Genomic DNA, 261,471 nt, shown 5'->3' with positions numbered 1-261,471 from the left:
GCCTGCTGTAGCTCACATGGAGGGTAGGATAACCTGAGCAGACAGCAAATACCCGAGCTAGGTCCCCAGCACGAACATGCCTTAGTTACTGAGCAGATGCCACCACGTGTCTGCAGCTGAGCCCACCTTTTAACAAGCAAGAAAGGCAAATTTTTGAGCTGAGTCTCTTCAAAGAGATGTGGCAAACTGCCTATGAGACAACACCACCTATCTGTGTTTTTTTTTCCAGCTCTATCAGCTTGCCTAAAGACACATTTTGCCTCTCCATACGCAATGCTCTTGCTCTATCCTTGGGTGATACCAGCCACAGCAGACTGGCTCCTGCAGTATTGTCACCCCTCTGCAATCTCAGGCACTGTGACTTGATTTTATATCACAGGTGACGGGATATAAAGGCAGATCCCAAAAGGAGGGAGAACATCGGCTCTCCTCAGGTGGCAGTGGGACATGCTGGGCATTGCTGGAGCTGGGGATGTGGTATGGAGGTCTGTGTTCATCCTTGGTGTCGCTGCTTTGCTAGACCACATCTGCTCTTAATCTTCTGCTACTATGCACTGTTAAATATTTCACAGCACTTTTATTAGCCAGCTCTCAGCTGGGACTGGGAGCTGCTTATTCTGAGGAATTTCCTGCTTCTAAATTAGACTATCCCAGAGCAGAAAGGGCTCATCTTCGATGGCATCTTCAGAGCATGAGGACTCCCTCTGTATCTCACCATATGGAAAACTGATTTTAAAAGGCCAATCCCCTTTTTAGCAATGATGTAAACCAGCAGTCCTTTGTAGGAGGATGTTCAGGTAACAAACAAAACACTGAGCTTTGAGCAGAATAAAGAATGTGGATTTAGACAGTGGGACCAAAATTTGGACTATTACCTGTGCAGGAAAGGTACTTTCCAAAAAAAATTTAAAAACCTGAAGTGCTTGTTCTCCGCTGTCTCACATCTCATCAGTGCCAGTCAGTCCAATCCAAATAGAACAAATTTATGCCATTGAGGTAAACAGATTGCAAAAGGGCCTTGGCTGATTGGGGGGACTTCTAATGGGGGGAGAAGTGTGGGTCGTCTTGGGCAGCTGTTTGGAGTCACTCGTATGATGATGCAATGATGTGGGGGTCTCTCAATCCTTCGAGGAAGTGGGGAAGCTCTGGCTCAAGCAGGTCGATGGGTGAAGGATGGTTCCTTCCTCCATCCTCTTCCTCCTTTCTCCAAAGCAGAAGAAGGGGAGTATCATGCCCCAGAAAGTCTAAGTCAACTAGACTATCAACTAGATAACGAGTGGAGTAATTACCCAATTGCAATGAGTGCTTTACTGAAAAAAAACAGCTATTTGGAATTCCTTGTCTTCTGCGTATGCAGTAATGTCAGGAAGGAGGTTGAATTCTTACCACTTTTTGACTACCTCAGCTTGGAAAATCCTAGCTTCTGTTCAATGTTTTGGTGTCGATGCTACTGTTTTAATGTGGTTACATAACTCAGAGCAATTTAAACATTTCATTAAACTTGTTTCGCAGGTTATATATCAGCTCGCACTTCTCAAGTGCCCTCCATCAAATCATCTTTGTTCTCTTTGCGAGCATTCATTACATCTCGTGCCTCTTCAGTGAGATTAGACAGCTGTGTCACAGCCCTGTTAGCAGACCAAAGTGAAGAGATTCAACTAGTTGTAGGAGCCGGAAGAGACTGGAAGCTCAAAACTGCACAATTCAGACCTTTAGTCATGCCCCAAACCAGCACAGAGTTGTGACACTAAGATGTTAGGCACTGACCTTCAAAAACCTCGTGCATTCAGGTTTCAGAGCAAGGCACTCCCCAGACATGGATGACTAGAAGGACAGGAGTAAGGCTTCCTCAGAGGTAAGCAATGGAAAAGCTGGGAGTGAGAGTTGTTTTGCTTGACTGCAACAGGTCAAAAGACCATGGCTCAACCCTCCCCTCTCCTCCCTGGAGGAGTCTTAAACTCATGGCAACCCACTGCTGTCAGACAGATGTTTTGCTAGGAAAAGAGAGAAGTGAGTTATCAGCAGCTGGACATGGCTGCGGTCGAGGAGGCCTGGGTTCGCTTTCTTGGTCCGGCTTTATGTTTTTCTTCATATTGGAATGATAAAAAATGCTTCTGGCAAGGGAAAGATGTGCGTTTCCTTGTGCTCATGGTGCAGGCAGGGTCAGACCCAGCCTTGCTTTCCCCTTGCTAAGGATGCTGCCGGCTCCTCCTTGAGCTGCGGTGTTCTGCACTCATTCAAGTGCTGAGGAAGCTGCTGATGCTCTGGTGTGGTTTCTCTGGACTGTCTCCTGGCCTTACTGCCTCATGTTAAGCCTGCTGGTAAATAACCAAGCCCTTGAGCTGTCCTTGGCTTGAGATGAGGCTAACTAAGCAGGACAAGGGAAACCACAGGACATGACATGAGGAACTGTTGAAGATAACAAACAACAGTGTAAGAAGCTGTGAAAAGGTAGAGACAGCGTCATGAGAGATGGCTGCATCTCACAGGCGGTTAAGGGATGGTTGTGTGAGAAAAGTCTGGACTCCACAGGTAGCTGAAGGGGACCACTGGGGACCTCCTGGAGAGCACAGTCTGCCCAAGCAGGCCTAGAGCACGTAGGTAGCCATACCCATAATCCATATAAATTTCCCTGACTGGCAAGGGAACAGGCAGGTGGACAGGTAGAGCATCCCAGTATCACCATCTTGGTGCTGGTGCCATCAGTGACTCTTTTATCATAATCTGAGCACCTTACTCCTGGGCCCAGGTTCCTGTCACCTAACTTTTGGCACCAGGTGGAGGTGCCCGAGGTTGGAGCACAGCCAGATTTGTTTCCTCAGGGAGGCATGAGGGGAGAAGAAAACTGTCTAAACCCCTTTGGGCCTCATATTACTGATATAATACTATTAATTGACCCTGCAGGAGTAGCATGAGGCTTAATTAATTGCTGTTTGCAAAGATAATTTGATGGAGGGCACTATAGAAGTGCAAGTTGATCTATTAACCTGAAGAACTAGTCTAATTAAATGCTTGAAATTGTTATTAGATATCTAACCTTATTAGAGCAGAGGCTTTATATCAGTATTTTAATGCAAGTGTAGTTAAAGTTTGATCATCTGTTTGGAAAAAAATTACCATGAAGTTAATTATGGGCTGGTTAATTATCTTACGCCCATTAATTTAAAAAAAGTCCTATGTAAAAAAAAAAAAGAAAGAAAAAGAAAAAGAAAAAAAAAAGTTAATTTCTCTGTATCTTGCATACAAACACGACTAACAATGGTCTTTATTTCTAAGATATGAATGTCTGAGCTGAAAACACAGGAAAAGATACGTCACTTTCTCAAAATCAACTTTTAGAAGAATAGAAGCTAGAAGAATAACCCCAAAAATTAGGAATAATTTCTGGGGGATTGATTCTCTGAACCAGTTTACCATGGAGTCAGGTAAGTGCCAGGGCAGGTGAGAGGTGGGGACAGACTGTGCAGACAAGGATGGAAGAGAGAGCAAACCAGGAGCAATATTTTCAATATCAGCTACTCCCCAAACTGGTTTACTCGTAACAGGAAGCCTAGCTGTCAGAGACAGGGAGGAGTCAGCATGCACCATGGCACAACAGAGTCAAGCAAAGAGAAAGTAATTAATGGCAACAAAAACTGGTTGTGATCAGAAATGCAGCCAATATCAGTGACCTGCCGTGATACTGATTTGCCATGGACAGGACACAACAAGAGCTCCACCAAAAGCTCCGTGTTCTTTCAAGTTGTTCTGTTCATGCAGTACTATAAAGAAGTTGGCCAGCAGCCCATGTTCGATTGTGTAGAATGGCCAAAGCCATGCAAGTGTGCACCTACACCACATGAGAATAGAAAAAGTTTGTGCCAGATCCAACCAAAAGCCCAGCTAGCTCTTTCTTCGTAATTTTACGGACGTGTATCTCAAAGCCCTCAGCTGAGGCACACATGGGTCTTCCTCATGTTGTAACCATCCTCTCCTTCCAATTGTCTCTGCTGGCATTCTTGGGTGTTCCCCTTCTGTGGGATGGAGGGCCTGAGTCTTTACCAAATGTGAAATGTGACATTTTCTGCAGCACGTAAGATGAGAAGCATGACATAGAAAGAGAAAAGCCAGTATCATAAAAATATTAGGCACTAAACTCCTAGAGCAGGTGCAAGTGAGAAATCTGAGGATCCTATGCATGTTCCTTTTCTGTATCAAGGACTATTGGTGAGCTATACTTCAATCTTCTGTTTGCTTTTTCCTTTTATAAGACTATTTCAGGAAAACTTTACTGTTTATTTTACTAGTTAAATGTTTTAAAGACCTTCCATACAGTCATGGTTAGTCACTACTGACACATCCCATTTACAATGCTCTTAGAGCTGCGCTCCATGTCCACTGCATGACCTCTGAAGCAATACTTTCAAAAATGCTCAGGTAAACTACAAATGAAGTCCTTTTTTAGAAGTGCCACACATACTGAAGTTTGGATGGTTTAGGCACCTAAAGGTGCAGGTAGGGTCTTACCAGAATCTGAATTTACAGGGATGTGTGTCACATGCCGAAGTGCAATGGAGAACTACACTAGAGCTGAAACACCCTTGAATATGGGATCAGGCCCCTAAAAGATTGTGGAGCTTTTGGAAACTACAGTCTACAACTTATAAGTGTTTGTATTTTTAGTTCTCTTGCCATCTTCTTACTGTTTCCATCCCATAACAAAAAGTGAGAACACATGTAGGGCATTTAAGAGAGAGAAATGGGACACATTGGGTGAAGCATTTCCAGCAAAAATAAGGAAATATCAGTACCGTTATGCAAAGCTTTGATGAGACCTCATTTGGTCATTCTAAGGTCAGGAAAGGGGAATTCAGACTGGAACAAGAATAGCTTGACTGGTTGGAAGAACAGGCAGTCTATTAGACATGGAGAAAACAAAACACCGTGGCTCTTTACTGTTCACATCAAAGACTCTGTTGTATAATATGGCTGTTATACAACACAGGAGTACATGCCTGGGATGGAAAAGGCTGTTTAAGAAAAAGGAAAATGATGGTGCAGCAAAGCAGTTATAAACTAGCCATGAATAAGTTTGGGCTGAAAATTGGAAGGTTTCTTCCTTCCAGAGGAATGAGATTCTATGAGCCTTTCCCAGGAAAACAAAACAACCCAGTCACTTTTAAGCTTGAACAGTTCGTGAAAAGGATTATATCATACGGTTACCTGATTATCTCACAGCAAGTCTCTGCCAGTCCCACTTGCCAACATGCTTATACCCAGATAGGAATGAGCCAGACAAAAACACCTTACATGAATGGGGAACTTGGCACGAGGACCAGACTTTGTAACTTCCTTGTAAAACTGCAATCCAAATCCTCCTCGGTTTTGGGGAGTTCCACAGAAGAAAGTGAAAACATTCAATAAATACTTCTGTACTGGCAAGAGAATGGTAGATTTCTCTAGCGTCTCAGTCTGTTAACAGCACATTGGCTAACACAGTTGAGAATCAGCAGGTCCAGGTAACTTGAACTTAGGAGCCGTAAAGGAGTTAGGGGAGGGAAACTTGGCTCTCTGATGATAAGCGCTGGAAAAGCTGGGAAGTTCAAGAGGGATGGAAATGGGCCCATGTGAAGGCAGTCACACATGGCAGTCAAGATTATTTGAGGAACTACAGGCCAGCTGCCCTGCCGCTCTCAGACAAGATAATGGGAATGCTTCCATTAGCAAGATTCAATTAGCAAGGTAAGAAATGAAAAGAAGATAATTAATGGCAGACACATGGTTCACTGTCTTTTTCAACCTAGTTTGATTTCATTACTGGAGGGACTGCAGAGTTTTGTGGTGGTAAACAGGGCTTTTTAAAGCTTGGTACTCCTGTAGCATTGCAATTAAAAAGAACTCCCTACCATGTCAATAAAGCACACATTAATTGGGTCAAGAACAAGCTAACTGACAGGTCTCAAAAAGTGACTGTCAACAGGGAATCATCTAACGATGAAGTGCCAGGATCAGTACATACTCAGTGCTGTTCAACATTTCTGCAGTGTACCGGTAGCAAATATAAGAAACACTGCTGAGCTAATTTACTGTAGATGACACAAAGATTGACAGAATGATAAATAAGGATGAAGATAAGGTTGTCATCTAGAATCATTTGGAGAGAGAGGTAAATTGAGATGATTCAAACAACCTGTGTTTTAAATCAGAGAGATGGAAAATTGCAAAATTCATAGCAAAGAAAGCTGACCATTTGCAGAGCAAGGCTGTCTCTGAAAAGCAGTAACTCTGCAAGGATTTAGGGGTGCTATGTAGCATGAGCTCCCAAGGTGACAGAATTGGATAAAACAATTTCTGTTTGCACAAGCAAGGAAGTTGTTTAGTAGGAAGACAGAAGATATTTTGCCTCTCTAATTGGTCTAAAGCTGATTCTGGAAAAATTCTTACAATTCTGGTGTCCTCTTTAAAATATACTGGCAAACTGGAGGAGTCAAGAAATGTGTCATAGAAATGGGTTAAGCACTTCCAATGGGGAATACAAGCTCAATCTCTTGTCAAAACCAAGACTGAAATGAATCTGATTACAGTGTACACATTTGCCATGCAAAAATGGGGTACAAGAGGCTAGAGAGCAGCCCCATGGGAAGAGATCTGGGGGTTTTGCTCAACCGCAAGTTGAACATGAGTCAACAGTGTGCCCTAGCAGCCCAAAGGGTCAATCATATCCTAGGGTGCATCAGGCATGTAATTGCTAGCTGGCCAAGGAAAGTGATTGTCCTGCTTGACTCTGCACTCATGTGGCCTTACCTAGAGTACTGTGTGCAGTTTTGGGTGCCACAATATAAGAAACACATAAAACTATTAGAGAGTGTCCAAAGGAGGGCTACAAAGATCGTGAAGAGTCTGGAGGGCGAAACGTATGAGGAGCGGCTGAGGTCCCTTGGTTTGTTCAGCCCAGAGCAGAGCAGGCCGAGGGGATGCCTCATGGCGGCCTGCAGCTCCCTCACGAGGGGAGCGGAGGGGCAGGCGCTGAGCTCTGCTCTCTGGGGACAGGGACAGGGCCCGAGGGAACGGCATGGAGCTGGGACAGGGGAGGGTCAGGCTGGGTGTGAGGGAAAGGTTCTGCACCCAGAGGGTGGTCGGGCACTGGGACAGGCTCCCCAGGGCAGTGGTCATGGCACTGAGCCTGCCGGAGCTCAGCAAGCATTTGGACAACACTGTCAGACACATGGCCTGATATTTGGGTGGTCCTGTGCAGAGACAGTAGTTGGACTTGATCCTTGTGGGTCCCTTCCAACTCAGGATATGCTATGATTCTATGAAAATGCGATGTGCAAAATGCCATGGTGTGCATGGCTGGGATGTGCATGGCGCCTGCGAGCATGGAGCCTTTGTGCGCTCACAAAACCTGATTGATCTCCAGCCCCAGCTCACTGCAGGATGGGATGAAACAATTTGTGAGCGAGGGCAAAGAGCAGCACAATGTGTAACAGTAATAATTGAGTCTGACAGCGTGGCACACTCCAAATGTTGATGAATTCAAGCTCTTCATAGCACGGGCCATTATCCTCATTACATCTGCAGCTCGGAGCTGATTGAATTCTGGCGTGTTCAGCTCAGTGAGAACTGAGGGCTGTGGGCCCAGCCACTGCCATGGGGGTGCAAAGACCGTCCAGCCCCGTCCTGGCCCAGTCCCATCGTGAGAGGCTTGTGTCCAATCTGCCTCTTGTGTGAGAGGTCTTGATCTCCTTTCAGCCCCCCAAAGCTAGCTCTTGTAAGAAACCAGGAACCTGAAAAGCACTGAGAGAGGCACTGATAAAATAAGAAGTTGATAGATCCCAGTGAAGAAATTGTTCTGGGGATCATTTTGACTTCATGTGTGTAAACAGAGCAAGGGATGAACCCCAGGCTGAGCAGCAGACCAGGCCAGGGGCCCACCAGCAAGGCAGGAGGACAGCCAGAGGAACCACGGCCATGTGCTGTGGGCACCATAGCTGACCTGGGAAAAGCTCAGACAGTTTGGGAGCTGTGAGTAAAATAAATCATTAACCTACTGCTTCCGTGCTCAGGGAAGCAGGCTTTGCACTTTCTTGCAGCAAACCAATCAGTTTAAAAAAGGGTTGAACCCGTCTTTAGTTTCTCTCTGTAACTGAAATATCCTACAAGATCCTGAATTTTGGTGAGCTTCTTAAAGGGTCAGTGCATGTTTCAGAGTTGTAAGTCTGTGTGCATGTACAAATGTGGGTTTAGGCACCTTGAATTAGGTGTCATCTTCCAACAGTAACTTCCCCTGCAGTGTCAGTGGCCTGACTGGAAGAGCATGTTTCTAATGAGAGAAATGCAAAGTATAGCCAGAGAGAATTTAGGAGACACACTAGAAAAAGACAACTTCAAAATATTGTTAGAAGTGAGCTCATTAAATATGCTTGTTTTGATCTCTGCATCCCATGCAGTACAAAGGGTCCACTGGCTGCATATTAAGGGGGATGGAAAGATCACTTCATATCAAGGACACTGGCAGAACTACGCGAGGATATGGGTGTCTTGTTTCACTTGCATTTTTTAATCTCTCACTTGTGACTACATTTCATTTTAAACTTTGAACACAAGAGCAAAGGTGCACTGAGCGGCAGATGAAAGAGAAAGATGCAAGCAGGCAGCAGGTCTTGAATGTCACAGGGCGTAAATATGGGCCATGGAACAGAAACAGGGGAGAGCGGCAGGGTCACGGGCAGTACACACAGCTGTGCAAGGAGATCCTGTGTGAACACACAGCGTGTAGCAGGAAGAGACACAGTGAATGCAGGAGTTCCACAGGACTGCACAAATCGCAAGACACAGGAGCTGGAGTGCAGCAGGGCCATGAGCTACCAGCATGGAGGGGATGGGGTCAGGAGGATGCTCATATTGTGGGGGATAGAACAGGCTGGGGCGTGAGACAGCAGCAGAACTGCAGAAGGCAAAGATTTGTGAAAACGGCAGCCCCTGATTATAAACATGGTAGTGCTTGCTGCGTTGCAGTTGTGGTGTGCAATGTGGCACAGGGAGGAGGCTTCAGCCCTCAGATCCAGCAAGTGGAGAAAGGTTGTGCAAAGCAGAAGTTCCTTCTTAAGGGAGTGTGTATTACTGAGTGTTTAAAGCAGCACAAGACATGAATGTTGTGGGAAAGGATGTGTTGAGGACATAAAGATCATCTTCTGTAGGCAACTTTGTTTAGTGGAGAAAACTGAATACAGAGATAATCCTGCTGTTAACTTAGCATCCTGTGGTTTTCTGGTAAAACTGGGCTGGGCCTCATGTACTCCTGCTCCTGATGTCATTGTGTCACTGGATTTCACTGGGCTGAGCATGGGAATCTCACGTTTGCTGCCATGCCCATGAAGACTATCCATACCATGAGGGTGACCCTCATGTGCCTTTGTTCGGGTCACCACATTTACAGCGAAACTCTTCTTGTATCACAGATGTAGGGAGTGACATGGGAAAAACTGGGAGGAGAATTATGTTAAACAGTGGTTACAGGAGAACTCCCATCCTCTCCTGTCCCCTCACACATGACACAAACCCACGAGATCTGTGGATGTGGCTCACCAACACCCTGTCCATGGAAACTGCTGAGTAAGAGTCTATGGGAGCCAGTTGGTGTTAAGTTAGGTCAGAGCTGCTAACGGAGCACAAAAACATCGTGGTAATTTCACCTGTGAAAGACTGCAGTATATATATTTCTATTTATATAATCAGAAAAAAAAGCTATTAAACAAGATTCCAGCTGCAGACATACCCATTTGAAACAACATTGCTGTCATAACAAAGGTCATTGACATGTAGCTGAATCAAGGGAAGATGACCAAGAATTTAAGAAATCCAGGCATGTATTATTTATGGGAAAGAGAGGCTCAGCAAGGAGCTGTGTGGCAATTTCTGGGGGTGGAAAGACTCATGGTGTCTGGGTAACAGCTTGTGCAATCTGTCTAGGAAGGGAGAAGTCATCAGATTCAAGGAGAAAAGTATACAGTTAACCAAAACAACCCCAGGAGGCTGCTTTGCACAGGCTCCCAGGGAGGTGCAGAATGGATATGAGGATATATTTCATTAAACACGAAAGCTCTGCAAAGCACTGAGCACACAGATGGGAGTGGAGTTTCTTTTAGAGACTGTGCACACCATGGAGGAGGGCAAAGCCCAGTAAAATGTGAGATGTCATCAAAAATCCAGTCAACCAGCATGAAAAAAAATGCAGATATTGTGCAACGGATAGAAGTAGTCTCTGATGTGGCCTAAAGGATCCTGGAATGGCAATAGTTTACAATATCTTGGTGGGAAAAGTGTATGTGGGCTCCTAACTGGTTTACAGCGAGGCTCAGAGAGCAAGATATCTTCTGTGTGTCTTGGGTAGCAGTCCCAGAGAGCAGGAAGTTAGCAATGCTGTTTTCTTCTATGCCTTCCTGTGATTAGTGTAGAAACCTCATTCTGCAGGCTCTGGTTTCTCTCTCGCTCTTTCAGTGTCCTCCAGGTCCTCGGTGCTTCCCTCTGCCTTCAGCCTGCCATTGTCTAAGCCACCAGCAAGTGCTCAGTGCCAACATAAACCCAGACTGAATTTGGTGGTTAAGCCCAGCCTGCCCTTCACAGTGCTTTCCTTTGAACAGGCATATCAATTTTATAAGAAATTTGAATAGAAACTTAAAATATGAACCTTTTGGAAGAGACCTGGTTCAGAACAAGAGTGTGAGTCTGAACATATTATTTTATGACTGAAATGTGAGTGCCTTTGAGGGGGGAAAATACAGCCAATGAAAGAACGAGATACTGTAATGGAAATAGTGGCTCACTGTCCAGGACAGTCGGCCTGAGCCCTCGCTGCATTCACAGACGTGCTGGCTTCACAGGAGCTGCCTGCTAGGTGAGGATCAGGCCCCATAGTCACATTTTATTGAAACATGGATGGAGTTCAAATAAAGCAGAGCTGAAACTGTGGCTGCTACAGGCAAGAGAAGAGGAAATGAGCCAAGTATGATGTCTTCTTCATACAGTTACAGGTTATAGGAATGTACTCTGCTGGCCTTGTGGTAATCCGGACTTTGAACTCCTGTTCATTCCCATTCTCTCTCCCATGACTTAAAATAATTCCTCATGACTGTCTGTAAGCTCCAAACTCCTTGGATCTTGTTCTGTGCAATGTTACACCACTGGGGCTCCTGAAACTATTGTGTAATGGAGTGAGATCACAAGCCAGCTCCGTCCATGCGGCTTGCGCTATCTTGCCTGCCTGATGGTTAGCTGCAGTTAAAACACTGCAAAACAACTCATGTAGGATTACAGTCATAATTCCCAACAGCAGTAGGAAATCCAGACATATACATGGTCTTACATAAGCAAGAAATCCACTGATGTGGAGATGTTTTCCACTGGTGTTTGTAAGTTCATTGACTCCACTGTGGCTGCAGCTTGGGACATCCAGCCCTTGTTTGTCTTACGTGCTGCACAAACACATTTGGATGTAGGCTGGGAAAGGAGCAAGGACAACAGCAGAGCCATGTTTTCAGATGTGACATGTGGCCTTTGTTAAATAGAAAACTGGACAGTATTCCTGTATTTAACCTTTCAGCAGATGCACCGTGATGCTCAGATTAAAGCACCCCTGACAATCAGGAGCTCCCATCCCATCCTGGAGTTTTCCTTTGAAGTAAGTCATAGGCCTTTTCAAAAATCTCTTATTAGAAGGCTACTTGCATGTGAGGCATAGAGAACAAGCAGTCTGGCTTCCTGGGGTTTGCCTTCATGAAAGCACTGGGGAGAGTCAGGGGTCTTTCACAGTCTGTTTATTTACAAAATCTCCTGGGAAATGCAACGTGAAAATGAGCCCAGCTTGTTTTGCTGCACTGAATCCTGACCAGCAGGTATGAGAAACCAGGATGGGACTTAAAGCTGTAGCTTTGGTGATTCATTTAGGTTTCTAAGCACTGCAAAACTCATAGTGCAGCATGATGTAAACCATGAGCGTGCTTGGTCAATAACAAGGTTATTTGGGAGCTTCTGGACAGATGACCATGTTTTACTGAGTAAAATTTAAAGAACTGAAAGTAAAAGAGCCTTTCACATGGTCACATGAGCATGTTCACACAGGGCAAGCAAGTGAGAAGACACAGTACAGTTGCTGAAAACAAACTAAAGAGCAGTGTGGCCAGAAGGTTAACAGAGGTGATTGTCTCTCTCTGCTCTGCCTTCGTGATGCCCACCTGGAGCGCTGCGTCCACGTCTGGTGTCCCCAGCACAAGAAGGATGTGGGGCTGTTAGAGGACATCTAGAGCAAGGCCACAAGAATGGTCAGAGGGCTGGAGAACCTCTCGTACAAAAAAAAGGCTGAGAGAGTTGGGGTTGTTTAGCCTGGAGAAGGCTTCAGGAAGACCTCGTTGTGGCCTTTTGATCCATAAAGAGAGCTTAAAAGACAGGTGGAAAAAAAACATTTTACAATGGCTTTTAGTGACAGGACAAGAGGCAATGATTTTAAACTGAAAGAGGGTAGATTTAGTTAAATATAAGGAAGAAATTTTTTACAGTGAGGTTGGTGAGGCACTGGCACAGGCTGCCCAGAGAAGCTGTGGATGCTCCATCTCTGGAAGTGCTCAAGGCCAGGTTAGATGGGGCTTTGCGCAACTGGTCTGGTGGGAGGTGTCCCTGCCCATGGCAGGGGGGGGGTTGGACTTGATGGTCTCTAAAGGTCCTGTCCAACCCAAACCATTCAATGATTCTGATTTAGTTCCTCTGAAGAGTGTGACATCTGCCCTGGGTGAAGGTGGAGGAGCACCAGGCTCCCCAAAGCAGCCTGGCAGCACATGGGGCATTTCAGTCTCCTCTGGTGCCCAGGCACTATTTCACCCGTGCCACTGCTGCTTCCCCAATCTCTATACCTTCAGCTTTGTCTCCTTCATGATGTGTCCTTGAAGTATTCTTGCTGTTGACTATATAGAGTTATTAGAGCCTGAAAATATGCTTTGAGAGAGATCATTATGATCGTGCTTTATCAGCAGGTCATTTTCTGTTGGCCTGTGTGGCTGCAAGCTACAGGGAGTAGATGATGCCTTTAAAATAAGTCAAAGGGGCTGAGCTGTGGTTGCAAACTGTCATGTTCTGTGTAGGATGGGCTGAAAGAAGAAGGTTGCAAATACTCAAGAGCCACCGACTTAAACATTTACACTTGAAGGTAAACTATGACATGCAGCCACTCTGCAGCCTTGTGCTGGTATTTGTGGCTTGCCCCTAGATTATTCCCTGGGCTGTTTTTCTGTAGCGATGCCATCCCAGACGGATTAGAGACCAACCCCAAACCAGACAGAGGATGGGACTGTGCCTGTGGGTCTAACCCAAGGGCCAAAAAAAATGAAGACTTCATGAGAAACTAGTTTCCTGTTTGTTTGATTAAATATAACTATAAAATTAAGATAAAGCCTATGCACAGCCCCCTGGAGCCTGTAAAGTGATTTGGAAGTGGGAAGTGCTGCAATAACGCAAAGCCCTGTCCTCTTGCAAGAAAGCTGATTGCTTCTTTTATAAGATAACAACGTCCAGAAAAAAGGAGTGAAAATCAGCACCAGATCCCTGGCAGCAGTCCTATCCCTCGCTAATGTCAGTGGCCACAGCTGTTATAACACGGTGCTGCAATTTTCTGGAAAGAGAGAAGAAAAAAGCTTTCTAGGACTCTCTGGCTTCAGGATGCCCACAGAATCACCGTTTCTTGTAGAGGGGAGTGCTGCTGCACCCCCCAAAACAGAGGTTCAGGTCTGAACCTGGCTGCTATTGCAGCAACTGGCACAGCCCAAGAAGAATCTCACCGTTCCTTCACCAGCATTTCCGACTCAAAGCACATGAAGGAATGCTTCCTCCAAAGAGGAGGTACTCAGAGACCCGTGCAGTTTGAAAACTGGCAGAACTGAGTGTGGAACAAGAGCTACTCTTGTCTTCTTAGAAACATTTTTGCTTTGAGGATCAACATATGCATGAATTTGTGAACCTACGGGAAAATCTTGGAGAGGCAAGACTATACAAAGTGCTTGTCAGCAGTTCTGTTAAAAAAGGCAAAAACCTTAGTTTTATTGAAAGGCCTCTGCAGGACATGTTGCCTGGGGACTGGTAACAAACACAGCGTGGACAGTTGACAGCTCCCCCTTGGAGATCAGTACCGAGAAAGCTTGCTATGCAATGAGGTGAAAAATCATAGAATCACAGAACCATTAAGGTTGGAAAAGCCCTCCAAGACCATCTGGTCCAACCATCCCCCTACCACCACTGTCACCCACTAAACCACGTCCCCAGGCACCACGTCCAACCTTTCCTTGAACACCCCAAGGGACGGTGACTCCACCACCTCCCTGGGCAACCCGTCCCAATGCCTGACTGCTCTTTCTGAGAAGAAATGTCTCCTAATTTCCAACCTGAACCTCCCCTGGTGCAACTTGAGGCCATTCCCTCTAGTCCTATCACTAGTTACCTGTGAGAAGAGGCCGACCCCCAGCTCCGCACACCTTCCCTTCAGGTAGCTGTAGAGAGCAATAAGGTCTGCCCTGAGCCTCCTCTTCCCCAGACCAAACACCCCCAGCTCCCTCAGCCGCTCCTTACAGGACTTGTATTCCAGGCCCTTCACCAGCTTTGTAGCCCTTCTCTGGACATGCTCCAGGGTGCCCAGCGCAGCATTTGAAACATCTTTCCTGACTGAAGGGCTATTGCAGGGGTCTGCTGTAACTGCAGTGAGCAGCTACATGCTGCTCGTTGGGCTTCAGGAGGACCTTTGTGTGCATCTCACCAGTTTGCTCTCACCGTCGGTAGCAGTTCACCACCCCCTCAGCTGTGCTGGTGCAAAGAGGCTGGTTTTATTATGGAGGGAAATGCTTTCGGTGACACCGTGGATAAGGACAGCCTGTCAGCTGGATAATGGTCCTCCCATTCCCAAAGCCTTCCCCCTGTCTCTTAAATGCTTTACAACTCATCCATGTATAAAGCTGGGGCAGCAGTACTGACCCACCTCCACGGGTGTTGGTTTCAGAGAGGAAATTGGCCCCAGTTCCAGATTCAAACTTGTACTTCACATTCGTCCCCAACCCATGTGGAACAAAATGCCCCTCATCTCTATTCCCTCCCATCCCGTCAATAAGAGGCCGAATGACTCTTTAGGAAAACTGTGTAATTCCTGCCCCAAATTCTCTGGTGTGCTGGTTCCTTCAAGATTTTTTTTTTTTTACAGTTTCTTAAGCTACAGATGGGAAAAAGAAAAAAAAAAAAAAAAAGCACAACAAAAATCCACTTAAGGAAAAGCCTTGGGAAAGAGAAAGTGTGTGTTGTTTAAACGTGAGCTGCAAAGGGAGCCAGGAAGGTGAGTTACATGCAGAGAGCCTAAATATCCAGCAACTGTAATTGTTATCTGAGCCTCCGTGCCATTAGCGATGCAGCAATACTGGTTTGGGTTTTCCCCTCTGTTCTCCGTGTAAGCAGGTCTCCACAAGCTCCTTGCGTATTGGTTTGATATCATGAAAAATAAAACCCTGTTGGGAAAAAATAATAATAAAAGTATGAGGAGGCAAAGAAGTAGTCTCAGAGCTCTGGAAAAAAAAAAAATCTTGGCTCTGATTTAGTCTACATGGGGGCAAATTTATCTGCTCCAAAGGGGGGAAAAAAAAAAAAAAAAACACACACCAGCCTGGTTTTGATTTCCATCCACTCCAGCTGATCACTAGTCTGCAGGCTGGGCCTGTTCTTTTAATGAGAGCTTCTTATTCAGTGAGCCACAAGCAGTGACTGCTGGGGAAAGTGCAGTCTGGTTTTGTTTAGGTAGTTTCAGCTGTAAGTAAAACGACACTTCCTTCCGTGAATGTCACAAAAACAGGACCAAAATATATCCTAAGTGATATATATTGCAACAGGATTTCCTTGTACTCTGCTAGACACAGGAGACCTGAGACCCACTCACCCCATTTGACCACAGAAAAGGAAATGAGATGAAGGAGGAGAAGAAAGAGCAAGAGGATGAGCGTGAAAGCTGAAGACACCTCTCCTTCCTCGCCTGTTTGGTGCCCCACACTCTCTGTCTGGCTCTTGGACCTGTATCTGAAGGGCTCCAACCTTCCTCATCTGGCTAGCCTTGGTGGAGGGAAAAATTCTGCTTTGGTGCATTTAAACCAGCTTGTAGTAGGCTTGTTTTTCTCAGCTGCCTGCCCAGATGCTGAAGGCCACAGACTGAGCACTGCTGACCTGCCAGGTAAAACACAGCACTGGTGTTATGGAAAGGAGGGGATCTTTGTGCTGGTTATTGACTGGATCTGCGACTAGGAAAGACCAAAATAAAAAAGCCAGCTCGCTCTGCAGACTAAATTCTGCCAGTGACACAAAAGGAGGGCATGGCTGTACTAAGGGCAGCACTGGGTTCTGTGCGGATATTTGCTTAATTAGAGATTTTTCCTTCTTCTGCTGGAAGCTATGAGGCACTGACAACTCTGTTCAAACTGAAGCAGCCCAGGTATATGCAGGGATGCAGGTATTTGCAGTGTGTATGTACTATGCATATAAGTATGCGTGTAGACACGTACAAAACATGCACATACAGCTGAGCATTCACAGCGATATATTTTGATATGGACTCATTGATCCCAAGTGGCAAGCAAGGAGCAGTCCCTGGAAAAACTTTCTGCTGGAAGGACTCTGATCAAGAGTGACCTCCTGTTGGCCATTTAACAAGTGGTGGTGTCAGATTGAGATCTCTGAGGCTTTGAACACTCAGCCTTCTCCTTTCTCTAGCCAATTTGCCTTTCCTTCTCAGATTATGCAAGAGATGGGATCTGATAAAAACAGACTGTGGGAGAATATTACTTAATTTTCAGAAGTGGAGACTCCACCAAACATAGCCAGCATCCCTCCAAAAACAAACAAAAACAACAACAACAAAAAACAACCAACCAAACAAAAACAACAAAAAAAAAAACAGGACTCACAAATAAACATATAACCAAAATAAAATCAGAAGTGGAGGTAGGAGAGAAGCAGCATCAGGGGGGTAAAGTGGAGGAGGAAGTCATAAACTTCCCCTTGTATTATCTGCACCCAGCTCCTACAGCCTCTGAATCACAACAGTGTGCAGAAATAGCTCACAGTCATCTGCAGGAAATCACTGCATTCATAATCGCTGTCCATTTTACCCGAGAATTTGCAGGGTCAAGTTATTAGTGGTGCAATATTTTTGTATACATACAAATTGTACCTCTACCATGTGGGGTGTAATTCCTCTAATCCAATTTAACATTGCTCGAATGTAGCCAGGGAGAAAATCTAACGCAACAAACCAGACCTTTATCCACCAAGGGAGATGAAAAATCATCATTGCTTCAGCCCTGAGTCTGAATATACCTAATTCGACCACAAATTGCTGGGCTGAGCAGAGTTCACTGCACAGCCAGGAAGACTAATTTCTTCCCTTGCAGGAATTACCATGTTAAACTCCCTGACCTGGGTTACATAGGAGGTCAGATTAGATTATCACTGTCCCAAATTCTGGTCTCAGAAACCACTTTTCTGTGCCAATCTGGCCGAAATCCCAGGTAAACATCACGAAAAAAAATGCAATCGCGTGGTTAGGATATCTGGTTTCTGTGTGCTGCGGTGGAAGAAGCAGCTGGCTGCTGTCGGTAAGAAGGCAGCAGACCTTCCTGAAAACAGGAAAATCTTCAGCAGATGTCAGCAGGGCTGCTTATGGCCCACGTTAGACAACGCCGGCCCCAAAGTGTGGCACGTGTATGCAGGCTGGCAGCTCCTGCTGCTGAGGAGGGGTTCCCAAATGCCCCGGATCTGGCTAAATACTCAGAAAGTCCCCCGTGGCACAAGGAGTTCACTGCCACATGCACCTAGCAGAGCGTGTTCCCCCAGCGTGCTGGTGCTCACACTTCTCCCCAGAGCTCAGGACCCGTTTGGAGCACGTCATGTTTGAGACGCTAAGGCAGATGTTACCAGCGGGGCCAAGGTGCCAAGAAATCGCACGGTGATTAATTCCTCCCAGACCTGCCCGCCCCCGATTGCCAAATGCTCCGTGTCACCCAGAGGAGGCCAAGTCCTCTGCCTCCAGCCACTCGTCCCTTCCCCACCCCTGGAAAGGCGGCGAGTTAACAGCGGGGCTGTGACTAACGGCAGCAAGAAGCCATCAGCCGCCTAAATCAGGCACTGAATCAGAAGGAGAAGGGGAAAAAAATTTTTAAAAAGGCACCTGAACCAGGTACAAGCCACAGCAGGAGCAGCCGGGCACGTCACTGGCTCACAGGTGAAACGTGTGACATTTTGTGAGCAGTGGCACGGGCTCGGCACCCGGGCAGCAGGAGGGGAGGCTGTGCAGGGAGGCACTGGGAGCTTCCCACGCGTATTCCTCTGTCAGCCCATGATGAAATTTGGTCAGAAGATAGAGCGTGGAAGCAGAAGGAAATTCCTAAGAGGAACACGAAGAAGGAAAACAAAATAGCGCGGTAATTTCTTGCTTGCAAAGAGTGGTGTTTCCATGTGCGGGCTTGCTCCACCTGCAATTTTACATGTGTGTAGTGATTGCTGATAGAATGCCGCTGGTAAGAAGCTTGATCTGAGCCCCGGGAAAATCCCTCCCTTATTAATCCATTATTTGATATATATGTAAAGCAGCATCCAACGTAGCCTCAATCCACGGGGACTCGTGCCTTCAGGGCTGCAGGTATTTGAGGGATGGAGGAGGGAGAGAGAGAAAGAAGCTAGGAGCCAAGTGCCCTGGTTTTGGGGCTGTCACTGGTGTTATTTCTGCCATGGCTGCCAGCACGGTGGTAGTGCCAAGGGGCACGGCTGTGCACGGTGCTGTACCAACACCCAGCAGGTACCCGGGCATTCTGCTGTGATGCTGCCCTGCTGCTGCATAAACACACGGAAATCCAGCCTAGGGATTTGCAGAGAGGGTGACAGGAGCCGGGCTCTGAATGGGGTCAGCCTCTCTGCGAATCCTCCTCTCTGGACCCTTTTCAGCAGAAAAACATTTCCAAAGGAGCCTTGTCCGCCCAATGGCCTGTGCCCTCCGGACCTCACCTTGATGAGCTGTGTGTGTGATGGATAACCAGCTAAAAATACACAACTCCATGATGTGGAAGCTCTTGCTGGTGAGCGGTGAGCACAGAGCCCGCCGTGCACGCCGTGCCATTGCATCAGTGGGGCACTGGCCTGCAGGTGCCCCGTGCCACCAGCCCCGTGCCCGGCGCTGGGGGAAACAGAGCAAAGAGGTTGCGGGTGAAGCAAAGAGGCAAAATGAGACTGCAGAAGCACCAGGAGGTGCAAACGAACCATGAAATCATACGGTAGCATTGCAAACAGAGCACCCTCAGCCTCATGACAGCCAAAAAATCACTGGAAGCAGGAGCTTGGAGGAGACCATCCCAATCAGGGCCTGCAGTGCTGCGCAGCCCTGCTGTGCCCGACGAGCTTTGCACAGAGCCGGCTGCCCTTCTGCTTGCACACCGATGACTCGCAGTGTTTCACAGTTGAGCAAACAGTTAAGTGATTTGCAGAATCAGGTCCTAACTTGAGACACGATGAAAAGTATAGCGGAGGAAGTGAAGGAGGTGGGAGGAGACGGGGAACGGCACTTTGGCTGTGCTGTAAAACAGACCAGCAGAGTGTCCGCCTCAATGGTTACCAATCCGGGTGTTTTTTCAGACATACCAGATAGAGGAGGTAAATGCCATAAGCCCCGGGATGCCGAGAGCCCACCGCAAGCCCACAGGATGACAAATCTGCTGTCTGGTTCTCAGGCAGCTGAAACCTCTTTTGTATTTCATTGTGTTGTATCCAGGGATGCTTGGTGGCATCAGGACCTCTTTTTTTTTTTGTTTGTGTTCTTTTGTTTGTTTGTTTGTTTTTATTATCTATCTATCTATTTATTTATTTATTTTTGTGTTACATTGCATTGCATCCATGCAACCCACCGTGTTGTGTGTACCATGCTGTCCCTGTGCAGACACTGCCAAGACAAGCACAGGGTGCCTGCGGCCCCCCGCTTGCTGCCTGCCTGTGGTATTTTCCAGCAGTTCAGCACATCTTCTGTTGTTTATCCTGCTGACTTTTTTTGTACAAAAAATGACCTCTGTCTTTTGCAGGGAACAGGGAGCTCGCTCAGATCGTCGTCGGCCAGGAACCTCCCCAGCTCCCGCAGTGGGGCCGTTTTTGTGGATGTGTGAGTTTTACCCCTCGCTATCTCACATGGATGCCCCGGAGGGGTGGTGAAGGATGTGCAGCAGCCCTTCACAGGCCCTTTCGTTATGTGTTAATGAGTTACCGTGACCCTGGTTTCCAGGTCTCTGCTCAGCCCATGCCAGTTCCTCTCAGGGAGTGTAATTTGTGCTCCTCCACCATTAGTACCAGCACCTCCTCCACCCCAAATATATTCTCCTTTTCACAGCAAGGAGTCCCAGCCTTCTTCCATCCCGGTACGCACAAAGTACCCACTGTCCTCCTCTTCTGAGTCCTCTCCACCATCATCATAAAGCAAGAGGAACCCCTCCTGTAGCTCCAACTCCTCTGAAATGTCTTTTTTCTCCCAAGCCCTTCCTCCCCCCACCCTGAAACATTTTCCTTTGCTCTTTAAGGGAAGGGCACGAGGCTCTTCTCTCCCTCACAGTAATTTCCATGGGGCATATGACAGCTACAGGCCTGGCCCAGCCCTAGCTAACTGCAAAAACAAGATGGGGGGAGATAGCTTTGCCAAACCTGCTGCCACCCCGCAGTGTCTGGCAGACATCAGGGTGGCTTGGGAGGAGGAGAGACACAAAACTGCCCAGCACCCTCTCCGTGATGTAATGCGGGGTTGAAAAGTCTTATCACAAGTCAGGCTGCAGCTAATGCAAGCCGTATCTCAGGAAAAACTGCACCCCGCACAGAGCTCCTGGTGCCACTGAAGCTCTCCGTCCTCCCCAGACTTCCTGGGAAGTGTTTTGAACTTTATTTTTTAAAGTGCAATTAATCACAGAGCAGAGCTTGAAACTGGTCCAAGCGCAATAAAAGCGCCCGAGCAGAGCCTGCTCAGCCCAGCGAGCATTGTTTGCCACGGCCTGACTTCAGGCACCGGGAAACTTCTCAGATGTGTTAACTTTGCAGCTCCTGGCTCCTGCAGGAATCTTAACTGCTACCAGCTGGACGGGGGAGCAGCTTCGGGGGAGCAGCTCTCCCCCTGCCTTTATGTGCGCTCCTCTGAGCGCCGACAGCTAGCACCCTCCGCAATTTTTCACCCCCGTTGGCTGCAGGCTGCGCCCTACGAAGGTGCCCTTTCCTTCTCTTTCCATTCTGTGGCGGGGATGGGGGCATCTTGGTGGAGCCCCTCCGTCGTGCCCCTCCATCTGCTGCTGGTCTCCATGTGGTTTACAGTACGCCACAGGAAGGCATTTTCTCACGCTATTAAGTTTTCACTAGATGTGGAGGGGGATCAGGAATGCCTCGGACGGCATAAAAAATCCCTTCCCAGCTCGGTTATTAGGCTCTAGCAGCGTCAGCAGGCAAAATTATAGCCTCCATGAAATGTGAGCCTGCTGCTTCACCACGGGCAAGGGGTGCTCTTTCAGGTACGCTCTCCTTCCCTTGGCCTACCTGTCCTTTCAGAGCACAGGGTGTCTTCTGCTGTGTGTTCATCAGGTGCTGTGGGTCCCTGGTTTTGTTCTGCTGCTCCCGGAGCAATACCAGCAGTAACACCTCATACAAAGAAAAGCTTTCAGACCACAGCTGTACCCCACAGGCTGAGCACCCAGCATCTGCCTGCGTGCTCTAGGAGGTACGCAGCTCCTAGGGAGCTCGCTTGGGTTTCCTCACCTTTTTTTTTCCCCCGTATCTTTCATGAGACAACCTCATGCACAGGCTCCATAAGAGGGTCCTAATCATGCTAACCACACTTGGCGCTCTGCATATCAAAAGCTCCTTGCAAACATAAATTAATCAGCCCTTTCAGCACCCACACAGAGGTGAGCAGGAGCTACAGCCCAGTTTTACAGCTGGGGATGCTGACACACCACAAGGTTCACCCAGGGCCACACAAGGGGTTAGTAGCACAGCTGGGATCAGACATCTCTGGCTTTTAAATTGTGCTCAAACCACCAAACCTCACTGCAGAGGCACACTGGAGGGACTGCATCCAAACCAAAAGTGAGCAGTGTCCAGGACTATAAATAATTTCTCCTGACGCTGCTGTCACGAAGCTTGGGCAGAGTACAGAAAAGGCTGGTGTCATCCTGGGTTTGTGACTGTGCTTCCTTCAGAAACCCCACAGATTGCTCAGTCCCCTGGTACCCAAATGAGTTCTAGAAATGAAAAATTGGTGAAGCAGCTTATGACATCAGAGACCTTGTCTATGGCCAGGACTGTCTGTGTCGTTGTATCACAACAATAAAGAAGAGCAGCACTCCTAAGCAAGCCTATGTGCAAGGCCTTGGAATAGCAGAGCAGCTAATGAAAAAGCAAGAAGAGCAGGGAGAGAGGAAAGGAGAAGCCCAACAGGAACGACTTTGGTAATCCAGTCTTCTCTGGTGGAAGCTGAAAGGAGGGACTGCCAGACACAGCAGCATGACTAGATACATTTGCATCCAAAACCAAAGCTGAACCCATGTGTTCAGGATGTAGCTTTGCCTGCCTCACGCTCCTGGCCAGAACTAAGCCACCCATCGTTGGGCTGTATGATTGTAAGAGATCACCACGCTTCCCCATTTTTCTCTTTTGATGTAATACTCTACCCTGCAGCTCCAAAATGCTTTGCCTTTTGTGGGTTCAGTTTCTTGCCCCTGCACCTTGGAGGAAGGGGAGTGTGACTCAGCCCCACTCACACCGAGGAGCTACGGTTATCCTGCTAGCAAGCCAGCCCTGATGCCCCCAGGCTGCACGAACCCCAGGCGATGTCTTCTGGGAGGAGAGCTGTTTTGATAAACACTGTGCCAAAGGAGAGGTAGGATGCAGAGACACCTGAGTTACTCATCCTGGCTTCAACCCCACAGGATGTCTCAAGTGACTGAAATGTAGGTGGAAAGACAGGCTTAAACTCCAAGTTTGGGGATTTCAGTGTGAGGTGACCAGCCACACAGAGGCCCAACACAAGGTGACCAAGTAGAAAACCCCAAATGACAGCAGGACGACTGCCAGATGGAGTTGTTAGCTCCTAAGTGGCTTTGGCATCACTGGTGGCAGCCAACGATGGCTTTATTATAGGCTTTATTATGTCAATGACAGAGCAGAGAAATCATGGTCAAAAGGGGAAAAAAAAAAGTCTTGAGGGTGAGATTTTCTGAATGTGCAACACTCCTCTTGCACTACCCACATCTCACGACTCTTCTGGACTCCAGAGGAAGGAAGCCTGCTGAAAAGTCAACCAAATTCCTGTCCCCTGGGTATCAGCTTCATCAGACAGCCCAGAGCCTGCCTGGAGAAGGAGTCAGCAGAGAGAGGACAGGATGAAGCACGGTCTGGTTTAGGGGAGAGAGATTTGCAGAAAGCATGAGGAAAACTTGTGACTGCATTTTTAGTGGCAGGAAGTGATAGAGAACTCCGACAAAAATCCTTACTTTTTGTTCGTCTGTGTTGTTTTCCAGATGTTTATGAAATTTTGAAATTAGAAAGACGTTTCTGTCTTCTCCATTTTTCTGCCAGTACAGATTCTGTGTCTGAGAACTGTCCCCAAATGGGGACTACTGGAAATAAGATGTGAAATGAGAATTCACATTTCACATTAGAATTAGAAATGGTGAAGGACTGCCAGCTCACCCTCTCCAATTTCCATGCAGGACAAATTCACTCACTCCCATTTTCAGTGCTTTCAGTGCTGTTTGCTTAATCTGATGGAACCGACCTTTCACTTGGAGATTAAAATGTTGCAGTGTGATTTAGCAAGAAAGAGATAAAATATATCTAAGGAACATAAATGTGTCGAAATGTGGTAAATAAAGCAAGGATTTTAGTATCTGATCTGCACAGAAGATTGCAAGAGATTTATCTGTGCAGCCTTCCTAATGCATGTTAATCGTGGGTCTAATAAGGGAAACGAAAGGCGAACTGGAAGACAACACCTGTGACAGTTGTGACATACTGGAAGTAATTCAGCATCACTCATTAAGACCAAGCAAAGGGAAAGGAAACAAAATAGAGAAGTCAGGAAAAAGATGACAGAGCAGAAGAGGAGAAGGAGCTGCCATTGCTTCACAGTCAGGCATAGTTTCTCTCTATGCCATTTCTCAGCTCATTACCCCTAAAACAGGCTCCAGCTGTATTTTATCGACCTAACGGAGTCAGCCATTGCCATTTCACAAGGACCTTCTCATTAAGTCTTTCACTGGAAATAAAATCAAGACCATTGGTTGAACTAACTTCTTATGATAGCTCTGTAAAATGACAGCGATCTGATGTCCGGATTTGGAAGCCATCACCCTCAAACATCTTCCCAGTTAGGTTTTTCTCACTCGTCTGCCCCTTTGCTTGCATTCTTGCTCCCTTTTACATCTAGCAGCATCACAGACACCAGCTCCTCCACAGTTTCATGGACTGCTGTCCCAGGCAGCCTCCTTAATATCTGCATAAGTTAGGCAGAGTCACTATGCTTTGAATGCTTTCTAGGGGTAGTTTTACTGCAATGCTCCTCATTTCGGGGAATCCTTGTGATTCCTCGTGGCTGGTGGTGCTACAGATGGTGCACTACAGCCGTGCTGGCAGCTGGAGCGTACAACGTGAGAACTGCAACTCTGCTCAAAGCATCTGCTGAAACCTAGGAAAGTAAGAGCAATTCTTACCCTGTCCCATTCAAAAGCCAGAATACACACACGTGGACCAGATGGCAGCCTTTGCAACACTTATTTCTGCAGCTATTCAACGTGCTGCAGAGGAGATTTTCTTTAGGATCCACATCAGATAGTGTTTGCCAGCCTGGACTTGCTTGGCTGGCCTGACTCACTCTGATCAGGTGTGGAAGGGTTTGTTTCAATCTTCTACTCATGAGAAAAAGCAAATAAAAGAGAAAAGTACGTCCTAGCTTAGGGCTGCACTCTGTAGGGGCAGCACAGCCGGCGCTCTGCACCACGATTTGTTTTGGCAGACCAGAGTGTGCCATCCACAGATCTGGCTGTGGGTGTCACTTCCAAACCTGTTAGCTGTTAAAATGATCAGCATTTGATCCGTTCCTATACAGATGCCTGGTTTTTGGAGGTAGGAGTGAGACAAAAGTAAGATCCAAGCATTGTGGTGCCCTGTGTAAATCTGGCACTATGGACAAGCTTCAGGACCTGTCTCTGCCTGCGTGGGGTCAAACCAAATGGCATGTGTAAAAAATCCAGACCACACTCTCTCAGCAGAAGGCTGCATACCAAACACCCAGGACCAAACTTAAAAATACTTTAGTTATCTATATTGCAGAGATTCCTGTGGACTAGTGAGCTAGTGGCTCAGGCACTCGGACTGTGGCATCCTTCCCCAATAAACGCTAGTAATGGATGCTGGTGCAAGAGGGAAGAGAAAGAGAAGGTGCCCCTTTGCTTACAGAACTTGGGAGACCTAAATATATCTAGGATGACAAGTTTTGAAGATCCAGATAGGAATAAACATGAGAGCCTTTTTTTTTTCTTTTTCTTTACTTAAGTCCTCTACTGCTCTGCCTAGGTTGTCTCCTTCCTCTTTCACCAAAAATGTGGTTTCTCAAGGACTTCCATAAATATATCTGATGTTGGCTCTTTCCCAAACAATTCTCTTCACCAGTATTTAATCTATCAAGCAAATGTGATTATGTTATATCTTAGGAGGAGAATTTGATCCTCAACATTTTCAAGTAAGTGAATTAGCCTTTTTTTGAGAGAGAGACATTAAAAAATAGTCCATCTTATGTTTCCTTTTTCTCTTTCTTTCTGGAAAATTGACACAATTTTTATCAGCAATATCATTCAAAAACAACCAAAATGTTGTTTCCAAGTGGTTTTCTAGTTGAACTGGGGAAAAAAAAAAAGTAAAAAAAAAAAAAAAAGTAAAGAAGTGAAACAAATGGGGAGAAAAGTGAAAAAGTGAGTGGAAAAATTAACCACTGGGGAAAGAAACACCCCATGTTTGGTGTTTGTCATGTTTTCTGCTCTGATACGTCAGCTTTGAGCCGGTGTAACCTTGCAATTGTCATGTGAAGCATTGCTGCTAGGGATCACATTGATTCATCCTTTCTACTTGGAAATGGCCAGCTACACCACCTACCTGTGTGCTCATCCCTTATCTCAGTGATGGATAAGATCTGGGATGAGAATCACACAGCTGAGAATGGAATTTAGAGCAGAGAATAGTGTGCTTCAGCAGATGATTTATTGGGATTTAGGTGAAAGAAATTCCCATTTAGGAGTACGGGCATCAAAACTTTTATTCTGATCCCATCTATTTTCTTCCTAGGCTTCTAAAACATCATATTTTTCAGAGTCCTAGAAACACAATTCTCAACAAGATAAAGCTTCCTTCTTTGGTTGTTTTTGTGTTTTGTTGTTGTTATTGCTCGTTTGGTTGTGTTTTTTTGTTTGTTTGTTTGTTTGTTTGTTTTGTTATTCCAAAGGCCTCAGGGCTTGATTTACTTCTACTTGAATCCATGGGAAAAAACAAAACAAAACAAAACATATTGATTTCAACAACAGTGAACAATTGATTTAGGCTGGTGCTTGGAAAATTCCTTTAGGTAGCTTGTAGTGAATAATGAATGTAGTTAATAATAATTGTTTTGCTACTTTGGGGCAGTGACGTAGTCAGGAAAAATGGTTGCTACTTATTGTCCTACCAGTGACAACAGAGGCGTGCTCAGTGCTAGGTCAAGTGGCACTGGCTCAGTACCTGCATGTTTGTATGCCTGCATCCCAAAATCTCTTGAGCCCATCAAACTCCCAGCAGCACTAGTACACGCCTTTGCAAGATATTATTATTATTGTCCTTTCTGTCTTCTGTGCTGTCCTTTTTCAGGTTTCCTCACTGCAGCTTAAGTTCCTCTGTACATTGCAGATCTTATTCAGATAAAATACTCCGATGCAGGTATCTTAGTTATGTTTTATGGTGCTTAGCCCCGTAGGATCTCCTGGTGAGGCAAATCAAGTCACTTGCCTTAATGGTTTGTCTTATCCCTATCACAAACCTTAAGCCTAGCAAGACGTGTGTGTTTGAGGACACACAGAGTGGGAGAGAGGTGCCACTGCTCAGAATATTTCATCCACTGTTCTTGGAAAAAAGGGTCATTGCAAGTGAGCCACAAAGTGCCCAGGCAAGACATACAGACACCAGAGGTCATACATTAAATATCTCTGGTCTGAACAGGCAACACAATTCACCCTGAAAGCTCTCTGCATATGCAGAGGCAGCTCGGAGAGACGGGGTGCAGCACTTCTTGTCTGATGGGTCTGCCCTAGCAGGCTTGGTACAACCTGTGTGCCAGGACAGATTTGCTTTCTATGGTAAGGTGTATTTCCAGGCAGAAGGGTAGCATGGAAAAAGGAGGGGAGTAGCAGGGTGTGATGCATACAGGACACTAGCTTTGGTGGCAGAATAAAACTGAGGTGTAGGAGAGAGGGAGTACAGGGAAATGGGAACCCAAATGAGGATATAGATGTACATGTAGAGAGCCCTAGAAGGTAGAAGAGAAAGGCTAAGTTTTGGAGAGAATGAGAGCTATGAGGTGCTCCAAAGAAAGGAGCAATATACCCTTTGTAGCAGGTAAGGAAAATATAAATATATGTATTTTTTCTCTTTTCCTTCTAAACGCAATGTGTATACAACTATGTGCAAGTTCATATACATCTATATGTCTATGTCTGTACATGTATATGTAAATAAAACACTCTTTTTATGGAACTCATTTAATGGGGGGTGCTGTATATCCTAAATTTTATTTTTCTTCTGACACAGGAAAATTCCCTTAGGCTACCAACATCAGCTGCTTTCTGTTATGCTGCCATCTGTTATGTGAAATAACTAGAATTCCTTTTTTCTCTTTCCCCAGTGGCTTTCCTGTTTTTCAGCTATGGTCAGCTCTGGTTAGTTTTGCCTTTTTAGCCTTCTTTTATGATGTAAAATAGCCTTTTAGTTGTTATATAAATCAAATATTGCAAAATAGGATAAAAGGATTTATCTCTACATATAAAAATATCCTATTTATCTCTGTCAGTTTTTCAAAAAATACCTTTTGCTTTGCTTTCTAGTTGCTGATTTAAATCACGGTATATTCCAAAGTGTATGTGGCATTTACAATGGGAATTGTAGGAAGTCCAGTCTGGCAGTATGGTGGTATAGTTCAGATCTGAACTCAGATTCAGATTTTAAAATGTCTTTGAAACACGAATGTAATTGACTTAAGGATTTTGATTTAGAACTGTCATTCATTCAAGATCCCATACCCAAATTATTGTGCCAGGAACTAAATGCCCATTATATATATATATATATATGTATTTATATATATATATATTTATGTATATATACATACGTTGTCAGTACTTAACATGGTACACCATAGATGGCTCTGAAATCTTTGAAGACTTGTTGACAAGGACTTTGAATATATGAGAAATGCATGGTAAAACAGACTGCACAGTTGTATTGTTACTTCAATGTTTTTCTTAAAACTAGAACTTTTCCCTATTTTGGTGATCCTCCGACAAGTTTTTAGGGTAAAGCTTTCTCTGCACATCTTCCTGTGCAGCCTATACATTCACAGATTCTTTAAACTGAAGGAATATTCAGTATACATGTGCGAAATTCAATTTATATCTGACCAAAGATATATCATTTCTTAAAGAAAAGATTACTTTTCTCCAGGTTTTCAGATGACTGTATTAAAGCCAGGATTCGATAGTCTATTTTACCCTCAGAAGGCACTGTGACGTGATGTCAATTCCCCCAGCTCACCTTTCTCCTGGGGGTTCTGGGCAGATCCCTCTGGTCCCTCAGCTGCTGGAAATTACCTTGGAGTCTACAAACTTCACCACAAATGTCACCCTGTAAATGTAAGTGGGGGGAGGCCTTTGCTATTTTTTTAGCCTCAATTTTAAGCTAGATTTCTAGGAGGAGGGAAAATGTGATGGCATGGAACCAGCCACAGAGGGTTGCTGAACCTCTGTGGTTTTAAAACAATGGCAGAAAAGATGTTTACTGCCTGGTGCAAACTAGCTTTTCAGATGTGAACTTCCGTGGGGGAAGCGGGAAGGAAGGGTCTGTGGTAACTGGCCAGGGAGAAGCAGAGAGGGAAGGCCAGAATGACAGGAACTGCTCTAATCTGGGACTGTTGTTTCTGCTGGCCTCCAGTAGGTGAGATGGTGGAAATACGACAGCATTCATAAAGGTTATTGTTTTCTAAACAATGTGAATCTCCCTTTTTTTAATCTTTGAGAGGAAAAGTAGGGCTATTCAGAAACCCAGGATGAAATCTACCTATAATGATGTATGAGTGCTGGGCTTGCCATGTGCGCCTACGAATGTACAGTGTGGCTCCACAAACTGCCCACCTTCCCTAGATAGCTCTCGGTGTATTTAAATGATCAAGATGTGCTACCTGGGAGCTGTGACAGGTTTGTGGCCTCTGCTTCAGTGAAGGGCTAAGAGACAGAGATAGGTCTCACCCTGCTTAAATTCAGGTATGTAAAATTCATCACCAGCTGTTTTTCTGGGCATTCTTTATAATCTTTAGAGGGAAAATAGGAACCCGCAGGAAACTTTTCTTCTTATCTACCTTTGACGTTTACCTTTCAATGAGAAAAATACCCCCTCGGAGTGTTCCTTTGACACCACAGACGACAGAGAGAGACTAAAACCAGCTTTGAAATTCAGATGAAGATGATTCCACCTGCAGTCTGTGCCTGATGAGCCCCAGCTGGGAGTCCCAGTGAGACCAGTAAAGCTGAAAGCTGGTAAGCAATGGGCTGAGACCCAGAACAGCGGGCAAGGGATGTGGACCGCATGGGTGGCAACACCACAGATCCAACCCAACGTGCCTAAATTCACTGTCATATGCTTGTCACAGATTTAATCAAACACACCACAGAGATGTTCACTGTCCATCAGGAAGGTTCCCTGGAGCAAATAAGCAGTGTGTGTTAGAGTCTCCTCTGCGCGAGAACTCAGCTTGGGGGCGTGCTTGCCGTGTGGGGAATTACCTGGACTTCAGTCTTGTAGCAACGCGATGGTAGACTGACGAGGTTTCCCTCTCGTGGAAGAAATGGTGCTTCCTTGGATAACCTGGGAGTTTAAAGAGAACTGTATATTAGGAAATTTGAGCCCAGGCAGGAAGAGAAGCTTTTCTGTTCTATGACAGACACGCTTAGCACGATGATGAGTTGCTCAGTCTCCTGAGTCATGACAGCGCGTTCAGTATCCCAAAGAGAAACAAGGATTTATCAGTGGAGAAAACCAATAGCTCATCCCGTCTGTCACTTTTGAGTGATATATACTTGGATTGTTTCCTCCTCCACCGACTTGCAGCCACCTTCAGGGATGGGACAAGTGCAGCTGTTCAAACAGCGTGCAGCAACCCTAAACCACGCAAGGAAGTGGGGAGATTTTTCATTACTCTCCATCTGCAAAGGAATTCTAGAAAGACAGTTGAAATTACTTTGCATCCCCACAATACTGTCTCGCTTGTGAGAGAGAATAAGCTAGAAAATATGCCAAGGTATCTTCAGTGTCCAAGCATATTTGACTTGTTTGTTTTATGACCGCCAAAGCAAAGGCCCACAACTGCAAGCTTCATAGAACGAGCAATATTTATTTTTCATCTCAGTTTTTAGAAATTGAGAATAACCAACTGTTTTGAATGAGAAGTCTTCATTTAATGGGAGGTCTGAAAAAAGAACATATCCTGAATTTTATCCTTTTAGTAGTCTAACAAATGCAGAGAAGGGCAAAAGACTTTCTGTGGAGAAAAATCAGGGCAAAACTCCTTTTGTTTATGGCCATTTATGACTCTTCTGTCAACATATGACTTGATCACCTTTTCTACAACCTTTTTTTCTCCCAAAAGAAAGTGGGATAGTCATTCCCACAGGATTATTTTTAAGTCAATATTTCCAACTTGAAGATACCTTAGGAGTATTTATCTAATCATGGAAAGGTACTGTTCTTCTAGTTGTGTAAAAGAGCCAGAACTATAGTGGGTGGTACACTACAAAGGAAATCTAGATAATTACACAGATAGCACATCTAATATTGTACTGGAGATATTTGCGATTAATGTAGTTGAAGCTTAGATACTGGCCTGGGCTGGCAGGACTTCACTGATTTGCTCAGGGTGAAGGATCAGAGGCCTCATATCATGAAGAAAATCACAAGCAGGCTGGCCCTTTGCTCCGTCTGTTTGACCCAGACATGTTGTACTAGTGACATTTATTGTATGTATTACACGAGTAGAGGGTATGATCCTTCAGCTGGCCTTTGGATCTCTCACACGGGATCTCCAACACCAAAGCAGGGCCACTGAAACTGAAAAGCTGTCTGAGGTTTCATTCATCTTTAATTTTTGTCAATGAATTTGGTTGACAGATTCAGTGTTGCTCCTGGCATGGATTTAAGCAGCTGTAATGTCAAGGTTTTACAAAAATTCAATAAGTGGAGTATAGCCCAGGGCTCCGGCAAGCACAGTTTAAGAGGTATAATTGGGCATTTACAGAGATGTTTCTTTCTGCAAATTATATGACCTGTTCTTCACACATACTTACAGCCTTTGTTAGCAGAGGCATAAGATACAATTATAAGCCCTATTGAAATACTCAGATCTATGTTTAAGGTGCTGGATTAGTAAAGCCTGCAATTCAGGCACTTATTAGAAATGTAATTTTCAGACCTTTACTTGCAACCAGGAGTTGTTTTTTTTACTAATTAGGTCCACTGGATCTCGCATGTGCTTCAGGCATGGCCTACGAAGATCAGCCTAGAAGTGGAGAAGAGAGGGGTTTTCCTGGCTGACCACACTGCACAGTCTTGTCTTCCTTTTCTTTCCTTCTCACCCTGACCTTGGCAAGGCTCTAAAATTTCTAGATACGACATTCTTAGCCATGTCGAACCTTACTGTCTGAGACACAGAACTGTGGGTACTCTTCCTCTGTTGCTTTGGAAGTGTGACTTGCAGCAGAAATACATGTCCCAGGAGGTCTAACCCTCCAGATTAATTCTTCCTAATTCTTCCAGTTCTTGACATCATATATGGCATCATTGGTCCATCAAGGAATTGTGTAACACAAATAAAACATGCTTTAGAGGGGAAAGCTAGATCGAACAAATATCTTTCCTGCTGTGCTTTCTTTACTGGCCTGATTATTCTCCTAAAAATACTAGTTCACCTAAAGCCTTACAAAAGCTGCTGAGTCGTAACCAGGTAGGAAATGGCTGCTGTAGAAATGTGCCCTGAGATTTTTAAAATTATTGCTGGGAGATATTTTTACAAAGAGCTGCAGATATGATGGAGGTTAATGTAAAGGAAGCCACACTGAGGATCAGAAGCGTTTTCAATTCTGTCATTGGAGATACAAAAAGTAGATGCCCTTGGCTTCTAGTTATAATATTTACCAGTAACCTGGCACTTATACCTATAAAACTGGGTGCTTACAGTAGCACATTGCTTTCATTTTCCTCAGTAATGCTTTCAGGCGAGCTTGGGAAGCCCGTGCTGCAGCCTGCCCAGGATGCCAGCACCGTTTATCACTTACAACAAGCCCACCCCAGCTTCCCACCTCTGTGCAGCGTGTGCTGCCCGCCCAGCTGCAGAATGCATAGTCCAGAATAACTCGGGCTTGGTTACTGGGGCAGCTGGAAGACTCTCGAAAGGAAACCTAAGTTGTTTCAATTCTTTCTGTGCAATTTGTTCAGCTTCAGAAAGGAGAGCAACATGCAGCGGCAAGTCTAACTGTGAATGGTTTTAGGGAGGGTGAATCTGTGGGTGTAACTATGTCATCCAGTGTACCCAAGTTCACAAAACAGGCCTGAGAGCCTGAGAAAGAGGAGCTGGGAGACAGACAGGAAAAGAGAAGAAAAGAGGAAGGAGGGGGGAGGAATGACACAGAAAGGAAAAGAAAGAAAGAAAGAAAGAAAGAAAGAAAGAAAGAAAGAAAGAAAGAAAGAAAGAAAGAAAGAAAGAAAGAAAGAAAGAAAGAAAGAAAGAAAGAAAGAAAGAAAGAAAGAAAGAAAGAAAAAGAAAGAAAGAAAGAAAAAGAAAGAAAGAAAGAAAGAAAGAAAGAAAGAAAGAAAGAAAGAAAGAAAGAAAGAAAGAAAGAAAGAAAGAAAAAAAAAAAAGAGAGGGAAATTTCTACATGTTGTTTATAAATTATGACTTTCCACATAGCCTCATTTTCACCTCAGAATCAAAATACGATATTTAACCTTAAAAAAATGTGATTAGGAAGTGAAACACTGCAAATACCATAATGATGGAAACATAATCACAGCAGCAGTAAACTGAAATGGCTCAAGGGCAGGCAGAGCAGCTCTGCAGACAAGCACCAACCAACACTCCATCCCAAACACTGAGAGAAAACTTCAAGCCTAATGAATACCTCTGGACAACTTTTGCTCTCAGAGAGTTCAAAACCATATCTGACCTCTGCTGGCCAGTTTTTACCCAGTCTCTTCAAGTGATCCATTTGCAGAATAACCCACATGGGCTTCCCAGGCAAGTCTGAGGCTGGTAGATGATATTTTGCAGACGGCTGCTTTGGTTCCTCTCTCCGTGGAGGAATTACACCGAATTTTTAAGCAACTGAGGAATCCGATCACTGTCTTCCAAAGCCTGAGCAGACACCAATACTTTAGAAGATAACATTTTGCAGAGTGAGTCTTATGACCAGACTCCCTGCAGATACCCAGGCAGTGTGGCCTCATTTTGCTCCCCTGCCTGGGAACACCCCGGGTCAGGTTTCCCACGGGCTAACACACCTTATTGCCACCCAGCCACCAGAATGGCTATGACTGCGTTGACAGAAGAAAATCCACCCTTTGCTTATGGTGTACTTTGTGGCCAGGCTATTATTAACAGAGATTTTCATGTTTATGTCCCTGCTGCGTTTATTTAAACCAGAATCGACATTACTTGGTTGTTTAAAACTTTTAGCGAAAGTAGAGAGAACATATCCACATGGGAACATGTTGAGCTGGCCATCAATGAGGGATGACTTCTCCTTTTTGACTACAAAACTGAGTCAGAAATGCACGTGACAGGTAGTTAGTTAGTTTAGTACATTACTGAGAGTCATCCACATCCCACAGTGATGAGTGTGCTAGGGGGACAGCACAAATAAACCACGGTGAAATGCGTATTGCACAGGTAAAATTTCCACAAACATCCTAATGCGCTGAGCTCTCACCAAGATCCATCACCTGGGCAAACATCCCTCTTCCTGAGTGCTGTGAGGTGTCTCCCTGCTCTTTGGAAATTATAACCACACAATTTAATGTAAACACCTGACAATGACAGCTACACCATCACTCATCACAGGTAGTCTCCAATTGTAGTTTCAGACACAAATTTTAGAATTCCTCAGAATTACCAAGCCCTGTTTTAATGGCAGAGTTCATGAGCTCTTGGGTATAATATAAAGTGTGTTGTGCAGAGCTTCACATAAACTTCAATGTACTTTATTTTTTTCAAGCATATATATGTATTAGTTGGCTTTTCACTATAATCCTTGGCTAGCCACAAATGCCTGTAGACTTTTAGATGCCTGTCCCCTGTTAATTAGCCCACAACACTGATTTCTCAGTGTTATAACATCAGTGCAACCTCCTATTTACATGGAAAATATCACCAGTGCAAAATATGGGCGCAAGTCTAATCGTGAAATCCTTTCCTGAGCAGACGCTCTCATCAAAATCAGCAGGACAAAAGATGTAAAAATCCCTCACATAAACATTTCAGGTCTGTTCTTTCAATCTACACATCTAAAAAAAAAACTGTTAAAAATGTGTTAGATCAGTTTGCTTTGTGTCTTTTCTTGCCAGCATGAAGAATGCCTTGATGATTGCACAATCAAATCCTTCAAAGAGTAACTATGATTTTTTGGCTTAAAAAAAAAACCTTCATAATGCTGGCTTAGCCACGTAGACTACACTTGCCTTTGGGACGAATGAGATACTTTCTGCCTATCAAGCTGAAATCCTTGCAGTAGTTCTCAGATTTTAATGAGCAGAAAATCTTTGTTGGAAAGACAGGTTAGACTTGATTTATTTTTTTTTAAAGATGAGAAAATACCATCAGCAGCAGTAGGAAGGAGGCAACGTGTGTTCACTGGTTACAGCAGTTGCAAGATCTTGTGTATGAGAAAAGGATTAGAGCAGCATGGATTTTACCTTTTGTAGACATGGAAAATCTAGTTATAGGTTCATATTGGCGGAACAAATGTTACAAGCTGATCCCACTCCTATTAGCATTAGAGGCAGTTTTGTCATTCATTCTACAGGATTATTCTATTTTTTCATTCCATGCCCAAGAATCTCACCTGAGCAGCTCAAGGATTAAACTTTGCAACACGCTCCCAGGACATTATAACACAGGCAGTGCAGAAAACCTGATTTTTAAGATGGGTCTTAATACAGCCAGCCCTGTAGGATGAGGGAATGGAGCCTGCTTTGTAGCTAGCATGTCGCCCTGGAAATCAAGGACTGCAGACTGGATTTAAGGGCGGCAACATGAGCTCGTAGTGTAAAGCGAAAGGGGATAATGTGATTCATGGATGTATAAACAAGGAAGCAGTGAGTAGGAGTGGGGAGCTGATCTTATCTCTCCCCACTGCTCTGGTAAGCCTAATATTGGCATAGTGCAAAAAGTTCTGGTGCCTGTATTTTAAATGGGGAAAGTTGGAGACAGGTCAGAGAGAGGATGAGAGAAAATGTCTCTCTCTAGTGAAAGCCTGGAAGGGATCTCTCTGCTTAGCTTATCAAAAAGACGGAGACGTGACTTGATTAAAGTGTACAAGTACCACCACAACAAGATAATACCGTATGCAAAAGATCTCCTTCATCTGGTGGAGAAAGCATAGCAGGAATCAACGGCTAGAAGCTGAAGCCAAACAAATTCATACAAAGAAACCCAGGCATGCATTATTAATAGTAAGAGCAATTAATCCTGGGAACTACTTACCAAAAGAAGGGTTGGATTCTCTGTCTCTTGATGTTTTCAGATCAAGATTGGATGCCTTCCTAGTAGAGATGCTCTAGGCAAACCCCTATGAAAGGGAAGCAAGGTGAGACATAATAACCCACGATATACCATCAGATCAGTTGACTCGATGATCCTCTTGTTACTACTCACTGACTCTAGCTCTGCAGTAAATTAGTGTCAGGAACCAGGCCCAGACTCCAGAACGTGATCACCTACACTTAAATTCATAGGGTAGTCCCTCACATGCTGCTTTCCTGGGTCAGCTAGCCCTCTCCCAGACACTTAGCACAGCTTGGGAATGAGCATAGTCCAGGGCTACAGGCACTTTGGGCATGGGCACCCTGTTTTGGAGAGGAAGGGGATGTAAAGTATGTGCCAACCAGACAATGGCAGAAGGCCTCAAGGTCCAAGAAGGCCTCAAGGCCTCAAGGCTCTGGCACTGTTTTGGTCTTCGAAGCGAAGTAGCCTTTCAGCCTCTGGATATGCTAAAATGGCCTCCATGTTTCACGTCTCCTCCCAGAGTTGGCAGAGCTCTCTGGCACTGAATGTTGTACTGTGCTCAGCAGGATGTGAAAGGCAGCAAAACAGTCTGGGCCTTGTTACTTGCATAGACTACGGCAAGGTCTGGAGGGGGTTCTGGCTGCTCCTGTCAGATATGGATTTGGGTGGTCACTACTGAAAGCAGCAGCAGCAGCAATCGCCGCCTCTAACCCTGTGTCCCAGTGGGAGACACGCTCCTTCTTCCACTGCCAGGCCTGGCTGCTCACCCTTTGGTTGGCAAAATCCATTTTTGCTTGAATTACTTGCAAAAGCCCCAGTCAGCTTTGGCTGCACAAGGTTCAATGCCAAGCAAGCGAAACGCCTGTGAATCAGATATTCCTGAGCACCTCCGAGTAGGTGGAATGATGTTGACACACTCACACCTTTGATGAGCCCTAAAAGGGAAAAGGGAAGAATGTTTTGACATATTTTGAATATTCAGAAAGGATAATTGTTTCCTCCAGTAACTGACATTCCACAGGGGTAGTGTATTCCTGCTGGTCGTGTCCGTACTAGATAGAGACACAGTGCTTCCCACACAGCCCTCGCAATTAGGCAACACGGAGCCTAATAACTGGGATCTTTCAAATGTCAACATTGCTTCCTACTCCAGTGCTCGCTCGGTGCTTATTAGCAACATGGAGTTAATCAGTTTTGTTGCTGATGGTGGTGATGTACAGGGACCCAACTGCTACCCTCAATGTCTGCTGCAACAGGAAAATGAGGAGTGCAGGTCCATCGCAAGATTTAGTATCTCATCTCAGGTATCCCAAAAGGGTGCTCTTTGCTGTTTCCAAGTGCTGGAAGCATTTCTTGCCTCCTGAATGTTAAACAGACACTAGCCCTCAGGCTCTTTATATCAGGAAAAAATCCAATATACTCTGACTAAGGCTTTAGCATTCTCTGAACAATTTCTACAGTGAAACTGCATCTACACTGTGTGTTTTCCAGCACAGTTGAACCTGGGAGCACAATAAATATTGTATGGGTCATAAAGACAGATGGGAGCTGGACTACCACTATGTGCATCAGATGTCCCTAATGCATAATCATGTTTCTTGGGAGACGTGGGACAGGAGACTGACATGAGAGGAAGCCTCTACCTAAACACTTCCAGACTTCATCACCGTTAATAAATCAACCAACACAGAGTCCCCAAGAGAAAATGAAATAATATTATCTTTTTTTCTAGTTGAAGAAATCAACACAGAAAGGCTAAGTGCTTTTGCTTCATGAGATGTCCAAAGAAAACGGAGAGCCAAAGGGCAGGTCTCTGTTGCTGATCGCCATGGACAGACACCATGTAGCTTTACGAGCTCTGCATACTTCAGAAGTAGATATTTTCCTCCACGCTGAGTACCATAGTGTCAGGATTAATTTAGCAAAAGGATCTGGACTGGGGAGTTTAATATAAATTCACATATCTCCACAAAACACCCAACATAGCCTTGTACTCTAAATTGTATATCACAAAACTCTTTTGCCCAAGAAAACTGAGGGATTCCCAGAGTCTTGCAAAAGAGCACTACAGCTGCAGCAAGGCAATGCAAAAAGACCCTTTCCAGTCCTCTTCCACAAGCCTAAAGATCATCCTCTGACAACAAGGTCATCTATCTCAGATTAAGGTTTATTATTTTTGTGAAACTCAGATCACTCAACACCTGGAGGCAATTTCCTAAGCATCTGCATTTTTACAATGTGAAGCCAAGGTGGGATGAAAGGGCAAAACCTAGTCAGCTCTCAGAAAACCTGGCACTCCTGGGCTTTGCAAGTTTGCTTTAGCAGAGTAATGTAATGTTGTCCTTTGCGCGATATCCATGAAAAATTTCTCATTTAAATGAAGCAACACTGGGGTTGTGATTTTCTCTTCACTACCCAGAACACATATATTTTAGAAATTTTCAGTCACACTTTATCCTGGCCTTTGAAATTCCTGTTGTCATAAAAAGTGGATGTAATACCGAGAAGCAGCACTATGAACAGTGGATGCAATTATAATAGCAAAGTGTACAGAGCCCCACAGGCTGGCCATCGCTCATTCCTGACCTGGGCCCGCTTGCAGTTTTTTTCCTTTAAATTCTACAAGTAACATGTAATTGGATTTTCCTTCCTCCCTACCACGTCCCCACAGGTTACAGCGAGTTAAATGTCCTTGAAGAAATAAAAGCATTTCCTGAATTTAAATTTGCATTTCACAAATGTTTTAAATTAAAAAAGACAGACAAAGAAAATGACACCCTATAAAATGATATATTGGTCTTAATTAAGATGATTATAAAGAAACAATTAGAATACTGCTCTGATGTGTCCTATTCAAAGCAGACAGAGGTACCAATATCAAGGGCTGCCAGTGCTGATTTCCATGCTTTGTATTACTCTTCATTGTATCATTCTGGATGCTGAGACTGTGTCACTGTGAGATGGTATGGCATTTTTAGAGATGGCCGTGGATGGCTTGTGTCTGCAAAGAGGGACAGTGCTGGTCTCTATTTGTTTTTATTGTTTTTATAGCGTATAGAAAGCAAAGGTGGTAACAAAGCCCTGGGTCATATCTGCCCTGTTACCAGCCCCTGCAGAGCAGTGACCGTGAGATGGACGTGCCATGATGTGAGCACTTCCAGCAGAAGAAACGAAAGGGCAGTAGTGAGAAGAGACAAAGGCTTGGCAAACGACTGGGGATGAGTCTTGACTGGGCGTATTCAGCTTGCCAAACTGAGCCCAAACACCTCACCTGGCATCTGCCAGGATGTGTCCGTGTCCACTCCGTGCTCAGTCTCTCAAGGGACGTGTCAGGCAGAGGAGCCTGACTCAGAGACCTCTCCTCTACCCCACTGTTGACCACCTGCCTGGTTCTGGGACCACCCATCACCACTTTGAACCTCTGCTGGCCTTCATCCTCATCTGCTTGCCTTTGTATCGCTTTTGACGTGTGCTGCTAAGCTGTGTCCAGTTTTGAGCCATGCCTCCTGAAGACGGGAGCAGCCCAGGCTCAGCCTCCCATTCAGAACCTGGGAAGTTACATGGCACTCTGCATGCTCCGCTTTGAGCATTGCTTTCCTGGTCGCAGCAGCAAGCTTTAACAAAGTGCTTTGGATGAGCAGAACTTTATTAGAGGGAAGGGCGTGAAACTGACGGAAGCATTGGCCTGGGAAAGCTGAATTAACAGCCAGCGAGCCCCATCTGTGCTCCTAGGCACGGTTATTAAGGAATTACCTTGGACCCAGCCCTCTGCCCGCAGCAGTGACGGTGCCAAAGAGGCGGCTGCCACCCTCCTCCCAGGTCATGCTCCCCTTGTGGCGTGCCCACACTCAGGGCATTTCCTTGGGGTGGCCAGTTAGGCCACTTCCAGGGCTGTGACTATCCCATGGACAACAATCCCAGCTTCATTCCTAGCAAAGGAGGTCCCCACGGAGTCCCCAGGCTAGGCAGATGCTCCCGGTTGCCCCAGAACAGTGTCCAGCAGCCTTCTCGTGTGCGTCAGTTGTCTCATATTACGTGCTTCCACTTGAGCAGGACATAAAAAATGTAAAGCTTCTAGCTGTTACTGCTGTAATTAACAATGATGATGGCTTCAATACAATGCTGCATGGTTCCTGCCCCAGGGGACTGTACCTCTACCAAATGGCCAAAAGTGAATGGTGTGCAAACAGGAGGGTGAGCTAAACAAATCCTGTAGGTAGTGAACCCCCATGAAGGTGATGGAAAGGGGTGGCGGTGCAGCCCAAACCAGATGTTTAGATGTCTGAAATGTGGGCAGAACTGCTCCCGTGAGTGCCTCTCCTGACTGTCGAGGAATGTCCACCAGCAGTTCAGGTGCAGGAGCCCACCCTGCAGGCATCAGCACTTCAGTGTGTCTCTGATGCCCAAGAAAAGGGATATGTGCTCAGATATAGGGGGGATCACAATACAGAGGAAGGAAAGGAAACACAAGGAACACGTGTGAAAAAGATGAGGAAAGCACATGGCATGAGATGTCAGGTGCATTGCATTCAGGATGATGATTTTTAAAAACCAAAACAATGCAAACACAAAAATCCTGCCCTGGGTGTGTGGGTGACAAGGCCTCCCTCCTCCCTCAGGTGGAAATGAGGTTTTGGGACTTCGCAGTATCAGGCTGGGAGTTTCATTGGAGCTTTGTGTAGGTTCATCATGAAGTCCTCCTATTTAAATCTGTTTCTTTATCACCAGAAGAGCCATTCTGGGCAAATCCTCTGCTACTTCCTTGTGTAAATGAGTGTGATGAGCTCACTCATGTGCATGGGTCCTGTATTGCTTAAAGACGGACAATGTAGGGGAATAAAAGTAGTACTACAGCCATATCTTTCTCAGATTCTCATTTCCTGATTTCTCTTTGCTATCTACGTGGGAGGAAAGCAAGTGAGATCTTCGTCCTTTCTGGCTGTGAGGCAACTAGTTTCTCCTTTTAATTGTGATGTTTTTTTTTTGTTTGTTTGTTTTTTCCATGAATGGTTTAACCTCTACCCAGGTTGTCCTCAGCATCTCCCATGGCTTCTCAAAATTTTTGAGAAATGCAATGTGTTATCCCTGCAGGGGCTCCCGATCTCCCACATTGTGCTACCTCTGGAGAATACTCCCATGGAGATAACTGTGATATCAAGTGGTTTTGTAAATCATAGAGGCTCTAAGCAAGCATGCTCACTGCCAGTCCCCATTGCATCGCCATGAGGACGGACAGACAGACAGCCCGTTGCCCCTGCCGAAACTCTCCCAAGGGATAAAGGTGTCGGTCCCCACTGCCCCAGCATGGCAGCTTTGTGGGGAGCAGCTGATTCATTCACCGCCTCTGGGGCTGCTTCTTTCCTTCGTGGAATGTGAAAGGAAAAAGAAATCACCCCACACACCCTCACAGCAATTAGGGAAGGTAAAACGTTTCCCCCCAAAATCTTCTTTAACTGAAGATTTCAGTTAATCTGCACCAAAATGACTTGCTAGAACATGTATATCCCCTTTGGCGGGGAAAAATGGGGGAGATTTTTGCTTAATTCAGGAAATATTTATTCTGCCAAGGTAGCTTAGTAGGTCAGGGACAGGGACCTTGGACTAGAACAGAATTCACATAACATTTCCACAAAGAGCTGGACATTAGGACAGAGGCTCGACCTTTAGTCTGCCTTGTGGTGCTGAGTATACAAAAAAACATTTCCTGTTAGTGTGTGGTTGAATGAATAATTAGAGGGAAACTTTTTGGCTTGGGTTGAACCAGAAAAGAGAAATTTGGGGTTTTCTGGAGAAATACTTTTATCACCATCTAAAATATATTTGCTCTAAACCAAAATATTTTAAGACTCTTGCAGGAGATAGAGCTTAACTATCTAAAAAGCTTTCTTTTGTAAGTTTAGGACAATTTCAAAATTCAAGATGCCTTCTTGTAATGAAAATAGAAAAGTTATGTTTGGCAAATGCCAGGAAGAAATACCGAAGTAAAATTAAAAAATAAAAATATCCTCCAATTTGAGGGTCAATACTTTTGGCCAAACTCAACTCAGATCTGTAAATAGATTTTTTTTTTCCCCAAAGCATATTTTTTCCCCTAGAACAAAAAGGTAAAATGCTGCTATAGGGAAAAAAAAAAATAAAAGTGCTATTTACAAAATTAACAGTGAAATGCTCTCCACATCTGGATTTGGGACCTGGACTCTTTGGCTATTCCAGAGTAGGTGAGGGGATTCTCCCTCACTTTTTTTTCCATCTCTAAAATTTGTGGTTCCCTCCTGTGATGAAAGAAGAAATCAGTTTTTCAGTCAGAGCTCTTGCCAGCTGTGCCCTGTCTCCCAGGAGGAGTGAACTCGATTGCAAACCTGATTTGCCACTAAATTAATCTGACCAAGGTGAAGGAGCAGTTTATGAACAGGAACACTGCCAGCAAACCCACGAGCACTTCCCAGTCCTCTGGCATCTCACCAGGCTGCTGAAAGTGCCAATCTAAGACATGTGGCACGGTCTCTTGTGGACTAATTCCTGGGGAATTAAAGCCAAAATTATCTTCCAGATTTCAGTTTCTTGCTGTCCAAGTGAGAGAAAGAAAGAAAAAAAAACACAATAATAAAGAAAAGACTTCGGGTGAGCTAAACACCAGGGGAGGTACCTGTAGGTAAACATGTCTTTAATTTCTTGAGCTGGAGATCAGTTACACTATCGTGAGTAATATCAGCAGGTTTATTGCTGTTTCACCACTTCTGCAGACTCAGGACAGCAAGCCAAAATCGTTGCCTTTATCTGTTCTGCCTGTTTGCTCTTGTGAAAAGCGAGGGACAGGTTTTCAAGTGGGACAGGTTTTTGAGGGCTCGTTGTCAACAGCTGCAACTGCTTTCGGCACAGCTCACACCCAAAGGCAGGTCAGCGAACATTATTCTCACCTCCCTTGGAAATGTACTGAGAAGCGATGGAGATGGGATTTTATGTAATGCGGAGATCTGGTACAGCTTTCTGTGGGCAATTTACTGGGCCTTGTGATTTAGACCTGCATGAAGAAGCAAGGTTACTTTATTAAACGCATACTCCTGCCTCTGCAGAATCACTGAAACAAAAAGTTTTGCCTGACCTCTGCATCAGACGTGCTGTTTTCAGTGGCAGCACGATGCACTGATGCACATGGGAACGCAAGTTTCACAGCCAGTGCATGTGTCATAAATTTAGACAAAAATCAGCTTTCCCTATGCTTACGGCTCTTACCATGCATAAGGTCATATTTTCAGGTTTTCTAATAATTCCCTTCTGTGGGCAGAAGCTTTATTGCCCACAGAATAAATACTATGAAACTGAAATAAATGTCAAGGGAACGCTGGCCTCAATACAAACTACCTACGTTCTGGCTCCTTAGCTGGTACCTTGCTTGTATAATGACGGCTGAGTCAGAGTGTGACCCCGAATGCTCGGTCATTACCTCCCGGGTGTCGTGGGGGAAGCTGAGGCTCATCTCCCCAGCCGCTAATTCTCCCAAGCGCGTAGCGAAGTATAGCACACAAAAGGGCAGGACTAAGCTTTACATCATTTTTTTTAATTCAACGACTCATTCATTCAAATAAGATTTACGAAGACATTATGCAACTTGGCTGCACGCAGTCATCAGGGGTGTGTAACAAATATCTGATTTGCAGGCGGGGAGATGTAATTGGATGTAGATCATCTTATGACCATAGCCAGAAAGCAAACAGGGACTGTGCACCAAATGAGCTCGTAACAAAATGCGTTGAAGTTTCTGACTCAGTTGTTGTCTTATATAAAAGAGAAATGCTAGAGAATTATGAAACCTTGTGAATTATGCAACCAGAGATTTTAATTACTTTTATTGAATTTATAGATTTATTTTTTTTTGCACTGCTAGTAGCTTCTAATTACTCATTATATTTTGAACACTTGAAAATCAGAAATAAGAACTGCAGGTAAATTTGACCTTGATACTGCTTTAAGAATAATGGAAAATTATACCTATGTATACAGCTTATTTTACAGTGCTATTTTAATTCATATATAACATAATAAAGGAGAAAACCAGAAAAAATAGATAATTTCATTCTCTCATTTCTCCCTGAAAACTTGCCAAAAAGGTTAAATCTACGTTTCTCAGCAATCACATAGCAGCATTTCTACTTTCACGGGAAAGGATCTCCTATTTTGAGAACCCCTAAAAGCATGTATTTATGTTAATAAAGAGCATTTCAGAAAGTTGTAACACACAGACAAACACTATTTTCCAGTCTGCAGTTTACTGAAAATGTGACATAGTTTATTGCAAATAAAGGACGGGGAAAAGAATGTATAAAAATCTAATAATGAAATTGACACATGGATTAAGAAAGAATCCATGAAAGAAAACAAAACAAAACAAAACTATTTTTTCACATTTAAGAATTCTAAATGTATCATCAAGAGGGAAAAACAGAAACTTAAGTATGCCTCATTATCTTCCGAAGCTGTTGAGTGCTAATGGAGTGAAAGGCATGGTGATTTGAATTTTTCTACATGGGCATCTGCAGCCATTCATTTTATGGAAAATACCAGAAGAAAAACAAGTGAAAATGCAATTGATAATGACTCACACTTCCATTTGTAAACATAGCATAAACACTTGTCACAAGGAAATGAAAGTCAGATCTGGAGAGTTACAGGACGAAGCACAATGTGTTTTAGCTCATAAAATTGCTGATTGTCATTTCTGGTAACGCTGACCCCAGTCTACCAAGTTCCTTAATACAGTCACCTTGCTCATGGCAAAGACAGGCACTGGACTTAAGTGAATTCTTAATTACATTTGTGTTGCTCTAATTGGTTTTAATCTATTTATTTGGTTTATTAGTTAATTAGTCAGGTGAAACTAAGAGTAGAATTCAGGCACCTGTGATTATCTGTAACGGTATTGTGCAATGCTTGGGATTGCATCTCCATTGATTTTATTGATCAGCAGGGAACAAAGTTGGAATTGTTGTAACGGGGAAAAACATATCATATTTGTGCTCCTGTATTGTCAGTGTTACCAATTTCCTCTTAATCTGCACGCTGCATATCCTTTTGGTTGCGGCAGTTCTGGCAGATCACAGCTTTCAATCTAGTAATTTTATTTCTCCAGTTCTCATACAGCCACATACAAACAACGCATGTCAATTTGATTTGAGTATTTTGACATCTCCTCTAACAGCTTTACAGCATAAACACAACAATAAAAAATCACTATCCTTATTTATTATTTCCTCCCAAAAGCCTTGGCCATGATCAGGAGATGACTGTAGTAACTTCTTTCTGCATAAAAGGGATGGTTGGGTCTCTGCCTCAAAGGTGCAAGATGACTGAAAACATAATTAGAGAAACTTCAAGGCTCACTCCTTTATACGTATACAATTACTTACACCGAGAATCTTCTTTCATTAAAAAAAGAAGGAAATTAATATATACGTGAACATATTAAAGATCACTTAGTTTCGCTGAAAGCTGATGAAACAGTAATTAGTGCAGCTCTGCTCACCCATTTTAGCTGCTTTAATTGCACGTACCACAACACATTCTTGCACTGCTTTAATTTCTGAGCTCAAGCTTGCCCTGGAATGGAGAAGACAAGGAAATGAAGAGTGAGAGCCTCCACACCTGAGGAGGCCAAGCTTTCCGCTCCAGGTACCCACCCCTGGTAGTTTACAGACGAAAGCCCGAATAACGCAAAGCTCGCTCATCCCACTGCCACATATTTATGCAGTCTGGACACTCTTGAGCAAAGTTTTCAGCTGGGAAGACTTTGATGCTAAACACTGAAGCAAAAGGGAAAAAAAAAAAAGGGTACGTGCCAGTGGTGAAGAGCCACAAACCCATGCAGTCTGCTGGGCCTCCTGCTCATCTGCCCCCGGTTTTGGGTTGCACCGTGGGTGACTCAGCCAGGGAGAGCGAGCACCAGGAGGGACCAGAAACAAATATGTTGGGGGGAAGGAGCCTGATGGAAGAAAAGTGTTTCCTGTAGTGGAATAGGCAGTTATTTAGGGCTGCACGGTGGAAATCTGATGTGAGCCTTGTGAAAGCCTAACTGCTGTGATCTGTAAAGACTGATTGCTCATTCCTTGAGGCTTCAGCCAAGCCCAGCATCTAAGTTTGGGCTTTATTTTATGCTGTCGTTAAGCGTTTTGCTGAACTTTGCTTATAGCATCAAGCTCGTGGCATGAGATTTATCCCACCTGATTTTAGGCGTTTGCAGTGCAGGTATCTACACCACAGCCAGTGATCCCAGGCTGCCCTTGTTACCAGTGGGGAGACACAAGGTGCTGTTCATTGGGGCTATTCTACATTAGGATAAGAAACAACACGCAGTACAAGTGTTAGAAAGCAGAACTAAAAACAGATGAATCAGAAGTAAACATCTACAATCCACATACCTACCTCCATATACCCAAACCACGACAGCCTCTGATGACAGATAAGTAGGAAAAAATCACCAGTTGGAAGGTATCAGGCCAATGCAAACTGCATTTGTACAGAGTCAGATGGGCAAATGAAGACATGAAATTGTCTTGAAGACATGGGAAATTGCTTTCTATGTGAGAAAGTTGCAGTTTTAATTGTTTTAAGACAAACAGTGGAAGGAAAGAATGGGCCATTATGATTCCTGTGTTGAAGGCATTGTTTCTTTCATACGTTCCTCGTCTGAAATTGCCTCTCTGCCTCCGTCGGGTTCAAGATGTTTTTTCAGTGCTAGTCAACTGAGAACTGGGGTTTCTCTGGGCATCGTAGACCCCTGCTCTTCCCGTGCAGGGAGCTGGGAAGTAAAGTTCTGGGAATTACTGCAAATATGGGAATGCCTGGAATCCCTGTGGAAAATAACTGCAAGACCTTTAATCCTTGTTATCTCTGAGCACACATATTTTTGTTTGGTTGATTAGCAGTGGGGGAGGATGACAGATGAGCCAGACAGTCGAGCATCACACTGGCTCTCTGCAGGCCCTGGTCTGCCCCTGGGAAGGTGCTGGCTCCTGCAGAACCACCGCCGAACAGAGGAGCAACAGCAGTCCTTGGTATGAGGTGGTGGCAGGGTCAGGGAACGTGTGGCAACTGCAAAAACATCAGCAGCAAATGTGGTTTTTGAAAGCACAACACAGTGCAAACACACTCTTGTTATACTTAATGAGTTGGTGCTTAATGGGGTCTAACACCTAGGGCAGGAGTCACGGATGGAGAGGAGCAATGTGGGAGCCTGGCATTGATTCATCCTCCCCATTCAGGCACCGAACTGGAGCAATACAATGAGATTTACATGTCTTGACATTTCCTTTTACGAACAGCGGGGACAGATAGGCAGCTCCAGAAAACTATTCACCCTATCCCAAGAAAAAGATTTCAAGTCAGTAATTTAAATTGCCCCCTGAATGCAGCAGCCTTCTTTAACTGCAAGAAACTCATCCAGATTCTTGGCCAAGGTGGATAGTCCAGACCTTAAATGTTACTGATATAAATGCTCTGCTTCTCAGCACTGCAAAAGTCTTTTTCTTTGCATTTCTACAAAGCCTACCAAAAGGTGGACCATGCTGAGATGGCTGCTTCTATGGGCTGCCACAGGGTAACTGGTAGCAGAGTTCTGGACTCTGTGAAACCCACAGAGGGACAGAATTCACGTACAGGACCACAACCCATCTCTCTCTGTCGATGTTTAAAGCTCTCCAGTTCTAACACAGATTAGAGTTTCTACTGCAAGCAGGAGCCTGGGAGATGCATGGGGATTGAACCTGGTAAAGGGTTTATTTTACTTGGGGACAGATTCTGTCTGGGTGTTTTGTGGGACCTGCAGAAGAGGAAATGATTCACTGGCAAAGTGGGGAACAGATGCCTTGACTCATAGTTTCCTGATCTAACCACTAGACAGTTCCTCTAGCAATTCCTCAGCGTATCACAAAAATGGATTAGCTTCTTCTTAAATCCTTAAACCTCAAGAAATGATTGTCCTGAATTACACATCCAGACTTCCCATACTGCCAATTAAGGGAAGATCTCTAGGTTTTATTCCACAAGTTTGTAGGATAAGTGCCAAAATAAGAGCAGTTGCCTAACAATCTTGGTGATGCTAACGGAACCAAAATGCCAAGTCTGCTGCACTCGTATGTACAGGGCTAGGGGCTCGGGGGCTGATATACTCCATTCTCACTTAGGTCCTAAAATCCAAACATAAGAAACATTTCGTTCATGCCTAATTCTATAAGATGCTGGATGATGGCTAAGAAACACAAAAGGATTAGCTCTGCACAGAAGCGAATTAAGTGTTCAATTAAATAGTCCTGGAGTTTCACTTCCCTTCCATTAAATTGAATTTCTTTGTATCTACAGCCACTATAAATAGTTTCTACATCATATAATGACAATTAAAAGAGTGTCTTATGGGGCATGGATGCACTTTTTTTTTTTTAACTGTAATTACATTCGAACTGACAGCTATACTTGAAAGTCTTAAAATAAACTCAGCTTCTACTAAGTTGTCTCAAAAATGCAACTTCTTTTATAAATTATTTCCCTTAGAGAGAAAATACACTATTTTCAGAATCCATTTGCTTACACTGACAAATCAGTAAACTTACTCGGTAGGATCCTTTCCAGGAGCTTTCAGATTTGTAGCTCAGGCAACGTTTCCCCATGGCTGCACTGGAGGCTGATTTTAGTTTTAGGACTGTGCCATCTGCTGTTGGAAATGCAAATTTCCCTGAGTCTGCACTATGTGCAAGCCCTGGCTCTGACAGTCTGGCTGAGTAGTGACTGCAATTTGTTCCCAAGTGAGAGACGGATGCTGTAGGGTGACTGTGCCTGCCATTCGCATTGGAGGCTCGAACCTTCCCAGGACCATTTAGTCCACTGTTTTAAAGGGTTCCACTTTGTCACAGACATTTAACGGCCTCCATTTGTCCATCTTACTCAGAACTAATTTTATCAAAAGCAGTATGACACATAACATGCGGGACTGTGTTCTTCATTATCAATTTTTGTCGGGAGATTGCTCTTCGTGCATTCACAGGAGATCATGCCTTGAATGCATCATGTGCCCGATCCCTAAGGCCCATGCACTGTACGGTCAGCTGGTGGCTTCACATAGCACAAGGTACCTCTTCGGGCTGTCCAGTGCAGAGACCTCCATGCCAGCACCAAACAAACCATGTCTCGATCTGGAAACAGCACAGGCACATCATCACAGTACTACGGCCAACCTCATTAGTCCTGCTGGGAGGCAGTCAGTCAGCACGTGCAGAGCTGGTGCAGTCACACTACGGAGCAGCAGTGCACCATCCCTGGGCAGCATTTTGTCCTGCTGCATAGACACCACATTTGTGCATCCAGAGCAAGCTGTGATAGCTTTATCACGGCAATTAATCACGTGGCAGGGACATAAACTGAATGCTCTCCACTGGGAACTGGCGTTTTTTATCAGGGCTGGGACACAGTCAGCACACAGCAGGACGGGACCATCAGGGCAGGTTGAATTCCTAGTCAAAAAGCATTAACGAAGTTCAAAATGCCATCGGCTTTCTGAAAAATTAGTTCTTGGGATAAACACCCTGCTGGGGTGAGTATTACCTGAATTGGGGCTTAGGTGGTGCCATCACCACCGCATCCAAGTGTCCTCCCCTAAGTGCTAACGTGGCATGGTGCTTTGGTCAGCAGCATGAAAAACAAGCCTAAAAATTAGATGCTGGTGATTGAAATAAATAAAGTACTAGTTTCTGTTCCTGGAGCCTGATGCAGACTTGTGTCATTCATAGATCAGTGTCTTAGAGGGGCTGCCTGTGTGTGAGAACAAGAGGATTGAGAACAAACTCCCTCCACTGGTTTATATTGTACTTCACTTCCCATTCTTCATAAGCTACTGGGACTACAGAGCTACAAAAATTAGTCTGAACAATAGGGATATTTATTATTGAAAACACGTTACACTCAACCACAAACCTCTCTTATCTGACAACATGAAAGCCATGCCACTTCATCGGGGAAACTGAAAATGACTGTGCAGCTGGGTAGCTGGCTTCCTCACAGGGTAACCCACAGCGTCCGCAGGAGCACTTCTGAGCTCAGAAGGAGGACTGGTCGGGGAAATCATCCCACACATACTTTCAATTTTAAAATTTCAACGAAAGAACAGAACAGAAGTGCTGCAGGCAGCTCAGGAAGTCAGGGGGCTGGTATACAGCCGAGCTCTTCAGGGGGCCAAAGTCATATTTCAAGAGAAACAACTGACCTGAAGCTTTTAAATCCCACCTTTGGTTCCTATTGTAATTACCTCTGAGTGCCTCACATCACTAGCATATTTATCTGCTGACACTATTGGGAAATGAAACGTCTCGCATCTTACTCAGGCACAGAATTATGTTAATAGTTAGTTAATATGAGGATTTAGTTACTGAGAGTTGTAGGACCTGGCATCTAGACTGTGTAAGGAGGAGGTATATGCCTAGGCATCAAACCAAGAAAGGCCAGCACACTGTGCAAAAAGCTGTTTAAACAATCTGGTTAAAAATACTAAGAGACATATGCCTTCAGCCCTGGCCTGCGTCAGGATTTAGGCAGTTTTTAAGGCATGTTTTTCCCTCCACAGCATGAAGAGCTCCCAGAACAATAAGCATCATTAATACTCACTGTTGGCACGACACCCAAGCTCATTCAAGTACCAGGACCCAAGGTTTTATGTACCAATCCTCACATCAACACCTCCTGCAATGGTGCGTCACCTTGCTGGGCACACTGTCCCGTGGCTCATTAGACTGAACAGTAGAGACATCTATTATTATAAATACTAATGATAATTACTATTGGGAGCTTACTCCGATGCTACTCACAGGCACACTAAGTTCAGAAATTAATACTGAAGCTCAAAGGAAGAACAAAGCTGGGTGCTGCCTGGAAAACTTGTTGTCTCTTGTAGCCCATGGGCTGGTGGGGCTGGGGGAATGGTGACCTGAGGAGATGAGCAGATGAAGGGTGTGAAAGCAAAACTATTAACTCCTGAGCCAAAATGGCTTGGCTGGAGTTGTCTGCCAGAGCCAGAAGCACAGCCCTTGAGTGGCACATAAACCCAAAAGTCATGTTGTCTAGTTGGGAAGTAAATGGAAAATATGAAGAACACACACATACACACAAAAAAATCCTTGCACAGGCTGAAAATGTGTCCAATACTGCTGTCCCTACCCTGCTTCGTTTAACCATTCTAGGACTTGCTTGTAACAACAAATGATTCATTTTCAGATATAAACATGGTCGTGTGCCAGCAGAGACCTGTGACACAATGATAGCCAGCATTTCCTCCAGTATCTTTGCTTTTCCCACAGGATAAAGCATCCGCTCCAGCCCCTTTTTCTATGTGATATGCCTTCTTCCATGCTGCCTGCAACCTGAGCCTAATTAGAAGAGATCTGGTAAGAGATTATGTGATGCTGAAGATCTTTCCCAATTTCCCTGGCTTCAGGAGTCTTCGTAGCAGGCCTTGGATCAATGATGGGCCTACAAATGAAAGAGGAGAGTTGAAAATAAGAGGCAGAATTGGCTGTGACTTTTCGATTGTAAGGGCACCAGCGAGAGCAAGCTGTGAGGGGAGGTGGGCTCCTGCTGGAGAGGGACCCCCAGGCCAAGCCTCACGTTGGGGTCACCCCGAGTCTTCTGCACCCCTCCTGCCTTACCCCCAGTGAAGGGTAAAGGGTAAAGGTGCTTAGAGACCAAGCCAAACTGGGGAATAGATTTTATTTTCCTGTTTTGCATGCATTGAATTGCATGTTTTGCATGGTGTCTAATGACCAGAGTAAGGTATGGGCAACACAGTTATTGATGGGTGAGAAAAGAGCCTTCCCATCTCTGGAGATGCCTTGTACAGTGAATTGAAGCTAAATATCCTAAGTTTAGGAAAATGTTAAGTGAGAGGAACCTGGGGTGTAGGGAACATCTAAAGGACTTAGGCTTGGCTTGAACACACTCTCCTGCAGAGCTCAGAAAATTACATATTATTTCCTCCTGAAAAATACCCTCCAGACTCAGCCCTGCCTTTTAAAATGCTCCATTATCACGAATGGGAACAAAGGAGGAGGAACAAGTAACTCCACGCAGAGGAGACTCCAATAGTGCAGCAGCAACAACACGTTGTTGTGTGGTGGCTGACAGGGTGGCACGAGAATCGGGTGGTGGGATGGCTTTGGATGCTAAATGCTAAATTCTGTCATGTTTGAAGACGGACAAGCCCTGAAATTAAATGTTGCCAGTCAAAGTTACAATATAGTTGCCATGGCAATTAGAAAATGAGAAGCCATTGCTGTCATTGCTTGCATTGTCACATGCCTTATGGTGAAGTCATGGCTCCCCGGGTTATGGGAGAAGACAAAAAATGTTGGGCTTCATCCCAAGAGGCTTGCCTTGCTTTCCTGGGCAGGGCAAGCAGAGGAGCAGCAACCCCAGGCCCGAGGTGGGTGTGCTGGAGAAGGGTAGGCCGGGAAAGCAGCAGGGTCAGAGCCTGCCCCAGTGGATGAATCCTGCAGGTCACATCCTTACGGCACAGCTCGAGACTCAGGAACATAAGCTTGGATCTACACAAGACAGCAGACTGCAAACCCTGAGGGCTTAAGTGAATGGGGATGAAGTGCAGTCATTCATTGAGGCTTCTTCTGCAGAGCCAGATCCAGAAACTTCTCCATGATGACTCCAGGTCTTCAAGCTGGCTGTTCACAAAGCAGAGCCTGCTGTAAAACAAGCCTGCGTGCTACCACAGCCCACACAGGCAATTGCAGAGCACAGAGGGCACTCGTTCCTTTGCTGTGACGTTTCCCCTGAAGGAACCAGGTCACACATTTTGTCTTACACAAAGGCCACCAGGCTACCTGGGCATGCAGGGTTTGGTTATCAGACACTTAGGAACTTGACACTCATTTCCAGGGCCCAGGAGAACACAGCTGTCTGTAACATCTGAATTTTTAGGGCTTGTCTTAACAGTCAGGCCCACAAAGAATGATCTCTGTCAGGTATAAGTAGGCCTGAGATAAAAGGGTGGAAAGACAAAGCAATAAGCCATCTATGGCCACATTACATGGCCACGAACTTGCCATGAAGAAGGAATTGTGCCCACTTTTTAATTCTTGCTGGCTTCCAGCTCTGTCATGGGCAGCAGCTCCTTCACTGCCCTCACGTGGCTCCTATCCCTGGCCTGGGATTTAACCTCATGGAAAGTCAGCACAGAGAGACCACAGGGTTTATAATTTATGAAACCAGCAAGATCTGTGAGCTTTCAAGTAGAAAAATCACAAGTGTTTGGGTAATGATGCTGAGCTCTCCTGGGGACAACCCAGACTGCTGCCTACTATGCTGCTGATGGTCCAGCTCTGGGTACTTTGCTATGGTTTTTATTTTATTTATTTTTTTTTTCAGGCAAACTCATGATTTCTTTCCCTCCAATGTGAAAATACTGAACATAAGCCAGGTCTGCTCAACCAGCTGCAGGTAGAACAAATAGGCATGTACCTACGGAGCACCGTGCAAAGGCGGCCTCCATAAGCCACTTTTATTCTCAGGAGGTATGCCAAGAACACAAGAACTCAAATACATTTATAATAATTCTTTTCACTGAATCTTTCATTACTGCTAATAGTACAGAAGCAAATTTTAACCTAGTGGCCACACCTGATATATACACATACAATAGGACAGAACACCTGGAAGCAATGCTAGCAGATCACTGATTTTTCTGCTAATGTCACACTGACCCATGCCACCAGTCTATGCAACAACCATAAATCTCCTCAGCATCCTGGGAAAGATGATCAGTGATCCAGATCCTCTGTTAATCATGAAAATATTAAATAACAACTTATTTCCAATGTTGTGATGAGATTTGTCCAAAGTGACTGGACAAAGGGCTGCAGAAACATCAATTCTTTGCAGAGGAAGGCAGCATGTCCTGCTGGGTGTGTATGTCATTTACTTCAGCAACCCAACAATTACTGAATTGAAATTAGTAAACTGACTAGGAAGCAGGAAAAACATGCGCTGGCAGCTCCGCTGGAGCTTCTAACGTGTTGATGTGGAAAAGGGAGCTGATATGATCCCAGAATGTGTATGCTAGGAACAAGTAAATAGGTTCAAGAAGCTGAGTATAGATCTCCATATGATGATGTAGAAAAGGATGTCTGGGGGTTGTGCAAAATAAGAGCTTCCAAAACCAGCATGAGACCTGGTGGAAAGGCCTTTTGGGGAGCACATTCTCAAGAAGAGTACAGCAGCTACAAGAAGGGTATCTAATCTGCCAGTGAAAGTCACAGAAATTGTCAATAGGGAACTGAAATGAGGTAACATTAAGTTAGCAACAAGATGCTGGGTTTTTCACGTCAAGGGTGACTAAACACGAGGACAAACTACAAAGATACGGTTGATGTGGTGCCTTTTTCAGACCTGCATGTTTTCAGATCTAAAGAGCACTGTGGAAGATCCTCTTCAGATGCAGAGGTTACGTGAGCAGATCTAGATAAAACTTGGTGGCATCTGCTACCCAAATCACACAAGAATATGATTGCATTGTCTGAACACCGAAATGTAAGCAACACACTTAGCAGTGGCCATTAATTCATACATTTTTGACACTAAAGCCTTAGCAGTGGCCATTAATTCATACATTTTTGACACTAAAGCCTTCCCGAGGATAACAGTTGCTTCCCTCCAGTGTACCAGTCACATCTCTCCAAGTGCTACGTGTGATAGCAGTAAACTGTATGTCATCACTAATTTACTGTGCTCACTGTGTCATATGCCAGTTTGGAATAAAGCAGGGACTGACACTTATCTTGATTTTAGGAGACTCCCTTGTCGTCACCATTATCTTGAAGAAACTCATACATGCTGCTGATCTCAGATTAAGGGATTTAGGAAGTTCCTAAAGCAAGAGCTTGAACTGCCCATCAAAGAAACAGAAAATTACCAGCTGGTTTCTCAGACAGCTGGATCAGAGACACAGACGGAACAGCAGTGAGACCAAAAATGCATGCAAAGAACATAATAACAGTCCTGTCTTCTGCTGCTAAACAAATCCATTTTTTTTAATTGTATAAAATATGTATAATGATATGCGGTAGGTTGCACTCAGTTTCTTCTTCTTTTTTTTTTTGTTTTGTTTTTTTTTTAAGGGGAAGGGAATAAATTCTACTGCCCAATTCTCCGATCTCCTCCACTGATGGGATGCAGAGGAAAGCCACCAGTGCTGCTGCACACTGCTGCAGGCTTTCAGCCAGGGGAAAAGTGGATGCTAAGGGGGCAAGAGTGACCTGGGTCATGCAGCAGCTTCTTTCTGCATCGTTTCACAGGGATGCAAACCTCCTCGCCCTCAGGAAAGCCAGCCATGCATGTTTTTATGTCTACTTCTGCTTTGCTCTCAAGGCCTTTGATTTTATCTTTAAACCAGCAGTGTTTATAGTTCTCAAGATGATCGTGTTCTGCTAAACAAGTTCCTTTGTCCCATACTGTTGCTGACAAATCAACTAGTGAAACAATTTTATTATTCAGTAATTTCAGTTTTGCCTCCGAGTTTTTCACTGTACCCTTTGAACTGAAATTGTTGCATTAATCCTACTCTGATTTTGTCTGCCACACATGTCATTGCTACATCCTATTAAAAGCAGTTGCAGCCGTGCTTGCTGCTGGCTTCCTTCTCCCTTTTGAAGCCGTTTTCTTTGACTGGTCTTAATTAACGCATAAGCTGGGAAAATGCCTTCTTTCCGCCTTTTAAGATGTTTTTGTTTCTTTGTTTCAATTTCACTTGTATGGCTAAAGAGATGTTTCCAGTGTGTTCCTTATGAAACTGAAAGGGAAATGGAAGGTTATGCAATTTTTTATTGGTGAAAGAAACCCAGGTCGCGGTTCTGCTTTGACTGCATTACTACCGCGTGCTTATTCGACTCCATTTCTTCTCTGTATTCCGTATAGTAATATGATGAAAGTCCTCTTCCAACTCAAAGACTTTGACAGCCAACAAATATGGATCACTTACCAGCTGAGGGAATCATGTAGAGGAAACCAAGGCGAGCGTTGAACAAATTTACCTGGGGAATCAGCTAAGAACAATATGCTGAAGACCTGTAACTAATTAACACCAGTTCCACGTACTGAAACAAGAGGTTGAAAACCTATTAGATAATTAGTAAAAATCTAAAAAGCTGCAATCCTTCAAACAGCCTCAGATATCAAGAGGAAACACCGGCCTGCTAGGCTAGATAGCAACTTGTCAAGGAATTAATCATTGTATTTAATGGCTGTGTGGGCAGCACGCAAAGGGCAGCAGCTGGTGGGGAGCACTTTGGCCATGTGCAGCCAGCACGTGCCTCAGTTTCCTCACCTACAAGCTCAGCAAGCTTGGTGGTTCTTCAGCTTCACACGTGTCCATGGCAAGCTGCTAGTGCACCATGCCTTCAGAGAGGTGACAAAATGGGGAAAAGTTGGTGATTCTGCTGGAAAACACAAAAATGTTCTGAATTTGTCTCCTGCACGTTGGCAGGTGAACCTTGCAATTTGGAGACCCTTTAAGCCTGTAAATAAGCCACAGGGTGCAAAATCATCTCAGCCTGTAAGTGAGCTTCATTACAGCAGATCAAGAGATCTCTCAAGATCAAGAGACAGCACAGATTGCTGCTTGCATGAGTTGCTGCCCAGGGACACATCCTCGCTCTGCGCTACATTACCCAAAAATGCCTGAAACGCAGACCTGAGCTTTGATCTCGGCCACATCTCAACGTCACCGAGGAAAACCTCCTGGCATGGAACTCAGAAAACAGCTACAGAAAGGAGAGCTGCTCCATGATGCTCAATGTTGGTGCCAAACCCACTGTTGTCCATGAAGTTACTCGACATCCCCCCAGTCTCAGAGCAGGGAGGATGTGGAGGACAACTTTATGAGAACAGTCTGTTTTGAACAACCCAGCCACTGCTGGGGCTTTCTAACAATGAGGGAAAAACTCATTCTCTCCCTTTACTCAAGGCCTTCAGAGCAGCTGTTACAAATAAAACTTGCCTGTCTCGCCACAGCTGCAGTTTTCTAAACTGTCAGCTCAGGGAAGCTGATAAAAATGTATTAAGTACAGCAAAGAGGTCTTCTTGCTGCCCCTCAGAAGGTGTTTTTGCTGAGTCAGTTTAAAAGCTTCCTCTCTACATCTCTGCCTCGTTTGAAATCACTCATTTTTCCATCTCATCTGGTGCTGTTGATTAAACATGAGCAAGGCTGCAGATGTTCAGGGCACTTCTCTTAGCTACAGTGGGCGAATCCTTAAGTCTATTGCAAATATACTAAACCAACATCTTATAATTAGTGAGAAATGCTATTAAAATATTTTCTCCTGTTTTTTCATAAATTTTCATTTTTTTTCAATATTCAATATAAAATTAAAAATAGAAATAAATGTATATGCTGTAATTTCAGCTAGAAAACTCTGCTTTGCTGGCAGAATGAACTCTTGCTCGAAACAACATTTTTGCTTCTTTTTTTTTTTTATTGCAATCTCTTTTATTAAAATCAAACTGCTTTCATCAAACATTTAAACACCACAAGACTAGATAAACCCAGAAAAAATCCCAAAGCCTGCCTTCATCATTTCAACACTGCAAAAGACTAACTCCACATGCACAACCAGGCAGATTCAAATATGGTCCACCAGGTCCACTGAGGAATGCATCTATTTTACCAGTGTACGGAAGTGCTGTTTGATTTGTGATGAATAGGTGGTTCCAGCTCCTGATTATTGGGCTGCCTTTCAGAGCCTGAGTGGAGAACAACTTCCCATGAGAATTTTTCCATTAGTTTCTGTCATGCCTAAATAGAAAAATATTTTCTCGAGCTTGCAATAGAATTTCAGGCTTTCCATATAACGTGGCATCACGATAACTTGTGCTATTTTCATAGACCAACGCTGTAGGGAGATGCTGTCAAATAAGCCCATATTAATATTAGAAAAAGATCTAATATGGTGATGCTTTTCTTTGAGGATAAATGCAATTGCAGGCCAGCCACAGTAATTGTCTTTATTTTGTGGGGAGAAAAAATAGAAAGAAATAGTGCAAGGCAGTAATCTCACAGTCAATTAAGCAATGCTGAGTCCTGAAATGGTCTTTCAGCTTACGTTTCCCTGCCAAAAAGAAAAAATAATTACTTTACATGCACTGAAAGTAATGATATTTATTTATGATTTGAAGTATAGATTGTATGCTTTGTAATGGTTCAGATCTGAAGAGATACAGATTCATTTTAGGAACAGAGGGATCAAGACAGGAAAAAGTTAAGAAACAAATATAAAATTAAAATGTCATAAAAGCAATCATTTAACTCGCAGCTTTTCACTTCAGAGGAAGCCCCAGTCTCGGGAGGCTTTGCACAGGACTGCTCAGTCATCATTTTATGGCTCCAGACAGGTACAAGATAGATATATTCCTGTAAGAAATCAGTACTGGGGCTAGGAATAGAAAAACTGACATTTTGGAGGCTTCAGACTGCAAGATCAGTCAGTGCTGAACACCAGACTTGAGATCAGCAGGACGAGAGAGGCAGACAGAGGACAGATAATCCGTGGGATCCATGTTTAAACAGGACCTTCCAATCCCAACAATAGTGCTCCAAGTACCACCATACCCCTGTGGTCCTTTCCTGTGTATTTAGTATTTCTCCTTTCTTCCCAAAGCCTTCTTCTTCGCATAAAGCCTTCTCCACCGTCTAGTGGGAGGTGTCCCTGCCCGTGGCAGGGGGGTTGAAACTGGAAGATCTTTAAGGTCCCTTCCAACCCAAAGCATTCTATGATGCACTTTTAGAACCTAAACCTGCTCAGAACCAACAAGAATTAGACCCAGGACGTGCAAATATTTAGACTTTCTTCCCTGAAGCATCTATAACTCAATGGAAGGACCATAAATGAGCCTTCCATTATTGCTCCCTTGCACAGGTACACATTGGGCTGTGCAGTGGGTTTACATGGCAAGGTTTTGGTAGCAGGGGGCCATAGGGGTGGCTTCTGTAAGAAGAATCTAGAAGCTGCCCCATGTTAGGTAAGGGCCCCACTGCTGACCAGAGCTGAGCCAATAAGCGATGTTGTTTTGTGCCTCTGTGAGAGCATATTTAAGACAAGGAAAAAAAAAAACGCTGCGCCACACACAGCAGCTGGGAGAGTGAGAGGAGTGAGGAACAGCCTTGCAGGCGCCAAGGTCAGTGAAGAAGGAGAGGGAGAGGTGCTCCAGGCGCTGGAGCAGAAGTCCCCTGTGGCCTGTGGTGAGGACCATGGTGAAGCAGGCTGTCCCCCTGCAGCCCGTGGAGTACCACGGTGGAGCAGGGTTTCACCCTGCAGCCCATGGAGGAGACCACGGTGGAGCAGGTGGACCTGCACCGACGGAGACTGCGGCCTGTGGAAGACCCCTGCCGGAGCAGATTCCAGGCCGGACCTGTAGCCCGTGGAGAGGAGACCACGCAGGAGCAGGTGACCTGGCAGGAGCTGCTGCCCGTGGGGGATCCAGGTTGGAGCAGTTTGCTCCTGAGGGATGGACCCCGTGGTACGGACCCGTATCTGGAGCAGTTCTTGAAGAGCTGCTGCCTGTGGGCAGCCCACGCCGGATCAGTTCAGCAAGGACTGCATCCCGTGGGAGGGACCCCACAGCACGGGACGAGAGTGACCGAGAAGGAGCGGCAGAGAAGAAGCGCTATAGACTGACCATAGCACCCCTGTTCCCCTTCCCTGCTCGGGGGGAGGTGGTGGAAGAGGGTGGATGGTGGGGAAGGTGCTTTTGGTTTATTTCCTTTGCTTCTCACTTCTCTAGCTTGTTAGTAATAGGCAATAAATCTTACTATCTCCCTACGCTGAGTCTGTTTTGCCCGTCACGATAATTACTGTGCAATCTCCTCATCCTTATCTCAACCCTTGAGCCCTTTTCATCGTATTTTCTCCCTGTTCCTCTTTGAGGAGGGGGAGTGAGAGAGCGGTTGTGGTGGAGCTCGGCCGCCCACCACCACAGGCTGAGCATTTGCCAGGGTCTGAGTGAGCATCGAGCAGCACTCAGGAGACAGAAATCTGTGGAAAAAAAACAGCTGTGAAATAAAGCTATGACAGATAAAAGCCATTCCCTTTTCAACTTCTTCTCTGTGCTGGATGCTACAAATGCAGTTTTTTATGCTGTTCTAGGTAAATAAGATTTAACTACTGTCTTCTTGTACTGTAGTGTAGGCCAGGCTCAGAGACATGCTTCAAGGTAGGGGCTCATCGTGTTCCTCCGGTGCTGTTCACTTCTTAGCCCTCAGGAGCCGTCCCTTTAGGTTGGCCAAGACAAAATACAATTTGTCACTTTAAAAGAAGCTCTGCCACCTTGAAAAACGTGACTTTCTCAGACTATTGCCGGCATTTACTCATCAGGCGTGTGGAGAAATTTTCCTCGGAGCAAAGCAGAGAGGCATGTGGTTTGAGGCACTCTGCATAGCCGTAATAAACGTTTATTTCTCTGAGGATAGCTGCTAGATGAGAACTCATCATCTCTTATAACCATCACGGGGACGCTGCTTGATAACGAGACCAAGAGACACATCTGCCGGGACCGTCGCCTGCCATTTATTTACCTCAGACGAGATTAATTCCGCGCAGCGACCTCCTTCCCCCACCCACCACCACCACAACCCCTCCAACACACACTCCCCGGCTTCCAGGCCCTTCCACCGCGGCCAGGGGCCGCAGCCCGGCTCCCCCTCAGCGAGCTGGGCTCCGGCTGCCCGGCGAGGAGCCGTGCCGGGGGCCATGCTGGGGCCGGCGCTGGGCGCCGAGGAGCCGGGGCTGGCGGAGGGCCGGGGCGCCATGCCCGCCCTGCCCGCCCTGCTCTGGCCGCTGCTGGCCCTGGGGGCGGCGGCGGCGGCGCTGCTGGTCCGCAGGGGGCTGCGCCGAGGCCCAGCCACCGAGGAGGAGGAGGAGGAAGCGGAGGAGGAGGAGGAGGAAGAGCCCAGGCAGCAGCGGGAGGAGGCGAGGAGCTCGGCGCAGGTAAGGGCGGTGGAGGGGGGCGTGAAGTGTGCTGCCCGGAGGGCCCCGTCTCCGGCACCCTTCCCTCCCGGCTCATCCCTTTGGGGGCTGGGGGTCACCCAGCGAGCCCCCCAGGGCAGGGGAAGTTCCCCTGGGGAAAGAGAAGCCCCCTTGGGCCAGGAGAAGCTCCCCTGGGGGGGGGGGGGTACCGAGCTCCTCACCGAGCCCCTCCCTCAGCTCCGGGTGCAGCACCCCGGGGGGCTGCCCGCCTGTCCAGCTCCACCCGGGCTTCATCCCTCCTGCAAAGAATTAAGAAAACTCCGGATAATGCTCGCCACAGCACGACGGAGGACCTGGGCAGAGTCCCTCTGCCCTGCTCTTAATAAAGAACACGAATTATTTGCCTTTATTCTAAGTCAAAGCTTCATTACGACTGCATTAATACGTGGTAGTAGCCGTGAGGTGCGTTAATGACCGCTGGCCATTGATGACCACAGCCACCTTGCTGAGTGTATGTTTAGGGTTCGATGCGATGTGCTGTGATGAAGTTTCCATATGATATTGTCACGGTTGGTTGTGTCTCTCTGACTTGCTGCAAGCTGTCTGCAGCAGAAAATCTCAGCAAAAATTACAAAAAAAATCACACATGGGGATATTGCAGTATGGAAAGCAAAGTAAGCTCTCAGGAGAACACACTGAACAGAAGTAAGTCTGTATTTAAAATGAATACATCAAGCATTTCTAACACTTGTACCTGTTGCTGTATCTTCTTTTTCTTCTGAGATAGGCAAAACAAAATGAATTTGCAAGGGTTTTTTTTAGGTGGGCTATAAAATAAGTGGTTTTGTTCTTCATGACTTCAAATGTGTCAGGCTTCCCATCATAACACCGGTTTTCAGGGTTTTATTGCTTTGCCATGGAAATTCAATTTTTTATTTTTATTTTTTTGGTCTTTCATCACTGTGAGCAGAACCTTGGCCTGACAGCATATACATCCTTGAATTAGCAAAGAGCAATTGAACGAAACACCAATCCTCATAGACCTTCCTGTGTCAAGGGATGAAGAGAAATTTCAGAAACAATTTAATTATGGTTTTATAATCATTGATACTACATAAATTGGCTGTAGGACAAGTTAAGATTTTGCAGAGCCAGCCATTATCGGGGGCAGTAGGGGACAGAAGGGGTGGACACCCACGTTAGTGTCAGACGCAGGCCAGATGCTGCAACGGTGGCAGGATTGATAGTTCAAGCAGAAGACATTGGTTCCAATATATATTTTCTGATCAGAAATGCTGCACCTTGCAGGCCTGAATAGCGTAAACCAAAGCAGAGGAGGAAGAGACAAGCTAAGGGGATACATTTGTTTACACTCACTGAAATTTTTATCATTAACCTCAACTTTTGCTGCACTGAGCTGATTCCTGCTCTTTAGGGGACAGACTTTAGCAAGTCCCATCTACACTGAGTATGACCACCCTTGTATGAGACCTACCAGTTGTGACGTAAGTGCAGAGGTGGCAAAATATGGTCCTAAGGAGGTATGATCAAAGAAAATAAGTTCCTAAAGAAAGATAACCTGGGTAAAACATGTCCCATGCTGAAATGAAAAAGGCAGGCTTGTCCTCCCGTGACAGTACCCTGCCCATTCTTTCTCTTCTCTATTTTTTACTGTTTCCTTTTCCTCACCCCTCATCTCCACTGCTCCTTGTCATTTCCCATCACGTTATCTCTGTCTTTGGAACATCATGTCCTCGAGGCAAAAACTTTATCTCCTTATGGAAGTGTAAAACACTGCGTGCTGCTTTGGCACTTAGCTGATGCAAGAATGCCAGAAGAGCAGAACACCTTTCAGATGCCAGAATTTGCATCTGAAAATCTCTACTGACACAGCATCAGAAAGGGTATTAATAGCAAAGTATTCCATTCAGAGATGTGGCCAATACCAAAAACCGGGGTGTGCAGGTATTGCAGGGTGGGAGCCCCTCGCTGCTGAGGTACGAAGCCAAGAGACAGATCGCCTCCAGTGCTCAGGTGTGTTGATACATCCCAGCAGCCAAACATCTGCGTATCCTGGAGTGGTGGATAAGTCAAGATCTTAATTAAAAGAAACTAGGTGGTTAATTATTTTTTCAGTTTGGGAATGTGTTTTTGCTGGTGATTCCCAGCCGCTGCCCCATGGGTGGGCTGTGAGATTGCCTCTGCGGGGCACCTGCTCTTACAGGGCTGCAGGTCCCTCCGATGGTGGTGGTGGGCTGATCTCCGCTCTTCTGCAGGCAGAGGGCATCCCCACGGCAATGGGCAACCAACGCTGGCCCAGGGTGCCTCTGCTGGAAGCTGCAGCCCTGCCCTCTGCAGGGCTCCTTCCCAGCCCAGCCTCCCAGCCACCTCTGAACCCTTCCCAGGTCCCAGTCACCAAAAAGCAGAAATGCTGGCAGAGTACAGGACTGCACCAGCCTCTCCCAGCATCAGTGCTGGTGGAAGGCAGCTTTGTTTCATCGCGCTGTGTATAGCAGAGCAACACGGTGGAACGATCACAGGTCTCGGAGCAAGCTGTGCACTTCAAGACACAGTCTGGATTTGTTTCACAGCCCATGTGAAATAAGTATGGTGAACAAAGTTTGTTCAAACGTATGCATGGCCTCCACGCAGTCATACAAGCAGATTTTGAATATAATGTATGATACATCACTCATACCGGTTTACATTCTGACTATTGTCAGACACACAAAAAAGCGTCTAGAAATGATGCTAGAGGCTTTAGTCCTTTTCAGCATGGTCTTTTCCCTAATAAAGAGCCTTTTAGGAAATTGTTGACAAGGTTTGACAGAAGACATCTGTTTGAACTGAATTGCCATTGGGTTTTTGGGGTTGTATTTATTCAAAGTTTTGGGGGTTGTTTTTCACATCAGACAGTTCAAAAGAAGAGCTTTTTGCACAGATGTAGTGATATCATCTTCTTTAGGTGATGTGTAAAAATGTGTATTACCAGATACATCCCAAAAGAAAGCTTTCTACTTTTCCCAAGTGTTTTTGTAAACTGGAGATATTTTTTGCCTCTTGCAGGAGTGGCTTAACAGCAGCAGAAATACAAATCAGTTCCTTCAGCTCCAGAGGTGTGCAAACAGACCTTTTACTACTGCCTTTCGTCTTAGATGGTACCCTTCGTGCCAATGAAACACCACTGCACGATTATTTTCATATAGCTGACCTGTACGAGAATTGATTTCGTAGGTTTCCTGGAAGGTGCTGGAGTTTGGTAACTGCCGCCTTAAACCGGCGTCCTGATCCCTTGTTGCGATGTTGCTCTAATTAATTAGAATAGCTAATCTCAGGAAACTGGTTTCTTCATCCCCAGACATCCCATCAGGCGCTGAGAGCAGCCGAGCCGAGGCAGGTACGTGTCAGCTCCCTGGGTTCGTGGCTGCTGCCTGTGGCCTCTCCTGCGCCCTGGGAAGGCTGGCCAGCAGGACGATACTAATGTATGCCTCATTATGTCAGGGCTTCTTCTCAGATTTTTCATTTGCCTTTGGATGTGAAAGGAGACAACCCCAGTTCTGGCTTCCTCTGTCTTCGGTCTGCTTTTGTTACCCGTTATTCCTCAGGGGGTTCCTACAGGTAAATTCATCCTTGGGAATATGTACAGAGGAACAGATTTTCCGTGCTGATGGCCCAGCTCCTTTCCCTGAGGTTCTTGGAGCACGCGTGATGGGAGCACCACCTCTTCCTTTCCTCTGCCAGCCTCCCTAACAGAAGTGAAAAAATTCACCATTGCCAGCACCTATTTCCCATATAATTCAGTGTATTCATCGTGTGTGTTTCCCATGTAACTTTCCCTTCCAGACAATTTTCTTTCCTACTGGGAACACGTGTCTGAAGTCATTTTGTTAGGGAAAACTTTGTATTAATGCACATTAATACTAAGATGATTTATATTTGTGCTACAGCTCACAGACCAGGCTCCAGCCCTCTGTTCAGATCTGTAGGTATGTGCGTGTAGTGCTGCGACAGCCCGGCCCAAAGAAGTGTCTTTGTGTTCTGTCATGCGTGAAGAGCCTCTCTGTTTCCTTTGCTAATGAGCACAGTATGTTTTTGTGGCTTCCCATTGTCACCTTAGTGGAAATTGCCGTTGTGTTGCCCTTTCTCTAGCTACTAAGGGCAACTGAGTAATTTTTTTTTGACGCTGGTACCTTGCTGTTTCTCTGGTGGACTCTTGCTTTGCCCCAAACCCCATCCTTTCTCTTCTCAGAAACGCAGTTTCTCCTTCACCCAGTTCCCACTGATTTAGGAAACGTCTCCCACATTGCAGCCTGTCACTGGGACAGGACCACGTGGCAAAGCCAGACCGGCCAGGATGTCTGCTTCCATTTATGAAAATCTGATTCGGAGTTAATGAAACTCAGGGCTGCTTATTTCCCAACGCATTTGTCATGCGGATTGCTCATTGTCTGCTGGTGGAGCAATGCAAGCTGCTGGCTGGCTGCAGCACAGCTCCGGTTTGCTTACCCCGAGGTGGAGCCTCTGCTCCTGTGCACCGGAGAGGAGCTCCCAGAGCAAATGCTGGACATCAAGTGGCGTGGTCGACATCCTGACCAGAGTGCCTGGTGCCAGCAGCAACGCTACATCTCCCGGAGGATGCTGAGGGAAACAAAGCTGTCCTACTCGGTTTTCATCCCATTGAAGGTTTACTGAGAAAGCTGAAGAGCACAGTGATATCTCGTTCAGCAGTAACAGCATGTTTCAGGGAGGTTCTTCAGAAAGTGCTTTTCTGTTTGCTCTTTTTCTTTTTTTTTTCCTTTTTTTTTTTTTCAGTGCATGTTGGTGTTTCTTTTGCTGGCCGAAAGCCCCCACATTTATCTTGTTCGTAACATAAGGTGAGAAAAAACTAGTTTAGCTTTCGCACTGGGAACGAGCACTAGGAAACAATTTAATTGAATTATTTCTTAAATCTGGAAACGTTTTTCTGTTCACAGACTCCCTTGCCAGCATGGGGTAATTTTGCTTTCTTTTATTTCCAGTGTCCAACCCACTTAATTCAAGTGTTCGGAAAGTGGTAGCCTATAACAATTTTCTGAATCTTTATTCATGTTCTTTAATGAATTCCCCGATTCCCAGTGTGCGAAGCATATAATAGCTCCCCTTGGGTTCCCTACACTGAGTTTATTTTGTCCCGGTATCCCTCTGCTGGGGAAGGCTTTGCGTGCCTTCCTGGGGCAGGCAATGTTCAGCACTTCCCCGAGTGGGACGAAGTGCACGAAGCTGCAGATAACATTCATGCCATTTTTAATTAAGCCTGTGGCCAGCTGGTGGCACTGAGAGTTGAAAGCAGACTTCCTGATTTGATAAGACACTTACAAAAAGGTGCTTGGCTTTGTAAAAAAGAGTGTCTTTCTTATGAAATGATTGAAATGTGTAAAGGTAAGCATATTGGGGTATGGTTTTATGGCTTTGAACACACAGTTTATATTTTCGTGACTAAAGCTGGTATTTTTTAACAGTTGAACCTACGTCTGTGCCTTCTTTCTTTGTGACTTTATGTCGAGCTACATGAAGAGCATCACATAAATTAAACACAAAAGCGTGAAGGTTTCAGAGCAATCGTCAGAAATACAACCTTAGGTTATGTCAAAAGGGAAAAAAAAGGCAGGGTGTGTGGGGGGAAATCCTGTTCCACTGGGTCACAAACCAAACGGCCATGAACTAAAAATAATCTTTCTATTGTTCCGCAGAATGCGAGCACAAATTAATACGCTGTCTGATACTACCAAAAGTCCTGATCACATTTCTCTGCATATACTTAATGTGTTTGGATTTGCACTGTTGACTTTATCTGGTCACTAAATTCAGCGGGCATAGATGTGTTCTCCCCGTACAAAAACTTCATTTTTCTGAAAGGAAAAGTTACCCCGAGAAAATTCATTTCTCCGTAATGAGTCCATTAAGTTAAGTGAAATAAATAATGAAAATTCCTTTTTTTTTTTCTTTTCAGAATGGCCGAACGCCCGTGGTAAAGAGGCGTGACTAATTCAGTATCCTAAGGGCTTCCAAAGGGAAGAATAGGGCGGGGTGGGGCTCCTCAGCCCTACAGCCATCTTACAGCAAGAAAAGGGGCTGGATAAAGGCAGGATTTAATACAACGGTCAGGCTGAAATAATACCTTTCCACTGAAAGGAAGCTGAACCTGGTAGAAGTCCTTGGTGATGAAAGGAAGGGAGGTGCTGTTACTACCGAAGGACGGTGGAGGAGCAGCAGATATCACAGGCCTGGGAGAAGATCATCACCAGAGTGGTGGGCTATTTGGGGATCTTCCGTCAGTGGTCAGGTTTGGTGTTTTCCTTGCGCTCAGCAGCCCCTGAGGAAGGATGTAATTAGGTTCTGGAGTGCTGCGTGGGTATTTGGGGCCGAGGAGCCAGTCAGTGTGAAGACTCCTGGGGTGCAGTAAATGAGTGTCAGCAGCGTATTTTTAACCTCTTAGTCATGGATGGAGAGGAAGAGGGATCCTTGGCTAGCAGATGAAATATCATTTAAGTAGGAAATGTTGTGCTCGTCTGGTAAAAGCATACAGCAGTCAGACTGGCAAAGCATTAAAAGAAAGTCCTGTATTTTTTCCAGCTTATTGCTTGCTCTCATTTATGTGGAGAAAAGAGCCAGGAACGTGATCCTGCCCCAGCTGAGACTACGCTGTCAGAGCAAGTAGAGGTTGCATCTTCCCTAATTCTCTCTTGCACTCAAAATTTTCCCTCTGGAGTTTTCCCTGCCTCTGCCAGGGCTCTGTACAGCCTCGGGCTGTGCTGGCTTATGGCAGTCTGGGGGAGGGAGATGGTGCAGTTCCTTCATCTTGACACCTCCTCGTCTCTCTGTGTGTACTCTCTCAGGCTTGCAGAAGTGTCTTGATGTGAAGAGAGGTTAGAAGGAGGTGGGATGTCTCCTATCATCTGCGTTTGTCTGAAAAGTGGCAAAAAAGCCTCCTTCTTCTTGCCTCCTAAGTTGGTACTGCAGTTTCTGTTGTTGATGGTGGCAGTGTTGCTGAAAGCAGCTTTATTTGGGAGGTTCTTTGGCAAAGCCTTTACAAAACGGTGAATGTTTTGTTAGGAGTGCTGGGAAATCATCAGGGTTTGTTGAGATACCTGGAGCCCTGCATTCAGATCTGGGGGCCCCAGCACAAGAGGGGCATGGATCTATTAGAGTGAGTCCGGAGGAGGGCCATGGAGATGATCAGGGGCCTGGAGCACCTCTCCTATGAAGCCAGGCTGAGGGAGTTGGGGTTGTTCAGCCTGGAGAAAAGAAGGCTCTGGGGACACCTTACAGCGGCCTTCCAGTGCCTAAAGGGGGCTACAGGAAAGCTGGGGAGGGACTCCTTGTCAGGGGGTGGAGTGATAGGACAAAAGGTAATGGCTTTTAACTAAAAGAGGGTAGGTTTAGATTAGATATAAGGACGAAATTCTTTACTGTGAGGGTGGTGAGGCACTGGCACGGGTTGCCCAGAGAAGCTGTGGATGCCCCATCCCTGGCAGTGCCCAAGGCCAGGCTGGATGGGGCTTTGGGCAACCTGGTGTGGTGGGATGTGTCCCTGCCTATGGCGGGGTGGGGTGGGGTGGAACTGGGTGGTCAAGCATTCTGTGATTATATGATTCTATGAAGTTGGAAAGGGATATTGTATTTACATGTTCTGTAGCTTCCCTCAGTTGTTCGTTTCTGTACCCATCCTATAAAACTCAGTTTCCCTGAAGTTCTGTGTCGTGTAGTAGGTTTTCACATCAGAGACTCCCCCACCCCCCAAAAAAAATATATTGCACAGGAATTGCTTACAAAGACGTGATCTATTTGTATTTTCACACATTTCACTGGACAGATGCATATGCTCAAAAAGGAGTAGTATAAGCTCAAGATCTTCCATATTTAAATCCATTTTTTTCACCAAAATTCTCCTGAATATACATTTTATGTTCCCCATCCTGTGTGAGAACCTAATTCCCTCCCTGCTGCAGGCAGAGCGGGATTTTTTCCTTGAGTGGAGCAGGATATGGAAGGTGGTCTGTTTTGTGGTAGGGTTTGTGGAACACCTCTAGGAGATGAATACGAGGGTCTCAGAAGAGAGATGACTGCTCATGGGGATAAAAATAAGGATGGCCTTGCTAACTATTACGAAACATAGTAGGGTTTTAATGCAGAGGTCGTTATTTCGCTCGTGACTGTTCAGAAGAATATAACTATAAACCTACCAAATGATAGCTCAGGGAGACAAAAGAGATGTGCACCACTTGCTTTAAGCTTGTAATTTGAAAGCTGGTGGAATTGGTGATGCAACGGGGCAGGTATTTTGGCTCCAGTTACTGTGATGTTTTCCCAGAAGACCCAGAAATATGCCCGTGTGTTCAGAGAGTGGCAGGTTGTAAAGCACACAATTTGGGGGAGTTTATTTCATGAATTTGGCATAGAAGAAATAATGCTGGTTCATCTCTCAGAATAATTAGCTTTAAGTCCTAATGACGTTGCAGAGCGCCTTTGGGAGAGCGTATGAAAACTTGTTGCTCAGTGGAAGGAGTTTCGGTACATCGCGTGGCCATGCAGGAGCTGTAACCTTGTCCGTCGCAAGGTGGCTCCGAGTCGTTGCCTGTCACATCTGGGGTTGTGTCCCTGTAGCTCAAAGGGACGCGGCCACCCAGTGAACCTTTCTCTTTTCTTAGGAACAAATTTTAGCTTTCCTGGCTCACCATGCAGTGTTCTGCAGAGTGTGCTGGGTTCCCTCTCTCTCTCATGAGCTGCAAGCATCATTCTTCGGTCCTGCAATCACATCCGCGACAGCACAGCGCGCGTACCGCTCCTCTGTGGCTCAGTCTGCCAGCTGGCACCGGCGCTCTGAAAAGGAAACAAGTTTCCCTGTTACTTGGGAGCGCACATCTCCCGAGTAATGCTTTCTGACCAGGGAAACCTGGGCCAGGGAGGGGGTTGCTGTGCAGTGAGCTCCTGTTAATTAAAAAGAATCAAAATAAGCCTTCTCCTGTCTGTGCTGCTTTTTTTAAGGCAGGCTTACCCTATCTGAAAAACAACTTTGATCCTAGACAAATCTTAGGATAAACCACAAATATGTCTGCTTTGGAATAAACCTACCTGGTGTTTCTGGATTTACATTCATAAAGGCTTAGCTAACGCTAATTAATTTGGAATAAATTAACTCAAGTTGGAACAAGGCCATAAATTCTAGTCCAGATTTGTACTGGGTGTTATTTGGCTATGTCTTTCAGCACATCATACGTATTAACATAATTTTATGCACGTACATATTTATACATACACACACAGGCACATACGTATTCCATAATGCCTTTTTTGCTGTCCGTCTTGTAGGTTCCAGTGAATGGGCAGCTTGTAACGTCAGCCAACATCAGAGAGAAAAAGCTTCTCAAGGTACCAGTAACAGCTTTAGAGTTTATGTAACATCTTTCAAGAGAAACTTGTTTTAAGAATGTTGCTTATTTGATAGTCCTTTTTAAAGACAATTTATTGTTCCAGTTGATGGAGAAGTTAAGAGGTGAGTGAGGAACATAACACCGAGTAACCCTCTGGCAGGGTCACACTGTGGTGCTTGTTACTACAACCACAGGTGGGATGATCTCATGGTCTGCACCCCAAACCAGGAGCTAGAATCTCCTGTATTTCAGTTCCAGCTCCAATATGGGACATTTCCTTGTGTCTGGGCAAGGGTCTTATCTGGGCATTGTGCACTTGGAGTGGTAGGAAAGAAAGTATTTGTGCTTTGCAGCCACTGCCCTTCCAAGCAAGGAGCAGCCCTCAGCCTGGGCAGGAGGCATGTTCATGGCAGGGAGTATCCCACCTTACAAAAGTCAAGAACCAGTGTGTTACATCTAAAACATTCAAATTTGAAGACTTAAAGGTAGCTCTACTGTTTCATCAAGCCATATGAAAATGGCCTAAGCCACTGCTGTGTCCTTCTGGATCAGTGATCACTACAGATACCTTCATTAAAAAATAGATTATTGTATGCCTTTTGTTTTGTTAATCATAAGCAGGGTCTTAATGTTGATTTCAGAGTTACTGAAAATGTGCTCAGGACCACTCTTGTACCCACTTCGAGAATCCAGCAACCTCATGCTCTCTCTCAGAGTAGCACTGTGTGTTCTCCATTTTAAAACTATTGCCCTGACTCCTTTTCTTCATGATGAAATGTAACAAATACCTGTTTGATCTTTCTGCTGCACATCTCCTGGATGCTGTAGCCTAAGAAGAAGAAGAAAGCCCAGTGTTCAGACAAGGAGGCGTTGAAAGATCTGCTTTCTGTGGAAAAAGACAAGCTGCAAGAGGAGGAAGGTAAGAAAAGTTGTGGTTGTTCTGTTATCTGATTGTTATTACCAGAAAATAACATGGGATCAAATATTTTTAAAGGGAGGCATTCTACACTGTTTTTGTGCTCTGTGTCATTGGGAAAAACAGCCAGTTTGAGAAAGTCTTTTATCATCTGCTCATTTCTACATGTAACTACAGATGGGGGCCGTGTGCTTTCCTGCCGCACTTCTCAGGTCCTTTCTGCATTCACAGAGATGGCAAATCTGTGGATGAGAAAGAATATCTGACGTCGCCAGAGGTCCACTCGGGAGCAGGGTCCTGTCTTTCTGCTCTTGCTCCAGTCCTGTGGCTTTTGCCGTGCTGATCCACAGCTGGAGCTGTGGTCTTTCCAGGCAGCTTTTTGTTGGGCCCGCGGACGAGGCTGGAAAAGGCGCATGGATAGTACACAGCCAATTCCTTACACCCATGAACAGAGCCAAGATCTTTGGTAACAAGCAAAGCTGCAAAGAAACCTGGCAGAGGCTACCATGGGTCAGGCAGCTATAATTTCACTGGAAAATACATGACACTCCATTCTTGCCTGTCTGTCTCCCCCCCCCCCCCCCCCCCCCCCCCAGGGGTCATATTGAAAACAACCAAATCTAAGCTTTTCTGAGCTTAAAAGATTATAATGTGATTAGTGTGCTGGTGAGAGCAGGAGAAGCCCTCGCTGCTGCTGGGCTGGAGTCCTCCCTGCGGGCGCTTGCATCAGGAGCAATGAGTGCCTGCAAGGGCACAGGAGAACGATGGGAAACAGCAGAGGCTTTCTTCAAAGGGCTGTTTAGTTTTTTTTGGACAGATGAACCAGCTGAACTGTTTCATGTGTTCAGGGATGTTTAGAGAAAGAAGATGTTTGTCTCAGTGAAATCAGGGGACAGTGTTTTTTCTTTGTTAACCATTTCTGGCAGTCCCTCCTGTCATGTCGTAGACTGGAGAGCAGAGATGAAGGCAGAGCGTGGCCTGACTGGTATGAATGAGTGCATGTGGAAGTCAGCTGGATGGCAGCGGGTCTTCACATCACACACCAGGTCTGAGGATATGCTCAGGGCTAGAGAAGGTCAGGAAATCAAAGCCGTGTTTGATGGTTAAGCTTTTCATGAACTTCCCTGTGCTGTCAGACGTACAAGGCTGTGGATGCTCTGTTGTGACATCTCCCCCGAGGGAAAGGGGTGTCACATTATCAGGCTGACACAAAGGACAGAAGAATATGTGCAGTTACATGAGTCAGGACACATGACAGACAGGTTTGCGATGGGGATTTCTTATGTAACGTGGCCTGCGTTTCTGCAGAGACAGCAAGCACTGTGCAGGGGAGATGCTGCATGCGACCGGGCAGCACCGCTGCAGGGGCACTTTTACAGCCAGCATGGAAAACAAGCAGAGAGCACTTTACCCTGTAAGTGGTACAGGCAGTAGAGGAAGTTTCTTGTTAACTTAAGATGAGTCACCATGACCTTTGCTCTGTGTTGTAGGTGTCTGGCAGACCAAGATCAGCAGCCGAGAAAAGAGACATTTAAGGAAGGAAAGGCTGAAACAAAAAGGTAAATTTACAGGCTACGGAGAGTTTGCACACCTTGATCTGACTGGGCTTCTTACTCCTCCTAACTTCCCAGAGTCTTTCTGTTTGCTCCGTTCATCATTAGAGAGCAAAATCTTTGCACACATTTAGACTGCTTACTTATAATCATAGAACAGAATCATTCAGGTTGGAAAAGACCTCTAAGATCATCTAGTCCAACCTTTAACCTGGCACTGACAAGCCCACCACTAAACCACGCTACTAAGTTCTACATCTACACGTTTCTTGCAGTCCTCCAGGGATGGTGACTCAGCCACTTCCCTGGGCAGCGTGTTCCAACACTGCACAACCCTTTCAGTAAAGAAATTTCTCCTAATATCCAACCTAAACCACCCCTGGCACAACTTGAGGCTATTTCCCCTCATCACTTGGTGCCTGGGAGAAGAGCCTGATCCCCACCTCGCTACAACCTCCTTTAAGGTAACTGTAAAGTACAAGAAGATCTCCCCTGAGCCTTCTCCTTCTACTTAGGAAAAAACAGGTTGGCGAGCCTTGTGTTTTATTCCAGGCTTTCATCAGAACACATACTATTAACCACAAAACGTTGAAAACAAATGTCCATTAGATCTGAGATCTGCTAAAGGTCTGGTGTGATGGGATTAGTTCATTCTGTGCTACTTGACAAAAGATGTTTTCTAACAGTGAATGTATAGAAACCTGCATTATATGCCCAGTTCCAAACAGCTTCTTTAATTCGGGCCTGCCCAGAATAAACAGCTATAAAAGGGAAATGTACTGTTATCTTAATGAGATAAAATAGAGCAGCATTATGTACTCACACCACACTTTTCCTATGGGGATTTCAAAGTGTCCGCCATGCACTTATGCCTATATATATTTCTGCTGATTATGTTATTATAACTGCTGTATAAAAGCAGGTCATGGAATTAACATGTTTGGAAATGTCTTGATAATTTAATTATCTTTGTTAAAACCATTAGTGTAATGGAGAAACCTATGAAGTTAAACATATTAGAGCAATTTAGAAGCTAAGAAATTTGGAATTGGGACACACAGCTGGGTAAATGGGGATGTTTGTGCACTGTCAGCAAGAAGACGTTATCTTAAAGTACCTCAGAAGCCCTACTAAAATTCAAGATCGGGGCAAGTAAATGGCAAATTTTGATCTAAAAATACACAGACATTTTGGGACTACTTTATCATCTAGATTATAGAAGTCAAGGGTTAGATATCTGCATGACAGTCTTAAGGGCTTAAAGTGCTGAGGTCTCTACATGGTCTCCAGCAAATCGTATGGGCTCACATTTGGCTTTGTTCATGTCAGTTGGCCTGTTGGCACCAGCGATGCTGGCTGCCTGTGCAGAAGGAAGTGTGCGTTAACCCTAAACCCACGCAGGTTTTGGTGCTTTGCTGGCCCGGGGCGAGGGAGCTCAGAGGACCAAGCTGCAGTCGAAGTCACTGGTGAAGTGCAGGAGCCTGCGTTGTGCAATGGATTGAATCAGCTGATGGTGCTGGGCCTTCTTCCTGATGACATTTACAGAGCAATGAAATGCGCTCTTCCCACTTCCAGAGAGAAGCCCTAACCCTGCTGAGTGCTGATGGCTGTTTCCCAGCAGGGAATAAGCAGCAGCAGCAGCAGCTTTAAGCTGTGTGAAGGTGGGGTTGATGTTAGCACTGGTCCCCTGCCCACCAGAGCATCAGGAAAAGGCTTTGCTATTCTGAAGGCTGGAGTTGTAAAGTGCTTTGTGAGCCCTTTGGAACAAAAGATGTTGGAGATAATTATCATAATTTCTACCGTGTGTATGCCTAGCACTGATTTCTCAGCAGCAGCCTTGGACTACCGACATCCAAGAGGTTTGCTTTCCTTTCCCTTGGAAATCTTGCTGTTCTGTTTCTCTCCCTTTACTGTTCTGGGTCCCAGCTGGACCCTTGAGGCCTTGAGCCACCCTTGCAGTCAGGGAGCGATGCCCAAGGTCTCTGTGCTGCTGCGTCATCTGCTGCAGGGCTTATAGTCTTCCTTCTCACACGGCCTTCGTGTTTGCTGCTTCAGCGTTCCTTTCCCAGGGGCATGCTTTACTGCCACTGTACCTGTAAATAATTTTGTCGTGAATCTGGACATTATGTCTGATGAGTTTGGATCAGGCTTTCTTTCCCCTGTATAAACTCTGTTGTAATTAAAAATGCTCATAACCCTGTGATAATGTTTATTCCCGAGAAGACGCCAGCAGAGCATCTCAGGGCAGCTCGGTGGTGGAGCCGGCCGTTGACTGGGATGAGAAGGGAACGGGGTGGCCACTCGCAGAGGACACTGGTGGCCGTGGAAAAGGTGCTCTCATCACCAGGGCAGAGTGTGGGACTGTGCTAAAGGCCTCAGAAGCTACAAGAGAGGAATCTGTGCCCTCCCAGTCAGAAGAGGATGTGTTTTCCAATATAGGTGAGTGCCTGTGTTCCTAGAGGGAGCATTGTAGAGGGAAAGTTTCATGAATTATGGTGTCCTGCAGCATACATTGCCTCAGAGAGTCCTGCCTGCTGGCATTCATCCTGCACGCATGGTGTTGTCCACTTGCATTGAACCCTGTTAGCTGTCCTTTATTCTCTAGCATGATGGCAACATGAAAAGAGAAGTGTTTGGCACAAGAATTTCTCCTGTATTGCATACTACCTAGTGGGTGTATGCTGCTTTCTAGCCACAGGTATTTAGTGTTTGGTTCCTTAGCAAAGTCCAAGGTTGCACACACATGATCAGAGTTAGGCTTTGGGTATATCCATGTGTTACAAAGAAGTATGGGGCAAGGTATTCCTAAACTAGCTTGGGTATTTGACAGTTGGCAGCAGTGTGTTCATGGCAGCGCTGCATTGTACTGACACAGTTTGCTCAGCTTCCCAGCTGATTAACCCACTGTTGGTATCCAAACAAAATCACTTACAGCTACTGCGAGTCTCTTGGTTGTGCTGCTGGGACATTCTCTCTATAATCTAAGCTGAAGGTGGAAACTGCGCTTCTAAATATTCAGACTCCTTTAAGGCACTGAAGGGATGGATTGCCAGCCCATTAGGCTAAAGATCAAGAGATAACATCAGCTTTCTCACTAGTATTTGATGACTTTTCTTTTCCATCATGGCTTAGTTTTTATGGCAAAGCCGTGTCTCACATTTTATTTTTACTGTGGGTGATACTGCAGACTCTAGAGCAACGCTAATAATTAATAACTGGGTGGAAATTGGACCTTTGTATCTTTTAGACTCTCTTCCTAACTTCTTGGGGGCAGAGGGTTACAATAGTTAATACTGCTTTTTGGTTAATTTCCAAAAGCATTTGGTTTTCATTAAGATCTCACTGATCGATCAAGCTTAATGACTGGATTGATTGGTGTATAAGGCCACATGACAACTCACCTTCAGTAGCAGTAATCCAGGACTCTGGCGGTTCAGAAAGCGGTCTTAGCTTGCCCTTATATTGCTTGCTTTCTTTGCTGGAGTCCTTTCTTTTCCAGAGTACGGGGTCAATGTCAGAAGGTCATTGGTACCATTTTTCACTCTCTTGCCTTCAGAAGGCCAAACTCCAGGCCGATGTATGACAACAACCTCTGCCAGTTGTGCACAAAGGGCAAAACAGTCCAAGAGAGTGAGGAATTTGACTAAGTCCAAAGAAATGTGCTGGTGTGACACACACTTTGAAGTGATGAGAAGGTGTAAATAGCAACTGTGCAGGACTCTTTGTCCCTGGAAGATAATTTCTCCTTGATTCTTTAGCAACAGAAGTGGCTGCAGGCTTGGGATGGTGAGAACATGGAAAGAGATGGGCAGTGTCAGGCCGAAACTGCAGTTGCCAGCTGTGAACATGACACCACATTTTGTGTTACTGTTTGTTTGCTTTTTGAAATGCAGGAACATGGGATATTGCAGAAGTAAAATCCTGTCCTGTGACCTTTGGGACATTAATAGAGCTGTCAAAGGAGTTAGGTGAGTGGTCTCTCTTTGTTTTTTTTTTATTGCTTCCTTCAGAGTTCTTGTGCTCTGTTAGATGCTCGGCTTAAAAGTACTCTTGTTGGTCTTATATGGGTCTTTTCCCTTACAGCCACGTTTTATTAGTCACTCTCCCTTTTAGAGCTTGCTCACATCTGCAGCCCAGTGCACCAGCCTTTTGGGGAGTGACGTCAGAATGTATTACTGAATGCTTTCCAAACCGTTGTTTATTGGAATAAATAAAAAAAAATTGCCTCCCCTTTACTTCTTCCCCCCCCCCCCAGCAAATTCCTTCTTGGTTAGATTTACTCACACAGAAGATTTCCAATAAGTTTTGATGACCAGCAAATTCAGAGAATTTCAAACCGAGGGAGGGAGCAAATGCTGAGGCCAGAGGGGCCCTGTGAGAGGTTGCTTAGCCAGCAGTTTCCTCTCCTGTGCAGCAAGAGATTTTCAGCTTGAGCCTCTCTGTGCATGGTCTGGAGAAGGAAGAAGTGTCTCCTGGGCTTTGCATTAATCTTGGGCCCTGTTTTTAGTTTTCCCTTTGCCTCTTTGTAACTGTCGGTACCTCTCATGGCCCAGCTTCAAGTGCTCCTGTTGTGATGTGATGCGCACACCTGTTCTGTACACTCTGATGGCTATTTCTGAAAGATTCCTTCATATGCCGTCAGCCTGCCTGAAACCCCAATTCATCTGGAGGTCTGAGTGGCTGATGAGTGCAGAATCTGATCCTGAATGGTTCTGAGATGCTAAGTGCAAGCATAGATACACAGAGACGGACATCCATGCACAAAACTTAGTTGGTGTGAAGTAAGCCAGAGCAATGGAATTCAATTTTAAAGCCATGCGTTACAGTTAATGTAATACTTGTCATATTTGATCATCTGTTTTCCAACACTGCATCAGCAGAATGAAGCAGTTCCTAATGTAACAAGTACAAGTATTTACTCACATCTGCATTTATGCAGCAAGAAATCAAGCTGGTGCTTGAGAAAAACTGCATAAACAACGACATTCTTTAGGTGAATATAAGAAAAAAAAAATCACAAAGATGTAGAGAAAAAATTGGTTGTGTATGAAAGAAATGAAGAAGATGCTAGTCTGTTATGTACTGGTGTTAGAATGGGACTAAAGGAATTCATTCAGGGAAACGTGTGAATCCTAGTGGTTGCTTTAGTTGCTGAAAATAATTATCCAAAAAATGTTTAACTCTTTTTTTTTCCTCCACCAGCTCTCTCTTATCTGTGCTCTTTCTCTGAGTAATTCATTTGGTATTTATGGCTTTATCTGAATTACTGTTAAGAGTGAGCAGAAGTTTTCTCACTAAAGTCTGTGGGAGTTGGAGCTGGCTTCACTTCATGTGGCTTTTGTGCTGTTGGAACTGTAACTCCCTTTTCACATGCTCAACAAAGATTTGTTGGAATTTATATCTCTGAATAGTATTAGTGTAGCCACTCCTGAGCGGGTTGTTTTTAATAACTTGTGTGTAGTGTCCTCGTCCAGCCTTCTTTAATAAATCCACTGTGATGAGCAGCACAGATTAATGTATGGATTAAATTACATAACATCCAGGCATCGTGGCATAACTTACAGATAAAGAGATGATTAATTGGTTTTAATAACAGGAATATAGCTATGTGATTATCTTTTAGGTTTTTTTTTCTTCTTTTTTTCTTTATTTTTTAAAAAGCACACTTTTCCTGCATGCAGATAATGTAAAGAGTAAATCATCTGAGGACAGTCCTTCAAGATGCTGCTGGAGCACCAGCTTGACTTTCCTCCCAGCAGATGATGTCTGGCAGGAGCAGGGGATGTCTGCCTGCTCATTTTCCATTGAAAGAGGGGGACACTAATGCTGATGCCCTTTTCGGGCTGTTTTGTAAGCTGCAAAAATCAGGGCCCACTTTCCACAGTGGCTCGTTCACATGAGGCTGGCAGAGGTGAGGGTGAAACTCAGGTTGGGTCTGGTTATGGGCAGGTGCCCAGAACTGCTCTGAGCTCAGACAGAGCTGCAGGCACCCTGTGTGGCACCCTTGAGAGTGGTGAGAACGTGCACTTTATTTGTGTGTTTACTTAGATAAAGACAAAAAAGGGAGAAAGTAGGTACAGTCTTGTTTTGTGTATGCATTCTTTGCTGTGCAAAGTGTAATTAGAGCTTCTGGGCAGCAAGACCAGCTGCAGTGAGACTGCGGGCTCCCATAGACTGGTGTCCTCGCTCCTGCAGTTGTACGTAGCAGCTGCTGGCAGACAGGCTCAGGAACAGGTCAAGCATAGAGCAGTCACTCCCTGTGTCCCTCTCCACACCCAGCAGAGAATGGTTCAGGGACAACCTGAGCCAGAGGCAACAATATGGGCTCTGCATTTCAAAAAAAAATTCAAAACACGTGTTAGCAATCATCTCAGATTACTAAATTTTCAAAACAAATTCAGAGTTAGGTTTGGTTCTCATAACTGAAGCATTGCGTCTCGCCCTCTCCCATGGTCCAGCTGGGAAGGTGGAGCTGAGCAGCCTCCATCCAGGCAGCTGCCAGCCCAGTGGGGTTGCTGGTGTTGTGCTGTGCGTGGGGCACGTCCCTGGGGAGAACAGGGAACTGCTGGAGCACAGGGTGCTTTTGTCAAAACGTAAATCTCCCTCCCAGAGCCCACATGGGGCATCTTGAAGCACAGGACAAAACACCAGTGTACGGTGGCAGCTGGGATTTCAGTCTTTTTATGACTGGTAATTTTTCATTTATTTTTTTTAACTTTTCCCTCTGTTGGAAAGGCCAGGGTAGGTCCTGAGTGCTGGAATGATTTGGCATGAACAGTATGAGCATTAGGTGCCCTTTTCTGTTGACCTTTTGGTCAGGATCGAGTGCGGTATCTATTTATACCCCTGTTGTTGGGAGACCTTACCCTGCTCTTGCAGGAATGGTGCCTGCTGAGTGCAGTAGACCCCTTCTTGATCTTGCAGCCCTGATTAGCTTAATTAAAGGAGCACCCAAAGCAGCTGAATGCAGAGAGGAGACAAAACTGCAGTCTTCTTGCTTCTCTGCCCAGCAGTAACTGAGATCCTTCAGCAGACACGTGAGCTTGGCCATCAGAGGGTTTTATAAATAACATTAATTGCTTTAAAATAAATAAATAAAAACCAGTATTCTCCTCCCTTGGTGCAGTGTTTGTTGACCCCTGTGAGGCTGCTGGGGAGTGCCAGGCTCTTTGTAACTCCTGAACCCAGGCTTGCTGGCACAGGCAGGAGGGAGGCAATGCCGGCAGCTCTTCAGCAGCGTGTCCTTGGATTGCGTTTGGCACACATCACCCCTGGCGTGCCCTGGGTTTGCTCTGCAGAGCTGTGCAGAGCTCCTCTTCTTCAGCAGAGCGATGCCACGTCTCTCCGAGAGCAGAACGCACAGGAGCAAATTCAGCAGCTTGCTCCTGCAAACGTCTAAGCAGATGCATTTTGATTGAAAGCAGGACTGGGAGGTTTTCTGCCTGCTTTACAGCTTTCTCCTAAGTAGTAGGAGGTTTTTTCCTTTGAATCATCAGCCTTGATACTGATGTGGAGGGGAGTGTCGCAAACGTGTATTCCCTGAATTTGGATGAGGTAATGGTTGGCAGTAAGGCCTGTGCTGCAGGCAAAATGAGCTCTTTGACAGTCAAACAAGGCCTGTTAGCTCTTGCAGGCCTGTGAACTAAAAAAAAAAAAATGCCATTCATAACCTGAATATGTGCCGGGGTCGTTTTATCAAACCCAGATCAGAACATTTAATGAGTCTCTTTGTTCGGTGGCAGGGCCGAGCAGAGCAGGGGGAGCGGGAGGCCGGGCGCCATCTTGTGAAGTGCCAGTGACAGCAACGGCCTGACTCTCTCATGGGGGCTCTGGGGCTTACCACTCGCTGCAATTCAAAACATATAGACAGAGAGGGCTGCGATTCAACGTATATACACCTAGAGGGAGAGGGGGAGAGAGGTAGCTGATGGGGGAGTACAGAAGGTGGAGCCAAGCTCTTCTTGTTAGTGCCCGGTAAGACAAGAGGCAATGGGCACAAAGGGAAGTATGGGAAATTCCAGAATTTTTATTTTTTTTTTTTTATGGTGAGAGTGATCAGGCTGCAGAATGGATTGCCCAGAGAGGCTGTGGAGGCTTCATCCTTGGAGGTATTCAAAACCTGCCTGAATAAGGCCCCGAGCAGCCTGCCTAGCTGACCTGGCTGTGAGCAGCAGGGTAGGACTAGACGACCTCCACAGGTCCCTTCCGAACTCAGTGGTTCTGTAATTCTCATTCTGTCATCAGTCATCAGCTCTACATACTCAAACAATTAGTCCCTAGCAACCTTACCCTTAATTAGCTAGAGGAATTCAGTATCTCGGAGCTGGAGCCACCTGGTTAACACTGATGGCTCCAGTCCCTGGTGGTCACAAATGTTGAGGTGGCCAGGCTCACAGGCTCTTTGATGAGGGAACAGGGCGCTGAAAGGACAACTTATTTCTTCCTCATTTTTTCCTTGCTCATCACTAGTGTTTGCATGTTTTTCATCTGTGCGTGTGAAAGAGGAGAAAGGGGGTGAACATCTCTAGCGCCCTTGGCATAGTTCACTTTGTTTCCAGGCCCAGGAGTTGTTCCAGTTTTGCCAGGCATCTTTCCTGCTTGCTCTGCAGGGTTGTCCTGGTTCCACCAGACATCTCTTTTGCCTGCCCTGCCTCCTCCCCTTTACTTCATGGGCTTTACTGCTTGCATGTCTTTCCCAATACTGTCTCTACCACCAGTTTCCCTCTGCCCCTTTGGTGACGTATTTTGTACTTCTGCTTAGTTGTCTCTCAAAACACATATGTTGTGGCTGGTGATGCTGTTACAAAATGTATAAGTTGCACAATGCTGCTGGCGGGGTTGTGTTAGAGCTCTGATGTCTGGTTTCAAGGCAAAAAAAATATGAATTTTATTGCGTATTTCTGCTACCAAGTGCAGAGGACTTGTGCTTTGGTGACAGCCTGAATGGCTACTGGTCTGTCAGGGCAGTTTCTGAGAACTGGCATCCTTCTTCAGAAATGGAGCATGTCCATCTCATTACCACGAGGGCTGGCTTTTTACCTATGACTTGGCATTTTCCCAACAAATGTGTCTTGTTTGCTGAGGCGCATTTTCCCTGGGATCTTCAGATAGCTTCTGCGTCTCATGACTTCCTTCCTTCTGTCCTGGGGTTAAACTGAATTTTAATACCTTGGTTTCATGCGAATAAGCAGCTTCTTCGGATTAAAAGTCTCCAGTCTGGGATTCACTTGATACTTTTGCATCTTCTGAATTATACTAGAGGAAGGTGCCAAATGAGGAACTCTACGCCCAGCTGGTAGTAGCAATAATTTCTACCTGTAAAATTTCCACCATAAATGTAACCTTTCAACCGGAAATTGCCTATCCGTGTGCACTGAATGGTTTCCATGCGCAAGGGCTCAGCAAAAATTTGGGTAAGGACCATGCACATTACGCAGCCACCTGCCCTTTGCAATACCAGCCACAGAAGAAGTCAGCACCATAAACAGTAAACAGGCCCTTGAGGATTTTGCTCTGCCAGATGAAGAACTGCTCTCCCTTAGGTTTCTGCTGGCCCTACTAGAGTGGAGAATACCCAAGAGAGATCCTGACAGCATATAGTCCAACGCTACAACTCTGGACTAAAAAAATTTTAATCCTCTTCTTTGTGACACAAACTGGTTTTTGCAGAAGTACTTTCTAGCTTTATTTTCCAGGCCAGATAATAAGGTTCAGCCTGTAGGATGTGCTACTCAACCCTCTCTATCCATTGGCACAGGGAACCTGCTGACTCTTCCCTTTGACCAGAACCCACTGCTGGAAGGGAAATACACTACAGAACGGGAGAGATTTTAAAACAGAGCTCTGGGATAAACACATTTAATCCTATTTTCCCACCAAATTAAACAAATTGTAAAGAGTCTTATATTGTATTTAATTTTACTCTGAGTTGAATTTAAACACCTCCGGGACATAATGCTTTGGGAAGAGCAATTCTGAGACAAGACAGAGTCACCGCTGAGCTTCGTGCCTACCCACATGGTGAGGGCAAAGCATGAATGCAAGGCCATTGCGGGAAGTTGGCCATTAAAACTATTTCATGCTTAAAAATAAGTACGTAAACAGACTGAAAGATCACAACTTAAATAAGCAATAGTGCCAGCTGTGGCCTCCAGCGTGTGTTCCTCTAGTTACAGCCCGTTTTACTTGCCCGCCCACGAGAGCATCGCTGGCAGAGCTGCTGCCAGCAGCTTGGGAGGGACTGTGATTCCTGAAGACTCTGTGCCATTGTGCTGGTCTGTGTGTAACGCCGTGCACCTCCCTGTTAGCCAGAATTTGCCTCCTCTCTGGCAGTAGCAGCATGATTTTGCCTGTTGTTTTGCTGCCACAGCTCGCAAGTGGTATATTAGTTCAGAGGCAGAGCGTGCGCAGCACAGAGTCTGCAGAGCTGGGACTTGCTGTGTCCTCACCCCCACTCACTGTTGGGGCTGGAGATGTTGGGCGAAGCGTGCTCGCTGGTATTGCCTTCAACCACCGCAGATAAATCCTCCAGAATTTGAGCCCAAATCTCATGTAACCTGGATAGAAGGAGCAGAAGCTTTCTGGTGGTGGTATCCTCTACTACAGCTTGCACAAAGTGTTCTTCATATGCACAACTTATTCATGTATGTTGAGTCTCTCTCTAATGTAGATGCATTCATTTGCCTAAAATACTGGTATTTTATTGGGAAATAAATTAGAAAGTACTTGCTCCCCTCCCTTTTGAAGGAGGAGGGAAATGCTGTCTATGTATAGGGGATGGCTTTTAAACTGAGAAGCTTGAGCAATGTTTATAATCATGTTTATAAAATTTGGCAGCAAACTGGACAGAGCAGCATTTTGGAAACAGTTGTCTTTTATCATCCCCAGCATGCTTTTGGTTTTGGCCCTGCTTCAACTAGAAGTTTTTCCATCCAGCTTGGGATTTTTTTATATTTGTTTTTATTTTAAGAGACGTGATCAGCTAAGAGTTATTATTATATGTTGTGTTCTCAAAGTCTTTCTCCCTGTTAGGATAAGACTTAAGATTGTTAGACATGACCCATTAAAAAATAATCAAGTGGTCCTTTCAACATCTCATGCTGATTTATCTGCTTTTTTGCAACTCATTCAGTTTGGGTAAAGAAGTTAGACTGCTCTGTTGTGCTTTCTTGTCTGAGAATCATTTGCCAGTGCCTTGTGGAGAGGCAGCTGAAGGCTTGAGGCCAATTTTTTAAAGTAACAGATGCCTGCAGATACAGAAACCTAAAAGGTTTTCAAACGTTTTCTGCCTGCCCCCCCTGAAATGATCAAAATCAAAGCAGAGTAGGTGTTATCTACTTAGTGCATGCTCAGAGTTGCATGTCAGGGAGCTCTGGAAATCTATACCATGATGGTGCCTTTCTGGCTTACATTCGGGAAAAAAAATGGAAAAGGAAGCTGAGGTCAAGAATGCACTTGGTACTATTTTTTATAGGAAAGAAAACACCAACAAGAGCATTAACAAATGCACAAATCCTTTACTAATAGTACTCTTCCATAGAAGTAATTGCCCTGAGGACAGTGTGTTGCAGCCAGTGGAAGAGGAGATGGCCTGAGAAACAGTCCTGCTAATAAAATGTAGCACTGAGCCTGCAGTCTCTGCCAGCGTTTCTGGATATGCCTGAATCCTTCTTCCTGAAATTGAAAGAAAATGTTTGACAAGCCATGCTACTATCATTTTGGTAAAGCTTGTTTTACTGAAGCACAGGTCGAAAGGGCTTTTGTTGTTGCTAGATTGTGTTTTTCTTCCCTTCTTTAATTTTACTCCTGTCCCGAAGAATGCAATCACTTATTGTGAATTAGCAGTTGGTACTTACTTTCTAAAAATGCATTTAAGATTCGTGTGCATGCATGCACACCCAGCCATCCCATCAGCAGGCAGGAAAGATGACAGATACTCTTTGCAGTGTTTCCATTACTGGTATGAGTCTGGGAAGTTGTATGGATTTGAATGTAACTCATGCATATGTTTGCCTTAACAGATGATCCTTCAGTGATTGACCTGGACTCTGACTGGAAGGCGCCCACAGAAGAGTGGGGAAACTGGACAGGAGATGAGGAACATCAGACAGGAGATGAGAAAGAAAAGGTGAGGCGGTGGCACTGGTGACCGAGGGAGACCTGCTGTCTTTGGGATCATTCTCCCGATCCCTTTGTGGCAACCAGAGCTCACAGGATGTAGGATGGGGTAGTCGGTTCTGGGAGTTTATCATCCAGGTGGCACTGCTGTTCTCAGCAATAAATACTGCAAAAGTGAACTCTTTCTCCTGCAGCTGACTTTCCTGAATACCTGGGTCTTAACAAGTTTAGAGTCCGCTGCTAACACCAGCCTTCACACCATCCCAGGTGGCTCAGATCTATTTATTTAAGTGAGAGGATTTGTTGATAGTGGTATGGTCATAGCTTGGGTGGAGAGACGGAAGCACAAGGCTTCCCATCTAGCCGCTTTCTAGAAACCCAGGGAAACAGCCCTCTCTGGCAGCAGTGGGAAGAGTGTGCAGAGCTCTTTGCAAACAGCTGTGTTAAGCCAAGGTGTGTACTTTATACGAGAGAGATGGAAGCTTGTACACTGTCAGCACACACTCCTAGAGGTAATCAGTGTTACTGAAAAAAAATATGTAGCCAGTTAATCAGCTCTCCCAGGCCTCCTCTTACAAAATCTCCCATGCTTTCAGGATTTGCCAAAAGGCAAAGAAGGCATTAATTTCTGTCTTTCTGGACTCAAAAGCAAAATGCAGCGGAAGAAGAAGAAAAATGAAGTGAAGGAAGCAAGGGGTGCAGCTGGACTGATGCATGTGAGTCTTTTGTATTCTCAGAGTAGCATTTGGCTTTCCATGAGCGGAGGGGGGTGTCTTTTTCATTAGGATGATGTGACCAGGGCAGATCTGTCTTCCCCTCCAACTTATGTCTTTCTCTTCTTTCTCCCTGCCCTCCCATAAAAGAAGGGTAAGCACAATGACCGGTGGGCTTTTGCAACATGGTATTCCCTAACATATTTACAAAACACTTCGATTTTACAATGCAGACAGGAGCAGATGGCTTTAATCATGGAAGAAAAATGCTTTCTCAGGCAAATGTATTCCAAGTTTACTTTACTTTACTTTACTTCACTTTACAAGTTTACTGTACAACTCGGCTGTGTTTTATCTGTGCTGAAAGGTCACCTGGAGGTATTTTTAACAATATGCAAAGGTGGTTCCTGAAAGGCAGTGAAGATAAAACGAGAGCATTGTTATACTAGTGAAAAGCTTATTGAGAGAAAAAAGTCTCAGAGTGCAACAGAGGAAGGCTGTGGAAAATGTCAGCTCATTTGGGATGGGAAGTACAAAAGAACAGAATGTTAAGTGGATTTTGGACCCGTCTATTTGGCTGCAATGTCCTCGCTGCTCAGTGAAATGAGACATAGAGGGGACCCCCCAAAGTGTCCTAATTGTTTTTCATTCATTTGTCACTGAATATGTTGCTCTGGACGCATGGTTATGTAGCATCGTTTGTCTTCCCTCACACCCACTGTGGTCTCTTCTGATCCTTGAGACAGTTTTGTTCCCTGAACTCCTGATGTCCCCATTTTAAGGGAAAAACGTAGGTAACTGATGGCCCACGATCCTTCCAATGATCACTGGGACGGCCTGTGAGTCACCAGAGTGCTGCCAGGCCACTCCCTCTCTTGCACATCCAATTAGTTGCTCTAGCTTTGTATGTACCTTAATGAATAATCTTAACAGTGCTGGTCAAGCTCTTCAGTACAGCATTGTTCCTACTGGCATGTTTATGGTGAGCCAGGAGGAGTTTGTTTTGCATGCGAGCGCCAAATGCTGGTGTCTGCTGCCGTGCAAGCTCATCCTCTGGAGATGTACATAAAAGAATAAAAGAAGTTATGAAGTCAGATACAGAGATAAAGTTGTTCGTCGCTCTCCGTGCTACATCTAGTATTTCTATAGACTGATCATTTAGCAGTCACTGGGCACATCTCAGTGTTCAGGCTCACTATACAGTTACAGTGCTTTCCCCTTGCTGTTCTTCTATTCACTAGAGAAAACAGAGAAAAGATGGTAATGAAAGACAATTTCAGCACTTCAGTCCTAAAACAAATATACAGGAGGCAGGTGGATGACATGCCAGAATAGTCTAATCATTTGAAACCTAATTTGTCCTGCAGTTTCTTTAAATATACCAATTCCCTACAATAATTACATTTTCTGCCATATTTTGTACTTGCATATGCTTCGTTTAACTCATATGCTTAGTGAAGCATATTGTTTCAATTAAGCCCCAGCAAGGTTTGGAAACAAGAGAGGAAGAAGGCCCAAGGGACTTGATATCTACGAAACATAGCAGTGATGCAGTCTGTGCTTCCTCCAGAAAATCCTTGGACGTTCCCAATAATCCACACACTAACAGTAAGTGATGGGCTTTGTACATCTCATGAATTTTGATTTCAGAATAATGCATAACCTGAAAAGAGTTCAGAAATGCATTTTTAAGTGAATATGCTAAATGTTTCTCCTTTAGCTGTATGTCTTACTTCTTACAGAGGCTCTGTAATACCTTTTTTTCTATGACAAATACCTTCCTGCTCCTATCGGAGCTAATGACCAAAACTGTCTTAAATTTAGTGGGAGTCATTTTTGCACAGCACTCATAGAAGTGAAATGGAAGCAAATGCATGTGTCAGAGCCCACTAAAACATTCAGAGCCCTCCCAATGACTTTGTAGTATCCTTGTAAGTAGGTGGCCGTTGTAAAACACATCTAGGAATCACAAAGCAGCCTGCTTCAGGTGGAAAGCAAACAGTTCCCGGGGCCATGACTCTGCAGTGGATGTTTGTGCAATGTCCCCTGTTTGTATGGCAGATGTACCCGGGAAAAAGGAGAGGAGGAAGAGGAAGAAGATGAAAGAGACTTGAGGGAGCTGTGTAACTGCCAGAGAGACAACCAAATGGGGGCAGGCATGCTGATGAGCTGCAAGAATTCTCCTTTCTGTGATGCTGCGCTGAGCCCAAAGTAAAGAGAGGATCTAGAAGACTTCCCAGTGAGGGGAAGAGGAGAACAGGAACAGTGAGCAACAGAGTGTGAGTGTGTGAGAGAAAGGAGAGAAGGAGCACACTGTGCTCCGGAGGTGGTGTTGAAACAGAATGGGTGTTAATAACAAATTGCTGCCCTTGATTAAAAACTGTTGAATGGGTTCTGACCGGTGGCATTAAGACCTTTCAGTTTTTCACTGTCACATTGTTTGTCAACTTGTAATGTTTTATACCATTGTAGGACTGGTTGGGACATGGCCAACCGTGATTGCAACTTGAGTTCCATGGAGGATCCACCAGCTAGTCTGGTCTCCCCTGGCATTTTTGCAGATGTGCTCACCAACAGGCTAGTAATGTACAGAAGAAAGCATTGTTCAGAGACAAAAGGAGAATAATATAGATCATTCTCAAACCTCCCAAATATTTTAAATCCTTGTTGGCTGCTACAGTCAGACTTTTATGCTTTTCACCCCATGTCAGGCTAGGTTGCTCCACAAGGGAAAATTTCTCAAGGAGGTTTTAAACTTACTTAGAAAGACATTATAAACCCTTTTGTCTTCCCAGTTTTTGTGGTGGGCTGAAGTGTAAAGCCTGTATGTCCAAAGCATGTTGCATTTGTACTTATAGTAGACTGAAGTGACTTTTTGAAATATTTTTTCTAATGTGATGTCTGGAAGTTTTTAGCATTTTGTTATTTGAATATTCTAATATAAACAAAATTTTTGAATGAAACTTTTAGAAATGTCATTTAGTATTTACCGAAGAGCGTGCACTTTTTATTGTCAGAGGGTTTATGGCATGGTGGAGGGAATGTGTTACAAGCGAGTGCTGTGGTTTGTGCGTAGCGCCAAGGTGATGCCACTGAGAGCTGAAGCCCTTTATCTCTGCAGAGCTGCAGCTCTGGCAGGAGCAGCGAGGGTTCTTCAGGCTGTCCCAAGACTGTGCCTCACCCTGACCCATCTTAGAAGTGCTGCCTCGAAGGATGAGGTAATGATTGTCAAATCTCCACCTGCACTGGACTTCGTGCCTTTGGAGGTTGTGTGGGAAGGTGACAGTTACTAATGCATGTTAAACTGCGCTTCGTCATAGGCATTGGGCTGATGACACTCATTTCACATAGGACACTGAGTAACCGTGGATTTTATTGGCTTTAAACTGCTACAGCAGCACTCCCGTTTGCATTACTGAGCTAGAGGAGAGCTCTGTGCTTCTGCCATCACAGCCATCCAGACCCTGAGGCCGGCTTGTCTGAGCTTTACCCACAGCTTAGACTTTTTACCCCATGGTCTTCATCTTTTGCACAGATAGCAAAGCAGCTGTTTCCTTCAGAAAAGCAATTAATCACAGCAATGTATTTGTGCTTGGAATTATAAGTAAAAGGACAGTTCTTTTCTGCTGTGATTTTTCTGGGGGCAGCTAGCTGTACAGTGTGCCCTGAAGTTTAGCAAAACAGGCTTGTTTCAGAGAGGTGAGGGATAATCTTAACTGATGCCACTTAGCAGCTCACTGTCTAAAATCTGCCCGTCTTGATGTTTGTATATCAGTGTAGGAGAAATATAGGCAATTTATGAATGTACGAATGGACCAAATAGCTTTTATGTGGAAAGTAACTGTTCTGGAGCAAATGCATAACAAGAAAAAGCATGGCCTCACTGGAGAAACAAGTACAGCAAGTTCAAGGATTTAGAAGATGTGTTAATGAGTATGTAGGTAATGAGTAAAGTTCTAACTCTGAGGCCAATGGAAAACATTCATTGACCTACTTGGAGCCGGGATGTTGCCCAAGGTCTTTGTTTAGCATTGAAGATAACCTCTGCCATCAAAAAAATCAAAAGAAGATTAATGAAGGAGATAAAGAGAAACTTACAATATTGGTAGGCTCCCATTTCTTCTGCTTTTTTCTCTATATCTGTTTGCAAGCTTTTTGATGCCAGTGTAATCATGTTTTATTTCAACATGTTATAGTATTTCAAGTGTTCATTGATTTTGTAATAAAAAATTCAAAACTTTTGCCCAAAGCACAGCACTCATGAGCAGTTTTATTTAATTACTTTGTATGTGTACAAGTAAGAGCAAGCGTTTTTCGCTAAAAACATTTTATTTCGAGCTTCTAAGGAGATACAGTAAATGGTTTTTAAGAGATTTCCTTCATCTCAATCATGTTTGTGTTTACAAAAACCTCTTAACTTTCTTCTGTTGTTGGAATAAAAGAACATTCAAATCCTGTAACACTTGACGAGCTGACTGTGATTCTGATGACAAGAAGCAGCAAATTATATTACCCAGTTTTTCTGTCAAACTCATCAGTACCGCTCTTACTGACATCAGCAGTATTGGCAATGCTTATTTTACTTCTGGCTCCACTGTTTCACAGATGGGAAGACATCACTGTCATACAGAAGGGCTCAGTAGTTTACATCAGCACATTATTTAGTACTACATTCTAACATAGAAAACAGCTCAGCAAAGAAAAGACACCCCTACAACTAGATATTGTTGATCGTAGGCTTTCCTAAATAATTGCAAAGCTGTACTGAGGATAAATCTGGTGGCAGCGTACTGTTTGTGCTATTTGTCTGCTGTACCAGTACCCTTGCTGCAAGGAGTAGAAAGGGTATCACATTTGGTTAACGTGTCTGGAGCCTTCCTCTGCTGCATCCCCCAGTACTGCTGCTACATGGGCTCCCAAGGATGGCCTAGAGATCTGAAGAAAGTGTGCTGAGAGTGGTTCCTCAGTGAGAGGACTGAGTTTAAAACAAAACAAAACAAAACAAAAAAACACAAAGCATTCAGCAGCTGCTAACTTCCATTCTTTCACTTCCTTGTCCTCGGGGGCTGCAGAACCATCACTCAGTTTAACAAATGGCCTTTGCAGATGGCCAGTGCCTTTGAAAAGCAGACATTTGAGTCCCTTATGAAATTCCCTTTCCTTTCATCACTGCGTGCTCGGGCTACTGCCTGTTTTCTGTGCTTTTAAGACATCTCTCGCCTTCTCTTCTGTGTTATCGTACTGCTCTGATCATCAGCCTGCTATGCTGCTGCTGGCACTGGGAGTGTTAAATGAATGTGGTCAGTACTCCCATTTTTGTAGGCTCTGTCTGATCGTTACTAGCTAGAGACTGGCATCAGTCCTCAGACAGGAGATCCAACATCCCTCTAACAAGTTCCAGCATCGGTTGTGCTGCAGCTGGATGCTTTTATCCTCCAGATAACTTCTCTTAGAGGGGTAAATCTAGAGTATCTTCCTTGGTTGTTCATTAACCCAGTGTATTACAATTGCCAGTTCGTGGGCCAGGTCCAGCTGCCTTTTCCCTGAGTGATTTACCAGGTGCTCGAGTGGCACACGCTGCAGTAACAGCCAAATACTCCCTGCACCCGCGGCTGGAAATCCAGCCTCTGGGGCAGCCACAGCATGGGAACCGGGGTGAAGTGTGGCTGGGAGAGTATCTGTGATCTGGTTAGGAGCAATTAATTGTTACAGCAGCAGCTGCAAATGATGAAATGAACTGCTTTAAGTTTCAACTTTCTCTTAAAATCAGTCTGCTCTATTTTTGTAATGATGCTCTTTCTTGTGGGAAGCCTTTTGAAGATGGAAGGTTGGCTGTGTCCCTAATGATAGGGCCATAGCAGTAACTGCCAGGTCCATGAGACAGAATCTCAAGCATTAGGATCTAGTTGATGCCATAACTGATGAACTCCTGACCTACAAAGCTGTGTTTACTCACAGGCAGGCTGCAGATGCAGATTCTGAAGCTTTGCTTCATACTCAAACCATGGTGTTACAAAGTCAGGGTTATGTAGAGCAACCACAGAGAGAAATTTGGCCTACTGCTCCATAATTATCTGTAATTGATAATTGTAGTTATCTGTAATTATCAAGGTTCCACCCAATCCACACATCAGAGGCACAGCTGACACATCTGCACGAGCTGAGTATCAGGTAGACACGCTAATTGCTCAGAAGAAAATAATTTATTTGCTTTTTATTAGCTGTGCCTACAACAAAGGCCTGCTGCATAATGCCGAAATAGCTGACTGCTGGTGAGGAGAGAGGGTTTTTTAAGTTGTGGGCCACAAAGGTTAGATAAGGGAAATCTTGTCCTTCTTCTGTGATAGTACTGACCCAGACCCAGGGGTCCTTCCAAGGCAAATTGGATTTCCATGTGTGTGCCATCCCTGACGTTCTGCTCTGCAGATGTTCTGATCTGTGAAGGAAGCATCCCCCCTTACTGAAGGACACTAGTGCGTTGGGCTCAGAAATAAACTCCCTGCATCTTCTCAGGAAAACATCACTGTAACAAGAACTGACCCCTCTAATGTCCCATTAAGAAACCATTAAATATTTGGTAAACTTCGTTTTATGTCAAACTTTGATTTCTGTACGCTTGCACTGTCTTCCTTTGGCAGTGGTTCTGAGTGCTCTAAGCTACAGAGACGAATGACAAATGACTTTATCAAGCACTTCTGACTGCATCATCTGCCTGCCACTGTGCTCCTTCTGGAACTCCTTTCCAATGTCCCAGACTGCAAACTGATTCAAAAAGCCAATGTTTAAAGAAATAACAAATCACCAGAAGGTAACTCTTCCTACTTCCCTGAGCAGGCAGCATTCGGATTCCCAGGCTATTCTCTAAATCCTGCCAAAATTTATGGAGAGGCACCTCTGGGCTTGGGGCTGGAAGGGGGAGACTGCCAGCAAGTAAAGGACATTTCCCGTCTCCAGAGGAAGCCAGCACTCACTTTTAGATACGTGAAATTACTGAGATTCTGAACTTGCAAGTACCATTTTAGATTGAGGAAAATGCTGTGTTATTTTTAGACGTTTTTATTGCTCCTCAGCTGTACGATGTAAATGAACTATGGCTCTTCTAGGTTAGCAGACTTTGATTCTGTAAATGAATATGAGAATTTTTCTTCAGTGTTTGATACTGAGAAAACCTGAGAGTACAACAAGTAACCCAGTAACAGACTCTTGTGTTAATAAAAGTTTTACATCTTGCTGTCATGTTTTAGCTGCTTTTCTAACCCTGACTTTCTTATCCATCTGTTACATGTTAAAAGTTTGTAACTGAGTTAAATTGACTCTTGCTGATAAAACATAATTCATATTGTTAACAGAAATCAACCAGAACAAAAAGTAGAGATGATTGGAACATTACATTAGGGATCCCAAAGTGACGTTGATTAATTCAATAAACAAAAGTGAAATCCAGTAACCAAAAATCTCATTGTGATACATTCTTATCTCTTTTATAATCAATCACTGAATCTTTGGATTGGCTTGTATTCTTCTAGCAGAATCCATCTTGGAGAAAAACAGTGGGAAAATTTGTTAATGCTGACTTCAGGATATCTAGGATTTCACCGTGTGAGTTACCAACACGAAAGCCTTCCTCCTGACTAATTTGTTTTTTTATTTATTTATTTTTTCCCCATTGATATGTTAAGGCTCTGCTTTTACTCCAATACATTCTCATCCTTTTTAAGGAAGCAAAAAGCCAATCCATGCTCTCAGCCCAGGTATTTTCACATCTTCTGCACTAGTTCTATCGATTTTTCTAAATTCTGTCGAAGGGATCCATTGTTTTATACTGCAGCATCTACATAAAGATGTTAGTTATGTTAGTATAACCAAGTCTCAGAAGCACCTTTCCTGTTTTTTTGTTTTGTTTTGTTTTGTTTCTTTGTTTTGTTTTCTTTCTTTTTTTTTGACAAGGTAGAGTAGCAAACACAAACACAGAGTCAAGATATGGAAAAAAAAAAGGCTGTTACTGCCCTTGTAATGAAGCGCCTTCCTCCTTTGGGGAACAAAGACTTACGACATGTCCTTCACTGCAACGTTTTTCCTTGGTAAAGAAGCCACTGGAAAAGAGATTTGCTTGATGTACCTATCACCTTCACCAGCCGTTGTGTTATTGGTGACATCACCTCATCTCACTGTTCCTCAGTTTCCCCAACCCCAAGTAGCACAATATGTTCATTATAAGGAGATATGAACAATGTCCATGGAGGCTACATAATTATCAGATCATGGTCTGCAGGTTTTCCCTCACACAAACATTAACCGAAAATGTTGAAGCAGAATAGCACGTCATCTTTCATAAGCAATTTGACAATAATCCAGTAATTCAGTGCATGCAGATGAAAAATAATGATTACAACATAACTCTAAACTAACATCTTTTAGCCAGGGATAGACTGAAGAATGGAACAGAAAGGAGAAACCTTGGATTCACAAAGATCTGCATGAAACAGTCTTAGTGATCTTTTGGCAGCTTACAGATGTTGGATTTACTTTTCTGAAGAAGCTGAATCACAAAGATTGAAGGAGAATGAAACCTGGCGTCTCATTTACATGATCCTAGCTATACTGCTGTTATGTTTTTATATGATTTTTAATATGATTATATCCAAATACATATACCTATGAATATGATTATTCAAAAATAATACTTTACATTTAGTAAAACATCGCCATGCATTCTCAAGATAGAAGTTAAAATCTCCTGTCTAGACACAGATTTTGAAACACCTTACTAGTCTGGCTAATGAGCCACGCTGTGATCTCAAAACTCCTTCCCTCCATACCTGCTGAGAGAGAAGGAGTGTCACACTGGTAAAGGAATCAGAATCCTTTCGCAGCGGCTTCTGACTAGCTAGCATGTGTAATGCTTTTTGCTCTTACCGTTGTGGAAGTGGATAATTTGCTCCCACAATGTCACAGTCTTTTTGCTAATTAGGAAGAAAAATTTATCATGAATTCCTTCTGTCTCTCTGAGTTTTGCTCTGGCTGCCATGGCTGTAAGCTGAGCCTTCAGAATTATTAATACATTTAGCCTCACAAATCCTCTCTGAACTAGCAAAAGAAGAAAATTAAGGCTCAAAGAGAAGGAAGCGTCTTGCCTGAGCCTGGCAGCATCTGGGCTGCCTGTGGCATGGAAGAACGAGTATCTTTCACAGAGAGTAGGACTAAAGTCATTAACCTACCCTCTCTTCCTCCATTTACAGAAAATAATGCAATCATTATCATTCTCAAAATAGTCTTTTAATCTTTTTTTTTTTTTGAGGGGAAGAGATATTAGATATTTTTTGCCCACTCAATAGTTCTACATCAGTCTATCCAGCTGTGGAAAGCTGCTTTGTGATGTTAAATGACATTCACATTATTCTTTTCAGTATCTTTGTTGTCTGCGGGGTATAACAAGCAGTGAAGCTCATGGGAATAGCATCAGTTTTTATTCCAAGCCTGGCTGACAAAGATATGAACTTAATTAAGATTTCTTTCATCTCATGAAAATAGCCCTGAAGATCCGAGCCTGACATGAGAGCTGCCAGTGATAGTGGTGAAGGCAAAGTGTCCATCTGGAAAATCCTTGTTCAAGAACTTGCCCTCTCAAACCGTAACACCTCTTTAAACTGAGAATGGGATCTTGGTGCTTCCGAGTGAATGTCCTAACCCAAGCAAGAAACTACTGCTTTCTCTTGTGACTCACTCTAGTCCCGTGATTTCGTCTTTCATGCAGGGGGAGACCGACAGGAAGCAAAGTCTCTCTCAGCTCTGCAGCAACGATGTGATCAGTTCAGACGTGAATGCTGCAGAAATAGTAGGCTTAGGCTTCCCAACATGCCATCTGTGAGGAGAATGATTTTTTAAATGACTGATTCCAACAAAATGCACATTCTTTTTATATTTATTTACATATGTACATGTTTATTGATTAAAATTAGTCCGGTTTTGTTACATTAAATCAGTCTGTTGATTACGAAGCATCTGTGCACAGGCAACATTAGGAGCACTAACGAAACAAACAATAGCTTGTAATAGGACCATTAGAGCAGTCTTAGCAGCACTTACAATATGTTTATTCAAAAATGAAATATGCCCTCAGGAAGAAAAACACCAATTATGGAACACAGGGGATTTAAAATAAAAAGGTCAGTTTTAAAGCCTTTAAGTAAATCATTTCAAACGACTCAGCAACAGTTCATGTTTAAAAATAGACTAAGTAGCTAAAACAATAACATGCGTTAATTGTAGGACCTGGAATATATCAATAGGACAAGTACAGTCACCCTCGTTACCTTCTCATTGTTCAGAGTGAAAAAAACGGTATTAATACTGGCAGATAACATACATCTTGGTATATACACACACAGCAAATATTTATGTTCTATGAGTGTCTCAAATCAGTTGTATGCAGCCAAGAAGGAAATACTCGCAGCTGCACCAGGGTTAAAATAAACTGTGTGCGTATCTGTATCAACAGTGCAAGGCTGCAAAACCCACTGATGTCACTGGGTCAGGGGAAGTTTATGGGTCCCCCTCTGCATGTGAACAGGAGCTTTTGCTCCTAAATGCTGGAGCAGCCTCTTACCGCACGTACAGAGGCAGCACCCAGATTTATACACATTATTTCTAATTAACACGTGTGTCTGGTAGCACCTGCAATTTTCAGTGAGACTAATGAAGTATTATTGGAACAGGCTGCCCAGGGAGGTGGTGGAGTCACCGTCCCTGGGGGCGTTCAAAGGAAGGTTGGACGTGGTGCTTAGGGACATGGTTTAGTGGGTGACATTGGTGGTAGGGGGATGGTTGGACCACTTGATCTTGGAGGGCTTTTCCAACCTTTATGGTTCTGTGATTAATATTATACGCTCAGGAACAGGGACTTTGACTCAAAAAAAAAAAGAAAAAAAAAGAGTAAAGCATCTCTGTGAACTAACACGTGCCTCTTCTGTTTACACCCTGATCCCATACCCTCTTAGCACGTAATACACAACATCAGTGATTTAATCCGAGGATTTCGTGCAAGAAAAAAAAAAGAATAACAAAAAAAGGTTTAAGCGAATTAAACGCGCTACAACTCTGGCTGAATTTCAGGGGAAACTGAGGAACCCGCCCCGTACCACGGGCAGCCTGGGCGCCGAGGTGAGCCCAGGGGGCGGGGGGTCCCGCCCCAAAATGGCGGCCGGGGGGCGCCCGACCCGCCCCAAAATGGCGGACGAGGGGTGTGGGGGGGCGGCGCACACCGTGCTTCAGGTAAGCCCCGCCCCGCCCCTCCGCAGGTGAACGCCAGGGCGCCGCACCCTGTGCGCGCCGATTGGCCCAACGCGCCGCCAATCTCCCGTCGCCGAGGCAACGCGTATGCCCTCCCGCAGGCCCCGCCCCCCGCGCCCCCTCTGCCAACTCGTGATTGGCCGGAGCGGCGGTGACGCGCGAGCGGGGGTTTTCCGGCCCCCAGCTGAGGGGAAGCGCCCGGCCAGAGCGAGCGGCGGCGGCGGCGGGCCCGGTAGGCGGGAGGGAGGCCGGCGGTGTCGCTGCCACCATGACGTTCAAGCGGAGCCGGGACCGCTTCTACAGCACCCGCTGCTGCGGCTGCTGCCATGTGCGGACCGGCACCATCATCCTGGGCACCTGGTACATGGTGAGAGGCTGCGCCCGGCGCGGGGGGCAGCGGCGGAGCGAGCGCGCATGCGCGGCGCTTCGGGTCCGGGGTGGGGGGGGGGTGTGAGGAGGGGGCAGCGCGCATGCGCACTTGGGGGGGGGGGGGCGGCTCCTGAGGGGTGGGGGGCACTGAGAGGGGGGTGTTGGGCACCATCAGGGCTCGGCGAGTGGCTGGGGAAAGGAAAGGGAAGCAGAGCCCTGGGGCGTCATGCTTGGGTTCCTGGTGCTGGTCCTGGCTCCTGTCCCCTTCCTGAGGCTGGAGGGGTAGCGCCTTGACGCGTTTCAGGCAGTGCTGAGGGTGTCCTTGGCAGGAGAGCTGATAAAGTGCTGTGGGAGGCTGGAATGTGGGGCATGTGGGGAGGAAAGCGATAAGAAACGTCCTTCCTGACCTGAATGTAACCCCTGAGAGGGAGGTGAGGGTCTTAAGCAAGCCGGTACCGAGGCCGTCCCGAGCACCTTGGTGGCAAAGGGGAGCTCTCTGTCGTCCAGCACGGCTGTTGGGGAGCTATAGAAACAGGTCTGTTTTTTCCAAAACACTTCCTGTTTTCTGACTCTTTTTTTACTGAGAGAGCCCGTCTATTAAAGACGGTTTTGAGCTAGAGTGAAATAAAAATGCGAAAGCAGTAACATTGAGTTAAGACGTGGACCGAGCAAGTTCCCCTTTATTGAAATCCTTTAGTCATCTTTCCTTCCTGTTACCCCCATGGGTGGTAAAAATGTGAGGATGATTTAAACATGTTGCATCTTAGCTTTTCTATTCTCCAGAACTGTAACCAAAGCCTGTATTTTCTTTTACCCTTCTCCAGATAGTAAAAATAGCGAATGTTGCATTTTTATGCCTTGGTGTGGAGGAACCATGCACAGAAACTGCTGTTACAGTAGGAGAAATAAGTGAGGATTTACTTTTAGAGAGATTATGGTCTCTCTTCAGCAAGTACTGAGAGATTAACTCTAATTTTTACCTCTTTTTTTCTGCCCCTCTCTCAGTTCTTCCAGTGATAGAAAGTGGTTCTGGCAAGTGATAAAATGCCAGGAGAAAGCAATGTAAGAAAAGTCACGGCAGGGTGTGAAAAGTATAACAAAACTCAAGGAAAGGGATATCTTAATATTTTTGAGTAAAAAATTAAGTTTGAAAAACTGGAAAGCTGACCTAGTGTTGATTAATTTCTGTCTTACATGAGCTAATATTAGAACTTAGTCCTTTGCTGTATTGAATATCTGGCTTATTCTGGAATCCTGTAAAACCTGGGGAATTAGATCCCTGTGCTGATTGAAGGAGATCAACTGTATGCTTCTGGTACATCAAGGAAAAGGAGAAATCCTTAACAGTCAGGAGACGCTCGTGCTTGTCATGAAACAAACGCACCTCGCTGCGTTCCCCACTTTCGTTTCCTGTTAGCAGGATCATGTGGAAACCCAGGAACTTGGAAGGGCATGGCTGTGCTTTCTGTCGCAACAGGCCCTTACTTGGAGCTTTTATCCTGTTCTTCTGGGATGTCAGCTGGGAAAAGGTGACAGACACCTGTCTGCCACCTGTTAGCTGTCTGAGCTGAAAGAAGGTTCCATTTCCTAAGTGGTCTTGTCCTGCCTGTTGCTTTAAATCAAAACAATTATAATTTATCCCTTTTGAAGGCTGACTACAATTCAGACGGTGAAAATAAAACTAATGTTTCTGCTGATAAACTTTTCCTAAATAAATAAAATGGGTTGTGGTGTGTCAGTTTGTTCAGACATGTTAATTAGCAAACCATATATGCATATTGTTTATCACAAGCTAGCATCTGAAAGACTGAAATTAATGTTTCTAAGTCAATTTAATAATCTAGACCTGTAAATTATGGTGGCAAGAGGGTAATAACATTTTTCATTTTTGAGGGAGGTAGTCCTTTGTGGAGGAGAATACTTAGCTCCACAACAGTTCCGTGTTAGTGAAGATCTTGGCCAGCCTGTATTTACTGAATACACTGTTCTCGTGCTCTGCAGTCCTGAAGGAATTTGATACCAAGCATAAAATGGAGTCTTGTAGCAATCTACTCCAGATGTTTCAGTAAGATAAGGGTTCTGGCCATTATACATGTGCGTTATTCTTATGTAACTGTTCCTTTAGGCATTTTCCTGTTCTTTGCTTATGTGTATACTTCTAAATCTTGCATCAGTTGAACTTAGCTCCTCATTAAAAGTTCTGTATCACCATCTTTTCTGTGTACTTCTGAGAGTCTAGAGAGAACAACAGCGTTATCTTCACAGTCTGTAGGTGCTCTGTGATTAAACTCCCTCTTTTAAGCATGCTTCAGTCCTCTTCTGCCACTGTTTCTGATAAATAGATAAACTAAGTGAAAAAATGAGTTCAGAGTGTTCCTAGAGGACTCATACTTGAGTTTCAGGGCTGGTATAGTTTGGTTTACCGTGTAACGCTCGCTGCTGGCCTGTGTAGGAAGGAAAAGAAACCTCCTATTCCCAGCTTCGTAATTGCAAACATGTGGCTTTGAAGTTTTCTTCCTGTAAACTTTCTTATTAGGCACAGTGCTTTCCAGAAACCGGAAACGTGAACACATTGGCAAAATCAGATCAGAGTTCAATAAACAGTCTTAAAAGTATGAGCATTGTTTTGGAGGGAGTGGCTGTTGCGTTCTGGCAGCAAACTTCAGGGATGGAATCAAAGTGATGCAATTGCTACTGGTTACGGGGAGGGTCAGGATGATCTCTGGAGATGTTTGTTCACTGAACAAAACTTCCAAAAGAAAAGAAATATAACTGGTTTCTATCAGATCCTGACAGTGCTAGAAGCTCTGGAATACTCTGTTTTCAGTATACCAGCAAGAAAAACAAAGCCACCTTGGTTTGTTTCTTCAAGACTGCATTTAAAGAAAAATACTGGGAAAGTGTAGTTGTTGCAAGGCTCAACTACATTTTCTTGCAACCCTTCTTGTTTATAGAAGCAGATTGTCAGTAGGAATTCTTGTTTCCGTACAAGACTTTTAGGCATTTGCACTTTTAGGGTGCTTGGAGAAACTCTGGCTTCATGTTCAGGCCTCCAGAGATAGGAAGCACTTGCATGATTAGCCATATATATATATATTCACTATGGAGATAAGAGCTTGCTAATTGCTCTTCATAGTTCTGTAATCTTTTGAGTTCTGATCGTATGGAGAGCTAGTATTTCTGTTACTTGTTTGTTGACTTTTTACTTCAATACCAGCTACTGTATTTTTTTTTATGTTGATATAAGCTATACCAAACTTCTGTTGAGCTCAGTTATTCTGGTTTTAAAAGCAAAATACACTTCTCCAACTGCTCAGTGTAGTACTCGCTACAAAACTAAATTCATTTTTTTTACCTTAATAGACACCATCTTTTGATTAAGAATTTGAACTCTTTTTCTTTTTTTTTTTTTTTGGACTTTCTAACTAAAAAGCCTAGCAAGGGGGGCTGCTGGGATTTCTGAGGTGTCACCTCCGAATGGTGTGCCATCCATTGAGGGCTGGCTTGTCAGGGCTGTTGGCTTACTTTTTTTTTTAATTTATTGACATTTAGATTGCTCTCAGGCTTATCTGTGTTATGTGTGTTTTCAGACCACATTTTCTGTTCTGTGCAGACTGCTTGTGAACGTTTATCTTATTCACAGTGAGTAAATTCAGTTAAAAACTGTGAAGATGCTTTGCAATCCAAACCATGCTCTTGCAGTTGTTCGTGCTGACTGCAGAGTTGAAACAAGGCTTGTGGTCTTGCTGTTACCAAGCTTCTGTGAAAGAGGAATGGTTGCAGTTAAATACAAGCTCTGGCTTCTTGCTTGAAAGCACTGCTAATTTGGAGTTGTCGGTACCTCCTAATTGCGATCCATATGTTGTACGTGATGAATTGCTCAGCGCTGTGATATGATTCACAAAGAGCAGCGATGGCGTCCTGGAAGCCTCGGGGCGTTAATTGGCAGAGGTGTTTGTTTGTTTCAAGTTAGGATCAATGAGACAGTAAAAATACTATTCGCATAGGCTGGATTTCAAATGACTCTAATTTTGTATTTTTCCTTGCACACCATTTCCGGATGAGAAAACAAAGCTTTGATGCTCTGAACTGTGCTCGTTAACTAGTGAAATTACGAAGAATTATGTATGCTAAATTGGGACTGTGGGTAGGATGAAAATAAAAACCAGTGACAGCCGTAGGATGACAGAGACACGATTCTAAGGCACTGAAGCTTACAATTGTAAAGATAGAGCTAGCAGCTCAAGCTCCTGAACTGTTTCACTATTTAAGTTAAAATGGTGACTGCGTATAATTGAATTGGCAATAACTGAACAAGTCTGTTTGTGTTTTACAAAGTAGAAATTCATGTTTCAACAGCCAGATAGATACCTGGACCTCGACATAAGCTTCTTAAAATAAGTAGAGACAAAAGTAATTTTCCAAAGTATAGGTTGATACCTCTGATTCATTCGCAGGGAGGAGGAAATAAAAAGCTTGAAAAGGCATTGAAAGCCAGAGTGGAGAAGCAGGAAACGAGTGGTGAGAGATCATATTCTATACCTTTGAACAATGGTGAAACAAAATAAGATTTAAGCAAAGGGCAGGTGAGCAGCTTTACAGTTTGCCCTGTGGGAAGTGACTTGTGAGGGGAAAAATAAGTGTACTTCAAGACCGAAGGTATTAGTGGCTAAATGTGATTATTTACTGCTGGCTGTACTAGTCACAATATTTGGCCTTCCACGGCACAAAATTGAGGATACAAGTAGCTGGAGCTTCTAATAAGTTTGTCTAATACATGATGACATGGTGCTATTTCTACAAAGCTGTCAGCTTTCAATGAAGGGTTCTTTCTGGAGAAAGTGTAAGTAAACTTATCTCTAGGATATCTCTAAAACTTAAAAAGGACAAGGGGGAACAATAACGAAACTAGTGTGAACTGCGAGTCTTAAAAGCTCAAACTCCTTTTAAAAAAAAACTCCTTTAAAACATTCAAAAACTATTTTACTTAAAACTTCAGTAGCTGTGCATAGAGTTGCCACTGTTAGTATTGTAGAACCCTGGAACCATGGCAGTAGAAGAAGAAATGTCTGGCAAATGTTCTTACGTCATGAGAAACTGCAAACCAGTTTGTGGTGGTTTGGTGTTTTTGTTGTTTTTTTTTTTTTTCCCCTTGGAGCCTAATTGTAAAAGATCCTGCTGGTGGTGGTGACTGTGCTGAATACTGATTGGAGAAATGACTGTGGCTTGAAAATACCATTGTGAAGGTTTTTTTTTTATTATTATTATGAAACCTTTTTCTTTGGCCTGTCTCTCCAGATACTAGTAACAGAAACTATGCCCCTGTAAGTCCTGAATAGGCTCTAAATGCTGTGAAGGCAATTTTCCAGAGGTTTCAGCAGCTTTTGATTCTTTGAGCTCTTACTGTTACTGAAAGCATTTCTGGTATGTACCAAAATGGAGAAACAGAAATAGTCTTCAACAGCAGGGTAAGAAAAGGGACTGGTGTGCATGTAGCCAGTGCAGGATGCTTATGGATTTTGGAGTTCTGTCTCTGTGTGAAATTTCTTTAATTTTGCTTAGGCAGTCTGAGGAGGTTTTAATAAATGATCTAGGCTATTAAATCTAATATGGGGGAGAAACAGGAAGCAAGCTACGGCTGAGGATTCGAGCTGTAACCTAAGTTTTCTCTCACGGTCGGTATTTACTGCGTTGTGTTTGCACTTCCCCTTGCACTGCTTGCCCTGAAGAGTAGGGTGCAGTACCTTAGTTGTGCATTAAATCAACTCCGCCTTTCAGATTGTTGGAGGAAGCAGAAACTCTTTGCAAATGTGCCTAGTTCGTCATTGTACCTTTTCCTTCCTGCTTCTTTTAATTGTTCCCAGTTTTCCAGTCCACATGGCTGTGTATTGATCGTTGCAGTATCAGCTCATGGCACCTGAATCCCTACAAACCCTATCTGTCCTCTTCATTTGCAGCTTTACTTCATGACGATTCATTAAAACTAGCATCTGTGTAGTGCATTTTTTTGGTAGGGTTTTAACTAAATCAGCTTGAAACTTAATCTTAAATGGTTCTGTTGTCTGCCCCCCTCCCCCTCCCACCAATCAAAGAGCTTACTTCTAATTGAAATGAAAGATCTAATACTGTCCTTAAAACAATCATAGCTGTTGCTGTGTGAAGAACTTCTAGGTAACTGTGATCTTTCTCAGGTGGTGAATTTGCTGATGGGCATCTTGCTGACTGTGGAAGTGACTCATCCGAACATAGTGCCAACTGTTGATATCCAGTATGAAGTCATCGGGAACTACTATGCTTCCGAGAGAATGGCTGGTAGGTGCATGGCTCGTTTGTCCTATTAAAAAACAAACTGTGCAGTATCATAGTGTGTGCCTTTACCATAGTTGTAATATATGCATGCAGCTTTTTATTATGGCTTTCTTGTTTTCTGAATGTTTTTCCAATTATTACTGAGTTCTACTATGAATATGAAAGAAACTTAGTGCAATGTTACTTTTACCTCGTATTATTAAGCATCTTGAATGATAAGGTTGCTAAAAATTTCTTGGCCTTCATCAACACTCAGTGTTAGTACATGTGGAACATCAACACTTTGCACTATCTACGAACATTTACTATTCCTGCTGGGTCAATAAAACCAAAAATAGAGCTTATTTTTCAGAAGTGTCTGGGTTTTATAAGTGGTTGTCACAGATCTGAGGAAAGAGCTTTACAGCTGTTGTGTGTAAGCCTACTAAGAGAAAAGCTTGCCATCTTTCTGAGTGGAAAAATTAGAATGCCAAGTACTTGAAGTACTTTGCATTACGAGCAAAACTAAACTTCCTGGTGTATTGTTACAGATGAAGTGTATGATGTCTACAAGTGTAGCTGCTGTCAAACCCTTGTCTTTAATGACCAAGGTTTATAAATGTAGTATATGATGTGTAATCTTGTGTACTTTCCTCTTTCTTAATGTGGTTTTTGCTTGTTTTTAAGCGTGCAGCAATACGATGAGTGGTACTTCTAATATGTCTAGTCTCCTGTTAAATTATACTAAAACTTAGCAAGGGTTGGAGTGAAGATGCACAGCACAGGTCTGGATTTTGAGAGTTCCAGTTTACGATCTTCGTTCCTCATTCATGATCTGACTTGAGGAACTGTCACTTCTGTAACTGTGACTCATGTTCGTTTGTAATGAAATGAGGGGACAGGGACCAAATCCTTCATAAAGCTAACATTAAGTAAAATCACAACAGATATTTGTAAAAATGTTGTATGTTCTGTAGTGAATGTTGAAATATGTAGTAGCCTTAAGCTTATATGATGCTTCTGAAGGTGCTTTCAGTATTTTTTAGTGTAAAATGGCTGTTCCCTTTTCCTTGACGTAGACTCCTGTTCCCCATGTTCTGATATGGGCTAAAAGTTTTTGTGTGTATGGAGGGACTTCATTCATACTCACAATTAAAATCGTATTGTGTGGGTTTTCTTCTGAGAATCTGTCACTACTGGTATGACACTTGTTGGTTATTCACGAGTACTTCAGGATCTCTGATCGAGGCGATGCCTCGACACAGGAGGGCCTCCTTGATGCCATCTCTGTATGTAGACCGTGTAATGAATTAGGCATGCAAATGTTTCTGTAGTGTAATTTTCAGATCGGTTGCAGATCAACTCTTTCAAGCATGTGAACCACAAGAGTTTGGCTTCAGCTTCATTAAAAAACATGAGCTTACAGCATCTATAGACTCACAAGCTGTTTTTTTTTTCTGTGCTTAAAAATGTAAAGTGTGCCTGCTGTAGGAGAGTGAGTATAATCTAAGTTGTGGAAGGCAGCTGTGCTTCTGTCATCAGTGACCCTGATGCTCGAGGGGAATCTTTATCATTCAATTTTCATGAGTGTCCTGGATTCTGCTAGCACTTGGCTTCTGTTCAGCTGCCTTTTCTTGTAAATAGTGGGATACCTTCCACCCAGTGATTTCCTATTTTCCTTGCTGGTACTTAAGGAGCGGTGCTGTTCCCACTGCCAATGACCAAATTATATAATCAAACCGTTTTAAAGTAGAAAGGTTGATAGTGTGCTGACTTCACTTAAAATTCTTTCCAATTGTAAAATTAATCACCCACATACTTTCAACACTGACATACTGCAAATAAGCATCATTATGTTGCATTACAGTCGAACTTTCTCAGGCTTCTAATTGATGTGTCTGAGCTTTATTCAGGCTTTCGATTAAGGCAGAGATTTTTTTTCTGAATGCCTGCTGGTTTTCTTGAACCAGCTCTTTTTCCTTCAGTAGAAGACAGAGTTACTCAAACCCACAGCTTCCATTTTGCACAGGGGAAACAGTTGAGTGAGAACAGATCATAATAATGGATAAAACTTGTGTGCTTGTCAGCTGCAGTGTGGTAACTTTAGGAAATGACTGATACTTAATTTTGTGCATTTTTTTGATGCAGAAAATGCCTGCGTTCTATTTGCCATCTCCCTCCTCATGTTCACAATCAGTGCAATGATGGTGTACGGTGCAATTGCTGTAAGTATACTTATAGTCTATGGTTTTTAACTTGCTACTTCAGTTTAACTAAATACTTCATAAGCAGCTTTTTTCTTTTTTTTTTAGCATCGTGTAGGCTGGCTGATCCCATTCTTCTGTTACCAGCTCTTTGACTTTGTGCTCAGTTGTCTGGTTGCAATCAGTTCTCTAACCTACTTGCCCAGAATCAAGGATTACCTGGATCAGTTGGTAAGTACTTGTTCAGCTCGTGCTAGCATTTACATTTGAAATTAAACTTTAGTTTGATGAGTGCTGTAAGAGCTGTATTCATCCTTCTGTCCCTAAAAGAGGAGCTCGGACTGCAGCAGCCGTAGAAGATACCTTCTGGGATGGTTGTGAGAATGAGAGCTTATCAGAGATGGAAGGAGCAAAGGTGGTGGTGTTCCCTAAATGGAAAGTTAGGGAGAGGAGAGAAATAGTTGTGAAGGGAGATGTTGGTTTAATCTGCCCGTAGTTAATTTACACTTGGCACAAGTGTGATATGATGTATGGTCTGCAACGTGTTGGGGTGGAATCAGGGGTTCCTTTTCACATCCTATGTGGCTCTTCTTGTTTTGCAGCAAGGCCTTCTGATGAGACTGCAATGGAGTAGTCATTAGTGCTGCCTATTTTTGTTTTGTTTCCTAACTGTTAGGAGACTCAATGGGTAGAATGTACCAGCAGTTTGCTTGGATCACAAACTCTTTCTGGCTGGTGTTTAGATCTGTGCAAGTAGATGCTTAAAAACTCTTCTGAAAACAAAATAGAAAAAATGGCTTGATGCTGGGGAGAGGCTTTGTTATTGTGGTGAGGGAATGAGAAGAGTCTGAAATTTGCAGAAACTTTTTGGTGTGTTTTGGCTCCTTGTGAAGTTTAGGGGCAAATTTTTTGCTTTCTAATTTGCATGTGTGCATGTAACTGGTTGGACTGATAAGAAGTAAAGAGTTGTCAGGTGGGGGGCCAAATGTGCTGCAGCTGTTAAAAAGGGAATTTCATGGCTGTTTGTATTAGCATGAGATTGAGGAAATGACTTGTAGTGTAGAAGTTACAAGGCTTCCTTACAGGTAGCCCTTTTCTGTAGTCATCTGTTTTTGCAGGACAGAGGCAGGATGAATAGCGTGATTCGTGGGAGGATTAAGAAAAGAAGCTATAGAAAAACTGAACTTTTCATTGTTTCTGGAAGAGTTGTTTACACAAGGCCTCAATTCACTTGGTGTGAAGTTTGGGTGTCTTTCATATTTGTCAATGTACGCTGTTCATACTCATATTCTCCCTTTCTCTCCCCCCACCCTATTTGTTTCCACTAGCCGGATTTCCCTTACAAAGATGACCTTCTTTCACTGGATTCCAGCTGCCTCTTGTTTATTGTTCTGGTATTCTTTGCTTTATTTATCATTCTAAAGGTAAGTTACAATTTAACTGTGCCCATTTTATGAGTTGCTATATTAAGATGCTATCAACATACGTGAATGTATTGAATTAAGAACTTCTTTGAGCAGAATTGCTAGGATATTTAATTAAAATATGATTTCACTCATACAGGTGTCTTGAACTAGCTTGTATGTTGTGTGCAGCTCTACTCTTTCTGAGTAGAGAGTAGAAATACACAAAGACTTCAAATACCACCTTTTTGCATGTGTGGAGTTACTTATATTTATAAATAAGCTTGTAGTGAAACAGAACTGAGTTATTGCATACAAGGTTTCTAAACAAAACTTTAAAAATCTCTTACTGTGCCTAATAAACCAGTGCACATGCTTTGGGAGGGAGATGATGGAAGGAGGAAATAGTAATTAATTCAGAGCTGCACTGTCCTTCTATAGAAGGGTGATATTACCAGTTACTACCTTTTTTGAAGATCTAAATATAGATTAATTCATTTGCATTACAAAAAAATGATATGCAGGCAAAACATATTAGTTAAACAAATGAGTTCGTGGTACACATCGGCCATGACAATATTCTTTTATTGCATTTAGATTAAATTTCAAGAAAAAGAACACAAGTCATGAAAAAGAATGTTTTCTCCCAGAGGAGTGTCTTAGAGGAGGAAGGCAGTGGAAGCCTAACATAGTAGATAATATTTTTATATTTATTGGGACCTTAATTTGGTACCTTATATATTAACTAGGTACTAATTTGCTGGTGAAAACTACATAGAGTGATACTATACAGATTAATAGCAATAAAAATAATCACGCTCTATTAGATGGTACGTCCTTGTAGAGCAGCTAACATTAACCCAACGTTTGGGCTGCTCTGCTCTGCTGTCTTGGCACCTCAGGCTGTGTTCTCTCCTTCGCACAGCGCGTAGGACAAATAACAATGCTAATTTAGGGATGAGCGGGATTGTGCCATTGGCCCATCCTCCTGCAAGCAAGTTTGGACTGAGATCCGCAGAAACATAAGCCAATTAGGGATTAATTTGACTAGCTGTGCTGAGGCACACAGATTAATTGGATGGATCTGTGAATTCTTTTGCTGAAACGTGTGGGGTTCATCCTCTCTGAGTCACTATGATAGCAAGACTGAACAGCAACAATATACATGTGTGACTAAATCTGTTAATAAGCAACCATCCCTTGGATATATATTGACTTAGTTGATTTATGCTCCTTTTTTGTCATCAAAATGTAATCCAGTATCTTAATTTCTGAATCGGCTAATGTATGTGAGGTTTTTAAGAAGAGAAATCTCTTTTCTTTCAGGCGTATCTAATCAACTGTGTATGGAACTGTTATAAATACATCAGCAACAGAAATTTGCCGGAGATAGCTGTGTACCCTGCATTTGAAGCTCCTCCACAGGTAAAACCTTTTTGAGGTGAAAGGAACCAGAAACATTTAATTCTGGAGTAGAAAAACGCAGTATTCATGGATGTTTACACATCTGGTCCAGTTTTCTAAACTAAGACTGGAAAGATTAACGTCAGCTGCTTTGACTTCGTTAAGATAGATTGAGTTACCTTATAATTCATAAAATAGGAGTTTTTATAGAGAGACGTCTTAGAGTGTTTTGTAACAGAGGGAAGCTTTCTGATTGCATGCATCAAAACCTTCCTTGCTGTCTTGCAAAACCAAGAGAGAGGGGTAGAATTAATGACCTAGGGTTAGCTTCAGTGAAGCAGTAAACTGTGTGCCTTTCACTTCCTCAGTAGCTTACTAGAAGTATCAGTAAGTTCTTAAAAATATTTGCCTGCAACAGAGAATTAAATTGCTGATGTGGTATGCACGTTTTTATTATGCTTTTTTCCTCAACCTTCGGCATTAATCACTTCAAAATGTCTTCTCTCCAGTATGTTCTGCCAACCTATGAAATGGCAGTGAAGATGCCTGAGAAGGAACCTCCACCTCCCTACATACCTGCCTGAAGCAACTTTTATGTTAATTAACATCTGTACCAGCTTCTTGGGGGTTTTGTCTTTTAATCTTGCAAAACTGCTTAAGTAATAGAAATATTCAGGGCTTTAGGAGCAAACTGTTCTGTTTAAAATGTTTGATATAAACTTACTAAGCAAAACATCTGGGAGTGATTTTGTTTGCTTTAATTTTTGTTCTCCTTAATGCTCTTAAACATTTTATTGCCTGAGGGCTTTATACTGCAAGAACTTATTCGTGTGACTAACTTGTGGCTTTTAATATCAACTGAGCCAATATATGATTAAAGTTAGCTACAAATATAAGTGTCTGCAGGATCGTGCCCTTAATTTATATTAATTTTTTTGTAAAGTAGTTCATAAAGACAATCTGATTGTGCAGCAAAATGACAGTTTGCCTTTATCCAGTTTTTGGAGGGGGAGGGGTTTGAATGTGGTATATACGTGAATTTTTTTACTTTGCACTTTTCTCATATGTTATCTTACCTTCCTGTGTTGTTTTTTTGTTTATCCCATGTCCTGAAACATAGTATTTTCAGGAAGAAGCGAGGTTGGCACAGGAGTTGTATTACAATGTGCTGTGAGTGCAAGAAAAATAAATAGAAATGTAGATGATGGTTGCATGCTTCTAATCTTATATGTATTTTCTTCTTTGTGATAAATGATACTTAAATAAATCTTTTACGAAATGTTTACCAGTAGCCTCGACTGGCCTGCCTTTTTTCCTGTTTAAAAAAACTTATCTGCAGTACACTGAAGCACTTAAAATAATCCCATATATATACAGCTTAGTGAACCCTGATTTCCTATGGGGTTGTTTGGTGGTTGATCCGTGTTCTCCAGTAGAAGTCCTCCTTTAGGTGGAGAACATGGATTCCCTTCAGTGTACAAGCTTATTTTGCAGCTTTTGTTGCAGTTTAAGTACTGTCTTCTACTTCTTTGATTGCTACTCACATAAGCTGGGAAGAGGGAATTGTACTCAAGGTGTCCAGCCCTCTGGGCAAATTCGATGTCTGATAAGCTCAGATGTTAAGAGCAGGACAGACACCCAGTAGGACTAAAAAGTATTTCCACTGGAAAATGTCCAAAGTTGCTGGACATATGCCATAACATCAGTAGTGTTCTCCTTTTAAAAAAAATATCTTTCTGCTCTTCCTTCTTTGTGGTTACAGATAAAAGCTATTTTAATGATCTGCTAATACAGCTGAAGAGAAACTGGCTTCCTACTATGGCAGATGAAAGGGATCTGTGATTAAACTAGGGGAAAGGATTAACACTGGAGCATGCAGGCTGTTGATTATTCTACTCACCTGAAGTACGTACCTCCTCCTTGTCCCTTTGAAGTTTAAAGATGCCTTTGGTCATTACCAAATATCAGCCATAGGTTCCTTAGTTTTCTCTTTACCATAGCTGCAGTCTGTGAGAGCACCTTGAATTGTACCAGTGCATGAATGTCCTGTGCTGCTGTCCTGCACCCTGCATTTCCAGTTACCCTGTGCACACAAGTGTCCGAACTGCACCCAGTTTCTGCGTTCTTGTGTGTCTGGACTCCAGAAAGGGGAGTCTTTAGGTGCTTGCAGACTGCTAAAATGCAGTCAATTTCAGTTTCTGCAGGGAAACTGAAAGAATCTGTCATTTTAGGTTGGAAACGATCTTCTAAATCATCAAGCCCAACTCTCAGCCTGACCTACCGAGTCCCACCACTAAACCACCATGTCCCTTAGGGCTGTGCCCACACACCTTACATACCTTCAGGGACGGAGGCTCCTCCACTTTCTTGGGCAGCCTGTTCCCATGTGTGACCACTCTCTCTGTGAAGAAATTTATCCTAATAACTAATCTAAACCGCCCCTGTACAACTTGAGACTGTGTCCTATTACTTGTCACCTGAGAAAAGAGAGTGACACCTTCCTTGCTCTCATCCCCTTCCTGTAGTTTGGAATGGTCTAAGAATCACACAGCTGAAACTTTGTGTATTACACAAGCTCTCAGTATCGATAACGTCTCAATATTGATCCCAGCATATATATTCTGGCCTGGATCCATCACCACTGGGGAGATTCAGTGGGTGTTAACAGAATGAAGCCAAAAATTTCCTCGTTAGCTTTGTACCCTGTGAGCAGACACTGAAAAGCCTTGTAAGGGCTGGATGGGGACAGAGAACTTGAGCTGGGTGTTGCAGCCCCATGGGTTGCAGGTGTGACAGTGGCCTCTCCTAGGGTGTTGTCAAGATGGCACTGGCTGGAGTGAATTAATTCTTAGCAAAGATTGTTGCTGGTGGGCTGTGAGGGTGTGGTGGCCTGTTCCTGTTCTGCATTGGAGCTTCCTGTTCCCATTTCAGCTAAAGGAGGAAAGGGCTGGCAGTCCTGCACATCGACTGCGGCTCAACTCAGGCGTGTTGTGAGCAGGTTTGTGCCCTAAGCCATAGTTCTTAGGGCTAGAGGGAATGGCCTCAAGTTGCACCGGGGGACGTTGGGGTTGGACATGAGGAGACATTTCTTCTCAGAAAGAGCAGTCAGGCATTGGGACGGGTTGCCCAGGGAGGTGGTGGAGTCACCGTCCCTGGGGGTGTTCAAGGCAAGGTTGGACGTGGTGCTTAGGGACATGGTTCAGTGGGTGATATTGGTGGTAGGGGGATGGTTGGACCAGGTGACCTCGGAGGTCTCTTCCAACCTTAATGGTTCTATGGTTCTGCCAAACCTTGCTCAGCTCCCCACAGAAAACGGTAGGACTTAGGCGGCTAGGGTTTGGGACTGAGAACAAAGGCATCTTTGTGTGCCTTGCTGTGAGCTTTCTCTCCCGTTCTTTGCAAATTCTGCCTTGGGGACTCACTCGAGCCTCGCAGCGTGAAGTTAGCAGACCCGTGCCAGAAGATTTCGGCGGCGGGCACACGGCTCCCTTTCCATCTGCACCCTCCCCTCCCCGCTGGCGAGGCCGGTGCCCGCAGCCCTGCCCTTCCCTTCCCTCCCGGGGCCGCACGCCCCGTTCGAGGCGGGGGCAGCCGCCACCTCCCGGCGGCTTTAAATGCCGGGCGGCGGGGCGGGCGGGCAGGGGGCACCATGCGGCGGCCGCTCGGCATCCTCGGCTGCTGCCCGGTTCTTCTCCTGCTCCTCCTGCTGCTCCTGCAGCCCGGGGCACGGAGCGTCCCGCACCGCCTCCGCCGGCAGCCGCTGGGCAGCGGCTTCTCCAGGAGCCACGGCGCGGCAGGTACCGGCCCCGCTGCCCCCCGGGTCCCCCCCGGCCGGAGCTGCCTCCTCTGCCCGCTGCTGGGGGCTGCCCTGCCCCGGGGATGATGCCTGGAGCTCGCTCGCTGCCTGCTTTGCTCGCTGCTACCCGGCCTCTCCGGGTGCTACCTGCCCCGGCTGCTCTTTGGGATTTCTTCCCTGCTTGCTTTTGCAAAGGGGGATTGGAAAGGTGTGTGCTGGGGACGTCTTGCTGGAGCTGCAGCGGTCCAAGGGTGTGCTTGTAGGCAGAAGTGGCAACTATTTGGACCGGCTGACCTCCAGAGGTCCCTTCCAACCTCGGCCATTCTGTGATTCCCTTCCCTTCCCTTCCCTTCCCTTCCCTTCCCTTCCCTTCCCTTCCCTTCCCTTCCCTTCCCTTCCCCCTTCCCTTCCCTTCCCTTCCCTTCCCTTCCCTTCCCTTCCCTTCCCTTCCCTTCCCTTCCCTTCCCTTCCCTTCCCTTCCCTTCCCTTCCCTTCCCTTCCCTTCCCTTCCCTTCCCTTCCCTTCCCTTCCCTTCCCTTCCCTTCCCTTCCCTTCCCCTCTTTTCTCCCTAGCTACCTGTTTAGTTTTCAAACCATCTCTACTGCAGACTCATAGCAATACTAGGCTCCTGAAAAGTTTTGTTCCCTAATCTAAAAAAGATCATTTTTATACATTTTTTTTAGGATGACCATTGTGCATCTTTCTTCTTTTATGTCTTCAGATACACCTGCATGTACAAATATTTCCTCATATTTCCAAGCTTCACGAGGAGCACAAAGCCATTCTTCTAAATGCTTATGCAAACTCTGAGTTATGGGATGCATGTAAAATTATATATAATATACCTGGATGGGATCTTAGATTCATGCAGTCCATTTCCCTGTCCCAAAGCAAAATCAACTCTACTACTGTGCTTCGTGATCAAAGTAAGATGTATCTGTGCAATTTGTTATTTTCCCTCCTTTTTCACTTGCGCAAGAGAAAGAAGTTCTTTAACATATTGGAAAAAAAGCGTTGTTTTCATCTCTGCTTTTAAGAGACTTCTGAAGAAAATGATTTTTTTTAAATTATTTTTACTTTTTATTTTTTACTTTAAAGCTGGAATGGCATAATAAGTCAACCTGATAGTAGCTGGAAGAGGTGTGTCAGGCTCTAAAAGCTACTCTTCATGGAGTATATTCTAGCTGACTGAACACTTTTTGCTAGACAATGATACTTGAGCAGGAGCATCTCCTTTGGAGGAACAGAACACTCTGCTTTTGGGCAGTCTGTTTTTCTTAAACCAGTATTACAAATCCATACCTTGATGATAGAAACTAAGTTCATGGTGGCATCAAGGTCAAGCTCCCAGGACAGGGAGTGTTCAGCTTTGGTTGCCTGCTGCTGCTGTCTCGATTCTTTTTAGTTTTCCTTGAAGAGATGCTTGTCTTTGCTCTGAGCCATGGCTTTTATGTTCAGTCTAGATTTCTATGTCAGTGAGGAACTTTAGAAGCTACAAATATGTGTGTAAATGTTCATTTTGACATGTAAAATTGCTTCATGAATAATGACTTCTATATATAATAACTGCTATAGAAGCTTTAACGCAGTAACAACTGCTTAAGAAGCATTTATCACAGCATGGTCTGCATCTTGTTCCTGTTGGCCTTTATTTTTTCTTGTTGTGTACTTTGGATTGTGAATTACAAACAAGAAATAATTTCCAGTCGTCAATCTGCTATAACAGCTACTGCTAACAAATATTGTTAACATCTGTTCACTATGTAATCTGTCCCATTGTTTTACTGCTTCATTTCTGTTGTTATAAAAATGAATTCAAGCTTTATCTGTAAGAAGAAAAAGTAAGTTCATTTACATATTAAAACACTTCCGTGTAGGCTGCTGCATGCGAACTACAACCCCCTTGTTTCAAGGATAGCCAGGCATTATTTTGGGGGCTCAATGTGACCATCTTTTAAAGCTTAAAAGTGCTCAATCATGTATTACTTGTCAAAAGGACTACTTAAGAATTTCCAGTGTGTTGCCCCTATAATTTTAAGACTCTTCCTAGAGAATGAAGGGTGCCTGTGTTTATCTGGTGGAGGTAGTTTGCCTTCACAATCCTGTGAAGATGACTGATGTGCTTTCCTTCCCTCCTGACAGACTCTGCTTGCAAGAACCGGCCCCTAGACCTTGTCTTCATCATAGACAGCTCCCGTAGTGTCCGACCTGAAGAGTTTGAGAAAGTGAAAGTCTTTCTGTCAAAAATGATTGACACTCTGGACGTTGGTGAAAGAACAACCCGCGTGGCAGTCATGAATTACGCCAGCACTGTCAAGGTAGAGTTTCCCCTCCGGACCTACTTTGATAAAGCCTCTATGAAGGAGGCCATCTCTCACATTCAGCCTTTGTCTGCTGGCACAATGACTGGCCTTGCCATCCAAACTGCCATGGATGAAGTCTTCACCGAGGAGATGGGTACCCGGCCAGCAAACTTCAATATCCCCAAGGTGGTCATTGTTGTGACAGATGGACGGCCACAAGACCAGGTTCAAGACGTGGCAGCGAGCGCCCGGACAGCTGGCATTGAGATCTACGCAGTTGGGGTAGATCGTGCCGACATGCAGTCCCTGAGGGTGATGGCCAGCGAGCCGCTGGATGAACACGTCTTTTATGTGGAGACCTACGGTGTGATCGAAAAGCTGACATCCAAGTTCAGAGAGACTTTCTGCGGTAAGGTGGTCAGTCCAAGACCGTAGTGTAATTTGGCTCCTTTTGGCTCCAACTGTGGTTCCACTCCCTAAGAAAGAAGTTTTTATTTCGAGAAGTGTTATGTATCGCATTTACATATTTCCATTGCCATCGGTTGGGCAAACAAGTCAACCCTTTTATTCAGTGGAGGCTGAGTAATCGCCTTTCACTTTGAATAGCAACCTCACCGTGAAAGGAACAGGACCGATTTCAGGGGATGTTCTTGTGCAGTTGGCATGATTTAGTGCATGAGAAGGCACTGCAGCCTGGCTGGGATTCAGCTACGTCCTGTTACTGACATGCTGAGAGCCCACGCTGGAGCTGTGCAGGCTGCTCATTTCTGTTCCCATCTGGGTAGGAAGGAAGGAGGGTGGAAGTGTGGTTCTGAAGAGCTCCTTATAGGTTCAGACTACAAAAATCAGGTGAACTGCCACACTAGCTTGAGAAATTTGATGCAGGACAAAGTGCCTGAACACAACGGCGTGTTCTCTCAGGATGGGCTTTCACTGGGCAGGCGTTCCTGGGCTTTTTTGGTGTGCCAACCTTTCCCTGTTCCTCTGCCACTAGATTTTGACAGAGAGCTGCTTCAGCAGCTCCTGGGGGCTGGGCTTTGCTCTTTGAGGGCTGGTCTTCGAAGAGTGCTGGATGTGTGTATGGTTTGGGCTAGAACACCACTAACAATGCTAGACCAGCGTGGGTTGTCATTGTCATTGACAAAAATCTATGGTGTACCTGGAGAATTGAGGTTTGCCTATAAACAGCTATGCCACAGCCCTACCCACAAAGAAACAATGACTTCTTGACAATTAAAGCAACTTGTAATAAGTAGATTTTTCCAGTAAAATTCTAAGGAAATGCCTTGTAAAATAAGTCTCTGGCAAATAAAATCAGGTGCAAAGAACATTGTGAGAGAATTCAAGTAGCAGCCATTGCCTCAGGAACTTGGCTGGCAAGAATGTGTTACTTCGTTATTTCAGAGCCTTGCTAAAAATTACCACCGTACCTTTTGAATACATTTAGAGTGAATAGACTTCTTTCTCTAGGTATGAAATAAATGTGTAGGACCATCTGTAGGCAGGACACTTTGCCCAATAATTAACATAGGAAATGCTTGAGGTCTGGCTTGACATCATGTTGTGTTGCTGATGTGACCACATCCTCTTTCTGGTAGCTGGAAGCGGGTGCAAGCCCCCACCTAGCTGCACAGGTATGAGTGCTGTGAAAATAGCATTTATTTTTCACCTATGTTCTAGTGAAAGCGAGTCTTTTCATAGCACCAAAGAAAAATCTCTTGTTCTGAAATGCAATACTACTGTTTACTGTGATGAGGCATAGCAATTATTCTCCTGTTAAGCTGGAGGATATACCAAAGAGAGCTCATACTTACGTATTTCCACCGTAACTCTGAGTTTCCTACATGCAGTTAGCCAGAATCTGTAGGATTCATGAACAAAAACGGGGTAAAGGGCATGCTATTTCAAAAGGCTCTTACAAACCAAACGAATCTAAGACAGTCTTGTTATATAGTGTGGTCAAACCGAGTCTTTTCCAGCTCTGAACTGTTTTTTGGACAGACAGAAATCTGGACTCACCAGTGACAATTAGGATGTTCTTTGCATTGGCCAAGCCAAACAAGTTTGTTTGTGGTGTGAACTGAAAACAGGAAAACTAATGTTCAGGGGCAAAATAGTTGGCTAAGATCAGGTCCTTGATGCATTTAGAGCATCACCAGGATGGTGAGACCATCCTGGAGATGGAAAATCTTAGCCTTGAATTGGTGTCAAAGTCAGTGGAAGCTTGCCTTTCCTACCACAAAAATCTGACCAGTTGAATCTGAGCTTCTGAGTTTGCTTGAAAATATCACCCACAGATTTTGTTCATAAATCATTCATACGAATTCTCTTATTCCCAAGAATATAACAGAATGAAAAGACACTGGCTTGGTTTCAGATTTTTTTATTTTTGTTTTTTTTTGCCAATAGAAAGACACGACACACTTTCTGTCTTACAAGGGGATATCTAAATCTTCCACATTTTAGAAAACAAGAAATGTTGCCTCACATTCAGAAATAATGAGACCATTCAAGAACTCTTGTTCGTCATTTCTTATCTCACCACTACTGCTTTTAAGTTTGATTTTACCATTATGCCATATCCACATTGTAGCTACTCATCTAAGTAAAATCTCAGGTAATAACTCAACAGGCTTGTCTCTCCATTTTTCTTCTCTCCTTTGCTTCCTTCTTCCTTTTCACTCCCATTTTTGCCTTCCCTCATTTTCTCAGCTTTCCCTCTTCCCTTTCTTCTTCCTGTTTTCATCTCATTTAAATGTAGTCACTTATAAATTATATAAATTTAAGTGAGTATCTAGGTTTTCTTTACAGGCACATCTTGAGGTGATCCACAGAGGCAGCATATCCAAAGCTAAATACACTTGAGAAAAATTGGACAGAAGTTAATTAGATTGGTGGTCAGACTTGTGAATGAAAAGAGTGTCAGCACATGTAGCTCATTGCAGAGACAGCCCAGCGTTATCACAGGCATTTTGTCTGCCCTGTCATAACAGCAAACTTATATCCAGCTGCCATCCATCACGCTGCTTTTCATATCACTGTTTTCTCATTCCGATGAGATAACCTTACTGTCTGCTGGGGAATTAGCCAGTCTGCTCAAATTTCATCTCATTTTGTAGCATGCAGTTTCATTTTCTCTAAGGCTCGGGCATTATTTCTGTATTGTCTTTCAGTCAGGAGGTTGCCGTGCCTGTAAAGCTGCCTTACTGTAGGCTTTCCTCCGTATCCTCTTTTGGATGTGACTTTTTAAACCTGATGGAGCAAGGCAGCTGCAGCTCTCACGTGCCCATCGTGCACTGCCTGCGTTCTTTGGTGGCTGATCCGCCTGGACCGGTGTTCACAGACACTCCTTTTATCCCTGAGGAGACAGCCTGTTATCCTAGTGCCTCTGAGTTGTTTTTCTGTTCCTCCTAGTCTCGATGCTCCTTCTGTTGTAACTTAGTTTATTTTATTGTGCCGTCACATTTCATTTTACATGAGGGGCTTTCTACAATACAGCAGGAATTCATAAATCAGCTTGTATGCCAGTAAGCAGAGTTTAGCAAGTTAAACCAGGTCTTTTTCATTGCCGAGTTCCCATTTCCAACGTAATGGTCCTAAATGCTTAAAATCTCTCTCTCCCTGTCACACTTCTTTTGCAGATCAGTCTTGTCTTTCTGCCCCCTCAGGTGGGGAGCTATTTCAGGGTCATTTATGACCTCTTTCTTCTGGCTACAAAATGATGCAAAAGATGATTGCAACTTCTGTGATAGTGACTCAGTACTGAAATTTCCTACTACTGATCCAGCAAACCGTGCTAGATGTGAAGTACTTTTGTAAGAGTAAATTATTAATGAACGTTTCTTTCCTTTGGGATGACTGAAATGCTTTTTGTGTAAACGCCCTCTGTAGCTGCGAATACATGCACGCTTGGGACCCATGACTGTGAGCAGGTCTGCGTGAGTAACGGTGGATCCTACCTCTGTGATTGCTTTGAAGGCTACACGCTGAATCCAGATAAGAGAACTTGCTCAGGTATTACTCCTTTGGTAAATGTATTAAATTAGAAAACAAAAATAAATCTCTTTTTTAATAACACAGTTGGACTTCAGAAGCTATTTTGTACTTCTGTTGAAACAGTGAATGTCTGTATCCCCTTTAATAATAAATCTAATAATAAATAATTAATAAATAAGTCTTCTGGAAGCAATGGTGAGAAGCAGTTTGATTGCCTCACCATCCTTTTTATTATGCCTGCAGAACCGTTCATCAGGGCCAGATGCCAAAACAAAGTCTCCAGATGTGGACACCATATAGATATTTTCTCCTACCATTTACTCTAATTCCTTCAATTACTCTTGCCATTTCTGAGTTGATTCCAAATAGAAATGCACTTGAAAATGTTCCTCTCACGTGTGTTTTGCAGTTGTGGATGTGTGTGCACCTGGGAAGCATGAATGTGATCAGATCTGCGTGAGTAACAACGGGTCCTATGTCTGTGAATGCTACGAAGGCTACACCCTGAACCCAGATAAAAAGACTTGCTCAGGTAAGAATTAAAGGCTACTTTAATACATGACACTTATGGAGACATGGACATATTTTCTGAGTTATCTTCATTGCTTCTAGTTGAAAAACTGCTTGCAGGTATCAACTCTTAAAATGAGAATGCACCTGTAGCCTTTCCCCTTGGTTCAAATACCAATAAAATTGTACTTTTCTTTAAATATCTTGAGTTAAAATAAATAAATAAATAAATAAATTGCCATCGACCTACCATTTTATGATCTTCATAGTACTTCATAAACATAGTCCCTGGGAGAGGAGGAACCTATGCCAGAGATGCCCACCAGCACTGTGTCTCCACTGGAGACCGAGTGCCACTGGTCCATAGAGAACTTAAAACCTGATGATTTTTCCATATCCCCTCCATCTCCCCTGTCAAAAGTCAGTGGTTTTGTTTGTTTGATGTTTTTTGCTTGTTTTTTTTTACAACTTGCTGCTTCTGTTTCTAAGCTATGCAGGACTCCACAATATAGCAACCCCAACCTTTCACCATAAGCACTTTCATCCTTTCTTCCTCTTTGAATTGTCATTCTGAAAAGTTAGCTTATTATGATTTTTTTTCCCCAAATATATATATATATATATATATTCTGGAGTTGCTCTTTTAAATCCAGAAGTTTTGAGCAGAACCAGCATTGAAGCAGCTATTTTGTACCTGGTAAGGGCCTCCCTCCTTTGGAGAACAGACAAGCACTCCTCTCACTGAAGTTTTCATACCTCTCATGTCTGAAGAGAGACCATAACCTCCCAGTGCTTCTGCTTCGTTTTTGGCATTGTTGTTTTTCTAACTAGGTTTCATATCTCCTTGCCATTTAATAGTACTCGTACATGACATTCCTAGCTTTTTGTGCCTGCCTTCAGATGAGAGTATGAATTTGGATTCATCATAGTTACCACTAATATTGCACGAAACAACAACATGGTAGGTTATTGCCCGTCTCAGTGCGGTGCTTTAGCTTCAACCTTTGTGGGGTTATTCAGGGCAGCCGGAATTGCAGATGAAAATCAGACTGTGCGAGACATGGTATAGTGATGTCCTGGAGCCCAGATATCTGCCTCCTGCATTAAATGATCAGTAACCGAATTCAGTTGTCTGCAGCATAATATAATAATGCAGTAAGGCGCTGGTCGGATCCTATTTTGAATCCTAATTAAATTGTGTTTATAAATGTTGAAGTATTTAAAATGCTTGAGTGTCAGTGAGGGATTAATTGGTTTCTTCTCTAAAACATGGTCCTCCACAGCCATGGACTTGTGTGCACCTGGGAGGCATGACTGTGCACAAGTCTGTCGGCAAACTGATGGATCCTACAGCTGCGACTGCTTTGAAGGATTCACTCTGAATCCAGATAAGAAGACTTGCTCAGGTAGGACCTGGTCAAGGAAATACTGTGTTCAGCTAAAATCAAATAACTCTTCTAAGTCAGGTTAACTTATGTTCTTTTTCTAATACCTTATGCAAGAGTTTGTACAACTCCTGAAAGCACAGTGCAACTTCAGGTTTTTCTTCATGTTTCCAGTAATAATTTGAGACTTGTGACTCTTCTACAGTTGTGTGAAGCTTGTAATTGCTGTAATTAAAATGCCATTTGGCATTTCCCTGGGGACTTCACAATATTTTCACTCTCAAGGGGCACAAATTGCCATATCCACCTGAGAGAGGGGAAGGATAATATATTTGGTGGGGATATGTGACATGCACTACCTGTGTCAGGAAGCTCTTCAGCAAACCAGCATAACGAAGATGTGGGAATGAGACAAAGAAGAGCAGGGTCTGTGCTGGAGGACAGAGTACAGCCTGTGTAATCACACCATGAGTGTAATCACTCTTCCTGGTGGATGTGTTTGAAACTTAAAAAACACTCTGGCTTTAGAGCTCTAGGGGCTGGGGAGAAATGTTCTTTCCCAGTGCTGGTCTCTTGTGGAGAACAGAAGCATTGACATGGTTGGTACATAAGGATGTATATATAAATATATGGTACATATGGCTTAATATGTATTCTGTATCATTTTCACTTGATTAGCATTTGAAGTTCACCCTTCATTTCCTTGTATGTCTCACTGATGATTTATTTATATAAAACCCTTTTTTCCACTTTCATCACAATCCCTTTCCTTACTATATTTTGTGTGACAAACCCAGGCTTCCAAATCCAGGAAATTCGTACGCAAATCCCTCCAATTAATTCACAGTTCTTGCATCTCAAAGAGGCAAAACCATTTTCTCGATATTTCCTCCTGCCTAGTTTAGGAGTTGATTTTGTAAATCAGATCCTAAGATTAACTCTCAGCTGGTATTAAATAGAGACTGCAAACATCTGTGAAGGAATGTGAATTCAGTGAGGCATCCCTTTTGTGAGTCCAGTCCTCAATCTCCTTTCATAGCAATGATTACCCCCCTGCATACTCAAATTTCAGATTATTTCTCCAATATGCTTGCCTTTTTTTTTTTCTTTTGAATCTCATTTTGCATGAAGCTGCTTGTGATTTCTCAACAATCTCCAGGTCTCTGTGATATAATAAAAATAGCACAGATCCAGGAGGGGCTCTTTTCTTTCTTGTTTACTTGCTTCTTTCTTCCTTTTTCTATTTCTTTATTTCTCTCCTTTCTTTCTTCAGTTGCTTTTGCCTTACAGGACCTCCTTACTGCAAAAATATCCAAATATAGGAACTCCTCAACTTGCTTTTTTGGAGTTGATGTGTTAAATTTGGCAGAAAACCTCTGCCTCACACATAAAGTGCCCACTTTGTAACTGGCAGCGGGTGCCACGTCTTTCTTTTTTTTAGCAGCCATGTATACTCTTCTGTTTATGGTCTTTTCACTCCAATAAAACAGTGTCTTATCCAACTCCATCAGAGTTGAAAAAATGCCAAATGCTCTCTTAAAATCCAGATATTTGTTCTCTGAATTCCTTTGGATAATTATTTTGTAACTGGGTCACTGCTAGTTCAGTTCCTCTGCAATCTGTTACAACACAAAAAAAGCGTTGCTGCAGTTCCAAAAATCATATGAACTTCGTGATGTTGACAGACAGATAAGAACACACTCTGTATACCTTACTACAGCTAATAGCGTGCTGATGTGCAATGAAAACATCCTGGTTTGAATCCAGATGGGAACTACTGATGCCAAATAAACAGTCTGAAGTTTGGGTATTGGTTAATGTTCTTCTCCAATGCCTTCCTTAGCTGTCGACATGTGTGCACCTGGAAGGCATGACTGCGAGCAGGTCTGTGTGAGAGACGATCTCTTCTATACCTGTGACTGCTATCAGGGCTACACCCTGAACCCAGACAAGAAGACGTGCTCAAGTAAGACCAGATTGCTGTCCCCTGTCCCCCCATGCCCTCCCCAACCAGGCAGATGTATTGAAATCACTCTCGTTAGCAGGTTAATGTATTTGTATCTATTTAAGAAACTTACACGTGCATTTAAGCATTATAAGACAGTTCTATGTCTCTCTGCCTTTTCCTCTTTGAGCATCATTTAGATACATAAGGTGCTTCATGTGCACCAGTGCCATTAACTGTCTAGCATTTGCTTCTTCCTTATCACCCTGTCATGAAGGCCTTCATTGTATTTCACTAAGTGCAATTATGCAACAATCAGCAAACCCAGAACTGAGAAATAATTGAAAAGACAAGAGCTGGGGTTAGTCACAGTCACACACTTTGCAGCGCTGCGGAAACTGCATACCATCATGCAGGAGACAGCCTGGGGTGATGTCCTCCCTCCAGGCCGAATTTCATTTTGCTGTTTGTTTCTTTAGCTTCCCAGTGGCTTTGTGTTACGCTAAAATTGCTATTATTGTAAAAGCCTTCCTTTCCTTCCCAGCATCCTCACTGTAAAGCTACCGTGTACTGGAAATCTTTCCTAGCATGCCTTTGGAGGTGAGCTGGTGCTTCACATCTGGTCAGGTCAGACAGCTGTGGTCAGCATCACAGGCTGTAAAAGTAAGGACCGAGAGAGACCCCAGTAAAACAACTGGTTTTAGATCACTGCCCCAAGGCAACATCAGTTACACATCTCAGTAGCTGCTAGTGAGAGTTCATGCAGTATAAGTTCCCAGCATGGAGAAGCACTGCCATTGGGAAACATTTTAAAAGGTTTTCTTGTTTTTGGATAACTGCTTCTCCAAAATGCATTTTGTAGGAATCGATGTATGTGCACCAGGAACCCATGACTGTGAGCAGGTCTGTGTGAGTAACGAGGGGTCGTACACCTGTGACTGCTACGAAGGCTTTACCTTAAATCCAGATGAGAAAACATGCTCAAGTAATAATTTAATATTTTTATTCTGAACATGTTTATTAAAGTACCTCTCTTTAATGTGTTAAATCCTTTCAATCTCCACAAGAAACTTTTTATCAACTCACTAACTCCCTAGAAGTATAATCCCTTTTCATTCTTTTCTGTCTATTTCCAATAATGTTTTGAGCTAGTTTGATACTTCTTTAGTTATAGCAGTTACTGTATTTAAAACTACACTTGACTCTTACCTATCACCACACATTTAAGGATTTCATTGTATATATATATTTTTTTAATCTGTTATAATATACATTTCCTTATGAAACCTGAATAACTAGAAGTACTGGCAAGGTTGGGGCATCTGTCTCTGGGGCAGAGGATTCAACTGTGTACCAGCATATAGAGGAGAGTGGGGGCCTGGAAGGGAACACAACTGGTGTCAGAAGAACAACTGCAATGCTAGGCCCCATGCTCTTTTCCACTCCTCCAACTGCATGGGCTATAATGGTATAAACTGTTCAGAGCGAAAGTACCTCAAGAGGTGTCTTGTCTGATCTGCTACTTCTCGGAGCAAGGATGATTTGACATTACATGAAGTTGACCTGTGTAAAAGCAAAATATAAAAGCGTTGAGTATAGCTAAACACCATCTACCAAAATAGTAATTTTTGTAGGTCTGGACTTAAACAGTGTAAAAAAACCACAACTCTAGCATGTTTTGTGTGACTTGTTGGGCGTCCCAGTAGCAGTGGAGTTGCCCATGATTTTGCATATCAAATACTGGAAGACTCTAAATTTCACAGAAGCTCTGTAGAAGACTTCAGGATACCCTTGGACAGTTGCCATATGTAAAAGTAATTTGGCTAAAGCAGACATAACTCAAGGAAGATCTGTATCTGTCACTGAAGAATTTAAATGCAAACATGCAGACTTCACTGGCAGTCAGTTGGAAACCAACCACGTTGGTGTGATATTTTGAACTGGCCTTCCTCCAGCTGAATCTTGAACAGCTCTTCTTTGTACATCGGCCATAACGCCAGCAGGATGTTTCAAAATAGGGAGCTGAACAAAAACAGGTTCAGTGGAATCAAGAAGACACCAGTTTCTGTGGTGAAATTCGCAAATGAATTTTTGCTCTGCCTGAAATGAATCTGTTCATAGATTTTTTTTTGAGTGAAACACTGAATGAAGAAAAGTTAAAATTCATATTTCAGTCATTTTCTGTAACTGAAGCAGCCATCAGTTTCCATGTAAAATGGAAGTATCAATGGCATGATAAATAAAGAGAGAAACCAAAATAATTAAGAAAAAAAAGAGAAACTATCTCCAGGTATAGTATTTCTATTGTTTTACTGTTAAAATAGTCTCATAATTTGTTTAGCATTGATTAGCTATGCATTTATATATCTGGAGAAAAAACAATTGAATAATCTTCTGCCAAGCAATGCGAAAAACATGTATAAGGAAACAGCAATTGCATACAAGTTATCTCTTGTTGAAAGGGCATTTCATAATTGTAGCTCTTTTAAAGAGGCGCTGCCTTTGGAAGCTTAGTATTCTGGCCTCAGACGTACATGGTAATCTGACTATAGTAGCAGTGCTTCAGTAGTTGTTGGTATTGTTTGTTCTTAACCTGAAGCAACTGGTGCAGCTTGCGTATTTTCTTTATGGAGTAGGTGAAGTTAACTTGCCTTTCACAGAGATAAGAATTCACAGTCATCAGCTGATGCTTGACATGTCATTATGCCACTGTCAAATTATCACATTTCTGAGCCCTTTGTTTATGAACATCCCTGGTTTTGTGGCGGATTACGGAGAAAAAAGAATTCTTGAGGACAGTTGAGGTCCTGGTCCTTGGTAAGCCTGCAAGTCTGAGGGCAAGAACTAGGAACAAATTAAATGGAATCACTGCAAAGGATGGCAATGTTTGCTTCCTCTTTCCTAAGAGGCTGATTACTTCTCTTCCATACTGACTCCTCCATTAATACTGTTGTGCTTTCCTACTAGATTTGAAATTCATTTGAACCCATTTGACCATTGTTGTTCCCTCCATATATATTGATGTGACATTGGATGGGCTCATGTCCACACCTCCTGATGAATGAGGAACGATATTCCCTATGCATGTTTATTGCCACTGTTATAAACCAAGAGTACTTGGGAGGTGAAACACACTGATGACACAGCTGAACCTCTATTGCTTACTATTTCAAACTAATGCATGTGTTCCTGCTATTTTGTATTATTTACAAAGTGGTAAAAGTGGTACCTTGCTTGTCCTGCTCTTGGAGATAGGACACGTGTGCCTCCAGCTACACGTTGGCCACCATCTCTGCCACCTTTCCCTCCCAACTGCCCTGGGCTTCAGTCTTACAGCCTGGCTTCAACTCCCCTTGCAGAATCATGCACTTTCTTGGCTTTTAAATATTTTTGTAAGTATTCTAAATGCTGTTTTCTCTCTTAGGAGCCTCAACAAGCAGTCTTGTAACAACTGAGGAGGCCTGTAAGTGTGAAGCCATAGCTGCACTGCAGGACTCGGTCACTTCACGCCTCCAAGCTCTGTCCACAAAACATATCCTTTTTCTTATGTGTTCAGCTCTTTACTGGTATTTTGGAGGTAGCTGTTTTGATACAAGCCAGGGGGAAACATGCCTCTCAACAGAAAGTATTTTCTTGGTGATTTTATTAATGTCAAGGAGTGAAATTTTGCATGTTGCCAATACTGTTATGTTTTCACATTTCCTTGAAGCGTTTTCATATCAAGGTGCAGATAAAATGCACATCCCCACATCACCAGGATAATATGTGTTATGTTGAACATCAAAAGTTGCTCTATTTGTAATTTTTTCAGATGGCGTTTACAGCACATGCTCACTTTTGAGCTCTGCTATTAGTAGCCTGTATATGTCCCCAAATTTTCAAGACACCTTCATAGGCAGCATGACAGTTGTCTGACTAGCTGTGGTTAGGCTTCCAACTCTGCAGGCAGGCAGGGTCCCAAATAGTTTTCATGCAAGTTCTCTTGTGTGAAAAACCGCTAGCCTATTACTACCCAGCTGCTGGGATATATCAGGCAGATATCAGGCAGAGTGGGAGGGCTGCGGGGCAGGGTGCTGAGCGTGGGGTACTGGGCGAGCATCCAGGCTGCAGCGCTTCTCAGGCGTGGGCTGCAGGGTTCACTGGCTTCATTCATTGCATTGCGGCAGCAAACAGAAATGTAGCTGGCCCCCAGATTAGACGTTTCACAAACATGTGGGAGGAAAAATAAAAATGGTGAATTCTGTGGTGTGGTAGCAAACCTGAATGCTGGCATAAATGTCCTCAGATGGAATGAGAAGAACTAATAACTGGATGTTGGACAAGCTGTGATTCAGCATCAGGCACAATTTTTAAAAGTGAGAGTGGTTGATCACGGTTGACCGTTTACCAAAGGTTGTGGTAGGTTTTCAGTGCTGGAAATTTCTGAGACTACATGCTTTTCTTCTGTGAAAGGTGCTCTTGTTCAAATAGGAATTAATGTAGGGGAGTACTAGGTCTGTGGTTGTCATCCTGAGCCCTGGGGCTTCAAAATCAATGAAGGGGGATATTTCAGATTAATCAACGCGGGAGACTAGTAAGTTTTGTATATTAACTCATCATTTATACAGATAAATGGTTTCTTCAGTTCACCAAGGTTTCTGAAAGCCAAATGAAGTCTTCTACCATAGACATAACTTTCCCAGTTCTTGAATAAATTTAAAGTTATTTTTATAGGTCTAAGTGTAAATCCCTCTCCTTGTAGGGTCCCTTGAATTCACTTTATCTGCCTGGGAAGGGTGAAGGGGAGAATCTAATTTTCCTTGGATCATACACCATTCCAGGGAGTCTAAGTAATTAAAACTGAGTGCCAAGTTAATTAACCCTGTAATGCCATCTTGACAGTAGCACAATATCTATCTCAAAAGAACAGACTATCTCTCTACCCCAAAGCACTAATATTAAATGAGATGGTAATAGTTTCAAGTTAGCAGTATACTTCATTACAAAGAACCGAAGCTTTCTTTCAAAGTCCCTCTTTGCTGGGCAATTTGTATCCCTAGCTTCCTTTCAAAACAAACTGGAAAAAGCAGCAGCATCTGCTACTCCTCAGCCCTGAATGTCACTTGCTCCAACTTCTTGTAAGAAATTGGGGTTGTAGAGAAAATTTGGGAAGTTAACAGACCTTGACAGCTCTCTAAAATGTTTTGAAAGTTCTTGTTCAAGCATGTATTGATCTCATTTAGAACCTGATTTTCTGTGTAAAATGCAGTAATGAGAAACATAAGTAAACCAAACCTCATAGCCACCTATTGTATTGCCCTTAACAACTGACCACTAGACGAAGTGTCTGAGAAGCTGCAAGCATATCAAGAGAGACAGCAGGTTGTCTGAGCTACCATTCTACTTAGATAGATCCCAAAATAATATTTCAGAAGCAATTATTTTTTATTGTGTTCAGCAAGCTTTATTTTGTTGCACAGCTTACAGAACAGCATTTGGTTTGTTATTATTTACAAGTGTCAAGAAGACTTCAGGAAGACAACCCTCTTGAAAATATAACCTGAGGATCTTCATGTACAGTCACTTTGTAACCATAAAGCTACCTATACCTGCTGTGCTTTGGTCTGTACTGCAAGTAGTACAGCAGGTACCGTTATTCTGCAGTAACTGCATTCTTATTCTCTTATTTAAAAGTAAATACAGGAAAGAAAGGAATGGAAAAGTATTCACATCATATAAAACTGTGAAATGGCTAGGCAGAGTAAAAAACGTGCCTCTGGCATTTGTCCATTAAAATGGAAAGTACTTTGTGGTCTTGTAACTTATTTTAATAAAATAAAGTATGAATAGCACACTGATGTTCTTTCTTCTTTTTTTTTTTTAATATATATACCACTTAAAGTATGTTGTTATGAAATAAACAGTTTAACAAAGACAAGGAAACAAAACCTCAAAGATAGAAGAGGCACAAATGGAAGGAATCTGCATAATTAAACAGGACACTGTTCTTGAGTCACACAGTTGGAAAAAGAACAGTTTGATTTTGAAACCTACAACTCCTTGTTAATGATGATAAGAGGGTTAATAGTTATTTCAAAGTTGTTCTACACTTGGAAGAATGACATACATGCTGCAGTTTAAGGTTTTTATCCTGCAAGATTTACTTACATTAGCAATCAGTCATTCCTCTTGTCATTCCACAGACTTTCCTGGGACTACTGGTGCCAGTTGGGCTTGCAGAAGCTGACAATTTACAAATTTCACTGTTAAAGAAAATCCACTTATTTAGCACACTTGCGTGTGTAATCCTGCAAATAAATCACAATCACAATTTTGTAGGTAATCATACAAAATAAATCACATGAAATATTAAATTAGTAGATGGTACGCCAAGGACATATAACAACATTTGTGCTCGTGTCATACCCTGCACGTTGTACATACAAACTATTTCAAGGAAAATCAGGCAGGAGTTCACTTAGAGAGCACATACAATTAGGAATGAATGCTGCTGACATGGAGGTTCTGCTGGTTAATGCCTATTTTGTGATGTGTCTTCACTGATATTACTTTGTTGCTGTTCAATTACAGTTAGCATGGGACAACCTAGCTGTGCTGTAGATGCTTCCTCAAAGAGCTGTACGTGCATATTTTTTCTGTAACTCGTAGAGTTTTATATCCAGTACTTTGCTTTGCTTATTTTCATGTCCTCGGCTTGAACATGGGTATTATATAAGGATTTATGGGACCAGAAGTATGCCTTGGCCTCCGTAATTGGTAAGAATAAACAAGTTATAAATCTAATGCAAGACTTTTCTACTTCTTGGCAACTAGGAGTGTATTACATTAGTCCCATTTACACTAGGGCTGGTTGTCAAATGAGATGTATAATTTTACATGATTGTGGAAAATTGTCCTGGGGGTCAGATCTGCCTTGCAAGAGCTGGACAGGCTTTGTTTCATGTGCTAGTATTCATAATGCCATTCTACCTTGCAGATGATAGTAGTTAACATTCAATTCCTCTGAGCAAGTATCTTGTCTTACTTTGTGAGCACCAGACAAAATTCCAAGGTGATACAAGCATTTTTTTTTTTTAAAGAACGTATAAGAGCATGTCCTATTGAGTGAATTTGTAATACTTTTTTATTTTAAATATAGATGTACTCATTTTATGGATGAGTAATTATACTGTTTCACTTATTGAGGCAATAGAACTTGACTAATGCAAAGAACTGTTACAAACAAGAACTAAACATCTTTTGGATGATATTTTAAAGTTATTTTTATCCTGCTTAAAACATTTTCGAACTTAACTCCAGCCATCTTGTTCAGCTCTAAGATACTTTTAGGAGATCAGCCCGCTTTGTTTTATAGTTACTTATGTGCTTCTAAATTGGCACTAGTTAAAAAATTGGATGCTCAGTGGTTGAAGGTATATAAATATGTAAAAATGTACCTTCAATAAAATGATTTGACAATACCCAACGGATGGTTCTATTTCTTTACATTTTCAGATAGCCTCTCAGACGATGGGTACGGCAGCAAACTTGATGAGACGCACATGTGTGAACCTGGCTTCATCAAGATCCTCCTTTATGGATGACATAGAACAAAGTGCTTATTTCAGTGTTTGCATTGTGGATAACTGCAATGCGAAGCCACTGTGAAACTGAGGGTGATACCCTGGAGACGTGACACTTGTACTGCATGAAGCTGGCGAGTGTTTAGAGCGGGATGCAGAAGACGTGGTAGGGGTTGCCTGGGCTCACCTTTTCTGGCCATCACAAGACAGCTTCAGCATGAAAATGTTTCATTTCGCAGATGGGTCCCATCTAACTTGCCTTCTGGCCACAGTGCTGCACAGCCAGGCTTCTCCTGCAGCCCTGGAGCAGCACAGGCGTGGGCCTGATCCCACACCCTCTGCACTGCTCCGTGCTGTGCGTGGGCCCAGCACCCAAAGCGACCATCTCCTCTCTCCAAAGGGCTCCTTTACCCCCTCTAACCCACTGAGCACAGGTGGAACTGCCTGTGGAACTGCCCATTACATTAAATTAAGTGGTATATTAAGTTGTGGGTGCATGGCAGTGCCCGTGAGGGAGCAAAATGTCATGCAACGTGTGCTGCCAGCCATCGTTTACTTCAACCAACGGTGAAGCTTGGGCTAATTCTGGGGTTGGGGTAATCCTCAGCATGTACGGCTGTGAATTATGGCTTTAAACTTTTAAAATAAAATGACGGCTTTAAAAATAATGGTTTTAAACTAGAATAGGGTGGGTTTAGATTAGATATAAGGAAGAAATTATTTATTATGAGGGTGGTGAGGCACTGGCACAGGTTGCCCAGAGGAGCTGTGGATGCCCCATCCCTGGAGGTGTTCAAGGCCAGGTTGGGTGGGGCTTTGGGTTATCTGGTCTAGTAGGAGGTGTCCCTGCCCATGGCAGGGGTTGGAGTTAGATGGGCTCTAAGCTCCCTCACAACCCGAACCATTCTGTGATTCTATGAAATGACACTAAGATACAACACACAAGCACTTCACAAACACTTTTATTTTCCTTTATATAAAAGCAGCACGGCCTTTACCAACTGACTGCCGCCTCCTACCAGAGGCGAAGCACCGCAACACCGCTCCCCCTTCTCCCATCCCCTTCCCCCCCCGCCATGTCAGGGGCGGCCCGCCCTCCCGGAAGTAGCGCCCATCTCTCCCGCAGCGCGCTTCCGGCGGCGGTTGCCAGGGCGACGGCGGCGCTCGGTGGGGGCAGGGCCTGGGCCCGCCGCCGGTCGGAGCCCCTCGTCCGCCGCTCCCCCCCCTCACGATGTTCATCTACCTGTGCAAAAAGGTGCTGCCGGGGCGGCGGGGGGCCGGGTTATAAGTCTGATTGGCTTCTGTCTCGTTCTGGGGGTGCTAATCTGTCCGTGGTTATCTGCTGCGCCGTCGTAGGTGTTTGTGTTGAGGTGTTCTTGGGGGAGTTTAAAATAAAAGTTGGTTCTTAGCAACATGCAGACACAAAATACTTGTTTTTCAGATTGCAATTCCTGGTAATGTTCAGTTAAGATGTATTTCCTGGAATAAGGATGAAGGTTTCATAGCCTGTGGCGGAGAGGATGGATTACTGAAAGTTTTAAAGTTAGAAACACAGACAGGTAATCGAGTTTTTTTTTTTCCTTTTTTCTTAAGAGTAAAATCCACCACGCTTCAGTATTCTGAAAACACAACTTCCGATTCTTTAACTTCATAGCATGGCATACATTTTAAGTCTGTACACAGATGTTTACATATTTGTATAAGTGTCAAAGATGTTGCCGCTTTCTTTTGAATATTGTTTTCTTCTAGCTTGCCTGACATGATGTGCCTGCCATGTATCTAGCTTTTATATCTACTATTTATCAAGCTTTTCTATCTACTGAACTCTTCAGTGCTTCTGCTTCTTCCAGGGCATATGCTTCATTTTTGTTATTGCTACATGGGCTTCCTGTTTATTTTCAAACTCATTTCACTAGTTCTTGATTTATTTTTAATGTTCTCTACCATTAATATAAGGAAAAAGTTGTATATTTCTTTGAAATAGGATGAGTATGCTCTGAGAAAAGTGAACTCCAATAAATTTTCTAGTTCTTTTAAAACTCTTTCTGAAAGTAAACAAGGTGCGATAGCCATAGGTTTTCTTTTTGTTTGTTTGTTTCTGAAAAAATTGCTCAGATGTAATGACTGTCTGAGTTTGGATGACAGATGTGAGTAGCAAAGACATTGAACTGAGGGGTGGGAAAATCCATCCTACAAATACACTTCTGACTACTTTTAGGGAAATTATTTTATTGATTAAAAACAGTGATTGGAGCTGAACTGTCATTACAGACAGTACTAGATATGCTTTATTGGATTTATTTTATAACTATTTTTGTTATTTTTAGATGAAGCAAAAATAAAGGGACTTGCAGCTCCTAGTAATCTTTCTATGAATCAAACTCTTGAAGGTCACAGCGGTAAGTCTCCTTGAGCATTTAATGTATTTTGATTAGAATGAAAAATACAGAATTTTGGGAAGTTGGTAGAGTAATTTTTTCTCTAACTTTTAATTAAAAAACTAAAAGAATATCAGCATTAAAATCAGGTATGTAACAGGTTGAATATCTACTTTTACTAAGTTATCTGATGAAAGACCTGTAGTTAACCTTTCATGATTTGCGAATGAATTACGGGGTTGAGAATCCGACTGATGTAGCCTCACCCCAATTCTTCTGGCTGGTATGGTATGCATGATGCAGAACGCATGCTGCAGAAACCAAGCTGGGTGCTGCCTACAACAACTTATGGTTTGCTTTTGTGTTTTCCATGGTTAGGTTTGTAAACTTTGACCTTACAGCCTAATCTGTGTTTATTATTGCTTCAGGTTTGACTTTTTCTAAATTACTTGGGCCACATTTATTATTCTGAAAAAGTAGTACTGATTGATACTGAAGTGGATGATGCTATTGTGTGTGTTCTATCACAGAGGGACTTTTATTTTTATAAATTATTTTTAGATAATGTCTGAGATTTGCTTATATGTTATGGCAGCTTTCCATTTTCTTCTGAAGAAGTCAGTTCAGTGACTCATTATCTCATCTCTATTTTAAAAATATCTTAATTTTCTCTTCTTATTGACAAATTATATTATATGTATGTATGTAGAGTGCAGCATGATATACAGAGTTTACACAGGTTAGTAAACAGACTAAAGGATAAAGTATTTGGAAGTAAACATTGAATGCAGGGAAGTTAGAGAGAAATCAAACTCTTCCATGTTAAATGCTCATCATCCACAGAAAAGGAGATAGGAAGAGAATGCTGAAATCCTTAGAAAATTAGAAGGAACGGTCTTTTATGATGATTTGCAGTTGAAACCTGGCAATGGATTATTTTAAGGGCCTGGTTAAACATGATAGAAGAAATTAATTTTGAAGAACTGATTTAGTGGATATTTTGAATGGATGCCTTTGATTGTGAAATAGGTTACAGTTGCCCTCAAAAATCTCTGACTTTCAGGGTATCTTTGATTGTGTCTGTTGGTAAAGCTTGTGACTGAAATCTGGAGAAATGAAAAGGATACAGAGGAAACGCATAACCACTGGTGAAGAAGTGGAAGTGTGTGATGCTGGAAGTGTCCAAGTTCATATCCAGTGTTGAACTGATGAAATAAAATGGTTGTTAAAAAACCGTCTGAAGATGTTTTAAGTCAAGTTAAATGTTCATGAGGAGGATCCCACATGAAACTTGATCTGAAGGAGCTATGTATAGAGTGTTCTTTTTGGTAATCAGGAGGGAGATTTTGTTTTCAAACTGCAGCTCTACTGAGGATCAAATTATTTTTATGAAGAGGAGGAAAAAAATCTCTTAAGTCAAACTGCAAAGCTATAATTTGGGTTTTGGTTACTGAAACAATATTCTGGGTAGAATTTAGAAAGGATGTTGCTCAAGTGGGTGAATAAAGGACCAGAAGGATCCAATTAGCATAATTTTGGAAGAGGAAAGGAGTGGTATAGTAAGAATGCCTAAAACTAAATCAATCTTGGCAGTGCAAATTTCTGTAAACTCCAGAGTGATAAAGTTGTATGTGTTGGTTTTCCTTAATGTATTTAAATGGCATAAACACAAACTTTGTATAATTTTCTAGGTTCTGTGCAAGTGGTGACATGGAACGAACAGTATCACAAACTAACAACCAGTGATCAAAATGGGCTCATCATCGTGTGGATGATGTATAAAGGTACTCTACAGAACGACTTTGAGACTGGATAATATTCTACATTGTGGGAAATCGTTTAGCAATTTTAATGGTTCTTTTTCAGACTTCTTATTTTGCAGATTGTAAAACTTGAAATAGATTTAAAACATTTTCCAAGTTTTTATTGTAATTGTCATGTAAATTTTTCATAGTGTTGCTTATGAAAGGCATTTGTCCTCCAGAGGTACCTTAGGAAAAGATAATGCTTCTTAGCCATGTGCTTGGTAAACTGCTACAAATATCTTATTTTAAATCTGTTACTTTATTTTGTTGGAGAAAAATAGCATATTGAACAAGAAAAAGAAGCACATAAATAATCTCTTTTAGTTTTGGAGAACAACCTGTATATTACTTATTATAAATTCTTATCAAAGACAGTGGTTTCTTCTGTATGTTTTCTAGTATGTTTTCTGAAATTATGTAAGCATAGATCTCTTCCTGTAGGGTACCTCTCAAGCTTTGGCTCCCCTCTCTGATTTCTTGTTTGTCTGTGTCTTTTTGGGAATAAGTAACTCACACTTGAACACTGGATTTCACACTGTAGTATAGTCTTGGTGGAGTTTTACAGAATGGGTGGAACAACTTTTTTTAAATTCCTTTCCAAAAGAGATTGTTCCTATAGCTTTTCATTGCATATTATATTGCAAAGTCGTATATAACTCGTTATCCCATCTTTGTTTTTATAAGCAGACACTTGACATATTTTTCCATTTTACTGAATACCTAGTTTAATTTATTGGTAATTCTTATAAACATCTTGTGTTTCTGTACTGTTTTGTTTTTAACAACTTCTGGAATTGATATTACTAAGAAATGTTATCATCCAATTTGCATATCTTTTTTACTCTTTGAATTCCCTCTTTGAATTCAATGATTAGCGTGCCTCTTGAATCCACTAGAGGGTTCTCAAAATAGGAGTATAACTCAGTTTTTCATTCATTACTAATAGGTGCTTGGTATGAAGAGATGATTAACAATAGAAATAAATCTGTTGTTCGAAGTATGAGCTGGAATGCTGACGGACAGAAGATTTGTATTGTATATGAAGATGGAGCAGTGATTGTTGGATCTGTGGATGGTAAAACTTAAGCTCTGCTAATTGTTGTGGTGTTATATAGCTTCCATTTTTAAGTATCATGTATGTAGTAGCTCTGTTTGTCAATATAAGTACAATTAATAGTTACTTTAATAGTTGTTGCTTTGAACTTGAGCAGTTTCAGTTTCTATATTGCTAACATGCATCTTATTTTTAGTTTTGTGGTGTGATTATTAAGGACAATAAATGTTCTGTTACAGGCAATCGCATCTGGGGGAAAGACTTGAAAGGTACACACCTGTGCCATGTGACCTGGTCCTCTGACAGCAAAATTTTACTCTTTGGAATGTCAAATGGAGAAATTCACATTTATGACAGTCAGGGAAACTTTATTGTAAGTTTATGGTTGGTATAATAAAGGCATTAACTTTAACATGCATAAAAACTTACTTCCTCTTAATTTATTTCATGTGCATTTAGTTGGTGGATTTCAAAACGGGGCAAGGCTCTTTGTACAGCATTTACATTCAAACTCTCTGCAGCAGCACTTCATTTCTAATGAAAATATAAAAAAAAATTGAGTACATCATAAATATTTTGTTCTAGGTAGCTAAAAGGTTATCATGGCAGCAAATGCCTTTTTGCTTTGCAATAGTTAGTGAAAATGTAAAAATATGTATGGTGATAGGAGCTAAATTAAATTAAGCTTGTGTTAAAAGTACTAGTGTACTTTTAGTATAAAGATGTAGTTTATTTTCCTACTGATCCTGTCATTTATTACATAAGGAATGTTGCATGCTTCACAGGAAACCTGGTAATAAGTGGTAAAAATGGTGGTAATAACTACAATATTGCTACATTCCTACAATGGTTGTTTACTTATTTTTTTAATCTACTTATTTAGAATATTGGAATAACTATGATAAAACACTAAGCAGAAGTAAAACTTTCACTTTGGGAAGAGCAACGTATTTGGAACCATGTTGTTTGCTTTTCAGATGCTATTATGGTGAATTTTCTTCTTTTTCTTTTCTTCCATGGGAAACTGTTACTCTTCCTATGCTCTTTTCTTTAATCCCCTCTTGTTTCCTTGTTTCTTCCTGCTGCGTGTATTATGATGTTTGTAACACGTGCTGAAAATTACTGAGATTCTTCAAATAAGTTGTTGTCCTCCCAATGCTTCCTTTTCTCAACAATATTTGCACTTGTCCTTTTTCCCTCCCTTCTTCCCTCAAGATACCTGGCAGCCCCCTTCAAAGTGATCTACATGCATTCTTATCTGTTCAGGGCATTCTGTGAAAGATGCACACTAATTATAATTGTTACAAGAGTAAGCTTACTTTAAATAGTATTTAAAAATAATTGATACAATAATACACAAATTAGAATATTATGAGACTTTTGCCTAGAAAAAAGTTACAGAAGGTTTATTAAAAATAAATAAATAAATAAAACTTGTGGCTGGCAGTGGTTTGAAATCATTTTTATTTTTTTTCAGAGTTCCAGTGGTGGTTGTGTGTGGCTTTTGTGCATGTGCATGTTTACTTTTTAAGTTACTTTTCAAAGAGTGAAAATGCCAGAAGTTCTTCTTTGTAATTAAAATGTGCTCTAGTGTGTCTCATCCAGCCTTGAATAAGGAACTCCTTCAAACTATTAAATTTTTAATAAAGTCAAAACTTTTCTTGGTACAGCAGAACAGTTTTGCCCATATGACTGGTCTTTTGCAGGGTGTCAGTATATCTATAAATTGTTCCTCTAAATAGCGTGTCCAATAATTAACCATTGTTTCCTAGGTGAAAATGAAACTGAGTTGTTTGGCAAACTTAACTGGAGCATTCCATATTGCTGGAATACATTGGTACCATGGCACAGAAGGCTACGTCGAACCAGACTGTCCTTGTCTTGCTGTCTGTTATGATAATGGAAGATGCCAGATAATGAGAGACGAGAATGACCAGAGTAGGTACAAAATGTGGGATGCTAATTACTGAGCTGTTCTTGACCCAAAATGTCTACTTATGCTTAGATTTTTGATGTTTATTTCTTTAAAAACTAGATCCTATCTTGATCGACACTGGTATGAATGTAGTGTGTATTCAGTGGAACCACTGTGGAAGTGTGTTGGCAGTGGCTGGCTCCCTAAAAGCAACTTGTCAAGATAAAGATGTAAACATTGTGCAGTTCTACACTCCATTTGGTGAGGTAAAAATATTAAATATGTTTATACAGCCTAATATGTTCTTTATTTTAGCATGTTTTTTCTATGTGTTCATTACTGGTGGTACTTGGATGCCAGAATGTTTAGTGCTTTTAACTTGCTCTTAAGAGTCTATGACATCCACTTGGATCTGGAAATAGGAAAGAGGATTGGGTCCCCTTTTAGAACAGCAAGTTGCTGGCCAGATGGAAGATCCTAGAGCATCTCACATAACACTAAATTGTAGGATATATATAGTATTGAACTTTGAACACCTGACGTAGGTATCTGAATTCAGACTACAGTTAATAACTTGGAACGTTTAGGCAGCAGTTATGATGCTAACTTAACGTGTGTGTATCAAACCTGGAAGCGCTCGTCTTTCTCCACTGGCTGTGTAAGAGACCTGAGCATCTCTAGATTAATAGCTTACAATAAAGCTGTGAATGCTCCCCTCAGTAGAATCACTAAAACTGAGAAAATGGCATCTGGTATCACGAAGAGCTCAGAAATCTTACAAAAAGTAAACTGTTTCTGATCTTTGTCATGTTGGGGATCTTGTTCTCTGAAAGCTTTTGTATTTCTATGTGTTTTTTTTGGGGGGGTATAAGGTGTTAAAGGTTCAACAGTTGAGAGACAATTTTACTATAATGCTATTCTTGTTTCAGAATGTAATTTCGTTACTTTCACTTGCCCTTCTAGTACTACATCTGGGAATCACTAAGTTAGTGTTAAGTGTCAGCGTGAAGAAGTTTTGTCCCTTGCACAGAGGAAATACCTGGTCAGCCATGAGGGTAACTACGGTAGGGATAGAGCAGTGAGCTGTGTTGTGAAAGGAGTTAAGAAGTAGCAACCAAAAAGCTTCCCACAAACAAGTCGTTTGGGGGCTAGGGTTTTAGTGTTTAAAAACATTAATTTCTTTCAATTCATTCGTTCAAATTCAGATACTCTAACAAAATAAAGATATATTAAAAAAAGGGAAGTATATTTCTTTGCCGTTAAATTATAAATGGACATCTAACTACTTTTCGTAGCCTTTTGAAGGGCAGGAGATATAGAGACAAAGAAAATGCCCATTGCCTTACTGCAAATTGCGTACGTATGCAGCTGCTTCAATGTATACTCTTGACATAGATTAGGTATATATTTCTATTTGTTTAAACTGTCAGCTGTAGTTAAAGGTGTTGTACGTCAACTGACTTAATATAATTTATACACTTACTGCCATTGACAGTGAAACTTCTGAGGCATGTCAGGTATCAGTACTGTTGTGTTTAATAGTAAGTGAAATAATAAAGGTGGTTTAGATTACCAACCAAAGGAAAAATGTTTATGCTGTCATTCTGTATTGTTTATTTTTCTGTTTGAACTATGACTCAATGGGTGTGTAAATTAAATGTTTTCTTTCTGACAAAAAAAAAAAAAAGAATAATAAAGACAAATGAATGCTTATGCATATTAAATACCCTGCCCTTGTTTGCATGCATATGGTAATTTGGGATTCATTATGAGGTACCGCAAAGAAGATTTACAAGTTTGTATTTCATGAACCGGCAAAACTGTTGTGTGATTTGAGCAGTTTTCCTAGGATATGTTCAGTATCTTTTTATTATTATTTTTTTTTTCCTACAAGCATTTGCGCACACTGAAAGTTCCTGGCAAGCAGATGTCAGCCTTGTCGTGGGAGGGAAGTGGACTGAAAATTGCACTAGCTGTTGATTCTTACATATATTTTGCAAACATTCGGCCAGATTACAAGGTAAGTGGTTATGTTGCACTTAATAGGAAACTTATTAATACAATTATTTATTCTCTTTTTGAATGGGTTCGAAAAGCATCTTTTTTGGAAAAAAAAAAATTCTTCTGCAGTTATGAATGTGCAAACTGTATTTTGTTTCACGTTATGAGTTGCCAGCATCCAATCTGACCAGTAAATTTGAAAGCAAAAGAAGATGCTGCCTAAGTAGAGGATAAAGGGATAGTTAGGTGATAAATAGATTTCTAAGCTAATCAGATATGATGCAGAAGTTATTCATGGAAGGTGAATGCAAAATACCCTAGTCTTTTTACTGGCAATTTTTTTCTCATTGGGCAGGAAATAGTTTTCCTGTCCTGTAATAACTGTAACGCGGAGACCCAGGTTATTGTATGATGGACTCTTTTTTGCTATGAAATGGGTTTCTGTGGGCACATTTACACAGTTACGTGAAAAGAGGTAAGTGGATAAACCGAAGCATTGGAACCTTATCATGTGTGCTGATCCCATTCCTGAGCTCTGTTGTGAATTGCTTTGACTAACTTTCCAAAGACAGAGCCTGGGTAGAGGCCTAGGGCTAGTTAGTGTTAAGGAGGGCACTCAAAGGACAATATGAAGTTTTATTCCTTCCACTAAACAGCCTTCCTTTGAGAAGACCAAGGTTCAAGGAACAAAAGTATAGTGGTTGTGTCACAGTTCTCTTTCACTCTTTCCTATTGGAGTTGTTCCATGGTGTTAGCATGGTTGGGTAAATATTTACTGAAGCATATTGGAAACATTTCCTATGTATTGGGTAGGTGCCATAGTCACTGTGGAGTTGGTCTTTCTTTTTATTTTTTGTTATTTATGCAGAATAGAGCACCTTTAAATGAAAGATCTGAAAAATAAAACTAATAATCTCGTATTTGGCTACTTGTTAGTGTTTTGGATTAAGATTACACCGTAAGTTAATGTGGGGACAATGCTTATGTGCTCTTTCCTCTGTCTGTGACCAATAACTTCTTCCAGATTTTGGATTTATTCAGATCAGCTTTTAACTAAAATTTCAATGGAGTTTTTGACCAGGTCATATCATTGCTGCAGTTTTTTAAAGCCTAGCGTATAAATCAGCTTAGTTTATGATTTCTATTTTATCAACACTAGTGAAGTTTTAGTGAAATGTGTGTGGCTTTTTTGGTGACGCAATGACTTAGCAATTGTTTTTATGATGAATTTGTGGTTCTGTTCTCATAGTAAGGAAATGTGTGCTCTGTTAGTATTAAAAGAATTGGGCATGATTCTGAATTTGGCAGTGGTTAAGGCTGTCCTGTAGGTAAGGCTACAGGAAGGGCTCCAGTATTTTCATTGCTCTTTGGTTAAACTGATTGAGCTAAGTGACACAATAGGAATTGTTTGCGCATTTACTGTCATTTTGTGGTGGTGAATTGATAGTTTGAACCCGGAGGGATGTGTAGAAACTGGAACAGCTGAGATGTGTGCAACCTGATAGGTGTATTTTCTATTTATATTTAAATTCCCAATAGACTTGCAAGTCTGTATTCAGCTAATTCTAAAGAATATTTTTATCTGTCTACCATATGGGTGTTGGTGTTTTTCTGAACTGTAAGTAGAATAGTCCTAGGAGTTATCCTAGTGATTACTGTCCTGTATACAGTATTGTATATTTCTTTTTGTCCCAGCACAGGATATGTTCTTTAATCATCAGTGCATAACCACTGTGATTAAAGAAAGAGTATAATGTGAGGAACGTAGTGCACCTGTATTGAAATGTATTGTTCCACGTGGTGGTGGAACTTGACTGGTCAGTGAGTTTTAAGAACAAATCTGCCAGAAAGCAACCCAGGAAGCAAATAGTTTGTTGCAAATTTGCTGGAAGAGGCTTTGGAAGGTAGAAGTTAGTCTTGCAGGAAATGCTGCCTAATGTTTGCTCTGGGACATGTGTAACAGCTGGAAGACATATCCTGCTTTTCCTTAAACTCCTCAGTGTCTGTGAGACCACGTGCATTTCTAGATCAAGCATGGTTTTCAAATGAATAATAATTTGGAACCTTAGTTTTAGAAATTGCATTTGTAAGCTGCTGGCTTTTTTTTTATTATTACATTAAAGTGAAAAAAGTTGTGTTCAAATGATTGCTGTAGCAAATAAACTGTAATCTGTTCGTAATGTACTCAGCTTCAATGTTAAATATTTTTATGGTGAAAGATGCATGCCGTTCTCAAATGAATAATACACTTTACTACCATTATGTTCTTATCTGATTATATTGGTAACAGTTTTAGGAACTGTTTCTTATATGTTGGAAAGGTTTTTTATTAATTTCTATAATTTAGTTGAATGCAATAAAATACATCTTCATAGTTTTTATAGTGTTTGAATGTTCTATTTTTCATTTTGCTTTTTTTTTTCCTTCTTGCAATATAAATAGTTCTATTCTTCTAGGGGGGAGGGGAGGATTTTTCTCATGTTGTTAATATGGAAGAGATGATGTGAGTTATTTTAGTGCTCTAATATAATTGCTTGTTTGATCTGCTTCAGAAATTGCACTGTTTGAGGTGTTTACCATCTTCCCCCTGGGAAATGAATGTTGGGTTTCCAAATCACTTGTTGGAGAAATCATTTTCATGGCAAAGCCCTCATTACAGTGGGTATTTTGTGCGTCCTGAACAAGGAAGAAACAAGGGAAAGTGAAGTCTTCTCATTTGAGAATGATCTTCCAATTCTGATTGGGACAGATTATTTTGTGTGATAGGAAGGCCTCTTTTCCCAAATTATGCAAATAATTTATTACCAGGACTGTATTCATACACTCTAAATATCAGGTCATCACATGACAGGTAAAGAACATTAAATGCTGATCATGTATATGAAATAAACGCTTTCTTTCATAGCTGTGAACAATGTATGATTGAACTAGTGGAATTTCTTGCAGGATTTATCAAAATTGTCTCTCTTTGCCAGTGGGGTTACTGCTCCAATACGGTGGTTTATGCATATACCCGACCCGATCGTCCAGAGTACTGTGTAGTTTTCTGGGATACAAAAAACAATGAGAAATATGTGAAATATGTCAAGAGCCTGATTTCCATAACGACTTATGGAGACTTCTGTGTTTTAGCAACTAAAGCGGATGAAGATCAACCTCAGGTATAATCTTTCTTTTAAATTTCACTTGAAACTCCCTGTTTCACATGCCAGTGTTTTACAGCTAGAATAAGATGGTATGTAACATTCTGAATCAGTCTCAGTGTGTGTCACTAGTTGTCATTTGACAGAAAGGCGATTGAACAGGTTCCATATTCAAAACAAAGAACCCCAGCAAGCAACAAAATAATAGCAAAAATGTGCAGAACCTGTTAACTACCTTTTTGTTTTACCTCCTTGTAGCCACTAGTAACTTAATGAAAAGTGCAGCCTTCAAAATTGCTGTTTCTTTAGACACGTTCAAAAAAAAACCTCACTAAAAGTAGGAAAACACTGGGATGTTGAGAAGTATTTAATCAGTTGGAACTGGAAAAATGAAATTAAGAAAGGGACAACTTTTAGGCGATATAAATGCTTGTTACAGCAAATTGGTTTTTTTAAAAATATATTTTTTTTTAAAGTTCTAGTGGCAGATTATAGGATAGACATATCCTTTGGTTAATGTATGTTCAGGTAACATTAATATTAACTGTCACAGATTTTCTTACTGGGTTCATTTCTGAATTATTTTCTATATCACTTACATATTGCTTACAAAGGAGGAGCATGAGATGGAGTCAATTGGTGCCACGGTAAAAAGTGTTTCAGTGCTGCTTTGCTTAGTTGTGTAATAAATGGCATGCTATGATATGGACTGAAAATACAGTACACATGGACAAAGCCTTTTGGTGAAATTGAGTGCAATGAAATGGGATTTTCTGGGTTGCATTTCTAAAATATGAAGCAAAGAGTGTGGGATTTAGTGTAACTTGCTTAAAAATAAATAAGAGATTTAATTTTACCGTCTGAAAATTACATGATAATAACCATCTTTAAATTCTTTTAAAATGGCTCCAGACTAATTTTTAATGCTATGGGGATCAGCTTTTAGGAACTGAAGTAAACGAACTTACCCTTTTGGTAGTAGTTCATTAGAGTTGCTTTCTGAAAAACAGATGTGTTTTGCAATAGGTTTCAGTCATTAGGGTTGTCATTTCAAGAGGGCAAACTATGCAATAGCTGATGGGGCAAAAAAGACCAATTTTGGCAGGAACTGTTTAAAAGCATTGCAAGAAGAAGTGAGTATTGGTAAGTTACGGAGAACTCAGTTTTGATAGCCACAGTGAGGCTTGAGCATTCAGCTTTGAGCAAATCAGACAGTGCAAACTGCTTGGTCCTAACGCCACCTGGTGTAGATCATGCAGTCTCTGTCACTCCATCACTCCTTGGTAGTCTCTGATCTACTGACCTCGAGTCTCAGAAATAAGTAAAGGCATAAAAGATTAATTCTTCTCCAGCATTCACTGTTTATTCAATTTATGTTAACGCAGTAGAAGCAAGCAGTAAGCAGTTAAAAAGCCAGTTGTGGCCTCCTACAGAGGTGGAGCCTCAATGTATTTTTTTCAGAAAAGGGAAAATTGAGAATGCTGGCTGAAAGTTTAACTTAACAAAGAAATAAAAAGTATTTTTGAGGGATGTTTCTGGTTTTGTTATCAGGAAAAAAATAGGATTTAATGAAAATTCCCTGTTCAGATCTCTTTCTCTGAAAGAATATAGTTCATATAGTAGACAAAACCCTAAATTCTATAAAGTCTGCTATTCTCTGATATAGATAGCTTTTAATCTGTCAGTTTAAAGGGTAAACTGTACAGGTGCAGTAGTCTGCTGCCACAATTACATGAATTGATCAGATAGCGGAGGAGCTAATGAACAACTAATTATCTTCCATTTCCTGTAGAGTCAGAGCGGCAGCTCTTAGGTGATTCAAGTTTTGGCAGAACTGTTTTTTGAATTTAGAGTCTGCAGTAGAAATTGCTACTTAATTTTCACATTTCTCTTTCAAAATGTTTGTATTTCCCTGTGTGATCATAATAAAGCTATTTAACCCTTGATTTACATCTGGAAAAATGCATGCATTGGCACATCGAAGCAACCAATGAGCATTGGTGTCTAAGCGCTTTTTGTAGTTTCATCCTCTTGAGTTTAACAGACCATTCGGAGATACCTGTGCTGATTTAAAGCTTTCCAAAGCAAGATTACAAGATAACAAAACCAGTCAGTTTTCAGCACCTATGTTACCTTTGGGTGGAGGGATAGCCATACTCACTGTTCTCCCTATGATCCAGCCCTCTGGAGGTTCAACATCAAGTTCTACTAAGAGTAGAACAAGAGCCCTCACTGCTGAACTGGCGAGATGGCCTGTTGCAGTTTGTCAGGTTGTCCTTTGCATACACAGCTAGGCAAGAGTGGAGGTGCTGAATAACTGCTAGCGTGTCGCTCATACTAGTAAATAATGTCAGGGCAGCGTGTGCTCCACAGAGCAGGGGAGTGAGGCTGGCTGTGTCACCAGCACATTGTCTGTGGACCCCACTGGTGGTACATACTACCTAGCATATTTTGTGTGATAGACTTGCTCCTGTGCTTCCAACAGCTGGTTGTTTTCCTGTTTTGTGCTTGGCTTTGTTTATAGCGTTAATTGGCAAATACCATGTTACCATCATGTAAGCATCTGGATATTTTCTGCAGCCATAGTCCTTCTGTTTTGTGTTGCTGATCAGTGTTAGATGGTGTGAAATGTGGGCTATGAGATATGCCTTCGCAGACAGCCTTGTACAGCTTACTAACTTACAGAAAGATGTGCTGTTAATAATGCTTATGTTTATTTCCCTACAGTATGTGCTGGTTCTCTGCAATTCTATTGGTACGCCCTTGGACCCAAAATATATTGATATTGGTAAGTAATTTGCAAAGCTCACTGTTCAGTTTTTCAGTAATAGCAGGAGGAAATCAGCCTTGAGTCAAATACACATATTGCAAAATTCGTGTCCTATATTGTAGACTGTAATTAAAATGTAGAGTATCCGGCTCTGATAAATGACTTCCTTGTCCTATGGAATGGGTATGAAATGCCGTGGTATTTTTTAATCTCGTAATTGAAATGAGACTAAATGAGAAGATAATTTTAGTCTCATCAATTTGATGCCCTCTTGCCACCTTTTACAAGTGTGGTGGTACATCAAAATCTTCAGGAATAAAATGCTCAGGAAATTCAATACACAAATTTTACAGTGGATGGACTGGAAAAAAATAAGCGAGAATCGAAGTTAGTTGACGTGGTGGTGATGTGCATGGGTTGTTGTGTGGTGTCTCCCCGACCCTTTCCCCCCATAAGATGTCTGTATTGCTTACTAGTCTCCTGGACTTCCTTGATAGGTGGGATTAGGGTGAGGGGAGGAGGAATTAGGGACTTACAGGGCACATTTTAACACATTTTACAGCTGTCATCTAAAATAAGTTGTATGAATCATTCCTGAAAGGGGCCTGTTCCCTCTGCATTGGATACAAAGAAGCCCAGGGCAACCATCTCATCTCTGTCAGAGATGTCTAAAATTGGATGAGATGATCCCACTCAAACAGCTAAAATTAGCTTTGTGTGTACATCTCTAACTCTGCTTTTAAACTTTCCATTTTCTAGTGTTCTGTTTATGTGAGCTTTCTAAATCAATCTGTGATTGTTTATAATGTCAATAAATAAAATGAAGGTAGCAGTTTCTTTGTTTTCCCCCATTACTACCTGTCTCCTACAACCATCTCTACCAAAGAATCTTCTCCAGTGGCTGAAAACGGTTAGAGAAATGACATTTAATTAAGAGATACAGTTATTGCGACTGCATTTGAATTGTCCTGAGGAGATGAAACAATCTGGAAGAAGCTTCTCTCTTTCCTTTAGCTTAACTAAGTTCTCCATAATCTGCTACTGTTTCCTCTGGTGTCAGACAATTTAGTACACAGGCTGACAACGCTCTCTGCTAGCGTGAGTTCATTTGTGAAAATACTAGGCATTACAGTCTTCGTCCTTACAGATGGATAAATACTTGAGGTTAGTACTATTTGCATTCTTGAGGAATCCTGAAGAATTTTTATAGTTTCAGTAGTTCAGATGTAACAAGCAAGTCTTTCATTTGCGTACAGTAAACACAGCCAAAGATTCAGCTTTATTTTTAATACATACATCCTGTAAGACTTTAAAGTTGGCCCACCAAACTTAGAGAAGGGATTGAAGGTAAAAGCGAAAAGCCAAAGTGTAAGTTAAAAACACTTTCAGAACACATTGCGTTGGTTTTATCATAGTTGCTTTCCTTTATTGTAACATTTGAAGATAAAGCTTTATGGAACAACTTGAAATATTTTCCTTGCACAAACTGATCTTACGTTATATAGGTATTTGTATGCAGTCAAGGTCTGCATATGCTGTGCTGTTTGTCACAGTGCTTCTTGGTAGCAGAAGGTATAATTGTTCCAGTTTGGTGGGGTGCTGAACTTAAGCAGCTGGCTTGCCTTGCTGAGGACAGTATAGAGCGGAGACCTTGTAAAACCTTGAAGGCTGTAACTTCACTTTCTGTAAGTTTTTTTTTTTTCCACTTGGTTCATAATTTCTGGGAAAATTATAATCTTGTCGATAAATGAAGAAAATCAGCTTTTACATTACTTATAATTATTTTATCAGGTGAGAATAGTTGTTTATAAGGTGTAAGCACTATGAAAACAAAATTAATGTATCTCTTACCCAAGATTATTGGAGGGCTGGTTTTGACTTGAGAAAAACGTACTGTCTGTCTGGAAAGTCTTGTTTCTTTTCTTTCCAAAACAATTTTCCCTTTTTTTTTTTTAAACGAAGGAATAAATCTCCACATTTAGTTCAGAAAATAATTCGATAACTTGTTTTGAGCTCTTGTTTAAAAATTATAAGTACCATCTTTCATATGTGTTTAAAAATGCTGATATTGTCACTTAATTTGATTTTTCACAAACGCTTGTGAAAAATGCCTTCCCATGTGGTAGGAAGTTCCTTAACAGACCACTTGGTATTTGTGTGCTCCTGCTTACTCTTAAGAGAGCACTTTTGACTACCGTGAGTCTAAACTATATTTTTTGATCATGTTGATTATTGCATACTGAACGGAAAGTATATTTGGCTTTTCCAGACTGCCTCTTGTTGGAATAGCGAACACCTGACGCTCTACTGAGCATAAAGATTTTACTTCTCTTTGAGTCTTCAGTATCCTGCAGGACTCTTGGGCTGCAACCTGGTAGGAAATTGATAGCGGGGGAAAAAAAGATTGCTAATCAAGGGATGTTAAGTAGCTGACAGAGCATTTGAATAATGCATCTGAGAATGTGTGTTAAAACACAGTTTGTATGCATTGTTAATTTTTATAATATCTTATTAAATTGTTTCAAAAAGTGATCTCCTAGTGATAAACTGACAGTGTGTAATGTTTGATTTGTCCTCAGGAGATGCAAATCTTACATTGTTTGGCTCAAAACCCAGTAGTTTAAGAAGGACTAACAAAAACTCTGATTATTCCCTTCATTCTGTTAAATTATTAATTATGTCATTACCTTTCTAATGTTTACCTTTGCTAATGGTGGCTAAAAGGATTAATCGGTCATTATTGGTGGAAGGCTATCACTTTGTCTTTATTCTTTCTGTAGACACTGATTGATGGTTACACCTTAAAGCCCTACCTCATTTTCCTCTTTATTTTGTCCAAAGCATCTTTCTTCCTTTGTTTGCTGTGCTGTGTTAATAGCATCTTCTAGAATAGCTAGTGTTTGCTAGCCTATAAATTAATCCTTTTTTTATTGTCTAGTATAATATCCCATCCTACAAAGGTACAAAAATTAACCAACACTTCCTTTTGTGCTTGTTTTACAGGCTTACAGATTTTTTGTCAAAGTCCTTTCATGAGTAACTAAACATAAATTAGAGAAGGTTAAACATCATCTTATATAACGTATTTTTAATGGAAACGTAACAGATGGTATCTGCTAAGAAAATGTCACTCATGCTGGATTATGTCATCTTACACATGCTTAGGAGCATTGACAGTTAAGTGTTATCTTTCACACGTGTATTAGTGCCCAGTGAAATGAATAAAACGTCCTGTTCAGCATACGGGCAGACTAAAGGCAGAGAGCTGAAGGAGTCATGGCCTTGCTGCGATAGAATAGAATAGTTCACTTGGAAGGGACCTTCAAAGATCGAGTCCAAATGCTGGATCACGTCAGGGCTAACCAGAAGTTAAACAATCTTAATGAGGGCATCGTCCAAATGTCTTCTGAACACTGACAGGCATAGGGTGTCAACCACCTCTGTCTTGCCTCCCTCCTAGCCACTTTAACAAGTGTGGCTGAACTACATGTGAAACAGCACTTGAATTGCTTTCATTTACAGTTGGTCATTTTAAAGTTGATCATTTTTACAGGAGAATTTTAGAATTTCTTAGCATTCTGTAAACTGTGGTAATTCAGGAGTTGTTCTGTGTGCAGTTCAGTTGTCCGGGCTGTTGCATGATATTTTCTCCTCTTCATGAGCTCTAGAGGCATTTGAATCAAGCTCTAAAATTAGGTAGATGTTACTGTTTGGACTGAGTTGGTTCCAGTTTCTCAGGATTTTGCAACCGTAACAGAGGCTTGTGTGAAAACATAGTTTACTCTTGTGTCTCTCTGTCAGATCACTTCCTTTCCATCAGATTTAGGTGGGATTACTTGTCTCTCTTGTGTTTGTATATCCTATTTCATATAGTAAAAAGTATCTCCGCTTTTTCATGCAGTAAAGTAATATAGTCACGGATAGTCTTTTCCATCTACTATTTTTAAAGAAGATTAGACATGAAAGCAGGTGTTCTCTAACTCTTTCTTGGATATCTAAGAAAATAAAGCTGCTTTCTTTCAGGGGGTAAGTGTTACGATGGAACAGTGAAGAGAAATGAGTGTCAGAGAGAATCATAAGGGCCCTAGAAAACTTAGAGGCCAGTTGTTTCACGTTGCCATTGTTTTAATGGCATAGTGTAGTTAATGCTTTTCAGTATTGGATCACTGAGAAGTATAACACCTGTTTAAATGCTTTTCATACAGATTTTCAAAATGTGAAAATTAAGACCTTAATACTGAAGTTAGCAATGCCCAGTATCAATGGAAAGAACTACAAAATTGAAGTCCATGCTTACCATGGAAGCTGCTATGCAGTAGAAATGCAGAGCAGAGAAGTTTCCAGATCTCTTGCCTCCTTCTGACTTAATGTACTTGCTTTTCTGTCTGCTTAAGAGTAAGAGCACAAATTCTTTAAAGGGCACTGATACCTAACTTCCAAAGATTAGCTGCTGTTAAAATTGAGGCCACTGTAAGAGAAGATAATACTTTCCTATACTTAGGAATAATACTTAGGAAAGTAAGTAGTTGTATCAGCTGCCTAGAAAGGGATTCTAGATCTTTCTCGGTCCACGGAAAGACTGAAATGAGCATCTTTCCCTTCCCACAAAGGACGTGAGCCATTCCTTCCTTCCCTGCCCAGCAGCAACCCAAACGTGGGGTGACTGGGGCATTCTTTCCTTCTGAAGCTAGGCTGTTACACAGCCAAGATGGAAAGCATTTTAGGAGCAGTGTAGCCCAATGATTAAGGCTCTGAGGTGGGAAGGGAGAAATTTGTGCTCTAGTTCCCTACTCCCAGATATTTCTACATGGGTTGTTGTCTCTTTGCTTTGGTGTTTGGCTGTTCAGTGATTGTCCAGTATAAAGCATTCAATCAATTCTAGAAAAAAAAATTCCCTGCATCCCACCATTGTGCAATTGCTTTTGTTATGTAGGCAATTTTGCAAAATGGTCACTTCCCACGTACAGATGCTTCTCTCCCAGATGTGTGTTTGAATGGGTTTGATCCTGATGGCTGTGTCTGTGTGCTCGGTGAAATGTTCACATTTAGCTTAAACAGTTTAAAATTTGGCCTGCTGTTGCGAAGAAGGGGAAGGTCTTTACCATCTTTGCTGGGTTCTTTTTCCTGCCCTCTCTTTTATGTTGGCTCCAGCATTTGTGATTCTCTCTTTAATCCAATGTAAACTAATCTTATTTAGTTTTTGGGTTAGCTTGTAGTCAAATCAATTAACAAACTGATCCAATTTACTCTGTGGCTAAGTTACTGCTAAAGCTGATGTAAAAGAAGTGGTAGGGAAGTGGGAGGTGGGAAAGCAGCTGGATTTTGATAGCAACCATCAGTTTAAGTCTTAGGCATGTTCATAAAATGCTTCACTCATCAGACTCCTGGATGAAGCATTTGTGTGTCTCCATCTTGTTTCTGGATGACAGTATAGCTTATGCGAATATCGTTTTTTTTTCCAAGGTGGGGAAACTCTGGGATATGCACAAACGAGTAAGTTTAGGCTCTGTGTAAGCTGTAGGTCTAGTGGGGAATCATCTGGTGTGTCTGAGGAATGCCCATAGCCTTCAGATGTGGGCTTGGCTTAACATTGTCTTGGTTCAAGACAATGATGTTCAAGGGCTGACTAAGCTGAGTGCACATATGAGGTTTAGTACTAAATTTTCGTGATTTGAACAAAGGGAAAACTTATTCCTGCAAAGATCAGAAAACCCTCCTATTTTGAAAGATAAAGGTGGTGTTTTTGTTACGGCAGGTACAGCTGCAGGGTAATAGAAGAACACAGCAAATACGTAAAACTTATGAATTTAATAAATGAATCTGAGGGGGCTGTATCCTTCAGGTGTTGAGTACAAGACTAATTATTGAAATGTGTTATAAGTAAATGAAGTACATCGATTGCATATAATGTAAACAACTGTTTTATCTACGCTAGTGCTCACATGTTAAGCATCGTCACTAAACCTTCTCATCCAGTATTTACATCTATACTAAAAAGTATTCTACAGCTGTTAGGTAGCTTGTTATAATCCTCTTGGTTTCAGAAAAATGAAATCTGTTCAACCAGTCGTTCCGCATCTGCCTGTCACAGGACTGTTCTACCTTACGGCAGGCTTATAGCTCCCTCCAGAGTTCCGTGTTGTGCTAAAATACAGAAAAATGGAGGAGATTCATTGTGAAAGAGTGAAATTTTGTGCTCACAGCATGTTCTCTGTGATACAAATGTTTAGCTGACAGGCTGTGTTACAGACTTGAATTTGCCTGTTCGTGTGGTGGCATACTGATTTTTTTGTGGAATTTGGAGATGTTGAGGGATTTACTTAATAGGTTTCTGAGGTGTTTTTATTTTTTTTCCCTATGTATTTTCTATGCATTTGCTGGTTTTGAGAAAGTTAAAACAAAATTCTGAAAGAAAAAAAAAAAAGCCATAATACAGCCAAGACAGTGTTATGTATATTAGTATACATTATATATAAAGAATAATGTAATGATTTGAGTGCCTATATATATGGTTTTAGGGATAAAATAAAGAACATGTCTTGCCTTCCTGCACAGTGATATTTGGATGCTATAAAGTAAGACTGGGTGCAAGCTTTAGTAAATATTTAATTTACTGCAACGCAGGTGAAGAATTGTTCTTTGGCCCAGCTATTAACTAAGATACAAATAGCGTTTCTGGGTCTTGTCTAACTTGAAATTTGCTAACTGTTTTGAAGTGGTGTTAATCAAAGAATATTTTCTCTATTGTCATCTTTGTAGTCTTTTATTTGTATATGAATAATTACAAATACTTAAAATATTTCCATGTTTTACAGACCTTGTTAAACACTTGAGACATCCCTGAATTGAGCATTAACCTGAAAATTTATGTATTTTATACCCTCTTCTTCAGAAGAGGGAAAGTTGTTGAAATAATAGGGAGGAAAGTATTGATTTTAAAACTGATCCTTGAAATAGTTTCTTCATTCATCTGAACAAGGCAACAGTGAAATTTCTTTTCAATTAATGAGAACTTTTGTCCTTCAACTTATGGAGATATGGTTTCATCCATCTGGGAGAAATTTTATAAATTAGCATCTAGTCCAGTACTTGCTGCTCTAATTTCACAACCATTTGGGTTTTTTAACAGGGCCGTTGTTTGTCACAATGACCAAAACACATGTGGTAGCAGCTTCAAAAGAAGCGTTCTATGTCTGGCAATATCGTGTGGCCAAGAAGCTCACAGCAATGGAAATTAATCAGGTAGCACGGACCAGAAAAGAAGGCAGGGAAAGGTTTGTCTTCAAGTTTTTTCATTTTGTTTCTTTCACATAAATAATGTTTTTGATAAAGGTGGACTATCCCATACCTAAAATATGAACTCCTCATTATTGTTTTTCTACTCAGATTCGTTGACTTGCACGCCTGTAGTTTTTTGTGACAAATATGTGGTTGTTATCCAAGTCTCTTGGATAACATGATAGCTGCATGTCTAATGCTTTTTTAAATTTTATTTTCTTACTCTGTATCCTTAGTTTCTAGGCAGCTATATTCACTCTGATAACTTTAACTGCTGCTTGTGTATCAGTGGCTATTAGGGCATATTTTATCCAGCTAGTTCTTCTCTAAATAGTCTTGTCTGACTATATCTTTGACCTGTAATTCTGTATGGGCTGTTGTTCTCTGACTAAACAAGTCAAAATTGTCTTCATCCATCCTCCAAAAGTTTTCCTTCCCATGCGCTCATTAGTGGCATTAATATTTGTCACCTCCACAGGCTTGCAACTTCATGATTTTTGAAAAATATTTTCTTTCATAGAGATGCTGTTGCATCCTTCTCTAAATCTACTATGTCCTGTCACCGTATTTTATAAAATCATTAAGGTTGGAAAAGCCCTTCAAGATCATCTGGTCCAACCATCACCCTATTACCAATGTCACCCACTAAACCATTTTTGTTTTTCTTTTCTACAGGATTTATCATATTGATGACACACCTTCAGGATCTGCAGATAGACAACTTGATTACAGCAAAGCTGTTGAAGTGAGCATTGTTTTTTAGCTAGCTTATTATGGTATCACAGGTAGCTTGAAAGACTAGTAGGTAGAGTTTCTTTATGCATTTGCATAGGTTTTCATTATTAGCAGCAGTCATTTTACATCAACTTTCTTTTACTTCTACCTTTTGTACATAAGTGTTAGTTTTCTTCCTTCTGGTTAGTATGTTGTTATTTTATCATTATGCACTGCTGGAAATGTACACTAAACTGTATGGAACTTAGGAAAAAGTTTATTCTGTACTGTGGAGAGTTAATGGACCCCTGCTGTTTTCTTGGTGAGAAGCTGAGAAGCAGCTCCTTACTTCAACAAAATGTAAGCTTGTTGAAACTCTAATGCTTGTAATCTGTACTAGTATTTTTGGCCTTTTTCACTTTATGAAAGCACGCACACACACATATCATTAAATGGCTGAACTTAATTACGGGTCTCAAGTCAGGGATTGTTGCCTTCTTGTGTTTTATGTTAAATCTCTCTTCTATTTTTTTTTCCTGGTGGAGGGGCAGGAGAAGAAAGGAAGCTGTTACTATTACTGTTGTTATGTTTCCTATACCCAAGGTTACTAATGTCATAAACAATCCATTTACTGTACAATGATTAGCCTCTTTCGTGTGTGTATTTGGCAACTTTCTCGTATACTTAAATATAACTTTTCTCTTCTTTAGAGGTACATTCTTATTGCAGTATTAAAACTGGTGGTGTTATTGCTTGTATACTTTCAGGGAACAAGAGATCCAATTTGTGCAATAACAGCATCTGATAAGATTCTACTTGTGGTAAGTTACAGGATTAAAATAGCTTCTTCTGACTGCAACCCTGGTTCCCCTGTGCCGCTTCTGGGGAGGAGTTGGAAGAGGGTGGATGGGGGAAGGTGTTTCTGGTTTTCTTTGTTTCTCAATTTTCTAGCCTGTTAGTAATAGGCAATAAATTTGTCTAATCTCCCTATACAGAGTCTGTTTTGCCCGTCATGATAATTGTTGAGCGATCTCCCTGTCCTTACCTCAACCCTTGAGCCCTCTTCATCATATTTTCTCCCCCCTTTCCCTTTGAGGAGGGGGAGTGAGAGAATGGTTGTGAGGGAGCTCGGCTGCCCAGCTGAGTAAAACCACCAAATAATTGCCACATGCTCTTGTAGGCAGGAGACTCTTCTGCAATTAACTTATAAGCAGTCATAATTTCAAAAGCTTTTTTGAATTCAGGGTAGGTTAGTCTTTATGATTTAGGTAACTGACTTGTACATGGGTTTTAGGTGGAGTAGTCCACCTTACTAAGTGCTTAAACTCCTTCTGTTGTTTAAGGCTGGACATGCTGCTTTTATTGGCTTTCAGGATGCATTTAGGTATCTGAACTTAACATAGATGAAATCCCTTTCTAGATGTTTTAAAGATAACTCTACAGGTTCTTCCATTAGCCTGGACTCTTTCTTTGGGAGGGCTAATTTACTAACTGCTTGTAATTTAAGTATAGACAAGGTGCCTGGTTTAGTACTTACAGGTAGAGTTTAATTCACCTTTCTTAGGATAAGGTCCAGGTCAGGGCTCAATTCTGTGACTGGAGTTCTGGGAGGTCTCTTTTAGACTGTATGTAAATGCCCAAAGATGTACAAAGTTTTCCTATTTGCATATTAATAATATTATGTATGATGATGTGAGTTTCTGTTACCTATCACGGTGATAACAGACTCTCATGGATTAATCTCCAGGCAGCCTCTGGCCTCTTCTGTGACAGACGATGCAGTTAATGGCATTGCTGGTTCTGTTTGTTCATGTGCACTGTAGATAGGAGGTACAAGAAATCTCCCAGACTTTGATTGCAAAAAAAGCTCACCATCTACTGTAAAAATGGGCAGCCTGGTCTAGGTGTCAGATAACCTGCAGAGGTCCCTTCCAACCTCAACCATTCTGTGAGATTCTGTAAATATTGCATTTATGTATTTTGCCATATATATTACATTTATGTATTTTGCTATGTTAATACATTTATGTATTATACATTTGTAATTTGTGAGATATTGTATCATGCCATACAGCTGATGTGTGTGTTTTTTCTGGTCTGAGAGGAGTGATCTCATTAGATGAACAGACATAACGCATGGGCTGTAAAGCAAACTAACCTAGCAAAACAAAAATATGAAGAGAACATTGTCTCTTCATCTTAACCACCCCCCAAAGAAAAATCTCAATGTTTTCCCATGCTCCTACTCCAGTGATTTTTACGACATCTTTTGAATGGGTTTGACAAAATCAGCGAGTGATTGGAAAGAAAACAAATGAAGAAAGTATAAGGGTCGGTAGTTGACTGTAGGATTCTGTTTGTGCTTGAAGAGTAAAAGTGAGAAAGAGAAATGAAGAGGGTAGTTAATCAGTGACTTTGGTTAACAAAGAAGGGAATGAGAGGAAATACATATGAGACCAGATCTGGATAAACATGTTAAAGTCGAATGAATATTACAGTGGTCAAGATTTTCTGACATTCCTGGCCAAATCTGCTTTTCAGTTTATAGAGTGTATATATATGTGTGTGTGTGTGTGTGTGTGTGTGTGTAAAAAGTCAAACGTGAAAGGCAATTTACATGAGGATCTTAGGAGATCGTCTTGGGTGCAAGAAAAAAAGAAAAGGAATGAAGTTTGGACTACCTTAAAGTAGTCCTAGACTAAACTCTCTAGTCTAGGACAGCATATAAAGAAAATCTTGTTAAGCTATGTATTTGTAGAAAAATAAGCAAGCATTGCTTTTCTCTAGGGCAGAGAATCTGGCACTATTCAGAGGTACAGTCTTCCTAATGTTGGCATAGTTCAGAAGTATACCCTGAACTGCCGGCCATATCAGCTGTCTTTGAACTGCAACTCCAGGTAAGTCACAGGTCTGCTTCCAACACAGTGAACAGATTTTGGTGAAAATACTCGTAATTAGGCAACAGCTTTTCTTCAGTATAAATTACTTATTTTGTTAGGCATTAATGGTTGCTTAACAACTTACTAGTAATCAGTCTGGCTAGTCATCAGATTGCTGTGAGAGACCGAGTAACTAGAGCTTCCTTGTGTATTAAACTCTTTAAGGTGTATGTGGGAGGTTTAAGGAAACATATACAGGAAAATATTTTTGTATTATTAGGTAAACCAAACATAAGCCATAAGCCTCCTGTGATCATGAATTGATGAAGATTTTGTATTTCTAAGGCTTTCTTCTGTTTCTGTGTTTGTTCATCCCATGTTAATTTTTCCACTGTTACAAGCTGTAGCTGGTGGTAAAGCCCCTACCAAGACTAGTTCTCTTAAGCTTCAGCTGTGCCAATACTGAAGCTGCTTTGTACTTGGTACACAACCACTAAGATTTAAGTGTTTTTTTGTTTTTTTTTTTAATGAGAGTGTGGAGAGTCTTGGCAGAAAAGGCAAAAATAAACTAAAGGGCACTCATAAGACAATTTTAATCACTTCAGAAAAAATTTATAATTTAAAGCAAAACTTGTAATGAGCATGAAGGTTGCTCACCTCTTCAGGTATAGACCAAAAATAGATTACTTGAAAGGCAACATGATCTAGTCATAGCTGCATTAGTCTTGTTTTGAACCCAAGCTGTTACCTTCCTCAATGATTTTGTGTTAGTAGAAAAGGTTCAGATCCACAAGTGTTTTGAAGCTAATTGTCTGAGTTGCTTTTGAGATTTTAATAAGGATTTAGGGTGTCTAAATACCTTTCAAGAATTAAAAAAGCTTTTAAAATGGCCTTGTAGTAAATTACTAACAGTAAATCCAGGCTACTGTGATTCCCTGACAACCTATGTAATTAGAAATTTTCAAATGTAACCCATTAAAATATGTGGAAAATTCAATTTCTAAATGCCTTAAAAGATTAATTGAATTATACTTCATATTGCCTAGAAAAAATATCAAGAACACCCTTTGTAGAAATATCAGAAATCCTGTTTTAGAGATGAACACACTGGATCACACACTGTATTTTAATTTAAGAATCTGCCTCCTAGTAAATAATGAAAAGCACATACGTTCAATTTTTAATTTTAGGCTCTGTGAAGAAAACAGTTTGAGGGGCTGAACCTGTAGTTTACTCAACTTTTTATCTGAAGTACTAAACATCTTCAAAATGATGGATAAAAAACAGGCACTTCTCAGAACCTTCCAGGGCCAGATCCTTAGAGCAGATGAAAACCTTGGTTTTGAGAATATCTTTCTTCTGTGTCTCTGTTCTCTCTCTGCTGTATGATAAATGAAAGCCATGTGCATCTGAATGCATCAAATTAGATGAGAGGGGAAACTTGGTTCTAGTGTGCCAGCTCAGGAAATTATTTCAGATTTATAGCTTTGAATAGTATTATTTAGCAGTCCTATTTTTTTTTTCTTTCCTTCCCCTGCTCCCCAAGTCGCGTTGCTATCATCGACCTTTCAGGTGTTTTGACTTTCTTTGACTTGGATGCACGGATAATAGACAGTACAGGACAGCAAGTGATAGGTGAACAGCTGAAACTGGAACGCAAAGATGTCTGGGATATGAAATGGGCCAAAGATAATCCAGATTTGTTTGCAATGATGGAGAAAACAAGAATGTATGTCTTCAGAAACTTGGATCCAGAGGTAAATATGAACTATTCATTTTATAAATTCACTTATAAGTTAATGGCTCTGTTTTGAATAGTGTTGTTCTTGTGTTTACAGTTTAATTAGGTAAGTGTTTAGGTATATAAACTTTATATAAATAAATAACTGGAAATCTCAAAATCTAGTCAACTCTAATGTGAGGGTGTTGTTTGATGAAACAACTATAAAAAATGAACTATCACACCTACAAAAAGTAAAAAAAGCTGTAATTTTTCTTGCATGTATGACATTTTCAGGAGCATAATTTATATATGCTTTTGAAAAATAAAGAACTGACTTTTTTTTAGAAAAGTTACTTGCAGATCACCGTTCTGTTGAATCCATATATTGGCAGGTTTTCCTTTATCTTTTTCTCATAATCTGGTTATAGAAAACAAGGATTTTTTAATTATGTTGGTTTATATGGAATTACCATTTATGCCAAGGATTTTAGTATTTATGTCCTGTTAGAAATACTCTTAAATCCTAGTTTGGACAAGAAGGAAATCTTTTTACATATACCTAAGAGGTTTGTTTAGAATTTATTTAGAATACAGGTTTATTTCCTTTTAACTTTACTTTAAGGAACCTATACAAACTTCTGGATATATTTGCAACTTTGAAGATTTAGAAATCAAATCTGTTCTTCTCGATGAAATACTAAAGGTAAGTGTAATGAATTTTATTTTGTAGGAATAGTTGGTATCTGTCTTAATGATTTGAACAGTAGGTATTGACAGGTGAAAATAAATGTAACATAAAATAAAATTGTGTTTCTTTATTAATTGTGTTAGAATCCTGAACGTCCTAACAAAGATTACATCATCAATTTTGAGATTCGCTCATTACGAGACAGTCGAGCACTGATTGAAGAAGTTGGGATTGAGGAATCTTCCCAATTCATAGAAGATAATCCACATCCCAGGCTTTGGTAAAAATCTCTTAATAAGCCACCTTTCTTTGTTTAAATTTATTTTCTTTTGTATTTTTTTTCGTATTCAGACAGAACTAGCTATTCAAGTAAAAAAAACACAAAAACTTCAGACTAAGAACAGCCAACCAGTATACACTTTAATGAGAATCATTACTTTATTTTTTAAATAACAGCGCTCAGCTGCAATCTGAAGGGCTGTTATTCTAAATGAGAATATGTCTTCATGTTGAGGCTGAATCACCTAGAAAGAGTATTATAGTGTTTATGTAAGGCCTAAAGAGAATCCTGCAGTCCCCTGCTAGCCTGGTTCCCTACATCTTTTGGAACTGGTGTGTTTGGACAGTTCCAGGCTATGTGGTATGTTTTTCCAGAATGCAGGGAAAGTGACTTTTTCTTCCTAGTCATGTATAATTAATTAACCATGCACCATTTTGGACAGGTCATGAAGGAGAGAAGTGAGAAGAGGAGGGTACATCAATCATGATTTGATACAGGCTTTAGGAAGGAAATAATCTGAGGAAAGGAGCTGTTGGACTCAACAATTAAACTTAAATTCTGCACAGCAAATTTGAAAGAGTAAATGTGAAAAACAGTGCTGGAAATCCACTTAATGTCCCATACTGTAGGTGCTAGAAGAATAAATGCCATGGTATCTAATTAAAAGAAAAGTCAATAATTTAAAGAAAAACAGTAACAGAAACTCAAACTCTCTGAGAAGTTACTTGTGGCATTATGCCAGTTCTCTTTAACTCTCTGGAGATTGTTTCTGTATCTGTACCTTTCTGTAGTAATTTTGGCTCTGCTTTGAAGTTAACTATTGTATTTAAATCCTGGACATTTGGCTTGCATTGGGGGAGTTTGAGAGTTCGATTAATTCTAACAGTTCGGAGGGGAATTTAGCTAGTGTTTGAGTAATTCTAAGACCACTTGCATTAAGGGTTTGTCCCCAAAAGCGTTCCTTAACTATCTAGTTGTGATTTTGTCTTCAGGACTTACTTTCTGAAAAACAGGATTTGATAGCTACTTATTGAAAGCTTCTGTAATGCTAATATAACTCTATTAGCTTGAGGATGACGATAAAATGTTTTTGTAAGTACTCATTTTTACTAATATTTTGAACTAGCTGAAAAGTTCTGGAATTTTGAAGTTGTTCATGCTTTATGCTAGTACCATCTGCTTATTTAATATAAAACAGCTGTTAGTTTTTGAAACAGTCTGTGTCTCAGTAAAAGTTTTCTGTAGTAAAATCAGAAAATGTACATCAAATGCAGTTCACCTTGCTCCAAAATGGCTTGATCTTCAATATGCAAGGAAACAAAGGATGTCACATACGTGTACAGAACAGATCACACAATCACAGAATGGTTTGGGTTGGAAAGGACCTTAAAGATCATCTCATTGCAAACCCCCTGCCATGGGCAGGGACACCTCCCACCAGACCAGGTTGCTCAAAGCCCCATCCAGGCCTTGAACACCTCCAGGGATGGGGCAGCCACAGCTTCTCTGGGCAGCCTGTGCCAGTGCCTCACTGCCCTCACAGTAAAGAATTTCTTCCTTATATCTAATCTAAATGTACCTTACTTTAGTTTAAAGCCATTACCCCTTGTCCTGTAACCACAGCCCCTGACAGAGTCCCTCCCCAGCCTCCGTGCAGCCCCCTTTAGGTACTGGAAGGCCGCTGTAAGGTGTCCCCAGAGCCTTCTCTTCTCCAGGCTGAACAACCCCAACTCCCTCAGCCTTTCTTCACAGGAGAGGTGCTTCAGGCCCTTGATCATCCTCATGGCCTCCTCTGGACTCACTCTAATACTTCCACGTCCTTCTTGTGCTGGGGCCCCCAGAGCTGAATGCAGGCTCCAGGTGGGGTCTCACAAGGGCAGAACAGAGGAGGACAATCACCTCCCTCGCCCTGCTGGCCATACTGCTTTTGATGCAGCCCAGGATATGGTTGGTTTTGTGGGCTGCAAGCGCACGTTGCTGGCTCATGTTGAGCTTCTCATCAACCAACATCCCCAGGTCCTTCTCCTCAGGGCTGCTCTCAATCCATTCTTTGACCAGCTTGTGTTTGTGCTTGGGATTGCCCCGGCCCAGGTACAGGACCTTGCACTTGACCTTGTTGAAATCTTGTTCTAGAAACACTGGCTATACAGCAGATATATTCCACATGAAAACAGGACGGTTCCCTTATTGCTGCAGCTCAATAAAAAGGCTGAATTGTGTTGCACATTGATTAAATTTCTGTATATTTTTTTCCTCTTGGTTTTACTGGTGTCAGTGGTGAACACTTGAGTTGAAGTGATATTAACCTTCTCAAATTGATGCAAAAATACTTAGTTAATACTGCCAAAGCATGGCTTACATCACTGAGTACAGCAATAATATTATTGGATTTATCAGTTTCCTGCTGCATTAACTTCATTTTAAGATGTCAAGCAGATAGTCTGAATATACCTAGTCTTATTTTTGCAGAAAATTCTAGAAACTTGCAAACCACCTGATGGGTATAGGTTAGTCTGAAGGTAGAAATTTTCTATTTGCAGAACTCAACCAATTAGGCAGTACTAGTACATTTCCTGAGCTGTTCTGCTCTCCCAAACTGCTGTGCTAACTGGACAAAGAACACTCAGACGGATTAGAAATATAATTTATTCTTCACGGCCAGTTTAGTTGGAGCCTGTATACTAAAGTTGCCATCAACGTTTAAAGTTATGATATGCATAGGCAGAAAAATTTAAACGGTGCTGCATTGAGGCTACCCACACATTTCACACAGACAAATTGTAACACTCAAATACCGTCCTTTCTTACCAATCCAGTGTCATTCTGTTTGCTGAACAAAAGAATATTAGCAATTTGAATATCTTTCCTTGAATCAGTACGGAGTAAGTACTGATTGCATGTTAGATCACAGAATGTACTGGGGACAATTAAATTAAGGTTAGTTAGCAATACAATTGAGTATTGCTGTAGCACTAACTTGAATGTCTTCTTTAAATAATGACTGGTTAATTGGATTGTCATTTAACTTATTTTATAGTTGCTTTTATATGTATTATGTTTGTTTTTCACACAGGCGTCTTCTGGCTGAAGCTGCTCTTCAGAAGCTAGATCTGCAGACCGCAGAACAAGCTTTTGTGCGCTGCAAAGATTATCAAGGTATTAAATTTGTAAAGCGTCTAGGAAACCTGCAGAGCGAGTCAATGAAGCAAGCAGAAGTGGCAGCCTATTTTAGCAGATTTGAAGAAGCTGAAAGAATGTATTTGAATATGGACAGAAGGTAATTGCATGTAGTCATCTCAGCAGCACATAAAATAAAAATGTCTGGGGAAAAAAAAAATGCTTGCACTAATAAGGAATGGCTGATTTAGCACTGAGGATTCTTCACCGGTTTCTGGAAACACAGAACAAGATCAGACAGAGAGAACTTTGTTATATCCGTAGGTAAGCAATTCTGTATGTGAATCAGCACATCACAAACTGCAAAACCTTAGCTGCTCTAGGTAGTGCTGTGTTTCATAGATGTTTCTAGCAAATATTTTGTAGGTATTTCATCTGGGAATCCAAAAATACAAACAAACTAATGTTTAAGTACTGTTTGCTCTTAGTTAGCTAGTTGCCAAGTACACATTCTTTCCAATTACATATACAAACAATGCAGTTTTTAATTAACTGTAATCTCTGGAGAAACAGAAAGGACTGAGGATGAAATTGTGCACTAGTGGAGGTTTTTGCTCACGAATGAAAACAAAGCAAAATGACAGTAATACTGAAAATTATAACTTACCTAGCTAGCTAGCTAGAGCGCTGTATATTTCTCATTGTCCTTTTTCAGTAATAAGCAGCAATTGTTGGATGCAGCATGTAGGAGGTGGTCAAACATGAAAAGAAGCATGAATCACTTCTGCATATGTGAAACGTTTAGGCTTTGGTTAATGTGGTCATGCAAAAAAGTAGGGAATGTTGGAGAAAAAATAATAATTCTTCTTTCATGCTATAAAAATGAGGAATGTCCCCCTTCCCCAATTTGGAGTGGAGGGGGAAGAAGGCAGGAGCTGGGGGAAGATTCATATTAGAGCCTGGTAATGGGAAAAATTTGCACATAATTAGCCCTTGGAAGTATGCTGTTTTGAAGAGGTGGAATGTCTCACAAGCACTTGAGTTGCACAGAAACACATTTTTTTTTTTTAGATATGACACATTCCTCGCCAAATAGCTGAAGAGAAGTTTGGCCATTATAGGATTGTAGAATGCAAAGACCGATTTCTTTTTTTTACTAGTTTCTTCAGCATTAGAACATCGTGTTCTCCAGGAAAAAAAAACAATTCTGTATTGACCTTGTATGTCTTCTCACCACTAGAAAAATCTTGCTAAGGACCTACCATAAATAAGGCTGAAATATACTTTGCAAGTACAATTTTAAGTTTTTTACATAGATGTTTTTATTTGGCTGACTGCACTGACTTGCTAGTGCATTCCTCAGCTCACTTTAAGTTTAGAACATTTTAAAATGAGCTATATATATTTCTCCCACTTATTTCTTATCCACCTGTGGAATTGCAGCATTTGCACACACAAAATTCCAATGTTACGTGGTAGGAAATGGGTAAATAATAAAAAGGAAGGATTACTCCTAAGTCTTTCTCCTTCACCCAGAGTCATCTTGAATTTGAAAGAGAAGTCTCTGAAATGAATTTTATTATGTATCATCTTTATCCTTCATTATTCATATTCCTTGCCTCTTGGCCTTTCCCCTTACTAATAAGTATTTACTTATACAGAATATTGTTTAAGTTGTACAAGGTATCACTGTGATACCTGTTTGTACCTTATGAATGTGAAAATGTTTTTGGATACCTATCTCAAGACTTTTGTTAGATATTTTATTGTCTTTGGCTTTCCCCTGCTGTTTTCCGTTTATATTAGAGATCTTGCCATTGGACTACGGATAAAACTAGGAGACTGGTTTCGAGTACTGCAGCTGTTGAAAACTGGCTCAGGTGATTCAGATGATGCCCTTCTTGAACAAGCACACAATGCTATCGGAGATTATTTTGCAGACCGTCAGAAATGGTATGTTCTGTAAAGGAAGCAGTAAGAAGGAAAGTTTGAAGGAATCGATAACACTGGTTACAAGACTTGTTATGCGGAGGCATAGATGTCGGGAAAGACAGGATAATACATAAAATAATTTTAGAATTATGAGATTTAGCACAAACATTTATGGTTCCATCATGGCCTGTACCTTTGAACAGAGAGTTGTTGATCAACTATCTAAAGAATGAAGGAAATAAAAATAAATAAATCAATCTGTGTTGTCAGAAATCTGGTTCCTTCAGAGCAGGGGGGTAGAGAAATACCTATACAAACAGTTATACTCTCTATATCTAGGCTAGTATTAAACAAAAGAAAATCATTTAAAACAAAAAAAAAAGTAGAAGAAAGGTATTTAAATATCAGTGAGTTTCAAAACCAACCATAGATTTTCTAGAATGCTAAAACTACATACTAGACTTACTGAACTAGAAGTGGTGTCTGAGTGGTTAATGACCTGCAATGAGATTTTCTTTCATACATTTTTCTTGTTGCTTTTTAAGCCCATGTAAATTTTTTAGTATCCAGAACATTCTGCCTGATGGTGTTCCACAGCTCCACTACATACCACAATTACCTGAATTGTATTATCCCAAAGACCTTGGCCCCCGAAGTAGGTGGAAACTTTTGAGTAGATTCTGTAAACATATTTTTAGATGCTTTAGGGAACTTAAGAGGATGATCTTGGAGATCTTATTACTTGTGTGTGTTTTAGAGTACAGAGGCACTCAACAAAGCTTTCAGTTTTGCTACAAGTTGCTGTTGACTCTCAGCCATGATCTGTGCAGGTGTGGGAATATGGTTTTAAGATTCCTTGACTTATGCTAGTCAGAAAATCAATCTTGCTACTACTTCAGTATAACAATCTCTGAAAAGTAAAACTTTCAGTGCATTTTAGGAAAGCTGTGAAATTCTAGCTACAAAACCTTACCTATTTAAAATGTCACTTTAAATTTACAGATGAAGCTGGCTTACCCAGTTTGAAGTTTTACTTGTGCCTATATGTCAGATAGCACCACACTTAACACTTTTTTTTTTTCCTTACTAGGTTAAATGCTGTACAGTATTATGTACAAGGACGAAACCAGGAACGTTTAGCTGAGTGTTACTACATGCTGGAGGACTACCAGGGACTAGAGAATCTTGCTAACTCGCTTCCGGAGAATAACAAATTACTCCCTGTGAGCAAGAAGCACCTTTATTTTTCATTGGCTTATGCTGAACTATTTATTTAAAGTATCCCATCTTGGTAGGGTTAAGAGAAAAACAAAGGAAGAATGCAGAATATGACCTACTTACTTAAGCATAATGGTGCTACTTTGGTATTGATCCTAAAATAATACTGTTTTCATTCTCCATCATTCTTCCTTTCCGTTATCGGCCAGTTCCCCAGATAGATGTGGTTATTGGTCATGCTTTGTGGTTAAGTTCGGCTAAGTTGTAACTCACTGCTTCCCTCCCCACCTGTGGCATTTGTCTCTAAAATAACTGTGCTTCACTAAGAAGTCACTTCTCATGGCTGGATACTTAATTTAGCTTTCATTTTGTCGTCTAATTCACACGCTCTTTTTTTCCCCCAAATTCTTCCTGGTTTCTATCACTGGTTTAACGTCTTACATAATAGCTCTGGTGGGAATGTTAATGGGCAGTGAAAATTAGAGATCCTCTGCTGAAAGGAGGGAAAGCTGGTGGTATGGCCTGAAATGACCTATTGTCCTAACTAATTTAAGCCTGTGATATGATTGATTACTCCAAAATGCTTGAAAAATGCAAAGCATGCTAACTTGATGTTCGTTTTTAGTTGTTTGAACAAAGCAAGATGTAGCACTTTTTTTTTTTAATCTCTGTAATTGCAAAGTTTCATGAGATGGATAGTAAATAATAAGAACACAGTTCTTCTGGTATGATTTGATTTGAAAGAAAGCTTTTAAGGTAGCATTTCTTTAAAGTCAGAAGCAGTGTACGTTCCAGAGGTTAGTGTGTGAAAGTAGCATACCGTTCAGAAGATTGGCAACAGTGCACATTATCTTCAGAGTCCATAAAACAAACAGCCCCTTTCTCCAGCTTTTTGGAATTAAAAATACAATGGTGTTGTAGTTACTATTCAATATAGTAAAAACTTGAAAGTGAATTTAACATGGTGCCGATGCTTTTTTTCAGGATATAGCTTATATGTTTGTAAGAGTGGGAATGTGTGAACAAGCTGTTTCAGCCTTTCTGAAATGTAATCGACCAAAGGATGCAGTGGATACCTGTGTACATCTCAACCAGGTAGGACAAGAGGAGATGATCTGCTTTAGCCATAACAGTTAGCAGTTGAGGCTTTTATTCTACTACCCAGTTAAATACAATTCCTTGTTAATTGTCTGATTCTTATGTATGAAAACTCATACTTCTGTTCTTAAGCCAGTTATCTGAAATTAGTGCTAGATCAGTGAAAGGACGAATCCATACGAATTTACAGCAATGCTACTTCTGTGTGTGTGGTAAACATGCTCAGCATACAGAAATATGTGGCCATGGGGCCTTTGTAGCGCTAGGCTATAGTTAGCTTCGTGTCAGCAGAAGGCAGCCGTGCCTCTTGATGGAATGAGGGGAAGACCAGAGAGCTTCTGGCTGCATGGTTTCCATATTCCCCCTCCTTCCTTATACAGATGCAAATGTGCTTGTGGCTGCACTGGCCTGTAGCTGGAAAAGAACTACTCTGAGAAACGATCAGCATGTTACAGCTAGTGCTGTTCCCCAGTATGATTCACCTGCACAGACGTTCGCATCAACACAAATAGGAGAGAAAGTGTGAATGGCAAAGAGGAGCTTGATGTACAGGCATGGCAAGGCTGGTTAATGTTGGCCTTGTGTACAGTTTCCTAGCTGATGGATCTGAAGGGCTGTCGGGTATGAGATTCAGTCAGGAGTCTCAGTCCTGCCAAACTTCAGTGGGCAAACACAGTAGCCAAACTGTTGAAGATAAGAAAATTCGTGGACCAAAAATGAGGTGTGTAGAAGGATAGGTGAAGTTCAATTGTTTATGCTGCGAGCTCATGGGCTGATGTCCTCTTTTAGATGTGCTTTTGAGAGTCTGGGTTTCAGAAATACAAGTGTTGAAATCCACACGTCCAACAGAGCAGCAATGAAGTGATTTTGCTTTTACCAAAAGCAAAGCTTTTACCAAAGCAGAAGCAACTGCTTTCTCTGTGGTTTTGGACCAAGGTCCAGCATTTGTTTCACAGGCATGCTGTATCAAATGATTGGCAATGATGTTAGCATTGGTATTCTCTTGTTTTTTACTTTTTGTATAGTAGCCTCATTCTAAATAGTGATGAAATACTGCATGCAAATGTTGCAGATTATTCATGGCAAAGCTTGTTCTGAGAATGTAATTGGAAAATTGAGGTTGATTTCTCTGTTTGCTTTTATTTCTAGTGGAATAAAGCTGTGGAGCTGGCTAAAAATCACAATATGAAAGAGATTGGATCCTTGTTAGCCCGATATGCGAGTCATTTACTGGAAAAGAATAAAATCCTTGATGCTATAGAACTCTATCGTAAAGCCAATTATTTCTTTGAAGCTGCTAATCTCATGTTCAAGGTATTGCAGGTTTTATTTTTATGTCAAATAATAAGCTAGTCAAAACCCCAGTTATTTCCATGCTGTCTTTATTTTCTTGGTGTTATCTGGGTGTTAACCATGTGCAGGTGGTAAGCATGTGCCATTATACAGGATACTGCCAAGATTAATCCAGTTCTAAGTTCAAGGTATCTCTATCTGAAATAGTTACCCTGGATGTTCTCTTTAGCCAGTGGTGAGACTTTCAGAACACAAGCCATCTGATTTATTTTGAGACTGTCTCTTCAGAATGAGGTGAACTGCACCTCAGAAAAGGTCTGTTGTCTAGTTGAAAGAGTATAGTAGACCAGCCTGGGTGCAAAGTCTACATTGTTTTATGCTGCGTGGACTGGTTTTGTCTCCTTTATTTTAAAAATTAATAATGCTGTGAAGTGCAAGTTAAATCTTGGTATTTCTGCCTTCAAACAGAAACTGCTTATGTGTTTTTAAGATAAGTACTTTGCCTAGATTTGGTTTGGCTGCAGAGATTTATGTACATATCTGTAAGAGTGATATGCAATTTTTATAGCAAACTTATTTGTGTGTGTGCTTGTGTTACTTTCAAGATCCATTCTTTACTGGGAGAACCAGTAGATCTTGTTGAAAGCTACGTATTTCTTACACATTTCTTAAATTTAACTGTTTAAAAATCTGTTATTTTTTGGTTTATTTTTAGATTGTCAGCAGACATATATGGAGATATGGTTACACTGATTTATCTTTTCTGAGTAAACATACTGAATATGTGGTATCATATACTTCTAAGCTAGTTAAATACAGAATGATGTGCATTCTTCACTTAGACATTCATTCAGAGTTCTGTTTGCAGTCCAAATTATTATATTCATATACAACATCCATCCATTTTGGCATAATTTCCTAGGTTTGTACAAGTGTGTAACTGTCCAAGAGAATTAAGTGACTTTTATCTGTATCTATCTACAATAATTGCTCGGTGTTGTTTTTTCAGATTGCGGATGAAGAAGCAAAGAAAAGAACAAAGCCTTTGCGAGTTAAAAAGCTTTATGTATTATCAGCTTTACTTATAGAGCAAGGCCACGAACAAATGCAAAATAAACAAAGGGGAAAAGTTAAAGGAAAAAGCTCAGAGGTAGAGTCGTCTTTTTTTTCCTGAGTTCTACAAACTTACTGTTATATTCTACTTAGTGAGAATAAATAAAACTGAGGCTTTTCTTTTTAAATAACACCTTTCCTTTCAAGAAAAAAGCTTTCCTTTCTTTACTTAAAGCTAGTCTTCCATGAAGACATATTGTTTAAAATAATATTTTAAACACTTAAATCATTTGTATTATTAGATACTTTTCTGCCTATTGTTTAATGTGTTCTTGTAATGGAAGAATCTTTCTTTCACTGTAACAACAAAAACATAAGAAGATACTAAGAAGATACTAAGAAGATACTAAGAAGATACTAAGAAGATACTAAGAAGATACTAAGAAGATACTAAGAAGATACTAAGAAGATACTAAGAAGATACTAAGAAGATACTAAGAAGATACTAAGAAGATACTAAGAAGATACTAAGAAGATACTAAGAAGATACTAAGAAGATACTAAGAAGATACTAAGAAGATACTAAGAAGATACTAAGAAGATACTAAGAAGATACTAAGAAGATACTAAGAAGATACTAAGAAGATACTAAGAAGATACTAAGAAAGATTTTTTTTTTCCTGTGAGACTTTCACTTTACTAACATTCAGGAGTATCAGTCCCAAAGTGAGATTTTGTGATTAGATTAAGCTAAACTGGATATAATTTAGGAAAGAAACTGCTCCAGGTATAGGGGAAGCAATTGGATGATTTTTTTTTTCTGCTTGCACTTACTTTGTATGCATAAATGAAAGAGGTTAAACAAAGTTTTAAGAGATTTGGTGTTGAAATGGAATATTAACCCAAACTATGAACTAGTCTGCAGATGTGCACAGAATATATTTGTACAAATGTATATGATATTTATCTTTGAAAATCTGCACCATATGTTCCTTTTAGGCACTGTGTAAAATGCCTATCAACATAGATTTTAGGTCCATGTATTTATATTTTTAAAATATATTTGTAAATATATTTTTATATTTTATATTTTTTAAAATATATTTTTATATTTATATTTTTCCCCAACTAACACAAACAGTTGGTATAATCACCAACTACAGAAAAGTTATTTTCATATATCCCCGTTTCCTTCTGTATCTGTCTCGTATAAAAATTACTTGTGATACTGCTTGTTTTCAGGCTGCTTCAGCTTTGGCTGGTTTGCTAGAAGATGATGTTCTTTCTTCAACTAATCGCTTTGCAGACAATGCTTGGCGAGGAGCTGAGGCTTACCACTTTTTCATACTTGCACAAAGGCAGCTTTACAAAGGTTCTGTAGATGCAGCACTTAAAACAGGTAGGATATTGTTTTTAAGCATGTAAAGAAACTGTTCTAATTTTACAGGCTTGCGCAGCACATAATTTCATTTATAGTTGACATTTTTCTATTGTTGCTAGATCCACTGAATTTAAAACAAAGCCATGTAACGAACTGAATATAGCTGTAGTCAAGATACCTGGAAAGTACATTATTGGTTACGATGGAAATCTAACTTGCCAAATATTACCTGTTAAATTGGACAGCCTTTTTATCTGTTCTGCTGTTTTTTTTTTCTGTCTTTAAGTTTCTTCTTTAATTCACATCAGACCTCCCTGTAAAGCTTCTTAAAGAATCTGTGGGAGTTAGAGAAGCAAATAGTGCCCTCTGCTTTCTCCAAGTAAAATGAAGCTCCATTTCAAATACCTCTAGCATGTTTTAAAAAAAAAAAAAAAAAAGGTCAGGGAGGGAAGTGTCACAGCATCAATAAAACTCCTTCAGTTGTCATTCAAGTCCTCTTGGTTTTCCTTGTTTTTTTATTGATTTTTGGAAATGTGTTGAACCATGCATGCTTCATAGCCATGTCAATGAAGAGACTTCGGTTTTTATTGTCCAATGGAATTACTGTCAAGACTAATGCTATATACTCATAGCAACTATTTCTTATAGAAGCTTGCATTTCTCAGAAGGCACATAATGATATCCTTGGATTTTTTTTTCTATCTCTTAGCTCTTCATTTGCGAGATTATGAAGACATTATCCCTCCAGTTGAAATCTATTCTCTTTTGGCTCTCTGTGCATGTGCAAATAGAGCATTTGATACGTGTTCAAAAGCCTTTGTTAAACTAGAATCCTTGGAAACTCTTAGCCCAGACCAGAGGCAACAATATGAAGATCTTGCTTTAGAGATATTCACGAGACATTGTCCTAAGAATAACAAAAAATCTGATCTGGATGTTGTTCTTGAGAGGTGGGTTATATTTATAGGATACAATAACAAATCACCTTTTTGTTTGTTTGTTTGTTTTGCTGGTTTTTTTTTCTGTGGCCTGTATTTGTGTTTGAGTAGTTTTTGTGTGACCAAGTTAGATTCTTTGCTGCTTGAACCAAATACTGAGCAAGAATGAGGCCAGTGTTAGCCCTTTCACAGAAAGGGTAATACAACATTATTTAATTTGGGAGAATAGAGATTGTCTGTATTCAAGGAACTAGTCAGGTCATAACTTCTTAATTTAAAATACATGTGAAGCACAAGAGTGCTTCACTTAAGACCTTCACTTTAGTGGCATGTGATACCTTAACAATCATGTTACCATGTTTGCATTACTGTTGTGGTGTGATGCAAATGTGAATGAGTGAATGTTTAACATGAGTGAATGTTTAACTAATACAATGCCTACAGTGTTTTGTGAATTACTTACATTACTTACATCTATACACTGTGAGAAGATGAATAAGTGAAAGAATCAGAAAATGAAGAGCAGGTGTAACGGGTAGTTCTTTGGAGCGGCTGTACCCAAAATGGAGTCTTTGACATCTTTTTCGGCTAAAAGCATGGAACATATGAGTATGGAAATTGTGAATCAGATTTATTTTTAATGAACAGGATTATTATTTTTAATGAACAGGATTTTAACTTGTTTGATTTTTACTTCATGGAAACTCACTAATAACTTTTGTTGACCCTTCGGAAGAATAAATTTAGTAGAAGTGCAGGTGCCAATTGAGCCTTACCTTTGTATATCCTTTACTGTTTTTCACTTCATCTTTGGATCTCCTGGCCCTAATTTGTTGACTGTATGGTTCTCTGGGTGTGCATTCTGTTGAGTGAAGATTTACAGACTTGGCTGTTCTAACTGTATAAATATTATGACATAATAACTTCTAATAAGGAATTAGCACACATCTGAATAGAGAAGCAATATTTTACAGACAAACATCACCAGTTTTTTAAGTAGTTGTAAGCACACAATTAGCATATAGTTAAAGGTGTTATATGGTTTGCAGATGTCTACAAAATAAGTTTTTGTTGCTACTTAAAAACTGTGTTTTTATCCTTTTATTTACTCTTTAAACAGTGGAGATGGGAAACTTCCCATATGTGTTGCAACAGGAGACCCTATCCTGGAGTATCGATTCTGGATGTGCAGTGTGTGTAAGCATTGTATGAAAGCCAAAGAAAGAAGCAATTATAACTTCTGCCCTCTGTGCCACAGTTCAGCATAGCAGAGGAGAGAGGGCTCTATCCTTGTATCTGTTACGTCTCAAACATACTGTCTAAACTGTAATTCACATATGATGTTTTTATACTGTATTGTCACAGATAATGCTACTATTACAGAAATGTTTCAAAAAAAATTTAATGGTTCCATTTATGTGAAGAAATATCTGTTAACTTTTTTTACAAAGGTTTAAGCCAACACCATTCTTTATGAATTGTAAATTGAGCCTAATTTCTAAACCATGCAAACTGAATGTAGGTTTGTTTTAACACATTTTACTTTGCGTGAACTCCACTTTTTCCATTTTTATAATTACATAGGAAATAATTGGCTTTTCCTAAAATTCACAAATCACAACTGTTTTATTAGAGTGACACTACTAGTTTAGTTATATGCCTGTGCTATGTTCTTTTGCCAAGTGTAATTAAATCCACACCTGTAATAAAGGACTTGCTAACATTTAGAAATCAGTGCTTTCAGTCTGCAGTTGGGTTCACGAGCTTTCTCTGGTGCTGTGTTTAATCAGTGCAGGAAACCACTGTGAACCTTGAAACTGAAATTTGGTAATGAGCTGCATTGTACCTGCAGGTAGCTCGAAGGGAGCAGCTGATAACTGTTAAACCTTCATTTCGAAGGAGGATGACAGTTCAGCTCTTGAAATCTGTTCAAGGAACATAGCTTTACTTAGACCTGAGCTGTTCTATTTTATTGCTAGCTTTGAGCCACAGCTTTGGTAGTGCTGTATGGAAAGGTTGCAGGCCCTTTCTCCACTTCATGAGCTTTCTCCGTGAGTCAGCACTTGGCAGGTTGCAAGCATTATAATTCACCTCAAGTCACTGTGTTTTTGGGAAAAGGGGGTGAGGACTCACTAAAAGACACCTGGGGAAAAATGTATTTCAGTTAGCATTGTGCTATGTAAGAATAAATCCCATTTTGTTTTAGAATATGCTTTATTAAATATTTTTTTTCTATTCTGGTATCGTTTTTCGCTCGACCTGAGGGAAAACGTTTTTGGTTAACATCACACTACGTAAGAATAAACCCTATTTTGTATTTAGAATACGCTTTATTAAATATTTTTATATTCTGATATCTGGGGTTGTCTCTCGCTGGCCCTGAGGGCCTCCTCCACAGCTGACGCGGGCGCGGCTCCTTCCGCCGGCTGCCGGCCGGGCTCCTCCTCCCCTCAGCGCCGCGGGGCCGCCATCCCCGGCCCTCCCCTTCCCTCCCTCCGTCCCCCCTCAGCGCCGCTCGGCTCCCGGCCGGCCCCGGCAGCCCCGGAGGCGGCCTCGGGCCCCGCGGCCCCTCGGCCATGCAGCGGGAGGCGGCGGCGGCGCTGCTGGCGGCGGCGCACACGGAGCTGGCGGCGCAGCAGCTGGCGGCGGCCGAGGAGCTGTACGGCCGCTACATCGCCTGCTGCGCCCGGGCTGCCCCTCAGGGGTAATGGGGGTGGGTTTCTCTTTTTTGGGGGGGGGACACACGACACACGCCATGCGCCTCACGGCTTCTCTGCCTCTCTCCCCCCCCGAGCAGCGCCAGCCGAGACCTCGCCACCGCCTTCAACAACCGCGGGCACATCAAGTACCTGCGGGTGGAGTTCGCCGCCGCCATGGAGGACTACGCGGCCGCCATCGAGAGCCAGCCCGGCTTCGAGGTGCCCTACTACAACAGGGGCCTGGTGCTCTACCGCCTGGGTACGGCATAACCCGGCCGGGCTGACCCGGGGCGGGGCAGGGCGACACGGCCCCGAGAGCGCGGCTCGGCCCTGGCACGGGCTGCGGGAGGGAACAGGGTGCGGACAGTGCTGGCTTGTGGCTGGCCAGGTTCTCCGAAGGCTGTTCAAAGTGCATCCCTCCGTTTTACAGGCAGCTCCTGGCACCGTCTGGGGACGGGTGGCACACCAGGAGGGGTGCAGAGGCACCTGCTTTCTCTCCAGTCATAGCAGGGAGTGTTAGCTGGAATTCCCCTCTGTATGCTCACACATAGTTTTTGCATCATCTAAAGTTACACTATTCAGGGAACCATCAGAGAAAGATGCGGTTTTAGTTTAATTTTTTGGAAAACCTGCATTAGTGGTCATTAGCCAGTCAATTCCAAACATTTCTATTAAACCTAAAACATACCTTGAGTTGGTACAATCATAGCGAGTGCACCCTTCTCAATTTGCAGAGGGCTGTCAGTCAGCTGTCATTGGGGGGAATTGATGCCCCTCAATTTTAAATATGCTGTAAGAAAATTTACACCCCTGTCTTTTTTGTTGGAGCCTGGCCATTGCATGGTCAGGATCTAGAAACTTCAGGACCAGAGGGAACTCAGGGAGGATGGAGCCTGGCCTTGGCTGGGAAGCAGTGTGCCAGTGTTCCAGTATTAACACAGCCTGGCTATTAGCTGCCTGAGCGTGGGCCTTGTGGCTCTTTCTCTTGGAATAAACTGCCTAAATTAATCCTTAAGCCCATTTTAGGTTGAGAAATAGGCACTTGGGCTTTTGCTCTGAAGACCTTTGGCTCCTGCTTGGACCGCTGGAACATCCAAATGTAGTGCATCCATTAGGTACGGTTGATGCATTGTTAGCGAAAGCATTAAGAGCCCTTCTTCTGTTTTGTTTTATGAGTGAGTAGTTAACAGAAAGGTAATTCTTTTTTCTTTTCTTTGGGACAGGATGCTTTGATGAGGCCATAAAAGATTTCAGGAAAGTTTTAGAGTTAAACCCTCAGTTTGAAGATGCTGCACTAAGTCTAAAACAGGCTATTCTTGACAAAGAAGAAAAACAAAAGCGAGGTTATTGAAAATGCAGCTAATGGTGTGAAAATGTTTTACTGAACACTGATGTGATTTTTTGTCATTGATGGATGAAACAAGAACACTTACGTCTGTTATACCCTACTGAAGAAACCTCATTCTTGGGTAAATAAGTTAAAAATGTATTATAATTGCAAAATATAAATATATTTTTATATTGTCAGTGTTGAAGAAAGGCCTAATTTTAGATCCATGCGAGATACTTGTCAATTTGTACAGAAGCTGTTCATAAAAAGCTGTTGGAAGGTCAGTAACAGCTAATGAAATCTGTAGTTCTCTCATTAAAGCTGTGTTTCTGTACTCTTTCACAGATTGATTTAAACATTCTTTATGGAGAAAAATCAAACTAAAACATTTAAGTACTTAAGACTGGCATTTGTGAAAGACACTGTGATTTAATAATGATGATCTTAGTGTTTGTCCAGATTTAAATGTAAGTTCGATTTAAGCTAAAAGTGTGCAGTTGTTAATTACAAGGTGTTATCCTTGAAATGCAATGGTAAATTATTTTCTTTTCACTTCAGAGTGTTCCTGCATTAAGAAAAAAAATCTTTACAAAGAGACCTTTTTAGGTGACAGCAGCTGTACCTTACATGAGGAATACGGTACAAGAATTCTATCCTTTTTAAATTCATTGACTCCTAGAGGTAGTTTAAGGAGTACCTAAACAGGTATGAACAGGACGTACCTGTTTTTTGTAATCCCATTGTAAAGGTATTGAACAGTCAGAAATTAATAACTGAATGAATAAAACAATTACGTACTTTTTATCTCGATATCTGTAAAGACCTTATTGGTAAAGAATGCAGTTGAGCTGTTCACAACAGGAATTATGGCCTTCTCCTTTTTATTAAAAAGGCCGATGGCACAAAATACACAATGTGAAAGCCGTCTGATTCAACTGGCTATGAATATCCTGGAAGATTCATTTTTTACATGGATGAAAGATGGTTGCTGAAATCTAAAAATGATTTATAAGGAACATGGAAATAAAAGTTTTAATAAAAGAAATAGTCTTGGATTGCCCCAGTTAGCATTAGGCTATATATATATATTTTTAACAAATGATGCTGATGACAACTCTGCTGCTTATGGTGGCTTTCTCCACGTGTGATCCAGGAGCTTGCATAGTTGATGATGGAAACATTTGGAAAGTAGGTTCTGAGACATTTATGACCAGGTTTTACAAAGATGAATTTTGGATTTCTCCAGGTATACGAGGTACGTGCTCATCTTCCATTGTTATATCTCAATGCTCTGTCTCCAAAATAACATTTAAGGATTTGCATTTTTCACGCCACCTCAGTCTCAAAACCAAAACCATACCAGCTCTTGTTTGATGGTGAGAAGGTGTGCTTGAGAACTAAACCTGTTCTTGATGTACCTGACCATGAAAATGAACTTAAAACACAACATAGACAGTTGAATATGATCCTTGAAGTTTTTCTCTGAGAGAGGTCACATGTGGTTCTGCACAGTACGCTGAGGATACAGATAAAAATCAGAAAATTAACAGCAAATACATATTTTGGAAAACAAATCAAGGATGCTAGTAGTAGTATCCCTTATACTTCCTACCTTGTGTTTCTTTGTGAATGTTGCTCAATTACTTCTAATTTATCCACTATTGTCACAGAAATATTTCACTGAACTGGGAGCAATTATGTAGCAGATTCTCCACAGTTTTCCTCATTTGTCTGGTTAAAGGATGAACTGTTGTGGTACATTTTGGCATAACTTGGAATTCTTTCAAGGTGGTTTCAGCCACAAAGATTCTCACACACATTTTCCCCTTCATAGGCATGCACTTGGCTCACTGTCTTTCCTTCACATTTAAGGTTAATCAGGGTTTTCATTCCAAAATTATTAAATAGTCCTGTGTGGTGGTCTGTTGCTCAGGACAGCTGAAGGGGTATCACAAAACATTATCAATACCAGAAAACTTGATGTGTTTAGTGACTCTCCTTGACCTGCGAAGTTTCTTGTTCATAATATTTTAAGAATTAAAAGTCTAATGGAGAGCTGTAAATTTTTTTTTTATATAATGTTCCATATGAAATTGAGAGAAAGCTTGTAAAAGAAGTGTGGGCTGTGTGCTTTGGATGCTTCACAATACAGAGGTACTGCGGCTTTACACCTTCACCAGGCTTTAGGGGCTGCCTGCTTGAAAATTGCAAACCTCTGTAGTGTCTGGGTCACTCCTGGCTGCCCACTCCATCACCCTTGCGAAGTGATCGTGAGTCACGGCTGTGGCACAGTACTGGTAGGTCCAGCAGGAAGCTGCTGCTTATTTATATTGACTGGCTCTTCACTCTGGCCAGAGATGTTTCAGACATGAATAATTCGCAGCCACTTGTGCAAGGTTTCCTACCTATAAACCCACTCTCCCAAAGCATCATCTCTTTCCTTTACACAGCCTTCACTGGCAGCCCCTTCATTTAGTTTCTTCCTCATGGTTGAGATTAATTTAGCAACAAATAGCAAATCACTGGGTGAGAAGTTATCTCTAAGCTTAAAAAAATGACTTGGTTTCCTTGATGTGTTACAGACTGTTTTTTTCCTTCAGCACCTGGAACAGCCTCTAAGATCTTACTTGCTTGGAGAATGTGGGAAAGAATAGCATCATCATCCTGTGCTTTTTCCTAGCACCCTATTTTTCCTTCTCGTGCTACACTGGAGGAGTCACAAATCTTGCCTGTTTTGTAGTGGTGCAAGGCCTTTCCCTTGCTTCTGCAGACAAGTAGGAAAAGATGACCACAGCCCAGGCTAACAGGCCAAAAGCAGGGCACAAAACAGTCTGAGAAGCGTTTCAGATACGGTTAGCTTGTGAGGTGCAGCATGGAGAAAAGGAGAGTCATTATGAAAGGGAAGTGGTGGCACGTTGAGGGGAAGGGGCTAGGTTGTCAAGGGGCAAGAAATACATTTCGTTTTTCACGTGCTTTACCTCTGCGTGGACAGCAGAGGTAAGTCAGCATTAAAAAGCTGAAAATCTTGGCTGTTACAGTGAGGGCTGCAATTTTTTCCTATGAGAAAAACTAATCATTGCTTTCCAGGCTTGTGTTGTTGCTCCTGTGTGCGTGTTACTGCACATTTAACGTGTTTCGCACCTCCCTAATGCCTTTTCTCCACACTAGTTGAATAATGAAAGCTTGCTCAACCAGAATGGCGTGAAAAAATAGTTTTTGAGGGCTTAGCTCAGGAAATAGTTCAAGTCCATAGGCTTGAAAACCAGCAACTAGGAGTTAGATGCCGAAGGTCCATCTTCAGTGCCTGAGGAGAGGGAGTGAGCTCGGGATAACCTAGGCGTAAAACAATGCGCCGTGCAATAGCGTGACTAAATCCTAGTGTGGGAAAGATGCACTCTGACTGTAAAAGAGTTTGTACGCTAAGAAGAGCAACCAAGCTAGGAGGAGGCAGCCAAGCACATGGAATTTCTCTGGCCGATCTGCGAGAATGTGGGAGCCTGAAATGCTTGTGGAAATGGCAGTGCAGGTGTGCCTCACCTCCCAACCTGCCAGGAGGGAATTGTCTCCCCATCTGTCAGGTGGTGGGTGGGCGGGTAGGGAACCCTGCTGGACCCCTTCCTGGCTTCCCAGGGCGACAGGGAAAGATCTGGGATATTCCACTTGCTGCAGAGGAGTTTTTGGGAAATCTCTGCAAGATGCAAAGTGAGTGAACTTCAGTGATGCAACAGCGACCGGATACGCATCTGTGTCAAATACGACAGTGTCCCGTGAGGACTGGGAAAAGGAGAGTTTGGATTTAGTCATCAGTATTTAGCCTTCATCCCAGTTTACAGGTTTCAAAACGCTTTTTAGGTTAACAGAAAGCAGTGGGTGTGTTACTGTTAGCACCAAAACCGGGGAAAGCGTTTCCTTGGAAAACAAGCGGGAGCGGTGCGCTTGCTGGGCTGTGCAGTGCTGGCTCCGGACAGCAGAGCGCACTGCTCATACAGCGGAGAGGAGGGCATCGGGCTGCTGTGTCGGGTCCTGGGAGCTCAGCACCGCCCGGCTCCTCTCAGCAACACTTAGTCCTTCAGTACATACAGCTTTAAGACTACATGTATTCAGCAATCACAGGCATGACTGCAGATTTTGGGAACTAATCAGTCTGTGCAATCTAAACTCAGGCTGCACGAGCTGTGCAAACCCACCGGACACAGCACACATGTGGGGCGTTAGCCTGAATTAGCATGGGTGCAATTGCCCCGTCTTCAATGCTGCTGGACACTGACAGACGCTGCAGTCACACCTTCAGTTGGCATAGGCACATCCCAAGAGTGATTTACAGGTGGTCATGTATCTGGTTTGCCCTTCACCTCTGGAAAGTAACCCCTCTAATTTTTATTCTCTTAAACAAGATGTTTTCTGTGAACACACACAAAAATATATATCAGGTGAATTGTTCATTTTACTGATGTTAGGGCATCTGTCTTCTCCCATTTTGTAGAGTTAGGCTTTTTCCAAACACGGGCAGGTGAGAAGAAAGCAGAGAACTAACAGGTTTCCAAGAAGCTCAGGTCAATGCAATGTTTTAATAAAAATTCTGCACCAATGGAGAAAAAATGTACGAGTATGACATTGTGTTGCATGTGGAAGAGGCCCTAAGTAGCAGATTGCTTGACATTTTGGAGCCAGTGTTAGTACACCAGATGGTTGCTGTTGCAGGCTAGCAAGGAGATGTTCTGCGCTTACATTGCTTTGTATGTATTTTTATTTGACTTTTCAGATTTGCACTTTACATTCATATGGGGGGATTGGCAGTCACTTTATGAAGTATTACAAGAAGCAGCCATAATCAGGATTGGAATAATTTTAGTGATCTGCAAGTCCGTATTTCAACAGCTGGAAGAAACAAGAAGTGTTATTTTGAAGCTTTGGGTTATTTTCTGGCAAGTTTTCTTGTGTAGCCACTTCAGAAAGGCAACAGGTTACAACATCGGCTAATCCTGTTGGCAGACCTCGCACTTTCCAGTGTTGTAGAGCTGTCTTGAGTCCCACAGTCTGGACTTTTCACTTCAAGCAAGATAATCCTAGTGATCACTGTAAGAGGTAATTCCTATGTCTAGCTGCACATTTATAAAGCAGCCAGCACAGCAGAGCCTTCAGGTGCTGTTGGGGACACAGACGGTGAAGAGAGGAGTGAGGCTGGAGTACACAGCTGAATAGCTCTGGTCCTCGAAAGACGGATGAAGCTACAAGGATAAACCCTAACAGGCTGGGGGATTTGGACCCTTGGAAAGAATTTGGGATATGACAGCAATTTGTGTTTGTTTCTAAACTTTTGGATCCATTTTCTTTCAGCTGAATCGTGATGACTGCTGGGGGCAGTCCAGTTGAAAACCCGATGAAATAACACCTTCCAAGTTTCCAAGACTGCCTTCTATAGCCCAACTCCAGCTTGCACTGCTCCACTGCTGGCACCTTCTCCAGAGCCATACCACCTGTGTTTGACTTGGCAGGTAGCTCTCCTCCTTCCCTCTCCTAGCGGTCAAGCTTAGACCAGGAGACTGCAAACCCTGCCTGTTCCCTAGTTCTTGCCTCTGCCCCTAAATGCTTTTGAAAAGATAAGAGATCAAAATGGAGAAGATGGGAGATCAAAATGGAGACTGTCCCAGAACCTAAGGTCTCAAAGGACAGGCTATGTATCGGTTGTGCCACAAAGCATGGTGACCTGTCTAGGTGAATTCACGGTGCCTGGAGTTCTTACCAAACTCAGTTTATGTCCTTCATCTTAGGTCTGGATCGACAATCTGGACTGGTCCAGCAAGTACGTAACCCTGGAGGCTGGCTGAACGGTGATCTGGAAAGGACGAGAATGACACATGGTGTATCTGTAGTTTTTCAAGAACACGTAAAAGTTGCACTTTAAGTGTTAATGTATTAAAGTAAGAGCTAAAGGTAACGTTACCAGGTCTGCTTTCAAGGCATTTTAGATGCCAAAACCAGGGGTCCTAAATCTCTTAAAGACATCTGGCCAGTACTTTGCAGTGGCTCCTCTTCTCCTGAGCACTTACCGTTCCTCTCCTTGCTTGGGCTGCACTGTCCTCTGCAGGGGCTGCCAGGAGAGCAGACTGCCACCAAACAGTGCACATACACCTGAGAAGAAGGAGAGTACCACTTGGTCCATATCAAATCCCCCTTTGCAGAGCAAAGTTTTGTCTTTTGTTCCCTTTTGCAGAAGTTGCAGCTGATTAGACTCAGGCCTGGCTGAATGCTTGCATATGGCACATTCTAGCTGGACCTGCCTTGAATTTCGACTTTGGTGTCAAAGAAGCCCTCAGGCAGTTTGGTAATTGAGAGGCTGAGACAGGAGAAGCGAAAACCTCACAAGCTGCAGCGAGGCTGTGTATCAAAGCTAGACAGAAACTCAATCTCGTGCTAGATGCAGCTGCCCATTTAGGAAGTAGCACATGCCAGAATTGCATCATATTCATTTCTAGCAAGTTCACAAGTTGAACTGCTTATGAAAGGCCAAGTCAAAAAATCGTGGTTGCTTAAGCTGCCTGGGCAGGGGTACTGCCATGGCTTGTATCAGTACGTGTGCTAGAATTGACTCAACCGGGTGCACCAAGAGCAGAGCACCCTCAGGTAACTTTTATGGGTTTTCTTTGCTCTTCTCAGACCTGTTAAAGGAAGACAGAACCTCAAAAATGTAAGGCCGGACCCACATGCCTTTGTTTCCCTGCCCACTGGGCTGGTGTCTGAAGACATGGCTGAGTGGCTGGGCAGATGGGAGACAACAGAGCTGAACTTCATGAGGATGCTATGGTGCATAAGTTGACTTTTCTGTTCTAGACATTTTGAGTTGAAGTGCTATGAATATGCCCCTATAAAAAGTCAGAAACACCATATAAAATCATGTTTATATACCAAAATTTCATTTTGTTTCCTCCAGCCAGTCCGCTTTCAAGTCACTGAAATCGTATTACAGAGTAGATCTGAGAAGAGAACTAAATTAAAGCTGCACACCAGACAGGCTACTTGGGCTGGACGCTGGCTAGGTCTTAAGTCTGTGAGGTGTTTACATTGGCTGTTTTTTTTAAGTGAGTTTAAGAAGTATACAGGGTAGGGTCCATAAATGCTGGGTGAGCCTTTCAGTTAATCTTACCTGTCCCAGTTGACGTGCCAGGGTCCTCACTGCTAGCCTTTTAAAATGAGAAGGATGTCTCACTCTGGGGCTAGCAGCTACTGAGCAGAACTCCGCAACATACTCACTGCTGTTAATCTTACACCTATTTGAGAGAACAGAACAAAAGTTCTAGAAGAAATCAGTGTTTCTCTGATAAACATATAGGATGTTCAATAACTACTTGCCCATCCACGGTGATGTTCCATCTTGGGGCGCTGTTGAAGTCCAGAGACCCTGTCACCCAGCAGTTATCCAGGTATAACTCAGCGTTAGGGCTCTCATCTTTCAGCTCCACCTCGAGAAACACAGACTCCACGGGTCGCTTGAGTATTGCCTCGTTGGGCTCATAGAAATCCATGAAAGATTCATCTCGAGAAAACATCACGGCATTTTGTTGTTGGTTAAAATTTTATTTAAATCAAAGCATGTTTGGAAATTTTATGATTTTATTTGAAAGACACTTACTTTTGGACACTCTTGAAACTACATTCAGGGCTTTTCTTATCCTTCTGTATACTGCAGAAAAGGAAATGTCAGTGAGGTTCCTTAGTAGGAGGCAGCTTACAACTGAAAGAGTCACAGGAGTCTTGAAATGAAGGAAGAGAATTGCCTACCTGCAGTATTTGATCTTGGCACCATTGTACCGGAGCCAAAGGGACGCGATGTGGATGGCTCACTAACGAAGGCACCTAGCATCACTGTCTCTTTTGCTCGGTAGTAGCACGAGACTGTTAATCTATAATTGGAAAAAGGGTAATTTTTGTGTTCACCTTCCAGCACCAAAGTAAGCGTTGTCAGTGAGCAGTAGCTGATCCTACCTGTAGTCTGGATCTCTTGTGATTTTCGGCTGGCTCTGGCCTGGAAGAGTCTCTTTCTCATAAGAGATTTCATTTTCGTAAACAATGTGATCACCTTCAAACTGTGCATATGGGAAGCTCATTAAAAACTGAATCTTCTCAGGAGCTGGGGCAGGGCAACAAAAGAGGAAATGCAGGAGAGACAGAGACTTCCAGCAGATGTATTTGCTCTGACCGTGGGCTTACCCTTACTGAAGTGCCACAGGTGGTGACGTGGAACATGAAGAAGGCATGTCCTTTGTTATACTCTTTAGGCTTGCATGAGCTATCCCTTAGTTTGGTTTTACTCATATCAATGGCAGGAACTGTCTTCATTTGGGCAGATATCATTATAGTACCATCTGGGTGGCATACTGAGGAAATCAGAGAGTTGGTTATAAACTCATGGGAAGACTTACGATCTTTTTGTTGATTGATCCTTTGTACAACTTACTTATAAATGCCGAGGAATTAAAATTGCAGCTAACGGAGAATATCTGCAAGGTCTCCATAGTTCTCACTTTCCTTAGGGCAACATCGAACCTTGCTTTAATTTTCTGAAAGGACACTTCCTGTGAAGGAGGGGTTGGAAGAGATCTCCTGTTAAGGCACATGATCAATATGTACAAAATTCTGCTCTTCAGCTTGTGCCACTTGAACACCAACAAGTCACGAGAGTTAAGTCAATGTAATGACTCAAACCTCATGCAGCACGGGAACAGGAGTTTTCTGGTACAAATTAATTGGTTACTGTCACAGAGAGATAAATTCTGGCTGATTATTGTAGAATGCTTCAGATATTTATTACCACATCAATTTTCCCTGCTGTAATTTAACATTTCTACAAAACGTTCCTTTAAAAGAGTTTCTTTCATAAAAGCTATATTGAAATACTGTTTCTGGCTCAGTTTGGGACATTTTGCCTCATCTTACTAAAAATACAGAGGAATTCGTTGTTGAAGACTTGGTGCGTATCTTTTAGAGACAACTCAGCACTGCAGATTACATAATATATGACATTACCAGAAGGGTCTGTGTCTGTTACGTCTTGTCCTTCTTGCACTGGCTTAGAGTCATTCCCTCTAGAGGTTTTCCAGCACACGTAATACTGCAGCACTACAAACTGACTGCAGGGCTGTGCCTTTATAAGCATAGTCCTATATGCTTTAAAGAAGGCTGTTATGCAGTTCATGTACCTCATAGGTAACTCCCACAGCAAAGAGAGGTATTTGCAGGACCAGGTGGGTAGAGTTGCTAGCTGCAAGGTACCCATTTGTGAGCGCCGTGTGCCGGTTCAGAAGCTTGGCACCAAGATACAGGTTCCAGTACTGGTGCAGGCCAAAAACGGGAATGGCTAGGTACAGGTTTTCTTCATCGCAGTAGCCAGTTGCTTCTGGTATTTCTGTGGCAAGAAGGTGGGATGAGGAGTTAGCAATGAGTGAGAGTTTGGCTCAGGCATGGGTTTCCATCATGGGTAAATGTTGCACTGGCACCACAGCAGTGCCGCTATGCGTGTACTGGCACCGCCTGTGCTCTGTGGCCTGTCAGCTTGCTTCCAAGTTAGCTCCTTGTTTCTGTAATGCAAGCTGAACTACACATGTAATTTTTTTTTTTTTTGTCAGCCTCCTTTGGGTTGAACCCACAGCTACTTCCAAGATAAAAACAGGACAGTGAGCAGTCTCTGTCACCTTCGTGGCATCCAAAATCTAAGAACTTTGAGGAAATACCAACTGGACCTCGTGCCAGTTTCAATAACCTGTTAAGTGCAGCTCTTAGCAGCTAATTTTCTCTTTATAGAAATGCTGTCTTTGGAGTTCACAGTGATTTGAGTCAGTTGAGTTTTGCCCTGGACGCGGAGGCAGAATTGCATTTGAGGACAAACTGAAACTCGTAGCAATGTCTGAAAGTTTTGCCAGTAGATATATGTTCAAGTTATGAGGCATCTTGTTCACTGAGTTTGCTAGCCAACTTCTTTTACACACTAGTTTTTATTGCTCTCAGTGTCTCGAGGGCAGACTGTCTTGCCAGTATGCAGAAGAGCTGCCATCAGAAAAGCAGCAAGTTGGCTATGTTACCAATAATGAACTATCGAAGGGTGGGGTTTTCCCAAAAGCTCTCATCCTCTGCCTAACTCCATTCTCACTGAATTCAATGAAAATCTGATCCATGCGGTTGATGCAAAACAGTTAATATCGGGGCAAAGCTTACCAATATCAGCAATCACACATTCCACCTCTGCAGAATGGTAATAGAGCACCATCTCCGGACCCACACTTAGGGTGTAGTTAACAAGGAGGGTATATTTTGTTTCATTTCTGTTCACATACTGAAAGAGAGAGAAAATGTAAGGCTGCAGTAGCAAAGGATTCCAGCACAGACAGGAATGTATATCCTGAGCAGCACTAAATAATTATTCCAGCACCCTCTGCTCCCTAGCAAATAACTCTGTCTCCAAAAACATCGCTTCAGTTGGCCTAAAACTACTCAGAAAGCTGGACTGGATTCAACAGCTCTTTTGGCAAAACATAAATGTGGAGAATGTAGTGCCTGTTCAGAAAATGGAGGCAGAAGTGAACACGGTGTTGTTTCCTCTGTAGTCCGCTGGTGAAAGAGCCCGAAGAGGGAGGTCTGGATCCATATCTTTATTCTTATTTGCTCAGAGTGTGGTCTGAACCCAGAAGAAGGAGTAATCAGTAAGACAGAAGGTATGAGGAGATGCTACAAGACATCTCTCAGTATCCTTATTTACTTCAGTAAAAGTGCTCTCAAAGCAAAACTTGGTATGTAACCTGAAAGAAATACTTAGCTTTGCTGAATATTTTTGGCTTGCTTTGATCCTTAATGCAATTTAATTGTGGTTTGACTGCTGTCTGAAAATTATTTGTGCAAGTCCTGATCCTGTGTGTTCACAGTGTTGTTCCTTGTAACAGAAAATAGCATTGAAGCTCTGTGTGATTTAGTTGAAACAGAGGTTAGAGGACTTGCAGTTAAGCACCCTCCTGCTAAAATGAGAGGCTGAATTTCCTCCACGAGTTTATACTTTTTACAAATATTTAGATTGAAAAGGGTCTGAAGCTTAGCAAAATATGTTCAGAATAACCTGAGTCGGCCTGTACCTGCTTGAGAGGTGCCTGGCCCGTGCCAGTGGTCAAATGGCTCTGCATAAACAGTAGGTTCAGGAATTACTGGATGATGGTAACTGCTGTTTGCAGGATTGAAGTAACTGATTTATTTTTACAAGGCTCTTCTGTTTCAAGGGACAACATTTAACAGAGATTTGACAAACCTCTTCCTGCTGGGCGTTGCTCTTGAAAATTAGCCATGCTGACAGAGACTAAAGGAAGTCATACTTCATACTATCTTATCACACTGGATGCTGCAATTCTCCTAGAGGCCTAGCGAGAGCAAGGTGGGGACATACAAACCTCTAATCTTAATTAAGATGAGTTCAGACTAATTGACACCTTTATGATTGAGGAACAGTTGTTGGTTAATAAAAGCCAGGCACATGTTCTGAAAAGGGACTACTCTACCTCCTCCACTCAGCTGCTCAAGTGGCCTGCTGTATCTTACCTCCTTTAGAACATATGGATCATCAAAAGAGACTTCCAGGATAAATCCTTTCGTTCCATTCGAAAAAGAAGTTTCATAAATCTTATACCCACGGTGCTGTGCTTCTCTGAGGGTAAATGGCACATTTCCTATTGTGATTGACACCAGGGAGACATCAGGAAGAAAGTGTCCAAATGCAATATTAAATATCCTTTCCTCTGGCAGAGTATCTGTAGGGAGAGAACATCAAATTACTGCTCATGTGGATCAAGTAACTAAGGCAATTGGGGTGGCCTCCCATTCATGTTCCAGGAAACTTCGCCAACAGCCATCTCTTTAATGGCTCTGATTAATGACTGTTTGTGTTCTAGTCAGATCTGAAATACTCTGAGTACACGAGAATTGCTTCAAGCTGCAGGAGATTAACAACAAATACATACAACTTCAGAGAAAGTGGGTTCAGTAACTTTCTAGAGGTACACTATGATGTGCAGTGATTTTAATGAAATCTAGAATCTAGTTCAGCCACATAAAATGTGAGAAAACTATGATAACATATGCTAAGAGGATCCATTTTTTTTTCTTCTGTATCATTTATCCAGATAGCTCCAAAGATGACTAGTATCTTAATGCATTGGAAAACATCATTAAAAGAAAACAAACAAAAAATATTACTGCACAACTGTTTGGCACAGTGATTTCAGTATGCTCCCAGATAACAAATGCAAGTTGGTCAGAGGTTGGACTCGGTGATCTTGGAGGCCTCTTCCAACCTAGATGATTCTGTGATTCTGTGGTTTGGGGAGAAAATGCCATCGATTGACACCGTCCTTAGACAGTGTGATAACTGCATAATGCAGCATCTTTATTCTAGGTCTCAGTGCTCACTGGAAAAATATGGTGGCTAGAGTGACAGAAATGTTCCTGTTCTTATCAGCAACTCATAATTTTAATTTTATCTCATAAAGACAGGTAATAAATAGCACATCCATTCATGCTAAACATTTGTTTTGTTTTATAATACCTTGAAACTTGACTTTGGCTAGAAAATTGGAAGTGAGAGTTGAGAACATTTTGGTGAATGAAGGTGTATGGCAGAGGTCAAATGGACCAGGGTATATTGCAGCACAAGGAAGAGACTGGGAAAAGTCAATGAGAAGAATGACTTACTGTTGATAACAGTTGGTATTTGTGGCATGAAAGGGGTAGTGATGGATTTGATGACGGTATACTTAGTGGTTTGCCAGTCTGCATCTGTCCATGTGTGCTCCAAGAACAAATCAATACTGTAAATGATTCCATATACACCACAAGATACAGAGCTCTAGGAGGTAAAATTTGTGTTAAGCTTTAAAACTCAGTGTCTCGATGGAGGAACAAATGAATAAGGTTAAAATTCGTACACTAGAAAGAGCAAATGGTATTTTAGGACAATTTGGGATGGATTTTGCTAGGTGGGGAGCTTGTTTGTTTCTCTGCCTGATCCATTTGTCTGGTCCATGTAAAATCTCAGATACTGCTGAGATTTTCAGTAAGGAGGTGTTGGGTTTGGGAGGTCCTCAGTAAGTTTAGTAAGTAACCGTATTTGCATGTGTTTTTTTGCAGTCGCTGGGCTACCAGTCACGTCTCTCATTCTGTCTCAGTTCACCTGGAAAGTTTGTCAGTGCTTCCAGCCGTTCTTCAGACTGTGTGTGTCTGGTGTTACTGCACACACGGTGATGTAAGTGCCCACTGGTGTACCAAAAAGTGAACTTCTGAAGGGGACAAGTCAAAGTCACATCAGTGTCACTTTCGTAACTGTAACTGGTAAAGAACCTTCCATGAATCCTGACAGCTCCCTTCTACTTGAACATTTCCTTGGACATTGTCCCTGTGCTTGTAAAATATAGATTGACGTAGATTATACTGTGTCGAAAGCAGGTGGCTGTGCCCAAACTATATTCTGGAAGTAAACCCTGTCCCTTACTAACTCATATTGTCTGCATGGAAATTGTCTGGGAAGTTGCTCATTGACCCAGGCCAGATGTATGCCAGGACCTGTTTCATAATGTAAGAGCATGCATGATTGATCAGCGGTGCCCAGGAATCCCTTCCCTCCTAACTTATTAATGTAGTTAGTATAGATTATCAAGAAACAAAACAAAACAGTCTCTTGCATCTAGCATGTTTTGTAATCAAAGATACTTAATTTCTGCATAAGTGCTTTTGAGATACAGAGAAGGGAGCATTTAGGTCTTCTGATATTTCTCGTATTTAAGAATTTTAAACATTAATCACTATTTTGAACATTGTTTGGAGACACATTCCATGCTGCATCCCTTAAAATATGTTAGTCAGAAACAGGTTCATACTAACCTTTAGTTTGCCTCCTTCTGCTCCAATAGGGATAGTTATTCCAATGTGTGTCTTGTTGTGCTCCAGTAAGTAGTTGTTCTCCTCTGGGTTTACTATGACTTGGCCATCGACTCCCATTACAATGTTTTTTGACAAAAAGGTGGATTCTTGAAGCACTAATGTTGGGATAACACTCGGCACAGTCCATGTTAGCATAGTATCAGTGAAACTGGTACCATCTGTTGAGTTAGACAGACAGTCCCAGAAGGCCCCCGGGCAGTTGGAGTTCCCCATGAATTCACTCTGCAATGGTTCTTTCCCTGACTCCTTTCCACCACGGTACCTCTACAGCTTTCACTAATGAAACACCGTGTAGGGTATTAACCAACTAACGGCTGTTCTCTCACAGGAACCCTGACACTCAAAGTAGGCTTGAATCACCAGTTTCACACGAGTAATTAATATATTCAGAAGTACTGACAGCTGTGCTCCCCCTTACCTATTGTATTGTCTTTCTGGTCCTAGGAATTTTGCCTTGTTGGCAAAGGAATGAGACATGGAGCCACTTATTTGGAATTTTTTCCTTGAAATATCGGTTTCAAGATTGTGACAGCTTATGACCTCCTCCTTCCTCATCAATTGATCAAATTAATTGATGAAATTAATTGTTCAAATTGATCTGAGATTTTTTTTTTTTTTTCTGCAAAAAGCCAGGCTAGCTCCACATCTCCACAGAAGAGGACTAGGTGAATCCCAAGGATACAGAGCTGCACCCCTGGATTGAGTTATGTGACAGTAGAGAGCCAAGGCGGTGGGGTTAGACCAGGGGAAGCTCCCTGGCCCTTCTGCAGCAGTGTTACCTGTCTCCAGTTCCCTGCATGTAACTTGGGGGTTTGAGAAAGCACAGAAAGGCACAACTGCACCATGAACACAAGTAATGTAGTGTCACAGCAAGGAACATGTTTGTCTGGCACTAAAGACATGGGCTGTTAGCTCGTGCTGCTTGGAGAGCAGCTTGTAAAACTCTTACAGAGTAGGTCACAGGGAAATGGGGAGACTGTGTTTCCTACTAGCTCCTGGTAGGAATAGGTAGTTATTTTTGATGAACAAGGAAGAAGTCCTTACCAAGAGGACAGGAGACAGTCGTGTCAATCAGCATAAGCAGCCACCGCTGCCTGTACATGGAAGTGGAAGTGACCAAGTTCATATTTACACCACTGACCTTTTGGGATGCAGAAAAAAAAAGGAGAACTGATGTTCTAGGGAGGTAGTGGAAGCAGCACAGTTTTGTGTCCAATTGAGAACAGCAACTTACCATGCTGATGTCAGACTCATTGCTGTGGTAGGGCGCACGAAGGTACACGCGGTACAGCGTGTTATTGAAGCTGTAGCCCAGTTTTGCTGCATCGCTTACCATTATTCTCTTTCTCCCTGATGGAGAAACAAACATCAGTTGCCATAGCTGGTATGCAACATTTTGAGTCTGCAAGAGAGAGATGAGCTGCATCAGACCAAAGACTACCAAAAACCCTGAAAAAGCTGTGATGTTGTAACATCTGTTTTCCTACTAGGATCTATAGTAGGTGGAGTCGCACTGGACACTAATAGTCCACCCAGGCAAGAAACACCATTAATATATAAAAAAAACCTCAGGAATCCTATAGCTTTTTATAGCTTTTTTAGAGATAGCCTTATAATTGCCCTGGAAGAAACTTAGATTGGTGGTCTTGATCAAATCCCCTTGGACAAAACACCTATACAGTTAATAAAATGATTGTGTCCGTCAATTTCTGGAACAGTCCAGTGGCCAAATGACTGACCACCTTTTATGATATGGAGCCATACTGTGTCAAAGATAAGATGAGAGAAATGTCTGTACAGGTCTAGAACAGTCTTCTTCTCAAATGATAACTATATGAGTGGATAACCAAAAGGAAAAATGGGCATAAGAAGAAACATAACATGAGACTAAACATGGGAAAGACATGAGAAAAATAGGACAAGCATATGCATTTTCCCTAAGCATATGTATTTCCCCTCTAGCCTCAAATAATGTTCAGCTCAGAGACTCCTAAGTGATCTGTAGCTTCTTTGTATTTTGCATGGATTTCTCTTCTGTGAACTTTTCCAGACTAACCTTGGGACCATGCAAGATTTTAGCAGCCACATTTTTGACAAGACATTTGACAGATTCACTACCCATTGTGAGAAGAACCACCTACCTTTGCTGGTTTTGTACTCAGCTTCCACCAACATAAGAAGCATATGGCTCTACTCTCCCACCTAAATGCCTTTCTGCAGTCTAGAGCTCTAAGAAAACTGGAGAGGTTTTTCAGTACTCGATGACAACTTTTCTGTATCCCTTTTATGACAGAGATGGAGCTATTCCCCAAGAATGACTCATGAGGTTAGCAAGAAGGCTGGGAGCTGCTAGGAAAGACTCTCCTTCATACCTCTGGAAGGGCTGACATCCATGCGACGGTGTAGTCATTTGAAACTGCAGGGACATCAGTCTTCACGGACACCTGGAAACACAGATGAGATTGTTTGGGAACAGACAAATCTTCAGCTTTATTACAGGCACGGGGAGCAGAGAGATGTCTTTCCTTTCTTCTCCAGCGTCTGTTGGGATTTAGCAAGTTGCATTCACTGGAAGTAATTAAAGTGTTTCCAAACAGGTTCTTCACTGCGGTGAGTTCTGTGACCTTACACTGGAGGTTAAAGCCATGGCATCTGTAGCAGTGCATGTACAGAAGAGGGAATGTCTTTGTGTTTGATGGGGTAAATCAAAGGTCCTGTTTCATATCTGGGAAGCTGTAGACTAGATCATGCTCTGGAGACTTTCAGGGGCATTCAGGTATCTCTACAGAAGGTATAGGGAAGCAGGATATCTGCTTTAACAGAACTGGTTCCCTCTTCCCATGCAGGTTAGATACCCTAAAATGTAGGATCTCCATATCTACAGGCAGCAGGTTGAGCATGCAACTAGTACCACCCAGTGGGAGGCAGGTTCTATCTCACTCCTCTGAGTTGTCTGATGCTGCAGGGTTGCAGCTCTGCCAGCTCCAGGTTTTATTATTTCAAATAGAAGGATAACACTCTTGTGAGTGCTGCAGAACTTCATAACATAGAGGTAGTCTCCTGAGCTAAACAGCTTGGCTGCTGGTCTGCCTGTCTGCTGATTTGCTTGCAGTGGCTTGACTTACAGCATCTGTACACTTAACTGAATTTCACTGCATGCAAAATACCCGTGACAGGTATGTATACTATTAACAAACATCTACAGTTGCACTCCGTGCTGAATAGCTGCATGCACACATAGTACACGGTGTAAAAACAGCTTCTGATGGGAGTTTGTGGAGGTTGCTGTGCTTGGCGGGGAGCTTAGATGGAGCTTAGCCTTCAGTGGGAAAACTTTTACCTCCATGTAGTTTTCTTCACACACAATTTCTCTTGGAGCCCAGGAGGAGTAAGAGCAGTACATAGGGTAGGTGTAGGTCACAGCTGCCCTCATGCTTGCAAATGAGGAGACCTTGATGTTCACAGTCAGTGAAAACAGCTCATCTGCCTGGGAAGGAAAATAGGAGATTCAGCAGATCCTGTGGAAGGTCCAGCTCATACACAGCCAGGAGCAGCTGCACAGGACCATCCAGCCCAGTGTCCTGTTTCCAAGAGGGTTTGGAGGAGGATGAAGTGGTTGGAGGAGCACTGAGGGCATGTTTACAAGGATGAGAACAAAGTTGTTGTGAAAGTTCCTCCAAAATATGAGCCTGTCTTAAGTGGTTTATGCACAGGGGCTTTCTGAGCCAGAGACATTGTCTCAGTACTTAGAGCCTTTGTCTCAGGTCAAATCTCTGCAATGTTCTTGCCACGGTATTAAGGTGCAGATAACCAGGGGAAGATACCATTATCTGACCTTCCTCACTATGTGTTACATGTTTTTCCCGTTCATGACTGCTGTGTGCCTCTTCATGGAGGCATAGGACCAGAGTCTTTGGTTTGATGTAGGTAGTTCAGATCTGTCTTACAAATGCTGTTTAGTGTCCATCTTGACTGGTTCCATTAAGAGCTCCTCTTGGTCCTTCAACTCTACAGGAGCCAAATGTGAAGCCATGGACTGTGCTCCTATCTGACATAGAAGTGTTTTTATTTACAGAAAAGCAAAGGCAAAACTTTTCCAGAGAAATGTCTGGTCTGGTCATTGCACAACACTGTGTACTCCCCCAGGTTCATGTCAGCATAAGATTTGCCCATACAGCTTCACCTTTTTTTTTTTCTTTTTTTTTTTTTCTGTGGGGCTTCCAGGATCAACCAGACTAAACATGGACAACAGATGAAGGTTCTGCTCTGATATGTTCTGTTTCTAGGTTCATTTCATCTCAACTAACATTTAGAAATTAGAAATCCAGGCTAAACTTTTACACGTATTTTAGGAAGGAGTGAATCACCTTCCGGTAGATGCCTGTTTCTCTCCATTGACTATTGTGGAAGCATAAACAACCAGTTTAGACTAGACATTATCTTTCAGATGGCTAAAGTTACATGAGGCAAATTTGGGTCTAATAGATGTGTGTGATCTACGTTCCTAGGCATGTGTTAACAGGAACATTACCACACAAATTAAGCCAGGAAAAGATCTGCCAGAATCACACTGCAAATGTTGCTTTTTCAAGCAGATGCCTACTTCTTTCCAGAGAGGCTTTCAAGAAACTCTCTGGCAAAGCAGCAGCAATAAGGATATGCTTGAGAGCTGGCAGCTAGTCAGCAGCATTAGGCTAAGTGTCATTTCATGGAGAGAGGAAATCCCATATCAGTCACACTGAACAAACCACATACCGAAGAGCCATTGCCTATTCGTTTCTACACACCATCGACGCTAACTCAAGTTCACTGTTTCTTGGGTTCTCAAAGCATGCCATTGGACTGCCATCTAATATCTCAGTCTGGCCTTGTTGGAGGAGCTGTACCATCCGATGTGGATTTGGGGCCATTTCTAGGTCTTACCTCATTGACCACGTGGCAGCCAAGCACTGACGCACGGAAGACGGGGTTGCCCCACACATCTTCTGACAGGACATAGCCACAGCGAGATGCCAGTTTCTCATCCAGCAGAACGGGGCCGGCATAAGGATCTGCAGAAACAGGGCATTGAGGAACGGTGTGTGGGATGGACAGCTTGGGGCAAGTCGGTGTGCAGAGCAGTACTGAGGCCTCCTCACCTTGCTCTCATCAGAAAAGAGGTCCAGCTGGGTTAGGTGTTCTCCAACAACACGTGTTGTTAAGGAGCTGGCGAACCTGTGCTGGTATGTGTTAGAGTGCATGTGATAGTCTGGCATGTCTCAAGCTCACCCACATCACGTTCACTTTAATGCCCATTTCACTGTGTCCAGGAGCTTGTGCCACAGCCACCTCGAAGTACTGTTACAGAGAGTTCCTCCGAGGCATCACATGTGTCTCCTCCCATGATTTTACTCTCTAAAAAAAGAATTATGGGCCATCCATTTCTAAAAATCTTCAAGTTGTGGTAATCTGCTGCTCACTCTGATCAAAGGATTAATTTTGGACGGGCAATTCCACAAATTGGTCAGGTTTGCTCATCTTGGCAGGGTGCTATGTGCTGTTAGGCCTATGGGGGAGCCAAGTAACAGGCACATTGGGAGATGGCTGTGCTCAGCTCTTGGTGCTGGTAGAATTAATAACATCATATTCTGTTAATTATCTGCTCTTCTGATTAAGGAGCTATTTTGGTCTTGGGTTAGACACAAGAATCTGTACAAACAGATAGGGTTTAACTAGCTGCCTTTGTAATTTCAAGATTTATCTGTCATCTTTATATGTCGAACAGTACTAATAACTGCTGTTTCAGTAGATGTATTCTTGCAGCCAGGATAGACTAAGCAGATAAGTGAGAGGAATTTTGGAAGAAGAGAGAATAGCTTTTATGAGACCAACTGATAGAGCTGGAAGAAACAAACAACCTTTTTGTGCCTGAAGGCTTGTCTGCTTTTTCCAGCAATATCAGTTGCTCTCATAAAAGCTATCACTTCTCTCCACACCCTTGCTGTACTTGACTTTTCAGTTCTGCCTCCAAATCAATTAAAAAAAAAAAATGAAACCCAGAAAAAAGTGGACTGATCTCAACAGAAAGAAATCTGTTTTGGGGTCAAATCACATACTTTGTTCAATTTGATGTGAACATTTGCTGTTTTTCATTTTGGTTAAATAGGTTTTTGTTTTTCTCAGCAAAATGGAGACCCTTTGTTCAATCTGATATAGGGCATTTTGCTACTATTGTGATGTTAAATAAAAAAAGAAAAAATAAAAAGTCCTTTAATTGCTGAAGCAACTTGTTCAGCACTCATTGAGAGTGTATTCTGTGGGTATTAACCAGCCTCCAGAGTGTTGTTTTTGGTACAATGAAAGCCAAATGTCAGCCCTTCCTTACAAGACCATCCTTTCTCCTCTCCCCTGGCACATTAGACATAAGAAGCAAAGGGGACTGTGGCTGTAGACACAAGCTTTGCTCATCGGTAGGGATACTGGCCAAACTGAGCTGCGAGAGTCTGGATGTAGGCAGCAAAGATGTTCTGCTGGTTCTTTGGGGTAAGTGACCAATTATCATGTAGATAACAGCATCCAGATCACACACACCGTGGTCATGTAGGTGATTCCCCAACCTTCATGGTGGTCATGTAGGTGATTCCCCAACCTTCATGGTGCTCGGGGCAGACACTTGTGACTCACCATTGATTTCCAGCTGGAAGAACTTTCCCTGGAGCAAGAGTTTATTCAGTTTCATCCAAAAAATCCTGGAGTGGCAACTGCTCTGTACAAAACCTGGCGAGAGCACATACAGAGCACATAAGCCAGTGGGACTGTAGGGCAGCGAAGAGGCACGTCTCATTACAAGCAAAATAACAAGTTCTCATCCTTGCCTCTCCCAGTATACTTTTATCACGTTTCACCAACCTGGGGGAGCCATCTGCCTTCCTTGTCCCAGCCAGAACAGTAAGAAAAGAATCCAGATCCTGCAGCATAAACACACGTATGGATGATGGGGTGAACAAAGAAGAAAAAAGATCAGGATGGAAAATGAAAGAAGCAGCAACCGAGGTCTCGTTACCTGCATAGCGAGTAAGCCACAGACTCCATCTGTCCCCAGGGACCTGTGCATGGGCAGTGAAGTCCTCCCGACTTTGAAGTAAAGCTCACCCAGCTGTGGAACTCAGTCAGACTCAGGAGGAAATGTACAGCTGACCTTTCACAATGGAGAATTTGCTCTTTCTTCTCCAGGCCCCACGTGTGGATCAGGAGAGGCCAGTGGCTTTGGTCGCATGGGAAGCCTGGGCTGAGTCCTGCAGTGCCCTCCAACGTTATCTGAGCTCTCGGCAGTGGGAGGCAGCGTCCCTCTCGCTCAGCCCCTGGGAGGGCAGAACACCCTCCTGCCAGGTATTTGCAAGGTCAGAAGCAGCTGCTGAGCCTGATTTTACTGAGTGCAGCAGGGGTGCTCCGAACTTTCCATCAGCCCCTGGGAAGCAATCTCATTCCCTGTAAGCCAGTGGGGTAGCTTTGGCTTCAGGTCTCAAGTGCACATGAAACATTTCCCCGGAGGTATTTTAATTGGGTCTATACAGGAAACACATTTTTGTTTCTGTAACATGTCCCAATGACCCAGCCATGCCAGAGATAACAGCAGTTCTTTGGCAGCTACACATTTCACTTTTATGGATCCAGTTAGCTCGCCCTTTGATTTGTTTGATTATTGGAGGGTGTTTTGGTGAAAGCATCTTGTTTTTAGAAGTGCTCCAATATCACTGGATCGGTCAGACCATGTGCAGGTCTGTACATGGCCCAACGTGCTGCCTGGGAAGAGGAAGCCATTGCAGCTGGTGGGAGCTGCGGCCTGTGACTGGCAGTGCCCCAGGGGAACAGAAAGGCTGAGAGGCCTGGTGAGCCACAAGCACACCTTGTGTGGCACTGACGAGGTAAGGTGGAGTGAGAGGTACAGGACATTCAGGATGACATTTCATCCACTGGAACCCAGAGTTCAATCTCCTTTGGTCCCTATTTTGGGGTGTTACCCAACCACTGATGTGTGAGCAGAGCCAGGCAGTAGAAACAAGATTGACCCCCCACACTGCTTTGGGGTCAACAAAAGCCAGTGAGCACGTCCACTCACAGACATAGTGCAGTCTGTCTCATTTTCTCCTCGGTCCCCCTTGCTCAGAAGACCTCTGCAGCAATGGCAGAACCCATAAAACCATCCTGCAATAGGCACGCTCACTTTATACAGTGGGGACCGACGGCACACTTATATAAGTGCTCTGGAGCACAGCCCCGGGGCTTGAGAAATCTCCCAATTCTTGTCTGTTGGTCACAAGACCCTTTCCCATTCGGCAGGAGCTGAGGTCCAACTTCTGCAACAAACTTCTTATGAGCCCACACAGAACTCGCCGCATGATCCTCGGCTGCGGTAACTCTGTGTCCCCGGACTCGGAGTGACTCTTCATTGAATCCAGCTGTGGCTGGAATTCGGCTGGAAATGGCGGTGCTCAGATACCACAGTGATGAGTGTGGTGTAACAATGAGATTTTGATTTTTGAGTGAAAACTTCAGTGTATTTGGACAGCAAGCCGTTCCAATTCTGATAAGCCACTTCCAAGAGCCATGTAGCATCTCTCCGAGATACTGGGAGTCAAGGTCTGAGGGAGCCATGTTTGAAACAGCGTGATTGCAATTTATTAATGAACAGCCAGCCGTCAGGACAGGTACACAACAGCAACTAGCATGCACTCCTTGTACAAGCAGTGGGGAGATGAATTTCCATGTACAACCTTGTACAACTCAGACCACCATGATTACTTTGTTTCTGGCATTACTCATGGCTCTAAATATGGCAGACACGACTTTGGATGTGATATAGCAGTTGCGGTCAGTGTGTGATAGCCAGCTGTTGGCCTCGTTGTCAAGCAAGCAAAGCAAAGCAAGTCCAGGTCAAATGGTCTTGGCTTGCAAAGATCACTTAACTGCTGCGGAAAGCATTGTTAGCATTGGGTGGCTGGAGGCATCGGCTGCTTGTGGTCCCTATAGTCCCTCTGGTACTTGTTATAAAGGTAGGGAGAATAAACTTGTGCATTTCAGGTGGTTGTATTTTGTCTGCTCAGTTTTCCTTGCTGTTCTGGCTGAATAAGAGCACCCATCATAATGTTCTTGTAGGGTAATAAACAGCTGCTGTGTTTTGATGTTGAGGTGATGGCATTCTGTGGTGGATAAGATGATTCATGGCTTGGGTTTTTTTGAGCTGAAAGGTACTGTATGAACGTAATATTTTCTTTTTTTTCTCTCCCTTTTTTTTTTTTTTTTTTTTGCATGGGTTTGGAACTGGGTTTTGCATTATATGATGTGACTGAAAGTTTAAAAACGGCCACTTGGAGCAGCATACGTATAGCACCTCTCCCAGCAAGGCTTGCTTTTGGTGGTGGAAAAAGGCTCCAAACCTTTGAGTCACAGTGTTTGTCTTTCTGTTGTTCTGTGGCACGGAAATCCCTGGGTTACTTAAATGCTACAGAAAGAGACTTTTTCATTTTTCACTTTTTCATTTATGAAAGTCAATTATAGCTTTATTTCCAACTGGTTAAAATGGAAGTTTTTGTTTTGTTTTGTTTTGTTTTGTTTTGTTTTTTCCACTAGATCCCATATGATGATTTTAAGTAAGCCTTATAGTTTGATATTCGAGAGTAGAATGGAATAAAATGGGACCCATTGTAGGACAAAAAGAAATCAATGAACAATAAATGGGAAAAGAAAGGGGTGAAGTCTGGCTTTAATGTACCAAAAGCAGAATATTTTTTTTAGAGATGGGAGAAGCCAAGATAAGAGATCCTGCTCTCCTTGCAGCTGCAGGACTGGTAAATCTGAAATAAAGACAGAAATATTGCTATTTCAGTTTTTCTAAACCTAGAAATAGCTGCCCAAAAGGGTGACCTAAGACTTGATAAACAAATAAAGACACAAGGAAAATCTTCAAGAAGGAGGCGCTAGATCTTTTTATTGATTGGAAGATCTGCGCCGTGTGGTAAGCTGAGAATTAGGTATCCAGGCTGCAGGTTCAGTGGATGAGAAATGGGAATGATGCTAAGCTTTATTGCCGAGACGTGTTTTCTTAGGATGTGCCTCTGTGAGACACAGAGAGGTGCCAGCGACCTTCACCTGCAGGGCAGGATTCCTCTTCTGGAAGGGGCTCGACCACCTGAGCAGGGACGTGTGCCCAAGCTCTGCCCTGCATACTCTTTGCATACACCAGGAGCTCGTAAGTGCACGCAAAGGACTGTTAAGTCCCAGGGGAAAAAGAGCATATAAGCATAGTTCTGGTTTAACTTCATATGGTACCTCAAGGTAACACTGATGCAACTAAAAGACTCCATCTCTATTCATATGCATGCGTAGTGCTTCATATGCATGCATAAGGCTGAGGCCTTACTGTTGTGTGCAGATGTTGCAGACAGAAAAATACCCTGTAAGGAACAATTACAGAAAAATCGGCTGAAAGAGGTAATTTCTTCCTATCCCCATGAGCTAGTAGTTGGCTTATACCCTGGACTGTGAGGGTTTACATTCCTCGTTTGTTATTATAAAACTATTACTATTATTATTGTCTGTATAATGTGTGTTTAGAAAGTGCCCTTGTGTTTTTGTCATTTTTAACCTTTAAAACATGCCACACTTAAGTTTGTATGCACTCCAAAAAACAACGCTTGCTATCATTGCATGCCACTAAATTGTTTAAGTGGTGGAAAAAGCACAAACAAGCAGACCTGTATAATGGTGGGCTTTCAATTTTATTATCATTTATTTAACGTGCTATTGGTGTTAATTTCTGTGTGCCTGTAATGTTTGTGTTCACTGTAACTGAACAATAGAACTTTGTTTTTGTTCTTTGTGTAAATTAAAAACATCTGTTCTCTTTATACGAAAAGTTGTTTTTTAAAAGAAGCTGGTCTGATCTAACTAAATACCAATGCTGTGTCCACAATGAGTTACTATTAATATTTGGGAAAGGCAACCATCCAAAGCAAGTGTAATGTCAAATCACTGGCGGGAGTGCATATTTATTGCTAGAAGTGACAGATAAAAATGCAGAGGTTACAAAAACAAAATTCTTGTGGATGACTAATGATGCGTATATATGCCCCCAATGCCCCATCACCACATTTGCAATTGGCAGGGTGTTCTCCACAGCCTCCCGCTCCCCAGGATTAATCGACAGGAGACTAGTAGCTTGGCACCCTCCAAGGAGGATCGACGCTGCTCCCACCTTCCCTCCAGCAGGCCCTGAATGGAGTGACCTTCAAGGCGTGCAGGAATCTGATCCATCTAACTCATTCCTCTGACTTTTCCCCCACCTAGCTCTGGTATTTGATTGCAGGGGTTTATGTTCCATCAAGGGCATGTGGCTTTTTTTCCATGCAGGTGCAGGAGGTGGAGCACCCACTGCATGCTCTTGCAGCGCCTGTGACGCCGGCTTGATGGACGTCTTCAGAGCTGTCTGCAAAGTGTTGATACCAACTAGCTGGCAGCCTAAGGCTGGAGCCCGCTGTCTTCCTCGTGAGGAGCAGTGCTGCACTCAGCAGTAGCCTTGCTGGAATAGCTGGAGGTTATTTCAGGGAAATAAATGCACTGTTTGTGGCAGAACGGAGGTCTCAGAAGTTCATAGCTCTGTCTGCCTAAGCCTTGTCAGTAAAGTATTTGAATACCTTGGAGACTATGAAATTATCCTCACAGAGAGACATCTTGGGAAGGAAATATATATAATTAACATTTCTTGAGATCTAAAGGGCAACTCTGTTTAGTGCAGCAATTAAGCTCTTGCTTAAATCTCATTTATTTCAGTAAGTTTTTAATGCATGAGTAAAGGCTTTCCAGAACCCGGGCCTGCAGGGCCCAGATCTGCTTCTCCCCTTCCTGCTACCCACAGTGCCCTGTGCCAAGGGTGTGCCGCCTCTCACTGGCAAGAACCACGAAGAAAAAGGCGCTGTGTTAAAGAATTAGATGCTTCATCGATGTTATTCATTCCCACCTCTTTTCACAGTATCTCTGTGCTTCCTACCGCAGTGCCGCCCTGTCCCGTACCTCGTCCCCTCTACCTGCCCTCGCTGCAGCTCACAGGGCCGGGGAGGCTGCCTCCCGTGGAGGCCAGCTATCATCAGCTGGTCGGTGGTATTTCGCCTCCGTGTCAGGCACCATCGGCCGTCTCCAGGATCCAGCTGAGTTCAGAACTTGCTGAGTCACATTTTCACCACGAAACACTGATGTGCTTCCCGAGAGTCACACTGTTATAGGCACGGCTTGGCCGGAGAGGAGCAGACAGTTCTCACCCTGAAGCGCATCCAGGAATGCTGGCAAGAAGTTGCTTTTTATTTCCTATCTCGAGTTACCGCAACGTGGGTTAGGACTACAAAAGCTTGAAATCCCTGGCAAGCTAACACTGTACATCTGTCTAAGATGACGGCCAGCATGGACAACTGTGGGCTTCAGCCCATGACCAGTATGAAGCACTTTGCTCCTTGCTGAGCAGCTGTCATTAACAGTGATCTGTGGGGTTTCTTCCTGATTTCACTTCATGATTTACATGGCTGCTTTCCCCTCTAGCGAGATCTTCACACTTGTCTCTTTGGCTGTAGAGGTGATCCACCAGCTGGAGCCACTTGTTAATTGTTCTCATCTTATTGCTCTTGGCTGTTGTGTCTGTCTGCTTGATGAGCCACAACCTCCCGAGTCCCCTCAGGTGGGTACGGACAGAAAGACAACCTCAGTTCTTTCAGCTGCAAAATGGGGATAGTGTTTGCTCCCCAGGGTGGTTGCGATGCATTAACAGCTTTCCTATCGGCAGAAATTGGAGAGTTAAAATTTGGTGCACCAGTAGAGCAACTGGGCATTTGCCCACGTTTCATGAGAGACCCGTCAGACTTCCCATCCTCCCAGCAGGACCTGGGGCACAAGAAGCTGCCTTTATGGTCCACCGTGAGGACACAGCGAGGTACAACATCGCCTGTGGTACACTCTTTTGTTCCTTTACGAGTTTAGTTGCTCTTCAAAACTATTTTGGCACTGATTATCCCCAGTTATCCAGAGGCATGGTAGTGCTGTCACCTGCAAGCATGACATGTTATTTCTTGGTGTATGGCTAGGACAACAGCTGGCTCACCTGGCCATATTTTGAAGATCTGTACTAAAAACAACAGCTGTCTGTGGCTTTACAGGGTCCTCTGCCCTGCCTTTGCCCTCCTGTCAGTGCAGCCATAACGTGGCCGGGGACACTGGGCAGCGTGGCAATGCCACCACAGCTGTCCTCAGATCCCTCTGCACATGGAGCCTGTGCCTGCTGGTCGGAGCATCCCCGTGCAGCTGGGTGTGGGAAGACTTCTCGGTCTCATGCAGAATTGGCCCCCTGGGTGGGTGGCAGCTTTGCCACAGAAATGCCGTACGTGCCACCCACGACCTGTCCTCGGCGTGGGTTCAGGGCTGACAGCAGCACGCCCTGCAGACACTGCCGCCCAGCCCCGCTTCACTGACAGACCCCTTCCCAAATGCCCTTACACCTCCCTGCCCACTGGGGAGAAACCCGCGGGGCTCACCCGTGCCTTCCTGTCGCTGGTGCACTTTTGCTGTGGGTGCTTTTTCTGCCTTTTCCCATTAGGTGTCTCCCTTTTCCTCCTTTTGAACAAGCAGGAGCCTTGCCTATTCTGTTGGATGATCACCTCTTAACAGCACTGGTCCAAACTCGGGCACCTGGTGAGCTGCTGGGGCCAGAGATCCCTCCTAGGGTGCTCCTCTGTGTTACAGATGCAAGAAGGAAACAAATGCTAAGCTATGTGCAAAGGTGCCTGCTCCCTCCCCAGGTCCCAGTGCGAAATTATGTCAATGATATTTCTGAACCTTTATCTGTGGGGAGAAAAACTTTTTTGGGCTCTATGTGCCAAGGGGATGAAAAATTCTGCCTGAGCCAACTTCAAGGCCTGTTAATGCTGCTTTGCTGGGAGGCTTTTGACTGTCCCTTCTGCAGCTGATTTCTGAACCTACCTCTGCTCTAATCAGTTTGGGTCCCTGTGTAGCCCCTGTGACATTTCATGGAGCTGTCTAAAATAATTCAGGTTTTGTGCCTCTTCACACTGGGCACAGATTTCTGCTGATCCAATATTATTTGGTGCCCGAAATATAGCAGATTGTGAAGGCAATAGCAAGGACAGAAAATATAGCAGGCTGTGAAGGCAATAGCAAGGACAGCACCCTGAATGCTGCACCATTCAGAGATCATCCAGTCTCTGCCGTGGCTTGCTCCTCATCTACAAAGCACCTTGCACATGGATTTATATGGCACTAAACCTTTTATGGCTGACTGCTTTATTTTATTCTTAATTTACATACGATGCTGAAGAGCTGCCACTGGCACTCCTGCAGTGTACACGTCTAGGTCATCTTGTCATCATTTTGTAGAGAAGAGGACTTAATATTCTAAGACTTAGGTGCTGGAGTGGGACTTGTTCTTGTTTTTTTTTTTTTGTTTTGTTTTGTTTTTTGTTCTGGGCATGGGTTCCTGTTGTTGGCAGTGGTGTTAGTACAGCTGTCACACGAGCAGGGGTTGGTTGGCCCCAGATGCAGCTGCATCTATAATCTTTTGGATAGGTTGACTTATTTAAACATCATGTAGCATCTGGTCTGTGTGGCTGGGGTGACTTACCGGAGGTCACACAGCAGAGACTGGGATGCAGCCCAGCTCTCCTGCCTCTGAGCACTCTGCTCAAGCTTTTACAACTGGTTTCTCCACCACGGAGTGACATTAGTGTCCCCAGGCAAGAGAAGTAACATAGTTGTAGCCAGGATGGGGAGATGTGGAATACAAGGTGACTGGAAAACTATCTGGACTGCTGTGATTGAAGACGAGTGGTCCATGAGCTGAAGTCTGTCTGATGTGACACCCCTTGGCTGTTGGTAATGAGATGGATAGGGCTCAACACCTTCATTGGTGCCCTGGGTGGTGGGATGGCAGGCACCTCAGTGATGTGTGGATGATACCCAACAAAGGGGAGCATTGGGTGTGCTGGAGCTTTCACTGCTATGCAGAGAGACACGACAGAGCTGAAGAAGTTGGTCTATGAGAACCTCAGGAAGCACAACAACAGAAAATGCAAAGTCCTGGATCTGGGATGGAGTAACCAGCACAGGCTCTAGCACAGGCTGGGGACTGGCTGCTGGGAAGCAGCTTTGCAGAAAAGGACCTGGGATTCCTGGTGGACACCAAATGGACCAGAAGCCCACAGTGTGCCAACATGGCAGTGAAGCTCCTGTGCACCAGGCTGTATCAACCACAGTGTAGCCAGCAGGTTCAGAGAAACGATTATTCGTTTCCGTTTGTTGCTTGCTGGGTCTGGAGCACTGTGGACAGTTTTGGGCCCCTTGGTACAAGAATGACACGGACAAACCCACGTGAGTTCAGCCAGGGCCACTGATCTGGCTGGGGGCTGGAATACATGGTGTATAAGATGAGGCTGGGAGAGCTAGGCTTGCTCAACCTGGAGAACAGAGGCTAGGGGGATAGTTGACTGTTGTGTCCAACTGCCCAAAGGAAGGTTGCAGAGAAGGTAGAATTGGCCTCTGCTCAGGTATTCACGGCAAGAGGGCAAGAGCCAATAGTCATAATGTGCAGCAAGGGAAATCCTGACTGAATATAATGAAAAAAAAATCATAATCAGTGGTTAACCACAGCCATAATTGTCCTGAGAAGCTGTACAATCTCCATCCCTGTAAATTTTCAGAACATGACTGAACAAAGCCCTGGGCAACCTGATCTAACTTTGAAGCTTTCAGCATGAGTTCTGACCAGATGACTTCCAGAGGTCCCATCCAACCCAATTTATTCCATGACTCTACAATAGCTGGATACCTTCAGTGTAATTCGTCCTGTATTCCCCAGTGAACTGGACTGAATCCTTAGTCAGTACTGTTTTCACAGGCACACCTTTCATTACCACCACATATATCACAAAGGAGAAAAAAAAAATCCAACACCGAGAGGAAAAATTGAAGCAAAATAGTGTGCAAGAGCTAGACAAAAACTCCAGTGTTTCAAAGCTGCTGGTTGCTGCTAGTGTTGGCATGAGAGGAAGCATAAAGTGGATTAAGTGCAAGGGCAAACAATCTGCGGCATTCTGCTAGCAGAGTCTCCTGTCATCCTCCCGCTTTTCAACATGATGGTGATCCAAGCTGTGCGGAGTCTTGGATGCGGCTCCAAGCGCTGAATCATTTTGACTCCCCTCCCTCCCCTGCAATGATCACACATAGAAAACAGACATGACTGAGAGAGATTCGGGCCAGTTTATAAAAGGAAAGTCACTTTTCAGCGCAATCCTCCCTGGAAAAGGATTGTTTGGTTTTGTTGCTTAACAAACAGCCTGATGGCCTGATGAGAAACATTTGTCAAGCTGAGTTTCCTTTCTTGGACTTGAGGAAGGTGGGGTTAAGGAACTAGTTGTTGCAAAAAGGTGTTTGTAGGCTTGAGGTAGGATCTGCCCCTTGGTGGCCTTCCTCTCCCACAGCCCCCAATCTTGTTTCAGTACCAAGATGCTGCAAACGAGTAATTTACCTTCTGTTATGCCAGAAGAGTGCATTGGCAAGGTAGTTTTAATGTGGTGTGAAACCTTTATTAGAAGAACGTTAAGACTACAAATTGAAACTCTCACGATGATGTAATATTAGCTCTGTTCTCTTAGTAGAATGAATGAGGATATGAAGTTGTAGCAAGCTACTGGCATTGGCTTCTGTATACGTGGGAAATGGACCCTGATCTAGATCAAACTGGTAGCACAGCAAATGGTCATTCAACGGGTGTTTGGTTGAAGACTATCTGAGCACATGTGTGTTGGTATTTTAAACTGTGCCAGGGTACAGGCACAGGTTGCTTAAACATTTGTGCCCTGGACAAATCTGTACTCTTTAAATTTCCCAGAGACAGCCTGGCTGTTAACAGAGGCAGGTAGGAGATCTGAAGTGAGAGGTTAATGGTGTAGATACAACAAAAGAAAGCTTATGTTTACCATCATAAGTACTTTTCTGTGCTTGGCTCCTAGCCCTCCTCATCCCTGGACCTTAGTCTTCATTCCCAACTTTGATCATGCCTTCCTTGACCTCTACTTTCTCACCAACCTGCATCAGACCTGCCTGCTCCCTTCATGCAGAGTAGCCCTGCCCTGTGCATCCTGCATTAATCCTGCTTTTCCTTAGATCCCTGACTTTGCCCCAGCCTCTATCTTGGATGTGGTTTAGATCATTTCCTCAACTTGCAGGCTTTTCCCATATTCTACAGGCTATGATCTTGCTTCACCTCTTACCATGTTCATGACTCCTGTGGTGTCTGACCTCATTTTGCCTTAATTTTCATCACTAATTCCAGACTGGCCAAACTAGTAGGCAGGTCCATGTTGCTGCGGCAAAGCTGTTTTCCTCAGGCTGCAAATCACAGAAACACTTCAGTATGTCCTTAAATCTATCCCCCTCAGTATGCTTACGCGTGTTCTCCTGTTGCCCCGAGTAAGGAGGATGCCTTGTGAGGAGTGAAGCAGGATTGCCTAGTGAGTTGATTTAGGCTCCTGAGCAATGTGAAACAATTCAGAGAGTCTGGGCAGGACTGATGCTAAATCACAGATGAAAACAGCAATCTGTCATCAGCATGTTTCCTGTTGTTGTTGTGGCCCAGACAGTATTGCTGCTGAAAGGCCACAAGTGACACATATGAAGAAAAGATACCAATAAATACAGGTCAAGGGGAATATTCAGTATACTGTAATCTGTACTGTAAAACAAAGGAAAAAAAAAAGGAGCAGCCTTTACGAGGTTGAGCTTGGTCTACGCTTTGATAATTCACTCTAGAAATTGGTGATATGGTATAATCTGGGGAAAATGAGTTCAGAATATGTTAAGCTAACAGCCATCCCTAAAGCTGGAATTAGCACTTCGCCCTTACTTGCACTTAGTATCATACTTAATCCAAGATCTGCATCAAAACTGTTTCAGCTGTGTTGGCCAGACTTTGAGACCTTGATAATCATTGTTTCCTTCTTTGCACCTCTGGTGTTGGGCTATTATTGTTTAAGTTTGTTTTTCTTTGTTGCACAATTTGACCTTTCCTCCCCCTAAAACCAGCCTTAAAATAATTTTTTAAAGCAATATTCCTGAGTTTTTTGCCAAGTTTGAGCAGATTCTCTCCATTGGAGTGAGCCCATGTGAAGCTGCCTCAGCTCAGTTCCTTTGGCAAGGGAGAAATCACTATAATTACAGGCTGGAGTCCACCCTACCTGGGGAAATATGGGCAGCTTCAGGCAGTGAAAGGTAGTTAGCAGCTCTGTGGTTAGCCAGAACAGTTTCAAGCAGTAATTACAACCACTTTTTACCTGTTTTACCTAGAGGACCTGAACTGCTGTGTCCTGCTGCCTCGCTACCTTCAAAACCTTTGGCCATCGTTTGAGCATCACCATTTGGGTGTTCTGCTCCAGTGTGCTCATTGCACACGGCCAAGTAATCCCAATGTAACAAGCCCATTGACTCCAGGAGGACTGTTCAATGTGCGTCAACTTATGCGTGTTTACATGCAGTGCTTGACTGGGCTTTACCGTGGCTTACCACCAAGGAGACTGATGGGTAAGCTATTCAGAGGGTAAAAGAAATAATGAAGCATTGTCTATCAAGATTTCATTCCAAGCTTAAATCATATAAACACTCCTGTAATAAGCATCCTTGGCAAAATCTGTGACCCAGCTGTGCTACTTTTCTTGTAGTACTTCTGCGCCTGGATCCACCCTGCCTAGCTGGAGGAAATGTGAAGTGCTTGAGTAAGCACCTCCTCAGGTTGCACTACTGCGACAGTCGGTAGAGAGGTCAGGTCCTCCAGACATCGTGCCCAGTCTCAGCTCAGCTCTGCTCTGGAAGTGGAGACGAAGAGATGAAGCCTATCTTTCTTCTGGGACCATACTGGGAATTTACTGCTCTCTGACACCTGGTGCCTTGGCTAGGGATTTACCCTAACGCCAAGGGCAGAAGGGGATGGTCTCAGATCTCCAAGTCGAAGAGCAGCCTATTTGTTTATTAATAAAACCCCTTCACCCAAAACTCCACCTGACCTCGATCTGTTTTTTCAAGGTTTCTGAACTGGTCCTTGCCCTGCTGCAGCTCCTTGCGCGGGTCCTGAACCAGAGCCATGGGCTTGAGTGGGGCTGTGGGTGACTGCAGCCGTCTGTCCTCTGTGCCCAGAGCTGTGAGATCAGAGTCTGAGCATCCACATTCTCCACGCGGATGATTTTGCACTACACGTACGAACCAGATTATTGTCAGTGAAGAATCATGTATCACACAGCATGTTAAAAAGGCAAAAATCTTGCCCTTCAGGAATTAATTTCTAGCTATGGAAAATTACAGATAACATGTATCCACAACAAAATATGAGAGAATACCTCAAGAGTTAAATCTGATGAATACAAAATATTGCATGAACTATAACTCAAGATATTCACTACATTTGTTGAAATCTCTCTCATGCAGCATTTTAAAAGACATTAACATTTTTTAAAGCAATCTTTTCCCAGCTATTCTGTATTAATAACTATTTACATAATAAGTTTTTGTAAAAGATATATGCATAACATATTTCTTTGAAGATATGCATTGGATAACTTGGAATAAATCCTACCTCATTTAATACAGATTTTCTGAGACAAGTAGAAAAATGAGAGTCCTGAAAAACCTGGAAAGAATTCAAATCTGATGAAAAACAAAAATATTATATATGATTAAATTTTCCAACCAGCTTTAATAAATACACCGATATTTAAAACAGAGCAAAACAGAACAGTGAGGTATGTCAACATTTTTCAAGGCTTCTAATCATTTTGCAGAACATGAATACTGCAAATTTATATCCAGTTGTTACTGTTCCTTTTTCTTCTAAAAATGGCTGTGAAGTAATCAAACAGGTAAAATAGTATTAGAATTTGCTGTTAAAAGGTATGAGAACACCTAAATGCTTTCAACTATAAACAAAATAAAATAAGGATCACTATAACAATAAAATGATTTAAAATGAAACTAAAGTTAACACATTAAGAAAAATAGTCTTTTATAGAAGGGAAGTGAAAAGCTGGAAAGAATAACATTTGTCATATAAGATTGACATTTGTTAATAAAATCATTAATTTTTTTTTCTTTTAAGTCTATATCACATGTAAACTATTTTCAAATTCCCATTTTTTAAATCCTGATTTTTCAGGCATTTCAACAAAGATATTTTCTGTATATAAAATTCAGTTTTTCATTCACTGAATGCAAGTTTTTAAGATGCAGTACCTGAGGTTCCACATAATTTCATTATCTATTTCAGAGCATTCTTTCTAGACTGTCACTCGTGCACTTCTAATTTAAACAGAGTTAAAAGGGGGAAATTAAAGCAAAACAAAAAAGAAAATGAAACATGAGTCTGTTCAGCTGCAGCACAGCCTGTCTGTTAGAGCAGATCCGAACACTAATCTCGTTGTTGATTTACATCAAATTCCTTTAACTTTTGTCTGAGTCTATACTGAAGCTGTTTGAATCAGTTTGTAAATGTAGATTGAAGGAGCAATTTATACCATTATCTTGACAGGCAGCTAAATCACGATAATTCATTGAAAATATCTACTTAAAACTCATCAGAGAGGGAGAACATTTAATGCTTTCCTTTTTCAAATAAGTAAGGATCATTTACTAAGGAAATGGGAAATTGAAACACTTTTTTTTTTTTAATTTTATTTTCTAGAAAACAGATGTACTTATGGTCTTAGCTTTCTTTACATTGATGTGATAATTCATGATGCTTTCCAAGTCATGAACGAGCCTTTATAAGGCATCTATAAAAATTGCTTGCAAATTGTTAAGTTCAGATTTTTAATAAGTAAATGTTTACCAAACTATAGCAAGAGAAACAGTATCCAGACTAATAGAGATTTATTACGACTTTAAAACACAGGCTCCGATTCAGCAAGTAAGTTTAACATGTAGTTAAATAGATGGACAATTCCCCCAAATTAAATGTATAATGAACCCCGTCACTGCAATGAAGTTCGGGCATCTAAATCAGGAATCTTTCCAGTGATTAATAAGTAAAGCACTCACTTTCTAAGACCTGCTTTCCCACATGCTTCAGATTTAGGTCCTGGATAGGAGAGCAGGTTATCTAAACGTCAGGGATAGATTTTTCCTGATGATTTCACTGCTCAGGAGGCCTTATTTATGATTCTCAGTCAGGTGGATCTTCTCATCACCTTGTAATGTAAAGGAGGGCTAGCAGGCTTGCAACCTCTGATATGGAATGGCAGGATCCCTAAACCTGGAAACCTAAACCTGGCAAATGGACCTTCTGCAGGGATGCAGCTTTTGCCAGACTTTGAAGGCTGCTCTGTGTCAAAATATGAGGGCTGGCAATGAGATGCAGGAAGGATTTTCACGAAAGATGCTAGGGAAGAGCAGGAGGCTGCTAAAAGGGACTTCTACATATTGGTACAAAAGGTAACCCCCTTGATTGACTTAGAGGGCATAGCTCTTTGTAGAAAATGCTCAAACATTTTGCAGACAAGAATCCTGTGAAGGAGTTAATATGTTCTTATTTCAATAACAAACCTAAGACACAGAAAACTTCTTCTTTTTTTTTTTCTCCAGTATCACAAAGGCAGCCAGTGGTGAAGAAAGTCTTGAGCTCTGGTTTCATAATGCGGCCACTAGGACATGTGTTTGCATTGCTTCTTCTTTTCTTGGGGAGTTATTAACATACTTATATCTTGTATTAAGTAGAGACTTACGATATTTTAAAATATACTGGGGAGGAAAATGGGAACAGGATGTGTTAGTCTGTAACTGCTGTTTCAGTGAACATATCTAAATCTTTTTGGTTTACATGTGAAAATAGTGGAATTGTTAATGAAAAAAAACCTGAAAGCGCAAGTAAAAAAGTTTTTAATATTTAAGAGAGTGGACATTTTCAGAAATTCATAGACAACTGACAGATGGAAGAAGCAGAGGGTTTTGGGGGGCAGGAGGCTTTCCTTGTGTCCCGTCAAGCATCTGGTTCCAGCAGGTTTGCCTGGGGGTGCACAGAACGCCCTTACTCTGGAAGCTGAGCCTATTTTTGGAGGAAGTTTTAAGCAGATAAGGGCTGTTTAAACTTTTTCAATTTTAAAGGCTGCTATTCAGCACGGAATGAAAATGATGAGTTTTCCAAACAGCGAGATACAATGACAGAAATTGCACAGCAGCACTGGAGAATAAATGCACGCGTTTCAGGCTGATAAGCATCGGGGTACAAACTGAGTATGAAGATAATTTATATTTGTTTTTCTTTGGCTATTATGAACTTTGATGATTTTCATCCTAATTTAATAGCACAATAAATCATTTTTATGAACGTCATGCTCTTTAATTGCTTCCTTGTTAAAATGTTAGCTAATTGTCCTTGGTCTTGGAATAAAACTTCAGGGAAAATAAAATACATTTCTGAAGAATAACCCCAGTCTCTTAAATTCAACAAAGTTGCAGCAAAGTGCAAATGTCAGAACAGCCTGTTGTTGTGTTCCCCTCTGGAAATGATAAAAATGAAATACACTGCTGCGCATTAGTCAGTGCTGTTGGGTAGAGGGCTGTGTCTGACGAAATTCTAGCAATAAGAGTCAGTGACCACCGCTGCCTCTTCTGACCATCGCAATGACTAATGCCAAAAGCACACTTATCTAGGCAGGCCTGAGCACCCAAGTTGAACATGGTAGTGCTACCTTCTCTCAAATGTAGCGCTTTCTGTAGAGAAAGAGCTCTGCTGCTCAAAAACTCAAAAACTTGTATGCCTGCTCCTTGGGAATGACACCAAAGAATACCTTATAAATGAAGTATGCTTCCCATTAGGGATTACAGCATCACTTGATCAAAGTCCACTGGAAATAGCTCTTGGCAGCATAGACATTCTCTGTAACTCTTCACTCGCTTGAGTCTGATTGGCAAAGTTGGGAAAGCAAAGCTGGTTTGAGGGCTAGAGGAGAGAAGAACACAACAGGGGTTTTATTGTTGTTTTTGTTGTTTTTCTCCTTGTTTTAAGGAATGGCTGTGTGAAATTGTTTTTTCGGATGCAAAGAAAACATTGGCAACGGGCTTATTCTTTTACAGAGTCGATCGTGCCCTACATGCTGGCTCAACTTCTAAAAAGTAATGCAATACAGGCATCGCTTAAAATTAAACAATTTTTTGGCAACTCTGGTGAAATATATTGTCATCGGCTGTAGAGCACCGACACACTTGATAGAGTTAAAGAATGTTTGGAAGACTTCTAGCTCTCTCTGGTTTGAGTTTAATGAAATCTGGGCAATCAAATTGTCTACCTGGCAGCTCACAAGAGACACTTCATGTTCGTTATTTTGTAGTTAAACTATTTATCTGCCCTGATGTGCAAGGCTACAAATTTGTATACATTTTTATATAGTCTATTTCCATTGTAAATTACCCATAAATTAGATACAGACTTTTAGGCACCTCAGAGGGTTTTTTTTTTCAATCTCTATTTTGGTATTAGGGATAGATATTGTTGAGTTTTGTACATTGGTTCCTCTCTTGAGAAGATCAGGGCTTGCAGCTGGGAGAGAAATACATCACTCCACTGCCTCTTCTTCCCATTCTATGAGCTGTAAATCATAACATTAAAAAAGATAAAATACTGGTGCAGTGCCATTATTTATGGCTTTTGTCTGAAGACTGCAGAGCATCTGACAAATGTAAATTGATCTTGACAAAACCTCAATGAGTTATTATGCAGCTAAACATGTCCTCTGTAGAGACAGCAAAACATAAGTGACATGATTTATAAAAACCTCCATACCCCAAATTACCCCCTCCTCAAATGCATTGTAAGCATGGTACTATTTAAATAAGTTTAAGTCAGTTTTCATGTTGCAAATAAATCTACAATGATTTTAAGGCCAAAGGCAGATGAAAAAAAGAGCAGATCACTCTGTTCTGCCGTATTCTGTGTGTCACTTCAGTGTTTTCACTTAGGTGAAAGAAAAATAAGGACCAGTTTATTGACTTGATTGGACTTTGTCTTGATCCCAGATGATGGTACGTAGCTTTTGGACACAAAGATGCATATGCATTTGGTTTTGTCCTGTCAATAGAGAAGATGAAGTCCTGCTCCCAGCTTCCTCTCCTTACTTGAAAAGTCTGCTGAGCTATATTCAACTACTAGCTATTAAGCAAAATGACCCATTGTTGGTTTATGGGCCATTCCATTACACACACACACACACCCAAAAAAAAAGAAAAAAAAAAAGAAAAAGCTGTAAACGTATGGCTCCTACAAAGCACCAAAGAGAATGGAGGATAGGAGTGCTTTCCTGGTGAAGCAGGTCCTAGAAGAATTTCTCTGAAAGGTCTTCAGGCCTCTTTCTCTCCAGACACACATGTTCCAGTTCATTTTACTTTTATTTCCTTTTTGTGAGTGTAATGTGCAGATTACGCAGTTGTCTTTTTGGTTATTAAATTTTTTTATAGTTAAATATATCTCATGTCTGTGTCTATAATGGTCCCAACATGTTTATGACAGGTTATGTCATTGGTTCCCTTGTTAGGGAGACTAACAAAGCTCCATTAGCTTAAGAGGCCTGGGAATTTTGTGCATCCTGTTCTTGTTGCTGTATGTCAGTGTTGGGCAGAATGCCATTATACCTCTGTGCATAATTCACTGGTTAAGAACATGTGAATATGTCTCCCTCTAATGTGTGGCTCCAACAACAACCTGCTCATTCCCCAAAGCCAACGAAGGCAGTCTTGCCAATTCTTGTGATTTTATTGTGAGTCTCTTGACATTTGGTGTGTGCCTTAAAAAACACAGCTCCTGGAGTTAAGATGAATGCATAAGAACCTCAGCTTTCATTTGAAAAATAACATAAAATAACATATTCTGAGCCTTCCTGTTGTGAAAATGTTTAGAAGTGGACCCCAGTGCTTAAAACTCCAGAAAGTAAATGCAATCAACCCCAAATGTGTTATTAAAATCATATCTCGTGGTGTGATTTTTATTTAAAGACAAGCTCATGACTATGGGAACCTGTCTGTAACATTTGGATGGCTCAAGCTGGCAATGTAAAAGGCTCTGTTCCTGTTCAAGTGCTGGGCTTTTGTACTTTTGATGCTAAAATTCCCATGCTTGATTCCCAATGACAAATATAGTGCTGATCTGTGTGCTGCTAGGGATTTGTCTCATCTGCAGCCAACAGCCTCAGGCCAGCCTGTGGATCTGAAATCCAGGTATGTTGCACTTAGTCAAGAACAACTCTGCTTTAGTTCACTTGCTTGGAAGAAAGATCAGACCTGTACAGGTGCTAAGTGAATTCCTCCCCGGTTATATCTTCATGGTTCAGAGAGACCTTAGCTCCTCTGGTCTCAGCTCCAGAAGCCACACAGCGATGAGCTCTGGTTAATATATCCTGCATTTCAGCATGGTAGCTAGTTTGGGCACTCTGCTGCACTAATACATTTATATAACTTCCTGACAGGAGCTGGGTTGCAGCTTGAAATTTGGGGTACAGCACACTGGCCTGTCCGCACCACTATAAGTAGACTTATCTTAGCAGAACTTTGGGAATTGCTTCTTTGTGGGAAACTGCCAAAGGGAGGCCCTTTGCAACCGAAGCTGAAGGCTGTGCTTTCTTGTGCTCTGTTTCTGCGATTTTTTGAGAAGTGTCATGTTCATACCTGTTCAGAAATGGAATATCCCTGGCTGGATTTACAGATTATATGTTGGGTTTTTAAATATACACCCATACATGTATCTGTAAGTACTCTCTTACCTGAGCTGGGCTTCATAGAGATCACAGTCCTTCCATCAGAAATTGGCACTTGCAGCAACTTCAGCACTGGCCTGATGATGCTTTCTGCCACAGTTCCTGATATTCTTCATCTTGCTGTCTTTTTCCATCCTTTTCCTCCGTGGGTTGAGCCAACACCTGTGGTCCCATATGGGCAACTTTGGCAGCTCCAGGGGATGGATAACAAGCTCTGGAATATATTTTTCCAACTGTGTCATCTGGCTTATAGGAGAACTCTGGCTTAGCTGTACTGCCAGTACTGGAACGACTCTGGAGCCGTCTCCTAGTCAAATGGTTGTAGAGCTGGCTGGCTTGCTTTGTTTTCCTGGACAGTGTATTGTCTTTTTTTTTTCTTTTTTTCTTTTTTTCTTTTTTTCTTAAATATATATATATATATTATTCCCTTTTTACTGTGAGAAATGTGGTCCATATGAAACATCTGACATTAAAGCCTTGTTTTAAATTCCTTCTGCAATCTGTGTGTTAGATCCATTAAGATAAAAGAAAGTCTTTTTCCAGTGTCCATGTATGTTCACATTATAGCTGGGAAAGGTATTCTAGGAACTACCTGTGTCTCTGTGAACATCCAAATCTGAGCTCTAAGAATGAGAGTAGGCTTCCTCACTTGCAAAACCACAGCTGTGGTTAATGACTGTAATGGAGATGAAGCAGCACATTTTCTTGTGAACATTAATAACTCCCATGCACATTGTCCACATTTTGCAACCACATTTTCAAACCACTGCATGTTTTTGAGAGGAAAGCTGCTCGAGGGAAGCCTCTCTTGCTACCAAATGCTGGCACTTTGTTTTAAAGCTCTGCACTCCATTTAAAGAGTAGAAATACAACAGAGTTGGTGGCCTGGTACTAGAAAATCAACAGTCAAATAAACCAACTAACTGCTATTGATCTCAATTTCCCCAAAAATGGTATTGGACTTCAGCATTCCTCAGACTGAAGGGAATGAGGAGTTCATTTTTGAGTTCTTGCCATGGTGCATATGTCAGTATTTGCCACTGACTTTCCCTCAACACAGCCATCTGCAGCCGTCCCGAACAAAATCATGTGCAGCATTGTGTTTAATGTTCCTGAAAGAAAAGGGAACATGTAATAATTATTTTAAAATAAACACCAAAGGGACAAGTACTGTGTTCTTTGGCTTAATTCATACATGGATGAAATCATTTCTCTACACGGGCCTGCCAATGTCTTGTTGCAAAGTCTGAGCCTCGGAGGAGGCCTGCGATCACTGAATGAAGTGTCGGCCATGCCTCCCTCCTCCCCCCTCTGCCTCAGCCCAGCGAGCTGCAAACCACAGCCACCACAGCACGATGGCCACGGCTAAGAGGCATGAAATACCAGCTCTGGCGAGAAATACAGCACGGGCAATAAAGGCAAGAGGGCCGGCTTCAGCTGCCCCCGCGCTGGGTGCGGCCCTGCCTCCATTTTGACACGCAGCCGCGGCGGTGCGAGTCCACATGCCAGTGCAGGGCCGCTCGCAGTCAGGAAAAGCTGCTGCTTTGGCTACACGGCTCTAACACGTGTGGGGAACCTGCTGCTCCCCAAGGGGAGCCTGGGGGTGTGTGGGTGCTCCGTGGGTCTTCTGCAAGCCGTTGGAGTGAGGCACAGCCCATGCTGTGTGGTGCTTCGGCTGCTGGCATGGGCAGCATTAGCCAAATGTGTGGGTGGAAAATTTGTTTGTGTGCGTATTGGGTATGCACATCATTTTCCTTTCTTCTTTTTCCTTTTCTTTTGGTCTTTTTTTTTTTTTCTCTTCCCCTATCTTTCTCCCTTCCTTCTTCCCTTCCTCCCTCCCTTTCTCCCTCTCTTCCTCCCTCCCTTTCCTGTTAGTACTTTTATTTCTTATCTCTTTCCTCTGTCTCTATTTGTCCCCCCACCTTCCTCCCCACTTCCCATCCTTCCTCACTTTTCTGCAGCCTCCCCTGTGCACCCAGTGAGATCCCCAAAAGCCCCCAGGGGAAGGTGCTCTCAGTCACAGCATACCTGAGACTCTCAGACCAGATGTCTGTCACCGCTCCATGGCAGGTCCCCAGGACAGCCCAGCAGCTGCTCCAGTCCAAGCAGGTGACCATGGCTGTTCTTCCCTTCTTCTTGCCCGTGACACTGTGGCCACCACAGTGGAGTGGTGGTGGCATGGAGAAGGGGCCCAAGATGGGTACACAGCACAGTGAATGCTGAAGGTCACATAAGGCTGCCTGGCTCTCAGCCCACACAAAGAGGAGCCATTAGGCAGACCGTAGAAAGGCACTGGGATGTCTGTGAGTTACCATTGCCCTCTGAAGTATGGCACGGCGAAGTCAAGGATAAGGTATTTCAAATATATTTTTTTAAAGCTGATTGACACAGGAAAAAATGGCATTTGTGAATGTACTTGTGCGCAGTTGCAAGAGTCCAGACGTGATGACCTCTTCCGTGCCCTTTCCAGGCCTGTGCTCCTGTGCTACCAACATGCGGGGACAGAGGACCAGGCCAGGGCATCTACCACCTCTTGGCAGTCACTGTCCAGTTTAATTTTTAATTACCTCCGAGGCCAATCTCAAAATATTACCAATGCCCTTAGCAGGAGTTGCATCAGCCTATATTCAAAGATCAGAGTGAAAACTCAAACTTTGCTTTGGCATTCATTCTGAGGAATATTTTAAAATTTTAGTACAACTTAGATACTCACTTATGTTTTTTTCCTTTTTTTTTTTTTTTTTTTTAATTTCCAAATCATTATTTGAATTCTCTGAAATGGTCACCATCTTGGCAAAGAGGAGATGATACATATACTGTTTATTTATTGTTTATAGTAATCAGTAAAAACTTCTCCCATGCAGGGGACCCATGTAGGACTACATAATTCCCACAAAACAATAATTTAAAGCAGTAGGCATTGTCTTGTCTGTCTGCACAAGGTCGACTTTTCCCTAGCTACCTACCCTACTTTCCCCTGTTGCGAGCAGCCCTGAGGAGAAGGACCTGAGAGTGTTGATTGATGAGAAGCTCAACGTGAGCCAGCAATGTGCGCTTGCAGCCCAGAAGGCCAACTGCATCCTGGGCTGCATCAAAAGCAGTGTGGCCAGCAGGGCAAGGGAGGTGATTGTCCCCCTCTGCTCTGCTCTTGTGAGACCACACCTGGAGCCCTGCATTCAGCTCTGGGGCCCCCAGCACAAGAAGGAAATGGACGTATTATGGTGAGTCCAGAGGAGGCCATGGGGATGATCAGAGGGCTGGAACACCTTTCCTCTGAAGACAGGCTCCCTTCGTTGGGGTTGTTCAGCCTGGAGAAGAGAAGGCTCCAGGGAAACCTTCCAGCGGCCTTCCAGTAGGGGGGGCCTACAGGAAAGCCAGGGAGGGACTCTATGGCTGGGAGTGTGCTGATAGGACAAGGAGTAATGGCTTTAAATTAAAAGAGGGTAGGTTTAGATTAAATGTTAGGAGGAAGTTCGTTACTGATAGGGTGGTGAGGCACTGGCACAGGTTGCCCAGAGAAGCTGTGGATGCCCCATCCCTGGAGGTGTTCAAGGCCAGGCTGGATGGGGCTTTGGGCAACCTGGTCTGGTGGGAGGTGTCCTGCCCAGGGCAGGGGCGTTGCAAAGAGATGATCTTTAAGGTCCCTTTTCTATGATTCTATCTGTGTCATTGCTTTAGTGCTGAACCAGAACAATTAATGCCAAAGAATGCTGCACCAGCATGAGGAGCCTTTAAAGACAAATCATGCTGCAGCAGTAGACAGCACACAGATAGAATATAAATGCTTCAAAGACTTGCAGACATCTTTGCGAAGATGCTGATCAAATGAGCAACATCCTGAACAGATGTCTGCTCTGTAATTGTTTGCGTGCGTGTTAACACTAGCAGGTGATGATCTGACCTTGGGGCTGCACGTGCACATATGTGTGTGGGCGTGCAGGTTCGTGTACAAAAGAGGGTGATTTTCTTGATGACGACAGCTTGATGCACAGTAGCATTTGATGAAATGCATTGTTTCCCCTACAGAGGAACCAGATCAATCACAATGGGTTGAGCTACATCTACCTAGTCTTAGTCGTGTTACTCAGTGGCTAGGGAGGAAATTGTTACTCCCCAGCCCGAGTGAAATGAGTCATGAAAGAAGCCAAGATGCTGGCTAGAGATCCTGCGTGAGTTTGATACAATGTTCACTATGTCTTGGAAGAGCTATTTTAAGAAGAATTTGGCCGGAATCCTTGACTTTTGATTATTCTTTTTTACTTCTCCTTGAATTTTGCTGTTTCCCTGTAGCATGTTCTAAATGTTGTGTTTTGATTTATATCTGTAAATAAATCTCCTTATTTATGAAGATGTAATGTCCCTGGGGTCCAGGAGGCCCCAGCCATTCCATGTAACTGAAAGAGACGTTACCTAAGTGGACCATGAATCAGAAATGGGGCAGACAGGGAGAACTATTTTTACCGACCCGCTTGACTTGTGAGGAGGTCTGCCCAAAAGGCAAGTGGGGACAGCTGGTGGGTTGACTGGGAAGGTGCTAGTAATTATGCCTTGGGGTATCATTTTTGAACATTACAAGGTGCTTGGGCTGTGCTGAATTATGCAAGAAGGGAAGGAAACAGGAGAGACGGTGGGAAAGGTTTTAGGATTCACATGCTCTCTAAGCAATAGCCAGGGCATTCTTGACAGAGGAAGAAAGGTAGAAACTGGTTGAAGCTGATAAAATGGATAAGTTACTTTCTGCTGCTCTCTTGCCAGCAGCAACCTGATGAAAACATGTAGCAATTTAAGTTAGGTTGGTCACTGTGGAATTACGGTGCAGCTTTTCCCTGAAAAAAGTTTCCTTGTAGACTTTGCTACCATTCCTCCACTGCACCTCTGATGCCATGAAATAAAGCCTAGTGTTTATAGTTCCACTTCTGGCTAACATCTATGGAGATATTTCCTTTTCAGTCCACCTGTTTGGGAGGGAAACGTACAGAAGATTTTTGCTTCTCTTGGGAGGAAACATCCTTCCACCTTCTTCTGGGTAGGTCCTGTTTGGAGAGGTGTGATGTGATCCGCAGCAACTCCAGCTTGTGGAGTGGAAGTATGTCACCCAATTTTGCTCTGTATTTATGGCCATTTTTGGTACGGTTGGAACCTTATCCTGATAAGACTATAATTCCTTTTGCTGTCACTGGGAGATTTCACAGACTAGGGATCAAAAATCTTTTCTTGCTTATTTATTTATTTATTTATTTTAAATTGGGATTTATTTTTCAGGAATTTGTTTTAGTCATTTATCTTGGTAATAATACTCTGCTAGCTGTTCTCAGTGAACTGGAGATGAAGGATAGCTTTAAGTACTTCAGCAGATAGTTCTCAGAGTCTGTTGTTGATTGTATGGTGCTGAGCAGTGGTTGGAAAAGTGACTGTCTTGGAAATGCCATCTTCTCACTCAAAATATCTGCTCTGGATTGTTTTTGAGTCTAAGTTATTACTCTCAGTCATTATTGAAGATAATATGATTATTTTAGTGAACTAAAAATGTTCTACTAGCATTTTTTGTTTGAAAATATTTGTATTGAGTTTTTCCTTAAAAGGCCCTAATTTCATGGGAAGATTTGTTCTTCCATATGAAAAAAATGCAGGAATTTGAGGAAAACCGGGAAATATTGCAGGTGGAAACCGTCATTACACAGTGCCATTTCAGGCTTATGTCCTCACTTTCTCATAGGGGCCTGACTGCCATCTCTGTGTCCTGTTGGAGCCACAGTGTTCCCATGTCATACTGCTTCACTATGACCCAGACGGACATCACGGTGTGACAGGAGATGCAATCCAAACAGCCATTACCATTAAACAAGCATCATGGCATTTCAAAATTAAAATGTCTGTTTGTCAGTTATTCCCCCAAAAGGCAACACTTTTCCAACAAGGGGGAAAACACTGGCATAGGTAGGAGGCTGACCAAATTCCTTGACATGTCGCTTCAACACAGTTATCAGCTTAGTAATGATGACAATGTCTCGTTACTAGTAGTGAGGTAAGTGGCAGAAAGCAGCCAATGTGATTATCAACTCCCTTGAGGAGTTTGGAGAGTGATGAAGAAGAAAAATTGTCTTTTCGCCTTGCAAATAGACCAAATATGATATGTAATCACAGAAAAAGAGCACACACCGAGCCAGTCTTTGTCAGCTGTCTAATTATAGCTAAAGCCAGCTAAATAGCCAGCAACATGCAGTCCTCATTAAATCAGTTGCTCACGCAAATTATTGCTAGGGTCTAGAGAAGCTGGGACGGTGAGGGTTTGGACAGAAGCCATGCAGGGGGGAAACTGATTTGAAAAGAGGAGTCACTCTGTGGTCCCTCACTGCTGGGGACCAAGGAACTGCAGTATTAATACTGCTAAGTCCTGTCTTGTCTTATTTTTTTTTTTTTTTAACATATCAGCTTGTGAATCACCGTGGGATGCTAAGGATGATTACTCAGCCACTCTCCGTGATACTTCTGAAGTTGTCTCCTGCTGAAAACTTTCCTACCCACCTTTTTAAGATCATGTTTTCCCTTGCTCTGGCCTCTTTTATGTTGTTTTGCTCACCAGTAGGAGATGGAGCTGCAACTCTTGTCAAAACAGATGAATAAATAAATAAATAAACCTCCTAGGCATTTAATACAAAAGAAAGTTGGTTGCATGTGGGCAGCTGCTGTCAGAGTACCAGCACTGAAAACAGCAGGTAAACACATGGCAAAACTGTCTAAAATGGTTGGGAGGTGTTCAGGTGGCAATATTAACACAAGGTCTCTGAGACTCTTTGAAAGCACCTTGAAATCCAGGGTACAGAACATTTTGACAGCTACTTTTTAAACATACTGGCAGTACATTTGCTTTTCCTTCTTTCCACTTGTCCTTTCCCTCTTAGGATTCTCCTGTGGAGGAAATCCCTTCTTGAACTTTTGCTATAGTTATCTGTCTTCTGCTTCACTTAGAGCATGTGCAAACCAGAGCCTCCAGCTATATTAATGGTTTGATTCAGTAGCCGTAGCTCAACGAGATGGGAATAGATCAGATCAGCATTTTTCTCCTGAAACAGTTCTCCAGGGAGGCGTTAAGTTTAAAAGGTAATGAAAATGTCTGCAGAAACAAACAAAAAAACCAACAAACATGTTTTGGGGATGCTCAAAAGCAACTTGAAAAATCCCTTGAATTTTTCTACAAAACGCAAATGCCTGCTTGCAGGCAGCTGCCGCCAGGACAGACAGCTCTTGCTGTGTAGCCGGGAGCAGGCAGCATGGGGAGGCTGCTGTCAAGACGGGAAGAGAAACGAGCTCCTGGCTGCTTCTGCCTCCCTCACCTCCACCTCCCTCCTGCCTCCACTGGTGTCAGCAGTTAGGAATGAAGGGAAGGGCTCTGTGGCCTTTCCCTTTTCATTAGGAGCTTGATAGCCATTGCTTCTAGACCTAAATGCTTTCAGCTTTAAATTGACGGTCTCTGACGTACTAAATACATACCTCTGAGCGGAGAGGTAGCATATACAAGCCAGTCACTGAGAACTAAGGGTACCTGCTGAGAGCTTTTGGGTCTAAAAAGGCAAGGATACACAAAATGCACAACATCTTACTGACGACTTTGCTTCTATTTAGTCTTAAAGACCAATGTGAAAGAGTTTAAGGGCTGAATTCATTCTTAGTTGTGCACTGAAGTCAACGGAGTTAGACCAGGACTTCATTTGGCAGTATTTCTATATCCTGCAATTCAACATGGAATATGTAATCATCTGACAGAGGGTTCAGTATGTTTAGTTGTATAACTGCTAGAACAGATAAAGGATCAGCCAGGCAAACAGTGAAATATGAAAACGGTTCTCGTAAAAACATCCCAGCCTTGGGGCATGCATCTGCCAAGACTACTCCGTGGTGACATGAATGGACATAGCATTTAACTACTCTCCAAGAAAAGAGAGGATTACAAGGAGGTGGGGAAAGCAGAAGAAGCCAGTGCAACTCTGCCAACAATAGCAGGTTGCAATACTTAATCTCAGTGCTTGTGCCAATGCGCTTCGAAGCTGCTGTTGTTTTTATGAGGAAAAATGCAGAAAAGACTAATCTGTGTATTTATGTCTGTCTGGAAATGTTATAAGTGCCGTGTGGTCATTCTGATTCCAGAACCAATGGGGTCGGTATTCCCAGGATGGGGAGACTTGGACAGAGTGCCAGAACTCAGCAGCTACACGTGAGACCGAAAGCAGAGATTGAGTAAATGGAGGGATTCAGTAAAGTGGGAGACCTAGGCAAAGCAGGAACTCTATCGACATGTCCAAACAGCATGATTTTTTGGCGCTGTTTCAGTTCAATGCTACAAGTCATATGCCCTTGAGAAGGTCTAAAGCATCGTCTTCAACCCTTTCAACCCTTCTCTATTGTGCAGTTAATTTGCTCATTTGTTTTCTGGTGTGACTGCAATCACTAGTGTTATTTGGGGGGAGTTTATGCTACAGAAAGCATCCTGTGTGCTGTAAGCTTTAATTAATACACACAGCAAGCGCAACAAAGGGGCAGTGTTGGCATGAGCTTTCTTCTATACCAGTATTTTCCTGTGTTTGCCAGCTAAAAGTTATTTAGAATAAGTGGCTGCAGCTTGTTATCTACTCTTCTTTCTTTTCTTAAATACAACAGAGTATTTCTTTAGAAATTATACTTTTTTAAATTTTTTTTTTTTAAATGATGACTACTGCCATTTGGTCCTTGGTTCCATGTCTCTCTTTCGACAGTGACAGCAGAAGTGCTGAGAACAGCATTGATTTTTTGAGGCCACCAGGATCTATATTCAGATCATAAGCACATTGCATAGGTTATCGAGCAGTGTTGGTACAGGCCAGGCTTAATACTACTGCATCCTGTTCCTGTTCCTTAGCTACTGCTGTTACTGCTGGATGCTGGGGGAACGGGTGCTTGGTGTCAGGTTATGTCACTGGCGAAAGAGCAAGAAGGAAGCAGGTTTTCTGCTGGCTGTTTGAGAGATCTGCAAAAGAAGTAGATTTGGATTCATCGGGACATGCATTCCCAGAGGAGGGTGGAGGAATAACAGAGATGATTTGCTGCTACTTCATACTACTCTTTGGTTACACGAAAACATAATATACTGATCCGTCCTTCCTATCTGATCCTGCCATGGTAGTCTCCATGCTGTCTAAGAGTTTGTTTGATAATCTGTCTCTGGTGGTTTGCACAGTTATGCTTTAATCCAGCTAAAGCTTAGCTCTGTTTGACTGGTAAAAGGCAGTGACATGTAGGAGTAAGGCTTCTTTGGCTTTCTTTGTTGGGTAGGACAGATATTTGGCAGCTGAGTTTCCCAGGGACCTAGAGATTAAAGTGAACCTTGAGTTTCTTTTTTACTTAAAAGTCTCCGTCACTCCAAACTTGACATTCTTCTTCTATATAAGATATAAACTACTGCAGGGAAGAAACGTTTTCCAGATGACAGTGCTCCATAAATGGTGTTGTAGGACATTGGTTATCTGGGATGGGAGTCACGTTTCTACAATACCCATGGGATCTCTTTTGCAATGAAACGGGTTCCAAGAGAAATGAAATGTATGTAGACAGGTAAGAAGGTGATAATTAACATGATCCTTGTCTAACACAGGTTAATCCACATTTATGAGCTTCAAGCAAGTTTGGTGAATTTGGTTAAACCAGGGCTAACCTGAACATTAAATTGTTTGCATCCATTAGATGCATTTGTAAAAGCTTTGATCTCTTAATGACTCTAGAGCTGTCCTGCAGATAATGATCCTACACATATTTAAGGAATGGGAAGAGCATTTCCACCATAGTTGTGTCATACCTACATTGACGTTCACTCAAGTTTGTTACCTGCTAGAGCCAAATCTGACTGTTTAACATGACTACCTTACATAGCAAGGAGATTTTCAGAGTGTTCTGTGCTGATGGGGGTTTCAGCTGAAGTGCAAGACTGTAACACTTAGTTTGGAAAAGAAGTAAATAACAAGGAAAATGAATGTTCTGTAGTGTAGGCGCTTTAAATAGAGAATCCTCCATGTTCTGCTCTAATTTGCCTTGATGATTCCGTGAAAACCTTTTTTTTCGTGTTATCTGGGATCAGATTTCTCAACGATACAGGACACTGTGGAGAGGGAGAAACTGTACTTCAGATGAATAAAACAGACTAAGCAACAAATAAATAAACCTTGCATTCGTGTAGTCAGACACCGATACCGTGTACCTAAAGCTGTAATATCATATGAAGTTTATCAGCGGGTTGGAACACTCAAGCTGTTGTCCTTGCCAAATTTCTCTTGGGCAAATTACTATTCATCTTCCTAAATCCTCTTGGCAGTTTCTCTTGGAGAAAGAAAAAAGGTTTGCCATGTGCTGAGGCCCTGGACTATGCTTAGATCTGGGCTCATCCTCTGTCTCTGTGCGTACTCTCTGTCTGAGAAAGGCAGCTTTTACAGGCTCTGTGGGTCAGTTGCCCACTAGGCTGATAACTTCGGATGGCTGATCAGGGAATAAATCACGGAGAGGCTTGAAGAGTCTCCGGCAAGGGCAGCCTTAGCAGATGAAAGTCTTCCCCTGTTCTAGACACCTGCATGCTGCTACCGTAACAGCTCCAACACTCGCTTGCTTTTTCTTTCAAGGCTGTTGCATTTCACTGGTATTATGGATGGATGAAGTGACTCTTGCAAGCATGTAGTGCAAATGAGTTGTGTGAGTGCCATAGTACACGGAAGAAATGTGAGTCATAAATCATCATTAACATCTGCTGGAAAACGTATCCGTGCCCCAGCGGTTGTAGGTTACTCTGTCAGAGGACTTGACACAAGACCCAAGACTGGGATTGTTTCGTACATTTGGGACACAAGTCCGTACAGATTGAGACTGCTAATGGCTGCTTTAGCAGGCATGTCAGTTTTGGCTTAATGAATAATATCAAGCAACTTTCTTCCTCCAAACAATGGTGTTGGTAATTCACAAGCTGTTATTCTTGGAGCCCCAGTGTAACAAAAGCCAGCCTCTCTGTCTGAATGTTGCTGCTTTCATATTTTATTGCAGAAATTACACAAAAATATTTGGCTTGTCTAATCAGGGCTTGACAATATAGTATATATTGCTGAAAATGTGTCATCGCATTATTTCTACAAAAATAAACTTTCGTGTTTTTTTCCCTTGTCCATTGGCATTTTGCTAGTTCAAACTGGGGAATACGGGATGTCGATGTAACTTGTCTAATAATACAAAACAAATGATTTGGGTGTAATGCCGGTGTTATCAGGGCTACACAGATCGTTCTTTTGAACTGATGCTTGTTTTTCTCCCTCTTTAGATCTATAGGTTTAGATTTGCACACTACATTAGACTGTGCTGTTGGCATCTGCAGTTTCAGAGGTTCTGGAACATGGTACTTGACCTTCTCGAATGTCCTTATTAATCCGTGTTCTTACATGTGCTAGATCATGCAATTTATTTTGCAAGAGGCCTTCAGGGCTAGAAAAGCTTATTGTGGTTATCTAATCTGACCTATTTCATTACAGAGGTCACTGAATGGCCCCCACAGGATTTCCTGCAGCTGGGAGACAGAGTACTTGAAGAAAGTTTTCCATCATGATCTGAGATGGCTGAAGGCTTTTTGGCAATGTAGGCAAAATTTCATTTCAGGGCAGCAGCAGAGTAGGCTGTGAGAGGAGGAGGGCTGGAAGGGGCCAGGGGATTTGGGGGAATAGGGGTGCTAATGGTGGGACTGGTCAGGAGGGCTCCAGTAGACAAGTGTGAGATAAGTGAGCTTTTTGGAGAATGTGAGTGTGAAACAGGCTTAGGGAAAAACACAGGGGGCTGCAGAGGAGATATGAAGGCAATTAAGATTATTTTGTGGTGGGCGTATGATTCAGGAGGAAGCCACAGGGCCAGGTGGTTTCAGGTAGAAGCTTTTCAGGTGGAAATGAGGAGAGGAAAGGTCAAGGTTTCCAGAGAGGGGATAGAACAGATTAAACTTTTGGAAAGCTCTGTGTGTGGGGCAGGAGAGATTTGGAAAGCATGGGAGGTTTAAGAGGGTTGTCCTTTGGGGTAGAGACCCCTTTGCTTCCCCTCTTGCCCCATCTAACCCCTTCCCCTCTGGACTTTCCTTATATCTCTCCCTCTTTGTTGGCGTGAGAGTCCCCCAGCACCAGCCCCTGCTTCACACAGCAGTGAACCCCTGCAGGAGAAAAATGCAGTGCCATTTTTTTCAGCTCCTATTTGTCCTACCATGACTCAGGGTATGAAAAGAAAAAGGATGGGGACAGGGCTTCAGGTAGGCATGAGGTTAGAGGGGAGAGCCCCATGGGCTCCCACCTGGGGAGTGGTGCTTTATGCTTCTGCTGCTGGAGCATGAGGATGGGGCATGAGCTTCTTCCTGTTCAGGCTGTGCCCCAGCCACCATCTCCCTCCCTCCCTTTGGGCAGGATTAGGGCATTGCCCTGGTTCAGAGGCTCCCCCCCTCTTTTCTGGCACTGCACAAGAAGACAGCCTGTGGGCGCCCCTTCCTGCTGTTTGGTGCTCAGCCCTGCTCACCTGCTGCCACGAGTTGGGTCTGATCTTAAATAGAAGCCATGCAAGTGATGGAGAGTCTACTGAGGTTCTTAGTAAGTTGTTTTGGTGAATGTTGTGAAAAAGGTATGTCACTTTACTAGCCTGAATATATTTGCTGCCTGAAGTGTGGGAGAAAAAGAAATGGGGCAGAAGAGTTTTGGCAGGGCTGGTTGACTGCTGGAAATAAATAAATGGCAAATAGGGCTCTTCACTATACAGAGGGTTAGAAACACAGGCCAGAAGAGAAGAAAAAAAAAAAACAACAACAAGAATTGGATTAGGCAGCTAATGAAGGATTGAAGCAGTATTTTATATTGCTGCTATGGAGGAAAATGAATACCTTCCTCCCAGAGATGAGAGATGAGGAAAGAAGTGGATATTTGTTCAGCGCAGAGCACAGAAAGCTGACTGTTGTCTTGCTGGGCAACAGTATCATTGGCTCTGTGAGAGGGAAAGTGTGGAACAGTTAAGACTTTCAAACTGGGACCAAAGATTTATAAACTGTTCTTATAAAAAGAAAGGGGAATTTTGATTTGATAAACAGTATTTGTCAGATATCATATCTTCTGTGTCCAATGCTGTATTCCTTTCATGACACTTGGTTCTCCAGAAGTTGGTATATTTTGTATAGAGCACACAAGCAGTAGCTCTGCCTTGTGGAGGGCGTCAGGCCACACATGGGCACTGAAGTCCAGTTTTGCCTGCTGACTACCTCTAATTCAGTCACTGACTGTGTTCTCTGTCCCATGCTTAATGACATGAAGCTTTGTCAGGGAGGGTTCAGGCTGGACATCAGGAAAAGGTTCTTCACTGGGAGGGTGGTCAGACACAGGGACAGGCTCCCCAGGGCAGTGGTCACAGCACCAAGCCTGTTCAAGAAACATTTGGACAATGTTCTCAGACACATGGTCTGATTTTTGGGTGGTCCTGTGCAGAGACAAGAGTTGGAGTCAGTGATTCTTGGGGGTCCCTTCCAACTTGGTATATTCTATGATTCTATGATTTTACTAGCTGTGCTGCTTGACCTGTGGCTGGAAGCAAAGTTAGTGAATTGCAAGCTCCCCGAAGGACTGTTTCTGTCACAACACTGAGCAAACCCCACAGAATAAGGGGGCAAGAGGAGACCCTAAATCTAGACAATAGCATTGCTAGTTGGATGCTGGGCTGTGCAAGCCAGAGCAAAGGGACATAACCTTAGAAGTGCAGGAGATCAAAATAGGATGACCCTGTTTCTGCTTACCTGTTTATTAGTAGCGGAGAAATACAGAGATGTCACTTGCTAAATGGAAATGAAAATCAAAATGGCTTTTTTTGAGAACTGATCCAGGTTCTGGGAAAATAGTTGTTTAGCTCCATCTGTTAGGAAATCTGCTGCTTTAGGCAGTGTTTCATTCACTGTCTGGGCGAAAGGGCTTTTTGAAGAAATCAGGTTGTCTCAGTAAAGGAGTGGGGGTCCAGCCAGCTGTTTAGGGTGTATTGCAGGGCCAGTACACGTCTGGATGCACTAGGTGGCAGGGTCTGCCTGCGACAGAGAAACATGCAGTGGGATGGTGTTTGCATGGGACAGAGCAGCAGGTGGAGAGCATATTTCTTTGGAGATGCCAAAAATGAGAGTCCAAAAGATCTCTATCTAAAGATGGTATGCAATTCATTATCAAATGCAAAACAGCCTTCTCCAGCATAGTTCACTGGTGAGCAAGAGAGACTTACATTTAGTTGATGGAAAAGGAAAAAGGGGAGTTTTGCTATCAAAATATCTATGAACCATGTCTTTGGGTAGAAAGAGAATACCACTGCAAACAGCTTAGCAACTTCTTCCTCTGCCCTTTTGATATTCAGTAGATTTAAAATTGTTTGTTAAGTCTTGGGCAGACTGAGACTCATGTTTGCTCTCACATCCTGCACTTGGCCAGACAGAAACAGCTTTTGATTCTTGTTTGGAAACTGTGTTCAAAACTAACAAACTGCAGGTGTGTGCAACGGGAGGGCCTGCTAGCCAGTGGGGCAAGGACCTGAGGTCTTCTCTACCGTAAGCCTCACCTCTTGCAAGAAGCTTTGATCCAGGGGAGGACTTTTCATGTAAAGGGTGTTAGAGGTGCTGGTGGAAGCTATGAGAAATAAGAGCAAAGGGAGAAATCATATCCCTGCTTCTGCAGAGTGGGATTTAAAGGTGATGTGATTTGCCCAGGGCTCTATGGGAGGATAATAGCAAGGTGAAGACTGTCACCAAATGAACTCCCTGGAGCCGTAAGCGAGGATAGTTTGACCACATTTAGAATGCAAACCAGAGTAAGGTTCTGCTTTCTAAGTTATGGGTCAATGATATTGTAAGGTTATGCTTTCTAAGTTATGGTCAATGATACTGACTGGCAGAAAGAAGACGATACTTGGGAATAGCAACAACCCTGACTGCAGTATATGAATGTGCTCACCCCAAAAATGTGCTTTGATGGAGAGACAGCTTCCGCTCTTCTCCACAATAAAGCATGATGGTATTCGGCCTTCTTTTTGCAGATTGCAACATGTCATATGTTAGGTGTATGTTTTCTATATAGAGATCCATTCCTTCACTGGGAAAGTTTTAGGGATCTCCAAGTTAAAAGAGCTTGAAAACCACCAGTGTGGTTGTAGCCTGCTTCATATGTACTTCAGAGGCATAAGTATTAAAGACAGGCCCAAACCAAAACAGGGATCTTCATCTTCTGTTCCTGTGAAGGAATTTGAAAGGTCTTTATTTTGTACATTGAACAGAGTAATAGCATGAACCCAATGTGGGGCTTTTAATTTTAGGCAATGACTAAATGTTATTTAGGTCTTGACTTCATGTGGACGTCAGTTGTTTTGACTTCTGTCTGACAAGTAAATAGTTAAAATAAAAACATGGGCAGGTAGTGGACGAGACTCAGACACACTGCCCCTTTATGTAATTTTTTTGAAGAGTCTATGAACAGACGATGTTGCTTTTCCCATTGCTAAATTTCCCCATAGCAACCAACCTCTGATCTATTGGTCTTGTTGTACATAATTAATTTTGTCTGTCATCATCCGATCCCTCTTCCCACATCACTTGCTCCTTATACCGCTGAAATTACAGCCATTGTTTAATTTCTTCTGATCTACAAAATATTGAGAGAAAGTATTATTTTCCCTTCAAGATCTGTCCCGACCAAAACCTATGTTTGATGTGATATACTTGGACTCACAAATAAAACCACAGGTAAGAAAAACAAACCTACAGATACTTTGCCAGGTAAGCAAAGAAGGAAAGTAAAGCTGACCTCTTCCCTGCTTCCCTCTTCTTATAACCAAAAAGGAAACTTTCAGAGGACTGAAAATCAATGGCATATAGTTGAAGAGAGAAACTTTTCATTGCTCTGCTGATGCTTGAGGACCATGAAAAGGGGCTAACAAAGAGAGGGACCTCAGCTTCCTGAGATGATGTAAAGCCAGCAGTGGTGTTTGTTTTTTGTGGGGAATAGAGCGGGGGCTGCACTCCTGATTATCCTCACATTGTGCAGTGTGTGCTCAGGGCTGCTGCTTCCTCCTGAAGCACAGTGGCTCCAGCGTATGACAAAGGCCTGATGGACTGTATGCAGGGATCGTGAAGCTCTGTCAGGTCATGCACTGAGTGCTGAGTGCTTCCAGTGTAGTGAGTTTTTACTGCTTGGAGTCCATAAAAATGCCTTCATAAAAATTGGCATAACATTTGGGCAATGCTCCAAAGTAAGGGCAAAGCAAATCCTCCTGAGCTGAAAAGCTGCATTTTAGCTGTATGTGACCACTTGTGCATTAACTCTACATCTCCGTCTTTTTCACTGCTTCACTGGATTCCCCTTTCATTGCCAATTACCCGCTCTTTCCTCTCCACTTACCCCAGTGAATCATGCCTCTTTTTCTTTATTGGCCGATTTCACTTCCCTGTATTCCTCTTGCCTTTATTTTGTCATCCCATCTTTCCTCTGGTGCCTTACCAAGATCCTTTGCCAGTCAGAGTGCTCTTTTCATTAGCAACATCCAACACTCGTCTTGCCTCCTTCCAGCAGATGAGCCTGGAAGAGGCCAAGGCAAGTTCAGGAATGGCAATCCAAGTGCACCAGCAAAACACACAAAACCAGCACACATGAATCAGTACACAGTTTTGCCACCAAAATCTGGACCCGGCAACAAGAGAATGTTAGTAATCAGGGGAGATGGAGTGTTTTTGGCAGCATAAGGGAATGAGGTCTAGTCAGGGCTTTCCAGGTACTTGCAACATACAGTTTTATTTCCAAGAGCTTTGGGAAAAGAAGACACTGAGGAGGTAATGTGGGCAGTCTGTGGTGATGCATGTCTGTCTACAGGGGGACAAGAGTGATTTTCTAGCCCACATTTACAATGGCCTATCTATCAGTTCAAGGAGCAGTCTGCTGCCCTTAGAGTACCCTGAGCTGGTATCCAAATATGTCGGATGGACTTTCCTCTTGTAAATGCTTATTTGTTTCCAACAATGGTTCCACCAGACACCAGTCAGCCTTGACCAGGCTAAATTCACTCGGCAAGTACCTCAACTCAATCACTTGCTTTTGGATTGTCTGAAAAAAAAGAAAGAGAGAAAAAGAAATCCCAGGAAAAGTGAACATTTCTGAGAATGATGGTTGTTTGCTATTTCACTTCAATTTTGTATGAACTATTTGGGTTGGCTACAGCAGAGCTGCCAGGTGGCTAAACATGCCGAGTGAGTGTGGTCAGTGCTTGGGACACGCACTGTGCTCAAGGCATCCAAAAACTTATTTCTGACCTTCATTTAGTCTGCCAATCACTGCAGGCTGCCCTTACATCACATTTTTCACTAGCCAGTAACAGATTCATAGAAGTTAGGGATGGAAAAGACCCGTTAGGTCACACAGTCCGTTTCCCCCCCTCCAACCCCTCCATTCCCTGAAGGTCAGCCCAGGGCTGTTCCTTACAGTGTATTTTCTAGTGCTTTGTCCAGTCTTATTTAAAATGACTCAAGTGGTAGGGCTGCCAACAGCTCCCTCTGGGAGCCTATTCCACAGTCTAATGGGCTTCATTGTTAATTTTTTCCTGATTTCTAGCCTAAAATATCCCTTTGCTGGTTTTGTCCCATTACCCACTTGCACCACCCTCAACAGTTCCTATCCTTCCTCCTTGTTAACAGTGCTAGTACTCCACATTGATCAAGTACCAGTTAGCTGACAATTCAAAAGTGTTTTGCAAAAGTGAGTGCTATTGCTTCCTTCATAGCCAGTACAAAAAGAAGAAGTTAAGGAGCTGGGAGAGAAAGTGAGTGATGACTAGAACCAGACACAGAACGCACGTCTCCTAACTTGTTTCATGGCCTTTGTAGATAAAAGCCTGTTCTCACCTCTCCAGTCAAATTTATATGCAGGGAGTTGAGAACGAGCAGAGAAGAGAAGGGTGAATCTGGGGTTTTGATGCTGATCACAGCAGTCCCTTGAGACTTCACTTTATTGAAGTGGTGACTGGAAAGAAGGCTCAGAATCTTTTTCTACTCCATCATCTTCTCCAAAAAGATGTCTTATTGCTGTTTGGACTTAGCAATATTCAGGACATTTGTTTTGAATGGGTTGAGGCAGGTTGCCAATGTATTCTGACGAGATAACGTCCCAAACCAAATTTCTGGATGTAAACAGATACTGTAGTAGTCTGACTCCAGCTCCAAGCTTCACAGCTGGGCCTTGTCTTTAATGATACATTGAACCAAAATCCCAGCTCCAAACAGGCACAGTATCAGATATGGATTATGAGTCTTGAACCTCTGTCTTGTCAAAGAAGAGAAGCTTTTTCAAATACCCTTCATCAAGTGTTTTCAAAATTACTCTCTGACTTTTAGACCAGGTCTCATTACCAGGGAGACCTTTGTGAAGGTGCTTACTGAGTCAAGTTAAATCGCAAATATGTAATAACATGGTTCTAGCTTTATCTTAGTTCTTGTATTAATGCTCTTTGAAGCAATCTGACATGGCATGGGCCCAACCTGCAAGGTCCCTTGAGGACTGGGCCCTCAGAAACTAGAGATGGAAGAGACCTACAGGATTAGATCATCCTGTTCATTCCCCCGCCAATACAAGTCTGTTCCCTACGGTACATTTTCCAGTGCTGTGTCCAGACTGATCTTATTTTTAAATGATTCATATGATAGGGTTTCCTCCAGTTCCATTGGTGACTGGACGGTTGCCAGAACAACTTTTTTTTTTTTCTTTTTTTTTTTCTTTTTTTTTTTTTCTTACTTTGACTTTATATCTTTGGATTTGTCCAGAATTTTGAGGTCTGCAATTTGTACTGAGCATTAACTGACAGTAGACTGAATAACTGCAGAGAAAACTTTAAGGACTTTATCCCAGTTTCTTGAGACAAACAAATCCCTGAAAAAAGCCAAGAAGAGTGTTGCTCAGTGAGATTTGCAGGGAAGAGTGTTGTTTCAGTGACTCGTAAGACTAGCCCGTCAGTGAACGTCCCCTGTGAAAGACAGATGTAGGTTTGTTTGGAAACACCTATCAAAGCCTTGCACTGACATCAGTGGTAAGGCAGACACTTTTATCTGTGCTATTGAACTTTCATGGATCTTGACTGGGATTGCTTTCTTCTCTGAATTTACACTTACAGTCTGAATTTCATGGGAGTGTGCTGGGCCAATGATTAAATAGTGCTAGCCAAGGAGTGTGGAAGCAACAGGACTGGCCAGGTACATTACTGTGAGCATGGCCACTTGCTTTGCCATTCCATGTCGTAAACGCTTTGCTTACTTACCATCACATACTGTTTGCCCTCACTGTCGTGCACACTCTTTGGAGTCCATGGATACTGTAATTTGTGCCCTCAGTATCCCATCTTTAATGAAGAACAAATTACCATCTTGAAAAACAGTTGGGATGAGCACTACAAACACATTTCCTAAGGCCTTCAGTACCCATCTGTGGGCAGCTGCTTTCTCAAAAGGACAAAAGCTCAGTAAGCATTGCTCCCTCCAGCCCAGGAAAGAACTGAAGCTAGTAGCAAGATTCCCACTGTTCAAGGGCCAAGATTTCACCCCTTGTACTTTCTACTCCTTTTGAACACTGTTTCTCTGCTTCACCTCCAAAATTCTTTCTTTTCCTTTTCCCAGATGCTTCATTCTGAGGGTGGGGTGCAACCTCTGCCTTCAGGAACTGGTGCATGTATAGCTGCAGCTATGGGTAGGTAAAGCTTAAGATAATGCTCCTGTTCTGGAGCTTCAGTCATTTCTGCAGTTATCTTCAGGCTGATGGATTCCCTGCAAGGGACACTTAAGAAAAAGAAAAAGGGGGGGGGGGGGGGGGAGGTAGGGGGGTGGGGAGTGATTTGGAAGCTGTATAGAAATAACCAGAGAAGGAAGGCAAGGAGGTGGTGGCCACTCTGAGCCACCTCCTCAGGGAACACAGCAGACCAGAGTCCCTAAGAGCTTTCCTACCCTCCTCCATCACAGGAGCCATGATCTTCCTCAGTGGGATGGAGTTACCTCCAGTGGTAGGGCTCAGTTTTCCACCCCTTCACACTAGGCCCTGAAAATACTGGGCCTAGAACTATTTCCACCTGGCCTATTTACAATTAATTTTAAATTGCAAGAAATCACACATCACTGAGGGACAAACTGTACTCTGGTTTGATTAACCTTAGGAAAAGAGCTGGGTTTTCACCAGCATTGTTATTTACTTTTACTTAAAAGAGTGGCAAAACCTAATTTTTTCTTCTTTCAGTTAGCCAACTGCAATAGTCTTATCTAATGAAATCTAACAGCACTTTATCTTCTTGCTTGTCCTCTCAGAGATGCCTACATGTGGTTCTCATTCTTCTTTCCTGTAGGTTTTTCTTGGAGCTTGAAATAATTTGTCTATCACTGTTAGACCAACACCGATTTTTGTCCCGTTTCAGAGGTGGGATCCAGACTGCTCTGGATAGTAGAGTGGCTTCCAACACGACAGATTTTTATTAAATTATTATTATTATTTTTTAAATTTCATAGCTAAAATATGTGACATTAAAATAGGTAACTGCTGTTCTAGAAACCTATTGTCATTTTTCTTATGTAGAGGAAAAAGTCTTGAGGTAACCTGTATTGGCTTTAGCAGAAGTAAAATTATGGTTCTAAATACTTTGATCTGGAGATATGATGTACCATTACCAAATTATCTCTAGAATAAATGTGTTATTTATTCAACATTGACTGAAATGGAAGGCTGACCAGAAAGTAAATGATGTTAATTCTAACACAAATTAGCCAAAGCAAGATGAACAGAAAGAAATGAGTAGAAATCTAAGCTGGAAAATTGGCATGGATGAATTTATTCCAATTCTTTCCATAGTGCAGGTGATTCTAGATAGTTTCAGCCTGCAGTATATTTTGTAATAAGCTGGCTCAGTGAATGCATTCAGTGTCGGCGTCTGCAAGGGTAAGTTCTGTGGTCATCCGTATGGTGTGGGATACAACTTCAGATCTCCTTCCTTCTCCCCAGGAAACCTACCACTCCTTCAACAGTGTTAAGATTTCACAGCTGAGATCACATTTATGTTATTTGGCTTTTCTGTGTGTAAGAAATAAATCACATTCATTCATATTTTTACTTTTTTTTTTCCCTGATTAAGCTAAATTCTGAATGTCAATCACTATTGTAGACAGACAGGAGATAAAAAGGTGATCCAGTTTCACATTTACACAACACCAAACAGAGATAACCCTTTTTTAAACCATCCCACACAGCTTAAATTTAACAAGCTTCAGGGTAAAGTGAAGTGAGCATTTATTTTACCTGGCATGTAACTGATTAAAGTGAATGTAGTTTTGGTCTGTTTAATTATAGCACCGCCAGTATTGTAGATATGGTGGGTTGCAAATTTTCTGTCACAACTGGTTTTGGATGGAAGTTTTGCTTTTGACAGAGAAATTCACTTTGCTGAAAAATGGTCACTCTTGGGAAAATGACAAGTTTCCTCTGAAAACATTCTGGCTGAAAACTGAATTTTTTTCATTTTTCAATTTTTGATGAAAAGTCAAAATTTTTCATGGTGAGAAAGGAAAATTCTGAGTAGCTTTAGCATGAGGTGTTTAATAGATAGGCGAGAAATAATCTTGCCTCAAAGGGAATATAATATAACTGACAAAAATCTAAGAAATTTGGATCAATAATTTTGAAGCTACGAAAGTTTAAATTCATCAACTTTGCATGTGTTTATTAGAACATCTCCAGTGATGTGTTTTTAATGCCTCAGTTTGGGATTACCCATTTGAGAACATCTCATTCCAATCGCAAAGTCCTTTTCCATAGTGTTTAAAGTCAGTAGAGACCATGAGATCATCTAGCTTGGCTTCCTTATGTATAATTCAGTTAACCCCTCTTTGAACCCAACACTTATGATTGGCTGAATCGCAGATACCAGAAAAACACCTAAACTTTGCTTTCAGACAGTCTGGCTTTTTCATTTGTTGTTTCTTCTGTTGTTCGAGCTAGCTAAGCATTAAATTATTTAAACATTCAACTGATAATGTGTTGGTTTGGCTATTGGCAGTAGTTATCCTTGTGTATTATCCAGTAGATTGAAGATTCATTGTAGTGGCTTTAGTCTCACCAAAGAAAAAAGGGGAATTTAATCTTTTTACAAAACATCCTCTTAAAAGCTTTAAAGATTTCCCAGATCTGCAGCAGCACTTTTTTTTTTCTTTTTTTTTCTTTTTCTTTTGCCACAGCATGATGCTGGGACTTCAGCCTGGCCTGCTCTGGCTTTTAAATCCATCTCATAATTGCTTCTTGACCAGAAGACCATTCCTGTTTTGTAGGAACAGACCATTTTTTTCTTAGATATTTGAATTTATGAATTTAGGAAAAGACTTTTATCTGAATAGACCCTCATTACCTAACAGTTCAGATCAATCTGGTTGTCCTCTCCCCACTTTCACCTGCCACTCCAACTGTCTTTACATCATCCAAAAAAAAATTATCAGCAGTAATTTTATATTTCCTTCTAAACATTTGAGGATAATATAGCATAAGTCTCATGTTTATAGCCATTATTTTGTGACCTTCCTAGAAACAGCCCTATTTAGTGACACTATTTACAAATACTTTGAGGTATATCAATTAGCTAATTCTCAATATATTTTATATGCAGTTTCTTAGTACAATATACTGATGATTTTTATATCAGAATGTTGTGTGGTACCAAGTCAAACAGCCTATAAAATTTTATTACATTACACGGTTACATTTATCCAAAAAAAACTTCTCAGAGAATGAACTCAAGTTTGTTTAAGCAACACTATTTTCCATAAAGTATTTCATGTTGTCTGGTATTCATTATATTATTCTCCTTTATTTTGTTATCAGTCAAATTCCACATGAGCCTTTTTATTCTTTTGTTTGAGGTTGATGATTGTAACTCTGGTAGGCACAGTTTGCCCCTTTCAAATGTTTGCACAAGATGATCATTCGTCTAGTATTTTCAGACTTTGATATTCTAGGATTTAGTAAAAATAAGCAAAAACTGACCAGTGATTTCCTTAGGCAAGTTCTTTAGGATACTTGGGTTCAAGTTATCCAGACTGATGGCTTTAAAATGTGCATCCTTAGTAGATATTATTTCATTCCCTCTTTTGGACAGGTGAAATACAGATGGTCTAATCAAAATTAGTTGATTAAAACACATTGTTGTCATCAAAAAACATCCCCACCCCCCAGACATATATATATATTTTTCATTATTACTGTTTAGAATTTTGCCTTTGTCACTCAGAAATCTGCCTTAATTTTCTATGATCTCAGTATATGTAAACTTCTGACACCAACTTTTGCCAATAATAACTTTTTCCTGTAGGATCTTTTATAATTTTTATGTACTCTCTACACCTTACAACTACTAATCTGTATGGTTTGATCTGTGTTTGGTATTTTTTCCTATTTCTTGAATAACACTTCTGAAATTCTTGCATTCAATATATCACTAAACCAAGTCATTGTTTTCTTTTTTGTTGATAATATGATGCTGTCTGGTCATCTAACAGGTTCTTGAAGAACTCTGTGTTGTCTTTCATATTTTTGCCTATGTTTTTCCTATTAGAAAAAATCTCTTATAATTTTTCCAGTGTCAGAATATGTTTGGAAGTAACCAAGTATTTTTGTTATTTGGACTGTACTGAATTTGCATACATGACATAGAAACTGGTCATGACCTGCAGTTTCTAATCAAGTACTGTTTTACTGTTCAGAATTCAATTCATCTTTATCCATCATAAAGTTACCACATACAATTACCTCATGGATTTGTTTCCCATTAACAGGCAGGTGCTTTGTCATTCCTTTTTTTCCTTTGACATTTCTGATGGCTCACAGCTTTCTGCCCTTTCTCATCAGAAACTTCCTTTGGACCTTGCTAGTTTTGTTGACCTACCAATGTCCAGGATCTTGCACTCTGACATATTGAAATACAGTCACAAGTTATCAGAGATCTGAGTTATCTTATTTATCTGATTATCCAGCATAACTTACAGTTTAAAAAGTTTTTCTTCTGATATGGTCAATAGGGACTGCAACTCCACAGACTGAAAAATCCCATTTAAGGCAATGCACTTGGTCAACAAGGGAAACCTATATTTAAGATGTCTCTGTTAAGTCTGTTGGGTCTTTCTGATTAACAAAGTACAGAAACCTTTACATTCTATCAGATGAAGCAGGAAGATTTATGAATACACCAACAAATAATTCACAGGCTTTAGAAATAACAAAAACAAAAGCTTCCTATAATTAATTATTGAAGTGCTAAGATTGAGTAGATGGTGCTCAGAAGGTATGACATTCCAGAGCTCGAATTGTTGCAAATTAACTCTGTTGCCTGCACATTTATATTTTCTTTTCTAGTTTCTCCTTACATGCAAACTTTACTGTCATCATAACTGTACCATATTAAAGGTGCATGATATGTAACATAACCAGGTTGGAGTTCAATTGACAGAAAAACAATTTAAGTGCTCACAGGTGATGAGATTTTGGGTTCAAAGATTTGGGGGCTGGAAGGGGGCCACTGCCCCAGCCTGTCTGGCCTCCCATGTGAAAGAGGCCACCAAATGCCAGGCAGCAGTTTTGCAGTGTGGGGAACTGGAATTATTTTACACTTATACAAGTGAATGATACTGTGGCTGCTAACTTGCCGTTGAACTACTACAGCATGTCACTTAAACATCCAATCTGCATTTAAAGGCTCCAAGCGATGATGAATTTACCACTTCCCTGGGTAGTATGTTGCAGTGATTAATTACTCTCTCACTGTTAGGAATTTGTGTCCTATTTTCAGTTTACATTTTCCTACTTTCCACTTTCAGCCAGTCTTGTAGGGCCTTTCTCTGATTCAGCTATGGGGTTGCTCATATCATGCTTCTCCACTTCAGAAGCTTTGACAACTGTTTTCTCTTTCTCCGAGGGCCTAAACCGATTAAACTTTTTACATTTCTCCTTAGAAGATGTGTTTTCCAGAACCTTTCCAACTTCTGGTCTGTTTTAAAATGCAAATTCCAGAGCAGGACTCATTGCGTAGGGTTCTCACCAAACCCTGTGTAGGCAATATTGCTATGTTTAACCCAAAGCATTCCTATTTTTAGCATGGAATTAAAGGGATTTCTTTTTCTCACTTTTTTTTTTTTTTTTTTTTCTTTCTGCTGTATCTGTTGCAGAACACAATCCCTGTAGCAGATTTCCTGTGATCCACAGTCCACCTCTGCGGTGTCAATCTTTCTGCTTTGTATACCCCTGCAGTTAACAAAGGTCGTTCTTGTGGCAGAATTCACTTCATTACAGCAAAAGTAAATAAAGCCTGTCACCACTCTAGCAGTGAGTGTAGGTGCTTACCTTGGAGCTGAGCAGAGTGGGTAAATATACACTGTCTTTAAAATGGCATGAATAGCCAACTGGATCCCATCCATGCGAGTGCGTCAGAAAGAAACCTTAACAGTCTATTGTTTCACTTGTGCCTGCGTCTGTGATGATTGCCTGATACAAAGAAGAAAGAGCAATTATCAAAGACAGCTTTTCGGAGTAACTTTACATATGGGACGCAATTACAGTGTGAAGGAACACTGGCTTCGTAGTGACAGACAGTGACTAAGAGATTTGATTACAAGGGAGCTAACTGCCAAAATCACATCCAGGAAAAATGTGTCGGGGAAAAAAGTGTTCAGGCTGGCCTGCACTTCTGTCAACCCACAAAAATGGATTTGGGCATCAGCTCATGTCCCTCAGACACCTTGGTCGGAGCCTGGAGCATGGGACTGGTTGGAGGCATTGTGCACCCACAACTCACCCAGCTTTGGAGCTGCTGAGAAATGTGGTGCCACATGCTTGTCCCGCTCCAAGTCCAGAGCTGCCTGGGGCCTTGCTAGCTAAGGGCCCTGCACTGAATTTGCTAGCCAGGGGAAGGGATTAGGCACTGGCAGTTTTCACAGCTGACCCCTGGGCCTCCTCTCTCTGTCCCTGTTCCAACCACTTCTCTATATCTGTGGCCTTCCTAACTGAAGTGATATAGGGCTCTGGGTTTAAGCTCTTGGACTTAAATACCCAATGCAGTTTAAAGTGCTTGCAAAACCGTGACCATTGTCTCCTGGGTGCTGGCAGTGCCTGAAGTCTGGCCCTTGGTATTTAAACTGCCAGCTATTTTTCTCTGAAGAGATAACTCTTCTGAACAGGGTAGATCATCTCCTCTGTCATCTTGGCTTCGCTCTGAGCCCTGAAGGTCCAGGACAAAAACACCACCACATCCTTGGGTCTTTCTGGGCCTGCTCTTGGTTCCCTAAATCACCTCAAAAGGACTCCATTTTCAGCGCACCTCGTGGCATGCCTCCAAGCTACCTCTCAGACTCTATATCCTTTCCCTCTTGCCTGACATTTCGTTTTGGTCTCTTCTTTCTCTTCTTCTCCTGCTTTCTCTTGATGGTTCCCAGATTTGCTGTAACTAACTCTCACTTCCGAAAGCTTTTGCACTTTAAATCTACTAGTGTCTCCATTTATTTTTATTTTGCCCTTAGCCTTAGTTGTTAACATTCAGTTTGGTGACAAAAGCGGTGGGATGGTGGTTACGGGGGGTAATAGGTAGCTGGAGCGGGTCTGGGGGTGGGAGAGATGAAGCTGGAGGAGATGTGATGGCACTTGGGGGCTGGGAATGGTTAATGGAGCTTTCAAGGAGTGTGGCTACAAACCTGTGAGGGGTCAGAAGTGCTGTAGGGGGCTGAGACCATCTGGTTCAAGGTGAAAGCCTTCAGTTAAGTTGCCAGTTTGGCCTCTGTTGTATGCCAAGCAGCTCTCCTACACACAGTTTTGTGTGGAAAGCCAAAGCCCTAATTTATTTTACTGGTATGGAGATAGTCCTGGGCTCAATGCAGCCCTGCATCTGCTCTGTGCTCGTGCCTCACCAGTTGGGAACTGCCGGCTCTGCTAATGCTCTCGCTTGTGTCTGCCTTGGCTGACAAATCGCTCACGCAGAGTTGTGGCATCTTTACGCCCTGTTTTAATACTGCTACTTGTCAGTGGATACATGAGTCAGTACATTGTCAGCTGCATCCTGCCGTTCTCATCTGGGGCCCAGTCTCCAGGCTCTGATCTGCAGTTTATGCTGAAAAAGACAGCAGTCCTTATTGTTTCCTTTTCCATGTGCCTGCCACTGGACCGCAAGAGATTTCAGATGTTTCATTTCACTACGTGCTGTTTTTGCTTTCCAGTGTGTTTCCCAGGTTGGCTCCTAATGAACAAGCAGGTCAGGTTCTAACTCACTTGGGAGATGGAAGAAGGTGTCCTCTGGGGCATGTGCTGCTGCACTGTTCTCTCTCTTCATAGTGGTATTTGCGTCCCACCTGGTGCTGGGGTTTCACAGAGGAATGATGCTGATCAGGGGGTGAGCTCTGAAAGATGCACCCCCTCTCCCTACATTCCCTGTCCCAGGCCAGCGACTAAATCACCCTAAGATGAGCGACTGCAAGGGCTCCTCTGAAAGAAACACAACTCTACACTAGACCTCTCAAACAGCAAACTTTGGTGGGCTGGATATCCACTTGGTGTTTTTCCTTTCCTTCCTTCCTTCCTTCCTTCCTTCCTTGGTCATGTATGCACAGAATATCTTAAGAACAATTTAAGGAAATAGTGTTTGGTTGGGGGATTTTTAGAAATGTAACACCTATCTTTTGCTTAACACCTATTTTTTTTTCCTTATTTTTTTTTGTGCCACAAATATTCTATGCTCACAGCTTGCAATATGAAAAATATTTGCAGGAAATTTTGGTAATTTAGTCTCTAGTACACACTTTTGCTGCTTTGTGTTCCATTGCCATTTTTCTTTTGAGTATCTCACGCTACTTGGAAACAGTAATATTGTCATTTCATGCTATATGCTGAGTTTTGGATGGAGTGGCAGTTTTTTGTTCCTGTCTTCTTTCACAACCAGCAGATTAGATCCGGAAAACACACTTTATATTCTGATAATGGAGGAGGAGTGAAATCCTGGTCCAAATGAAGTCAGTGGCAAAACTCCCATTGACTTCAGTGGGGATAGTATTTCACCCCATCTTGTGTTGCCTTGCCTAAAAAAGGAAAAGAGACCTGATCCAAAGCCTATTGTAGTCAATGGAGAGGTTCCCAGCGATTTTAATGGGTCTGTATTTGGTCCAGCATGAGGTTATTCAGTCACCTCCAAATTTTACAGGGATATAGCACTTGTGTGCCTTTCTCCAAGGACTAATAACCTTTCTCTGAGTTAGACAAATTTCCATGCATTTCTTCTTCTGAAGCATTTGGGTGTACTAAGAAGTTTTTTTTTTTTTTTTTTTTTTCTTTTCCCTTTTTCTTTCTCCAGTGTTCCTTTTCAGATACTGCTTTGCCTTTTGGTCATTCTAAATAATCACAAAACAAATCAGCACTGAACAATGACCAGGATATGTAAATTTGGCTTTATAGATTCCAGTTCCATGAATGATTTAATAAACTTACCCCTCTTTGTAGCAGAAAGCAGAAAACATAAGTGGGTTGGTGAACTTGAAACCTGGTTCTGATTCTAACCTACATTTAAAAGCTAAATTTGAGTCTGATAAAGTTTTAAAAATAATGGTAATGTGAAAAAGATGCTTCACTTTGTATTTTTAACCCTCTTTCCTATTAAAACTGTAAACAGTTATATGTTATTGCAGTGACTTCTTCTCTAATTTACTCCAGTGTAAATCCAGAGGAATGTTTCTGAGGAGAGCTGTTCTGCCTTTGCTGTTTGGTGAGCAACAAGAGGCTTTGACAGGCTGCTTCTGCCTTCCTCTTCCTCCTTTCACTGTTTGGGTTTGCTAACTCTGGGCAAAAGGTGTTGTTGGCAAAGTAGAGCGAAGGAGAGCAATGGGAAATGCCATTAAATGATGCACTGTTTTTTGCTGATATTCACTGTCTCGGTGTTGTGAAGATCTAAGTGCTAGTGATACAACCAGAATGATGTGGGCTAAAAATGTCTTTCTGGTGGTTTCTGTTTATCCCTCCAAAATCTCAAAATATGACTATTTATTTTATTTTTTCATTGGAAGAAAAACAAAACCTCAAACATTTTTGCGAAAAGCTTTTTGTGGGTTGAAACATCTGTTTTCACCTCACATGTCAAGGCCTGATTTGAATCTTTCCCGTAATTTTTGATAAGGCAGATGGACTATGTCTCTCTCTCTCTGTCTCACACACAGAGTATATCTGCTTTGGATTTCAGAAACATTGGTGTCCAAACTTCTGTTTAAATTTAAAGAAATTTTATAAAAAATGTTTTGGTCCACTTCAGATGTTAGCTTTAAGCTAATGTGTCTGAATAGCTGAAGGAACACTGGGTTTTTGGTTAAATATCTGCAGTTCGTTTTCTTGTATAATAAAATTAATTTCAGTGGAGAAATTAATTGACTTTTACCGAATATCACTCAAAAAGTGAAAATATTCTGTAGAAATTCTTGCCTTTTCCTAATTTTTCCCCTTCCACATTTTTCTACCTAGTTTTCCCAATAGTAGTCTATAAAAATAGTGAGTATCCAAGGAGGTATTTTAAAGTTTTGAGCTAAATCAGAGTTTCTTGTTCACTTTTTATGCCAAAGAAGGGCACAGTTAGCTGTCTTTTGGCTGTTGGGTTCTTGTATGGTTTATTGATCTAAACATCAGTGTTCACATACCTATAGCCCAGATGCATAGACCTGAAGCTGAATGTGTAAAACTGAAATATGTGAATATTTCAGCTCCCAGACAGAGTATTAGGCATCTCCAGCTACACTGCTGTAAGTGTCTATTGTAGGACAAGATAAATTGCTTCTTGGAGGTGGCTACTTCTCACTTTGACCCTAAAGGGAACTTAGGGATTATTTCAAGCTTAGACATCTGACTTTCAGACTTTCAGCTGTGGCAGCCGAATCCTACTCAAAGTTCAGGGAACTGTTAATTGGCTTCCTGGGAGAATAAGTTTATATCTTCCACCTGATGAAATGCTTTGGTTTATTCAGTTACTATGTAAATTCTTCTAAACATGAAATTGCAAACTAAAGATCCTTTGTGCCTTATGTGGTTTCTTCTCAGAGGTAAGCAACAGTCTTTATGCCTACTCTAATAGCAAATTTTATACATGGTGGTTGCTTTCTTCCACCTCAGGAAGATGGATTTTTTCTTGGGAAAAGCTGAAACCTGATCCAAGTCCAAGTCTCTCCATTGACTTCTGTGATCATGGTCAAAAGTATTTTTTTTTTTCCAGCATGAAACACCCAAGGTGAATTTTTCCATTATTCAGAAGATATAAGCTGCTGTCAAATATTAAGGACGTTGCCATTTTAAAATGAAAAGTAGTGCAATTAATAATTTTGGGAAAGTTTTTTTCCTCTTCTAGGCTCACATGTCTAGGAGTCAATAATAGTCTCATTATTAAATGCACATCTGTAGGCAACAGGATTACATCAGAAATGAAAACTTTTTTTTTGTTTTTCTTTTTTTTTGTTTTTGTCCTTCACAGATTAGATCCTGGTTAGAAACCAGTAAACAGAAAATAAGATCCAGTGAGAAATTATATTCATTTTTTGTTGTGTTGATCTTCTGTTTCTAATACTGCACAGAAAAAAAAGGTTAATATGTTGTTTTCTCTAATGAAAATCATCATTTTGTTCTTTTAAAATCTTTTTAAGGCAAAAGTTCCAAAACCTTAGGGTGTATTTACATATTTTTAGCAGCTTTCTGTAGTTAATTTTTGTCATGTTATCAGCACTACCTTCTGTAGTTAATTTGGCTTGCAGAAAGACATGATTAATGGGCCTTTGCTATAGCATTAATTTTCGGCCACAACCCCTTCTTGCCCTTTGGTATTACGTTAATTACTGGAAAAGAACCGTGAAATCGCGTATGGCACAGAGTTGTGGCATGGCAAAGAACAACAATCAGAACTGAGGTTATGAGATGTGTCCAAATGGGAAAATGGGGAAACATCTGACCTCACAAACAATCAAAAATGTAAGGGGTTTTAGTGATTAGTCACTTCTAGTTTATTCTGGACAAGCGCTCTATTTTACTGCTTTCCAATGCCAATGGTAGCTTTCTGGTTGGTCTGAATAAACTTGCTGCACTTTTTCTAAGTCCTTGAGAGGACACTTGTAATTAGGAAGCACTTATCTCAGTAGCCTGTCTCCCTGATCAGACTGCTGTAAGGGCTGTTGGTTCTTGATACCAAATCCACAGATGTCATTGCAGTGATTTAAGCTTTAGGTCTTCCCTGTTCTTGTGGAGACAGCAGTCCTAAAACGGTTACCCTTGGAGAAATGATTTGCTGTATGAAAAAATCAACACTAGTTAGTTATGCTGTGAGAAAACTGCTAGAGCAGCAAACAAGATAATTTAGTGATGAGACCAGAATTATTGTTTGTTACTACCAAAATAAATGTGAATATAAGTCTCAACAGAAAAGAGAAAGATTTTCCTTCATGAGGGGAAATATTGCAGTAACCACAACTAGATTTGTCTGAAAGATTTCATTAGGTAAATATCCACTTCCTCACCTGAGCATTACTTTAAGTAGAGTTAAGGCTGAAATGTTGCCCTGTTTATATAAATGTTGCCAAAAATGTTAAGAAGCTTGGACTCCTAGGGTGGGTCTTTCAAGGTAAAGTAAGGAGCGGAGTTTGAGAGTGAATCTCAAAGCCACTTCTGAAATAGGTATGTGTCTGATGTTTGTGGTAGTTACCCACCATGGATTTACAAATATTGGCACCTATGCTTCTCATTTTGCAGATGCTGGAGTAGCCCAGGGAATTCTCAGGCAAAGAGGACACACTTAATTCCATAGACATGTTCTGACAGTCTGGCCATAAGCACCCAGAAAGTTGTCACAACCAGTTCAACTAAAGAATACACAATGAAGATGGTGCTGCCTACTGCTCCTCATTTATGACCAGTGAGAGTAGCCAACCATGTTGTGAGTGACCAAGGTTTCATGCCTGCCTCCATCACATTGGGTCTTAATCTCCATTCCATGGAAATGTCTTACCCACCAGGCTGCTTGGGAAAGGGGAAACATTTTGAGACTGCTGCTAGCGGCAGCAAAAGATGCCAGATTAAGAAGGAATAGATTAAAGTGGGAACAAGAAAGCAGATGGTGTACAATGCTCTTCTATGAACTGTTACAATGGTTTTGTATTGAAGTTCTTAAGTAGTGGACAAGACCCAGGACTCCCCTCATTCCCCCCACCCCTCATTTTTTTTATATATATATATATATATATATTTTTTTTTTTCTTTTCACAAGATTGCCCTATTAAATGGGTTGTAGAGTTATGCCAGTTAGTACCTACACATAGTTGCCCCACATGAGGTACCAAAATCCAAGGTGTCTGGGTGCGATTTGGGCTGTAGGGGTCAAACTGGTTGTCATGTTAGCACAATGGGTGATATTCCCTGGCTGTGTGGAACGAGTGGTAAGGGACTATGCAGTATCATCAGGCACTTGACAAGACCTGTGACAGCCGTATATGACAGCAATGATGGGTTCCTCCACCCCAACCTCTTCAGGAGTGGCCTTGTGAGCTGATAAAGGACAGGTGTCACCAGCAGAGAGGAGGATACAGGAGACTGAAGACAAAAAAGTAGATATTGCACTGTGAAATGCTGGTTCTTTGTAACTTTTCCAGTTTAAGTGCTAGACTTTCCTTTCTGAAGCCAAGAAGTTTCATTTCAGTCTCTCCCACTGATGATATAAGACTGCTGCATGACACATAGCCTTTATAAAGCATCAAACTTCTAGCAATATGATAGTTGTTTTTATCACAATGCTCCCAACAAACGGCACATGCTGTTAATATGAATCTATCTTTCAGCAGCAGATATTTCAGGCACTGTTAGTAACATAATCTCATGATGTTGCCATAATAGAGTAAGCTGGAGATCCAAATCTTACTAGAGTGAATTCTTTCTTTGGTTGTTTTCCTGTAGTTCTCCTTGGCTTCAGTGGGACCCATGCCCACATACTCTGAATATGCTCAGCCTTATTAATCTTTGTGCAGCGCTAGGTCTCTGCTAGCCTGAATTTAGGCTCTGAGGTGTTTGAAGAGTACCGCAAGTGGGGGGCACCGTGTAGGAAAGGGGAGCAGCAGCAGGTCCGACCAGGAAATAAAATAGGATAGTAACAAGGTTGTGGTGCAGTTTGTGCTCCTAAAAAGAGTGTATAACAACTTACTTGAATTCAGGGTGTAGCAAACCGAGGGCAGCGGAATCCCTGAGATCCCAGTGCAGTGCTCTGAGGAGAGCTTGTGCTGTGCTCAAAAGGCTACTTGTGTTAGTGTTGGCTGCAGGGTATGGCCTCAAATAGCCTAACTTTCTCATGCAATTAGCCATCTCCCTTTGCTGTGTCTATACTAATAAGTTAGCTGTGCCAGAGGTCTTGCCTTGGCCCTGAACTCTGTTGTTCCTATCCTTAAATTGTTAGAGCAGTCCTTGGCATGGTTTTGGCTTGGGCTTACTGAAAGACTCTCATACTATTCCTGGGCCTGGTTCAGGAGTTAGCCTGGGCCAATGACCATCCAAACGGCTGTTTGGATGCAGCCTCCCTGTTTTAGAGGCCAGGAGAGTTTAATAAATATATGTGGCCATGTTATGACAGCATGATTTTGCTCCCAGGGCCAGAGAACAGGGCCTGGAACTGCCTGCTTTATTGGTGGGGATGTAGTCATCACGTCTGAGAGCCTCCTGCAACTGTGAGGCTCTTGTTTCTTCTACTGTGATGCAAACTGCAGATGAAATGAGACCGAGCCAGGCACTGATAACATTTTTTAAAAGGTCAGTTCTTCAAAAGTTATGTTTTTCTAAGTGGAGAGCAAAACAGAGAAATTTAGACAACCAAGGAACTCAAAGAAAGACAGACATAGTATATTAGATGATTGAAATTTTGCATGTATGTAGAAAATTAACAAAGCTATGGAGAAATAAAAATTATCAGAAAGTCAATGTATAAATATTTTATAAACTATTACAAATGATAAACTGTATCTGGAAGATCTACTGAAATTTCAAGTCACTATTGCTATTTAAAGTGCTGTTAATATTCACATTAATATGTATTAAAACTGTTAATAAAATCTGTATTCATTCCTGATCTTTTCTGTGTATGCACTGTCTTCTGCCAGTAACCCCACTAATCTAACTGGATTTGATCTACTCTCACACTGCTGAATTGTGCTCCATACATGCTTAAAGACTACTCTTATGTTTGATGTTGCAGTCCAGGTAAGTGTTAATTTTTTAAAGATGAAATGGATAACATTTTAATATTACAGCTTCAATAAGTCATCTGCATTTGTTAATCTAACAAATGTAATCCTAATTAAGATCTGTTTCTAGCATATGTCTCGGTTGCCCAAGTTCTATTTCTATATAACACAGTTTTATATTTTGTTATTTGAAAAAAAAATCACTAAAACAATCCAAACTGACTTCACTGCTGTGGCCTGAGAAAACAGTGCTTTTTCAGCTCCCTGTGACTGCCAGTAGAGATACATTTATGCTGACCAAAGTATTCTAATACTTTAGATACTTTAATTTTTTGGTCATTGCTGTATTACTTGAGTTTTACATCAAAACTCGGACCACTGTCTTACTCTGACCACGTTAAAGGTACAGCCATGCTATGGAGTAGTCATCATGATTGTAAGGTCTGTTCATTTATTGAGAACCTGGACATCAAATGTTGGAGAGATACTTCTGATACGACAGCATCTGTGCATCCCGAACAACTGAGGATGCCCTTGGCTATGGCATCTCTATCAGGCTTGGGGTGGTGAGTGTGTGTATGCCTGTCAAGGTCACTTTGTGCTTTCACATTCAAATAAAATGAAACAAAGTCTACATTTCTCTCTCTCTCTCTTTCTCACAAAACAGTCCTCTAAGAGTGGAAGGCAAGCATCAGTTCTAGTAGTTTCTTAGAGTTTAAAACTTTGGTGGTGCTTCTAAGCCATTCCTTTCCCTTTTTGCACCTCCTTGCCCTGGGCAGCAGTCATTTTGTAGACTCTGGTCTGAGTAGAACCAGTAGATCCAGATGATGGATCCCATGAGTGCTTGTGGGGGACACACTGGGTGTGCTGAGGCAGCAGAGACAAGAGGATGAGAGCAGTAAATTGCGTTTGTGGAGGAACTACCTTTCTGGTCATGAGATGTGTTACACCACACACTCTTGGGTCACAGAGCAGCTCCACCACCTCTCTGCCCTGAGCTAGAAGTTGCTGGTTGGCTTATGTGAATTTGGGTCAACAAGCACCTCTACTGTGTGGAGCTGCAGAATGAGAGAGGGGCCATGTCTGAGGTGCAGGCTGGGCTGGGGGTGTCATGGGCGACCCCCAGGAAACAACTTCACCAGGAGAGCTCAATTCACACACCTGTGGTCTCTGCTCACACCAACTAACTCGAAGCAGAGCCCAAAGGAAGCAGCTGCATGTTGCTGATGGGAGTCCAGAGCACATCTTTTCCATGACACCCACGAGGCCCCAGACCGAGCAGTTCAGGGAATAAGGTTTTTCCCTTCTGCTTCCTCATATCAAAGCTTGTAATTCAACATTATATTCTGCCACAGATCTGAACAAGGGTGAAGTTTAACTGGTTCCATACTGCATCTGCTCCAGTCAGTCAAGGGTTTAGCCTGAGCCTGTTTGCAAATAAATCAATGCAACAGAAGACTTTTCCCTTAAATACATTTAAGTTGGAGCTGTAAAAAAAAAAAAAAAGTGAGACATCACAGAGCCCATTCAAAACAGCCTGTAGAGCTAATGTTTTCTTTTTTGCAGAAAGAAATGAGGCTCAGTGAAACACCTATGAAGTGTAATTGTACATGACAGTCCATGTCAGAGTTCAGCAATGAAAACTGAAGCACGTCTTTCCCGTTTCTTTTTTTTTTCTTCTTTAAACTGAGAATCATGCATCAGCCTAATGAAAAACAGGCTTTTGTTTGTTTGTTTGTGTTTTGTTTTGGTTGGTAGGGAGGACATGTTCTTTTGTTCTCACCATTTTATGCTGGCTCTGGTTTCCAAATGCTACCATTGCATTGACTTTGACAGATTCAGCTGGAAAAACAGACACATTTTAACTAGCGGTGCCCAAATACCAGCTATGTGATATGATTCACTCTGCGGAGGAGGAGAATGGTTTGTTTAAATTACTGGCTGGTTTATGCCTGAAGGACGCCTGCTACAGAGGAGCTTTCACCTGCTAAATCTACACAACCTGTTCTGTTTCTACAGGGGTGTTTTTGACAGTTGTCACATACACACGTGCTTGATAAATGAGCTGAGGTCTTCCTCATACACTTTGCGTTATAACCACACAGTGGTGCTATTAATTGTCTTTGCTATCAATTTGGTCAGAAGTCATTGGATCCTCAGGAAAGCAGCACAGCTTTTCAGACAGAAACCTTGAAAAAACGTGTGTTTCTTCCAGAGGAGAAGTGCAAATACTTTTCTCTTTAAAAGATGGTCTAAGTAAGCAGTCAATGAATGCTTTAAGACTTGTCTGTGTTCAAGTACTTTTAGCACATGGTTCAGCTAATTCAGTGTGCTAGATGGTTGGGGAGGGTAGAGGACATGCTAGGAGTCAGAACTGTCAGGATTTTAGTGGACAGGGAATGATTATTCATTGTTTATCATGAAGCAAACATGAGGTGGCTTCTGAGAAGGTGATGGGATGGCAAGTTCAAAGTAAACAGTGCATTGTTCAACTGCAGCATGTATAGTCTTGAAAGTTTATGTGAATTTAAAAAAGCAGTTAGATGAATTCATGGAAAAAATATATTCAACGGCTAATAGCATGAAGAAATAACCTCTGGCTTAGGAATTTCTTATGCCTCTGATTACTGGCAGCAGGGAAGAAATGCCAAGAAAGGCATCAAGATTCATTTGCCCTGGTATTCTGGTCTTTCTCAGGCATCCTCTACTGGTCTGAGACCCAGATCAGTCTTTGGTTTGTGATGTTCTTGCAAAGTGAAGACAATAAGCACAATGATGAATATAAACTGGTATTAAATCAAGTATAAATAAATTTGGAGTCCAACTTCACCTAACGTTGTTGATTTCATGTTATATCTTATGAGCAGTTGGGCTTAACTTGGCTCTTACAGAATTTGTGAAATAAATTTTCTTCATTTATCTTCTCCATAATTTTAGGTTAATACTGAATTCCTCCACATCTTTTAAACTCAAATGATTTGTAGTATTATTCTGTTGTTAAAATTATTACCTTGAGAGATTAATCACTTGGAATTCAAACAAAGGTGAAAGAGTCTCTGTATAGTTCGTGGCATTATAGTAACTAATTACCTGACAAAAAGGGCATAATATTTATGCAATTAGTAAGTTGCTTTTTTTTTTTTGTTCTGATTATGAAAATTGCTTTAGAGTAATTTTCTTAAATGTCATGTGAAGAAGAATTTGTCTTTCTAATATAAAGAATGGAGAAAACATTCTACGATAACGGGTATCAAGTAAACATTACAAGGTTCACAATGTCTTTAAGTGGTGTTAACTGTTACTCAGAAGGTCTGACTCAAATCTTCGACTAGCTCTTCAACTAGTACATATACTAACGTATCCTATATATCCCTTACTTCATACATTCACACATATATACTCATCCACATGTGTAAACGGACATATTTTTATTCATACAGTATATGTGTATATGTATATGAATGATATATTAATGACATATAAATTGCAAACCTGAAAAGAATATGAAAAAATATTACATGTTACATATGACAGTGGATGACACTTTCCCCTCACCATAAAAAGGACTTCTGTAATTAAAAGTATCTGGTGTAAATAAATACCTGTTCTCAAGATAGTGTTAGTCTGCTGACATTTTTCATCATAATTAAAGGCTTATTTATGTTCAGTCTTCCCAATCTCTTAACTTTGTCACTACTTCTTTTAACAGATAGCTATTTTGTTAGTACAGTTTCTAGCAGAAAGCTATCATGCTATTGGCTTGATAAAGGGAAACGTGTCTGTTAACATGGCAAATTTTATTTGGAGACAGCACGTGCAATACTAAATGCCAGAACGCCAAGATGACCCATCTGCCCAATATGTAAAGTATAATAACACCATTATGAAGTGATGATATGTTTACATACCCTTGTAACAGGATTAAAGTTTTCTTAATTGTCCCCTGCTTGAACCTAATGTAATGTTTTTGGTGTGTCCTATAGAATAATATTGAAAGAATGAACAAATCAGTGGCGGAACCTTCTGAGATTTGCCTAATTACAACTCAAATTGTTCCCATATTGGAAATTACATGCATATAATGCCTTTTGGGGCACTGAATAGAAGAAGCATATGAAGGTCAGCCAACAGTGCATTGCAATGAGTTCTGTCTTCATGAACTTCTAAAATGTCTTTTTCATGCAACGAGACATTAATTTCCTAGAAACAGATTTCAGAATTGTATTATCCGATTTTGGAAGGCTTATTTCTGCAATCCCCATAAACCTGCTGTAGAAAACGTAAATTGCAGTTGCCATGAATTTAGTTAAATCACTACAAATAGAAATCACTCAGCTAGGTCATGTGTGATATTAGGATACTGCTGCTGCATTTCAGGTACAGGGTTAATTTTGAAAGATTCTTGGGAGTTTTACAGACCTGAAAACAGATCTTGACCCATGCATCATCCAAAACACCCCAGTGAAATGTGGGGATGTCTTGGATATGTCAAGGAGTACCATCTGCATCTCGCTCTCTGTGTTCCCATGATACTGTTACACATTTGTGATAGGTGAACACATGCTAGTTTTTATTCCATGCTAGCCTTTTTGGAGCACAGCTGCCTGTGAACCAACATGATGACTTCTTGCTAGCCTGGGAACTCTGACCCCACTGAGCAGAACTGTGTGCCTGAGGGTAGACAGATACTTGCAGATTGACTAAGCCTTTGGGTATTGCCTTAAAGACCAGTGAGGTCTTGCTGAACTATTGGTAAGGGCGAGTGCTTCAGGAGATAGAAAGGAATCTTTCCTTGATTGACTTGATTGCTTCAAGTCCAAAAAAAAATCCCCTTAACAATCTGCTTTAAAAAGACTACTGTACAACAGCAGCATTATGCACTTATACGGTGGACTGAAAATCTTACAAAGGATTGAAAATTGTACAAAGCATTAAAATCTGTTAGCTGCTGTATATTATTGTAAGATGTATTCTAACACCTGTATTCTAATAAAATCATGGAATCCTAGTTCCATCAATGCTTACCTCACTGCAATTTTTTTTTTATTATTTTTTATTTTTAAGTTGCTTGAAAGATGTGCTGCCTGCTGCAGAATTTGCAGAATTAAGACAAAGGAAAGGAGTAGATATGGTGCTTCATGGATATGGGCCAGGAAAGAGTCTAAAAAGGTTGTACTAGAAAAATCTGTCTGGGACTTCCTGTGCAGTTGTTCAGTTCATGTATTGTGGCTTAAGATATTTTGCTTTCATATCTGAGCTTTGGCATATGTTTGTTTCATTGGTAGCCTTTTTTCTTCTAAGATCAGTGCTGAATCCCTGTGAATCTAACTGTGAAAAAGGTGAAAAAATGTCATTTGGCAATGCTCCATGAGATTTATTTGTTCTTGCAGGGTATGAATATAAGCTATGATATTTTTTTCTGGAAATTTTACTTTCACTTCACTGAAAATTTAGCAGCTAAGAGAGCCAAGAGAGACTCTTCGCATGGGTGAGATGGGACATGAAAATGGTTGAACAGAATATTTCAGGGTGAACAGAATATTTGACATACTGCGGTAGCCTCATACCTGCATATCTTGTGACCTACCTGGGCAACCTGCCCTAGGGAACCTGCTTTGGCAGGGGGGTTGGATCTGATGATCTCCTGAGGTTCCTTCCAACCCCTACAATTCTGTGATTCTGTGATAATAAATGATAAGAGTAACATGGACTAGAGCTCAATCCTGAAATCTGTCACTACTGAAGGTTTCTGCTTCATGTCATTGTATGGTAGAAGCAGTTTAAACTTCTTAATTTACACCAAAGCTTTGCAGCTTTGCAAAGATTTGCAGATTTGCAAATGTTTAGGTTTTGACTTGACCTATTCTAGCAGGGAGGAGTGGGCAGGGAGTTCGTGCTCCTACCCGCAGCACAAGTGTGGATAGCATTAGGGTTTGGACTCAGTCCCATAACAGGATAAATGCAGCCAGACTCCCTGGGGTGCTCTGGATGTTTTGTGCCGAACCTGTAGTGAAGTCTGGCTCTCACGCCCAGTATCTGGGCCCATCACATCAGCATAGTCAGTGCTTTCAGACATGGAGCGCTGGCATGGTCTCCAGTGGCATTCCTTTCTTTGTTCTTGGCTGGTGTGAGTCGGGCATGCCTTCGTGACATGAACACCTTAACTCTGCTCCAGCTCATGGTGGTTGGTTCAGCCTCGTCGCTTGTGATCAGAAAAATCAGGACTTCTTGCTGCTTCATTGGTGGTACTAACATAGGCTTAAAGTATCTGGGCACATCATCTGCAGTGCAGGCATAACAATTTCCAACAAGAAAAATACTTGTAAACAATGTTATTTGTTTCTGAAGATTATTTATGTCTATTCTTGCCCTAAATGAACCTTATAGCTGCTACAAAAGTTGGCAGTTTGGTGGGTGTTATCTCAGATAATCAGCTTTAGTAGCAAAATCAAGTCTCAGAGCTCCCTTTGGCTTGGTTCAATGCAAAGGAGCATTAACAATTTAAGTTTAGTCTGAGCTATGGTTGCATAGATGGGGATTGCCAAGTTTATGTGCATGCTTCTGTGTAATTATAATTATGAAAATTGCTCTTCAGCTTGTGAAATGGTGGAGACTTGCAGGCTTTTTTAATTAAGAGGCTGTCAAAAATGTATGCTGTTCCAATGCACAATGAACATTTAAAAAAATGTTATATTGAATGTAGAGACCCGAGGCTCCTGCTGTACAAATATATTGTGATTAAAATAATATTCATATGAATTATGGTAATTCCAGTTAAGAACACTAAAGAGATTTTATGAGTAACTATAGTCAGAAGTTGCATTTGATTTCACGGTATTACTCATTAATAAGAAACTTCTTTCTTGTCCAGCATCACAGTATTAGAGGAGGAAATCCTCAGTGTAATGTAGGTAGAATTTAGGAATCACACTTGGAATCATGTGTAGAAAAAAGCTATCTGTAATCTAAACTTGCTATAGGGAGTTGCTAGGGGGGAAACTCCAGAGTTCAATAACCAGGTATGCTTTGGGTTGTTACAAATTTAAAGAAATGATGCCGAGCTTTCAGAACTTCATCTCCAGTCTGTTCCTTCATGTCAGAATGGAGATAAAGTTGGTAAAAAGCAATCATTACCAACTTACCAGGATCATCAGTCCCTTTAAAATATTTCAAACAGGAACAATCTTGGTCCAAAGAGAGACAGACAGCTGGGTTTAACAGCCTGTGTTATTCATCAAGTTGGAGGGAAAATCTTAATAGTCCCTTAAGGTCTCAAAGTCTGTGAATGGAAGTGTTTTAGAAGTAACTCATTTAGAGGTGTAAAATATGTCTTTTGTAGTTACAATCTAATTTCCATGTTTGCTTTTCATTAATTCAATAGCCATCTTCCTTTCTCTCTGATTAAAGCTGTCTGTAGAGCTGTATGAAAAATAATGAAAAAATTGTGAATAGCAAAAAGGTTGAATGTAGTGAGTTGAAGTTCTGAAATCTGGGAGGCTAGAGGGAAATCTGAAATGTGAGTCTTGAATGACTATGAATCTGCGTAGTAATTAACAAAGGCCAGGACCGTGCACTAATATAAGTAAGTTACAGCCCACTGAATCCAGCCAAAGCAACACCTGTCTTTAATATATAGAAAGAATAATTGTCATGAGGGACTTGAGTCCAGGATGCAGTGATGGAAGATCCACTTCATGCAGAGGGTAGTAAAGCTCCTAAAAATGATGGATGATAGATGATGGTTTTCTAACACAAAACATACTGGGTTTGACAATGAGTAATTTTACTCTGGATATTGTTCTGATGGATATAGATGAATTAAATGCTACGCAGCGGCCTTTAATGGTTATGGGTCTGACGATCATGATCTGATTGCAAGTAATATGTAACTTATACTTAATTTATTAAAAGAGAACAGTCCCAACAACTGGCTTATTTGTGGAAGCTAGGGAGAAGTGATGAATAAACTTGCCCTGGAGGAAAACTGGGGATGGAAAAATATGAATGAAAACAGGGAGTTCCTCAGCAAGAGTTTATTGCTTGGCTAGTATGTCCTGATTCCACATTCAGAAGATATAATTTGCTAAAGTAAGGTCTGGTCAAGAAACAAGGCTATAATCATCTTCCCCAAATATATGACATACAGGAAAAAAGAGAAAAGGTGAAAAAAAACTGTGTAAGATAGAAATTATGAAATCTACCTAACTGATAAGAAAAATTAAACCTATTATAGAAAAATCCCTGACAGGACAGGGATAAGGGTATTAGAACAGAAGAAACCTTAGAAAAGAGATAGGCTTAATACTAGAGGAGCCAGACAAAACTGACAGTGATTAAGTAAAAAAGACAGAAGTTATAAGGATTTCTCATCTCCATTTGGAAATATGTACTGTGACATACTTTATCACCTCCCTAGCTCATCAGTACTGAAGGAAGACAACAGAGAAGATCTATTAGGGAAAAACATTTTTCTATCATTGGTCTTGGCTAACTTGCACCTAAGAATCCTGAAAGAGTTGGCTGAGGACATCTCTGTTTCACAGATGTTCGTTTTTAAATAAGTCCTGAAATTTTGATCCTCCAGAAAAGAGTAAGAATTGCAATATTGTGCCAGCAATCAGAGTGGAAATGAGATGATCCAGAGAGTTGTATGCTGGTTTACCTGGTATTACCTTCCAGCCAAATAATGGACAATCCAGTACAGGATTCAATTGATAAGAAATTAATTTTCACACGAGTGTAACCAAAGTCTGAATGCATGATTTACGTAAATAAGATAGGTTTTAATTTTTAACATGACAAATTAAATTGATTTTGGTAATGGCACAGAGTGGGGTAAAGTGTTTTAATCTGTACTAACTATTGTTCCAACTAAAGGATCAGCACTACTTGAAGTCAACAAGGTGAACTTTTAGTCTATTACGATCCACCTGACAACACTTTAAAAGACTTCTTTGTAGGTAACATTATTGAACAGAAATGTTTTCAGTAGGGCTCCAGAATGGTGTCTTCTGCCTCCAAAAGCTATGTAAAATTTTCTTCAGTGCTCTGGAAATGAGTGTGAAAGACACAAATACTGTCAACATGAACTCCTGTGATGATTATCTAGGGTAATCCAGGTTGTTTGGTCCAATAAAATATAATTTATTTAAATAATTCAGATAGAGGAAGATTTTTTTATTTTTTTTGTCTTTGTTATGTGCTGCTTTGTACCAGTTTATTGTGATGAGTCCTGGGACTCCTTTTCTGAAAAGGAAAATCATAAACTGGAGATTTTGCAAAAGAGCAGCCATAAGCTGAAGTAAAAGATTTCCAGTGACACAACTGAAGAAAAAGGTGATTTTATTTCATAAAAAAAATATAAAATAAAAGGCAAGTGGAATGGGAATATTTAACAATAAATATTGTATTGGAAAAAAGCTGCTTTGTGGAATCAAAGCTGTTAATTTTTCTTTCACTTAACTGATTTTTTTGTCAGCATTTTCAGTAAGACGTTTTGAATTTCTTGATATATTTCATATTAACATTTTTTAAAACTTGAAGTCCCCTTTTATATTGTAAAAAGGTTTATTGTTCTGAAATTTAAGTTAATGATAGTAATACGCAGTCATAAAAAAACAGAAAATGGTATATTGTCCCCATCTGAGAATCTAAAAAGTCCAAAGAATTTTGAAATTATGAAAATTTTAGTGTTCACAGAGCCAATCTTTTATGCAACACAACCATACTGATTCAACTGATTTTTGTTTTTAATATTGAAACCAGTAATATTTATGACTAAAGTTTAGTTTCTGAAAAGATACTCAGTCTTGAATCAAAGTCTTCAAGATGGAGTAATCTATCATTATCCTTGGTAGATAATTTCAGTGTTTATTTACTCATACTTTTAGTAAGATGCACTTTTCTTTTACTTTGAAAACATCTGACTCTTGCAATCACCTGTTGACTCTTCTCATTACTATGTTACAACAGTCCTTTAAAATCTGCTGTTGTCCTTACCCACATTCAATTTTATGTATTTTAGTCAAGTTGTCACTTCTACTAGACATGCAACCAGAAGAGGCCATCAAAATTAAAATGAAGAGGTTATAACTAACCCAAACACCCAAGTCCAGGTGTTGCATAAAAAGAAATGTTATTTGAGCCTTGGTACTTTGGATGCCTTCAGTTGCAGGTTTCTGAAACACAGATTCACAGAAAACAAAACTGTATGAGAGAAACCTCCAGGGGCCATCTTGTCCTGTGCCTGAAGGCAGAATAAACTAAGCTTATGTCATTCGTGCCAGATGCTTACCTAACCTGCTCTTAAAATTCTCCAGAGATCCTACAGCTTCCCTTGAAAATCTATTCCAGTGCTTCATTACCCTTATCATTAGGGAATTTTCCATAATATCTGATGTGAATCTTCCTTTCTGCAATTAAAGTCAGTTATTTTTCATTCTTGAAGACAAGGAGAGCAGATTATTACTGTCATCTTTGCCTCAGACTCTCCAATTTCTAAAGCTGGTCTTTTCTTCAAACTTCTCTGTACTAAATGATGCCAGGCCTGTCAATCTTTCCTTGTAGGTGATGGTTTCTCAGCCTCTGCTCACTCCTGTTCTCTCCACAATCTTGGCTTACCTTCAAGTGCCTCACACTAGCAACACACTAACTAAAACCTTGCTAAACTGAATGGAGAAGTATTACTTAAATAAATGATATATATATTCCTATTGATATATAATCTTTCAGAAGATATGCAGTAAGATACTGACCACTGTTGTTAAAAATACAGAGTATGAACTCTTCAGTAACTGATGAGTTCATTTGTCTCTTGGAGTATATTTGGGTTCTTATATTGCACATATTACCAGAGCTACATGTCTTTAGGGATTTGAGATGGCATAAAATGTGGTTGAAACCTGTCAGCCCCGCTTTTCTTGGTTGTTGAAGTCTGGTGTGATAGTAACCTTGTTTTTTGGAAACATATTTTTCACATTTGAAAATGTCTGTCACAGTTTGGAGCATCTCGCTAGATTACCTCACAGTGGCATGCAACACACAGGAAATCTGAAAAATATGCTACATTAAACTGCCCTTAAGGAAACTGTGGTATTCAAAATATGTTTTAAATATGTTTTAAATCTTACTAGCTTGTTTGTACAACTGGCCTATGCTACATAAACCACATTAAAACTTGGAGGTTGTGTGTAGTAACCAGGTATCTCGATATTTTAGGATAAGTTCACTCACATTGTCAAGCACTCAGTTCTGTGGTGAAGGGAGCTGGAGAAGTTGGTGTTTTAACCTGAAATAAGTTTTCTGCCAACTGTAGTTCTGCCTGATTGATAACGGAACTGGGATACAAAAGAATGAGACATTTATCATCTGAACTCAACTCAATTTAGCAAGACTTTATTGACACCAGAACTTCTCTGAGATTTGCCAAGGAATGTTAATCACTGTGCTATCTATCAAGAGGAAAAGAATAGTTCAGTATAAAAAGCGCCCTTTATTAGAGTGCAGATAAATATAAATGTAGGTAAAACCAATGTTGTTATATCCATCAGGGACTGCGCCCTTTCTGAAATTTTGCTCATCATTGCCAAGTGGTTGATTTACTTGTTTTAAGCCATAACTTCATTGCACACTCTTCTTTACAAAATATTGAGAAGCATTGAAGTCCACTTGATTTTAGATTTCAGCAGTACATAGCCATATCTACTTTGCCACCCTCCATTCATTTAACCTCAAAGGAAAGAAATAAGCACTTCTCCCCTGAGTTACCACCCCTTACTCTCTTTGTTTCCTCAAACGCTTTCACCTGCAACCCCTCTCTCCTCCATTTCCATAATGTGAATATGATTAGAATATGCCTTTGGCATGGACTATAGCATACCACATTTCTTTTAGGGGAGGGCAGTCTTTCACTCTCTCCCATGGTGGTTAGCCTGAAGCCACTCTGATCAGTTTTAGGGCCCTAAACTATTACACTCTGAATAGAAAAAGTAAAAATAGCTCACAAACAAAAACTGCCAAAAAATAGAAAGGTTAATATTTTATGTTGTTTTCTTTTGAAACTAGCACATTGTGCAGGTTGGGTTAGTTTCAATCATTTTTTGTTTCTCATTCTTTAAGAGAGAAGTGGACTGTGGCCAGGTTTTCCTATCACAGCCCATCTGTATTATGTGCTAGGGAGACAAAAGAAAGGATTAAAGATGTTACTGTGTAAAATATTTTATATTTTTGTGGGGGTGAGGGGTGGGTAGAGGAGCTGGGGAAGATAGAAAATTATTTCCAGTTGAAGATTGTACTTAAAAATGATTATCATCTTTTGTTGGTTTCAGTTGTCTGGGGAGCTTGAGATGAATGATGCCACAAATTGCTGATCAGATGTGTCAGAACTAATTTCTGCTTTCCACAATTTTTTTATAAATC

General features: G+C 42.1%; 6 protein-coding genes and 1 long non-coding RNA gene across 20 annotated transcripts; 6 read left to right on the top strand and 1 right to left on the bottom strand.

Annotated features, from left to right (window-relative positions):
• Nucleotides 1-60,308: 60,308 nt before the first annotated feature.
• LOC106047369 (protein LYRIC-like) lies at nt 60,309-93,792 on the top strand. 5 transcript variants are annotated; one of them, XR_010830652.1, is made up of 11 exons: nt 60,327-61,131; nt 70,459-70,518; nt 71,349-71,439; nt 72,927-72,995; nt 75,213-75,428; nt 76,883-76,957; nt 85,010-85,116; nt 85,703-85,822; nt 87,298-87,427; nt 87,881-89,037; nt 92,458-93,792. XR_010830652.1 is itself a non-coding variant. In XM_066994991.1 (10 exons), exons 1-10 carry the CDS (start codon nt 60,895-60,897, stop codon nt 87,931-87,933), a joined length of 1,152 nt encoding a protein of 383 aa, XP_066851092.1. In that variant the 5' UTR covers nt 60,316-60,894; the 3' UTR covers nt 87,934-90,073. The 5 variants fall into 5 exon arrangements, 3 of the variants coding, with proteins under 3 accessions (XP_066851093.1, XP_066851092.1, XP_047903355.1); XR_007158001.2 differs by lacking the exon at nt 92,458-93,792 and having other exon boundaries at nt 87,881-88,098; nt 88,941-90,073; XM_066994991.1 differs by lacking the exon at nt 92,458-93,792 and having other exon boundaries at nt 60,316-61,131; nt 87,304-87,427; nt 87,881-90,073.
• Nucleotides 93,793-97,244: 3,452 nt separating this feature from the next.
• LAPTM4A (lysosomal protein transmembrane 4 alpha) lies at nt 97,245-110,067 on the top strand. Its single transcript, XM_048047399.2, has 7 exons — nt 97,245-97,475; nt 103,669-103,789; nt 105,914-105,990; nt 106,078-106,200; nt 107,298-107,393; nt 108,699-108,797; nt 109,286-110,067. Exons 1-7 carry the CDS (start codon nt 97,377-97,379, stop codon nt 109,358-109,360), a joined length of 690 nt encoding a protein of 229 aa, XP_047903356.1. The 5' UTR covers nt 97,245-97,376; the 3' UTR covers nt 109,361-110,067.
• Nucleotides 110,068-110,209: 142 nt separating this feature from the next.
• Nucleotides 110,210-128,544, top strand: MATN3 (matrilin 3). Of its 3 annotated transcripts, none has more exons than XM_048047397.2 (9): nt 110,210-110,681; nt 114,715-115,284; nt 118,767-118,889; nt 119,281-119,403; nt 120,665-120,787; nt 122,610-122,732; nt 123,574-123,696; nt 126,136-126,243; nt 128,026-128,544. In XM_048047397.2, exons 2-9 carry the CDS (start codon nt 114,819-114,821, stop codon nt 128,079-128,081), a joined length of 1,245 nt encoding a protein of 414 aa, XP_047903354.2. In that variant the 5' UTR covers nt 110,210-110,681; nt 114,715-114,818; the 3' UTR covers nt 128,082-128,544. The 3 variants fall into 3 exon arrangements, with proteins under 3 accessions (XP_047903354.2, XP_047903353.2, XP_047903352.2); XM_048047396.2 differs by lacking the exon at nt 110,210-110,681 and adding an exon at nt 110,696-111,774; XM_048047395.2 differs by lacking the exon at nt 110,210-110,681 and adding an exon at nt 111,812-112,573.
• Nucleotides 128,545-131,228: 2,684 nt separating this feature from the next.
• Nucleotides 131,229-173,139, top strand: WDR35 (WD repeat domain 35). 4 transcript variants are annotated; one of them, XM_066994988.1, is made up of 28 exons: nt 131,229-131,625; nt 131,715-131,832; nt 132,601-132,672; nt 134,343-134,435; nt 135,403-135,531; nt 135,750-135,883; nt 137,283-137,448; nt 137,546-137,691; nt 139,320-139,445; nt 142,402-142,587; nt 143,184-143,216; nt 145,297-145,357; nt 152,469-152,613; nt 153,293-153,362; nt 154,099-154,152; nt 156,119-156,228; nt 157,757-157,967; nt 158,556-158,636; nt 158,765-158,901; nt 161,975-162,178; nt 163,825-163,971; nt 165,041-165,173; nt 166,153-166,263; nt 167,416-167,580; nt 168,569-168,709; nt 169,855-170,011; nt 170,703-170,943; nt 172,052-173,139. In XM_066994988.1, exons 1-28 carry the CDS (start codon nt 131,350-131,352, stop codon nt 172,197-172,199), a joined length of 3,795 nt encoding a protein of 1,264 aa, XP_066851089.1. In that variant the 5' UTR covers nt 131,229-131,349; the 3' UTR covers nt 172,200-173,139. The 4 variants fall into 4 exon arrangements, with proteins under 4 accessions (XP_066851089.1, XP_066851090.1, XP_047903341.1 ...); XM_048047384.2 differs by having other exon boundaries at nt 131,371-131,528; XM_066994989.1 differs by lacking the exon at nt 143,184-143,216 and having other exon boundaries at nt 131,231-131,625.
• A 137-nt stretch (nt 173,140-173,276) lies between these two features.
• Nucleotides 173,277-195,189, top strand: TTC32 (tetratricopeptide repeat domain 32). 4 transcript variants are annotated; one of them, XR_010830653.1, is made up of 5 exons: nt 173,277-173,635; nt 173,726-173,889; nt 174,647-174,745; nt 174,854-188,233; nt 191,222-195,189. XR_010830653.1 is itself a non-coding variant. In XM_048047400.2 (4 exons), exons 1-4 carry the CDS (start codon nt 173,508-173,510, stop codon nt 174,979-174,981), a joined length of 516 nt encoding a protein of 171 aa, XP_047903357.1. In that variant the 5' UTR covers nt 173,277-173,507; the 3' UTR covers nt 174,982-175,299. The 4 variants fall into 4 exon arrangements, 3 of the variants coding, with proteins under 3 accessions (XP_047903357.1, XP_066851094.1, XP_047903358.1); XM_048047400.2 differs by lacking the exon at nt 191,222-195,189 and having other exon boundaries at nt 173,729-173,889; nt 174,854-175,299; XM_066994993.1 differs by lacking the exons at nt 174,647-174,745; nt 191,222-195,189 and having other exon boundaries at nt 173,394-173,635; nt 174,854-175,299.
• On the bottom strand, nt 182,265-196,413 carry LOC106047378 (uncharacterized). 2 transcript variants are annotated; one of them, XM_048047389.2, is made up of 19 exons: nt 195,971-196,413; nt 195,817-195,875; nt 195,592-195,684; nt 193,852-193,979; nt 192,269-192,415; nt 191,301-191,372; nt 190,163-190,330; nt 189,973-190,069; nt 188,869-189,086; nt 187,684-187,837; nt 186,535-186,743; nt 185,170-185,287; nt 184,158-184,363; nt 183,416-183,533; nt 183,169-183,335; nt 182,944-183,044; nt 182,740-182,861; nt 182,591-182,641; nt 182,265-182,494 (listed from the first exon to the last, which is right to left on the bottom strand). In XM_048047389.2, exons 1-19 carry the CDS (start codon nt 195,997-195,999, stop codon nt 182,265-182,267), a joined length of 2,487 nt encoding a protein of 828 aa, XP_047903346.2. In that variant the 5' UTR covers nt 196,000-196,413. The 2 variants fall into 2 exon arrangements, with proteins under 2 accessions (XP_047903346.2, XP_066851091.1); XM_066994990.1 differs by having other exon boundaries at nt 195,817-196,413.
• Nucleotides 196,414-219,199: 22,786 nt separating this feature from the next.
• Nucleotides 219,200-221,631, top strand: LOC106047373 (uncharacterized). Its single transcript, XR_001213737.3, has 3 exons — nt 219,200-219,828; nt 220,459-220,767; nt 221,175-221,631. It is a non-coding gene; the product is annotated as an uncharacterized lncRNA (long non-coding RNA).
• Nucleotides 221,632-261,471: the final 39,840 nt, after the last annotated feature.

This window comes from Anser cygnoides, chromosome 3, assembly GCF_040182565.1.
Source record: "Anser cygnoides isolate HZ-2024a breed goose chromosome 3, Taihu_goose_T2T_genome, whole genome shotgun sequence".
Taxonomy (NCBI): domain Eukaryota; kingdom Metazoa; phylum Chordata; class Aves; order Anseriformes; family Anatidae; genus Anser; species Anser cygnoides.
This window is presented reverse-complemented; position numbering and strand designations above follow the sequence as displayed.

Bases quoted from the DNA above. Each gene is read 5' to 3' on its own strand.
- LAPTM4A (XM_048047399.2), top strand. From the start codon at position 97,377: ATGACGTTCAAGCGGAGCCGGGACCGCTTCTACAGCACCCGCTGCTGC. The intron at 106,201-107,297 runs GTAAGTACTTGT...TGTTTCCACTAG, and splicing joins AGGATTACCTGGATCAGTTG to CCGGATTTCCCTTACAAAGA. The intron at 107,394-108,698 runs GTAAGTTACAAT...CTTTTCTTTCAG, and splicing joins CTTTATTTATCATTCTAAAG to GCGTATCTAATCAACTGTGT.
- TTC32 (XM_048047400.2), top strand. From the start codon at position 173,508: ATGCAGCGGGAGGCGGCGGCGGCGCTGCTGGCGGCGGCGCACACGGAG. The intron at 173,890-174,646 runs GTACGGCATAAC...TTAATCCTTAAG, and splicing joins CCTGGTGCTCTACCGCCTGG to CCCATTTTAGGTTGAGAAAT. The intron at 174,746-174,853 runs GTACGGTTGATG...TCTTTGGGACAG, and splicing joins AAATGTAGTGCATCCATTAG to GATGCTTTGATGAGGCCATA.
- LOC106047369 (XM_048047398.2), top strand. From the start codon at position 60,895: ATGCTGGGGCCGGCGCTGGGCGCCGAGGAGCCGGGGCTGGCGGAGGGC. The intron at 76,958-85,009 runs GTGAGTGGTCTC...TTGCCTTAACAG, and splicing joins AGAGCTGTCAAAGGAGTTAG to ATGATCCTTCAGTGATTGAC. The intron at 85,823-87,297 runs GTGAGTCTTTTG...GTTTCAATTAAG, and splicing joins GTGCAGCTGGACTGATGCAT to CCCCAGCAAGGTTTGGAAAC.
- LOC106047378 (XM_066994990.1), bottom strand. From the start codon at position 196,021: ATGCACAGGTCCCTGGGGACAGATGGAGTCTGTGGCTTACTCGCTATG. The intron at 195,685-195,816 runs GTTGGTGAAACG...TGCTCTCGCCAG, and splicing joins AAGGCAGATGGCTCCCCCAG to GTTTTGTACAGAGCAGTTGC. The intron at 183,045-183,168 runs GTAAGCCCACGG...CCATATGCACAG, and splicing joins CCTGTGGCACTTCAGTAAGG to TTTGAAGGTGATCACATTGT.
- WDR35 (XM_066994988.1), top strand. From the start codon at position 131,350: ATGTCAGGGGCGGCCCGCCCTCCCGGAAGTAGCGCCCATCTCTCCCGC. The intron at 131,833-132,600 runs GTAATCGAGTTT...TGTTATTTTTAG, and splicing joins AAAGTTAGAAACACAGACAG to ATGAAGCAAAAATAAAGGGA. The intron at 137,692-139,319 runs GTAAAAATATTA...TTTTCCTACAAG, and splicing joins TCTACACTCCATTTGGTGAG to CATTTGCGCACACTGAAAGT.
- MATN3 (XM_048047395.2), top strand. From the start codon at position 112,426: ATGCGGCGGCCGCTCGGCATCCTCGGCTGCTGCCCGGTTCTTCTCCTG. The intron at 122,733-123,573 runs GTAAGACCAGAT...TGCATTTTGTAG, and splicing joins AGACAAGAAGACGTGCTCAA to GAATCGATGTATGTGCACCA. The intron at 126,244-128,025 runs ATATCCTTTTTC...ACAACTGACCAC, and splicing joins CCAAGCTCTGTCCACAAAAC to TAGACGAAGTGTCTGAGAAG.